Source organism: Vicugna pacos, chromosome 15 (assembly GCF_048564905.1).
Source record: "Vicugna pacos chromosome 15, VicPac4, whole genome shotgun sequence".
NCBI lineage: Eukaryota > Metazoa > Chordata > Mammalia > Artiodactyla > Camelidae > Vicugna > Vicugna pacos.
In genome coordinates this window covers 37,730,392-37,974,184 of record NC_133001.1, presented here as the reverse complement: position 1 = coordinate 37,974,184, position 243,793 = coordinate 37,730,392, and the positions used below count along the sequence as shown (strand labels likewise).

Sequence of the window (243,793 nt, the reverse complement as noted above, 5' to 3'; positions counted from 1 at the left end):
CTATGTCAAAAATTGTCTGATTCTTTGATTTCCTTTTATCAAAATGGCTTTTCTTCCCCAGCCTGATTTCTTAATCCTGGTATGTGTGGTCATATAAAGGATTCACTACTTTAGGATGGCTTAACCTATCTCAGGAAAAATCTCTGGAAAGCTGGGTGTTTCTGTGTTTCATACATGTATAAGAACAGGTGGTGACTGCTCTACCAGGACACGGGCATTCTGTACATTGGAGTCTGATGTGAAAAGGATCAATTAGATTCTAAATCCACTGGATCATGACAAGAAACTTCAACTTTACATTTGCCAGTGTGAAAAAGGAAGCGTCTTTCAATACAAGTTTAAATGTCTTAAGCTTCTGAATAATTTTTAGAAAAATTAAACATTTCTAGCTATCTATTCATGCAAATTTTTCACTGAAGTTGACTGTTAAGAATCTGACAGATCAAGGTTGGGTGAATATAGCTCAAGCAGTAGAGTGTATGCTTAGCAAGCACAAGGTCCTGGGTTCAATTCCTGGTACCTCCTCTAAAAATAAATAAACCTAATTAACACCCCCCTGCTGCCAAAAAGAAAAATAAAGAATCTAAGAGATGAAGGTAAAAATCTAGATCAGGTACTGCAAGTGATTATTTAAAAGATAAAATACAAAAAGTATTGCAGCTATACTCAAACTTCTCACTAAAACTTAAAAAAAAAAAAAACCATTTTATTAGGAAGGGTTAGGAAAATGCCGTAATACTTTATATTATACCTGCTACTTCATATTTTATCTTTCTTAAAATGTATAATGTAAAAAATTTTTAATGAATTATTTTCCCATCAAACTCACATGGGGGCCTCAAATTCCCTCCCTTTTATCCCAGTGTGCCAAATAAAATAACTGTGAAATGGGCTCTTTGCCATCATGTGAGAAGCATTAGGAAGCATTACTGCAGGGTCTATTCCTGTGGGTGGAAGCGATCATTTTACATAGGAGTCATCCTTCCCCACTGATCTGCAGGGGCAGATCTGATTTAGATCAGGTTTCCACTATGCATGACTCTGTTTCTGAGCTCTCTGTCTAATTCCATCACTTTTAGTTTATCTCTGCATCTTTACCACAGTGTTTTCATTATTGTAACGTTTTCTTAAAGCCTTCATTTTTGATAAGGTCAATTCCTCCACCTTTTTCTTCAGGAATACATTCACCTTTGCTTTTTCTTTTTTTTTAATTAGTAGACTTTATTTTTGAGCAGTTTTATGTTTATTGAAAAATTGAGAGAAAAGACAGATGGTTCTTATCCACTGAACTAGTTAAGACCTCCATCTAGTACAATACTGAATTGTAGGGTGGTGAAAGCAGGCATCTTGATTTGAAAGAAAATCTTTTTACTGTCGCCCAATTTAATGTGATGCATGCTGAAGTGTTTTTATGTATGCCTTTTATCTGGTGAAGGATGTTCTTCCCTATTCCTAATTCTCTACAGGGCTTAATATGAATATAAATGTTGAATTTTAATGAATTATTTTGCAGCTGAAGAAAATATTCCTTTCGGTTTTGCTGCCTACAGAAACCTGATGCAACTCAAGAATAAAGTTCTAAGTCTGACACATGCCTGAACTGGCCTTTGGGAGAAATGCTCAGTGGGTCATCCAAGAAACCCAGGCCAATATAGGATTATAAAAATTTTCATTGATTGATTTGAGATAATAAAATCTTTTATTATTCTCCCTTTCAGCAGGCAACCAAGTTAGCTAATTACTGGAAATTATAACTTGACTTCTCTTAAACAGTACATGACTTGGTGCAAAATTAAAACCTTGAGTATGTTGTATTTCCAGAGAGGCTTGTCTAGGAAGCATTCAGTTCAACAGCCAAATGCAGTGCCCTAGCACCTAGGCAGCACAGAGATCCTTTATCTGCTCTGGCAGCATACATCCTCAGTCCCACCCACCCAGTTTACCCATATTAAAGATGGAAGGGGCCAACAAAGGAGAGAGGCGGTAAGGAAGGGAGGAGTAGGAAATAGGAAGAAAATAGCGATAATGAGATCTCCTAGTGAAAAAGCATAGCGACCAACATCAGAGGAAGGTGGATATTGTCCACCTAAGAGCCAAGAGAGGCATTGCTACAATGTTAGGGTCAAGTGTTTGCACTAGAATCCATTAATTTTTTTTCTGTTGTTTACTGTATACAGTCAGTTCTCTATCTTCATGGGTTCCACATCCTGGGATTCCACTGTGATATGGAACCCACAGGTACAGAAGGCCAATGGTCCTATGCCACTTTATATAAGGCATTCAAGCATCAGCAGGGGTCCTGGAACCAATCCCTGGGGGATACCAAGGGACGACTGCACTAATATGCAGTGAAGTATTTCCTTTTATTACATGTATGAGTGTGAGAACTTGGCATTCTTTCACATTTATTTTCTTGCTGTGTGTTTTGCACCAAGTTTTTACTGACTCCTTTGGCTACTGCATAGGAAATTGTTTCTATGAATTCTGTTTTGCTAGTTGATTTGTATTTGCTTTTATAAAAATTCATTCAAATGTATTTCATGTTGTGATCTGGAATTTCTGATTTCCAGTATTTGTTGGAAGACTATATTGATATCTGTTTATATAGTAGTCCATGTGGGATATGGGATTTCGTTTACCAGTAAATTTGTTTTCTTTTGTAGCCTACTCAATACCAAAAGTCAGTAACACTAATATATTTATTTTTAACTGTGTGAATTTATACATTTTTCAGGGTTGGTAAAATATTCTTGCATAATTAAAATTGAGGATTTTCATCTGAACTTCTGTATACAGTAAACTTCATCTACAGAACCATGTAAAACTCTCTTTAAAACCAGTGAGATGAAAACTATTTCATTTTTTCCCTCCACATTCCCCACTACCCCCACCAAATTTCCTTGTGAAACTGGCATATCTGAGCTGCCGGTAAATACAATATATATATTGACTTTTATTGGATGGCAACTGTTTGCTCTGGTCTTCACACTCTCATGAATTACATAAGTAGAGCTTGCACAGCATTCTCTGGAGGTGGTTTTTGGTGGTTTTTGTTTGGGTTTGGCTTTCTTTTTCTTTGTTTCTTTCTTTTTTTTTTTTTTTTTTTTTTTTGATCTGGGCCAGTCCCTAGAAGCCAGCTGCTCAAACCAGTGGGCACAAGCAAAGCCCTGTGGTCTCCTGAGCCCCTACCCTTTGGCACCTCTACAATGGACTTCAAATCTGCAGGAGAAAGGAAACAGATCTGGGTGGTGTTTGTTTTTAGTGTCAAGGAATGACATCACTGCCAGAGATTATGACTTTGGACAGCTGGTGGGTGGGCTTGGATTTACAGCCCAGAAAGGTCAAACTTTGGTTAACAGGCCACATCATTAGTGCACAGAGAACACTATATGTGAGTTTTAAAAGTAGGAAACATTAAACTGTAAACTGGATGGTGTTTGCCAAGGCCAAAAAGTATGCTTTGTATAAAATTTACATGATATGCTTGGGCCAATTTTTTTCTTTTATTCTAAATCTAAATTTTCTTTTCTTTTCTTTTTATTCAGTAGGCAAAGGTTCTTGCTGAGTTAAAATCAAAGAGTTGAGCTTTGACTAATCCCTTTTCTAATTTCCATGGGCTCTAAACAGTCAATGTAGGAGCTCATAGTTATAAGAGCACAGGTAAAAAATGGGTTGGAAATGTCCAGTAGGGACTGAAAGGTGAATCAGTGCTGTTCCCTCTCCATAGGGATCTGTAAACAGGGTGAACCAGGGAGAACAGGGCAGGAGTTTGGGGTCATCAAGACAAGGGCTTTCAAGGACCAGATTCTCCCCACACTGAGTGTACTCCTGGAGTAAACTGGTTGCTATGGACGCCTATGATCTGCCTCAGCATACAATGGGACCAACTGAAGTCATTACTTTAAGATCAGGGAAACATAATACAAATTTCATGGCAAGTTAAATGGCAGTTTGGTCCCTAAGCTTGAATGAATGGCATTTGGGACTTTGCTGTGGCAAACAGAGATTAATGATGGGCTTTGTATCACGTTTGTCTGAGAGTACCACCACTGGATGGCAGTAACAATCCTTGAATTTCCCCTTTTTCTTATTTTTTCTACTCATTAACTAGTCCTCCTTGTCCAACTAAAAAATGCCATCCTTTTAGAGTTAGCTTTTACCAGAACACTTTTAATGTGATATGCCTATGATGTGTTAGGCTAAAGTTCGAAAATTTAAAAATAAAAAATAAAAAAGTAAAGATAATTGTGTGTATTGTAGTCAAAACAGGATAGAGAAATTTGTAGGACCACAAAAGTCAGGCAATTTTTCCATTAGTTAAGGGTAATACTCAGTCACTATGCCATTTTAAAATCAAATTAGGTCCAAAGTGATGAGCTATTGATTACACAAGGTCTCATGGGGACTTCAGACTTCTAAATATGAGAGAGAATAATGGTCTCAAAAAAGGACACAGGAGTTATCTTTTCACTGGTTACCTTCAGAATTGAATGAAAGGTTATACAATCCCTAGAGCAGACTTTCAAAAGAAGGCTCATAGGCACTCAAAAGTCTCCATATCCAAGTAGAGAAAAGGGAACCCTCCTACACTGTTGGTGGGAATGCAGTTTGGTGCAGCCACTATGGAAAACAGCATGGAGATTCCTCAAAAGACTAAAAATAGACTTACTATATGCTCCAGCAATCCCACTCTTGGGCATATATCCAGAGGAAAATCTTAATTCGAAAAGATACATGAACCCCTGTGTTCACAGCAGCACTATTTACAATAGCCAAGCCACGGAAGCAACCTAAATGCCCATCAACAGATGACTGGATAAAGAAGCTGTGGTGTATTTATACAATGGAATACTACTCAGACATAAGAAAGAATAAAATAATGCCATTTGCAGCAACATGGATGAACCTGGAGATTGTCATTCTAAGTGAAGTAACCAAAAAGAGAAAGAAAAATATGATACTACTTATACGTGGAATCTAAAAAGTTGGCACAAATGAACTTATTTATAAGACAGAAACAAACTCATAGACATAGAAAACAAACATGGTTTCCAGAGTGGGAAGAGGGAGAAGGATAAATTAAGAATCTGGAATTTGCCAATACTAACTACTGTATATAAAATAGGTAAACAACAAGGTCCTACTGTTTAGCGCAGGGAACTATATTCAATACCTTATAACCTATAATGATAAGAAGTGTAAAAAAGAATTACATACATATATATACACATATATATAACTGATCACTATGCTGTATAGCAGAAACTAACATAACATGGCAAATCAACTATACTTCAATAAAAAAAAGTCTCCATATCCAAAATGGAGATCATTATCATTTTTATCATTATTATATCATTATTTTAACTTCCAAGGTTACTCATTCACTTATTCTACAAATATTTATTGAACACCTTCAGACTAGCACTGGGTGTTGGCAGTATATTAGTGCCCAAGGGAATCAGAATCTCTGAGAATGGGATGAGAGATGGGTCTGGTTATTTTACTTTGGTAAACTTTTTATTTTGATATAAATTCAAACTTACGGAAAAGTTTCAAGAAGTATGTAAGTAACTCCCATACTCTTTACCAAGATTTGCAAATTGTTCACACTTGCACTATTTTCTTCTTTCTCTCTGATCCTCTGTCTCTCTACGTACAATTTTTTCCAAATCATTTGAGACCAAGTTGTAGATATCACATGCCTGTATCCTTATTTACTTCATTCAGTATGTTTCCTAAGAACAAAAACATTGTCTTATATAAATGCAATACATGGTGAAAAATCTGGAAATTTAATGTTGGTATAATCCATTATCTAATCAAGAGTCCATATTCAAATTTCATCAGGTGTCCCAATAATGTTCTTGTTGAAGGGTGGGTTTCCCAGGAAGCATCTGGGATGGAGATTAGTGTGCAGGAATTTTTATGGGAAGCACTCTTGGGATCAACATTGTAGAAAGGAAGAGAAAGAAGTAGTCAGTATTGGACAGAAGAAAAAATTGCACTGTCATGTAGTATCAGCAAAGGCTCAGCCAACCCTTTGGGGACCCTGAAGCTATAATGCCCTTTAATGTTGTCCTGAGATAAGGTGAGGGGTTTAGGCCTTTGTATTATACACTGACTAGTTAATGGAGCTGAGCTGCCCTGGGGAAGGAGGCATAACTTTGCACAAGACAGAATTCTCCAGCCTAGAGTAATTTCTGATGACTGTCAGCCAATAGTGCCCTCAATAGCTGGGTGAATAAGTCCTTCAGTCTTCAAGGGGACAGAGCACATCACAGTTTCTACTATGGTCCACTATTTGCACTACTCAGATCCACTTCTCCATATAAATTCTGGGAAGAGTTCCTCCAAGATCCTGTCGGAACTCTTTTCCTGGGGGAAATGGATAAGGTTAGTAGGATAAAATATAGCCCTGACTATAAGCAATCAGAGCCCAAGTACTTGGAGCCACAACTGATATTTATCTACTACCCATTTTAGATTCCCTCATTCTCAGCCACCATCATTGCTGAGTAGATGGCTTACCTTTCAGTATGACCCATATCTTCATTTCTGACATCTCTGAGCTCCTGATCTCCATGTCTTTCTTAAGTATGACTGCTGTGTTTGTCCATCTATCATCAAGATGAGCAAAGGAATGTCAGGAGGCACCCCAGCGGATCACCAGGATCCCATCACATTCTTCTCTGTTCCATTATGTGGCAGCAGCCCTCCTCCTTCTGATGATCACAGTCCTCACTGCTAGCTGGCTGGCTGGGTAGCAGCTTCAGAATCCCATACGGGCATCTTGGACCACCCCTGTTTTTCTAGGACCACCTCTGCCATTGTTGCAAGCTGAGTTTCCTGGGAAGCAGATCTATCACACAGGAATTGAATTAGGGAATGTTCTTGGAACCATGCCTGCAGAAGGGAAGGGAAGGAAACAATATTAGGTAAACGAAGAAAATGGCTTTTCAATCTCAACAGACTATCTCCCTACAATCTTGTAAAGTTCTACTTTATTAAAGGTTTTCATTAAAACTAACCACATCAGTGACAGTACGTGCACTGTCACTGTGCACTTAGAGCCCAATTTCTTCACTGCATTAGCTTCCCAAAGAATGAAACACTGGATGAACACCACAGAGATGAACATTCCTGTCAAGTTTTCCTGAAATCCTTCCTCTTATTCCTCTGCAGGAATATCTTTTATTCTTCTGAATTCAGTGGTTACACTTCAACAAGTTTACCATAAAATACTGTTTTCATTTACAAAATCATTTATCATTGGGATATTCTTCAGTAGGATTCTTCAGTAAAAATTTTTTAAATGCCTCACTCGCCCTCCCTAAAACCCAGTTCTTTGGGAATGTAATTCTTGACATAGAATCTAACAAGTACCATAAATGGAGACATTACAAACATTTGTTCTTTCACCCAAATGCATGGCCAATACTGAGTAATCTGTTCTAATATTTGTTTCTTCATCTCTTTAGCAGTGTTTTTTTATGTGGCTTCCCCAAAAATGTGCTGACAAAGGAATGCCTTTAAGTTTGTCAGTCTTTTGTTATATAATTATTTCAACCTTTTTTTACTGAGACAGGATGAAGTAGAGACCCTAATGGTTTGTGACTTTTGTTCCTTCATTGTAAAGTATAAAGACCTCAAAAGAGGCTTCTAAGCAATTATCGGTAGGTTTCATGAGATTTGTCAAGAACTGGATTTGTTTCACATAACTTTAAATATCTCTGAAAAACTGCTGAAATTTGTCTTCCTGTTCTAGGTGCTTAGCTTTTAAATGTACTGCTAATCACCAGAATTCTTATTACTAGTTAATATCTCAAAACTAAAGAGAATTAGCCAACTAAAGAGAATTTTATCATTAGTGGATAAGTTCACTAATATAAGTGGATGTAAATCCGTATTTTAAATGGCCTTCTCAGTAATTTTTGATTTGGAGAAACTACTTCTTGCTGTTTTAATTTCCTCCTCCTCCTCCCCCCATCCCCCTCCTTCTTTTTACTATAATGTGGCTGATTTGTACTCAAGAGTAGAAAGGTTTGCTCTGCCATTTTCTTTAGGTTCATTTTGCTGTTGTCTCTTTCATCTGCTACTATTTGGCAGAAATCTTTGTAAGTCATATTTTCGATATGACTGTTAACTTGGTTAAAATGAGATATTATATGAAAATCCCCTTTCTGGGCAAACGTTAGTGGAATGTCTGAAGACTTGCTAGAAGCAATCAACTGATTGAGCCAGGACTATCCATCCTCTTGGCACTTTTTTCTCCCTAGGATATCTTAAAACCACTGAGGCTTGGAAATTGCAATTATAGCAATTAGCATACCTTGACTAATGCAACATTAATAACAAGTTTGAAAATTATGGGCTCCTCTTAAGCCAAGTCTCCCCATTTTGAACTTGTAAAAAGTGGGTTTGTTTTTTTTTTTTGGCCTCAGTGCAGTTTTACCTTTGCTCCTATTAATTTCACTCTCCGTCATTTGTCCCTTTACTCTAGCCTGTCAAGCTCTTTTGAGATTGATTCTGAGAATCTAGTATAGTTGCCATCTTCTTTCAAGTTTGCATACTTTAAGCATCTTTATTCCAGACTTTACTATAAATATTAAGAAGGATATCTCTTTAAGACAAAAACAAAACAATACAATAAAATAAATTCCTTCTGCTCCAGCTGCTCAGCCACTTGTGGGGCTGACAATGACAGGATGGTTTAGTCTATACCCTCCACAAGGTTTCCTGCCCAAGGACTTCTGCATTTCAGAATAAGGCAACAGGAGTCAAACAACTCTTAGCATCTTTGTTCACAAACTTCTCCTGCCGATCAGAGATAGAGCTCTTCAGAATTCTCTCCCCATGATCCTAATTACCAGCCCCACTCTCATTGTCTCAATGCTCAGGATTCCCTTATAAGAGAGACATCTGAATTAAAAGTCTTTCCCAGATTTACCTTTTACTGATTTTTGTTCCCAATTAGGCAATAAAACTCCATCTTTTTTCACTGATACGCCACATAAATTATCCAAACAGTTTGAAGCCCATAAGAGAGAAGGAAGAAGGGAAGATTCTGGGATGACACAATATTCCTGGTTTTAGTGGCTGCATTGAAAAAAGTTAGTGCTTCTTATCTACTTTCCACAGGGAAAACTGAAGGAGATAGAATCCAGTCTTAAACATGATGAGTTTGAGATGCCCAGGATCATCTACGTGGAGGTGTTGAGATGCCCTGAGATGGACCAGCCTTGAAGACCACTGGGATTAGTACTCTGCAATGTTCAGGCAGTAATTCTGAGGACACACTGAGTAAGTGCTCTCACAACTTTGGTCTCAAGACAGTTCTGGTCCTCGCAGTAGACACAGTGGGCCAGAAAGAGCCACAAGGCAAAAAAGGTTTTTTTTTTCCAGATGTGTCTGACTCTATGACCATATACAATATACATTAGGCATCATTTTGCAAGCTGCTCTTGGAACTCACCAAGTCCAAATCTAGACGAATGGGGATTGCTATTTGAAAAGCTGGTTTCCTTGTTGAGCCTACACAGCTCCAGGAGCAGACTGTAAGCCATAGCAGCTGGTTACAGTCACCACTCTCTGCTGCCACCTCCAGGTGGGCACATAGCTGTCCATCCATTGTGCTGCAACATGCCACATCTTATACGGGGACTGCAGCAGCACACATTCGCCGCTGGGAAAATGAGACTGGTCAGGTCCTATTCACGGAGGTCAGAGCAATCAGTGCCCACCTCCAGGTTCAAGTCATGGTAGAATCAGAGGCACCTAAAAGCATCAAATTTTCCACGTGTGGCTTGGGAGTAGCTGCTGAATTGGGAGGCGGAGCTAGGGAGTTTGTCATTAAGCTGCTTTTGCAGAACAAGAATCCTATTTTTACTTATATTGTATGCTTATTTGGGATGACTTTGGGTGTGGAGGCTAACGAATGTCATGGAGATAATGGCCCACTTAAGACACTTACCCTTGGTGCCATGACTTGGGCCACCATGCTGTTTTGAAAATGAGGTCATAACTTAGGGAGCCCAATAACCTAGCGGCCCAAGCCACAGACCTGTCAGGCTTCCATATACCTCCCTGCCCGCTTTGTTCATTCTCAACCTCAGGAAATTTACCACATCGAATTCTTTTTTTTAATGTATATATAAAATGAATAATGTTTATAATCATCCATATATCTGGTTATTACATTGTCAAATTAAATTTTTATTGGGGAAGAGTGTGCACAATTACAAAAATGTATTTTTATGGCATTTACTATATATATATAATAAATATATATATATAATATATATATATAAAATATACACACACACACGCACATACACATAATCACATTCAATTCTTACCAGGATGCTTTCATTGAGAGAAGTTGTGCCTCTGCACCAGGAGAGCATCTTCACATTACACAGCATTTGACCCGTGTTCTTGTCCACTAGGTAGTTATTGTTAGAATTTGAGGTATAGATAGGGAAATTGATATCTGGATGGTTTAAAGGTCATCCAGATGATAAGCAGCAGTAGAATTTGAAGTTAGGTGTGTCTGGTTCCAAAGCGCAGGCTCTTTCTACTTTTCCCTGCTTCCTGTCCTAGAGCTTGGATGAGCTTCAGAGCCTCCCCAGCATACACAGTAGGAGGCAAATCTAGACTTCCAGGTTGATTAGTTTAATGCCTTAGGGGCCACATTCATATAGGGAAGTTCTTGACTTCCCTCAGGCTATCTCCCCAATCCTGTTGGATGATCATGGCCTATTCAAAGCATTAACCATGGCCCTTCAGTATGGAATTCTGAAGGCTCTGCATCTGGCATGGTGCCTTTGACACTTAATTGTAATGATACCTGTGCCCAGAATGCAGAGCCTCACAATGTCTCAAGGCCCGCCTGAACCACTCCAGTCCTAGTAAACTATCACAGTGGGTTTTATCACAGATTTGCCCATCTCCCAAGTCTGCAGCAAATTTTGGAGGTAGTAAATATCCTTTATAATCCCCAGTCTTCATCCTCTAAACTTCTTCTCATCTACTTTCGTCATAGTCATTTGTTCACCAAAGATGGAGGAGGATTATCTGGTATCAGACAGTGGCTGATAGTTCATATCTGACTTCAGAGAGCACATCTCCCTGGCACCCAACACCCACCGCCAGATGGCCAGACTGTACCAGCTCCATCCTGAAGCGCCTCTGCTTCTACATCCATCTGTCTTTGCTTTGCTCCTTCTTTCTGCTTTATGATCTTGTTTCTTAAATCTAACCCCTGATTTTGATGTTTGGACTCAGCTGTACTTGCTCTTTTTATTCTCAGACTTGACACTTTGTCATTAGATCAAGTTTTAAAAATGGTCCCTTCATCATAGAAACAGAAAGTAGCCTGGCGATTACCAGGGGCTTTAGGAGGGTGGGAAGAGGGAGTTGTTGTCTTAAGGGTACAGAGTTTCAATTTTGCAAATACAAAACTTCCGGAGATCTGTTTCACAACAATGTGAATATACTTAACACTTCCGAACTGTGCACTTAAAAATTGTTAAGATTGTAAATTTTATGTTCGGTGTATTTCACCAGGAAAAAAAAAAATGCCAAAAAAAAAATTTAGCACCCAGAAAAAGACAAATGGTCCCTCCATCCAGATTTTTTCTAAGAAACACAAATTAAATTTGCTACCAATAGGCACTAATTAGAAAATGCTGTAAAAGAAGTTTACACTCTAAGGTATTCCTTGATGTTGGCTACAGCTATAATCAGAATTCACTCAATACTTGCATAACTTGTTCCCTTGAGTCACTCTCTTGTATGAGTTAAGAATGTATGTTTTATACTTACCTGGCAGGGGAAATATCATGATCATGAAGGTGGTTTTCCCAGGGTAAGGCTCATCCATTGTACTCTGGATGTGCTGACTCCTGCGATTTCCCCAAATGTGGGAAACTTGTCTGCGTAATCTGTGGTAGCAGGGGATTGCGTTCACGGTTTCCCCTAAGGAAAAGAAAAAAAAAAAAAAGAACGTATGTTTTGATCCCTGGATCAATGGTTCTCAAACTTCAGTGTGCAATAACAATCACAGGCTTATTATATATGCATATTCCAAGGCTCACCCTAGATCTACTGAATTAGAAATCCTCTGAGTCTGAGGCCCACAAATCTGCATGTTAAATAAACCCTGCACCATGCTGATACAAGCTGTCACTGTACCACAATTTGAGAAATTCTGCTTTAGAAGGTATGCTGCTTCTCAGGCAAGGACCAAGTGTTTAATTTTATTTTTCCTTCTAGAGGCTCAATCTCAAAGCTTTGTACCTAGTAGGGACTTACATGTGGTTGAAAAAAATAGAGTTAAAAAAAGTATTTGGCTGGACTTGTCCTAATAAAATACAATCTGTAGCATGTAGTTTCTTTCAGAATTAATTGTGCATTAATATGTATTTGAGCAAGCCATATAATAAGGAGCTATAATGTGAGGCTAGCTCCAAAAATGTGGCTTTAGTGTTTAGTGTTTTGAAACCCAGACTCTCAGAGTCTGTGATCTCATATAGCTATAAAAAAATCATTTCCTTTTTGAACTTTTTATCCCTCTTCAGCCTCTAAATGGAAATGAAGCATTTCTAATTTCAATCTGACTTACAACTTTCAGTTTTTTCTCAATGAAGTGTTAGAAGACATTTATGATGTATTTCATTGTGTAGTCTGTCCACAAAAGAATAACTGTGAATATATTTTTAAAATTCCATATACTTTAGAATTTAATTTATTGTGTGAAGAGAAGGAAAGTTTCATTTATCTAGTGAGCAAAGAAATTTGGAGTTGCCTGATTCATATTAAATTCATAATTTTATTTTTAATAGTCACTTACATTTACAATATCACAAAAATATGCAATGACATCTTTTTACTTTGACAATTTCTTATTGTCAAAAAATAAGACAATTTGCTCTTCGTGTTCTGGAGGATTTTTGCCCATTAGATGGATGGTTAGATAAATGTCTATGATGGCTCTATATAACCCTGAGATTCTATGAATTTATACTACCAAAGTAATTTCTTGATACACTCAATATTACTTGGGTGTAATGTGAAATGTAACTTGTTCCCCACAGAGAACATAGTTTTTAGCCCCAAATTTGACTGTATAAAGTAAATTGCATAATAGTTTTATCTCCACGTATTTTTAGAATGACATCATGCTTTAGAAATACAAACATTCAAGTGGAAAATAAAAAATTGGATCAAATAATAACACCCAAATGATCTGGCTTTTAACTTTTCTAAGGGACTAATCTATTATATATTTTCTCTGTCCGCCTGTATTAAGGTGTCAAAAGTAACACAATGGTCAGCAAATGAGTTGTAGTTGTAAGAATACAACCAGGATTTGTGGCACTCCAAAATGTCTTGAGAGCCTAGAAAAGGCAGGTCCAAAGTCACAGAAGCTTAGAACTGAAAGGACCTCAGAGATGGAGCATGAGCGCATTGAGGTCACTGAGTTGCCTGAGAGTGTATGATGGTAGAAAGATGACTTACTTCTCCCTTGGAAGGCAGTGCACTTCCCACTGCTTTGAAGGAGGAAAATTTAAGAAGTTGTTTTGTCTATTCTGCTTGTGGATAACACTGTCCTAGCCATCCTTTAGAAATTCACCTGGTATTATGGGTACTTGTTTCTTCCTTCTAGGTTGGTTACCCATTGTCACAGATAGACCCTAGGGTGGCCCCCGTGATCCCCTGCCTCTTGGTATTCACACCCTTCTGTCCCCCTCCTCTGAGAATGGGCAAGACCTACAATTTGCTTCTAACTAACAGAATGCAGCAAAGGTGACAGGATATACATGGTTATGTGTATATGATGACCTTACACATAGCTGTTAACCATCATGATAGGAGACTCTTCTATAGCCTGCCTGGCCAGACACAGCTTAGCTGGATCCACTGATTCAGAGTCTTACAAAGATGCAATCAAGTTGTCAGCTGAGGCTTTCATCTCATCTGAGGCTTTACTGGGGAAGGAGTTGCTTCCAGCTCATGTGTTGTTGGCAGCATCCAGTTCTTTGCAGGCTGACGGCTCGAAGGTGTCAGTTTCTTGCTTGCTGTTGGAAGGAGGCTGCCCTCAGTACCCTGCCATGTGCTCTCCAGAGGCAGCTCACGCCATGGCAGTTGGTTCTTCAAGCCAGCAAGGGAGAGAGTCTTTTGGTCATACTGGATACAACCAGAAGACTCAGTTATTTTAACTTGCTGCATCTAATTGGGATGAATTTGCACCCCAAACTTTATGTAAGAATTCTAAAGCTTGTGATTGTGTTCACCTTGACAACATCAATATAAACTCAGTTTTTATTTTTTTCATTAATTGTATAATCGTATGTTTCTGGGGATTACAGAGTGTATTGACTCTATTATGAATTCAAACTAATCTACTGTGCAAGCAAGGAAACTGTATGAACTATTAAATTAGCAACCAGCCTACCACTTGGCCTCAACCAGAACAGAGTGTCTGCCAAAGCAACACATTTTAATCTTTGATAGGTTAGTCAATTTCACTGCCATGTTTTCTTTCCTACTTCCTTCTCTTCCTCTTTCCAAATGCTGCACAAAAATAAGGTACTGTTTGGACATCAGTGCTCTTGGAGCCCATGGCAATCTTCCTGTCTTCAGAAGTGTGCCTTGAACGGTCCCTATAATGATCTGTTTTCTTTTCTGCATATTTTCCTCCCAGTGATGGTTTTGCTTCTTCCTGCCCCTATCAGTGATTAGCTTCATGAACCACTTTAGGTTGAGTCCAAAGGTTTTTCCCCAAAAGAACACACAACTGACAAAAACAATGAAAAGTGTCTATGTTTCAAAATTAACAGAAAAACTTTTACCACAACATCAATTAGAATTTCCGTTAGTTATTATGACATCAGATTTTAGTCTTGATGAAACTGATAAACTCTAGGCATTTATTACTAGAGAATCTCAAGATTATTATTATTTTTTTTAATCATCATTACCTGGAAACTAGCACTATTTTATTTTAGGTACATGACAAAGTGACAGAATACCAATCAAGGCCATAGCCAAATCCAGGGAGGGCAGTCTAGTTTTGATTTTCCCACTGAATTTTAACCAAGGCTGGGCTTCTCCTGGGAGATATGGTGAACTGTTTCATCTGTGCCAAGATTATTGCAATTCTGCAAGGTAACTTTTTCTTGTTTACTGACAGTTAGGCCAAGTACAAATAAGCTACTGATGAACACAATTTGATTTCACTAAAATTAATGGAAAAGTTTCACTCTTATTCCACTAAGTCTTCTAGTTCCTTTAAAAAGTTGTTAACTTTTATATTTTATCTTTATAACGTGGAATTCCTTCCTAACTTGCAACCATCTTTTCAATGTTGCTGCTAAAATTTAGAGACCCATCCTTTACCTGTGTCCTTTGGATTAGACATTCCAACAGGTCTGATTTATGTTTATTAGTATGATACAACCATTCGAGTCAAAGGAACACAGTTTCCTCACACTTTGGTAACACCTAGAACTTCTGCACTTTGTGAACAAAGGTTATTATTTAAAATACTTACAAGGCATTCAGGCTCAGATACATGCTGTGCATTGGGGTCATTTGAGAAATAATACACAGACTTTTTTGCATTTTCCTTGAGGACTTCTGCTTGGGTTTCCTTTATACTGTATTCATTGAAATTCTTTGTAGATGACTGCAATAAAAAATGTGTTTTCCTCCACTTGCAGAACCAAAATAGCTGAAGAAATTTGCACATACCTTTCCTCATGAGGCCTTTGACTTTTTCCCCCTAATGCCTTTTAAGAGAGTCTATCGTTAATTTTAGATTAAGAGTACAGAGCCTTTCTGTTTCCAAAAATGTTTTAAAGCTTCAGTTCTAGAGACGGGCTATGTCGGGAGGGCGTGAAGTTGCTCTTTTTGAGAAGTAAAATAATTCCCCACAAAAAGAGAAGGAAAGTTTTCAGAGAACAATGAAAGCCTGGTAAGTGGACCTGGAGTTTCTCAGAAGAGCTCATTCTTCTCATGTGGGAGGATGGTTTGCTCCCAGAAACATACTACCCGGTTGCCAGTCATTTTCTTGCCAAAGTCAACTCGTGTACCTTGTAGCCACCTGAATACACTGCAGCTGTTACAGCCTGACCACCATGGACTTCCTTCTTCCTTTCTGCTGTTACAACGAGGTCATTCACTCCTTTTTCTCTCTCTCTTTTTGTTTTTTTAAAGGACTCTTTTCCTCCCCATCTGTGCTGGGGGAGGCAGACACTCCCGCTTTTCCCTCACCAGCTCCGGCTGAGCTCATTGTTCAACTCATTGTTTCTCATCTGCAGGGCTTGGCATTAAGGCTGTGAATGGACAAGAGGTGCTGGGCCAGAAAACCGAAATCAAATCATTAAACAAAAATGGAGAGTGGAACATTTTGTTTCTGTTTAGAGACTTAAATTTCTTCATATTTTCTTTGGTTTTGTCTTATTTCAGGCAACTTATAATTTTCCAACATAGCTGTTAGTAAAGCCTGCTTTGAATGTATGTTTTTTATCATGACTACCCCCAAATGAGAGAGTGCTTTCGTCTCTCCATCGCTTGCTCTTTCTACTGCTTTTGCCTTGCAGTTACTTTGGTAGCTCCTCCAAAGTAATTGGGAAGTTAGTGTGGCTTTTTAACTTTTATGTGTAAAAACTCTTCTAGCCTTCTAAATAGTAGTCAGTGGCATTAAAAGTGTTTAACAACAAGATTATACTGTATAGCACAGGGAACTATATTCAGTATCTTGTAGTAACTTAAGGTGAAAAAGAATATGAAAATGAATATATATATGTTCATGTATGACTGAAGCATTGTGCTGTACACCAGAAATTGACACAACATTGTAAACTGACTATACTTCAGTAAAAAATATATATACACACAAAAGTGTTTAAAAAATCCTTATTCTTGCATAAAATAAAATCAGTGTCTCAAATTCTTTTTATTATTTATTTATTTGAGGTATAACTGACGTATAACTATATTAGTTTCAGGTGTACAACATAATTATTTGATATTTGTACATATTGTGAAATCAACCCAATGAATCTAGTTAACACCTGCCATCATTCATAGTTATACAAATTTTTCTTTCTGGTGATCAGACCTTTTGAGATTTACTCACTCAACAACTTTCAAATATGCAATACAGTATTATTAACTCTAGTCACCTTGCTGTATGCTCAGACTCTTTTTAGAGGGTTGAATATTAATAAACAAAGAAACAAAAGAATCCAATAGACCGGTGCTTCTCATACTTTAGTGAGTATCAGAACCACCTGGAGTGAAAATACAGATTCCTCGGCCCCTGTCCTGGAGATGCTGATCAAAGTGCTACTGATGCTACTGGTCTGTGGACGGCGCCCTGAGTAGCCCCTCCTGTCCAGAGATTCTCTAAATATCCCAGTATTGCTTCTCAAAGTGTTACCTCAATGTAAAGAGAAGCTGGTTGAGACAGTTAAGTGTAGAGTGATCAACAGGTAGATAATAGAAAATAAACAAATAACTAATGGAATCCTATGAAGGACCCTAAGTAATAAGTTTTTAAAATTCTATCTTTAAAATTAATAAGTTTTTAAAGCATGGCATACATAGTATAAAAGATAAAAGAGCACAATATACGTATATCAGAAACAAAACTGTCCCCCATTCCAGATCTCCACTCCCACTTTGCAGAATCAACCATATTTAAGCATCTTGTTAGAGAATGTTCACTTAACATTTTGAAAGAAGTCAAGAAGTACCCTGTATCAACAGTTTATGCCAGTTTACACTTCCATCTACTATTCTATGGATGCTGATTTCACCATACTTCAATGGTATCACAAAAATCTGAAATTTTGATCAATCTGACATGTAAAAAATGACACCTAGATTTTATTTTTGTTTTTGTTGCATATAATTATGAGAAAAGTTAAACAACTTTGAGTAGCAAGACTGTGGACAATCTATTAATTTAGTACAGATGGCTGGTTGATAAATGATAGACGGTTTATAAATTCAACATTATACATTCTTTCAAGCAAAAATATCTGCTTTTCTTGTTCACCTGACATTTTCCTTTTGTTGAATCTTGCCTCGAAAAGTACTGCTTCACCTCCTTTTGAATGAAAAGAAACAATTATGGTAACCCCCCTTGTCCGCCCCCTTCCTCATTTCCCCCCTGGAAATTTGATTCTTATGGCACTTCTTTGAAAAATGAAGGCTTAGATGTAGGTTTGTTTATGGTTTATATACAAAATGAGACATCTCCAAACCCAAGCTTTGCTTATGGGAAATGACAACATATAGCCAAACCGAGGTTACAGGAAATTAAAGAAAATGTTGGCAATGGTACACACACCAAAGTTGAATTTTCCTTAACTTGTTTATTGGTGTTCATTTGAAACACACACACACCTAAGACTGCTTTTTGAAATCAAATGCATTTCCTGCCTTCTTCTTTCCTCTGTACTCTTACGACCAGCCTATTTATAGCCCAGGAAAGGAAAAAGCTCCGCTGGAGGCAGGAAAACTAAGTTCAGAAAGAATAGGAGGAAGTCTGCCTGCCATTTAGCCAAACAACCTCTAATCCATTGAGCTCAAAGCTTAGCAGCTTCACTGTTGTCGTGAGGCGTAAACAGCTTGCAAATTCAATTTTTTTCCCTCTCCCCACTTCTGAACTGGATTTGGGCAATGGAGGTGAATGCAGCAGGTTGGAAGAGAAAACAGGAATCTCTGGGTGTTTAGACACGTGGAAGAGAAGCTGGGCAGGAGTCAGTGAAGCAGAACGAGAGAGTCTTCCACAGAGGGATGAGCTTGAAATGATCCCATGTCTGTGAGTTAAGGTAAGTGCCCTTTTCCAGACCATCCATTGTTGCGTATACATGCACATCACGCACTGTGGGTATCAGCCACAGACATGGTGTATATAACCGGAGGGCAGATCCTCATGCAGGGCTCAGAAGCTTTACTTATGTCTCTGAAGAAACGTAGAAATCAGCCTCAGTGATATGACATCTTTGGTTTTTAACAATAATACATATTTTTTAGCTAGTGGTTTTCTTAAGATAGCTTTATCTCCACTAAGTTTTCTTTGGCTTCATTATCAGCAGGAAATTAAATAGTTTACATAATTTCATAGAAGGTCCTTTCTGAAAGATAATTTCTTGATATTTGTCTGTTTTTCTATCCTTTGCAAAGTACTGATTAAGAATTCATCTACTTTTTTTAATCAATACTGGTTTAGAATATATTTAATAGACAGGCCCTCAAGCAAAGGTCTATTTTAGAAAAGTTATTTTAACTAAAATTTAAATTTTGTATAAAATTAAGTGAAGATTAAATTTTTTTAATGATAAGCTTTTCCTGAACATTTATTTTCAGACTAAGGAAAACCTTCTAGAAGCACAAAAAACAGTATTTAGCAACTCCAGTGACAGAAACTGTTCACAATCATTATTTCATTTAACTTATTATTTCAAAACAGTCATTCAACATATATTTTCTGAGTGATTTGAAAAAATGTCCCTGGGTTGGAAGTGGAAAGGTCGAAAGGGAATCCAAGAGCAGCTGATGCTGCCCACAAAAGCTTGGAAAGCTCCGAGGGACATTCCAACTTCGTTTAACATTCCTTGCCATCAGACAAGTGCGTTTGTTTAGATGATGTACCATGTTTGCCTCTATCGCCGATAATACCACATTTGTGTCCTGGAGAAACTTGAGTAATGTCACCACGATGTCAAAGGAGTGAGGTTCTGGTGGTTTACTGAAGAGGAAGAGCAGGAGGAGATGTGTTGCTGTTATTTTGGCTTACCCCAGTTTGAGATTGGTATGTTTAGAATCTGTCGTAAGAAGATAGCAGAGCTGGAAGCTGGAAAAGCTGAGCTGGCCAGACTGCAGCGAACGCAGGAGGCCACTCTCAGTTCTGTCTCAGTGTGGCTCTCACTGGCTGTTCTCTTTCCTGGAAGAATTTAAGGGTTATTTTCTTCTGATTAGAAAATTGTAATTCATTCCATGGAAACAGCAGAGTCTAATATTCTTGAATAGAAAGAGCAGTATTTCTTAGCTGAATTTAGGTTGTTAAAAATAGAGGGAAACAAAATCTGGACAAATATGATGGGTCTGAAGAAACAAAACAGACTCTTAGCCCTTGTCTCCAGGACACTCCAGTGCGGCAAAGTCAATTCTGAATCCATTTTATTATTTCCACAAAGTGAAATCTAAGGTAGTCTAATTAATTGCTGCTCCACGTGGGTCTAGCGCTAGAGATGTTGTGTACAGTTGATCCTGATTTCTGTTGATCTTGAATTTTTTTTCCTTTTATAGTTTCAAAATAACATTTCTCATTTGACGCATTTACATGTTTACATCATGAGGATAAAAATGTTTTAAACACTATTACAGGCTTAAATAATAGAAACAATGATGAGTTACGCATTTTATTCTAAGAATATATATTTTTTTCACTTTTAAAAGTCTTGTTCGTCATTCATTTCTGGATGCCCACAGATGCTTATAAATGTATTCATGAAATACCACTTACTTAAAACAGAGTTCTTGGGAATGGCCTAATAGTTTCACAGCTTTCTTGATGTATTCTTAAGCCACGGAGAATATTTTAAGTTATTAGAGTTGCCTGATTTTTTGAAAAGAAAAAATTGTCATTTTTTTAAGCTCCTCGATTAATTAAACAGAAATTTATTTCCTGGTTTCCAGTATAGCTCCTACAACCACTTATGTTTACAGGTTACACTGTATAGTCACCCTTGACCCTCACCTTTGAATATAAGTGAAATCAGATTACTGAAGAGACAGTGCGGAATGTTCAGAAATTTAGATGTCACCAAATGTAATCCACAACTTGGAGGAGGTGCTGAAGGAGGTGCGTCGGGAGAAGTGTGCCAAGCCATACCCACCTGGACTGATGCTGTGGGTGGGGGGGAGCTGCATATTGACTTTCATTGGTCTATGAGCACCTTAAATCCAGACGAGTAGCCTCTGCAGGTTCTTTTTCTCCTACACTCTCATCCCTTCACATCCTTTATTACAGGTCAGCAGCACCACCACTGAAGTAGATTTATTAAGTTCTCCTACTTACAATACAACCTCTGCCTTTGATAAACTCAACATTTACATGGAGAGAACTATAGGGGGACGTAAGACAACCTATGTATGGAACCAAATGAATGATGTAGATGAGTGCAGATAAGGAAGGCGCGATCCAGGCAGGCTTCACAGAGGGATGAGGTTTGAGCTAAGCCTTGAAAGAAGAGTAGAAGGAGATCTGTATAGCAAGAGATAAGAACTTCCAAGATGAGAATGGAGCTGTGTGCACAGGCAGATAGGAATGTACCTGGGTTGCCAGATGAAATGCAGGCTTCCACTTCCATGTGAATTCCAGATAACATATGCTTGTTCTGAAAGAGGATGTCCTATTGCACACGTGTGTATGAGACTTATTGCATGGGACATACTTATACAAAATATATTTGTTGTTTCTCTGACTTATGTTTAACTGGGTGTCCTGTGTTTTTTATTTCCTACATCTGGCGGTCCTACCAGGGAACTGTGGCTGGACAGGACAGCTTGACAGGAGCAGGGACAATGCACACATGGAGCAAGAGAGAAGCATCTGAAGGAGGCTGGGGTCAGATGGCAGAGGGACAGTAATGCCAGACTAAAGAATTTAGAATCTAATTTTTAGACACTGGGGAGCCACTGAGGATTTTGGAAAGGGAAATTACATCAATAAGATCTGCCCATTCAAGGCAGGACCTTCCGAGGCCTGGGTGCTGGTGACAACAGAAAGAAACCAACTAGCCGAAGACAGGTTAGAGGACAAATCCACATTTTGTAAACTAATTGGATATGGTTTTAGGAGGAGAGGACATGTTAGAGAGGATGTCATGTGTCATGGTCTGTTCGAAGAAACAGTTCAAGATATAGCAGTAGGTCAGGGAGTTGGGGGGCAAGGATTTTGGTTTCAGACGCATTCAATTTGAGATGATGATGGGATAATCGAGTGGACAGCTGGAAATGGGAAACAGCTTAGGAGGAAGGTAAGGGCCGGAAATAATGACAACACCCACTACTGATGGGGCATTTTCTATATGCTCAGCTTTTTACATCCATTCTCTTATTCACAACCACCTACGGGCAGGTTCCACGGCCAGCCCTACTGAATATATGAGAAAACCGAGGCTCACAGAGGTGAAGTCACCTCTTTATTTTAATATTTATTACCTAAATTGTTTTTTTCCTTTAGTGCCTCATTTTAAGATTTCTCCTCAGTTACCTCATGAAGTAAAGACTATGCTGAAAACAGGACCAAGCGTGTGAACTCCTCTCCCTGTCCCTGGCTGCCCTCTAGTGGCACAATCAGGTAACAATGCCCAGCCTAGGTCAAGGACAGCTCAGGCAGCCTAGAAGCAAGCTCCTTAGGAAACCAAGAGGTCACAGAATCACAGCAGAATCATCTGTGGGCTCCTAAAAGGTTTAGAAGCCAGCTGTGCTAGGAGATTCTGGAAAGGACATCATGGAATTATTTACACCCTTACAGCTGGCTGGTCGGAAGGGCATTTTGAATAGACCCATTTTAGATTTACCTTAAACTTTGTAATTATTGAAAGTATTTCATTTGTGTATCCTGTTAGGAAAGGTATGTACATTAAGTTTGGTTATTAAATTTTTAATGCACATCTTTGCCTTAACTGTGACAAAAGTTTCCTAGATCTGTTACTCTAAATATTTTATTTCAAAGTATCCAATATATTCTTTAGTGAAAAGTAAATAGTCTATCTTTTAGGAATATATCCCAAGGAAACATTCATACATTGAGACAAAAATGTATGTAAAAGAAAACTTATTTGAAACAGACAAATTTTGGACAAATATACAAAATAAGGGAATTGCTAAATACTATTCCTCAATATGGAATTTCATATAGCCACTAAATTACTTTAAAATATTTAATGGCATCAGAAACACTTCATAGTTAAGTGAAAAAGAGAAGGCAAAAATTATATACATCAAATGATCCCATTTTCTTAAAAATCATAAATGTATGTACGAAAAAGGGTTAAGACTTAAAAATTCATACACCAAAATGTTAATAATAAGACTCTCTGGTTGTTGAGGTAATGCTGATTTTTATTTTCTACTTTGTCTCCAGGATAAGCATGTTCTACTTTTCAAATGAGGCACAAAAATCAGTATGTTTTGAAAAAGTGGAGAAATAAGTCCCAGTGCTCTAATTCCTTGCTGCCATGGCTGACGATCAGGTTTGTGCTAATTCAGCCCCATTTAGGCTTCTCTGCCCAGTACAGAGCTGTATCCTGTTTGTGACAGCATAATTCATTGTAATGGAAAAGATTATGATGCACTAGTCTGGTCTATGACTTCACTGTATTCATCAGCAACAGGAAACAAAGACGGATACTTGTTTTTTTTTCATAATTGTTTTAGTAATAATTGACAATTGGAGGAAATGAATGGCAGAAAACAATTATGGGCAGACAAGATGGTCAGCAAATCAGGCTGGGAAATGCAGTGGGGCCTATCTTAGTTCTATTCATGCAACACTTTCAGAACATTACAAAGATATTGTTTTGTTTTCAATCTACTCCAGAAATCACTATTGTTTTTACCAGCAGTTACACAACTCTTTGCTGGCAGCAATGACCCCCAATGTGTTTTTAATTCAGTAATCTGGTAATCCCACATCAGGAATTTGGGACTGAATTTTTCATGTATATTATTATTCAGGGTCAGTGTGAACTCCCTGTGCGTGTGTCCAGTAATGATGCTCCTGTAATAACAACTAGTTACCTGTTGCCCCTACATAGAATCTTGGAAGTTTTTATTTTCCATTACATTTTAAAAAATCAAATTCATGGTTCCATTTCCTATGAAAAGATTCCTCATCTTCATTTTAGCAGCAATGGTTGGGGGAAACAAACAACAAAAAGTCAAAACAAGTGAATTCATGATTCACTCTCCTGTTTCCATGCTGTGAAATAAGTACAGTTAATAACAGCTAAGATGAAAATGAAGGATGTGCTATCAACTGGGAAAGAGCTAAGTAAGGCAGGTATTACATACACTGCGTGACATTTATCTCTACCAGTGTCCATAGACATGACCTCACAGTCCTGTTGGGTACTATTACAATGCTTTGGATGGGAAACTAAACCAGCCGGGGCTGCTCTAACCTTTACTCCTGGTCATATTTTCTTCTGATTAGCCTGATTTAGAGTAAAATTCTGCAGCAGCTCTCATTTCCAATCTTAAAAGACCAATGACTGGTCATGTGATTTATTATGGCAGCCTCTAGACCAGTGCTGTCCACTAGAAATATAAAGTGAGTCACATATGTGAGCCACAAATGTCATTTTATATTTTCTAGTGGCCTATTAGGAAAGTAAAGAGAGAAAGGTACAAATTAATTTTAAAAATCTCATCTATTGAACTCAATACAGCTGAGACATTATCATTTCAAAATGCAATCAATATAAAAGATTATTAATGAGATCCATTACCTTCTTCATTTTGGGTGCTGAGACTTTGAAATCCCATGTGTAGTTTATGCTTGTTGCATATCTCAGTTCAGATGAGCCTCGTTCCTCGTGCTCAGTAGCTTCAGATGCCCAGTGTCTAGTGTACTGGGCAGTGCAAACCCCAGCAGAAGAGCTGCAGTGCTCCCACCAGTACAGAAAGAGCATGTGAAGCTTGGTATCCGTTCAGAACTCAACAGTCTTCCCCATTCTGATGCATTCAGCAGGCCACGCTTACAACTGTCAACTCCAACTGAACTGCTGAAAAGCAAGCAAAGGATTGACAGTTGTTGAATTTTGGCCTCTTAGAACAATCCGACTGTTCATTGGATCAAATGGAATGTTGCGTAACTATGGATTCCTGAATTGAGGATAAAGGTAATAGAGGTTTATAAAAAAACTCTCAATTTTTGAAATCTGGATTATATGATTATAAGAAACTTTATTTTATCTTGATGTTTCCAAGTGAATTTAGGCATGGGAACAGATTATAATACATAGCCTAAAATGAACTTCTAAGAAACATTATAGATACTGTGCTCTTAATAGTGCATAGAACTTAGTACAAAGAAAGAAATCTTTAGCAATTCACACACACACACACACACACACACACACACACACACACTCTCCTTCTACCATTGTGACCGTTTCTGATGTGTCTTCTGCATTCTGCATTGTCTTATTTGAAGGGTAGGAAGTATGCTTCAATAATCCTGTGTAACTACTATGCCCTGGGGACTCTCATGCCAGTCAGCTGGAGGGATAAAGATAGCTCTGTGTGCTAAGTATGGAGACACAAAAATAGAACTGATGGAGTGGATAAAACTAAAAGATATTGTAGGTTCTCAAGGCCCCACCAATGGCAGGGACCTGGAAACAAAGGCTTCTAAAGTCCTGGCAATGAGTTGCAGCCAACTGAACGATCGTATTTTGGGTTCATTTCCGATTCCATGAAGTTTTGGTTATAGAGTGAGATTTAAAGCAGTTGGAAAATTCTAAAATCAAAATAAAAGTTAAAGACATTTAACATATAAATAATGACCATCTGTTACATGATATACAAATTAGAATTGCTCCAAAAAATTGTTTTTAAGAATGTTCTTGGCCCTCTGAATTGACTTTCCATTTTTCCCATAGAAACCACTTTGTAACTTTATAAGGAATGATTGGTATGTGCACCTAAAATATCATATGCTTACAATGAAATCACTACAATGTATTTATAATGTATTCACAGTGCATTACATGAAATTATTATTCTTAAATCATAATTTATAATGTATTAATCATTAAATTATTTCAATCATTTATACTGAAATATAACCATTAATGTACTGTTTCTACATTAATACATTATACCATACATTAATACTGTGTTAATAACTAGATTACATTAATACTGTGTTAATAACTAGATTACATTAATACATTAATAATATATTAATAAGTAACCCAAATAGAAAAATAATACATTGAATCAACTCACAATCTCCATCTACCAAAGCAAAAGCACTGACAGAGAACCTCGGAAGTGCCAGGTGCTCTATCAGGAGCCAGGAAAAACAAAAGATAAATTACATTTATTTTCTTTGCTAATGTTGGTAGAAAAGCAAATTCACTAGAGAAGAATGAGGAAATGGATGGAATTCTTTTCTGAGACAGCCTTATCTACACGATGCGAAGGTGGAGAAGGCCTTTTCATTTCTGTATCTAATTTTACTTCTAAACTTTGGTTTTGCCTTTTCCACTCAGTTTTTTTCCCCACCACCACATTAACATCACTAGGGGAATTCATCCTTAAGGGTTGAGATACTGTTTTTCAAATACCTGCTTTTAAGACAAAATATATGATGTAATAAGTGAGATGGAATGGAGGAATATTTGATGGCAGTGGAATATTTAAGAATACTTAATGACATTAGCAATATGATATTGAAAAGCAGACTGAAAATCTATAGGCTTGTTATTAATTTTAGAAAAGATAAGAAAGATATTTATTAGTTACCTATTTCTGTGAAACAAGTCACTCCCATGCCAAGCACCTTTAATGAGCAATTGCAATCAGGTGTCAGATAGGGCATTTACACAGTGACACAATGACAATATTTTGGAAGCTAGAAAGCAGATGGCTGACTACTAATTCAACAGTGGAAACCAGAAAATCAATCCGATTTGCACTAGAGAACCCTTCAAAGACTCAGGAATTAGTGGCACCAGGTACCATTAAAACTGTAGGTAAAGCTGAGACTAACATAGGGAAGACTGGCTGAAAATCTTCCTAAAGCAGTTAGGTTCCCAGATCCTGTCCCCTCCTTTATTCAATACCAGGATACTGGAAGCTTACTCTCTCAAGAGGAAAAAATAAGGGTGTTTAGATGGGGGGACACCGGGCTTTGGATGAGGCCCAGCTCAAGGTGGGCACATTATACTTGAACTCAGAGAACTAAAGTTAAGACCCAGCCCTCTTCTTCCACTTGGCTCCCAGAACACGGTAGGCAAAGCAGAAAAAGTGACTGCTAATAGGTTCTAGGTTTTATATCTTAAGATGTGGCCATAGAAGAAGGGTGTTCTGGTGCCATCTGAAAAACGTGGGGAAGGGACTTATTAGGTGATGGAATTGTCTGCCTGAATCAGGAGTTTACCCTTGAAACACTCCAATGTGGCCAAAGCAAAAGAGGTACTATGACTGGCCCAGTCTGCATCACATGCATCCTTGGACCGATGACCTTTAACCAATAGATTAAGGAAGTACCAAAGGTAGGATGGGCAGATGGGATTGTTGTCGTAGGTGTGTGAGAAGAGAGTGGGCGTATCAGGTGGGCCGTACTCTAGGTGTCAACTAAAATTCTCAGCCTCCTTTGTAGAAGATGATGTTATGCAGGCAAAGGTACTAAGAAGGCTTAAAATTGTCTCACAAGGGTAAGAAATGAGTACACTTCACATTTCTACAGTACATTACGGGTTTGCAAAGTACTTTTTTTCTATACTATTTCCCTTGCTTTCCAGAAAAATCTGGAGATACTACCATTCCCACTTATTGATTATTAAGGAGGATTCATAATGGGAATGCGGTGGACTCACTCACTACCCCCTAACTCGATTAAGGCAGAGCTAATATGAGAAATCCTGTCTTTTGATTCATAGTCTGGTGCAATTTCTTTTTTAGCATCCCAGTGATGAGTCCAGGATCACAGATTCCTAGATAATTGGGCGGGGAACAACATCTGGAGCTGCTGTTTACAGGCAATGAACCGCAGGACCATTCAGAGTCTCCTAGTGTCTCGCCCACAATTCCCGGCACATCAACCCCAACACGTGTGGAATCAGTAGCGGCCGGGAGAGGCCTGCCAAACGCACACAGCCCAGAGGAGCCACGTGGCCTCCTTTTGGAATAAGACTAAAGAATTAAGTTCTGGGAAGAATTTTCCATCTGTTTTCCAGATAAGATTGATTAGAACGATCTATCCAGTTTCACAGATTTCATGAAAGAATGGATGAAGGTCCCGTCTGGCCTGGTTAAATTTAGTTTCACATTTCTCGGTAGAGTTCTAGCTCTACTGTGCAGGGAAGGCCTCTTCTTTACCTTCAGAGCCCCTCTGGGGAAGAGGAGCCCCAGGTCCCTGACACGAGCCCCACCCTGCCCTGAGGCCTTGCTTTAGGTAGGAGGGGCTGCACTGTTTGCTGCAGGCCAGCTGGATAGCAGACAGCCTCATTTACCTTTTTGCTGAGGTTACAGCAGGGAAGCACATTTCCCTTTGCCAGATCTTTTTGTCTCCCTTCAACTTCCCTGACGCTCTTTCCTCCCCACCAAGTCAGTTCCCTTTGTTATTTTTGGTATAAAGAACTTTCCTTCAGTTATTTTCAAGGCTTCAGAGAAGCAGTTTAAGGAAGTTGAGTTAGGGAGAAGTCTCTGAGCCTTTTATCTGTGTGTGTGTGTGTATACACACACACCCTACACCTGTGGGACTGAATGAATTAAAAATGGATCCATCTTTTTGTTTCTTACTTAACGAGAGTCTTTCCATTTTAACGTGAATTCACACAATCAACACTGATCATGGGTATTTTTATTCTCTATTTACCATTCTGTTTCTCTCCTCTCCTGCTTTCTTTTGGATTTTTCCAGTTTTCTGTATTTTAATTCCTCCCCTCTAGTGTTTTGGGAGTTATGTAATCTATTTCTTTTCTTTTAGTAATTATACTTAAAAATGTAAATCCATATTTGATATAGCAAAGCCTAATGTAAATATCTTCATAGTTACATCTTTTGAATGACATAAAAGAAATCTTCTGAATAACATAAAGATCTTAGAAACCTTTCTTTCTGATCTCATGCTGCCATCTTTCATATTACTACTGTTGAAATGTTTAGCTCCACTTTTTTTAAAACAATTTGGTTGAGGTATAATTGACATATAATAAAAATACACAATTTGATGTCCTGACATATGTATATATCCATAATATGTATCGTGACAGTAAAGACAGTAATCAACCATTAAAAAAAACCAATCGAGTTCACACACAAACACGCCTGGTTGATGTAAACTTGCTTTACTTAAGGAGTTCCATTGCTTCTGGACAGAAATAACTATGATAATGACCATTCACCTAAGTCCACTAGGCATTCTGCCAAGTGCTTTACATGACGTAATTGATTAGTATTTCTCATTACTTTCTTTATTGTCTTTAATTTTAATTATAAAACCAATACAGGTTTATTATAAATGGATGTACTCAATACCAAAATGAATAGTAGAGGAAAGACTTGCAATGTGATTTTTTCTTCAGAATAGATACATGTTTATCGCTTCTTGTCACTGCAAATACTTTCTATGCATTTGAAAACATACGTGATTGTAATAAAAATCGGGCTAAGGCATAGTGGGGTTTTCTTGGGCCTAAAGCAATAGTCATTTATGCATAATGTTTTTGCTTTTTTCACTTATTACATCAAAGCCATCTTACCATCCACCCTTTTCATGGCTGCATGATATATACAGCATTGAATTAATACATTGTGATTATTTTGATTAATCTCTTATTTTTAGGTTGTCTCCTTTTTATTGTTGTTATTACGAATGTTGCAATGAACTTGTCTTACATATATCTTTGTGCATTTATCATTTTTATTGGATAAAACTCTGAAAAGCATGATTTCCAACCCAGAGAGCCACCATCTGAGTTGAGTATTAGTTCCCTTTTACAATTGAGGAATCTCATATAGGTTTTCCTCTACTTACAGTGTGGTCATGTCTCAATAAACTCATCGTAAGCTGAGACTATCACAGGTGGAGAATGCATTTAACTTACCTAACATACTGGACATCGTAGCTTGGCTTAGCCTAACTTCAATGTGCTCAGAACACCTGCTTTAGCCTACAGCCAGGCAAAATAACCTAACACACAACTAACCCAGGAAAAGAGCAAAATTCAGAATTCTGTACAGTTTCTACTGAATGTATACAGCTTTCACACTACCATCAAATCGAAAAACTGTAAGTCGAACCATGGTAAATCAGAGACTGTCTGTAAAGAGACAAATAACTCCCTCAGCTAGTGAGTAGCTGATTGGGGGATGAGAATCCTGATCCCCCAGGTCTCCAATATGCCAGCATTCTCACCACTTACCACACTGCCTTTCCTACTAGTTTGGAAATGGTAAATAAAGAAATAGGTTATTAATGTTGGAAATGTCAAGAGGATTACTAGGGATTTTCAGCTAATACTATTCTTATGGAATTAGAATGCAGGGGACATATTTCAGGTAATTTATAGTTTCTCTTGGCCCTTCAGTTGAGGACACTGATGTAAGAGTTGAGGGGCTATTTTTAGCAGGTTACTTTTAAGCACCCCTGGAGAGGCGGTAAAATAGCCTGTTCTCCACAGGCAGCTAGGAATTGCTTGCCTACTTTTTTGTTCCGAAGGAAAGGACACAGACCATCTGGGCAAGTAAGTTGGGTCCAAAATTGGACTCATGTTTATTTTACTTAATAAATGTGTTCTTGAAAAATATGAGTTGAATTCTGGTTGGTTGAATGCCATTTTCAGTGCACCAGTGGTACACACATTTCTTATAATCCTGCAATGAGTGGCTTTCTAAAACAAAGAATGCTTTGGTAGGTAATGTGAACAATTTTCCCTTAATTTATGTTGAATATAACTTTTCTTTTCTTTTTTTAAGGCAGGGAACCCTGTGCTCAGTTGCTTCTGTCTTAGAGTGTGTTGGATGGTATAGCCAGATTAGTTAATGGTAATATAGAATATATATGCTCTCAAATTATAGACTAATAGAGTCCAGCCTGTCACTCCAAAGTCCCAAACCAAACAATGTGGTGAAATGTATAATTTAAAAGAGGTGGTTTGCAATAAACACCCCATGCCAGAAAGAATACAGTTGTAGACCTGGGGTGCTCCTATCCTTATGTTTGGATTGTGGGCCCCATTCCTGCCTCATCGAGATGGCATGTGGAAGACCTGGCTCTTCAGTTACTAAGGCCACTGTCCAGCAAATAAGATAGAAATAAGTGAGGATGCAACTGGCCCTTTGTCACGCTAGCACCATTGCATGCTTTGGAAGTACAGTCCAGTATTTCTAGACCAACATGAACATTTTTGTTCTTCCTAACACATCAGTTCTCAGTTGCTCATAAATTTTTTTAAATCAATCAGCAATTGATTCTATGACAGGAATGGCCTTTAGAGTTCATGGAATTTTTGGTGTGTGCCGATAAGGATTAGCCAGGGAGAAATATACTCCAACCTTTTACTTTGAGGAATTTTAGTCAATTTGGCTTAAGATGCTTTGGTTTTTAAGAAATATTTTTATTCTACATGAAAAGCAAGCAAACATCTTCAACATAAAAGATTTAGTGAACATACCTGTTAGGATATGCCTGTTGTTGTTTTTTTTTTTTTGAAATGATTCTGAAATGAACTTTTAGTGCTCTCATATTACAATCTTGATCCTCTAAGTTGACATATATTGGTGCTTTAAAGGCCATGACCCTTATGTGGCTTTTAGTTTCACTCTGGGAAAATAGTGTAGTAATAGTAAAAGCATAGTAAAATGGATACCTTTTCAGTGCCAATAATCTGTTTTAGAGATCTATACTGTTGAAATAAAAGTACCAGAAACTAAGCTACATGTGCTAGAATGTTTAGTGCAACACTATTTACAGAGGCAGAACACTGGGAGCATCTTGAATGTTCAGAAATAGGGTGAATAAACTATAACTATACTGTGGAGGAATATGAAAACATTAAAAAGAACAAATTATATTATTGATCTTGGAGCCAATGTATGTGCCCATGGTACATTGTTAAGGGGAAAAATCAAATTACAGATTAATGTTTTTTTTTTTTAAACTGGAAAAACAGACCCCCCCCCCCGACACATATACATATGTATGAGGTACATTTCTTACAGGTGTGTGTTATCTTGGTGAGAATGAGAGGTCTATACATATCTGTAATATATTTTATTTATTTTATTATAAAAATGTATTTTTTAAATATCTCTGTATTGTTTGACTTGCTACATTGAGCATTATTACTTTTGAAATTTGAATTTCTTATAAAGTAAAAAACACAGGTGTCCTGCCTTTCTTATTTTATAAAAGGAAAAAAGATCACTCTTCCATGTGGTAATGTAGTTATTCTGACCATTAAAATATATATTTAAAAAGAATTTATAGGCATTCAAATATCTATTGAAGCCTCACCACGGAGGTCGCTATTTTTCAGCTGTTTTAGCCCATCCTCCCCTGCACTGATTTCTCACTACCATGTGTTTATCTTCACCAGCCAAGGAGCTCTGCTGATCTTCTCACTTCCCATGGTTACGTTAAGGAAACAGCACACACCTCTCAGCTTTGACTCCTCCCCTGCATTTGCCTCTCAATTTGAGACTTTTACACAGCATAAATAGGTCTACTGCCTTTCACTAACAAGAATGGCAATCACAAAGAAGAGCCCTGAGAACAAACACTCTTTGTTTAATTAGAACATGAAGGAAAACTGAAAATTTCCCCACCACTTTTTTTATGTGCTTCTAAAAGGCCTTTCTTAGTTTACCCTCTGTGATCTGCAAATAAGAAAATCCTCCTGCAAGAATATTAGATCCTCATTCCTCTGCATGTTCCAACTGGCTTGTGGTTGCCTCTGTGTTCTTCCAGGAAGTCATAAAAGGGAATACCTTATCCAAAGCCTTTCTGCACACAAAAGGTATAAATAATCCCAAGATGCACCTGAAAGTTTCCGCAAATAGAGTGCAAGTAAACCACTGGGATGTTGAACCAAGTGTATGATAAAGGCAGTGATACCTTAAGAAAGGATATGGAAATGAGGTTAAAAGCTCAGGCCTCACAGATTTTTAACCTGCAGGGGGTGATGTTTGGATTAAAACTTGAGCAAGTAGTTTGGCACTAAAGACTGGAAAACAGAACTTGTAGTCAGCTACCTGGATTTGGATAATACGGTACAGTGAAGAGCAAAAGTGATTCAGTAGAACATTGACATTATTTAGAACTACACACAATTGTGAACAAATGGATTTGGTATCAAAATAATATGGCTCTTTCATAAGTACAACCATGGTGTAAAAATTGATTCATTCATTCACTCATTCATAAAGTATATATTGAACATCATCTTCTGCCAAGGCCAGTGGGCTGTGATGTGAACCCAGGACAGCTTAGCAGACCCAGAAGGAGGCCAGTGCTCAGCAAGAGTGAAACAGCAACAGGAGGATGGAGAGAGGTGAGGCTGAGGGGGTGGGGGGTCTATAGTTTGCATATGAGAATAAGACTATTTGGAGTTTCTGACTGCATTTTTCCTATGATTCTCATGAAGATCACATTGTGCCCCACCTCATGCACTTAGCTATCACACATTTCGAGGAAAAAAATTAATTTAAATATTTTCCTTGCCTCATTTATCCCTGAATCAACTTTGTATTTTATGCTTTGAAATAGCAATGATGTTGAAACTTAGAAAGGAAATCTTAACTCTGTAAATTGCCCTTCTATATTTTCTACAAACTGACTCTAGAAAAATGCAGAGGCAGTCTCAGATTTTATTTATTTTTTTATTATTTTTTTTTACTCTGAGCAGCTCTTTTCAAGAACTAAAAGAATTCTGAAAAAGGCAGTGGCATTTTAGAAGATTTAGATTGAGATTAACTTTACCACTAGTCTGTGATTTATTGGGGTGAGAGCCTCAAAGATTAATGACAACTGCTGTCAAATCAGGGTTTTGAAATAAAACTATTGAGGGGGGAGTTATGTAAATAATTATGCTAAGTAAGATCTTTTGTGCCATAAACATTTAATTTTCCTTCCCATGTTTCAACAAATCCAGCTTCAGCTAGAAATCTAGCGTAGTCTAAGAAGCTGATTAGATGGAGGAGAAAATGCTACCATAAGGTAAATTTAAATGAATTAGATTAAGTAAGTGCAAATATACTAACAGGCAATGCGTTTTTGAAAAGTAAATGACATCTTACAAAAAGGGAGAACGATAATCAGATATTTAGAACTCGATGTGTTTAATCCATAGAAGCATTATCCTCAGAAACAGTTATAAATGTCAGTCAGTCTACCAGGCTGTCCCACAACTAAACCGTTATCACTGGCTGAAAGATCACACATTTGCAGTGGATAACATAGCAAACTACTGTGATGTCAATAATTAGCTTCCAAAGTGCAATACAATTGGCTGTTGTGCTTGAGGGTAAGCAGGTTTAATTAGAAAAGGATGAGCAAGTCTATGAAAACTTCTATGATTATCGAAATTATTTTGTGGGGTACATGTGCAGGGTTTGGAGTCAGACAGACAGTCATATCCAAATGCCTCTCTTTTTCTGCTGCTTACTACCTGCAGGCAGGCTAGTTAATCTCACTGAAGGTCACTTGCAGATAATAATAGCACCTACTCAGAGCTTTGCTGTGCGAATTAAATGAGCATTTTGCACAAATGTCAGCGTGTATTATTAACAATATATTAATATAGTGTATTATAATATTAATAGAAATGGATTGTTATGATATATAATTATCATTATTCCTTATATAGCGCTTTCTACATGTCCTACTTTTCCCCCAGAGACATAAGCTTTGAGAGCAGAGATTTTTCTTCATACTCCGGTGAATCCCTAAATGCAATGCACATTGAACACAAGAAAAATAAATGTATCTTCTCATTTATTGACAATAATTTGCTCTGTTCAGGGGCTTCAGAGAGTAAAAGCTCTATTCTGATTCTTTCATCATTTTTTTCTTTCTTTCTGTTTGTTGCAGGCATGTAGCTAGCACAGCCTGTATAACTGATTGTGACTAGGTGCTTATTTTGGCTCACACATGGTTCAAGGGGAAGAAAAAGGGAAGGAGAAGAGGTGGGAGAGAAAATTCCCCAAGATACTTAGACAAATGTTGGAAGAAAAAAGAGAAGGAGAAAAAGGACCCCAAAAGTGTCTGAGAAAAAGATGACCAGGTAGAATTTACTCAATTCCAGAAATAAGAGAGTAATACTACGTACAAGGTCCCCTGAAAAGAAAGAAGGCGGGGATGGGGATAAGCGTGGCCTTAGTACCTTGAGTTGACCAGCAGGTGGTGTGTCACCAACTTGAAGCAGCTTGTTTGGAGTTTGGCACAAGAGAAATGGGTGGGTGGACAGTTTAGGAAAGGACAACTGGTAGGGGAGGTTCATGCTATCTGATCACGTGTGCATAGGATGGATACCATTTGGAAATTTCTACTTACAAAAATGCCTCAGATAGGCACAAAGGCCAGCAGGACATCTCTGAGAGACTGAATCCAAGGTGCTCAAACAAGACCATGCTTCCCTCCTCTTCCTGCATCCTTGGAACGTGGTAGTTCCACCACTTCCAGTGACTGGCTATCAAATACTGCCTCCAGGACCAGCAGGTTAGAGAATAACTGAGACTTAGTTGAGAGGAAGTGTCTGGCTTGGTTAACGGATGGTGAGGCTTTTCTGCTCTGGTTCCCTTTTTTTAGATCACTTTTCTTGTCAATGGCTTTCTCTTCTTTGTATAGATGATTAACGTACTCATGTATGATTATAGGTTTAGAAGCTTTTTTCCTATGTTAAAAGCACCTCTCATTTGAAAGTGAACAACTGATACACATTTGCCATGGGAACAGTATAAAAAAGCTGATAAACAAAGAAGGGGGACAAACTATACTTGACCCCAACCAGCAAACATAACCACTATTAAAAATTTGACATACAATTTCAAACTTTTACATGTTCACATGTTTTCTTAGAAAAATGAGATCATACTGAATAAGTTATTTTGTAACTTGTGTTTTTCACTTAATCTCTGCCAAATATTTTTCCATGTTAATATATTTCAACATTATTTTATAGTGATTGCATAATGCTACATCTTCTGAATGTGTTATAGTTTATTCTACTACTTTTGGCAGGTAGATTGAAATTTTTCACTAGTGTAAGCAATGCTGTGAGAAACACCTTATATGTATGAAAATCCATATTCTTTTGTAGGGATATATTTCTAGAACAGGAACTGATGAATTATAAGGTATACATATTTTGAAAAGCTTTTGCTACACATTATAAAATTATCTTCTTCAAATGTTGTAGCAATTTATACTTTTGCCAGAAGACTATGAAGGTACCATTTTCCAAACTTCCTGCCAAAGCTGGGAAGAATCAATTTTCCATCTTTGTCAAGTTTATGGATAATAAATGACACCTCATTATTAATTTGTCTTCTTTTTTAGGAAACAATTTTTTAATATGTGTATTGGTCATTTGTATTTCTTCCCTTATGAACTCATGAACCATTTATAATATACTCTGTCTGACTGTTAATTATAAATGCTATTTATATGTTAAAGCTATTAACTCTTTACCATACAGTTTTCATTTTTTATCTCATTTTGTCATTGTGGTTTAATTTTAGTTATGGTGGGGTTATTTTTGGCATACATAAATTTTACATTTTGTTCATTTAAATATTTAAACTTTTTAATGTGTCTGCTTTTATGATCATAAAATAGTTTTCATGATAAAAATATTTAATCATGATTAAATTATTTTAAGATTATAAAAAAGTCATAATTTTTTTTCAAATTTGTCTGTGGTTTTATTTTCACATTTTACTCTTCAGCCCACTCTGCCTTTACTTTGTGTCTCATGTGAGGTAATAACTGCATCTGTATTTTTCCTAATAATTAACTATTCAACCAGTTGTTGAATAACTTTTCCCCACTGGGTTTAAATACCACATTTAACAAATAAACATTTTAATATAGTATTTGTATTTATATTTCTGGGCTTTCTGTTCTGTTCCATTGCCCTCCCTCTTTTGGCATCAGTATCAAACTTTCTTTTTTTGTGTATATATTTTTTATTGAAGTATAGTCAGTTTACAGTGTTGTGTCAATTTCTGGTGTATAGCATAATGCTTCAGTCACACATGAACATACTTATATTCATCTTCATATTCTTTCTCACCATAGGTTACTTTAAGATATTGAATATAGTTCCCTGTGCTATACAGTATGAACTAATTGTTTATCTATTTTATAATATATTAATATCTGCAAGTATTAAACTTTTAATTCTTAAATTTTTTTAGCCTATTTAATACCTAATACCTCTTGTTGTTTTCTAAAAATTTCTTTTCCATTGTCAGTTTTTCATTCTTTCAAATAAATTTTGGGATTTCTTTTTTAGGCTGTTCAAAAAATACTTGGGAGATTTTAATAAAAAATTAGTTATATTTAGAAATTAAGTAGGGGAGAACTGACATCTTTACAATATTAAGTCTTCTGGTCCTGGAAAATTGTATAACTCTTCATTTATTGAAATATTTTCCATTTCTCAACAGAGTTTTATAAATTTTTAATATATTACTTACTTTTTTGTTATTCCTATAAATTTTGTTGCTGTCATTACTATTATGAATGAGGTTTTTTTCCCCATTATGTTTAACAGTTATTGGCTATTATATGGAAAAAATTTTTTTTGTATTTTTTTGTTAACTGTTCACCTCACTGACATTTCTAATTATTTAAAATCTTTTAAAAAGTTGATTCTATTGAATAAATGATTATATCATATACAAGTTGGATAATTTTGTCTTCTAATTGCTCATAATTCTTTTTTAGTTTCTTTAACTAGTCCAGAACAGTGTGCTAAATGATAGTCATGTCAATGAGCACCCTTTTGTTTGTTTCTGATTTTAACATTAATAACTCTAGTATTATAACCATTAAGTGTGATGCCTGTGTTTGGTTTGAGATAGATAATCTTTACTGTGCTAAGAAAAATTCTAACTCTATTTTATTAATGTAAAAAAACCCCTGATATTTAATTTTATCAAAAGACTTATTAAGATTACCTATCCAAAGGCTAATCCAAAGGCTTTTTTCCGTTGACTTATTTATGTCATTATGCTAATGCATTCCTTAATATTGAGATAGTTTTTCATCTCAAGGATAAACTATGTTTATATGGGAGGTTAGGCTGTGGTTTCCTTTAGTATGCTTTATCAGTTTGTTAGTTTTCAAGTCAAGGGTATTATGTTAGCTTTCTGTTAGTTTTGTCCACTTGAATATTTGATATAGCCTGGGAATTATCTGTGGCTTCAAGCCCAAGAGAACTTGATTGTGTAAGTAATTTGGAAATAATTTTTCTTGGAAATAATTTTTCAATAACTTTTGCATTTTTCCATGATTATTGATCTATTGTTTTTCAACTTCTTGAGTCATTTTGCCTCTAATTCTTTTGGCTTTGCACATACTATTTGATGTGTGGTGTTCTCATTATTGAAATCTTCTAAGCATTCTGTAATTCTTTTTTCTTTTCCAATCAACAATTTTTTTTAAAGAAGAGTTATAAAAATTTTCCAAGAGCTTAGCTGTTTTCTGACTTAACACTTCTGTAATTGTTTTATAGTTTTATTACAGTGCAGTCATAGAATGTAGCCAAAACAACTTCTTTTGGGGGGAAGTTGCTTAAGATGTCTTGGGGGCCTGATATAAGTTTTTGCAAACTTAAAAAAAAAATCTTTTCTTAAAGGAATAGACAGAAAATCCTTCTGTTCAATCATTTGTTTATTCATTTAGCATGGTTTCAGCCATGTCTCTCCTACAAGCCAGGCATTGTATTACGCATTGCAAGATATAAAATGAATAAGTCATACACTTTCTCTAAGGTTGCCAAAGTTTAGATGGAACACAGATACATGAAGACCTAATTACAATGCAGAGTAAGAAATGCAACAGCAGTGGAAAATACAAAAGAGAAGTGTAAGCCGGTCATAGGTTCTGGGAATACAAAGGTACTGAAGACACCACCACGGCCCCTGAGAGGCTTTCAGTCTAACAGTATAAAAAATAAACTGAGGGCAGAGACAGGCTTTTGGAGGCAAGGCAACTAATTAAGAAACCACTCTAGTCATTCAGTAATAAATTAAGACATGAAAGATGCTAGAGAACAGGAAGAAAAGAGGGGATTTACACATTTAAGGGGCAAGTAGACTAAAAGTCTACATAGGAGGCTGAAGGAGGTAAGAGCAAAATCTTACACAAATCACAGAAGAACATTTTAAGGAGTATTTGGTGAGTTGGGTCAAATGCAGCTGAGAAGTCGAGTAAAATCAAAGCAAAGCCAATAGCCTTGGTCTTTAGTGCCTTGGGGAAAGGAGTTTCAGTGAAGTGGATGGGAGACGCCAGACTGTAAGCAGGTTGAGACTTACAAGGAATGCAAGATGGTGGAGGCAAGAAATATTTCTCCAGAAGCGTGGTTCTGAAGGGAATGAGTGGGTTAGGGCAGGAATTAAAGAAGCAAAGGATCAAAAAGGATTACTTTTTAGGACATAGAAAACTATGAGTATATTTAGATAACGAGGAGGGTGAGCAGACAGGGAAAGAAACCACAGTTGTTGGCGGCAGGGTCCTGAACGTGGGAGTTGCAGGGTGAGACACGAACCCAGGGGGTGGATGGCCTCTGACTGAAAGAGAGTACCTCTTTCTGAGTCGAAGGAAATGACTGGTGCCTGTAGACAGTGTGGACAGGGAGGTGGGATCTCCCCATTTCTTTGAGAGGCTGAAAGGTGTCATTTTAGAACCTTTCATTACATTCATGGACCCTGTTGGAAAGGTGCTGGGTCTTGGTCTGCATTGACAGTTCCCTTCATAGGTATGTTTCAGGATCGGTCCTTTCCTTTCTGACGACAGACTGAGAAACGTATTTCTGTGTTTTCCTTTCCTGAGGCTGTTTTCTCTATTGATCACTGAAGAGTTTCTCTCTTGTGCTAACTGTGTGGTATGCAATAGATCATCAGCACAATTAACAAGTCAATTGCAAATAAAGTGATGGATGCCGAAAGATCGCCAAACTTGGTTACTGTACTTACAAAATATAAATCAATTAGAATAGTTCAAATCCTCAGTGGGCCTCCTTTTCTGTATCTGATTAAGGACTGTCACATCAACACATGAGGAAAAATGTTTATGAAGGTAACATGTATTTTAGCATATTGTATATTGGTATCTGTAGTTTATTTCTATTACTAACTTTGAACCCTTAGAAAGGGATATGTTTTGAAGCTTGCAAAAATGTTTTCATTTGTACTCTGGGCTCTCACATGTTGCTAACACATTAATCCCCTGAAAGAATGGTAAGACTGAGGATTTTTAGTCTTTTTCTTTTATTCTGGAAAAAACATTATCTTCTGTGTGGAGGGAAACTTCTGGTTTGATTAACACTGTAAATAATTGTGAGACAAAATCCAGATATGAAAGATTGCCCACACAGGCTCCTCTACTGAGTAAGGTCTCACTTATTAAAAATCAAATTTGACAGGTTTAACAGGCTCATTATGGTTCAGAAATCCCCTGGGACATTTTAACCTTTTAAAAGCTTTTTTTGGATGTTCAGTTTGCTAAAAGGGCTGATTCTCTGTCATACCTCCACTCTACCCTGCTTGGGCACTGGTTTGGGGAAGTGTCACCCTTATTATATAACAAGGAGTCAGATACCCAAGTCAGATACTATCCAAAATCAGATTATTTAAGGGCTTCCCTTGGAGAGAGGGATGAAGAGGAAGGGGTGGGGATATCAGCTCAGGTGAAAAGTATGCATTCACCACATTATTCAGAATGGTTTGCCACTTGTATGAGCAACACAGGAAACAGCAGGTTGATCCCATTTCCTAGCATACCAAAGGGGGCAGCAGCACATTTTTTAAGTGCTTTGTAAATTTCATAATTTGTTTCCATTCATTCCCTAGCTGATAATCCCAGCAGTGCTCCTAAATGTTGACACAATCCAACACATAACTATGCGGAAGTTAGATCTTACAGTCATTTCCATTAGCTCTTAGATAAAGCTGCCCTTGATATTCTTCATTAACCCCTCACACATCTACCCCTCAGCATCACTGGGCATAGCAGCCATGGTCTTTGAGATTAAACCTAAGCGTCCTTAGACTGCTGGTCTCCCCTCAGAACAGTGCACTCAGTCTTATGTCTCTTCCAACAAACTGGAGACTGGAATGCTGAGAAAATGAAAGCACAACGGAGTGGCAGATTGATGGAGTCTGGGGGCACCTGGAAAGAGGAGCCACTTCCACCTGCTGTACTAGTCTGGGGTTCCTTCTTCTTTCTATTCAAGAGCCCCAGTGAAAACCTGAATGAGATGAAAAGCAGGACTGCCAGCCTCCCCACCGCCCTTCCCTCTCAACACAAATACATCAACTTTCCACTTGCTGTGACCTGCCCTCCAGGGTGACTTATCAGCTATTTGGATTTTGTCACAAAAAGAAAACAAATCATGGAATGTACTGCTTTACATGCTAATGAAACGGCTGAGCTGGTGCAGGGGTTATGAGAAGGTTTGCAAATTAGGAGAATAATGATCTTCAGTTTCTGACCTCTTGGCACGCAGCGGTATTTATCAGGAGGTGCATGTGACTGGCTAAGACACAGAGCCCCGGCTTGAAGGAAACAGCTGCTCGCAGAGTGCTCTGCACTTGGCAGCTGAACAGGCAGGGTGCTGATGTGAGGAATACTGCAACCAAGTGCCCCAGTAAGTAACTGGAGAACTGTGTGTGTGTGTGTGTGCATGTGTGTGTGCGCGCGCTCGTGTGCACACGCATACATTTTGCAAGCCACAGACAATTTTTAACTGATTTTGGTTTCCCTTTGGCACTAAAGGAGGTATTTTATTTGTACTTGTTGCTAATAGCCATTTGTTTTTTACTGATTTTTTTTTTTAAGAACCTGTTATTTTCAGCAACGTTGTTTTCTAACTTTAAGGATGAGTGAGGCATGTTACTTGACTAGCTAGGAAAAAGTGAGTTTAGTTCCTGCTATTTGGGGCATTTTACAGTCTGTGGTGTTTAGGTTCAAAGCCAAGATTCAGGTTACAAAGTAGAGACTACTGAAGTGAGTTGATGACTAGATTTGATTTTAACCAGTTTTGCCACTGACACTGGAAAATAGTGTTTTGAGAAATAACTCGTGAATTGATTGCATGTCCGACTTGACCATTTCTAGTCAATTTTGAAGATTATCTCATTTAACTCCGTGTAAAAATGTGCAATATAGAAAGCTAACAATACGTAGATTTAGATTGGAAATCATATTTAGATTTCAGGTATGCCTTCTATTTCATCGAAAGATACATTTTATAGCTCTTTTCTTCAACGCAGTAAACTCAACTTCACTTCTTTACAGCTAAAGTTTATGGCTGTCCCTGGTCTTCCTTATTTTAGAAAAGGGAAAGTTCATGCTTTTATGATGCAGAGTCTTTCTTCCTTGTTTATGATCTGGGTTATAAAAGTGTTTCCTGACACGGATTATCAACTCTGAGGGGTCTGGCATCCCAACCTGAGAGGGCTTGTTCTTTCTCTGGTTCACCCAGCAGTCATGGAGCTCGCTCTTGGGAAAGAAAGCCGCAGAGCAGGCACTACCCTGGAACAGAGCTGCTGTTCAGGGACTTTTGTCCTTCCTGGTAGTCACTAGACAGAATGTTTAAGATGAAAGGAAAAGAGGAAAGGGCAGAACCCTGAACTGATAATGTGAGCCTCTGGAAGTGACAGGCCTCCATCAGAGCACTGTGGGGAGGTAACCAAACAAGTTCCTTTTTCTGGAATGCCTGGATGTTGAGGAGGGCAGAGAGTGGTCGTTTTGATTTGAATTCTTACCAAAAAGGTATTTTTCTTGTGACAAGCCCAGGGCACCCAGAAGTGTGCTTGTTTCCCCAAGTGGCTGACGGATTGTCATACAGGCTCAAGTTGTACAACTTCCTTGCAATTTCTGCCCTCTGCCCAGAGGAAGCACTGCTCTCCCTTCACCCCCAAAACCCCTTAAGGTATATGGAGAATGGATTGAAAATGACATGCTAGTTCTGCTGTGGTTTCCCCTCACACAGTTGGTCTTGAGTGCCACATCAGCTAAAGGCCTGGGACAGAAGCAGATTCAGATGCCTGGCTCGTCTGGCACTGGGAGGTTTTTCCTCTTCTTTTCCTTAAAATGTAGAAGTAGTCACAAGACCTAGAATGTCCAATGAGAAAACAACATTTCTAACTCCTCTGTTCCTCTTTATGCCATTCGGGTGAAGTCCTTGGGTCAGCATGTGGCCCAGTGACTTCCCTGTCTGACTGCAGGGCACCGGCTGCCCAGAGGTCAGTCTTCAGGGAGTTTGCTTCTGGTACAGTTTCACTTTTTCCAAAGGCTGATAGTGGAAAAGAACTCTCAGGGAAAACTGTGTTTCCAGAATCACAGAGACACCCGCAGTAAAATGGGTGGGGGGGATGCCAGTCAGAGTACCTTTGAATTATAAAGAATCCTGAATTTTTGAAAGCCCACAGATTATTTTGAAAAACCCAATGATACCTTGACTTTCAAATATCAGATTGTAAAAATTAATATCAGATTGTAAAAATTATTATTACATACAGGTAGTATGTCCGTAGAACAAAAGACTTTCAGCTCTGGATTGAAATCCTAGAATGCGTGATTTAATGCCTTCATTTCAAAGATGAGGAAATCATAGTAAATTTATCTGGGTCTCAGTGCTAGTGAGTGGCAGAGCTCACAGAGAAAGCGCAAGTCCTCTGCCACTATTACCATCGTAATATTAACACTGATCATTATAGCTAACATTTATTGTGCACTTACCATGCTAAACAATGTGCTAAACAAGTGTTTTTATTTTCATATAATCCTCACAGTACAGCTATGTGCTTTATCCAATTATTCCAGTTTACAGACAGAGAAACTGAAATGCAGGGACACTGAGCCGCTCCACTACACAGGGCTCAGGCAGAAGTGACACCTAGATCTGACTCCAGAACCTGCACACATTAAAAAATAAAAGTGGAGCTCATATGCTAATCCCACACATTGAAGCTTAAAAGCTCATGAAATGCAAATGAGACTATTTTAACACAATACGTTTAGATACACCATGTGTGTCATGGCCCTTTCAAGCTCTCCGATCCCCGGCAGGAAGGGTGAGGTTTCCCCTAGTGATGGTCCAAGCCCAGGCTCTATAAAAGCACTGACTGGCAGCATGTTTGTCTCCGTGAGAGTAGTTCACGGATGGCCCTCACGTGGTCAGAACAGCAACTGAGAGCTTTGTTATTACCCAGCAATACGCTGCACTCACTGCCCCTGCTGGCCCTTCCCTCAGTTTTTCCTGTCACTCCTTTCCTTTGGAGGACAGCCACTCCACCCATACCCCACCCCCAAACAGCCAGTTAGTGGTGATAACACTGGTGTCAGACCTGTTCATTGCGTGGCTCAACGTGGGAAGCTGTCGTCATTTGGGAATTGAAGCAACACAATCCTTCCCTCTGTTTCCTCCATTTGTTCTGAGCTGTGAGGGAGGCTCCCAACCAGGGGACTGGGTGTGGGAAGAGGGAGGAGAGGTGGACTTTTCTTTGCTGACCAGGATGCTGCCTGCACCTGCCTTTGCGCGGGTGCACACTTCTCCACACATCTGCCCCGTATCTCAAGACTGACCTTCTCACTTGTGGGCCACGAAGCTGCAGGCTTCCTGGGTCATCAGAGACAGAGCCCTGAGACAAACCTACCTCTTGAACTCTTCTAAAAGTTTAATTTGGCTCTCTGTGTTCCTCCATGGGGTTAAATGACAAAGTGAGGGCTGGGGATGAGAAAGAGTACTGAGTAAGTAACAGAAGGGCGTTCTGGTTAATCAGAGGAAAGTTAAGTAAGCGGACCATTCATGCATGTCTTTGAGAAACTTGTCAATGTTTTTTCAAGGCTGTTGTAACAAGATAACACATTTTGAAGATCAAGCTATTTATAACAAGAGGAGGGACTTTTTAATCTACTTCTCACCTGCCTGATGCTTCTAAACCTAAGCCCAACTCAAGAGTAATCAGCAATTTAGTCTTCCAACCCAGAAACACTGGAAATTACCTCCAGTTCTTGCTGGGAATTGGTTATTTCCATAGCAATTGGCGTGGTCCAGTGGGTGTTACATGGAGATGTGTAAGATGGACTCATAGCATAGTCCACAAATCATACTCCAGAGCTGGTCTGGAGCAAAATAAAGCGACGATTTACTTGGGACCTTTTAGGATAAGGAAATAAATTTTGTGATGTAGTGCTTGTTTTGTTTCTCTGTTTTCTCAAAAAAACTGTTCCCAAAGAGTTAACCCCCTTGGGTCCCACTTTCTCTTTGTGTTGATTGCTCATTTGCAGTCCCTGGAGTTGTTCAGCTGTTTGTGAGTCACAGTCTCACCGTTTTATGGATTTGAAAGTCTGAATTTTTGTTGTCGTCGTTGTTTCAACATGAGCATAGTCGTACCTCGGCAGTCCATGGTGTGTATGTAGGTTCGCTGTGCTTTCATCTTTTCTGAGCCCATCCACAGTGTTAAGATAAACTCCTGTGTGTTTATGGAAACTTTCCAGTATAAGGCACTTTCTTGCACTTTGCCACAGTCCAATGAAAGAAGGACGACACCACCACCATTGTTTCCAGAGAGGAAGCCAAGAATGAGAGAAAGTGACTTGTCCATGATCAGGGGACCAGTAACTAACAAAGCTCAACTAAGTCCCCAGTCTTCTGACTCTGAATAATATCTATGGAGTTGCTCTTTGTGATCAAAGTGCTATAATTTGTGTTATCTTCTCATGGGTGAAAGGTAAATGGATCACTGATTCATGATATGCCATCTCACATATGTCAGTGATGATATTTCCAAAGCCTTTGGATATTTGGCTTCAGAAACAGGGTCAGCTTAGTTACAGACACAGTAGTATTTGCTTTGGGTAGTATTTTTATTTTTTTTTATTATTATTATTATTTTTTATTTTATTTTATTTTTTTTGGTAGTATTTTTAAAGGAACTTACTGGTCATTTTCCTAACCTGCAGACCCAGTGTGGTTAAGTTGGAGTCATACCAGCTAAGGCAGGATGTAATATTCGGCTTTAGAAGGGATCCTGTTGTTTGAGATTTTAAAAAATGTAGTCTGCTGTCCACTATGCATTCCTCTTACTCAACAAAACCATCAGCATTCTTGGAGGTTCTTACTGGTTACAGTAACTTTATTCCCATGGGAAATAGTGTACTGACAAGCAGGAACAGGGTCCCTGTGACCATCTCCCTCTGCAAAATTATATTCCCACAACTGACTCTTAGCTTGCTAGAGTAACTGATAATCTTCACTACTAGTCAATTTTCTGTTATAGCAATCCAGTTCATTGTATAACCGTATAATCAGCCTGTCGGCAACGTCCTAAAACTGACAGTGTGTGATTCCTGACTTATAGTGCAGCTGTAGAATGTGATGGCTAGGGCTTAGAGGCAGCAGAGAAGGAGAAACTAGTGAACAGCTTTATGACAATAACAGTGCTTATAAGCGGTTCTTTCTAAAATAGCCTTGAGTATGGATGTGAAAGGTAGCCTTCTTCAAATTTAAAAAATCCTGAAAAACATGAACCGCCTCAAAGAGCATTTTCCTTAGGCACTACAGTGCAATAATCAGAATTTTCTGTACCTTTCAAGAGAACGAAAAGGGAAAGAAAAAACTTTTTAGAAAGAAAAAGATGAAATGGGTTAAAGGAATTTGAATGCCCCTATTATAAGTGGAGATTTCAACTCAATACACCAATGATTTATGTGGCTGCAGATATTGCAATATCTTTTAGTTTCTATGCGATCAAACTGTTAAGTTTTATTTTCTGAAGGCTTCTCTATTTGCCAACAGCTGCCCTGTCTTTATACTTCACTTTGTATTGGTTTAGGTGAACTTGTTGCCACCTCAAAAAACGTTCCAACACCCTCGCATAGATCATTATGCCATTGGTTTGCTGTATTATTATAAGTGCACTCAGAGTTTCATCTTCTAATGTGTTCCAGATAGTCTTTGATAGAGAACTAGTAGGGGAGAATAACTGTGAACTTCTTCCATGTTAATTACAGAACTTCATTTTAGTCCCCACTTTGCTGAATTATTTCAAATATCGCAGACAAGTAAATGCACTTGAATGTAAGTGATTTTAATTGCTTCTCTTTTCCCTCTCTGAAGTATTTGTGGTAGAGACCTTAGCAACTGATGAACTGGCTGAAAGGAAGAACAACTCAGGCAAACAGGCCATCAATTGACCATAGAATTAGACTCCACATTAAAAAAAGAAGAAGAAAAAAATGTTAGTCACACCTCTGTTTTGTTTTGAGAAAGTAATATTTTTCCTTTCATCCAACAATTCAACATGGGCTGAACCAAGTTTTCTTGGAGTCTTCTACTTAAGTTCACTTTGAGAAGGTTCCACTTAGGGATTTCTTTTTAGAAACTGACACACCGTGAAACCATTCTGATTTTGCAGAACTCTTTTTTTTTTAATTGAGGTATAGTCAGTTTACAATGTGTCAATTTCTGGAACTCTTTAGACCTGGGATCAAGGATCTAGGAAGAACAAATGTCATTTTCCAGCCACACTCTAACAACTTGCCCTATGACTATCAAAAATGATAGTTCTCAAACTCCAGTTAATATAGATTTCTAGAGCTCATACTCCAGTTAATATAGGTTTCTGGAGCTCATAAACTACTCAAGAATTTAAAACAGTTCTAAAATAGAAGAACTGAGTATACTTTCCATATTTGGTTCTGGAAAACTCATACCATGAATTCAATTTGACTGAACTTTGGATTCTGCCCCACTCACAGTTCTGCTTTTTAAAAGTAGAAAGTATTTCATTTACGCATGGAATGACTGCTATTCAAAATCCTATGAGTTGACAGAATGCTTTAGAGATCATTATTTTTTTATGGCAAGGATAGAGCCTCAAAATGAATGGTGGTGCTCCAGATTCCTCTGAGGTCTCTTTCTGTCCTCAGTCACTTCACTCTGATTATAAGATCAATCAGTCTCTTCTAGTTTCCTTCTATAGCAGGCATTTAAACTAAATCTTCTACTGGGAGAAGAGAGAAACTGAGTTTATTTGCACAACACCCAGAGTTAAACATTATTGCTCTCTTACAGAAGAAAAAACTAAATTTCAGGGAGGTTGAGCATCTTGCATAAGGTAGCAAGGTGGCGAGTGGTAAAGCCAGAGTTCTGGTCCTGGTCTTTCTGGAAACAAAGTGTATGCCTTTTCCATTCATTGCATGGTTTCTCACTGTGTTTATGTCAAAAACATGCTCACTATGGAAAGGGCAGCCATTCTGTGAGGTCCGATTTTGCTCTTCTTGTTATTTCCACTAGAAAGAAATGTCCATGCTGCAGGACAAAGAAACATCTTAGGATGCTGGATTCAAGATTGTATCCTGCAGTCTCATCCTGTTTCCTTCGTTGAGGAGGCCTCTCAACTGTTGGGCTCTGCACCTTGGGCAGGGTTCCCTTGCAGAGCTAAGCAACTGGAACACTCAAAAATCATTATACTATCTCAGATGATGACAGGTATAAAAAGGATCTAGACTGTAGGACCTGGCTGATTAGCTAGCAGTGACAGTTTGCTTTATATATTTGGTTTTTACAAGAAGTGACATAATATTAACACCAAGAGGGGCAATTATACTCATTCCACGAATTGTTACTTGGGGCCATGATTACAAATAGATAGAAGGGCTGAACAGACCTTGAATGACACAGAACCAGTGGAACATATCTTTATGCTACTTTAACTCTCTATTTTCTGGAAGAAATGCTACCTTCAAACTCTTCTTTGGAAGGTGCAGAGCCTTTGATTGACTTACGCCAGTGATGGTATTGCTGTGTAAGCATTGAGGCCTTATCTTTTCAGCTACAAGGATGACTGAGAAATGTGTCATGCATAAAATTTTGCTACTACTTGGAATACTCTCTCACATTAAGCTTGTGGAAGGGAGGCTAAGATATTTGGAAGATTAAACATGTTTAGAGTTGTAATCCTTGGTAGAGTTGTAATCCTCAGATTTGGAAATTTCACTCAGTCCAAAGTTATCAAAACCTCAGTAAGTACATTCTAGTTTATGGGACCCCCTTATGTGAAGTCAGAACTCATATTTGGATTAAAAAAAAATAAAAGAAAAAATCCAAAATATATTTTCCTATGATTCATTTGGCAAATATTTTTAAACATATGCTTTGCACTGCATATTGCACAAACATAAATAGTGGCATAGACTTTACCTTATTGCCACCTAGTTAAGCATACTGATTTTTAAAATATTATGCCGATTACCTTACAACACAAAAATATTTGTTCTACAAGAGAAATTTGTACAGAGTTCCATGGAAGTCGGGGGAAGAAGGTGACCATAACAGGATGAGTCAGGTAAGGTTCCTTAAGGTTAGTGACATTTGAACTGGGTATAAAAGGATATGTAGCCATTGTTTAAAAAGAAAGAAATATCTGTATTTTGAAAGATTCCTTTCCAGGAGTAACATGTAACTTGGCAGAGCTGAATCACAGGCTACATGTTGGAGGGGGAACTAGAGAAAAGGCTCAAAAGGTAAGGTAGTTCCAGATGGTTAAAGGTAGTGTTTGCCCTTCTAAAGCATTTAGATCTTTCTGAGAACCATTTAAAAGTTAAGAAATATATATTTTTATTATAGAAAATCTCCAATGTACACAAAAGCAGGCAAAATATAATGAACCCCACATGTATTCATTACCTGAACTTAACAATTTTTGAATGGTCACTCTTATTTATATCCCCACCCTGTTCTCTCCTTCCCATATTAGTTTTGAAGCAAATCCCAGACATTTCATCATTCCACCTGTAATTATCTTAGTATATATTTCTAAAAAATAAGTTCTTGTGAAAAACTACAATATCATTAATACATCTAAAATAATTAATAATTATTAATAATTATTAAAGCTTTGTCAAGTAAAGGAGTGATATGAATATACTTGCATTTTGGAAAAAAACTCTGGAGGCAATGAGGAGGACAGATTGGAGAGAAAAAATACCAAAGTCCACTTAGAAGATTCCAGAGATGAGTATGAACCAAGCCAATGATGATGGAGAGGACAGGAGAACTTTAAGAAGGTTTAAAAGTAATGCTGATAGTTCTTGAGATCGACTCAAAATGGGGATGAAGGAAAGGAGGGAGTTGAGAAAAATTTGGAGATTTTTAACTTGCATAATCACATGTTAATGTGCCACTACTGATGCAGCATAGGGATTTTGTAAAAACCAATTTAGCCTGGTTCTTCACTAATGAGACACTATTATAAACAAAGTCAAAAATATTTTCCTATCACCCTCAATCAAAACTTTGAGACTTGCAACATTTGGAGTAATTTTGATTGCTCTACCATAAGGAACTCATTAACAAAAATTGGACAACGTCCAGAGAATAGCATCTGAAATACTTCAGGGGAGACAGGAGCCACTTGGACAGACTGATAACTGATAACCTCTTCAGCCTACATATGATTAATAGTTATAAAATCATAAAGGCTAATAAACATGACTTATTCACCAAATCCTCAAATACTTAAGGTTTGAAGACGTGAATTTAAAATAACGGAAGGACCCAAGAAACAAAAGACCAGGATCAGATGGTTTCACAGGTGAATTCTACCAAACATTTAGAGAAGAATTAACCTATCTTTCTCAAACTATTCCAAAAAATTGTAGAGGAAAGAACATTTCTGAACTCATTCTATGAGGTCAGCCCATCACCCTGATACTAAAACCAGCATCACAAAAGGAAAATTACAGGCCAATATCACTGACAAGCAAAGTGCAAAAATCCTCCACAAATTATTAGCAAGCCAAAAGGATAATCAAGTAGGATTTATCGCAGGGATGCAAGAATTTTTCAATATCTGAAAATCCATGTGATACACCACATTAACAAACTGAAGAATAAAAAATCATACGATCATCTCCATAGATGGGGAAAAATATTTTGACAAAATTCAACATCCATTTATAATAAAAAAAGAAAAAATTCTCCAGAAAGTGGGCATAAAGGGAAGATATCTTAACATTATAAAGGCCATATTCCAAACCCATGGCTAAATCACACTCAGTGGTGAAAAGCTAAAAGCATTTCCTCTAAGATCAGGAAGAAGCCGAGGATGCCCACTCTCACCATTTTTATTCAATTTACTATTAGAAGTCCTAGCCACAGCAACCAGAAAAGAAAAGAGAAGGAATCCAAACTGAAAAGAAGTGAAACTGTCACTGTATGAAGATGACATGATACATAGAAAATCCTAAAGACACTATCAAAAAACTACTAGAGCTCAATGAATTCGGTAAAATTACAGGGTACAAAATTAATATATAATATCTATTCCACTTCTATACACTAGCAATAAACTAAAGAGAAATTAAGGAAACAATCTCATTCACCACTGCATCAAAAAGAATAAAATACCTAGGAATATACCTACTTAAGGTGGTACAAGATCTGTACTCAGGAAACTATAAGAGACTGATGAAAGAAACTGAAGATAACACAAAAAGATGGAAGAATATACCACGTTCTTAGATTGGAAGAATTAATATTGTTAAAATGACTATACTGCCCAAGGCAATCTACAGAGTCAATGCAATCCCTATCAAATTACCAATGGCATTTTTCACAGAACTAGAACAAATGATTTTAAAATTTGTATGGAAACACAAAAGAGCCTGAATAGCCAAAACAATCTTGAGAACAGAGCTGGAGAAATCACATTCCCAGACTTCAGACAATACTACCAACCTACAATAATCAAAACAGTGTGGTATTAGCACAAAAACAGACATATGGATCAATGGAATAGAATAGAGAGCCAGAAATAAACCCACACACTTATGGTAAATTAATCTATGACAAAGGAGGCAGGCATATACAATGAAGAAAAGACGGTCTCTTCAATAAGTGGTGCTGAGAAAGCTGTACAGCTAGATGTAAGATAATGAAATTAGACCATTCTCTAATACCATGTACAAAACAAACTCAAAATGGATTAAAGACCTAAATATAAGACTAGAAACCATAAAACTAGAGGAAAATACAGGCAGAACACTCTTTCACAGAAATCAAAGCACTTTTTTATTTTTGGATCTGTCTCCTAAGGCAAAAGAAATAAAAGCAAAAATAAATGGGATCTAATTGAACTTAAAATCTTAAGCGCAGCAAAGGAGACCACAGGCAAAAAAAAAAAAAGACAACTTACTGGATGGGAGAAAACATTTGCAAATGATATGACCAATAAGGGGTTAATATCCAACAGCTATAAGCAGCTCATAAAACTCAACATCAAAAACACAAGCAGCCCAATTGAAAAATGGACAGAAGATGTGAACAGATATTTTTCCAAAGAGGAAATGCAGATGGCCAAGAGGAACATGAAAAGATGCTTAACATCCCTAATCATCAGGGAAACGCAAATCAAAACCACAATAAGCTATCACCTCACACCTGTCGAAATAACTATCACCAAAAAAATCTTCAAATAACAAATGTTGGCAAGGATGCAGAGAAAAGGGAACCCTTGTACACTGGGTGGGAATGTAAATTGGTGCAGCAACTGTGGAAAACAGTATGAATATAGAGGTTTCTCAAAAAAAACTAAATATAGAACTACCATACGACCCAGCAATTCCACTCCTGGGTATATATCCAAAAAAACCAAAACCACTAATTCAAAAAGATATATGCACCCCAATGTTCATAGCAGCATTATTTACACAGCAGCATAATTGCCAAGCCATGGAAAAAAACAAGTGTCCACCAACAGATCAAGGGATAAAGAAGATGTGGTATATATGTACAATAGACTACTACTCAGCCATAAAACAGAACGAAACATTGCCATTTGTAGCAACATGGATGGGCTTTGAGGGCATTACGGTAAGTGAAATGTCAGACAGAGAACAATAAATACTGTACAATACCACTTACATGTGGAATCTAAAAAATAGAACCAACTGGTGAATATAACATAAAAGAAGCAGACTCACAGATATAGAGAACAAACTAGTGGTTAGCAGCGGAGGTGGGAGCAATATAGGGATGAGGAGTAGGAGGTGCAAACTACTGGGTGTAAGATAGGCCCAAAGATATATTGTACAACATAGGGAATGCAGCAGCCAATATTTTGTAATAACTGTAAATGCCAAGTAAACTTTAAAACCTGTATGAAAATAAAACAATTTTTAAAGTGAACAAAGGAAAAAAGATTTTCCATTCTCTCTGGGTCATCTCCAAGTTGGCATATTGTTCTTTCAAGTAAAAAAATCTTAAGTTGAAAAAGGGGAGTGCACCCAGATCAGTCCCACCAGCTGCCCAATCTCAGCATTTACACCCTCAATGGGGACTTGACAAGGGACATTGCCCTACCTGAGTTTGGGTGGCTCCTTGGCAGGTATGAGAGGGTAAGACCATTCCTCTCTCTCCATCCTCAGAGAGAAGGTGGAGAGGGGGATGCTGAGCCTGAGGCTCAGGCACTGGCAGCAAAGGAGCAGCAGCACCATATAATGTGGGAGGAGGAGCCTTCAGAGTGTTCAGCTCAGCTAACAGCAAGTCTTTTTCATCAGAGTCAAGCAGAAGAGGTTTCTTTGGCTTTCCTTCCTGTTGGACCAGAGTCTTACATTTTCTTTACACAAGTTTATTTTGATACAGTTACATACGAGGCTGTACACAGGTATTTCACCTCCTTTTTCTTCCCACTTACAAAGGAAATCTAGTTGCAAAATTTTGTTGTCATTTAAGGGTTCATTTTCAGACCATATTGCTCTGGAGTCTAAAGGCTATAGTGCCCATGCAGTATTACCAAAAAGTACCATCTTCCCCCACCTCCCCCATCAGGTTCATAACTGAAAGTGCCGGTTTTGAAGAACGCAGCCTAGAGGGCTGCAAGAGGGAGCTGAATTAACATTTCCCACCTTCAAGGGGCTTTGCTTCCAGCAGGTCACAGCAACAAAATCGTTCGGAGGGTCCTTGCTATGGTCACCAAGAAGCTCAATCCCCCAAAGCCAGTTCTTACTTAACAATTAAGACAATCAGACATAAACGGACAAACGCTCAAAACAAAACCAAAAACTCTGCCCGGGCCTTTAAGCCGGGTACGGAGTACCTCAGCAGCTGTAACTTTTTATACTCTCTGCCAAAGTCCCACCAGGTGGGCCACCAACACACGATCTGGTCAGAACTGCAAAGACAATCTAGAAACAGGTGCGTTTCTCTAACGAGGTTACTCACCCAAAAGACGTCTTCCAAATTCAAACTCCCAAACCACTAGTTTCCTTTGCAGCACAGAAAGTGTGGAAGCTCAGCGGCACCTCGCTGGGGGAATCCAGGGATGGTTCTGGAACAAACGGACCGGGCAGCTGCTCGGCTTGTCCACAGGCTCTCAGCACCTGCAAGGGGCGGCTGAGCCACGGGCAAACGTTCCGTCTGGACGCCCCTCTTGGTCTTGCACTCGCCAAATCTGTTACCAACCCAGGTTGCCTGACTCAGCGCAAACCAAAATGCTGAGATGCTGAGATTTACAGCAAAGAGAGGGCTTATTCGCAAGGCAGCCAAGTGAGGAGCCTGGAGAACAAACCGCAAACATGCCTCCCCGAAGGCAGAGGCCCTGAGAAAAGGAAAAAAGCAGCAGGGATGTTGCGAGCGTGGGGAGCGTAAGGAGCGTGAGAAGCGTAGGGATCGTAGGGAGCGTGGGGAGCATGATGGGAAAAGGTGCCGTAATCATCCTTCTGCGCAGGCGTAACTAAGCTACAGCCTCTGTGGGCTCAAAACGTCACCAGGTGGACACTTGCGCATGCCCAGTTGAAGTTGGTGGTCCCTTCCTGTCTTAACCAGCTCAGTTAAACTAGGCACAGCTGACTTCAAGTTTCTGGAAAACAACTTAAACATCTTATTGTTTAGGCTGCTTGCCACTTAGAGGACATGAAAGTCTTTTGCGGCAGCAATTAAAACAACCTTGATTAGTAAAGACAGGTTATAGGTGAAATGGATATAATTAATGATTACCTGCCCTTTCATGCCCAGCTTTCGCCCATCTTCGTGAGTATAGGACAGCCATCTTTGAAGGAATAGCAGTTATCCTCCAATGTATTTAGGAAGAGGATTTTTCTTTTTATAGATGACTGAGCATAACTAGAAAATGCTAGGCTTTCTTGTTGTGAACAAACAGAATATTTAATAGGACTCTGATTATCTTGATGCTGCTTCTCCACATATTCTGCACCCTCCTACCCCCCACCCCCACATAGACTTACGCAAGAATTCACTGAAGCCTGCATGAGAATTTGGATTTTTTTCCCCTCAAAAATGTCCCTGCAGCCAGGCATACTCAAAATTGTGGTCTTCAGACTAGTTGGATATCCTGAGAGAGCTTCAGAAATGCAGAATCTCAGGCCTACAAACAAGATTCTCCCAGATGACTCTTCTGCATATTAAATTTTCAGAAGCACTCTTTTAAAGAAGTGGGTTGGTTTGTTTGGCTGTGTATTGGAATTACTTGGGGAGCTTGAAAAACTGAAGACTCTATCTCCAGAAATTCTAATTTAATTGGCCTGAGGTGTAGTGGGATTCCTAATCTTAGAACTGTTACTCTTAAAACAATGAACCTTATCTATAAAATAGGGACAATGATACCTGCCCTTACTACCTCATGAGACTGTAGAAGGGATCAAAATAAGATAATAAGATCATATTAAAAAAGCTTTACAAACCAGGATTGATTGTGTACAGTTAAGGAATAATTATTCTTTGCCCCACGTCACTGAACACTACAGACTGAAAAAAATCAAAAACACTAATTCGAAGATACATGCACCCCAAAGTTCATAGCAGCTTTATTTACAATTGCCAAGATATGAAAGTAACCTGTGTCCAGCAACAGATGAATAAAGAAGATGTGGTATATGCGTATATGTCTCAGTCATAAAGAACAAAATTTTTGCCATTTGCAGCAACATGGATACTTTAATAAAAAAGATTAGTTGACTATAAAAATAAAAATAAGATAATGGCAAGAATTTTTTTCATACTTTATGGTGAAAATGTTCAAACAAAAAAAAAGTTGAAAGAAGTGTGTGGTGAATATCCATCTACTGCCAATTCAGTTTTACCATCAACAATCTACTTTTTTTTCACTTATCTCTCTATTTATTCATTCCTCTTGTCAATCCATTGGTCCATCCATTTTTTTTTCAAAATAGTTTGTAGACAGCAGTATACTTCAGTCCTCAACACTTCATCATACAGAGCATTAATATTTATTTATGCAGAATTTATATTTTACACAAGATTACATTTATTTTGCCAAAAGGAAAGGCTGTGATTCAAGGAGGATTAACGGAATTCATGGCTGATTGTTACTGGGTTATTTATGAAAGCGAGAAGCTGTTTGAGAACCTCTTGATCCTCAAAAGCTGTTACCATGTGGAGCAGACACACCCTCCCACAAAAGAGCCTTTGAAGCACTGTCAAGTTTTGACTTGGCAAACCACATGCCTCTCAGTAAATGTTAGTTGGACTTGAATGTGAGAAAATGACACCCAGAAGCACAAGCTATTTGCCAGTAAGTGATAGAGCTTGTAGGAGAACAAATCACCTCTAAAAGTTTCACATTGAGCATCACTCCCTGCCTGGAATAACTGCACAGTAACAGCGCAACATAGTGAATAATTTATAAGTAAAAACTGTAATACAGGCAATACATTCAATATAGACTCATCCTGAGATTACTCAGGGGGAGCCAGTACTTGGGCAATGGGAAAGGAAGTGAATTGTTCTCACAAAATAGAATTTTTTATTCACATATTGAAAAAAATGCCTCAATGTGTCAGTATTTGTCCTCTAAAGTTCTTCAAAAGGATTAAAACAGCTTATGATAAACAGCAAAATTAAAATAAAACTGAAAATGATTAACGTAGAGATGAAAAAGGGGCTAAGATACGCCAGTTTGTAGATGAGGAACAAGTTTAGACTTAAAAAGCTTTGAAGTGTTCTAAACTGAGTCAAATTCTGACGTGTTAAATCCTGCCAGTTGCCTCAAGAATGGAAAATCAAGCTGAGATGGTGTCTAGACGACGCATTCATTCAAATGTCTGTTATTGTTGAAGATATCTAGGATTCATTTGAAAACTGAAAAATTCAGTCAAATAGCCAGGCATTTGTCTACACAAAAAGCAGACATTCTGAAAAAATTTAGTTGATTGACTTTTTCAGTTTTCATTTTTATGTTGTGACATCTGTCTATATCAGTGGTTCTCAACTAGGAAAAATTTTACCCTCGAGGGAACATTATGTGATGTCCGGAGATGTTTTGAGCTGTCTCTACTGTGGGTGGAGGTGGGGGTGAAGTACTCCTAGCACCTGGTGGGTAGAGGCTGAAGATGCTGCTAAACAGCCTGTGATGCACAGGATGGACGCCTGCAACAAAGAATTATCCAGCTGAAGTATCAATGGTAACGAGGCTGAGAAACCCTGATCCATGTGAGTCAGTTACAAGTCTTACTCTAATATGCCTTCAAAACACTTCAGATGATTTACACATGACTTTCCTTCTCGTAATTGCTGTTGAACAGTAAGTAGTGACAATCTGCATTGGCATGAGGGCAAAAATGAGATGTCAAATGACTAGTCCTCCAGAATAAAGTTCACAAAAAGCCAAGGTGAGTGGTTCACAGCACAAGATGACAGCACTCTTTGGTGTCCAAGGGCATCAAATGTTGGCAGACTACAATACAGATATTTAACTAACAGAACAGCATTCAAAGGAATGAGGACCACATTGCTTATAGGAGCAGGAAAAAGGATCATTAGATACTAAGTTATAGGACAGTTCATCCTGGGATATCTCCCTCTTGGACTTGGGGAACTCATTTCTCTCTTCTTTCTTTCCTCTTCAAAAACTCAAGGAGATTGGAGGGTATCAGAAACAGGTGGATTAGATAAGCTCCTGCTGCCAGCCTGGTGATTTTATATCTCTGATTGATGTTATTCTCCTTCCTCTTCCCCTCAGCAATTATATATGCTCTATCTGTGCTTGCAACCATATTTTCCTTTCTTCATTCTTGTTACAGCTGGTAGCCATGCCCTCATCTTCAGTTATCCCCTTCTCCTTCTGAATCTTTAATAATCACTTCTCTAGTAGATCATCCTCATCAGCATCTAGGTATGTGCCAGCAACTCTCGTCTTACAAAAATACCCCTTGATTCCCACTACTTCTGCCAATTTGTCTTCATGCTAATCCTAAACAAACTCATTAAACTCATATTCTACACATGCTATCTTTGTTTCTCACCCTCCCATTCACTCTTCAACTCACACTCACGTGGCTTCTGTCCATAGCTCCACTGAAGCTGCTCTTATCAAGGTTACCAGTGACCTCTTTGTAGCAAAAATTATAAAGCAGATAGTTTTCCATCCTTCTCTTATTTGACCTCTCAGTAGCATTCAACACAGTTGATTGTTTTAACTTTCAGGAGCACGTTCTTCTCTTGGCTCCATGGCACAAAATGCTTCAAGTTTTGCTTCTGCTCCTCTGACAACTCCTCCTTAAGACACTTTTCTGCTTTGTCTCCTCTCTCTGACCTCTAGAATGCCCAAGGCTTAAGGGTGGACTATTTTGTCCCTTCTCTTTATGCATTCTTCCTAAGGAATATGAACCATTCTTATGGCTTTAAATGCTGCTCACATGGGGTTAACTCCCAATTTTAAATTCCATCCAGATCTTCTCTTGGACCTCCATATTTGTATAAATAACAGCTTCTTGAGACCTGCACATAGGAGTTTCACAGGCATCTCAGCCTGAAGGCATCTTAAGCACAACTCTAGATGTCTTGCATTGTACCCACTCTCTCCATCCTGTCAATCTTCTCCAACTCAGTAAGGGTAATTATGACCTCACCTGTTTTTCAAGCCTTTCTTTCCCTCACATCTTTCACTAAATTAATCTCCAAGTTTCAATTCTTGGCTTAAATATTGTCTCTTCAAAGAGATCTTTCCTTACCACTCAGCTAAAATAATCCCTCTTGTCATTCTCTTTGTCCTCTCATTTGGATTTTCATTCATAGCTCTTATAACAATTTGTAATTATATATCAACTTTATCTACTTGTTTGATGTCGGTTTCCCTCCATAAACAGTACACGCCACAGAGATTTGGTCTGTGTCATTCACCATTGGATACCCTGGCCCTGGCATAATGTCTGGAACATAGAGGTTTGTGCTTAGTCGATATTCATTGAGTCAATAAAGGAATTAGGATTTGAATACTGAGCCTAAAACAGACGTTTTTTCCCCTTGACAAGAAAAGAATCAGGTCCTTTTGCTGTTAGAATCATACTTTTAATTAGATTAAAAGATAACATTTAAACATCACCGAGGGTGGGGGAGGAAAAACAAGTTACCATTTAATAAATGCTTATAGATTGATGGACAGATTGACCAATTGAAAATTTATATAATTTCTTTGTATTCCAATTTATTTAGTTATAACATAAAATAATACTATTGTCTCTTTTCCAGAATTACTTTATAGGGCAAAGTTAGACTATTGCCCTTTAATCTCCTTTGAAGAAAGACACAAATCTCCTTTGCATAAAAGACAAGCAAAGCCCCATTTGAGGGTGCAGCGATTGCACACACGGACAAATTTCTCCAGTCTGAGAACTGCACTGCACTGGGTTAATGTCCGCACTCCTGTGGTTTGTGAGCCAAAAAATGTCATCAGTCTAAACGGTTAACATGCCCTATTTGAAAGGACATCACACTTGACAGTGTTTTTTGAAGTGGCTAGGATTATATCATTGTCTATGCAGCCTCAGGGCCCTCCTCTCTGCTGCCCTGCCCTGTGGGAAGTGTCATATGACGCTGGTGGACCGCACAGCACAGTGCCCACCCTCCCTTCTCATGGCATCTGACCAAGGTACTGAAGGGTAACGGAGGTGAACGAAGTGGTGGAGGAAGCAACTTCACGGGGAGGAGTAGGTGTAGTATCTCTAGACCTTGACAGGGGCATAGATGCCTCTGCAAAAGGAAACCTTATGTTTTTAAATTGGATGTTAAGTCTGAGGTTGCTCATGGACTCTTGGGAGGGAGTGAAAATGGCAGTATGTCAAATTTTTTGTGACTCCAAAAAGCTGGTGGTGAGAATCAGGGAGTGATGTGTTTCCATTCCTTTTGCCCTGGGTAAGTTCATCTGTTTCAAAATGACATCAGATGGTGGAACCTTAGGGAATACTTGTTTTCCTGTGTCTTCTTCTGAAATCCTTTGCGGCAATCAGTCTCTGTGTGTTTGAGTAGTGGCTCTTAAACTATTATTGGTCACAGGCCCCTTTGAGACCCTGAGGAAGGCTATGGACCCTCTTCCCCAGAAAAAAGCTCACAGGCATAAACACAAAATTCTACATGTGATGTCATAAGTTTTATAAATCTCTGATTCTTGGTTAAGAGCTTTGGTGTGGACTGAATTGTGTCCCCCTAAAATTCATGTTATATCTCAATGTAACTGTATTTAAAGATAGGGCCTATAAGGAGATAATTAAAGGTTACACGAGGTCATAAGCATGGGGCCCTATTCCAATAGGGCTGTGCTCTAAGGGACACCAGAGCTCTCTCTCTCTACCATGTGAGGACATAATAGCAAGAAGGCTGCGAGCCAGGAAGAGTCTCAGCAGGGACTGAATTGGCAACACCTTGATCCTGGACTTCCCAGCTTCTAGAGCTATGAGAAATTTCTGTTGTTTAAGCCACTCAGTCTGTGATATGTTGTTACAGCAGTGTTAACAAACGAATACAAGTTTCTCTCCTAGAAACTGCTCTGCCCCACAAAGTAGCTATGTTTACGGTTACTGATCCATGAAGGAGTGGAACTGGGGGAGGGGAGGTCCCTAGTGAGCAAATGTTCTGAATGTGGGAGAACCACCTGCACCATGGATGGGAGACTGGGAGCACAGGAACAGGATCAGCTGGCAGCACCATGCCTGGCTCTCTGCCCTGGGCGTCATGAACCCACACTACCGAGCAAAGTATGAAGTATGACGGACACGTGGAAGGCTGAGGGGCTCTTGTGCTGAGCGTAGATCTTTTCTACAGGTTCTCCTTCATTTCACCGGGCAGGTTATCCATCTGAGCCCAGGGGCCTCCCTGAATTTCTTTCAAACATTTAATAAGAGACAGGTATCCTCCTGAATATGGTAATCTGGTAAAGTGGCGAAGTCTCTTCCCCCAGAGTTAAGATTGGAGCCACCTGAGCCAGAAACAAACTGCTGGGAATGTGGGAAGCATTTGCTCCTTAAAAATCCATTTGCCCAATCGTTATCCCTCTTGAAAAAGCTGCTGCTGTCTGATGTGAGTGGAATTTGAGGACAAGGATGATGAGAGTTGTAATTTGCAGATAATGTAGTCCCAAACTCGGGAGAGCAGAGTCTCAAAGCTTATAATGGTGTTGAAGGAGTGAGTTTAGATTCAGGGAATGGAGCATGTGTGGCTCTTTCCTGGAAGACTTTAAAAGAGACGCCAAAGTTTGAGTGAACAAAGATAACCAAGAAAATATGTGGGGCTCCATGTGATAAGAGTAAATGACGAGACAGGGTTCTGGATCCAAGCGTCAGAGCCAGAGAGCCAGCTGTTTGTGCCAAGACGACTTTTGAGGTCAATCTCACCTTCACCACACATTTTTATTCATCTCAAAGGTACCCAGAACTGCTTCTGATGCCCAGCCCCCATCAACCAGGAATATCAGCTTCTTACTAAACCCTCCACTGTCATTTTAGACCCCTGAATACAAAAATTATTTTGACAAAGGGAGATGATTAGGTTGAAATAGTTTTTGCAAAGTTCAAGAGTCAAATTCCCTTGAAACCAGACTGATGAGCAGAAATCCCATGACTGACAACATATAGCTGCTGATTCAATTCTCCATACCTAAATAGCAAAACAACTGCTTCATATCAGAAAACTCACTTTCTTAAGCAGATGCATTAGTTCAAAATCAGCCTCTGACACATGCACTTTTTACTTCCCAGGGACCCCACCATGAGTCCGGAGTCTATGGAAGCACTACTGTGATGGCATATTTTTCTTTCTCTGATTAACTCACTGTTTAAACTTGTGCAAATTATGTTTTCTTTTTGGCCCCGAGGCTCTCCTTTATAAAGTGAGGTAGTTAACCTGAAAAATAAAAGGTCCCCTTGAAAAGAGGAAAAATATGTCTCTGTCTCTCCTGTACCGCAATCTATTTCTCTAATAGAACCAGAGGTTTTCTTGGAGTAGACAAAAAAAGCTCTATCAGAAGCCTTGAATGAGCAAGATGACAAAATCAGGTGTTTGGAGGTTAATCCTTGCAGCTGCACTGACCAGTAAATAACACTCCCCTGGTTGCTGGTTTCTATTTTTAGAGTCATAAACAACAACAAAGGAAGAATACCAACTCAACGTATATAGTCACTAATTATCCAAGTGACTCATTATCTAAGTGCTGGAAATTATCCACAGGAGATTATCCTGAGAAGTCCACAGTGATGAGTACCTGTGCATTACTTGAATCTGACATGAAGGAATGAGCCATTACTAGTTTAAGTCAACAAATCCAAAGCAGCAGAGAGAGGAAGTGGGAGAGAGTGAAACTGGATACTTACTGTAGTGTGGGGAATCTGAAAATGTATTTGCCTCTAAGCATAAGTAGGTAGGTACTTTTTGTGTAGCTATCCCAGTGTACAGTCTAGTTGCCTTTAATCTTTCCAGAATCTACAAAGTTAGGTGTTTAGAGGGCATTTGGCACCAAGTCCCATGCTCTTTGGGAATCATTAGTTAACATCCATTTTGTGATTAGGACAATGTTTCTGTAAAAGAAGAACACAGGTATCTGAGGAAGTTGCAAAACTTGGAGGTAATCTAGAAATTTACTCATATTATAAATGGATACAAATAATTTATTGACCAAGCTTGACAAATGCTATAGAAATCCACATCTTACTTTCTTGCTTGAGCAAGACTTAGTCTTGCAATTTGAGCCTACATTTGAATGGAAATATTCCAGGAGGCATAGTAGCTGTCTTGTGATTCTTCCTTGTCCAATTCACAAATAGAAACATTCTAAAGAGCCCTCCTTAGCATCTTGATGTCAGCTGGCATCCTGGGGAGCCTGAGAAGGGGCTTGCAAAGGCAAACGTTTGTAAGGCCAAGAAAATACCAGAATGAGTGCAGTGGATTTAGGGATAAGACAAATTCTCTCTGCCTAGGACAAGTGATATTTCGCTTTCTTCTTAAATGTGCTACAGAAGAAAAGGCACAGAGTTGGGTGATAAATGGCCCTGACACTTGGCCTCAGTTTAGGGAGACAATAGAGGGTAGTGGAGATTTGGGGAACTGGGAGGTGGTTGCCACTCAGCTCCAGCCAGGTGATGCCTCATGGGGATGCAGCCCTAAAACCAGCAGATCTGATTTTTCCACAAAAATCTAGAAAACTGGATTTTTTTAAGGTGAAAATCTGGATTTGTACATTTTTGCAAGTAATTCAGAATTTCTACAACTTTGTGATGGCCAGTCCTGTGTGAACCTAACCAAAAAAATGTCTATGAGCTAGATCTCTGTTTAGGAGGTCACTATTTTATAACCTGTAGGTGCTGGGTGACGAAGAACTTGTTAACTTATATCATCTTCACTTTGGAGGAAAAAACTGAGACTTGTGGTTTATTATTTGTGTGTCTCTAGACTTTCAAATAAAGGGGAAAATGCAAAAAGAGAAGGGCATTTAAGAACAATATTTATAATGTGTATATAGCCACTATACCTTCCTATTTAATTGCTGTCACGTCAGAGCCAGAGTTCTTGGGTTATTACAGGAAGCACGATTTTGTGTTAGGACCCACAAGTACATCTGTGTGAGATATTGCTGATGCCAAGTATGGCATCTGTTCAGTCATCTTGGTGTGAATATGGGTCTCTGTAAAAAAACTCACTGGAAAGACTCAGGTTGTTCCACATTATAATAAAGATATGGAGATTTGGATACACCTAGATGATGCAAGGAATTTCCAGTCTTTTTAAAACAGATGTTTGGCACTCTGTGGACAACACATTGTCAAATTGAAAACTCCGTATCCGAAAGCAACATTAGATTTTAGGAAAGAAACTGGAATACCTGAGAAACAAAAACAATTTTACTATTTGAGATCACTCATATGTGGAATTAAAAAGAAAAAAAAAGACAAATGAACATAAATACAAAAACAGAAACAGAGTCATAGACATAGAATACAAACTTGTGGTTGCCAGGGGGGAGTGGGGTGGGAAGGGACAGACTGGGAGTTCGAAATTTGTAGATACTGACAGGTATATATAGAATAGATAAACAAGAATATACTGTATAGCAGAGGGAAATATATACAATATCTTGTGGTAGCTCACTGTGAAAAAGAATGTGACAATGAATATATGTACGTTCATGTATAACTGAAAAATTGTGCTGTACACTGGAAATTGACACAGCATTGCACACTGACTATAACTCAATAAAATAAAATTTAAAAAATAATAATAAAGTGCAATAACTAACTTAAAAAAAAAACACTTTTACAAAATCTGGGCTCCCTTCACATTGTTTAAGATACATGAAGGTAATACATTTTGGGTCTTGAGCACTCCTTGATTTTTCAGTGTAGATACGGCTTCAGGTAGTCCAGTATTTTCCCACAGTCATCGATGTTTTTATGGTGGGTTTTTGCCTTTATCTCCCGAACCAAGTATTACTACATTATTATGTAGTAGTAAGTTAGTGAGAGGTTTAAACATTTTCATTTGCATTTTTCTGTTTTAAAAATGCTATAAATAATTTGTGTTGCACTTAGTAGTGAGGAAGTATCTTTTTACCTAAATCCGTGGTGAATGCTTTCAGGTTTTTTTATGATTAATAGTTAAAGAGTATCTAAACAAATAAATAAATACATGTCCATTTTCCTGGACTAGGAACTAGAAGCAAGTGTTTAAAAGAAGTCACTGAAGATGAGATATTGTGGTGAGATAAAGATTGGCAAGGGTATAAAACTGTGCGAATATGCAGATTTGTGAAATCCCCGCAAATTACCACAGAAGCCGATGAGGTTCTCGTTCTAATTTTAGTGCCCAGCTTGGTTTCACTTACTATTTCAACTCTTCAACATTCTTCTGTGACAAGTGGATCCATCAGCAAAACTTTTGGTGGAAGTGTTTTTGTGCAATATGTACTCTCAAGAATTGTTTTTGAAGTATTAGTAACCTGACACGCATTTATTTCCATTTCACAGAAGAATGAATGCAGTGTGAAGACTTGGATCCCATCCATGACTCATTGGTACACACAAGATACTGCTGGCATTTCTGTATGGATCTACTGAAATCTCCTGGCCTCTAACCTCTCTGGGGGCATGTACGTGTCTTTGTATCCCCTTAAGTACTTATTGTATATGCTTGATAAATCTCTCTTTAAAAAATAGATTGTAACTGATCAGTAAAAATATAATTGAACAGATAGGTTTGCATATCTAGAGAAGTTAGGTCTATCCTCCAAAAATAATGAATATTAGAATAGGGAAGTTGATAACAGAATCTTCATTTAAAAATTTTTTGAGACTAAGACACAGTTGGTAGAAATGGTATTTAAACTAGTTCTCAATTCATAACTCAAATTTCCAGCCTATGCTGCCTTTCTCCTTTTTTTCCTTCTCTTCCTTTTCTCTTTTTCCTTTTCTTCCTTCCTTCTTCCCTCCCTCCCTTCCTCCCCCACCTTCCTTACTTTCCCCCCAAGTCTTTTGCAAAATAGATATATGTGACTTCTGAGTTTGAGAGAGATGACATAAATAGGAATCATTATATCCCTTGGGTAGAAGGCACTTTTTGTCACTTGCCAGGAAAACAATGATAGTAGCTAACATTTACTGCGAATATTCTGTGTGTGGGTTAATACACACTTTACCTATATTCACTCATTCAGTTCTCATAACAACCCTCCAACAGAGATACTGTTATTATCCTGCCATACAGATAAAGACACAGAGATATAGGAAGATTAAATAATTTGCTCAAGGCCACACAGCTAGAAAGTGTAAGAGTCAAATTTGATCCCAATGGTCTGGCTCTGAAGTCCAGGCCCTTAACCATTAAGTTATATACTCAGAACTCATTCAAGGAGTAAACCGTGTGAAGCCTACACAGACCCACAGGAAAGGACTACATTGGATTATGCCACATGGACCATCACAGAGGCTTTCAGTTCTGATGCTTAGAACATGGTAGCCCCCTCTCTATGTTTGTTGGGTGAATGAATAAACATGTAGGTACTTTAATTCATTTTAAGACAGCACCATTCTGTTAGCATTCCTGTGTTTCCATATCTGTCTGCTTTTTTTCAGCATCGGTCTCTCTGCATGCAGTGTTCTTTTCTCTGCTCAGTGCAGCCTCACTCATGCTGCAAGGCACAGCTCAATTCTGTGAGTCAGAGCTTGTTTTTACTTCTCGTTCATAACGCCCTGTATCGTAATTTCTGTTGATGTGTGCTGCCTCTTTAGACCCTGAGGCCTCTGAGATCACAGTCTGTGCCTGTTACGTACTTGTACCTCTGCCATGGTGTTAATCACAGTGTCTGGCACAGAAACAAGTATTGAATAGACAAGAAAATGACTGGAAGAAGTATTTGGTATACTTTTATTCTCTCTAACATAAATCTGTACTACTAAAAATCTAGAAATGGGTCTTGAAATTCCATTACAAGCATGTTAATATAAAGGAAATAAATTTATTAAATAATCAAAAGAAAAAAGTTCGAGACAAGAATAAGATTAGAGAGGAAAGTTGGAGAAGAAATAAATTTAAAGTTTGAAGACCATGTTGGAAGAATAAGACGGCAGAGAAAGATAACCATATAAAGATATCAGACATACTTCTGTTTTGGGAGCTAGAAAGACAAAAGACAGGGTCTAGTTCTTAAGAAACTACTGGGGAGACAGAACTATTCAGTAACATAAATCACACAAAGCCTAAAGGAAGTCAGTACACTGAGTGCCAAAGTCTGCCTGGAAGAGCTGGGAGGGAGGAGGAGATTTCAAGTAGGCATTTGAGAAGTGAGTATGTGATTGCCAAGCAGACATACTGTGGGGAGGAGAGACATTCTAAAAAAAGAAACAATATAGGCAAATCATGTCTTAGTCGGTTCAGACTGCTTTAACAATAGTGCCATAAACTGGGTGGCTTAAACAACAAACCACCCTCATGAGTTAATTATCTTCCAAAGACCCCCCCCCCATTGGGGATTAGGGTTTCAACATAGGAATTTGAGGGGACTCAAACATTCAGTCCATATCACATGGGCACTATGAAAAAGAAGTTCATTTTACAGTAATAGAACATGCTTTGGGTAAAGCAGAGGTGAGTAAAGAGGAGTGAGGGTGTGGGTGGGCAGAATCAGGGCCATTCATTAAAGGCTTTGCATGCCAAGCAAGGACTTTAGATTGAGCCAATTGGGAATGGTGGAAGGACTTTAAATAAAGGGGTTATGTGATCAATCTGATAATTTGGGAAGACTGATTTGGCACTAATGGAGAGGAGAGATAAACAAGAAGTGAGAGCCAGTCTAGAAGCCTGACAAGTAAGCATCGCAGTGGCCCAGGGGAAAGTAATGACAGCTTGAACCCAGGAGTGGCAATGGAGAGGGAAAGAAGCGAAGGTATATGCTCACACACCTCACATTCAATCAGGAGGTAGATGATCAGACTCGGACATGGAGGGATGATGAAGGAAGGTGCTAGGAAATCTAGGGTGAGTCCCAAGTTTCTGGCATGGAATATTTGGAGGCAGTTTGAGCCATAAATCGAGGAAGAAAATATAGGAGATATAGTAGTTTAGGAAAGTGAAGACAACATATTTTTTAATTAATTAAAAAATCAATAGAGCTATAACTCGTATACCATTAGAATCTACTTTTTTTAAGAGTAGAGGTCAGTGATTTTTAGTGTATTCACAAGGTTGTGCAATTACCACAGTCAAATTCCAGACCATCTTCATTACCCTCAAAAAGAAACCCTGAACTCTTTGCAGTCACTCCCTAGTCCTCCTTTCCCTCAGCCCCTGGCAACTGCTAGTTTACTATCTGTCTCTACCTATTGGATTTACCTATTCCAGACATTTCATATAAGTGGAATTTACAATATATAGCCTTTTTTGTGTCTGGCTTCTTTTACTTAATGATTAGGTTTATCCTTATTATAGCATGTATCAATGTCTTTTCTTTTTATGGCTAAATAATATTCCACTGTATAGATACACCTCATTTTGTTTTTCCATTCACCAGTTCACGGACATCTGGGTTGTTTCCACTTTTGAACTATTCTGAATAATACTGAAATGAGTATTTGTGTACAAGTGTTTTGTGGACACTAAGTTTTCAGTTCTCTTGGGTGTATACGCAGGAGTGAATTTGCTTGACCATCTGGTAACTCTATGTTTATGTCTTTGAGGAACTACCAAACTGTTTTCCAAAGTGGCTGTCTCATTTTACATTTCCACTAGCAATGTATGCTAGTAAGATATGAAAACTTACTCAAAAGTTAAGTAAAACCTGCCCAAAGTCATTCATTAGTAAGGAGCAGAGCTAGGGTGTGATCTCAAGCCTGCCTCTCTTCAGAGCCCACTCTGCCCTCTACTATGCACCACACTGGTGTCACCAACACAGAGGTGGTGGGTGAAGCTGTGGTTGTGGATGAGCTTACACTGAGCATTTGAAGCAAAAGAAAAAGGCCAGGTATGGAGACCTGCAAACTTGTATGTCAGACTGGGAATGTGTGACCAGAGGCATAGGAGGAAAATCAGGGAAGAGAAGGTGCTAGGAACACCATCCGAGGGGAGAATTTTAGGGAGGGTGGGGTCAAGGGGTAGCATGTGGCATAACTTCTGCCAGAACATGGTTACCTCTACTGGAGTAGTTTTGGAGAGGTGTGGGGGTGGGAAGTGGAGGGAGAACTGATTTGGGTGGTCTGAAGAGGGGATAAAATCGAGCCAGCAAATTTTATTTGACCGTGAAGGTTGGAGAGACAGGCAAGATGGCCAAAAGACGGCTAGTGTTTGCTGTTTGTTTTTGTTTGGGGCCAGAAATGACACCTCATGTTTACCTAAACTGCTAACACTTTAGTTCCAATTCATCAATTCCTCTGTTCTTTTATAACTGTACCAACAAAATTCTTATTCCCATTCCTTTGCCTCCTCTAACTTCGTAACAGTGACTTTGTGAGAAGTTATCTTTCTCTCCCTTTTTCTTCCTCTCCTCCTCTGTCTCTCTCAATCTAAAAATACCCATCAGTTTCATGTTTCTAGGAGTTACACAATTTCTGAAGGCTAGTTTGGCATATAAGGAACGAGTGGTATCAACTGCTAAACTTCTTGAGAATTCCAAAAGTTATTTGTAGCATTTTTGACAGATCCCCACCAACCTCCTTGTCCTCCATGTGTAAATCTACTAGCAATCCATTTATAATATTGTTCCAGTGGGGAAATATATTCCTATATAAGGACTTTTCAAATATAATTTGGAACATTTCGTAATTTTAGGACTTCTTTTTTTCTCATGTTTTATGCTCTTAAAACCTTCGCAAATGAATTTTTTTGTTGTTCTGATAAGAATGGCAGAGTAATATTATTTTTCTCATGTTAAGGATGATGAAAGTGAACCTTAGAGAAGTTAAGTGGGACTGAAGATACTTCTGAAATGTTCTAGTTACTTATGTTTTCTCTTTTGTTGTTATGTACTGTGATTTCAGGAGTAAGGCGAAATTAGCTAAGGTCTTACATAGGACCAAGCGAAACGTCACCACTTCTTGAGATTTGTTTTCCGTTTAGAGAAAGGAAGAAACGTTTGCTGTAGGAGAAAAATCTGAAATAAAAGAGAATGAGAGAGTCAGTAAGGAGAGTCTTCTAATTATGGGCTTCATTCAAGCTGTGTGAATTTAATTGAGAATACAGAAATAATTAAAAATACATTTTGGGGAGGTTACTATATTTTACTTTTAATTGGCTCCAATAAAAAGTGTAGCTCCAAACCCCTGGTTCAGAAGTAATTTCAAACTGAGACTTTACTATCCCATAAAAGAATGCTATAAACATACTACACTTTCACCTGAAAAAGAGAAATTCATATTACATCTTCAAGTAGATCTGTATCTGTGTATACAAAAATTAGCATCAAAATGGTTTAAGGGACTCAGTTTTTAAAGCTTATCAATGTCAGTGGTGAAATTGGGGAAAATAAAATAAATAATAAGAATGATGATGCTAAAGCATTGTACAGTCCCTATCTTTTTGTAGTACATTTATTTACTTATGCCTTTTTTTAATTCCAAAACTGTTCAGAACTCAGTGCATACCTACCTGACCCCAATCATTTCACTCTCACCAGCTCTTATTCTAAATATTGTCTTATGTGTGTTCTTATTCTTTTTTATGTGATGATGAGTTTTGATAGCAGGTTGGGGATATCTGTCCCTTGTGCAGTTCTGAAATCATGCTCAGGTATTTCCAGCCACTTTGCCGTCTGACACCACTGAATTTAGCTGGTATTCTGTTTTAGTTTTGTGATAATAAAACTTAATACTCTTGGGTATATCCTCCTTCTGGAAGCCTTCCTAGATCTCTTAGGTTGAATTTGGTCCAGTTCCTACGCTCCTACATCTTGGGCATGCATTTCTGACACTGGACTTAACAGGCTTATTATTTTATAATAACTGGTTTGTACTCTGCTTCCACACAGGGATGTGAGTCCCTGTGAATAGCTCTTTACATCTTCAGCCTGTAACACAGTGCTTAACATTTAATGGGTATTCAATAATCATTGGCTTTTTTGCTCAACCAAACAGTGCCTTTCTCTGAGAGGATGGGGATACTTTTGAAGGCAATCTTTCGTTATATTAGTGCTTCTTGCTGCATTCTTGTATAGCAACTTAGAACGCAGGCTTTGAAATCCTATTCCAGAACCTTCGTAGACAGGCAGCTTCACCCCCAGCTCGAAGTGGTGGTAGGTGAGAGACAGATTTTGTCCTCTAGGCTGTATCCTCTGTTCATGTTCTCTTGCTTCTTAGAGGTTTTCTGTGTAGTGTCTTCATTCCCATGGAGCCTCCTTTGTGTAGGCTCTATCCCCTAAGATTGTCTTCTGGCTTCAGAGTCTTACTTAACCCATGCCAGTTATTGAAAATGTCCTCCCCATGGTGGGTACACAGGCATGAGTGTGTTAGTGCTTGTAGCAAGTACTAAGTGGAAGTCAATAACCAGCTCAGAGCTCACCTCACAAGGTGTCCTTGCATTTTTTGGTAACAATTAAATAGCAAAGTTTAGCTGTGTTTTATTCATTACTGGATTTCTGGAGTGGGGCCTGACCTTCCAGAGCTCATTGGGTAAAGCACTCAGCACAATGACTGGCGCAGGAGCGCTCAAAAAGATGACTTCCTCCTCCTCTTCTTCCTCTTCCTAATTCTCCTCCTTCTCTTGTATCATCATCATCACTATCATCATCAAACTCACTCTGAAATAAATGAACAATCAAAGGGTGAGGAAATGTGACCTTATTTCAAGGGATTTGGAACCAGGTCCTTCCAAGTATTAGTGCCACAGACAGAATAGTTATGAATATAATATTGGCATCTTCAAGAGAAGAAAATATTGATATTTAAAACAAAACTATTTTCCTGAAGTTTAAAATTTTAATTAAATTTAATGAGTTAAACATTTCCTAGTTCTGGGCCTTATTTTGGGGATATTATTTACAATTTGAACACTGGAGTTGCCATAGTAGGTCATAACCTTTCTGTGTAGTTGAATGTGTCCATCTAGAAACCTTCTGATTGCAAATGTCTTATGTAAGTAAGTTCTATTCTGTGTTCAGCCCCAGCCAAATGCTAGGAAAACACCTCCTTTGTTGGACTTTAGAATTTCATTTTCTTTATTACTAGAGCTTCTTCAAAACTCATTTCTCATTCAATTCTTGTCAGGTAGCCATAAATATGTTTGGTTGTCAATACTAAATGCTGTTAACCAAGAAAAAATAAATAAAATGCAGTTTTATCTTGTTACCTAATTGTTACTGAAAAATGCAACAAGGCCTTGTGAGATGAGCTCTGAGCTGGTTATTGACTTGTTGTTCAGTGTTTGGTACCAGTGAGTCCCTGAATTGTCAAGCTTGCTGTAATAATAATGGTTATTCATTTTTCAGACAATAGGGCCAGTGATAGAATGCTTAGAAGCTAAGCACAGGGAATAGTAAACATTTGTTCCAGACAATACCTAGAAATTTATCTAATAGGAAAGATATAACAACAGCTAACATGTGTCTGGGTAGTGGAAAAATACATAAATTTTTGGAGTCAGATGGACCTAGCTTTGCAACATAACTAGTAATATGATATGGATAAGAAGTTTAACCTCTCCAGGTCTCAATTTCTTCCTCTATGAAATGGGGAGAATAATACTTAGCTTTCAGGGTTATAAGATTTAAACATAATATAGATAATTTCCCCAACAATATGTCTATCACATATGCCAACAATTATTTCTAGAGGCTATTATTATTTTGTTTTCTAAAATTCAGAACAATGTTGATTATTAACGCTCCATTAGTAAAAGAGCTTTTTTTTGTAGGAAAAAATAAACAAACAATAACAAATACAAATTTAAAGCCCAGGAAAACCTCATTGTGAGATTAAATAAACCCATCTAAGCCAGGAATGAAAAAAAAAATTACCTTTAGAACTGAGAAATACAGTATTATCCATGGCTATTCCCTCTAATCAGTCTTAAATAAACTTCAGGGATATTGCTCCACTATCCATAAATGTGGGATACTTTCTTCTATGGGTCATTATCACAGTCCGTTTGAGGTGTCTTAACTTTGCTATAAGCATTGGACTCATTTTCTAAGTTCATACTATCCCAGTTGGTTTGTGATAGAATCAATTTTGACAGTACTGGCAATGAGACTATGACGGAGGACTCTGGCAAATGTAACTAATTGGAGAAGATAAGTTCAAAGAACTGAGAGGTGATATTGAAGGAAATGAGAAGGAAAATTAAAAATCAAACAAGACCAACACAGAAATAACTAAAGAATGCCAAATGTGAATAGTGAACTGAGAAAAAAAAGCAATATATCTTGTGATTTGTGAACTTTTTAAAAATAATTAAAAAATGAGGGCATTGGAGATTGTGCATAGTGGGTCAGAGCTACAGAAATCCTGGCTAGGAGGGTAGAGAACATGGGAATAGTGGCTGAGGCTGAAGTTGCCGGAAAGAAATATCCCAGAGCAAGTCAAAAGGGTGGGAGGTAAATTATTTCTTTATTATAATTTCACTTCCAATCATGTCTGTCTTTCTTTTCTCCATTTCAAGCAAAGCTAAGTGAAATTGGAGCAGGGATCCATGCCATCATGAGGAAACCACCAAGCCAATGCCAGCCATGCTTTAGCTCTGAGGTTCATAATTATGAAAACTTATGTGACTAGACTATAACAGCAGAAACTCAGAATTGCCTGCTCCAGACAAAAGAAAGTTACCATATAACTTGTTCCAGAAAAGTTACCTTAAATAATTTTAGAAACATGACACAAGTGAGTGATCTCACCCAAGGAACAAGGAACACTAAACTTTCTCTCAAAACAAATCAGCCTTCTACTCTGGATGGAAATAATCCCAATGCTTCTGGTTTCTTTCTTCTGCTCTACACAGTATATTTTGTATATTTTCTCCTCTTGATAAACCTCAGACATGTCTCCATGAGACCTTCCAGGGAATGACCTTGTCTCCTTCTTAGAGTAAATAGAAGTCACCACACAGGAACTTCCTTGACTTCCTGTTATCAAAAGGACATATACTCCTGTATCTGTACCCATTTTTTCCCCCTTTCCTGCTGTTACATTGAAAGAGGTGAGCCTCTGCTTTATCAAAGTAAATCTCTCCACTGTGCATAGTCCATCATTCTTGTCTTTCCAGAGCCTTTGCTATGTAAATTCTCTTTTCGTGCCCCTTAAATTTCACCTTCCACTAATTCTTAGCACTTAAACGTGATTGGGCAACTCAGGAGTCTGTAACAGATATCCAGAAACTAACTCAACATTCTCCTTAAGATATCTCAGGAATCCCTAACTCAAAATGTCCAAAAGTGAGTTCATCATTTGCCCCTCCTACTTCCTACTCCTTCCCTCTTCCTTCAATTTCCCAATCTCAGGGGGAATGGCTCCGTAACTCAACCAAATATCTAGCTGGAAATCTGGAAATTATCCTTGGTTTCTCCTTTCTGCTCATTCCCCAAAGTCATCTGACCAGCAAATCTTGCTGAATCTATCCTCAAAAAATATTCTGTAACCAACCACTTTTCTCCATCTCCATTGCCACTCATTGGTTCAGATAGCTATTTTCTCTTGCCTGGATGGTTATAATTGGCTACCAACTGACTTCCCCATCATTAGTGTAGGTCTTTACTAATCTTTTCTCCATACTACAGCTGGAGGGATCTTTTAAAAGTCCACATTTGATCATGCCACTCCCTTACTCACCGTTAAAACAATGGTTTCTTATTGCCCTTTCTAATAAAGTCCCTACTCCTTAATATAGCTTGCAGGACTGTTCACGAGCTACTCCTAACGACTTTTTAGTGTCATCTCTTTCCCCATTCAGTACTTCAGTCATTCTAAATGTCTTTTAACTTCTCTTAATTGCCATCTTCCCACACATTCTTTGCCTAGCTAAAACTCCTCTGGCTCCTAGACTATATTAGTGCCCTGCTACCTTCATAGGATAGTATACTGTAATTATTTGTTTAATTCTTTGCTAGAGTATAAGAGCAAGAACTGTGTCTGCCTTGCTCACCAGTTTATCCTGTCTGCTTGCCTCCAGCCTCCTCTACCAGCCATTCTAGTACCTTGCGTGGTATCTGGCATCTAATAGATGCTCAGTAATTATTTGTCAAAAAATTAATTATCTTTCATAGTTGTATTATTTCTCTTACTGAACTCAATAATCTCCTGTGGAGTCTCAGAGAATATAATCACAGCACTTTTAAAATCTCATGTCTGTGGTGAAGAAGAAAGATTAATTAAGCTTGAATGTTGCCAGAACAACAAATGCTATGGCGCATCCATTGTTAATCCTTAAGGCTTCAAGGTTTGTAATAATTACCACTCATCTTAACAGAGGATTTAGGCATCTGGAGAAACATCCTTGTCTCCATATGAAGATCAAATGAGTGCAGGGACACACATATGGTTATTTATATATATGCCATTAGGAGGGAAGAGTCAAAGAGTTTTTGTCTGTTTTTTTCTTACAATAGAGGTAATGCTGTAGACAAGACTATCTTAAGAAGTTCTAATATGGCCAATATCAGTTCACAAATATTTCTTGAATACTTACTAGATATAATATTTCACCTTATAAATTCTGTAATCCTAGAGCCAGGGGGAACCTTTACTGTTATTTTGGCGTATTTCCTAGACACTGTCTGGGAATTTAGTCTACAGCATCTCTGACAGGCATTACTTTACTTTGGCTTGAGCACTTTCAGGAATGGGATTCCACTGCCGGTGAGGCCACCTGTCCCACTGCTAGATGCCCTAGTGTCACAGTATACTTTTCTCCTATTTCCTTCTCCCTTCTCTAAACAAACATCTCTCTTCCTGTCACATCTAAACGTTGATCTTCTACTTCACCTTATGTCCTCAACTTAAAAGCCTGTAAATACTGGGAGGGAACAGGAAGTGTGGACAAAGGGAGACACGTCTTCCCGGCGTGTTTTGCAGGAGAGACGGTGGGTACATTTTATGTTACCTCACCAGCTCCTTAAACAATCTAGTAAAGTAAGCAGTGTTAATGGCATTTTCCTTAGAGTAGTAATGGGGTTTTACTCAAAGTAGTAAAACTTTCCCCATTTGTCTATCTAATGTTGAAATCCAATTTGTAAAAACTCTAAAGGTTCTGAGTTAAGAGCCTGGATGCTAATTAAGATCTGTTCATGTACAGTTACATGGAATTGGCTCCTTTTCCCTATTGCCAAAATTGAGAGCAGAGTTCTTACTGTCTTAGACAACTTCACAAGGATTTTTTGAAGACAGAGTCTCTGCCAGTCATGCTAATGAAAGTCTTTTTGCTGCATGAACACATCATGGCCTTTGGAAATCACACCCAACAGAACTCTATTGCCTTTTTGAAGTGAGACCTTCTCTCTTAGGAATAATTCAAGCCCTAGGGGAATTTCAGCTTATTGTGTCCTTATCAGACTTGTGAGAAAATGTTTATGCTGAGGAGCAATAATTTTCACTGCAGCCAGAGAGTATCTATCAACACAAAAGCAAGTCCTAAGCATCAGGAGACTAAACAACCTGGGCTAAAATAACATTGACCTTCACGTTGAGACAGTTGGGAGTGATTTAGGGTCAGAGTTTGATGATCACCACAACAAACTCTTTTAGAGATTTACTAACATTCCGAAGTCAGTGTTTGGAAATTCTTAATGAGAAATTCACTGATAGAATATTTGGGCTACAATAGTATTTTACACTATGTGTATAAATTTTGGTTTTGTCACATTTGTAGGTTTTTCACAGATCAAATTTTTTTTAATGATTTGATTTTTAAAATAGCATGACACCAAATAACTGTTTTGAATGTATTCTCTTTTTGATTAACTTTGTGAGTAACATTTAGACAAAAATCTCAAAAAACACTTATAACTCAAGGTTTTTGGAAATGCTTGAACACAATGTGGATTATTTGGCGTTTCTATTATTTAACTCTGTCTGGGGATTTCTTTCTGTTTTTTAATCAGGTTCTCCAAAGGACTTATTCGAGTTGGGTAAACCAGTTCAGCAGACTGCATCTCCGATGCTTTTTCCAATGATGATAACTGCCCTTAAAATTCTTTCAGACCTGGATATCTATCTATGTGAGACCAATAAGTATTTTGGTAAGTATGTCTTAACTATTATAGATTACTGTATGTAAGAAATACACCAAAATAATAATGCCAGAAAAACTAAAAGTAACATGACATTATGTTAACAAGAGTTCTTTGTATGATGAAATTATAGGTAACTTTTTTTTCTTTCCTATTTCATTATTGTCTTACTTAAATGATAAATGTATATTGCCTTTACAATAAGGAAGATTTACTTTTGAAAAAGCAGTTGTAGGCACAGTAATATCCACACATATGAAATGAGATCTCAGGTACATGTGCAGGTGACAGAATACTAAGCAGGGACACAGACACATCTACTAATTGCAGAAACAGACTGTAACCAGATAGCCTGGCCCACCTGGCTCTCACGTACTGGCTTCTTTGCAGATCACAAATATAACTCCAAACATGGTGACAGGTCTTTGGTACCAGATTATTTATAATCCCTTGTGGAAAGTCGACATCTTCCCCAGATGAGTTGAATAGTTTTGGTTTTAACCTAAAAACTAGTTTAGTTAATCTAGGGTGTTTGGTTCTAAGTAATACATTTAATATTCAGTGACAAGAGTTAACAAGATAAAAAATGTCTGTTTAGGCATGAAGGTAATCAAACTTGTCAGTTGTCCAGTGCTGACTTGTAATTGGTTTGACAGAATTTACATTAGGGAAATGAGAGAAATGCTGCCCCAAAATGTCCTGGAAGAGGTACCAAGTTCTTCTTATGACTAGAGTATATGCAGATCCTATCACATCTAGAAAGCTGGCAGAAAGTCTAGAAAACTTCTGTCCCAGCGATGTTTACTGAAAGCTGATTTAAATTAGTAAAACAAACTAAAAAACCACCTCTTAAAATTTATAGTATATATTCATACTAATAAATATACATATTCAAAGAAAAACTTCTTACAGTTTGTATTTTATTCACTTCTTTATCCATCCATCCACTCATTCATTAATTTAGCAAATGCTTTCTCAAATATCTTCTATATAAGAGGCAAAATCTTAGGAGTTGGGGAGTACACCAGAGAACTAACAGAAAAATCCATGTGTTCATGGGGCTTACGTTTATAGTGCTAGAGAGATTAAAAAACAAATAGACAAGTAAAATATATAGTGTGTCAGATGGGGATAAGTGTTAGGAGGAAAAATAAATTCAGAAAGTGAGGTAGGCCATGCCAGTTGGGAGGTGGGTGTGGAGAGTGAGGTGCTGTTGTTTTAAATTAGGGTGGTCGGGAAAGGCCTTACCAATAAGGTAACTTGGTTAAGTGATGTAAGTGTTGGTTCCAGACAACTTCAATATTCCTCTCTTTTACAAAACTTTTGAGCAACAGAAGTGGGACAGCACTGATCCAGTGTATCTGTTATTTTTATTGCATATGTGAAATAATCATTCTTTTCATGCTTTAAGAGTTTTGTATCTTCAGCACATGAATATTGCTCTTACACAGCAATAATACACAGTAAGCATGTTTTCACTAGAGTTATATAGCTGGTGAACAGACTCATTCAGATGCCAGTCTTTTAGTGGTACCATTAAACTAACACAGCCACACATGTGAACATTAGGTGTTTTTCTATTCATTCATATGTTAACCTTCTCAAGTTGACTATGAGCTCATTGAAGGCAGGGATGAGACAATGCTATGTTCACCTTGGCAGCCTTAATGCCTCACCTAGTGCCTAGCAATTGTCAGGTGCTCCATGATTACTAGCTGAATAAATAAACTTTGAGAGTAAAATAGACGTTGACTTTAGGTTCAAGAGATTCCCAATGGCCCACATATACCTACTGAACTGCCTAAAATGGGTAACTGACTTATATCATGATGATTTCTCAATTTCTCTAAGCCTTATACGGAGCTGGCATTAAGGACTTACTCTGTAAAATAAAATGATGGTGTGTTTTCAACAGGGTTACTTTCTGTGTAAACAACTCTGAGAGGTTGTTTCTAATTCCATTTTCCCCGTGACAGTGCTATGAGATGAGACAGCTGTCATGCTCACGTTTTTCTTTTACCTCTGTGACAGATTCTCTGGTTCATGTCCTCTTTCTGAGATGGTGTGGAGTGATACTCTTCACACTAGATTAGGGGGCAAAATTATGACAGCTTATGTTAGCCACACTTGGGAGAGCGATAAAAGGGAAAGAGGGAAACAAAAAACTTTATTTTATAATGGAGTCCTGATTCTAGTTCTTAATAGTTAATGTGGTTTTGGACCAGTTGCTGAATGTCTGTGAATTCCATGACCTTGTCTACAAACTGGGAATAATATTTACTCCCTCGCACTATTGTCAAGAAGGTCAAGTTGGATAATATATATATAGCATTTGTTATGGTGCCTGGCACAAAAGGTGGGTGTTTAATCGATTATTATTAATATTTTTACCACTACTACTAATAATATTACTATTAGAGAAGTTAGGTAAATAAGATTTTTTTCACCAGTTGTTGAACACTTATATGATCACTGAAGATAATGCTCATAAATATACTTGCACTTTAAAGTTTATCTCCCTTTATGTATTTGTAATAATATTAACCCAAGTAATGTTTATAATAATGTACTCTTGAATGTCTTTATCACTTAAGTATATGAAGAGAGTGTAAGATGTTGTATCAAAAAAAAATTCAGCTGCAAAATGGGATGGTATTTAATAGGGAATGTCTCCATGTTCTCAGAGCACCAGATATGCGAAGGAACAGCTTAGCAGGCGTTCTGCCATCATGGTGGTCGATGCAATCCCTGCCCCTCTGATACTTTTCTCGCAGAAATGTAAAGTCAGTGGAAGTCATTATCTTTTCAGGTAGGAAAGTGATGCTTTAATTGTTGGCAGAACTCTAGTCTGATAACCTTTTCCTCCTCTTTCTTTAGAGACTTGAGACTCCAGGACAAAGCCCACCACTAGGCACAAACATCACCAGCTTGCATGATTATGGAGATGGTCTGTCTGATGTTGAAAATGTCCCTAGTTTTTTGACAACGGCTAAACAACCATGGGGTCAAGTGGACTTGGGAAAGCGGCAACATTAGATGAACTGCTGAGCACTTGCATTGAGATGTTTGGTACGTGCCTTTTCTCCCTTTCGTACATGTTGATACTATTACTTTCCCCTTGTTCAGATGCAAGTGTTGCTGTGGAACAGAATTCAGTCTCCATACTTTGGTATTTAGGGCCTTACTGATTGACCCCAATCTGTCTCCCCATTAGCACTGCCTCTGCAATTCCTTCCCTGTAGTGCCCATAGCTAATACCCCAGCTATACTGTTCACTTGATGTTCCCAGAGCACTTCCTGCATCTTTCTACCTTCGTGTCTTGATCATTCTCCTTCACTGCAACTCTGCTTCAGGCTCATTTCAGAGGCCACCTCAGATGTCCATACCACCGTTCCCAGTCTCCCCTGTCAGGAGTGCTGATTGCGTCCTCCACCACCCGATAGCCCTTTGACTTTCTCATGGTGCGTGGTATATGCCACCATGATCATTTCTTGGTCTTTTGGCTTAGATATCTATAAGTAGCACCATCTCCTGCATTCTCTATGTGTGTGTATGTCCTGTATCTCCTACTAGGCAATAGACTGTACAGCTATATGCTTTTTCATGTTGTTTATGTATCTACCTCAGCATTTTGGATTATTCCTTGCACAAATAGAGTCACAAAGAAGTTGCTTGTTGAACTGTTGTTATAAGAAGAGTTAAACCAGATAGAGTAGGGTTGCCGGATAAAATACAGGATGATCAGTTAAATCTGAATTGCAGATAAACTACATATCTAGTATAAGTATGTCCTGAGTAACGCATTGGACACACTTATGCTAAAAAAGTTATTTGTGGTTTATTTAATTCAAATTTAACTAAGTGTCCTGTATTTTTATTTGTGAAATTTGGCAACCCTAAACCAGACGAAGGGTGAGACCTACCCACTTAATTTGCAAGGAAATACCAGAAAAAGTAGGAGGAAAATGATAATTGAGTCCAACAAGAAATTTTTGACACTAACATTTCTCTACTGCTATTAGAAAAAGAGAAAAGTAGTACATACTGTTGTCTCCTCACCCCTTAATTTATTTTATTTTTTAACAGATGACAATGGAGAGCTGAATAATAGTTATTTGCCAAGAATAGTTCTACTGATGCACCGATGGTATTTATCTTCCACTGAACTGGCGGAAAAACTTCTCTGCATATATCTTTTCAACTACTGTGTAATTTTTACAATCATAAATCAAGTTCTGTATTTAGATAGAGTGTCTAACCAAAGCCAGTAAATTAAGATGAATAAACATTCTTCAGTCAGTTATCCAGCTGTTTTGTGAATATATACAGATGTCTAGACAAAACAGCTGGATGATTGACCAGATAGTTGACTATCCATCTGGATGTTTTGGCTCCACTTGAAAATAATTACTAGATATAAAATGAAACAGGAGCTGTAGGCTGAATGTTTCTAGCTTGTCTTAAACATTTCTGTTGTTAGTACAATGAAAGAGTATTTAAGACTAATTTGAGAGCTAATTTGTTCCTTTCAAGAAGGAAAAATGGTGGACCTAGAGGATACATTTTAGACATATGGAAATGACAGCCAAAATACTATGATCTGGCTCAGGCATAAACACCACTTAAATTTTCATATCTTCCCTTGCTGGCAAGACACAAGGAACATTCCAGCAGATTTATTATAATTTGTCAATAAGTATTCATTTTAAATTTTCTTCTGACATAAAAGCAAAAAAAACCCCCACATAATTAGAAACCCATTTATAATAAGGGCTTTTAGCAGTCCACCACTTTTGTACATGGTACAGTCCTAAAAGGTAGTTAAAAGCCAGATGACTGAAAATGGCTACAAAATAGTCTAACACTTATAAGGAGGTTTTATTCCCTGAGATCTAATGTTTATTATATAATCACTAATGTTGGTTCCTACAGTCTCTGCCTGCTTCACGCCCAGGGGTCCTACAGGTGAGTAAGAAGCCTTGCCGGGCAGAGTGTGCCTAAGAGAGAGGGGGTCCATCAAGTGTCATTAGGGCCAGCAGGGCTCCTACCTGCTCAATTCATGCTTCCGCCACTTTCTACTTCCCTCCATCATTCCCCCAACCTCAGGGCAGAAGAGGATGTGAGAGAGGATAAGGGGACATTCACCCTGAACAGAGGTCCCACGAAGTGAGTAGGGTCCCCAGTGATCCAAGAGTTCCACGGGTCCCAGTGTTGAAGGGAAGTGCATAGGGAAAGACAGAGGGAATTGACTCAGTCTGGCCCCATCCTTCCTCAGGATTCAAACAATGTCCAAAAAATGTGCCCACAAACAGCATTCTCATCATTAGCAACATCCACTGTTACATGAAACGCAAACAAAATGAGACATTTAGGCAGAGCCCAATATCTGAAAGTACAGATTGTACGAAAGTTGAAACTGCCTGTGAATTAACATTTCTTCAGATTTTCTGCCCTTTGGATTCCTTGCTCACTGCATATCCACAGTGTCCTGGCATATATAGCAGGAGCTCAATAAATATTAGTTAAAAAGGGTATGAACAAATAGACTTGAGACTAAATCACAACCCCATCTGTGTATTGACATACCTGAAAAAAACATTTTCAAATACTAAAGAAATTAGAGTACTTATATAAAGCATTCATCCTATATTACAAAATCTTTTTGGCTAAAATGGTGCCTCTGTGTACTATCAAATCTAAATTATCTATAGTTGGTAATATATTTGTAATGACAGTTGACAGTCATTACTTGGTAAGTGCTCAGGAAGGTGAAACTCATTTTTTAAATGGCATCTCTTCCAGACCAAAAAAATACATCCCAGAGCAATAATACATCGTTCTAATTATTCAGTGCTGATGGCATCATAACCCACTTCTCTCCCTATTTGAAAATCCACATAACCCTAATATTCCTACTATGGCCTTCTTATTAGAACTTCATCTAAATAGATCAAACAGCTGCAGGTCTGTTCAAAGGAAACAAAGTACAAGCATTTTTTCTTTAACTAATGTACGTATCGAAATGCCAGTGGAGAAAGCTGTGATGAATTTCGATTAAAGATCTGCTACTTCATAAGGTAAATACTTAGAAGTTTAATTGTCTTGTAGTTTCTGATTCTGGAATTGTTGACAGTTTCCTTTTCCCCAAACAACAGACTTAGTCTGACAATAGAATTGACTCAAATTCCCCTTTTATTGATTTTGTTTAGGTTGGCCCTCCTCTGTTCCTTTGGGGTAGAATTTAGCTTTCTTTTTGACTAGAAATCAAGCAGTGATCAATGTGATTAGAGAATGAAGCCAACGTTCAGAAAGAGTACATTCTTTTTTTTTTTTTTGTCTACTCCCTCACCATACACATTCCCACCTACTTGCCATGAGTTGAGAGAAAAATTTTCTCTCAGCTGTGGTTCTAAAGAGAGAGTCAGAAAGAGTGGCTCAGAGTGGGAGAGGTGGACTTGGGTCCTTGATTGAAGGAGAGACGAGTGAGATTCAATGTGATTGGTGAGGGATCAAAGATCGCTAACTTGGGTTGTGGGTCCCGGATGTGTTGTTAAATGTAATCTGTAAAAACAACAGTTTCCATAGAAGTCTACTTAAAATCTTCCGATTGTCAAAAATACTTGGTGCCTTTCAGGTACTGGATTCTGAAGTTTCCTGCAGAGTTTAATTTGGACCTCGGTTTGATCCGTATAACTGAGGAGTTCCGGGAAGTAGCTAGTCAACTGGGATATGAGAAACACGTCAGCCTCATTGACATATCCAGCATGTAAGAGTGGTGTAAGCTTCTTTCAAACAAGATGAGTCCACTGTTTTGGGGAGGGAGTAGTGATGACCCCACTTGACCTCCATGCACACCATTTCAGAATCAAGGTGTGCTTCTTTGAGGAAAGGCTTGCTGCAATGAGCACAGCCCCACTGGACATAGTTCATCTCTCCAAGCTTCAGTTTCTTTATTTGCAAAGTGGGGATGGTACTTTTCTCATGGGGTTATTATAAGCATCCAATAAATACAAAAGATTATGTCTGAAAGCATTTGGAACATGATAGATGCTCAGTACCTAGTTACTAAATCTAGCTAATGTCTCATACCTTTGCCACTCATAGTGTGTTCTGTGGATCAGCAGTGTTGGCATCACCTGGGGGCTCAATAAAAATGCAGACTCTCATGCTCCACCTTACACTGCTGAATGGAACTATAGTTTAATAAGATCCCCAGGTGATTCATATGCTCATTCAAGTCTGAGATGCTCTATACTGTGGTGCTTCTGAGGTCAGCCTGAGGCTGTACAAATGTTGACCATTAATTGTATCATGAACTGATTAGCTCAGTTGTTAGGAACTTAGTGCTCATTAGGCTAGCATTTTATATCAACAAGTTAACTTTGCAGACAAAACTATTTTAGGTCCCTAAGTATGGTTATCCATATTACAAATATATGCTCTTGTGTCCTAGAGATTCACACCCTAGTCTGTTTTCCTAGAAAACTTCTTCAAGAGTGATCAATGGTGAGCAATCCAGGAATCATTAGGGATACTGTTTAAAATACAGATTATTCGGATTATTCATTCCTAGTAAATCAGAATCTCTGGTAGCGAGGTCCAGGCCTTTGTCTTTATACAAGCTTTTCAGATAGTCTATATGTTGCTGAAGCATGAGAACCAGCTTTTGGTGATCTCCATGTACCTTAAATCACCATTTATATATTGATAAACTCCCTAATGTATATCCCTAGCCCTAACCTCGGCCTTCTGATCCAAACCTTTCACAAGAAAGGCCAAGTAAGAGATTCTGGATGGATCAGTGCAAACCCACCCTATCTGGAAAGACACTTGAAGTTTATGTTCTATTGGCAATGGGTCAGTGGTTTTCTCTTCAAATATGGAGGGCAGGGCATGTATTCTGCACAAGCCCCTGGGAGCAGGCCACAAGTTACAGAGTCAGTAGGTTAATAACTTCCATTGAGTGAAATGGGCTTTCAGCACATTGACCAGACTCACTCTTCTTTTATAGTCCTTCCTATGATTGGATGAGAAGAGTCACACAGAGGAAAAAAGTATCCAAGAAGGGAAAAGCCTGTCTGCTGTTTGACCATCTGGAGCCCATTGAATTGGCTGAGCACCTCACTTTTCTGGAGCATAAATCTTTTAGAAGGATCTCAGTAAGTAACTGGACATTTTTTCCTCCAAGGATAACAACCACCATGCCAACTTTCCCAAGAGCTGAGTTTTCATTCTCTGAAGTGTTGGCAGCCTCTGTCACCGTGCTCCACTGGAAAAGCGCCCTTACTTCACAGGAACAATCCCTTTTAACCAAAGATAAATATTATCCTGTCTTTATTTTATGGCTCAGGAGCTATATTTCTGTCGCTATTTTCAATGTCTCCTTTCATAGGATTAAAGCATGGTTTTCTAAATACTCAGCAGAGATTGAACCATTCAAAGTTTTTATTTAGCTCCATTGACTGCTCCCAAGTGAACATGTTTGGCTGGGCCCTTTATTTGGGGGGAATAAATATTTATTTAGGTTGGGATTTTTATAAATGCCTAATTATGGGTATAGGTTGAAAATAGGAATCGTAGGCTTTCAGAAGGAGAATCTCAGCATCAGGTTGTTTCTTTCCCAGGGATGGAGATCCTAGATTAAATTTTTCTTTTTAACTCTGCCTTGATAGCATTCCTTCTCTTCATCCCTTTTCTTCCTCCTGACTATGATCTCTTCCTAGCCACCTATTCACTATTCATTGGCTGTATTATTTCCACAATAGTTCACAATCAGCCTTTGTCTTTGTCTCACCAAGCTCTGGGGAAGTCACTCTTTCTTTTCCAAAATGCCAAAGAAGAACATGAGGTTAGAAGTACGGATTTCTGAAAGATATTCTTTTCACTAAATAATCCTACTTGGAGAGGACCTTATCTTTCTCCATAGACAGGCCATGAGAGGGAACCCCCTGCACCATTTGTTTATAAGATAGGAAGCTCCTATGTATCTGATGACACCCATGCTGACTTCCCAAAAATGTGTCTGTTTTGCTAAACAGTGGCCTTAATCCAATTACTATTTTTTCTCTTTTTTTCTTGAAAAAACTTTGTAAACTTATTCTGACTTGAAATTACGATATTTGTATTCATTTCCTCCTCTTACTTGTATCTCAAAGTTGCCTGACCATTGGAATCACCAGCAGTTGGTGAAAAATGGAGATTCTTAGGTTGTCCCTCAGGAACAGTGAACCTGTAGGTCTGACATGTTCCCTGAAACCAGTATTTAGCAAATGCCCCAGGTGGATCTTATGACTCAGCAAATTTTGGACTCACTGGAATATGACTCTGAGTCTTGTCTCTTCCTTCTCCCAGCAACACTGTGGTGTATAATAAATATGTGTCTGTATAGGAGAGTGAAAATCAGCAGAATAACATGTTAATGGCACAGAAATAGTTAACCTTGTAAGATGCCATTATAAACATGAAATGAAAGAAATCATTATGTTGTCCGGAAACAGTTATCTCACCTCTTCCATGCAACATTCTAATTTCTGATTTTGCAAAGACTCCATTATAATTCAGAGTCTCCGAATCTTCCTTTCCTAGTTCACCGATTACCAAAGCTATGTCATCCATGGCTGCCTGGAGAACAATCCAACCTTGGAGCGGTCTATTGCTTTATTTAATGGAATCTCTAAGTGGGTCCAGTTGATGGTTCTCAGCAAACCAACCCCTCAGCAAAGAGCACAAGTCATCACAAAGTTTATCAATGTTGCCAAGGTATGTATGTCTGTTAATTAGACTGGGGTTCTCAAAGGATTCTAGATATTCATTCACTCTGTTGAGAAGAGTCATTGAGGAAATTTGGGGTTCACAAGATAAAAGCCAATTAAACTACCCATTAAGTGTCTAATGAATAAATCATACTTCTCTCATGCAAGAAGATTGCTTTTAATTGGCCATACTTTAGAAGCATTTAATGTAGCTATTTTTCTGTGAAATGATTGATACATTTTTCTAGTAGATTTCATTTGTCCTTCATTTTGAATTGATATTATTTTTCCTACATCTTGGTTATTAAAATTGTACATGACTTCATCTGTAACTTGAAAAGATCAGAATAATTCAAAAATTGTTACAAAGTATTGAAGTTAACATTTTTTTAATTGCAGAAGCTCCTTCAGCTCAAAAATTTTAACACCCTGATGGCAGTGGTGGGAGGCCTTAGTCATAGTTCCATTTCCCGGCTCAAAGAGACCCATTCTCATCTTTCTTCAGAAGTTTCAAAGGTACAGTGAATCAGATCCTAATCCTAAGTGAAAAATTCATTTGTAAATTATTTAGGGATAAGATGCTCCTAACAAATGTCACTCAGAAGGGGAAAGTTTTCTTCTTAGATAGTAGTGGGTTACACATGAGGGATAAAATAGTAAAGGAATAGCCATTCCACTTGGAAAAACAGGCTGGAGGGGGTGGCAAGTGTCCCAGAAAGAATACCTTGAATACCATTAACATATTGTAATTTTAAATATTCAGTAAATATGTATGTGGTGTTTACTATGTGGTAGACATTGTGAAACACACTGGGGGAGGCAGGGATAGGTAGGGCAAATAAGACCAAAATGGTTCCTTCTCTCCCTTCCTCAAATGAAGTCTTTGAATACCTGCTCTCTTCTTAGCACTGTGTTTGACACAGTGGAAGATACAAAGGAATTGGAGGGGGGGCATAAGCCTTGTATAGAAATCCCTCAGATTATAGCTGAGTTGTTAGGAATAAAAAAAAAAAAATTAAACAATGGTCATTTCCCAAACCCAGATTTTTCTGCCATGTTTATTTCCAAACCACAATAATTTTTCCTTATTAAGCAAAAAAGAACAGTTCATTCTTATGAATAGATCTCCCTATAAGAGTGTACTTTGCTGTATAAGTAAAGACACTTTCAGCTGTAAGTTTAAAAAAAAATCTTAAAATTGCTTAAACAATAAGGAAATAGATTGTCTCACATACCTGAACATCCAGAGGCAGGTCAACTCCAGGCATGGTCTGATCAGAGCTCTGGCTCAGTTGCTCTTTTTTCTTCTGAGTATCAGTTTTTGGTTTTTGTTTGTTTGTTTGTTTGTTTCGTCAGACTGGCTTTCCTCCTGATTGTGCTGTCTGCAGCACAGGAAAATTATGCTCTCTTATTCATGAAAGTTGGAGATAGGAAAAACTTCTTTCTTCAGCTCTGCCCCCATGGAATTAAAGACCTTTTTCAGACAGATTGGACCATCTCAAATCACATGCCCATCCCTGGACCAATAACAGTATCCAGAGGAATACAATGTATTGATTGGCTTAATTCTGTGTTCCTGAACCAATCACAAGCCACAGGGATGGAATTATGATGATCAGAACCCATCCTTGGACCTGGGCATGGAAACAGCTCCATCTGAGTCACATGGGCTGCTTTGGGCAAGAGCAGACTGATCAAAATTAGGGTCTATTAGGAAGGTCTGGTTGCTATTAGGCAACCAACAATAACTTGTCCATATAAACAAGAGGATATAAGCCACAGAAGCACTGCTGTCTGACCTCAAACACTGCACCCGTTCCAAGTATAATGGGGCTCATTATGTAAGTGTTTCATTTTCCTTGAGATTTGTACTGAATGTCCAGCAAAGAGCAAAACATATTTTAAATATTGTGAAGAATAAGAATTCAATGGAAGCTCATAGAGGCTTGGAACCACCAGTTTGTCTTCAAAATTATTTATTTGAACTCCTCTTTCTTACAGAAAAGAAAACCAAGGCCCCCAAAAGTGGAGTGATTTGCTTAAGGTCACCCTCCTGGTTAGTGGCAGAGTCCAAAACCACAGCTATCTCACACCTCAGTGTGTTCCTACCTGATACTGCCCTAGATTAACCTTCAAGTTATATCTTGAATGCAACTTTAAAGGACAACTAGGAAATTTTAATACACTACATACTTTGATACAATACATGCTTGTATTTGTGGATTGCAGTAGTTCCAGGAATTGCAAAATACTTATATATACATGATGCTATTTGACATCTCAGCATCCCTAGTAGGTAGGCAGAGGTGCAGGCTGTTCTGTTTTGTAGCAGAGTGGAACAGTCTGTCCAACTCATAGCCAGGCCTGGTACATTTTTCTAACTTTCTTTTTCCTGGTTCATATTTCCCTGCATCAACAATTGATACTTCTCTCAGTAGCCGAGGAATTTCCTAGCCACACACTGCTGGGCCTGGGGTGGGCAGAAGGGAAGGCTGTTTGAAAATTCTACTTTTCCATCTGCTCCCAGAACTGGAATGAAATGATGGAGCTGGTCTCCTCCAACGGCAATTACTGTAATTACCGCAAGGCCTTTGCCGACTGTGATGGCTTCAAAATCCCAATCCTTGGCGTCCACTTGAAAGACTTGATAGCAGTCCATGTCATTTTCCCAGACTGGACGGAGGAGAACAAAGTGAACATTGTGAAAATGCACCAGCTCTCTGTTACCCTGAGTGAACTGGTCTCCCTGCAGAACGCCTCTCACCACTTGGAACCCAACCTGGATTTGATCAACTTGCTCACGGTGAGTCCAAGGGACTGGAGTTTGTGGTAATAACTCATCACTTCCCAGGGGATACAGGAAGAGCTATGCCAGCATTTCACTATTTGGAGGGAGTAGGGTTTGAATTCAGGGTTAATAAATGGGAAGAAATCTCAAAGGATGAAGAGAGAGAAACCCACACCCATAATCAGCATGACTTGAGACTAATCTAGCAAAAAAAAATTCCCTTTGCTTTGAGGGGCCCAGTCTCTATCCCTACATCTCCCACTTCTGAAGTTCTTAGAGCCCTCTCCAGCCCTGTCGTCAGTGCTTCACTCTCCTGCATCACACTCATCTCAGTCATCACCTCCTTCTACATGTCCTCGACTCACCAGCTTCCCTGGATCCTCACTGCACTGCTGTAGTTGAGGCCTGGAGTAATGTAGAGACCATCTCTGTCATCTCCTTGTCCCCGACCGCCACCAACCTCCCCAAACCACCAGATGTATTTCCCAGCCTGGTATTCGAGGCCCTTCAGGACTTGTTTTCTGATGGTCAGCCTATCCTCATTTGTCATCATCTGATCCTGCATCACACCTGCCTTTGGGAACTATTGGTCCTCTACTTTCCACCACAAACTGCTGCTTTCGGCTTCTGAGCCTTTGTATTTTCTTGGAAATACCCACCCCTGTGACTAGTTTAAATTCAAAAGCCTCTATCTTTCTGGAGCGTTCTCTGTTCCCTTCCAAAGCAGTCATACATCTGTCACGTGTTGCCCTTGCACTTTGTACTTTAACTATAGGAGGTATCACTTGACATTAGATTTTCTTTTTTTCTGTTTACATGCCTTCTACATCACATGTCCTCAGCACCTCACACACAACCTGGCATATCTTGGAGCTCAACAGATGAACTGAGGGCTGTATTTAGGAATAATATGGGTCAGAAGAAATTCATCTACTGCTCATTCTTTTTGGCATTTGTGGCACATACCTTTAGCTGGTCTCTAGGTCCTAGCACTTTTAGATACACAGGTGTGTAGAAGAGAACATTTCGCATTGGCTGCTGCTTTGTCAGGGGGCAAGAAGCATAAGCAAATTCTCTCACCCCTGCTTAAACAAGTGGAGGAGCAACTTCCTTGTTTGGGTTTGTAACACTGTAGCATCTGAAACTTGGCTGCAATACTGAATTGACTACTTCTTCCCAATGGCCATAGGAAAAGAAAAGAACCGCTCTGAAGCTCTGAAGGGCTAAATTCTCTAGGACTGCTGCATAGGAATAAGAGTGCGTTCCTAGACCTTCCCACAAACTGTTCCTAGAACACATAATTGCTTACCAAAGAATAGAACCCCTAGGTGTAGGCAGTAATGGCAGCTGCACTCTTAGTGTAAAGCAGAAGTGGTCAACACACAGAAACACAAATCTCTTGGGGTTGAATTTGTGTGACAAATAGTAAATACACAGACATTCTCTATTGAGGGGGAAAAACCTCACAATAATCCAGGCACCTGCATTTATTAATCATTTGCCATGTAAATCTGTTTCTATGAATAAGTGACCAGAGTTGCAGCCCCAATCAGAGTGCAAACCCACAGGCACAGGTGATGTCTGCAGACCAGTCCCAAGGTGTAGCCCAGGTTTCAAGTGTCTGTGTCCAGACTGTCTCTATGAGATGGAAGATAATTTCACAGAGCAGATGCCCACACTTGGGGCAATTTCTCATCCAGAAAAAAGATCATGATGGAGCAGAGAAAATAAATTTTTGAGTTGTAAATGCAGCAAGCAATATCATGACAGATATTTAGAGAAATACTGAAGGATTTTTGCATGAAATTTTTGGGGTGCAAATGAAAAATCTTAACTCTAGAAATAAAAGCTAAGAAATAATTCCTTTTTGCTGGGAAGGAAAGAAACAAGAAAAAGACTCATTCCCTCTCTCTCTCTCTCTCTCTCGTATTGAAGGAAAGTCCAGAAGCCACCTAGCACCATATTTAGTAATGGCAATGTTATGTAGTATAGTGTACGCTAGCGACAAGAATCCCAAGATGGGAGACCTACCTTTTAGCCCTGCTTCCACAGTTACTTAGCTTTGTTCCTTTTCTAAATGGCCTTGACTTTGGATTTTTCCTAAAGGGTTCAGTGCTCATTTGTGAGGTCTCATCCAGCTCTAACCTTTTCTGGTTCTAGATGTAAGGAACTGTAGAGCCTTGGGAATAAGGAACCGAGTGTCAACCTGATTCTGTGGTTCCAGCGCAGCTGTTAATTAGGATAGCACAGTCCCGCATATGAGCACGATCACCGAGACAGCTTCTATTTAGTTAAAGCTAAGATCCTTCCTCTCTCCCCATAAACAAAGAGAAGGCTCAGTGCAAAGGAATACCCATTCCTGCTTCCTGGCCACAGGTGGACTAATCCCTTCAGAAGAAAGTTGGAGGAGACTCCCACTAGGTGTTACTAGAGCCCAATAAGCATCTCATGAAACACATACACACCGGGATTCAAACTGTATGGTCGCCTGCAGCTGCCCAAATGCGTGTGAGATCATTCATAAGCACAGCCTTTGAAGGGGTAATTCTTTTTGTCTTGGTCAAGTTTCTGCCTGAAGAGACTGCTTCTAAACGTGGCCCCAGGTGAGGAAGCTGATAATATGATTGAGAGCCCTGGAAGAAAGAGAATGAGAACTTTAAAGTTAGTCAACAGTTACTAAATGCTTACTCTCTGCAGTGGGATGAACTTTCTGTAATAATTGGTTACAGTTTTCACAGAACTTTTCATATATATTTCCTCAGTAGATTCTTACATGCACCCTGATATGACCTCAGAGGGTGTAACACCCTTGTCCCTATTTTACAAATGAAGAAGCTGAGATTCATAAAGGTCAAGTCTGCAAATAGCAGACTTCTGAATCCCAGCTTGGGCCTTTTTTTCCTCTCTCTGATGGAAATTTAATCTGTTATGTGGGAATATTGCTGACATTCATTTTATTTTGCATCTCTACAAATTAAATAATCTCTCTCCCTCTTCACGGATTTAAAGAAAGTTAATTACAAAGCAGAATCTATAAGAGCAGGGACTATTTTTGCCATTTTTATCACTGTAACCTTAGCTTCCTGAACAGCACTGAGCACATGAAGGAAAGAGGACCACACCACCAAGCTGCTGGGATCTGGACTGTTTCCCTTTTCAGGGAAGATCTGAAGAAGACATTTTCCACGATGATCCCAATTCATGTTACCAGGAGCTTTCAAAGCTGATGCTTCTTGTTTCATGGTGTATGAAATAGTCTGATTTTTTCATAGTATTTTTAGATCTATCAGTTACTTTTACCATTCTGGGTATATGCAAATTACTGGAAAGCCCCTGTACTTTTACAATTGAAGGAGAAGGAGGAGGAGGAGGAGGAGAAGAAATAATTGCAAAAATGGTGAATGGAGATAGTTTGATGAGTGTGTTTTATTTTCCAATTCTCCAGTCAAGACAATGTCCGTCCTAAGGTGCAGACTAAATCCACAACCATCTTTGCGGATAGGCGTGGATGTAAATGCAACAACCTGAAACAGTGACTCAGAACATCAGAAACAATCAAACTTAAAATACGTTAGACTGAAGCAAACGTTTTGAAACCTCATCTTTTTATAAAAAAAAAAGATGTGTAGAAAGTAGAACAGGTCACTCTGTGAAGGGCCATAAAGCCCAGAGGAGATCCGAGAAAGCAAGTAGGATTGTGGCTGGGAATGCAGAGAGATGGCAGGAATAACCTGGAAGGCAGCTCTGCGTTCATGGATGAGCACAGTGGCATTTGGCCACTGCATTGACCGGGAGTCAAACTCAATAGTTCTCATCTGTGTGGCCTTCTAAATAAACCCCGTTGGATACACATTAGCTCATTTAATCTTCACAACAGTCCTGGGAGGGAGCTATTATTGATGATCCCCATTTAACAGAGCAGGAGACTGAAACTCAAGAAGGTTAATGACTTCCCCAGGTTCATACTATCACTAAGAAATGGAGAGCAAACACTGGGAGAAGACCAAAACATTTCCATCACAGAGTCCCACTGACATATGAAAATACCTGAGGATGCTCTGTGTCTTTTGAAAGAGCATCTCTTCTACTTAGTGTGTAGCTTATTTGGATTTCGGGTTGGATGTTCCAGCACAGCTGTCATCTCCTCTCCAGCAGATGCCGATGCCAGTCACTAGAGGCCAAGTCAGGAGGACAGGAACATGCCCATCAAAGCCTGGATTAACTCCTGATAAAAAGGAATTCAGAAGGAAGAAGTCACTTGGTTTTCTCTCTACTTACGTAGCATTCACATTGCAAGGCAGCAAGCTGGGACTAGGATCACAGAGACAGATATGCTGCCTGCTTTCATAGGCTTAAGACCAGCACAGCCTTCTATTGTGGAATTTACAAAATGGTGGGCAACTGTCCATGGTAGATGTGTTTTATTTGGCCCGCATGGAATCATAAAAAAATTTTTGTTGTTAGGTGCCAGTGTTTTTAAATGGGGCTATTTCATATAAAACGCCAGATTTATGACTTCCCTTGACAAATTAGAAGACATGGAAATTGTCAGACTGACAACAATTTGCCTTAGCTGAGTAGTAGCTATCTCTCATTCGTCAGAAACCACGCCTCCCCCTATTGCTTCCCTAATCCAGATATCCAGTGTCAGATTCCACTAATCATCACACATTTTTCTTATTGTCAGGCTAAGAGGAAAGATCCCCAAGTTAATTGTTATTTGCAAAGACCCTCTTTTCCAAATACATTGTTATACCAATGTCTCTATCACAATATCTCTTTCATGAATCCCACTTCACTTTTATATAGTTGGCTGGCTCCTAAAAGCATTTATTTCTAACACAGGAATGGTACCTCTCCTGCAGAAATGCAGAGCCCTGGAAGTAGGAGTGACTGCTGTTCAGGGGAAGGTGGATACAGTGTTCATTCTTTGTAAGCAGGATTTTCATGATCTGAAATGATGCTAAGGGCAATTTTATAATAAAGTCAGCTTTATTATGTTTAGAAAATACCTTTAGGATAAAGTCTAGGTAAAGCAATATATGACCAGATGTATGAAACCCTTAATTTAAATATTGTATTTAGTAGGTAGAATAGTGACTAAGATTGTCCCTGACACATATTAAATGACCGATAAATATTTGTTAAGTGAAAGAATGAATGATTCAAAAATGGCATTTTATAATGTCAGCTTCTTTTTGAAATGAGATAGAACAAAAAGATAAATCCTTAAAAGACATACTTTTGCCTCTGAATTTTCTCTCGCTTCCTCCTTTTTTCTCTTTCTTCTCCACACTCATACACATTAAGTCTTTATCTTTAGACAAAATATATTAAAGGAAAATTTTCACGCCTACATGGTCAAAAAAATGATAGGGCACCTGGTTCTCTTCACTGCTGGTGAAATGGTGTGATTTATCATGTGTCTTAACATTGAAGGGCACGGGGGGAAATTATCCAGGCTTATTTTAAGTCTTAAGACTTCTGTTTTAGGTGGATGGGACCATGCATTTTAAGGTTTTGCAAATTTTATTCATGCTGTTCAACAGTCTAAGTTGTTTATTTTTTTGATGTTGAGTTGTATGAGTTGTTTATATATTTTGGATATTAACCCCTTATTGGTTAATGCTGAAGACCACATTAGGTTTAACTTTTTCTTTTTTTTAATTTTTTAAATTTCATTTTCCACTTCTGCATGATAGCTTTTTAATATTTGGCATTCACTAAAATTATTAGACATTAAGCTTAAGCATTTGGTTTGAAAAATATTTCAGCAATGTAACAAATAAATATATAAATAAATATGATCCAATATACTTATTTATTCCTTCTAATTTTTTGTAGCTTTCTCTGGACCTCTATCACACAGAAGATGACATTTACAAACTCTCACTGGTGCTGGAGCCTAGAAATTCTAAATCGGTAGGTGTTGTTTTCTAAGGATTCATGCCAAACACCATTGTTTGTCACTTATAATAATTGGCCATTATAGTGGTGCTTTGTGATCTAAAGATTGAAGAAATTTTTAAAATCTGTATTCTTCCCATTTTACCACTAGAACAGCTTAGCCCTGACAATTTGAGAATTATTTCTTCTCATCAGAGGCTAATAAAGCAATATACCATTGACAATTACTCCTTTTTATTGTTGCTCTTCTATGTGTTTGTCGTCTCTGAGAATTCATCTACATATAGTACCGAAAAAAAAAAAAAAGAAGAAGATGAAGATACAGTAATTCATTTTAACGTTACAGATCACTTAGACCCTCTAGGCTTTTTTAAAAATCCCCTTTAACATAAAATTAGACTTAATAAATTGTAAATGCCCTGATCATAATTCACAGGTTTCTGTACTAATGATCAACTCAGCTCGACATTTCAATTTCACATTGGCTAGAGTCTCACTTAATTGATAGCTGACCCTTAATAAGGAAACATTATATAATGAGTTGAGGAAATTGCACTACTGAATGTACACTCCTCATTACTTTTAGTAAGTAGATTGTAGGTCAGATATGTTTTGCACTAATAAAAAAAATACCTAGGTAAATTAGAAATTTACAATGAGGATGAGGTTTGCATGTTGAAGAAAAAGTTCATGTTTACTTCTTACACTTATATCCTGAGATCAGTTTCCTTACAGAAATCTCATGTGTTACCTCCTTACCAGTTGAATTCTGTCATGTTACCAACAACTCTAGATCCTAAGTCTGTCCATCTGTTAATACCTACTATAATTCTGAACCATCGAACTGAAAGAGGCAGAATGACTGTGAATGCTGTTCACAGTGAAGGCCAGGTGGGAGGGCATGACCTTGAGTCTCAGTCAGTTGACCTGGTAGCATCTGTTCTTAAAATAGTGAGTATGGTGGTTCCATCAGCACATTCCCCTCCCTGCCAGTTCCAAGAGGCCCGTCTCCTGGGGACACTGCAGAATGTGAGAAGATACAGCACAGGCAGTGAGGTTACAGAGAGAGAGCTAGAAAGAAAGGTAACTTTACTGAGAAAAAGGAATTTATAAGCTCCTCCCTCATCCCGTAGTGTTGGTGTGAGGAAGCTGGCCATGGTGTGGCAAGCTGCACTATTTATGCACACACAGCATTTCCACCTTCTGACACCTTCTTTACCTATAACCGGGCACCTTCATTTCTACCTGTTGGTTGTTGGATACCTGGCATGTCATCAGATATGTGTTACCTCATTAACTGTGTTAAGAAGCAGTCTGGTGAGCATAGGTGTCTTTCATGGACCACACAGCCAGTAAGCGGGAGAACTGGGATTCACTCTCAGGACTATCTGCCTCCATCACCTGTACTTTTTCTATCGCGGGATGCTGCCTGTCACTTTCCCACCATCCCTTGTTCAGAAGCAGGGTAGGAATAGTCATTTTAGCACACTTGCCTGATTTGCGCCCTTTAGATTTACTTTATTTTCAGGATAAAGTTTTGCCAATTTTAGGAGACATTTCCATCCAATATTTTAAAAAAATCTTTTTATCTTTTGTAAAAGCAGAAGCTTTCGAAACCCCCCTAAGTGCTAAAATCCTATGAATCTATGAAAACACACTTCCCAATCCCTTTCTGTCTCTTCTCTAAGTGGAATGTCATTCCACTTTGTGCTTTGTGTTTGACACATGCTGGTAACTGGAGAACAATTTCCAGTCAGGATTATATTACTGATGATATTCCTAAATCCTCTAGCTTTAACGTGCTTACAGCGGGTGCTGGCTGACCTCACCTAGTTAGCCCCAGAGCCTCTCAACAGTTTTCTGTTTGTCGTGGCACCCTTAGTGTCTATTTTTTATGTTGTACTTCATGTACCTCTAGGTCAAAAGAAATATCTAATAATTTTCTGATAATAATATTTTTATTTCATTCTTAAATAACCACAATTACTCAATAGTGGATGTGTGTGCCTGTTGGGCACTGTACAATTTCTTAAATCTTGGAATCAGATTGGATATTGTTACTCATTTCTTATTCCACATTGACATTTTGCTTCATAAAGATATGATATCATTGAAAGAAACGTTGCCTGGTCTAATGTGTGAGTTGTGAACTACTTCAAGAAGGTAGTTCACAAGGTATCCGACAAATGTTGAATATTGCTGTATTTCCCTTGGAAGTTTGAAATATCTTTTGCTACTCCTCTGAATTTACTGCAGTGCTCTGGGCAGGGTGACTTGCTGTACAGTTTAGGAGCCAAGGGTTTAATCCTTTATCAGAACAGTAAGATGAAAGGCTTGACCAAAAGAGCTGAGATGTGTGAACGAGTGTGTGTATTTGTATGTGACTGAGTATGGAGGTACCATATTCAGAAGGCAGGTAATTTTTCACCCTGTTTGTGGCCCACAGGATTCCAGCAACACCCACCTCTCAACATTGGTAGGGGCTTAAATACAGTTATTTCTCACTTCCTCTTGCAGAAATGTTTATTCCCAACTCAGTATCAAATAAAAAACCTGCTAGTGCAGGCTTGTATGTGTGCACCAGCAAATATATTTCATCGTATGAGAGTCCCAGGGAGAGGATACAAAGTGCACAGCACTTTTGGCTGGGCTCCTGGTAGGACTGGGTTTCATGCTTGTGTTGAGTAAACGTGTTCTGCATTATCGCCACCATTTTCTCCACAATATTAAGTGAAAATGTCTTGCAAGAATGTGGAAAAACCTGTGGAGAAAGGAAGTTCACCAAAGAGGACTCAAGAGAGCTAATGATTACCCAAACAGTCAAGAAGTGATTAAGCGTATAAGGAGAGATGCTGGCATTGCTGGCGTTAAGGGCAGAAACTTGGTCATGCACTGATGCCCACTTACTGCACACACTTAATTTGTCACTAAGAATTAGATAACTGGTGTTTTATATATTTTGCATTATATTTTTAAAACTGTATGGATTGTTGTAGAGATGTCTAAGGGTGTTTTAGTGTTATTTGGGGGAACTTGAATAGGATTTTTGGATGATCTGGAAGAGCGATTTTTTTTCCATCTAAAAAACACAGGTTAGCTACTGCTAACCAGAATGCACTGTCCAAACATGTATTTAGTTACAGGTTAGAGTCTATTGACAAAATACTCCACTAACAAAAATTCCACTGGTGTCTGCTTTCAAAACATTTAAGTGATACATAAACATAAGTTTTTACCGCTATTATTAATACACAAATGTCACATATCTTTCTCAGTGTCCTTGGCTCTAATTGCTCAAGGCCCCAGATAAAGCTGAAAACTGTGTGTTTTGTGCCAGCAGCCTACCTCCCCTACAACGCCCACCAAGCCCGTGGTGCCCCTGGAGTGGGCATCAGGGGTGATGCCAAAGCCAGACCCTACGGTCATCAACAAGCACATACGGAAATTAGTGGAGGTAAGTGGTTGAAGGAAAGTTAAAAACGAGCACCAGAAGGCCCCTTTGTTTTCCCAGTATATTCTCTGGTTGCCCAGGAATCAGATGGAGGCCATGAAGAGAGCCCTCCGGCATGTGGGAGCAATTCAGCAGATGCTTAGCTCTACCCGGCATTGGCCTCTGGGGAAGAGCCTCCCAGGAAGGCCCCCTGTCCCCTTCCTGTCTGGCAGGTCTCACTTGTGCAAATACTCTCATCTGTTTAGAACCGCTCCGTTCCCTAGGCACTTGACACTTCTGTCATTGTCCCTGCCACCTGAGGGGCTGTTTGAGGATTAGAATCTACTCATTAAAAACCCACATGGGTCATAGTAAAATGCCCAATAAATTGGTTACTTGAGGGTAGAAAAAAATCTGGTAAGTTGGATCGTTTCTCCAGCTGTATGTATCTGAAGGTCTGTGACACCACAGCACAATGCCATTTAAATCAGAAACATCAGTTCATAAAGGGCAAGATTATGTCAGAGTTTTCGATCTAGAAAGGAGTCAAAGCACTGGTGTGAGAAAGATGGAAATATCTCAGGCACTGGAAACTGTGACGATTGATTAAACACCAACTTTCATGGATTCAGTACATCCTCTGATGCAGCAGGAACAAGTCTTTGGGGGTATAATGTGCTCTTTGCTGGGAAAGGATGTTTACGGAAAAAGAAAGAATGTTCTACATCCATGGAACTATGAGATGCTGAAAGAAAAGTTACATGGAGCATGTGAGGCAGGAAGGAGAGGTCGGAAAGGGTGAAGGAAGCTGGGTGAGAAGGCAATAAGGTCGCATGGAGGCCTGTGATATGGTGGTAACAGACCCAATTCAGTGCCAGGGAAGGTGGGCAAAGGATCCCAGTGCCTGGAGATGCAGCTCAGGAAGGTCTAGAATCAGGAAATGGAGAACAGAAGTGTTCTCTCTCCTACTCTCATCTCTTTTTTTCTCTGAATGCTCACTTTGTTCTCTGCAGACAGACTTTCTTTGCTCCACAGGTGGACTCTGTTTCTCCTGCCACCCCTTGTATTGTCTCTCTTCTCTCTAACTCCAATTTCATGGGGAAGGTTGGACAAATTGACTACAATTGGTTTAACGAAATGAAAGCCACGTTTTACTGAACTTTCCAGACTGAATTTTATTTCACAAAAAAATCTTGTACTCTCAGTATAAATACGGATTTAGACTATAAATAATAGGCACTCCATAATAGTTAATTTTTAAGCAATTTTGATTATGAATAAGTACTGTTAGTGGGACTTGCAAAAAAATTCAGTTATCTGTGGATAAACCTATAATGGGTGCTAAACAATCATGTTTCTGATTAATTAATTTTTTGATCTATAATTTACCTACTTCCCAAAATACTCCTGAAGCAGCTTGTAATGTAAGGCAATATAGATAAAATAGAACAGACAGAAACTTTAGGGAAAAGAGAGAAAGATTCATTATAACTGGACTCTAAGCCAAATATATGTTTGCATACATGAGTTTCCAGGGAGAACTTACAAAATTTTTTGAAAATTCAATTAGGCAGAGGGCAATGGAAAAACTTCTCTATCTTTCTCTGATTATAAAGAAAGTCAGAAACATTGTAAATATTAAAACCTTTCATAAAACATAGAAAATAGAAAGTTTAACTTTCAGGCCTTGGTATTTCTACTGTGTAGAGATAACTACTGCTAACCTATAGATTATCTTGTATGACTATTCTACACACACGGACACACATATACATGTATATTATTGAGCAAGCTTGTTCAATGATTTTCTTAGAACAAGTCCTAGAAGTGGAATTGCTGCGTCAGAGAGTGTCCTCCAGAACAACTGTGGGTATTTGCCTCACCAACTTGATATGAGAGTATCTATTTTCTCGTACCCTAGGAAATTATCAGTTATTTGAATGTTTTCCAATCTGAGAGGTTATAAAGTTTCATTAGTACTTCTATAATGATTAGCAGAATTGAGCATCTTTCCATGAATGTATTGGCCATCTGTATTTTCACTTTGGTGATCACCTGTTTTCCTTTGGATCTTTGCTCTCATATATGTTGCAAATTATTTTCTCTGTCATTTATATTTAAATTTGTTAATTGAGCTTTTTTGATTCAGACAAAATTTGTATTTTATTGTAATAAAATGTTTTGGTTTATGACATCTGACTTTGATATCAGGCCAAGAAAGGTCTTTCCTACTCAAAGATTGTAAAACATGAAAAATATTTTCATCTATTTACTTTTGGTTCTTTTATAAATATTTTTATATTAAAATATTTAATGCATCTATAATTATTAGCTATTTAATTCAACAGAAATTGCTGGATAATCCATAATTTCCCTGTGGATTTGAATAGATAACTTTTTGATATTCTGAATTCCTACATATATATTCGTATATGGATCTGTTCCTGGACTGTACTTTCTGTAGTAAGTTGCAATACATGTTTTGATTAATGTAGTGTTATAGAATATTTAATTTCTGATAGGGCACATTCTCCCTCATTAGTCCTCATTTTTTAAATTAAAGTATAATCGACCTTCCAGATGTTTTAGATATACAACATAGTGACTGGATATTTCTATACAAAACACAAGATGATCACCACAGTAAATCTAGTTACCGTCTGTCATCATACAAAGATATTAAAATATTATTGACTATATTCACCATGCTGTACTTTTCATCCCCATGACTCATCTATTTTATAACTGGAAGTCTGCACTTCTTAATTTCCTTCACCTATTCATTCATGTATAGGTGTTTGTTCTCTGTATCCGTAAGTCTGTATCTGTTTTGTTTTGTTCTCTGTGTCTATGAGTCTCTGTTTTGTTTTGTATGTTCATTGTTTTTTAGATTCCATACATAAGTGAACTCATGTGATATTTGTCTTTCTCTCCCTGACTTATTTCACTTAGCATACAAAATACCCTTAGGTCCATCCATGTTGTCAAAAATGGCAAGATTTCATTCTTTTTTATGGCTGAGTTAAATTCCATTTTATTTATATACCACGTCTTTTTTTTAAATTGTTGAATTACAGTCAGTTCACAATGTTGTGTCATATACCACATCTTCTTTATCCATTCACCTTTCAGTGAACACAGGTTGTTCCCATATCTTGGCTATTATAAATAATGCTGCAGTGAACACAGGGGTGCATATATCTTTTCAAATTAGTGTTTTTGTTTTCTTTGGAAAAAATACCCAGAAGGGGAATTTCTGGATTGTATGTTAGTTCTTTTTTTTTTTATTGAAGTGCAGTCATTTATAATGTGTCAGTCTCTGGTGTATAGCATAATGTCCCCTAGTCATGCATGTATATGTATATATTCATTTTCATATTTTTTTCCATTGAAGGTTATCACAAGATACTGAATATAGTTCCCTGTGCTATACAAAAGAAATTTTTTAAAAATCTGTTTTTATATATAGTGGCTAACATTTATAAATCTCAAACTCCCAAATTGATCCCCTCCCACCCCCTTTCCCCGGTAACCATAAGATTGTTTACTAAGCCTGTGAGTCTGTTTCTGTTTTGTAGGTGAGTTCATTGTATGGTAATTCTATTTTTAATTGTTTGAGGAAATTCCATACTGATTTCCATGGTGTTTGCACCAATTTACAATACCACCAACAGTGCATGAGTCCTCTTTTCTCCATATCCTCACCAACACTTGTTATTTGTTGTCTTTTTGATAATAGCCATTCTGACAGGTGTGAGGTGCTATCTCATTGTGGTTTTGATTTGCATTTTCCTGAGATGAGTGATACTGAGCATCTTTTCATGTGTCTGTTGGCCACCTGTAAGCCTTCTTTGGAAAAATGTCTATTCAGGTTCTCTGCCTATTTTTCAATCAGGTGTTTTTTTTGTTTTTTTTTTTTTTTGATGTTGAGTTGTATCAGTTCTTTGTATATTTTGAATATTATCCTCTTATCAGATATATCATTTGCAAACTTCTTCTTCTATTCAGTAGATGGTCTTTTTATTTTGTTGACAGTTTCTTTCCTTGTGTAAAAGCTTTTTGTTTTGATGTAGTCTCAGTTGTTTGTTTTTGCTTTTGTTTCCCTTGCCTAAGGTCTTTACTCGTCATCTTAAACAATTTTAGGCTAGTCTCAACATGTTCACTTCTATTGGAATTTTAGAATCAATTTGTTCATTTGAAACAAATTCCCACTAGGATTTTAATTGGAATTGCATTAAATGTATACTTTGATTTGGGGATAATTTAACATTTTAAAGTTTCTTTTTCTATTGTTATGGTATTGGCATTTGTGAATTCACCAAGCCTAACTGCTACTCAACCCTGAGGTCTCAGTTTAGACCTTGCTTTTTCCAGAAAACCTGTTTAAATCTTCCTCCTCCCTCCCCTCAGCACTCTGTCTTTATCCTCAGCACTGCTCTTATCTCATCGTACCACAGAGGCTTCTTAATTCCGTTATCTCTCACTAAATTCCAAGCACCTTGATAGAAAGAATAATATGCTAGTTATCATTGCTTTCCCAATAATGAGTTCAGAGCCTGACTCACAGTCATTCAATAAATATTTGTGTTTCCTTTGCAGTCTGTGTTTAGAAACTATGACCATGACCATGATGGGTACATCTCTCAAGAGGACTTTGAAAGTATAGCTGCCAATTTTCCCTTTTTGGATTCCTTTTGTGTGCTGGACAAAGATCAGTAAGTTTAATTTTGTTATATTGTAATGCAACTGTCCTGAAGTAGGAAATTACTATCACAGGAGAGCAGGGAAACCTTTAATTTACATCTTGACAGCTTCAGTCCTAGCGTGTTGATGAGATGTCTAACTTTTCACTGATTTTTTTTTCTTGGTGTCTATGAACATGACTGGTTGGATAGAATCACAAGGCAGACCTCATAATCAGTGTTGAGTACAAGTGCTCGTTTGCAAATTAGCCCAGCTCTTCATTTCCTATATTACTTCTACTGTTTAGCTAGTTCATCAACCCCAAAGCTTCCATCAAAAAAGAATAGAGGAGAAACATGTAGATCTAGCCTTGTAGAGTCCTCAGCATCAGTGGACCTGAGGGCAATCTTAAAAGTCACCAAGTAAGTAAGATTTTTGTTTAGATTACTTACAGTCTTCAGGAGAGCAGGTGATGGCTGCAGATAGCTGAGAAGTGTCCATGCTTTTTTTTTTCTTTGCTAGTTCAAAGGTTGCCTTGAGAAACAAAGAAAAAATATATTTCTCTTTATCTTCAAATGATTACTGAGAAATTAAATAACTTTAGAGGCTAAAACTTGCATCATTAAAAAAAATAATGATTTAAAAAAATTTTGCCAAGAAACCATGTTAATATATTTTATTGCTTAATTTTTAATTATGTGATATTAGTTCCTAGTCTAAAAATCATTTGTAATGAAATAGTGGATTTTATGTTGGTTAAATGTTCAAATTATATCACATTAAAATCCTCTAATATTTTTGTTGGTGTGAGAATTTAAAAAAAAAATCTGTAAATACTGCAACACACCAAGTAAAGCCTTGGTACTTTATAATAAAGGTCTTAAAGCCTTAATTGATCTTCACTGTTTAACTAGAACAAAGAATACCTAACAGCTGTCCTTTCAGGTCCTTTCCTCCTGTCAGATGTATCAGGGAAGTGAACATTCCCCACCTGCTTTTGGCTACAAAAAAGGTTTGGAAGGTGAGTGATTTAAGTGTGGCAACTACTTAGCAACATGGTATTCAAAGACCCCTCCTTTCTTTGATTCTCTTCACAGGGATGGCCTAATTAGTAAAGATGAAATGATGGCTTACTTCCTGAGAGCTAAGTCCCAACTACACTGTAAAATGGGACCAGGATTTGTCCATAATTTTCAGGAGATGACCTATCTCAAGCCAACCTTCTGTGAACACTGTGCAGGATTTGTAAGTCTGTTTTCCCTTGTTTTCTCCTGTATGTAGTGATTTGTGCAGCATTCTCAGAAAGTAAGAAGATGATGCAGTAACGGAGTCCTCTGTCTGCCTTAGATCAGAAGTAAAACATGATGACTCCCTAAAATTAAAAATTCAATTAAAAACAAAAGCAAGATCCGCAGATTTAGCTATGTTCTTTCTAGGAATGCAGGGCTGGCGAAGACAGGGAAGGTTGGTGAGGCCTGTTAAGTCAAGAGAGCAGTTTGTCTGTTCATCCCTGCCAGGGAAAGGTTCTGCCCAGTGAGCCCTGGAATTCATCACTAAGTGGGTGCAATTAAGGGGAGTTTTTATATTAGCCAGTTCCTCTCAGTTCTTCTTTCATACGTGTCAGTCCCTAGAACTCCATCGTGGCATGGCTCAATAATTCATAACTCAGAGAAGAAAAAATCTTTTCAAAGAGAAGATGGTTATAATAATAACATTTACTCAGCACTTGACAGTATGAACTATTTCAGAGGCATTAGTGTAGTTAATCCTTATAACTAGCCTATGAGGTCGGCATTTTACTCTGCCTATTTGCATGTGAAGGTAGAGAGGTCCAGAGAGGACAACCCAAGTTTCCCAGGATTGCGCAGCCAATAATGGCTAGAACTAGGACTCAGATGCAGGTGTTCTGGCTCTACCTGCATCACTGCAACAAATGAAGGTTGTACACTTCATTTCCCCACGTTTGATGATTCTTTGGCAACTAAAGTCAGATTTGGCCGTGGCATTAAACAAATACCCTAGGTTCTTGAACTTCTTCTAGTTGATACCCGAGTTATATAAGATGGAAGATGTGGTACTCTAGGTGAGGGTAGCCTAGCAGCCAGGTGAGTGAGGCTACTGCTCCTTGGTCCAGATGCCAGCTCAGTCATGTCAGCTTCATTCAGCAGTCATGCCCTGCTGTGGACACATATTGAATTCAAAGCTGATATTATATATGCTCCCACTAAATTACATTTTCCCATTTCATTCTTGAAGAACCAGCTTTAGAGGGGCTGCCAAAGGCATGAGTCTGTGTTCAAGCACACACCCCACTGACAGTGGGTTACATAAGAGGCAGTGTTACCTTGAAGATGACCCCAGGTGGTCATAGCAGCTGATGTGGTCAACGGGCAAGACCAGCCTAACCAGCTCTCTTCACCCACCTCAGAGAAGGAGAGGTTCTTCTACCAGCTACGCCACTGGGATTGCATCACCTGATCACTTTATCATAAAACAAACATGTTTCCTTTTTCATGTTTTCTCTTCTGTGGGATTTTTTGCCTGTATCTAGACCAGAAAAATGCTCAAATGGGAGGGAGCCATGTGTAACTCTCTCTGCAGAGTGGGGCCCAGGGAATCTGTTTGGCCATGGCAAGGCTCAGCCCAAAGTCAGGTTGAGACACTTGTCCCGTGGTGTGGTGTAAGAGCTGGTAGGCCTTATCAAATCTCAAGTTCTTCTCTCTGCTGTCCAGTCCTTCTGGATGTCTCTCCCTTCCATGGAGGCATTGGTTTTGTAGAAGCAGCAAGGTGAGCCATCTTGGGAGCTTCCATACTCCTCTCCCCAACTCATCGGAGCAGATTTGCTGGTACTAGGTTCCTGATGCAGCTGTGATGAGGTAGAAAGCTCTGGACTTGGAGTCTGAAATCTTCGGCTTTGAACCTCAATTCTGCCCCTTATTAACTCTATGTCCTTGACCAAGTTATTGACCATCTTTGAGTCTCTATTTTCCTATCTATACGAGGGAGTTAAGACTTACCTGCCATGTTGTTGTGATGTAAATGATATCAGATATGTGTGTCACAGAACTCAGAGTAAACTTTTCTTTTTTTAGTATTCCTTGATATTTTTGGAGTTTAATTAAAATTAACTCATTAAAAGTTTTAATAGTCCTTTTATTTTTTTAAAATATATTTAATTCCATTGGTACAATTTGATTCGATCTTTACTTACACATATTTTTTAAAAAGCTCATTGGTTTTCTGATTATGATATCCTATGTCCTATGCAAAATCTGAATTAATTTTGATTTACACACAAGAAAAATGCCTGGGAATTTATATAACAAAATAAAAAATGATAATTATCTCTAGGTAGGAGGGGTATGGGTATTTTTAGATTCTTATTCTCTTTTGTTCATCTGTATATTCTGATTTATCTACAGTGAGCATGTGTTTCTTACATAATCAAAGTAGTGACTGAAAGAAATTTAAACTGCTTTAATACAAATTAAACTACAAAAAAATAGTGAAAGAAAAAAAGACCATGTAACCTAAATAGTGTTTTAGATACGGCAAATTTGGTACTCTATTGTCATAAGAAAATGTTTCAAACAATAAATAAATGCATTATTGCCTCCCCCCCGCCAAAAACTCATTGGTTTTCAAAGGGATTTATAAATATAATGCTCTAGAAGGGTCATTAAAAGGAATTATGGGGAATGATTCCTTTTTTTTTTTAGTGCCTGAACCACCTGCTTTTGAAATACATTCCACTTTCAGGGTAAAGAAGACAAAGAGACACTAGTTGAAATACGCTGATTATAGAATTAGAATTCCAGCACTGCAAAAGTTTTGCTAATCCCCTTATTTTGAGTTCTGGAGAAGTTAAGTGACTTCCTGAAGGTCACATGGATTATTAGCAGCAGGACCATGACTCATATTCAGGTCTCCTGACTCCCAGTCCAGTGCTCCTTACACCACAATCACTCCAAATTTTACAGCATCCTGAGGTCTCAAAATCAGAGGACTGTGGGAAGTACTTTTCCTGTCCTTGGCTGGCACTTTGACCCAGAGCCTCTTCCTGCCTCGTGCTGTCTCCTTTAGCAAGCAATGCCCTGGCTTGCCCTCCTGATGGGACTCACGCTTGACTTTATCTTTTTCAGCAGTTCCTGCAGTTATGCTAATAATGTGCCCTAGCCATATATTAGGATGCTTCTAAAATCTTACCCTTTCTTGTCCTAGATCAGTGGCTTTTGCTCTGATCACACACCAAATGTTCAGGAGCAATGGCTTCCTGTCTTTCCCTCTAGTGACACATTCTTCACATTCTTCTTTCCCTACTCACCAGCTCCGAGATCTTGCCAAGTGACCTCACATCTCTGTAACTCAGTTTCCTCATCTGTAAAAATGAGAAAATTATTATTACCTATCTCACAATGTTGCAGCAAAGTGTGTTACAGCTCAGTTGTTACAGCAACCTGGATCCAGACGAGAGATCAGGCAGCTCTTGGAGGGCTGGAGAACTCAGGTTTATTATGCCAGTGGGCCCAAAGGAGTTAACATTCCAAACTCTGGACCCTATCTGTAGGTTTACACAGGCTTTTATAGGCTGCCAGTCTGGACTTTGCAACATCATATGCAAATAAGGTGTAACAAAGTTGACTAATTAGGAATGAGCTTTGTAGAAATGGACCAATCAGGAGTGAGCTCCATGCAAATGAAGCACTACAAATGGACCAATCAGGAGTTAGCTGAGGGAACCAATAGAATCTTAAGGGTAAGTTCTGCTTTCCAAGCCATTTTAGAGGCAAAAAGCAAGATAATGCCGCTGGGCCAGGGAACTGGATGGTGCTGGCAGGAGAGTACTGGCCCTGCCTGGGGGTCCTGCTGTCTTTTTCATGGGGGCTTCCCACCTCAACAAGGATAGCGTGAGCATTAACTAAGTTGCTACACATAGCTTAAAACTTTGTCTTTCACACAGTAAGAGTTCAATACATTTTAGCTATCATTGTTATTACTTTTACCAAGGGCTCTGTGAGGGAAAAATTTCTTATCACTATAAAGCTTCTCAGATGCAGGACCGTGCAAATTATTTAATTTCCTGGATCATCACATTTACCTATTATAAAAGGGAAGCAAACTAGATTATCATAAAGATCCTTATAGCTCTGACAGATGTGACTGTCCTATCCACCTGCTTCCCTTTTCTGTACTGACCCCTCCCTACCGCTCTTCAGGTCATCCTAGGCACCTGAGGCCTTGCTTCCAGTTAGTTGTCTTAATAATCCTTCCTGTCTTGTTCTGTCCCCGGAGACATCTGCATCTTAGTAATGTGTTCCGAGGGACCAAATAACCTTTAAGGCTCAAAGGAATCACTCTCCACTAGTGGAATTTCCTTGTCAGAAAGAGGGTAAGGAGCAGCCTTCCTAATGCCTTGAGTCACTTCATGTCGGCAGCTACTTACTCTTCTCCTTAGGCCATGATGCCCACACTCAGGGTGCTGTTCCCCTATTACACACCCCAGCAGCTTCAGCAGGCCACCAACCTGTTTCTTTCAAAATCATTTTATGAGGTAGATATCAGCCACTTAACCTCACCAGTAAAGGGTTAGGAATGGAGCTTCTCGCGCTTGAGCTAAGCCCATTTAATTCATCAGTACTGTGTGTTCCTGGTGTCCCTGGTTCCCATATGCAAGTGCTATGGGAAGCCTAAGAAAGGACTCTTTCTTCCCAGATATCACAGTGTGTCCAGAGGGCGGGGACACCACCACCAGGATGATGCCGCTGGGCAAACACTCCCTCGGTGAACTGTAGGCCCTCACATCTCTCCTGAGACACTTGTCACTGAGCACATCCTGCTTTCTACTTGGTTGGCAGACTCTGAGCCTTTTCTACATCTCCCATAGCCCTGGCACAGGCCAAACACCGAGCAAATGCAGAGAATAAATACATGAATAAATACAAGACCTTTTTCTCTTCTGTATTCTATCAAGATAGAAATGCTTCTCAGAAAATAACCAAGCAAAATGCTGTTGTGTCAGTGGGATGTGCACCGCTTTGGTCGCTTGATTTCCTGTAGGGGGCGCCAAGAGCAGCTGAAGTGATTAAAAAGAAGGCAGAGGGAGCTAGGGGCTTCCAAATGCAGAGGAACAAAGTCTCTCCTGGTGAATTTTGCTGAGAGGGCATTATGCCAAAATCCCAGAAATGCACCCATGTCAGTTTCCCATCCCAGCTCCCATCTGGCTTCCAGAAAGAAAAGGGAAGCAAAAGTCCCATTATTGCCCCAGCTGGAGTGGGCTGGGAGAGGGCTCTTCTATCTACAGGAAGGGTGTCAGGAGCAGCTACATCCTGTTTGTGCTCCACCAGTCATCACGCTTCCCAGGACTTCCTTCTCAGTGGCCTTGTTTTCTTTCCAGATTTCTCTTCAGATTCCTTGACATTCCTTTGTCTTTTGTTACAGCTCTGGGGCATAATCAAGCAAGGATACAAATGCAAAGGTAAATAAACTTCTTTTGTTGTTAAAATTTTACATTGTGATATTTGGGGCAGGACTCAAATTTGCCTAATGGAAACCACCAAAGCCCCTCCCTGTTATAGAGAATTTAGTGCTTCGGGGCCACTGGCAACTGAAGAATTAATGTGTTCAGGAAAGGACTCCCTGGAGTTTTGGAGAGACCAGGTTGGAATTTTATGGCTTGTTACAAGAGCAAGCAAACTATCACCACCCCCAACACACACACATCTAGCCCCCAGCTCTAAGATGCCTGGCTCATCATCTGCACACAGTTAGGTGAGAACTCTGAGGAGGGCAAGCCTAATGGAAACATTGTATGTAAGAACTCTGTCCTTCAAGGGGGAAAACAACAACAACCACCTGTGCTTATTTCTGTAACACCTATGCATTTCTTTCCACTCTCACATAGCTATTCCCTTCTCTGCTAAATCACAGATGACAATGAGAAAAAAGGAGAAACTTGAATCCAGTTCAATGAATTTGTTCATATACCTCCATTTAATTGAAATTTAGAACAACTGAATAAATATTTGCCAAATGCAATAGGAATGTGTTGCTACTTGCAGATGTATGATTATTGCACATTATTCATGTTTAAGATATTGCTGGATATTTTATGCAGACTGTTTATACTTGTTCTTTTAAGAATCAGATAATGCTCTTGAAAAATATAATGTCAAATATAATAAAACCACAAAGGGAACACAGAATGCCTTCAGATTAATATTGTCCCCTTGGGATACCCTTTTTCTCCAGCCATCTTTCAGTATTTGGCCCTCATTTTACATGAATAAGGAGCTTCCTTGAACCTTCATGAGAGCCACCTTTTAGTGTTTAAAAAACTGCTTCCCTTTAGTTCTCTAGATCAGTTGTCTTAGTCTAACTTTGATTTTTACTTTCAAGCAGCAAAGATAGTGCAATATCTTACTGCCCCACCATAAGTCATTAGTTTTATTCTGGTTTCTGCCCCTTCTCCCTTAGACACACATAGACACACACAGACACACAGACACACACAATTTTATGAAGATGAAAATCAATTTAACCCTTGGGTCATCTTTGTTCATATAGTATTTTCTCTTAAAGGCATATAGAGTGAAAAATCTAATTAAAATAGACTGGGCATGTCATTACAATTTGATCTTTCCATGATATCATTACAAAATCATTTGAAACAAGACCGTTTGAGGGAAAACGGGTATTGGAAATAATGAGAAAAGTCCTCTTTGATAGTGAAAAACAAATAAACCCTTTAAAATGATCGTATCTGTGCAGTGATTCTAAGGGGAATGTAGGACCGTCATCACATGAAGTAACTGTGTGCTATCTTCCAAAGTGGCCAAAATTTTCTACCGCAAGGAGCAATTAATATCTACTTTCTTAACTAAAGCATCAAATGAGAAAGGCCACAGAATCTGCCACATGCCGTTTCCAAGCCATAGTCAAGTCTGGGACACGTTTATTGAACATATGCTCACCTTATTTTCTGCTTCTTCCAAGAAAGCAAGCCAGGCAAAGGGCAATCACAGCAGGTTAAAGCCACAAAGACTGTGAACCCGTCTTGGAATTGGGGTCTTGAGGTTTTATAGAAAACTGGATGGAGCAGAAGAGTGGTAACAAAAGGGGCAGTGGTGCTGATTCTTCTTAATCTTGATAAGTCCATCTGGCTTCACAAAAACTCCTTAGGGTCTGTCCATTCTTCTGAGGTCATCAACTCATGACTTTCTTTCTAGAAAACAGCTTCTGGGTTAAAGAATGCATAGGGAAGGTTGGGGGCTATTTTAACAAAGCAATTGAGTGAGTAAACAAAAAGAAAAACAAGATGTGTCAAAATGAGTCAGCAAACAGCCTTAGCATTAAGGAAGCCATGTTGTGAGTTATGTTAGTTAGATTTCTACTCTTTCAAATGCATATGGTTCACACTAATCATCTGTGATATTTTGGGATGTTTCAGACTGTGGAGTCAATTGTCACAAACAGTGCAAAGACCTTCTGGTTTTGGCCTGCAGGAGATTTGCCCGGGCACCCTCCTTGAGCAGTAATCATGGATCGTTGCCTGGAAGTCCATCGCTGCCCCCAGGTAATGTCCTAGACTCTCTTTCCTCCTGCGATTTCTCTCTGCTAACCTTCCCATACCTCCACCTCAGTGGGGTTCCGGATCTAAAGCTGGTCAGGGCCATTCTAAACACCCAGGCCTTCTTCAGGATCAGCAGCAGTGGCAAAAGCCCTTGAATCCCACATGCTTCTGTCTGCTTTCAGGTCTCACTAACATGCAATTCACCTGTGGCCAGTTTCATTCTGTCTCTTCCTCTAGGACCTTTCCTGTCAGACTCCTGTTGTTTGCAGCAACTTTGATGGCTTGCTATGCAGCAGTCAGATGTCAAATAATCACAATAATTACAGTAATTCTTCCCTTTCCAGTGCAGGATGAGGTATTCGAGTTCCCTGGCGTTGCTGCTGGACACCGAGACCTGGACAGCAGAGCCATCACACTGGTCACAGGCTCCTCTCGCAAGATCTCTGTGAGGCTGCAAAGGACCACCACCAGCCAGGCCACCCAGACCGAACCTGTGTGGTCAGAAGCTGGCTGGGGGGACTCAGGGTCCCACACTTTCCCCAAAATGAAGTCCAAGTTCCACAACAAAGCAGCTAAGGACAAAGGCTTTGCCAAGTGGGAGAATGAGAAGCCCAGGGTGCAGGCTGGCGTGGATGTTGTTGACCGTGGCACCACGTTCGAACCAGACCAGGATGAAGAAGACATGGGTGAGACCAGACAGGATGGTGAGGTCAGTGCTGGTCAAACCACAAATAAAATCAGAAGAAGGAGGCTCAAAGGGGTTGAGATGAGGGTTATAATGAGTTGAGGGTTATTTGAGAGGCAGCTTGGTAATTTTGAAAGCAGGATGGTTGGGAATCAAGACATCACTTTTAGTCTTGCTGTTGGCTAGTTTTGTGACTGCAACAATGATTTCTTCTCCTTGGACCACAGTTTCATCATGTATAAAATTGAACTGGATGGATTCGAAAAGTGACGGTTTCCATGTCTGTGTACTGACATGATGTCCCAGGGCCCCTGACTGTTGCATGTATCCAGTACAATAGTACTCTATATCTATCATTACCTTAGTTTTCCAAGCTAGAATGAGGGCCCAAACTCAGAGGAGGCAGTGGAAGCAAAAGACTTGCAGACAGAGAAGGAGAGTTGGAAACTCTTGCCTCTACTAAAAATAGAGAGGCTTTTGACAGCATTATGGAAGAAAGGGTGGTGAGTATCAGAGATGTGGGGACATCACAGTTCTATAAGCCAGACTTTGCCTCCACACAGAAATTACACTCATATCATCCAAGGCAAATTGAGAAGCATGTGGAATTTGTTAGAACAAGCTGAAAACATAAATTGATTCAAAATTAACTTAGATAAATTTATTAGTCAATAGTCCACAATGTATTAAGAAAAATAATTTGGGGAATTTGGTGTCATATTCCTAACCTTAAAGCAGTGTCACAGAGGGCAGTCATTGCCTCCCTACTGAATCATTCTCATAAATAGACTATTGGGTTAGGCAAAGATCGTTTTGGATAAGGCAGTGCTCTTTGTTCTTATGACTGATACTCCAGATTCCACTTGTTACCAGGAGACCTAAACACACAGTCTCCATACTTTCCCATGATGAGAAAAACTCCAATGACCTTTTACCGAAATTCCTCTAGTTCCTTCCTCATTGAAGACAATTAATAAGGATGCCACACATTATCTTCAGTCATATGAAGTTTACTGTAAGTTCCTGCTGATACATTTTTTCCTTTCTTATAACACCAACTTTTAAAGCCGCTTTTTTGAGATATAATTTATGTAGTACAAAATTTACCCATTTAAAGTGTATAATTCAATGGTTTCTAGTATATTCACAGAGTCGCACAACCACCACTACAATCTAATTTTAGAACATATACATCATGTGCCGAGAGGACTACGTGATCTTTTAATTCCCTCTAGGTCTTGAGAGTACAAGGTACTGATCATTTGAGATGTTCCCTTGAAATTATCTGATCAACTGCTTTCTAGGAATATTCTCATTTTCTTAAAATGAGACCCAGCCACACAACAGGTTCTGATTCATATTGCAGGATGGCTGACTTCAGGCTGAGAATACTGAAGGCAATTGGCATTGGCATTTGGAAGGAGCAAGATGAGAAACTCTGAAGAACACTCCAGCTCTCAGGAAATTATATGAAAAGATATCTGGATATTTACTGCCCTTGTGACACTGTGGGATCTCCCTGATAAAACTGTGGGACAGAGGATTTACCCCATGAACTATTTATTTCTCCTCCCTTGCCCCTCGTTAGGTGCCACAAAGACTGTGTTATGTAGTTGGTAGTTTTCTTTCTTATCTTCCTCTAGAGCCATTTATATACGGGTGAAATGAAAGCTTTTGTGCATGTAGTTGATATTCATTCTCTAAACTCAAATTTTGCTTTTTGTGTGTGAGAATGTTATTTCAGTATTTTTATAAACCTTTGAGTGGGGTTTTAACAAGGAGTTAATTCAGAGATCTTTTTGTGTACTTTTTGGATGGGACCAGGACGTACCATTTTCTTGAGGGACAAGGAAGCTCTTCCTGTCTTGGAAAGCAGGGATTCTTCTAATGATGATTTGTTGCAAGGAGAAGCTGTTTACATTGTTCTTACCATACAATTGCTGTTATGATGTGTAACAAGTCACAGTTCTATAATCATAGAAGTCTTACCAATTCTGTATCACTGGGTAGCTATGACACAGCCATGAAAACTCTTCTAATATTTATAATTGTCATGGGGAAAATTAATTACACTTGTCCTATCTGACTAGGTTTAGCCATCTTTCTTAAATTTTCTATGTAGAAGTCTGAATAGCAATTAAAAATCAATTCAAGTTTTGGGGAATAAAATTTAGGAGAAATACAGACTCAGACTACTTACTGAAATGCTAAACAACCAGCAGTTTTCTTTGCGGGGGTTCAACAACAACAACCAGCAATTTTTAAAAACTCAAAATAGTTTCAAGAATTTTGTTTGTTAAAAAAAGAAATTTGGGTTGTGAAAGATAACTCTTATGCTCTTCCTAAGAAATCTTTCCATCTGTGATTAAAGAGTAATTGTAGAGAGCAAATCATCACAAACCACTTTTGTGTTACATTTCATTTAAAAAGTGTCAATATTTTAAATATCTGCCATAACTAGACATGGGCCTGTTTCTTACAAGATGAGAAAAGAAAGAACTTGGCTCAAAGTGTTCAAAAATAGAGACGGGATTGAGCCTATGGGTGAGGGGAATGACCTGCTACCAAATGACCAGAGAGAAACTGGTCCCCAGAGATGCACTGGTCTGCCTTTGGGAGCTTAAGAGTGATTTTGTTTTTACTTGGGGCAATCACATCAATAAAGAAATGCCTTTCTTCTCATTTTCCATTAGGTAATTGAAGACAGTTCTGCTCAACAAACACTTGCTGAGCACCTGTGCTGGGCAGGCAGGTCCTGTGCTAGGTGCACAAAGAGGAGGAACACTTGGTCTTCTGCTCTCAGGAGCAGAGAGCCTGTGGGCAGTAAGCAAGATGCTTCCTTAAAACACAGTTCCAAATTTGCTAGAACTGACTTAATTGTGCCAAACAGATTTAGAGATCAGTTTGCAGACATATTGCAAATTAAATGAAGTTATTAGTTGAGGGAGTTGGGATGAAACGAGATAATAAGAGAACTTACTTACCATTGGCAAGCCCCTCAGAAGGCAAACAGCCGTCCCAGTATTGGTTCTATGTATATACACTCTCTGTTCCTACTCATAAATGCAATGAGATATATGTTAACAAAATTAAAAACAGAAAATAGCAATGTAAGTACAAGAAATCTTTCTTGTGTGTGTGTGTGTGTGTGTTTTTAACTTTAAGAAAATTCTGGAAGAAACTTGTTAATGAATGACTAGCCTTTTTTTTCTCAAAGCAGTTATTTCACTTACCACTTTGGGTTATTTTTGAGTTGTCACATATAAGAAGAGTTTTATATTATCAGCCTTCCTGTGACAAAGATACTAACTGTATCTTGAGTAAAAAACAAATAAATACAAACAAAAAAGAAAAGAAAACATATGTGTTTGTATATGTATTAAACAATGTATTTATATGTATACACAGGCCCACACATACACACACTACTGTTACTACTTTGCTGAAGAGGAATTTAAGTCCATAATGAAGCTGCTTTATAATTTTCATTATATCCTTTACTCATAACCACAATGGTGATTCTGATGTTTCCATTCTATCAATTTTCCATAATCAGTAAAATACGTAAATTAGGCAAATATGTGGTGGAGCAAAAGAACTATCATGGTTGTTGGTTCCTCCAGAGCTTCCTTTTGTAGGTTTGATGATCATTGTTACCTTTTATGTGAAAAGCAAAAACAAAACCAAACTCTTAACAGTGAATATTATTAGGTAACAGGAGAGGAAAAACTAGATGCTGCAATTGAGTCTTCATTGAAGGATGTACAAATTGGATTGATGCTTTTTGAAATGTACCTAAACCAGAGAGTGACCCTAAATGGTATCTGAACACTTTAAGTTGAGTAGCTATCTCTTGTCTCCAGATTTCCATGGTAGCAGAGTCTTTCCAAAGGTCCAAGAGGGTTGCTATTTAACAACGAAGGCAGGACTGCTATAGAAGGAAGCACCAAACCGCTACTGACAGCAGGAAGCTTAAGCATCCCTAAGGTAAACATACAGATTTTTGAAAAGGTAAATTCAGTCAAATGAGATTCCCAGCACACCTTTGACATGCAATCCGCAGCCAGATTTAAATCCCAACTCTGCTGTAGTCATGAGGTCCTGGGCAAGTCATGTACATCTATTTGAGCCTCAGTTTTCACATTTGAAAAGGAGAGGTTTTACCACTTTCAACTACCTTATTGTAAAGATCAAGTCTAGTAATACGTGTAAAAGTACTTTGTAAAGACCTTATAAGTTAATATTATTTTATAGGTACACAGGGTCCTTCTCTCAAATTGTCTTTAAGATCCCAGACTACATGTTTACATGGCTGTATTCTTTGGAGGCTCTAAAACCAACATTTAACTAACTTTTGTGTTCAATAAGAATTAAACAAAGAAATATTCATAGAGGTTTTTTTCTGATTCCTGGCACTTTGTATGTGTAGCATCAATTCTGCTCCATTTTCTAATATTGGCTATTCTCATTCTGTTTGAAAACAGGTAGGCAAGATTAAGAAACCAAACGGGTAAGATATAAATGAGTCTAGAGAAAAATAGGTCAAAGCATAAACATGCTTAAGAGGCTTATCTTGAAATAATCAATTTTACTACAGGGGAGGACAAGAGGAAAACAAAAATTAACTTTTCAGATAAAAAGTACTCCATTTATTTGACAACTAGAATGTATTTTATGACTATTAAAGGTGGTAACCATAGGAAACTACTTGGAATTTAAGGCTCATCAGGAAATAGCTTCCTCCATGCTGCATCCAAAACTTGCTTGCTGAAGTCTAGAGAGTATTCAGACCTCAAACAAAAATATTTATTCTCTTTTTAAAATGTTAATGGCAAGCATGTTGGAATTCACATCTATTCAGAATTTAAGTGACTTTCTGTTTATATATAATAGCATAAGGAAAGCATCACATGGGGCATTCTATAAGATAGCTGACCTGAACATTTCAAAAATGAAATGTCTTAAAAAGAGAGAAAAAAGCAGGGGAGAAGCAGTTATAGATCAAATGAAACATGCTAAAAAAACAAAACAAAATATCCAAATGCAGAGTCATAAACTTTGATTGGATTCTGGACCAAAAAATCTAAAAAGCAGACATTTTTGGGGGGCAACTGGAGAAATATAAATATGGACTATACATCAAATGACCTGTGAATGTTAATTCACTCCAGTGTGATCATAGTTTTATAGTTATGTAGGAGAATGTCTATTTTTAGGTGATGCTTGCTGAAGTAGTTGGGGAGGAAGTGTCAATATTTGCAATTTACTTTCAAATGGTTCAGTAGAAAAAAAAAGAATGTTTTTGTGTACAGAAATAAAGCAAATGTGGCAAGATGTTAACTGTTGAATTTAGGTAGAGGGTATATGGACATTTATTGTTCATTTTTAAAGGTTTTCTGAAGGTTTGTAGTTTAAAAAGAGTTGTGAAAAAAGAAATCATTGTTTCTTCTCTTACTGGAATTCATTTAAAAAGCAACAACAAGAATAAAAACAAATAACAAGTTTCATTATGCAGAGAAACTAGAACAGATCTGAAATCCCAGGCCCAACGGAGGAAAGACAGCCCAAAGCATTAGAGACTGATCAGAGACGCTTAAGGGGGACATGGAGAGAAGTTGCTGGAGTGGAGGACTCATTGGCTGCAATATAAACAAACAGCAGACAGCAACAAATACCCATCTCAGTGGGAGGGACACAGTCTGAAGTGCAAATCCTCAATCTATTCCTTAAAACAGAAGGAAGGGATGCATCAGCAGGTGGCAGGACCTTCCTAGATCTGGTTTGGTTCTGAGAAGTAGCAGAAATGAAGCACAGAGATGGAATATTTGCAAGAAGCAATCTGTCTCTAAAGGGCAGACTGCTTAGAGAGTCTTTGTAATGGAAAAAAAAAGAAAAATCCCACAGTTGCCAATCCCAGCCAATTAGCCTTTGCCAACTGAATTTACATACAAAACCTAGGATCATAAGACAGATTTCACCTGGCCTGGATATTACCCTGGCTCCTTCCTTACAGGAACTTACTACAAATTTTGGATAAAAGCTCAAAATTAAAATACTTTAGACAAAACAAAAATCCAGGGCATACTAGAGGGAAAAAAAAGAATAGTTAAATGTGAGACCTCTCACCTGAAAAAATAAACAACTTTACAGAGCATATGAAAATTGTTTCTCTAAGAATTAAAGCCACTTAACGAATTCCTGATCCCAGAAACCATGATAATAATAAATGTTTATTATTGTTGTTTTAAGCTGCTAAGTTTTAGGTATTTTGTTACACAAAATATCCAACTGGGTGATTAAACCAGAATTTTCTTTCATTATCTTCTTCTCTACTGCACAGAAATAATTTGCATCTCTATCAGATAAAAATCATTTGCATCTTACCAAGTTTTCTTCAAGTTAGCATTTGGGCTCATAATACTTAGTATATCAAATAGAGTTATATCCTCCCAGAAGAGAGTTTCTCAGCCTCTGCACTACTGACATTAGGGTCCAGCTAGTTTTTTGTTGGAAAGGGGTGGGGGCTGTCCCGTGCATTTGAGGTATGGCACTAGCACTCCCTCTCCTCCCTTAAGTTGTGACAACCAAAAATGCCTCCAGACATTCCCAAATGTCCTCTACGGAGCAAAATTGCTCTTGCCCATGTATCTGGAAGTCTTGCTCAGATTGCTGGGTCCCAACCACAGAGTTTCTGATTTTGTTGGTCTGGGATGCAGCCTGAGAACTTGCATTTCTAACAAGTTCTCAGGTGATGATGGTGCTGAGTACTGCACTTCAGTGCTCCAGAAAATCAGGTAACCCTTAAGCAGGCTTGTTAGACACTGCTCTAGAATGACAACCGAAGGACATGCAGCCATCCGTTGCCTTATTTCCAGGTTTTGGATGACTTTTCTTAGTAATTCTTTCTAAAGAAATATAAGGTGAAGGCAATTCTACATAAATAAAGGTAAACACTGGAACAAAACTCTAAATCTTTCTGAATATCAGAATAAATACAAAAACTAAAGCAAAGAGGCCCTCTGTGACTTTTAAAAGTTGTAAAGGTAGAAAACAGAACCTAAAATAATAAGACATAACTATGTTCAAACATATATGTCATATCAATATAAATGGGCTAAACTCTATTTTTAAAAAAGATTCTCAGACTGACTGGTAACAAAGAAAAATCCAATTGTATGATATATAAAGGAGACTTACCAGAAATGATTGAGATGTTTAAAAAAAAACAGGCAAAGATACAACATATAAATGCAAAGAGAAAACAACTGGTCATAAATATACCACATGAAATTAAATTCAAGGCAAAAGGCACCAAAAGAGACAAAGGCAGCTCCATTTTAATACTAAAGGATACAATTCACAATGAAAGTTTAATAATTATGAGTATTTTTGCATCAAATTACAGAGCATCAACATTTATAGAATAAAAACTACAGGCGATTCAAGAAGAAATACAGAGAAATATATGAATGGTATAAGATATTTATTTTCACCTACTCAGCTCATGATATACCAAGCACTAAGTACACACAAAAAAAGTAGCTAGAATTTGTCATCCGGTATAGTATAGCCACAGACCACATATGACTATTGAGCACTTGAAATGTGGTTAGTCCAAACTGAAGTATGCTATAGCTACAAAACATGCCAGATTTCAAAGACAGTGCACAACAAAGAAAGAAAAATATGTCATTAAAAAATTCTGTATATTGATTACATATTGATAACATTGTTGATATAATGGGTTAAATAAAATATACCATTAAAAATGACTTTTTCATTTTTTCACTTTCTTAACATAGCTACCATAAAACTTTAAATTGCATATGTGACTGTGCTATATTTCATTTAAATAGTGCTGCTCTAGAGGAACTAAAAAATTAACCAGGTAAATCTAAATAATTATAACTGCTAATATGTGCGTATTTCATTCTAGATACTATTCTAAATGGTTTGCACATATTAGTTCATTTAATCCCTGCATCAACCCTAAGAGACAGATGTTATCATTATAGCCATTTACAGATGAGGAAACTGAGGCATAGAAAAAATAAGCAATTTGCATAAGATTCCAGTAATGAATCTGGGATTTGGATCCTGTTGGTCTAGTTCCAGAGTCTGTACTCTAAACCATGATGCTAAAAATTGATACATATACATATTAACTCTGTCCTCCAAAAACAGAAATAAATCTTGAGTTGTATCTTCTTCAATAAAACATTCACAAAAATTGACTGCATGTTACAGCACAAGAAAAACATCAAGAAATTTTAAAATTTGGAAATAATATAGATAAAACTTTATCATAGGACTATAAAATTAGAACTTAATGGCAAAATCAGAAAAATAAAGTCCCTAAAATTCAGAAATTAAAACAAAACCCATCTCCTCTTCCAAATCTGTCAAACAACTCTTGAATCTAAGAGGAAATTGAAATTGAAGAATGTATAACAAATGATCATGAAAACTGTACATACTACCTACAGGTTCCACATGCACTATTCAGAGGAAAAGTTAGTCTTAAACACACAAATACATTAATAGACAAGAAAGAATAAAAACAAGTGAGTATTTGCTCAAATCTAGACTAAAAAAAGGAAAAGCAGAAAAGAAAACCTAGTTAAAATAGATAATTTTCTAGGAAAATACAATCTGCAAAAACTGACATAAGAATTAAAAAGTTGGGTTGCTGAAGAGCTACTGCCCAAAATTATTATCAGACTCTTGTGGTTCTAGTAGGAAATTTTATCAAGCTTTTAAATTATAGATTATTTCAGTGTAATTTACATTGTTCTAGAACATACGAAAAAAATCTTCTAAAAACTTTTAAATAAATCAAACATAATATTAACACCAAAGCCCAATAAGAATTGCCCCAAATAAGAAAATTGGAATAATCTTATTTATGAATATCAAGGCAAATCTGAAACATTGTAAGTACAGTACAAAATATGAAGGTTCATACTAGGAATTTAAGACTGGTTCAGTATTCATTTATCTATGAATATGTGACTATGTTAATAAAATCTAAAGAGAAAAATTATATGATCATCTTAACAAATGTTAAATAAACATTTGATAAAATTCAATACAGATTTTGATTCATAAACTCTTAAAAATAAAAATAGGTGAAAATTTCTAAATGTGATTAAAATTCATCAGTTTCAACCCCTAAACTAGCATGATATTTAGTGAGGAAACACTGCAAGCATTTTTACTAACAACTTGTCTAAAATAAGAAGGCCTATCATTATTATCTAACATTGCCTTTGAGAGGTATTAGGTAATACAAAAGATAAAAAAAGGAAATGAGTGTAAATATTTTAAAGTAGGCAAAATAATTACTGTGAAATGACTTTATACTGAGAAACTCAAGAGAGTCAACTGAAAACTTACCACAAACAAAAAGAAAAATTAATAAGGTAGTTGGGTATTAAATTAATAGACAGAAATAATGTCATAATATAGAAAGTAATCAGAAGATATAATAAAAGATTTCATATATGAGTGACAAAAATAGTTAAGGTATTAAGGAATAAACTTAATAAGAAACAAGCAAGCTAAACTTTAAAATACTCCTGAGAGACACAGAAGACTGAAATGAATGGAAAGGCACTAAGTTCTTGGATAGGAAGAAAATATCAAAAAGATTTCAGTTTGCTTCAAGTGAATCTTTGAATTTCTTACTGCAAATCCCAAAAAACACTAAGAGGAATTTTTTTTTTGCATTAGCAAATTGATTTTAAAATTCATTGGAGGAAAAATAAACATGAATAGCTACGAAATACCTGAAAAAGAGTAATGAATGGGTGAGTACTAATTAGCTCTGTCAGATAGTAAAACAAAGTAAAACAGTTTATTACAAGACTATGAATGGTTAGAAATAGAATAGTGAGTCCAGAAATAGTAGAAGCAATATGGTAATTAAGTATATGATAAAGTGGCCATCTCATATCTTTTCAGAAAAAAATATTACTCAATAAAATAGTTTGAGGCAATTGGGTAGCAACATTAGAATAAATTTGGATTTATGGCTCAAAACTTACACTATGATCATTTCCAAATGCATGAAAGATTTAAATGGAAAAAAAATCAAACCATATTATAATCTATAGTATAATTATTTTAAATTATTATATTGGATAGAGAATACCTTTCTAAATATGGCATAGTATCCAGAATCCTTAAAAGAGAAGATTGATCAAATCAGCTCTGTAAAAAATAAATAAATAAAAATTATAATTGGCTCATCCACCAAAAGCTAGGTCAAAAGATAAAGACTATTTTAGAATATCTGAAAGTCCTATCACTAACACAGAGTTAATTTATTTAACATATAAAGAGCTCCAAATTCATATGACAAATTCAAAATCCTGGTTTCACATAAAATGGGCAAAGGAATTAAACATGTATCTCACACCAAAGGAAATCCAAAAGACTCATGAAACCATGTTACCCTCCCATCACTTAAAATGATATGTAACTTAAAACTACACTGTGGTAACAGTTTTCACTCATCAGATTAAAAAATTTTAAGTACTTTCTTGGTACGAATGTGGGGAAATAGACATTCTATTCACACATCACTGCTGGCAATGTAAATTTGTGGAGTCCCGATTGAAAACCATTTTGGCAATATGCATCAAAATTATAAATGTATTTTATCTTTGATTTATTAGTTCCATAACCGGAAATGTATCCTAAAGATATTGATGATAATAATAGCAGTAGTAGCAGCAACTAGTACTTACAGCATTTACTGTCTGTCAGGCACCTTTCCAAGTAGTCTACATAGGAAGATTTATTGAATTTTCACAATAGTCTGAGTTCTTACTAATGAGACACTTGAGGCACAGAGAAGTTAAGCAACAGGCTCAAGAATACACAGCTAGTAAGTGGTGCAGCCAGACTTCAAACCCCAGCAGTATTGTCTCCAGAATCCAGGCTCATGCTTGTGACCTCTCTAGATATACTTGACATAAGAGAAATACAAAGTGAACGTGGTTTTTCATAATAGTATTGTTTGGGATAGGAAACAACTGGAAATAATTCAGTATCCATTAATAAAGCTCTGGTTAAATAAATGGTTATATCTATAAAATATAATACCATTCAGATGTTTAAAAAAATAAAAAAAGAAACTCTCTGTGGATTGATATAGAAAGGTCTCCAAAATAAATGTTAAATAAAAATCAAGGTGAAAAGTTGTACGGACTGCATGCCATCGTTTGTGTACAAATGGTGGGAAAGAATGAATATATTTATTCTCTCTACATGCTTAAAATATCTCTGAAAAAGGACACATGAACATGCACACGCACACACACACACACACGCACATGCAGGCACACCCCTAACAAATTAGATGTCTGTGACAGCAAAGCTGTGTGACTGATGGTCAAAAGTGAGGAGATTTCTTTGAATAATTTTTTTCTACATTTTGAATTTTGAGCCATGTATTGCCTTTTCAAAAATTAAATAATAGTAATTTTAAAAGAATGGTATGGACCCTCGTTAATTGAGGCAAGGTGAACAATGGTGACAAATGCCCCCTTGCAGAAAATTCCTAAGAATGACTACAGAAGAACGCATAGTCACACTTTAATAATCACTTAATGAAACTGAAGAATCAGTTATCAGCAGAACTAGCTTTTTAAGCTCCTGATATAGTCCTCTTCCCAGTACATCACACCATCACTTTTATTTCTTCTATAGCTAAAACAAATTCAAAGTTGTGTTCTATACACTCCAAAGATAGTAGAAATTATATCTTCAAAAAGGAACTTGTCTGGTGTATAATATACAGAGAGAGCTCTCTCTGGTCCAGGACAATGTGTTAGGAATGAAGTATTCCTTAGACATACTTGAAGACATTTACCGAGACTTTCTGCTCACCTGCACACTTTAAAGTCTACATACAAAATTTTTAATAACAAATTTAAATGTTTTTTTTCTGTAAAATGAAATGAGCACTGAATGTGATGAGAACATCTCATGACATGATTTGATAAAATCGATTCTACGTATCTTATTGCATAAAAACCTCTGAATCTGAAAAGAAGTCATTTAACATTTTACCCATGAGTTTTAATTCAATGTTATAAAATGGTCTAGTTATATATGTAAAAGAATCCACATAATTAACCAATACTCTTTTGGTTGCTCTAAACTCAGAAAGTCCCTAGATGGGTCAACTTGATCCTTAAGGGAAGTAAGTAAAAAGGGACTTAAAGAGCTAGAATGCTTTGAATAGATATTTAAAGGAAGCCTCCTTGAACCAGTATTTTGAATGATCTCAGTGATTGGTACCTAGAGGGTTTTACATTCCAGGGCAATTCAGAAGAGGAAGATGTGGGATGCATTTGGGTATACATATATGTGTGTGTGTGTGTATGGGAAAACTTACTTTCTCAGCTAGTTTTAGGAAAGAGTACGGGTGGAAGATTAGGATAGAAAATTTATTCCTTTGCTTAAAGCAATCCATTCAAGCAGCATATCCCTTGCAATGACTGTGTATTCTTGCTTATTCTATTTTGGAAAAACATTAAACCACAAGCATCACTCTACCTTCTTATTTTAGCTTGATTTTGATGGGGAAAAAAATGCCCAACTAGAAGGAACATTCAAAAGATATAAAAAGAATTCTGTAACATGAGCTGATGAGCAACAAGCTCCTAACCTTCAACTCACTCCCTTGGTTGTCCTTGACAATAGTTACAAGGCTTCTCTGTTCTACACACACTAAATACATTGGGAAAGTCTCCTGTTAGACAAAAATGAGAATTCAAAAGAATGCATAGCAGACTGTCCATTATAGATTCTGCATGTGTAGGCAATTGGGATATTTTAGGCTATTTTGAAGTTGCAGAATAGAGAACTGAATGTCACATACTTCTTTGAAACATTTGTTCCAAACTTGAGCCAGGAAGGAAAGAGAGAGATTCTCCCTTAGGTTCTGTTTAAGATGTTCCTGAGTATTAATTACTTCTGTATTCATAATAGGTAAACACTGAGTTCATATTATGTACCCTACACTGTGGTAGGCACTTTACACAGATTATCACACTTAATCCACACAGCTATTCTATGCAGGCGGGACTTGCTATCCTCGTTTTCCAGAATAGAAGATTATGAGTTAGCTAGGTTAAATAACTAACTTGCTCAAGGTCACAGGGCTGGTGCACCAGAGTTCTGAATTCACATCACCAGCCTCTAGGTGCTCTAAATGAATTGTTAGGCAAGTATTTCTTGAAAATAGCTTTCAAATTTTAATACATGTACACATTTTATTGCCCGAGGTTGTAACAGGGCAAGTGCTCCTAGGGGAAGCATGTTTCCCGTTACTTTTATTTTTCCATAGCAAGCACTTTAATAACTGAGTAAGAAGTTAACTGATAGAGAACAGCCCCACACAATTTTAAACTGTTACAGGTCATCATCATTGTAAGTAAGATTACAGAAAAGCCCTCACTCATCCCTTTAGGTTAAGGGTTCAGTTTCCACTTGTTTCATTCGAATTTTTTCATTAATTTCTGATCATTGAGGATTATTGAGAATGTAACAAGTTTCTCTGTAATTTCACATTGGTGTAGTTGAGTTGTGATTGGTCTTCTACACCATGCAACTGGTCTCTATTGAGAGAGAAAGGATTCTGAAGCAGGTAAGTCTTAGGAGACATTAGAGATGGTGCTGGCTAAGACCTTGGTAAGTGCTGGAAGCTATGTAAAACTGGGAGTAAACCTATCAGCTCTGAGGATTTGATGGTAATTTTATAACTTTCCCCAAGAAAACCTGATATATCCCAAGCATCTTGTAAATGCCTCATGAAAAATAACATTCAGATACAGTGATGGCTAGATAGGTTTGCTTTGAATTCCTTAAGAATTCTGCAATTGACACTTTAAGGTTCTTAAAGCTATTCAACTACTACATTTTGTTAAAAACGTCCTTGGCTTTTTATAACCTTTCACAATACAACACTTCACCCCACTAAGTTTTATATTGCTATTTTACTCTTTCCCATCTCAGTGAAGCTTCCAGAACTAGTCTAAATTTTCTCCCCTCTCATTCTTTCCTCAAACTCCAGAAAACTGGCTTTAGTATTTATCTGAAAGTACTCTTGAATCAAAAGGTCAGGGTAATGCATATTTTTAAGCCTTGGTTTGTTAAATCTCTAGCATCTGGAATTGCTGGTTACTGAGCTCTGGAGCCAGATGGCCTGGGTTTGATTCTAGCTCCCCTGCTTATCAGTTACATGGACATGGGCCATCTACCCAACCATCCTGGGCTTCACTCTCCTTATGAGTGAAATGCGGGTAACAGTACCACATTGCTCTTGAAGAAGAGCATACCAACTGTTCTGGTTTCCTCTTACTTCGGACCCTGCTCCATCACCCCACTAAATGATTATTCTCTAAGAATAATCCCTCCTTGGTCCAATGCTCTTTTTTCCCCTCCTCTTGAGTGATGTAATATAGGATCATTATTCTAATCGAATGTTCTAATGCAAAAAAAAAAAAGTCACTGGATGATGATAATTCCCAAATTTCCATCTCCAGGCACTTTCTTGAGTTTCAGATTGAAATTTTGCCATCTACCATCTGCCTACATATACATTTTCCCCTTCTTATGTTTGATGACAATTAATGGTATTGTCATCTAGTCACACACACACACACACATACACATCAAACTAAAGTTCTTGTTCTCACTCAAACCAATGAAGTCCTGTGATTTAATCTTCTAAATATTTCCTGAATTTGTCCTTTCTTTATCCCTGTTAGTTTAAACTCTATGCCTCTGATTCCAATCTTTGTCCCTCTCCTTAAATCTATTCTCTAATTTTTAGCCAATGATTTATACAGAATCCAAAACGGATCACACTACAAGCCTTGGCATACTGAGGAACATAAATTAGGCCCAAGTTACCTATGAAAGTATGTAGGGCCCCCTATTATCCCTGCTTCTGCAAACTTTCCAACTTCTCCTCCTGCCAATTTCCATCTCACATATGAGCAATACTGAACACGATGCCAGCCTAGTACCCTGTATAATTTTTTTTAATATTATGCTACAATAATCTGTTTCTGGCTCTGCCACTGGACATTTTCCAAGGCAAGCACTTTCTAACTTATCTTTGTGCTTCAAACACTCAATATAGTGACTGGAATACAACAGTTACTCAAGTGTTTACTAAACTAACTGTAGGCTTTTCTTCTTCTTAAGGAAAGTATAACAACATAATTTAACAAATACTGGTCATTTTCATAGATTTCCCCCCAAGATTTTCCCTCAGATTCTTAGGGAACATATTAAAAATGATTTACTGTGGAAGTTCTCATGCCAATAGTTATGTTTATGCAAAGTCTACCAACATAATTTTGCAGCTGACTCCAAAGTACCCAAGGTGAATGAGTTCAAACACTGGCATGTGTACCTGCTTTAGAGAGTCAAACCCTAGCAGTGTATTAATGTACACAAATGTGGAAATGTACTGTCAAACACAGAGCATTTCTAAAGATTATAATCACATTAGTGAGGAATGAGAGAAACAAGAAAGGTGCGGGGGGGGGATTATGTAACATTAGATACCCTGTGGTGAGTGTATTTTAAAATTTAGGTAAACCCAATGGCCCTCTCTGTTAAAAAAAAAAAGACTCAAATACCATCCAAATTACTTAAGGGGGAGATGGCTGAGTAATATGCACACGTTTAAAGTCTATCTTCAAAAGGATATAATATAGGCTAAGTATCCAAAAGGGTAGAAAGGGCATAACCTAAAAAAATCTAAGTGTAAGAATGTAAGTGATTTGGGCAGTGAAAAAACATTTAAGTATACAGTTAGTTGGCCCTTGAAGAACACAGATTTGAACTGGACAGGTCCACTTAAACAGGGATTTTTTTTCCATAAATACAGTACTACTCAATCTGCTTGGCTGAATGCATGATGGATACTGTGGATACTGAGGGCCAACTATGGGACTTGAGAATCCTTGGATTTTGGTATCTGCACGCCTCCTAGACCAACTTTCCATGGATACTAAGGGACGATTATAGATGAATTTCCAACTGTGTGGAGGGTCAGCATTGTTCAAGGGTCAACTGTATGGAGAAATGATTTTAGTGGGGTGTGGGTATAGCTCAGTGGTAGAGGGCGTGTTTAGCATGCACAAGGTTCTGGGTTCAATCCCCAGTACCTCTGTGAAAATAAATAAACCTAATTACCACCTCCCTTAAAAAAAGAAAATAGGGAAGGAAAATTTAAAATTAAAACAAAATGATTTCAAATGCTTTCCCTTAGCACAAATTTATCTATCTCCCTGTCTGGCACAGTTGGATATGTCATGGAGGAAAAAATTTGTTTCTCCAAGAAATTCCTACATTCCCTACTACAGTAAATCATTATTTTCCATAAGTAAAGGTTAAGAATGTGTATAAAATCAACACTCTCTACAAAATCTAAGAACTTTAATATAACAAAACTAACAAGTGGTTTGAAATATCCTCTTTCTGAAGAATTTAATCTACGTCACAGAGAAGAAATTAAAGACAGTTCTTTTATGGGGTTATAATTTGAAAAACTTCTAATGTAAAGCAGAAAATAAAGTGCAAATTTTAGAGCCACCATTGTGGAGAAATGTATCATTTGTTTTCTTATATGCTTATATATGATAATTAATCTATTAACCATAAAAATTATATTTGTCAAAAGAATGAAACATATTCATTAAGGATGTTGTGGAGTCTGAGGATAGAAAACAGAGTAAAGCAGTAAGGTACAAGTGAATACATTCTAAAGATATCATTTTAAGATATGAAACCTTGACAATTTTATTTCTAACTGGAAACTACTATACGTACTAAACATATTTAACAGCATAAAGCGACCAACACTTACAACTTTCAAGACAAAATTTAAAATCTTTAATGATAAATAAAAATATCTGAAATTGTCTTCAAGCCTGAACATTTTAGAATGGTAAATGCTAGTCAAAGAATCTAATAAACAGGAAAATTAACAAAATGATCAAGGTAGCCTTTCAAAAATGGTTTTAGCAATCAAAAGAATGTGCTTATTTCAACAGCAAATAGAATATTTTTAATGGTAGGTCGTGAGTTGATTCTTTACTCTAAAAAGGCCAAATTAGTAGGAAAAGGAAATACTGTTTCCTTTTACAAACATATCTTTATATTTTCAATTCACTTCCTTTTAAGAAAAATGTCTCTCATTCTCAGGAAGAAGAGAGAAACAAATAAAACTGAACTAAAAGATCAGGGCCTAGTATACTGTGTAGCAATGGCTACACCCAGTGGCCAGAGATGCGTAGTGAAGCTTTCCAGCTATAAAGTTACAGCAAAAGGTAAATTCGGAAATAGCTATTTTTCAATTTACCTAAGGTTTTAGGGTGAGGGTTATCTTCCACTACAAATTGTTTCAAGGAAACACTTGAGAATCTTTGGGAAACAAAGGCCTTACTTAGTTCATAAGCCTGAAACAAGTGCCCAGCATAAGTCTTAAAAAAGTGGCTAAAAGAAAACTCAAACCAAAGAAAGAACATAGAGATACTTTATTGCTCACCTTTCACACAAAGCACACCTCCAGCCATTTTCTTTCACAGCTTGACAATATATACGTGTACAAAAACCCAGCAAGAAGCGTCATGTAGATTTCAGTAAAGGAGAGTGTCAAACATCAACTCAGCCAGGCTTTTGTTTTCTGCAGCAATAATAAAGGGCCTCCTGCTCTAAGCAAAAATCTGTCCTCTTACTTGGTAGTGCATTTCTTCCATTACAAAAAAGGTCTCCTGTCCAAAGCAAACTAACTTGTATTTGCTGAACCAGTGGTATTAACTCGTGCATAAAACAAATTTCAGTTTGCTGTTTCTTCTAGCAGATTTCAAGTAAAAAGAAGGTTGAAAGAGGAACTTGTTTTGAATGGATGCAGGTCAGTTTGAATTATTATACTTAACTAAATGCCTACATGTACTATAGGTTCATAACTTAGTTTGCTTTTATAATCTTTATGGATTTTGGCCACGTTCAAGGTTTTCAGAGTTGAGCATATGGTACAGTGTTCCATCGAAAGGATAAGGCTACTGAATGTGTTATCTGCAGAAGAGCTCATTTAATAGGAACTGACTTAAATGTTCTATCATGAAGCAAGTGTTGCATAACCTCTCTGAATAAAAAGCCAATCAGGGCAGAACTGTGCTTGGAAAACAGGCATTAGAATACTTTAAGGAAAACACATTAAAACGGATTGTTAATATGAGGAGGGTTTCCTAGTTGTAAGTCTAAAAAGGTCTAGGAGAATCCTCATTTTTCAAAACCTCATATTGAAAACATGAAAACTACTTATTCAAGTAATTTCTTCAAAAGAGTATGCATGTCCTGACTGTGGAATTAGTCTGCTGGTCATTTAAAGGCAATTTTAATTACCTTTCAAGAAATTCTTCATACAAAGGAGAGATACTGTATGTGTTTCTCAAATAAACAGCATTATGTAAGTCCATTAAAAAAAAAAAAAAAAGAACAGTATTGAATGAAGACCTACAAATGCTTACACCAAGCAGGAATCTGCCTGCCACCTGTGGTCTCACATTAATTCAAAATCAATGCTGGATTCAGGATTCTGAAACTAAATTTCTATTACTTGAGCTCTAGCAAAATGTAAGGTTCTGTAGCCTCAACTAGTATAATGTCTTCCCTGTCCAAATCCAGAATGATTATACTGATAACCCCCATGCTGGAAGTGCTGTTCAAACTGTCCCCCTTGGTGATAATTCTGGCTCCCTCTTCCTCCCCAACCTCCTCCCTGACCTGCACGACCCCCTCGGCCTCCACGACCACCTCTCCCTCCACGACCACTGCCTCGATCACTGTGGTGCCCACCATCTTGGTATCTATTGTCCTGCTGATATCCACCACCCTGGTATCCACTTCCAGTATATGTAGACGCTTGGAAACCACCACTATAACCACCACCTTGATAGCCACCACTGTGGCCACCATGATAGCCACCTGGCTGGAAACCCGCATCTCGATAACCACCATCTTGGTAGCCACCTCCTCCTCCACTCCCTCCATCCGTCCAGCCTCCTTGATGCTTATTTCCTCTTCCTCCCCCTCGGCCACCATGGTCATAGCCACCGCGTCCACCTCTCCCTCCTCCTTGTTCATGACCTCCTCGTCCTCCATATGAGGAATGTTCATAACCACCTCTCCCTCCTCCTCGGCCTCCTGCTTGCTGCTGGGGGCCATCTTGCCTTTTCTGCCATGGTGGCATCTCTGGGGGTGGAGGTTCAATTTCGTTGGGTCTACCTCCTCTGTCAGGCACTCTGCCCATCAATACCTATGGGATAAGAAAGACATTTTAAATTATTTTACTTTATAAACAAAAATAAATGTATCTGAAAGAAAATTAAAGGTACTCCAATCACCTTATTGATGGCACAGGCAGTCTTTTCTCTTATGGAGCCGCTGCTTGTCCTTAAAATCTTTGACAAGTCTTGTCTTGCGGCCAAAAGGTGTGCAACAGAAATAGTACTTTTGGGAGATAAGACTGAGCGTTTCGGCTGGTAAACCTTCGCTAATTTTTCTGTCTGACTCTGTCGAAAGAAAATGTTCAAAGAATGTCAATTTTCAAGATGACATAGAAACAGTAAGTTAAGGATTTCCAAAATGTCTGATGAGAATATCTACTAGGCTCCAGATGAGAGAAAAAGTTACATACTCACCACTGCTCCTATCTAGTCAATTATTATCTTAAGAGCACAGCTGTCAGACTTGCTGATACAGCTGTATGTTGGGAGTAGGGGAGGAGGATAGAGGGGCTTCCCTTTAGGACTGTGGGACTAAAAACATTCCCCGTACCATTGGTCTCAGATCAAACATCTTCATTTTATCTATTTAAATATAAGAAGTAAATCCATTTCAACAATTTTGCTTTTTAATTTTCCCACCTGCTTACTATGAGATTAAAAAAAAGTTACCTGTGACTAATTTGAACTACACTGTCAACATGATATTTTTGCAAAAATGACTCCCCACATAGTACTTTCCCCTGTTATAAATAATAAATAGGAAAAGAGTCTACTTTAACCATTTAGTAGAAGTAAATTTAACGCATTTTAAACGTAAGAGTACAAAAGATGAAAGAACAAAGGATATAAAGAAGTTCAGACAAGAGAAAATAAAGTTCTAAGAAATATAAAACAAGTTTTCCAGACAGGAATCAATAAATGCAAATTAAAGTAACCTAAATTTGGGGAAATGATTAACAAACTCTTAGGTACTAAATTTTAGAAGCAACAGTTATAACTACAATACCCAGGAGAATAGAAAGAACAAAAAATATTTGTTTTTAGTCTGTCAGTTATATGCAGGTACTCAAATACTGATGATAAATGTTTAAATTATATTATCTGAAAAAACAGGATGTAAAAAGGTACGTTTAAAATGATTGTATACATGGACAAAGTAAGAAAGATAATACTAAAAATGAAAATAAGTATTGTGGTTAAGACAATGGGATGATCAGTGACTTTTTATTTTTAAAAATCTTCTTTAATGATTAAAAGACTAAAGAGACTGCCATTTCATGACTTGTCTGAGGAATGTTTCCTGAATGTCTTATATTTCTTTTTCTTTTAGTCACTATTGTACCTACAATAAATGTTCAATGTTTGATGAATAGAAACAAAACATCAGAGAAAATAGTTTCATATATGTTTCAAATAAAACTGATTTAAAATGCAATTTCAAAGTGAGATGTAAGTACATAAATCTCCTTATATGAAACAAAGTTCATGTTGTGCATACTGAAGTAATTTCTATACAGTGATTTGAAATGAAGTTTCAAAGTGAGATATCACTATATAAATTCCATTAAATGAAACAAAAAATAAACTTGTGTAAGTTAAGTAATTTGTAGTCCTTCCTTATCAGCTCCAATATGTTAATCTATTTTGTAGAATCATTGTGTATTATAGTTCCAAAGGATCTTAAATATCACCTAGATTGAACATGAAATTTTAAAGATGTCAAAAATGAGGAGAGTAAACAGAAGCTCAGACATACTCATCAGGACCTCAGAAGTGAAGTCCATTAATGGCAATGTCAAGACCAGATCCACAGTGCTAATGCCTTGGGGTCAATGCACATCCATCAATCACTACATGCTTTTCTAGCTGAGAGGTGCAGATTACTGTTTTTGAAATATGTGTACTATGCCAAGAGTGAAACGATTGTTTTTTTTCAAAAACAATTTAAGAAAAGACTGCTATTTCCTCAACAACAGTCCAAAAAAAGAACAATTTACTCCTCATGTTACTGTGAGATCTTAGGCAAAGACTTCCATTTATCTGGGTCTCCATTTTTTTAGGTGCAAAATTTTTTAGGGAAGTTAAGACTGACCTCTAAGACTCCTTCCCAACAGTAAAATATTACAACTCAATAAATTATCTACTCGATCAATTAGCAGTCAAACAGGACTATGGTATGGTTTAAAGATTTTAGGTGAAACTAACATATTAGAAAGATAGTTGAACTATTTCTCAGTCAATTAACTAAAATTCTGAGGAAAATCTACTTTCAAAAAATGAAGTTACTATTAAAAGAATATCTAATGTTAACATATCTGGACCAACCTCCACATAAATTCAAGAATTAGTACCATTTCAGGGTTCCAAGAAAGTCAAATTAATCAATTGTGCCAATTAATCCCCACTTAGTGATAATATAGTAGATATTTAATAAGCACCTGTTGAAATGACTAAGCCTTTACCTGGATTATCTCATTTGAGCTGAAATAAAATGAAGTCTTACCAGATTCCTCAATTTTCTATAAATGGATCATAATATTTGGTCTTACTAAATCCAGTATTTCTAATATAATTATTTAATTAACAAATTAAACTGTTAGCTTAACGTATAGTAAACAAATAATTTAAAATTCATCATTTTTAGTAATTTTCAGATGCTCTCTCCTTTTCTCACATATGGGTACTTCCAGTAGGGCTTATAACATACAGCTTCATTGAAAAATATTTAAAAGCTGAAAAATGTTTTCATTAGCACTAAATGGCTGAAAGTATTGCCACTCAGTAACTCACTAAAGAAAAATTCCTACGTGTACCTCCAATGTATTTCTCTTACAGTCTCTACTGTACCTAAACTGTGCTAGGAAGTTTAAGGATCATGTCTATAAATACACTGCTCTTTTAGATTATTTAATGTGTACCTTAGCTCTGTCAGACCAGCCAAAAGACTGGACAGTGACATCCAAACGTTTTATTAGCAGCTTTCTCCGAACTTCATATTCATTGGCTACGGCTTGGTTAATTGCTTCTATCTTTTCCTGAAACAAAATAAAAAAGACCAGTTAGAATTTAAATCTGTTTGACCCCCCACTCCAAAAGGGCAGAAACTGTATCTGTTTCATTCATAACTGAATCCCCAGCACTTACCACAAAATAAATTAGGTTATTTAATAAATATAATAAAAAAGTGAAACGATAGGCATAACAACCTTGTCTTAAAACATAATAAAGAATATGTGTAAAGTACAAAACTCTCATTTAGCTTTCCCATAATTTACTGTGTAAAGCTCAGCCCAGTGAAGTTTTTGGCCTGAAGGCAACCCATTTGGCAATTAGAAACATGCATCATACTGAACTTCAATTTATTTTAATCAGCTGTGTGAAATATTTATAAATTATGAAATAAGTGTTTCCAATCTTACACAAATAAAATTATTCTGGATGAATCTTAAGATTTACAAATATGATTCTAAGGATGTCCACCTAGGAAACCACATATTAGAAAATATAAATTGAAAAGCACAAACATAAATATCCTGAGATAGGTAGATGGTTCCTTACAAAGTTTACTCAGGATGATCACTACTCACCCAGTGGGCCGGTCCCATTGGCTTCTTCAATAAAGGCTTTCCCACATGATTAGGTGGAACTTTTGCTAATGTTTCCTTTAACTGACACAAAAACATAAATGAATGAATAAACAAATCTAAAAGTAAAACACATCCTCCTCATCTTCCCAATTCCCATCATATCCTGCCATCAAAAGAAGATTCCTGACAGAGGCAAAGGTGGAGGATGTTTTGAAATGTACAGGACCCACATGATAAAGACACTCACTTGTCCCACTTCTCATGTGCCTATGAAGCATGAGTCCTTCACTGCACCTAGAACAGTGCCTGACAACAGTGGGCACTCAATGTGTATTTGCTGAATGAATGAATGAACACACAGAAAAATATGGACTATGGATACATTGCTGCTCCCCTGTAGAGTTCAGCCAAATTTGTGCATCATGACGTCCATCTACCCCGCAATGGGAATGTACCAATTCTTAAGAGTCCAGCAGATATGCATATAGAGAATAACTCTGGTATAACAAATATCATTCTCTTCTTTTCATTAATTTTTCATGAAAATTCCTTGTTCCTAATCAATTATGTAAAAAACCTTAATTGTTGATAACGTGTGGTATAAAAATAACTCTGACTTATTTTCACATACTAGATTATATTAGCAGTCAACATATTTAGTTTGCCAATTGAAACATGTAAGTGACTGGATTAAAATTACAAAACATTAACATCCTTTTCTGTCCAGTCAATGGGGAGAATAGTGGTAACATTTAATGATAAAGACTTTAAAATTAATTGCAACAAATTTCAATGATAAAATAATTTTTAAAAGGACTTAAGTCCTTATTGTTTTACATTATATCTAGCTTATTTCAGTTTATAAATCAAAATGTAGTTTCTTTTCTGAAAAAGAAACATGCTAAAATGTTAAAAAAAAAGTTAGTAAAAATACCAATTTCTCTTTAAGGTATCTAGGATTTAAAACCCCAAACTCAGAAACAACCACTTAATAATATGCACATTAGGTTCCCATTAAGAGAAAATAACTTGCTTTATTTCAAACAATTGTAGGACTATGCCTTTAATATACCACAATTTGGTACTAAAGGTCTTACTTTTTTTTCAATCCCGCTGAAGAATTGGAACATAGTTATATTGGCTGGAGGTTTGGACATTCCTAGAGCAATACATATGCCTTTCAACTCTTGAAAGACCTCACTACCGCCTCCTTCTTGAGCTTTTTTTGGAGGAGTATTCACACAGAGCATTCTGGCAGCTTCTAGTTCTGAGATGAGGTATGCTGAAGTAAACAAAATAAGATTTCAAAATGAGATACAGCTACAGTTAATAGTCATAAGTCTGGAGTCACAACTCTATAGGCCTAATGATATGTAACTTTTAAAGCTGCAAGAATGGATAAAAACAAGAAAGGAAAACCATTTTTACCTGCAAATGACATAATATATAAACTAGTTTTATAATTCAGTATTTAACCAATATATGTTTAAAGTTTGACTTAAAAGTGATTCTTTCCTAAAACCAAGGGATCAAAGTAGATCACATCTAAAAATCTGGATTCTTGCATTTCACTATTAAGGAGCCTCCAGAACAGGGGTTGGCATCTCTTAACAAATTTGCAAAAGGTAGCAGGTGGCAAATTTTCAGCAACAGTTAAAAAGGTTATTTATTTAATTTTTTACTTCTCACAACTCACACGTACCAGTGATATAACCATTTTGCCCTCTTACCTTCCAATACTTAGGTAGTCAGTTGAGGGCTGGAGTGAAAGAACATTTTTAAATAGTCAAAGCTTCACTTACAAGAGAAGGGGGAAGGTACTAAATTCTCAAACATTCCTTTTTCATGGTCTCCAGTAGACTAATGTCACCCACTGGCTGTTAACAGAAAAGGCTTTTCCATCTGTATTCTTCTCACTATTTCCTTTCCTCCTACATTCCTCATTCTCCCCTCCTCTAGGAGGGGGAAAAAAACCCCAAAAACTTTCTAATCATTTCTTGGCGGACTTCTTTCATATCAATAACATCCCCTTGTGTACTGATTTCAGCCAGGTATAACGAGGGCTGCAATCTGCTTCAGGTAATTCAGTTTAAGGTATAAATAGTCAATCTTATTCCTTTAACCTTCACAAGGACATTTTTATAAAAGATGTTTATAATCATTTGGATCTCAGGATTTCAGGTTACGTGACAACATGAAAAGTTTTTGACATTAGGAAGAGAATTTTGAAAAAAGACGTTTTCTGGGCTTTTAAGCCCTACTGTAAGTATAAAAGAACGATCAGCTTGAATATCTCACTTCCTACACCCAAGGTGTAATGTGAGAAGTACAGGGGTCATAATTTTAGCAGATCATTTCTAACAAGCTGCCAACTCCTATTCTAGAATAAACACAGCTAAGTTTCTGAAAAGGTCAGGTCATGCTAAATGGGTTTGACAAATCTTAATGTGTTCCATATAGCAAACTGTATGAGTTAAAGATCAAAACAGTAAAACTCCACTGTCATGAAAATAATCACTGTTTTTGCAAATAAGCTATTATTGGAACCCTGTCACACTCTGATTCATTTACATGTCATCTGTGGCTATTTACATGCTACAACAGCAGAGTTAAGTAGTTCTGACAGAGACCTTATGGCTTATGAAGCTGAAAATATTGACTATCTGCCCTTTAAGAAAAAGTTTCCCAACCCTTGTTCAAGAAAATCACATATTACATGATTTAATAAACTGGTCTCTAAATTTGGGACAACATAACTCAAACATTCACAGTATTAGTTCACCAATACAATCACCATCAAAAAACATTAACTGTAACTGATATATTCAAAGTACTAGGAAAGACACTGGAGATATAATATACAACAAACAAAAAAGATTATATCTACTGACAATCTAGTTAGGAATAAAAAATATATGCATTTAAAAAAAAACCTGACTTATTTTACCTAAGGGAAATAAACTGACAACCAGAAAGGCCAATGAACAGCCAAAACAGTTCTTACCCTGACACATGAGAGTTTTTCAGCCTCTATAGACTATTAGAGGATAGACTATTCTACTTCACTAAATATTCTAATGAGGTTAGTTTATTTTCCCCCTCAGAACAGAATGTATTAAAAGAGTCAAATCAGCTAAGGTAAGGGTGCTAGAAGTAAGTAAAATTATAGCATCAAGATGTGACAATTGATACTTGGAGAGATGAGACTTTCTATACAGAGCGAATAGAGAATGAGTACATGTACATAAAAACATACTAGCATGAGAGAGGATACAAACCGAGGGGACTATTTTAGAAAGAGGAAACAGCAGAAGCACAGATAAAGAGGAGGGAAGGCAGCAGGGTGTATGCATGTGTGAAGACCTCCAAGAGCCGAATAAGTTTAGTTGATTTAGTCATTTAGTTGAGGAGCAGAGTTGTATGTTCTTGAAGATTGTCTGAAGTGACAGCAAATTAAAATACAGTTTATAATTATGACCCTGAGTCCAAAATAATAATGTTCGGTGCAGTCTGCTTAAGAAACAGGAAAGAGCTAAAGGCATTTTATAAAGATTTATATTCCAAGTGGTTTTTATAAGCATCAGCACTAAAAAGACCAAACTCTGAGGTCTTTGGAAGAATTCACCATTCAGGGTCATTACTAAGCTTTCCACACAGCTGTTGTCTTCCTACATAAGATAACATATTCTAAGTGCCAAATATTAGGTATTGGTAAGGATAAGCAGTGCTACAAGGAAGATTCAGTGAGTATACTGCGGCTGAGTCAGTTACAGAAATTATACAATTTGAAGGATAATGAATACATGCGTAAGAATTATATGCAGCAATATCAACATCTAAAGCAAGAGCTAACATTATGTATCTATCCCCCCTCCCTTACCTCAGCCCCCACCCAGTAATAATCATTTGACAAAGGGGAAGAAAGTGATTTCAGAATAACCTAATTCCTAAGTATAATGGCTATGAACAACTTCTTTAACTGAACCTTCAAAATTGGTGTTCTATCATTTTTCAGAAGCCAGAGTTCAGCTGTAAAGACAAACATTTAAAAGATCCTCTGAATTGTGTTTGTCATAATAAGAACTATAATATTCAGTTAACCAAAACTTAATCTAAATGTATCTCAGAATACTACAAAAATTCTGAGTTTAAGACTACTGGTGGTGGTTATTGGAGAGCTGATCTAAGGCAGTAAAACTTTTGAGTCTACTTACTGTTTTTCAGGTTGAAGAGAGAAATAGTAGTTAGTATATTAAAAAAAATGGAAGGAAAGAACTTTTCATAAAAATTTACTTTTCAAATGATCATTAAGTACAGGAACAATCCAAACAGTATTCCAGAAATGTCTACATTGTAATCTGACATGTTTACATAACAAAACCAAAATCCCCAATTACCCAGCCACAAAGAAACAGGAACAAGACAAAATACTTTAAATAATTACATTTACCATTTACTGTGCCTAATGAATGATTACTGTCCTCAAATAAATTAACTTTTTAAAAAAACCTTCATTATTCCCACACTATCTTCCTAGTTTATTTTAAAATGTACTTCTGGTCTAGAACGCTAAGGTTTGATGACCACACACTTGGACAACCCTCCAGCACTACCTTTGGTCACGTTAGGTGAAACACAGCAGGCTGAGCACTACACTGAACTTAAATGGATAAAAGAGTAGCAATTACAAAACAACACTGCTACCAGTGCATGAACCTACCATTAGCTTCTAAGTTAGAAATTTAACAAAGTTTTCTTTAAATTGTCTTCTGAATTAATAAATCCATAATGAAGCAAAACAATAAAACCCATTTTATTAGTCGTGGAAAATATAAATAGAAGAGAGTAGCTACATTCTCGTAGCCATGAACTTACTGAGCAAAAGGAGGCAGTTCTTCTGAATCAGAAGGCGCTTGGTCACATCCCCAGATGTCAGTGAAAGATATGGACAGTTCATCTCCCCCAGTAGCCCACTCACCTCAAGCTGGAATTCTTCAGCTTCACTTGGACCTTTTAAGAATTAAAATAATTTTATTTAATATAAAAATTACTGTTTTCCCCATTAGCATAATACTTATATATAAATTGAAAATTTTCATAGGATTTTTCCTAACACAAGTTCCTTCCTCCTAATTCATCCTTTCTCACACCACTGCCAATTTTCTTTCAACAGTTTTCATTAGGTTGTTGCCTTATTTGAGAATCTTTAATGACTTCCTAATTTCTGCCTCATGTAATCTAACTTTTTTATGTCTGCCTTTAAAGATTCTTCACAGCCTCTCTGCTTTGTCCTTCACAATACAGTGTTAGGTAGTAGTTCCTACTACATGTTTGTAGTAATTCCCTTCAATCTCCACAAATATTCCCTCTACTTGTGCCAGGTTGGTCTCCTCACACTGTCCCAGAAATGCTCAGTCTCATTTCTACTTCCGTGCCTTCACTTAAGTTACTCCCTGTGATTCATATGCCCTCTACTCTCTCCCCATCTATCAAACCCTACCTATCCACCAAAGCCCAGTGGTCCTGCTCCTTGATGAAATCTTCCCCAAGTCCTGCTGCCCTCACTGATTTCCTTCCCCTGTGAACCACAAAACCACAAAGAGAAGTTTAATTACTGTACTAATCCCCAGTTGTCTCATTTGTGCCTAAAACTCTGTTGGATGACATTTGAAGATCACAAACATGATTTGTAGTTCTGATTCCTATAACATGTCACGTACAGAGTTCCTTTGGTGAACCAAGGAAAAGCAATGCTCTTTCTTCCTTACTATTTTGATGGTTCTCTATCCAATGTAACAGAGGGGTAAGATTTAATTAGCAAACTTGAGAGAGTCACTCGACTTGAGTTCATTTTCTCATTTATAAAATGGGAAGACTTGTATTACCAACGTTTTGCAAGCTGTGTCTGTGAATTCCAGGGTGTCAAAGAACTCCATTAGAGGCAGCTGGGGAGGAGAGACTTGTGGTGCTCAAAGTACTCCTTCTCAACTTCAACTAGAACCACATTTTCACCTGTTTTATATTGACTTCTATAAGATGTTACCATTCAAAAGGGCTCCAGATAATAAACAGTTACCATCTAGTATAGGTGTTTCCAAAGGCACCTACAATCTCTGAAATGTTAGGTCAAGAGGCAGTGTGAAGAGCACTGGCTCCCATACTTGACTGTTGGAGATTGAATCAGGGCTGTATCACTTACTGATTGTGACCTCAGGCAAAATACTTAACCTTTCCTTGTTTAATGTATATTAGTAATAAAAGCTACCTCCTAGGGTTGCCCTGAGGTTAACACAGGTAAAGTTCTTAGAACATGGCTAGTGTTCAGTAAGAGTACACTGCTGCTATTACTGTTACACTATGCTCTCCTTAATAAAGGTGGGTTAGCAGGTAGAAATTTTTCTTTGTCTTCTATTATGGGTTTACCTATGACAGGAGGGACCCAGGTGGTGGAGTGTCAGGTTCCGGGGTTTAGTATCTTTTGCAGCATCAAAACTAGTGCTAAAGCAGATTTAAAAAAAAAGGCAAATATAACACAGCTCTCAACACCATAAATCTGATGGTGCTGGATCTGGTTGTGATGTATCTAGTTATATATTCTTATAACACAGAAAGCTTCTTAATAAAGTATTCTTTCTCCCCACGCATAACAGAATTATAATGCATTTAGTTTAATGCTATATACACTTCTGGAATTTTGTAGTCCTAGGAGAAAAGTATCCCAATTTCTAGTTCTAGCCATGAATTTCAGATCTCACAATTTTTACAAAGAATGGAAAGTTCAGATATATTTGTCTCCTCCATTTTTTTTGTATCTCAGTAATAGGGTCTTTCTAACATCCACCACTTTTTCATAGTTGTACAACTATATTCTGGCTTTTCAACTTCGGAATCAACTTATCTCTAAAAAGCAGGGAAGGCAAAAAAGAATTTGGTTTCTTTACAAATTTTTTGTTTTACATTTACGAAGAACTTGAAATTTCAGCTGTAGTACTGATAATGTTCACTTGACAATACAAACTTTATTTTTATATTTTGCACCTAAAACTGAATGTTTACTTACTGTTAGTTGCTTGCACATTTTCCTCTAGTTTACAGAGCACTCTTAATTCAGACACCAACCAAGCACAGAGTTTGGTAAACTCAGGGGAATTGGCTCCAGCAGAGACTGCCTGAGACAGAGCGCCATCTTCTAACAATGGACCCTTGTAACTGGTGAGTAAGAAATTACACTTCAGAAAAATATAAAATCACATCTAATATACTACAGATACAATATATTTATGTATTATTTGTATAATTAAGCAATAGTTTAACAAAGATAAGTTACAATGGCCAATCTCTAAACCTGCAAATATAAATAAAATTTAGAACTATACTAAACCATTAAAAAATAAGCTAATCCCCCCAAAAAAGGAAAATAAGCTAATCCCTTCAAAATAAATGTGAATATTGAATAGAATCATATATACTATTAAATTATGTCAAACTCTGTACATTTACTGAGAGCTTTCATTGTACAAAGGCTTACTTCCTTACTTTAACTGAATTGAATGGTAAAACTAGACTTATAAAAGTGACAGCAATTATAGTTTACTACTTCAGAAATAAAACTCAGGCTATCTTTTCCAGAATTTTTTTCCAAAAATCAATTAGATTAGGTTTTTAATGACTTTCTTTAAAAGCAAAAACTTTACAATTATTTATTTATTTTCTTTTTCTGTATTTAATGACAGTAAAGATTAGTAAGACATACTAGTACCAGAGAAACGTCAAAATTAATTTAATAATTGCTGGCAGGTTGATGTTTGGGTGAACTGGTACAACTCAATGCCAATTCTTTGTGATTCAAGTGTAATTAAAAAAAATTATTAAACGTTCATAAAAGACAATCGTAATAACAAACTTCAATCTAGAATACAGCTAGAATTAAAAATTTTATCATTCTCAAAGTACTTTTAAAATAAATATTCTTCAGAAGGTTATTTTATCTTCTTATAATGAAACAGATTAAAAAACACTGTTACTAATCTTTTAAAAACACAATTATATGTTTATATATTGAATGGGATGGAAAAATCTTATACAAAAAATGAGATTATATATAGCCTGGCATCTGGATTCAAAACCACATATTATTAGACACTGGAATAAACAAACTAGGCTTAGAAATTTCTTCTTGTGTTACACATTTAAACCATATTATTTTATTCTACAAGTATTTACTGAATTCCTATGTGTCAGGTTAGAGATAAACAAAGGTCATTTATTTTTATTTCTCAGTAAATCCTTGAAATGTACATGTCAATCAATTAAGGCTAAACTTGAGTTATTGAATGCCACCAAACTAAGCAGTTACTAGTTAAACTTGAAAGTTTTCAGAAAATCTGTTGGTTGACATTACAACACATCTCAATTATTTATTTAATTAGAGTTATTATGGTAACAATGAATTTTATAGTACCAAAGGAAGAAAAACACAGCAAAAAGAGGGTAAAAGAATAACGGGAAGAAATGGCATCCATCACCAGTTGTTAAGGTTAAATCTCTACCCATGCAGAGTGACTACATTTAAATAAGGTTTACCTCCATCCTCTCATCCTACATCTCCTTCAACACTAATCTTCCAAGTGTCACTTCGAAGAAGCTTAGAAGTTGTTTGCTTTCCCAGTCCCCCCCCCTTCTTTTCCTTTCCCTGGTCCTCCTCAGTTCCTCTCACAGCATATTCTCAGTGTGAACTTCTCTTCCACTTCAATCCGTACCCTTAAGGGCTCAGACCAACACTGTCAACAGGTCAAGCGTTCCTCAAAAATGTTTACTGAATGAATGGTTTCATGGGTGAAATTTAGCAATTTAGTCTACGAGGTCCACCAAATAGACACCATCTTGCTGAAATGTGACTTTTATTTAGGCTCTAATCAAAGAAATAAGCCAACTAAAGTCTGGGATATTCATGAAAATTCAGAGCAAGTTCCAAAGAAAAGAACAATAATAATTAACGTTGACCAAAAAAAAAAAACATACATATATATATATATAAACTACCACTTCCCTTCCTAAAAAATTCTACCAGGACAAGTTACTTAAATGTAAGACTTTTGGGAACCCTCACAGTGTCCTTTCTCCTAAAAAAGAAAGGTTTATCCTAAAGGTGTCCATGCTACGGGAAAACATATGGGAAGGTTTTGATAGGGGACTTGTTATTGTATAATGTTACCTAAATCTGTATTTTTTTAAGCCTGTAGGCAAATATTTAATTATACAATTCGTTTCTGGAACCACATTTAGCCCAAGAAATTCTAAGTTCTCAAGTTTTAATAGAGTACACTGATCTGGGTGACCCAGTGAGATAAGAAGTCCTACTTCCAGCTTGTAGATACTGATGAATGGCTGGGTAACTATCAGGAAGAGAGACAAACTGCACAACAAATAAGCAGGGACTTGGTGGGTTAAGATGTCCCTAAAGGTAAGGGGCTAATAGTGGTTCAATGAAGAACAGTGTTAGAGTCAAGGGAAACTTTCAAGGTTCCCATGAAGAGGGTGACAGGTTAGGTGCACCAGTGAGCTGGCTGGCGGAATAGATGCAGCGTACAGACATGTGGCTTAGGGAAGCCTGGATGCATGCAGACATGACTGGGCAAAGATTTTTTCAGAGAAGTGGGGTGGGGTAGGAGTAGGGGCTCAACACAGGAGCAGGAAGTTTGGATGGCAAGTGGGAAAACAGAGAATCAACTCTGGCAACCTCCAGAGTGAGAGGGTAGGGCAGAAGGATGGGAGCAAGGAGAGAAGCTCGGGGAGGGGGGTGGCGAGAACCAGAGCCCAGACAATGACACGCATGACTGACAAACGCTGCGAGTAACTCGGCTGTAGGGAGCACAGGGCAGGCCTAGGGGCCTCGCAGGTGGAGGGGCCCGACCCGGCAGGGCAGGCAGTGGACGTGGCATTGGGGTCCCAGAGCCACAGGGAGGCGACAGCCAGGAGCCACGGGGTGCGGCGTGGAGAGGCAGGTGTCTCCCACTGAGGCGAAGGAGGAGTTCCCGAGGGGCCAGCAGTGTGGGATTTAGGAGACCCGTGCCCTGGCGGTCTTACCCTAGATCTTCCAACGACTCCAAGATGTCAGTCTCCATGAGGTCACACTCCATGCTACTGTGGTATTCAAATTTCCGAGTCGTCAGGCTCCCCTCTTCGCCGGCAACGCGTACACTCACGCATGCGCCGCCTCCCCGGAACTTCCAAATCGACAGCTGGCGCCTCAGCCCCTGCACTGCGCATGTTCCGAGCGTGCGCAAGACCCTTGGTCCCGCCTGCCGCCCCGCCCCGGCCGGCCTAAAGGATAGCGAGCGACACCGTTTGCACATGCGTATTATTGAATAGTGAAGCCGGCGGCCCCAAGAAGGGCAGGAGGACTGGCTGCGTGGCAGCTGGGCGTGGGGACCAGGCGAGGCTGAGAAAGCTCTAACTTCTCCTAATTGGATGTACGCATGTGCGAATCCTGGGGCGAGGCGGGCGGGGGAGGAGCTTGGGGAGGGAGTGCCTCAAGACTTGGGGTGGCTATTGGCTGTGAAACGGAGTCTCTGGATCCCAGGCAGTCAGCCGAGTGGGTGTCTGCAGGCTGCCGGTGCGTTTTAACCTTTGCTATGGGTCATGGAGAAAGGGAAAATTCCTACCTCGGATCTAATTCCTTAGGACAGACGTAGATCGGCCAAGTGCCGAGAATGGCAGATAACATGCCTTTGGATTTCCCTGTGATTTCAGTGGCTGTATTTCAGGGTTAGGGAGGAGTCAACTTTCCCTTGACAGGGATGTCTTCAGAAAGTTGTTTCATTCCCTCCTCTGCATTCTTTACCTGACTTTTTAAGCCCTTCCAAGACACTAAGCATCTTATTTTAAGTTGGAGGGGTAAGAGGAGGTTTTCACTCCATAGCAACATCAAATAGAGTATATTTAAATCTATGCAGTTTAAAGAGCAAATAAACTTTTTTGTTGTACTGTTATTGCTTTGGCCTTAATTGGCTGGGTGTGACATTTGGTTCTCTTTGGGTTGTGGGTTCTTGGCAGTAGCTTGTTGGATCTGTGCTTAGAAACTGTTGAAAAGTGAGAAAAATTGTTTTCAAAGTGATGGCATGTTTAGAAAATTATATTTAACTAAATTGGCATAATGTTGAATTGTGCAAGCATTTAATTAAATAGTTCATATTGGTACCTGTAGATTTTATTTTAAAGTTCTCAAGAGTTTTCACATCTAATGGATTAATGCTACCTATCTTTAATAGTACCTTTTAAAGTTCCTTATTTTACACTATCTGGAGAAGGTATTAACATTTATTATATACCTTGTGTGTGCTTGGTATGGTATTACTTCCTTGATCTGTATTATTTTATGCAATCATAAGGCTGTGTAAGTATTACTCCCATTTTGCAGTTGAGGACCCTGAAGCTGGTTGGCTTAATGGTCTGTCAGAAATGGTAAGACCAATAAGGACCTGGATTTTGAGAATGAGATATCTTTAAATCCATATTTCTTTTTATTTGACTATTCAAATAAGGATTTGTAAATAGGATGTGAGAAGATAGGAGGATTTAGCTAGCTGAATTTGTTTACACTTGTATATATTATACATAATAACCTTACAATAAAAATGGAATAATTATTCTCATAGGGTTTTTGAAGGTGCCAAAGAATAATTCATAATGCAAAACCAATTTGGGGAAAAAAGTTTCATATTTTACTCACTTTTCAATGTAAGTTATAACCCATATTATTAGTGTATGAACAAGTGATGACTCCCCTAAATTTATTATCTCTATCCAATGCAAATCATTAGATTAAATGGAGGTAGCCAACACAAAGGTTTTTAAGTTATTATTTTAAATAATTCTATAGTGTTGTGCTTAGCATGTACAAGGTCCTGGGTTCAATTCCCAATAACTCCATCAAAAGAAGTTCTATAATGGATTCTGCTGCAATAAAAACAATGCTTTTAAAAGTAAATATTGCTGCAGAGCTACAGTAATCAAAAGTGTGGTATTGGCACAAAAACAGATATATGGACCAATGGAACAGAATAGAGCCCCAAAATAAACCCACACGCCAATGGTCAATTAATCTTTTACAAAGGAGGCAAGACTATACAATGGGGAAAACACTCTCTTCAGCAAGTAGTGTTCAGAATACTGGACAGCCAGATGTAAATCAGTGAAGTTAGAATACTCCCTCACACCATACACAAAAATAAACTCAAAATGGCTTAAAGAATAAACATAAGACAAGAATAAACCTCCTAGAAGAAAACATAGGCAAAACGGTTTCTGACATAAATCTTAGCAATGTTCTCCTAGGGCAGTCTACCCAGGTAATAAAAGCAAAAATAAATGAATGGGAATGACTTAAACATAATCTTTTGCACAGCAAAGGAAACCATAAGCAAAACAAAAAGACAACCTACAGAATGGGAGAAAATATTTGCAAATGATGAGACTGACAAGGGCTTAATTTCCAGAATATATAAACAGCTGATACAACTTAAGAAGAAAAAAACAAACAATCTAATGCAAAAATGGGCAGAAGACCTAAATAAGCAATTCTCCAGTGAAGACATACTAATAGCCAATAGGCACATGAAAAAAATGCTCAATATTGCTAATTATCAGAGTATTCAAATCAAAACTACAATGAGGTATCACCTCACACCAGCCATAATGGCCATCATATAAAAGTCCAGAAATAATAAATGCTGGCGAGGGTATGGAGAAAAGGGAACCCTCCTACACTGTTGGTGGGAATGTAGTTTGGTGCAGCCATTATGCAGCAACCTAAATGTCCATAGACAGATGGCTGGATTAAGAGGCCGTGGTATATTTACATAACGAACTACTACTCAGCCATCAAAAAGAATAAAATAATGCCACTGCAGCAATATGGATGGACCTGGAGATTTTCATTCTAAGTGAAGTAAGCCAGAAATAGAAAGAAAAATACTATATGATATCACTCATATGTGGAATCTAAATAAAAAAGACACAAATGAACTTATTTACAAAACAGAAACAGACTCACAGACATAGAAAATACACTTATGGTTACCAGGGAATGAAAGGGGGTGGAAAGGGATAAATTGGGAGTTCAAGATTTGCAAATTCTAACATATAAAGTAGATAAGCAACATGTTTCTGTATAGCACAGGGAACTACATTAAATATCTTGTAATAACCTATAATGAAAAAATGTGAAAACGATGTATGTATGTATCTGTATGATTGAAACATAATGCTGTACACCAGAAATTGACACATTGTAAACTGACTACACTTCAATAATAAATAAATAAATAAATGTCAATATTGTTATCATTTGTATAGGATCTACTAGGAATCTTTTGCAATTTGTTTTGAAATTGTTTATATTTGTATTGTAGCCTGGATATCCAAAGGTTTCACTCAAGCTGAATTTAATAGAATGAAAAGAACACTGATATAGGAGCTAGGGAGCCCTGGTTTTTGCCTTGGATCAGTATAAGAAAGAGTTTTCTAACACTTAGAGTTGTCTAAATTCCATCAGTTATGATTTTTCTGTATAGAAGGTGTTCAACTAGAAATCATGAATGATCTTAAAGACCAGACTTTCCAGATAGTCTTGAAAAGAGTAAAGAAAAAAAATCATATTTTATACTTGTGAAAAAAATATAGAGGGGAAAATTGAAATGAAAATTGATTTCAGTTTTCAGAGGAACATCTTTTTATGTCATAACCTTAAAGATTATTATAGGCGAAGCTTTGAATTATGTAGTAATTAAAATTTTATATAGCTGAGAGTCTTAAGAAAGTTATCTATAAAATCCATAGAACCCATAGAAGAGTAATTTTTATAATGGCAAATAAGTAGGTATAAACTTGAATATTGGTTTCTAAAAGTTGACTTAACAAGCACCTAAAATAAATACTTTTCCCCCTCAATTAGAAGAGTCTGAAAAAAATGGCAGCATTTTCCAGTTTTAATGAATTTGCTTTTAGAATGACTCTCTAACAAGGAGAAAATAAGAAAGACAAAATAGATTTTCTTATGTTGCTCATGAAATTAAAGTTTCTATATGCTACTAAATAAAGTCCTTTATAGTTTGCACAGTGAAAACAGTACTTCCCCCCCTACCTTTATAGTTTGCACAGTGAAAACAGTACTTCCCCTAAAACATGAGTTTTAGCATGTAAAACTAATCTTGTAGGATCTCAAATACTCTTAGAGGTGTACCTTGGAGGTGTCGCAGGTTTGGTTTCAGACCACAGCAATAAACTGAACATTACAATAAAGAGAGTCACACGAATTTTTGGTTTCCCAGTATATATAAAAATTATGTTTACACTATAGTGTAGTCTATTAAAGTGTGTGATAGCATTATGCATAAAAAAGTACATACCTTAATTAAAAATACTTTATTGCTAAAAAATGCTAACCACCATCTGAGCATTCAGTGAGTCTTTTTGCTACTGGAGGGTCTTGCCTTGTTTTTGCTGGCTGCTGACTGATCAGGGTGGTGGTTGCTGAAGGTTAGGGTGCCTGTGGCAATTTCTTAAAATAAGACTAACAAAGTTTGCAGCATGGATTAAATCTTCCTTTCATGAATAATTTCTCTGTGTAGCATGCAATGCTGTTTGATAGCATTTTAACCGCAGTAGAACTTCTTTCAAAAACTGGAGTCAACCCTCTCAAACCCTGCTACTGTTTTATCAACTAAGTTTATGTAATATTCTAAATCTTTTGTTGTCATTTTGACAACTTTCACAGCATCTTTACCAGGAGTAGATTGCATCCCAAGAAACTACTTTCTTTGCTCATCCGTAAGAAGCAACTTCTCATCTATTACAGTTTTATCATGGGCTTGTAACAATCCAATAACATCTAATTTTTCACTTCTAGTTCTCTTGCTATTTCCACTACATCTGCAATTACTTCCTCCACTGAAGCCTTAAACCCTTCAAAATCGTTCATGAGAGTTCAAATCAACTTCTTCCAAACTCCTGTTCATGTTGATATTTTGACCTCTTCCCATGAATCACAAATGTTCTTCATAGCATCTAGAGTGGTGAATTTTTTCCAGAAGATTTTAAATGTACCCTGCCCAGAGCCATGAGAGGACTCACTAAGGCAGCCATAGCCTTACAAATGTATTTTTAAAATAAAAAGACCTGAAAGTCCAAATTACTCCTTGATCCATGGGCTGCAGAATGGAGGCTGTGTTAGCAGGTATGAAAAAACAACATGAATCTCGTTGTAAATTTCCTTCAGAGCTCCTGGATAACCAGATGCATTGTCAATGAACAGTAATATTTTAAAAGAAATCTTTTTTTTTTTCTGAGCAGTAGGTCTCAACAGTGGGCTTAAAATATTCAGTAAACCATGTTGTAAATAGATGTACTGTCATCCAGGCTTTGTCATTCCATTGATAGAGCATAGGAAGAGTAAATTTACCAAAATACTTAGGGGACCTAGGAGTTTCAAAATGGTAAATGAGCACTGACTTTATCTTAAAGTCACCAGCTACATGAGCCACTAACAAGAGAGTCAGCCTGTCCTCTGAAACTTTAAAGCCGGGCCTTGACGTCTCTCTAGCTATAAAAGACCTACATGGCACCTTCTTCCAATAGAAGGCTGTTTCCTCTACGTTGAAAATGTTATGGTAGCTACCTTTGTGAATTATCTTACCTAGATCTTCTGGATAACTTGCTGCTACTTCTACTGCACTTCATCTTGCACTTTTATCTCATGGAAATGACTTCTTTTCTCAAACCTCATGAACTAACCTGTGCTAGCTTCAGACTTTTCTTCTGCACCTTCCTCAAAGAATTGAAGAGAGTAAGGGCCTTGCTCTGGGATTAGACTTTGGTTTCAGAAAATGTGGCTGGTTTGATTACTAAAACTTTTTCCATTATCAGCAACAAGACTGTTTCACTTTCTTATCATTCATGTGTTCACTAGAGTAGTACTTTTAATTTCCTTTAAGAACTTTTCCTTTGTGGTGTCCAACTCCTCCTTTCGCTTGAACACTTAGAAGCCACTGTAGAGTTATTAACTGGCCTAATTTCATATTGCTGCATCTCAGGGACTAGGGAGGCCAAAGGAGAGGGAGAGAGACAAGGAATGGGTGGTCAGTGGGGCAGTCAGAACACACACATTTACTCACAAAGTTTGTCATCTTATGTGAATGCAGTTTGTGGCATCCCCAAACAGTTAAAATGGTAACATTAAAGATCACTAATCACAGATGACCATAACAAATATAATAATAATGAAACAGTTTAAAATATTGCAAGAATTACTAAAATGTGACACAGAGACATGAAGTGAGCAAAAGGTCTTGGAAAAAATGGTGCCAATAGACTTCTTCAAGGCAGGATTGCCACAAATCTTCAATTTGTAGAAAAGGCAGTATCTGCAAAGTGCCATAAAGTGAAGCACAACAGAATGAGATATGCCTGTACTCTTAAGTTTTTGTTTTTTTCAAATCATGCCTCTGACTATGTTAGTATATTTTCTGAGACCTGGCAATTTTTGAAGAATGTTACAAAGTTTGAGAATAATATCATCCCTATGTTTAAATTGAGGAAAAGGAATATATATAGATATAGATGTATAAAAAACCATAAACAGATCTTTCCAGAATAAAAGCTCTGAGCTGGATTTCTGTTCTTTCCAAACAAGTCTTTGGCTTAGTTGCCATGTTCTGCCAGCCCATTAATTAAGCATATAGTGAATCAGACAGACATTGGTCTAATTTGGATGCAATAAGAATTTATTAGACTCCAGCTCAGAGATGATAAACTAACATCTATATCAGGCTAAGATTTGGGTTTGTTTATTTTTTGACCTAAATAATTATTTGAAGAATTTTTAGTCATTATTTAAAAGTTTAGAGATGTTACCTAAAAATTTGGATTTCTGGTTTTCTTGAAAACATAAATTGGATGACTTGGCAGCTGTAGACCCTTCATGCTCAAAAAGGCAGTAATTGGCTTGGGTTGAGAAGGTTGTCCCTTCTCATTCTACCAGTTCTTTGTGTTTTTTGGATCCTATCATTCACACAATGTATCATATACATCCAGCAATCTACTTTCCCCACTGAGGGCTTGAAAATTTCAATTTTTATTCTTTTACTTCTTAGTCATGTTGACCACTTCCATTCTGCCTCTCATAAGCCTCTCCTCCTTTCTCCTCTGCCTATTCTAATATAGGGGAAGAAAACATTTTCCTCTACCCTCTTAGGTTTATAAATGGGGCCTGCAAATTAAACTGACATAGACAGATTAACAGATTAACAGGAGAAAAGGCATACACATTTTTATTGATGATGTTGTTATTCATGGCACTTCACAATGAAAACCCCCGAAGAGATGGTTAGACTTCAGAATTTATGTACCATTTTAACAAAGAATGATTAGTTGTGAAGAAGTGACTAAACAAAGGGAAGGGAGGTTGAGTTTCTAGGGGTGGTAAATTGTGGGAAGATAAATATATGGGGAAACTAATGGAAGATAAAGGCTTATTTCAAGTAAGGTTTATTTGTGTAGACTCATTTCAGTGCCAACTTTTTTCTTCACGGCAATAAAATGCCCACATAGTGGGGATTTCTGGCAGTCCTAGTTTCTTAGAATTTTTTGCTTTGAGTCATTTAATGGAAGCTCTGAGAAGACTTCTTTGTGCACTTGTTGATTCTCAGTTGCCTTCAGCCCAAAATAATCCATATGCCAAAGTAGCATATTTTGGTATGGCACGTTCTGATCCCCTTCACCAGTCACATGGAACTTGCGCGATTCACTTAACACACCTCATGCTTCCATGTCTCTATACTTTGTATAAGTTGTTTCCTCTGCCTGAAATCCCCTTTCCCTCATCCTCTGACAGATTCTTCCTGCCCAATCTTTAAGACTCAGTTTGGGGGAAGCCTTCTCTGACTTAGGCACTCATTCTCTACCTCCCAAAGCTTCCTTAGCACTTTATCCCAGATAACACTCTTGTTCCAGGCAAGCGCACAAATGCCCTCTGGGTTCTCTGTTGCTTTGTTTATAGTCTCCCCTGTCTTCACAGCTTCACTGTGCCACAAAGGTTATCCCTGGCTGTACCAATTAAAATTAATTTTCTTCTTCTGGATTTCTAAGAGAGTGTTCCTAGCTTGACTATCATAATAGTCTGGGGGACTTAAATGAGTCCTGGTCCTTCTCCTGGGCCATGACTTCAATAACTCTTATGTCAGTATTTCTGGGGTGGGTTTAGGAATCCATTTGTCTTAAAACCACATCAGATGGCTTCATAATTAGTCCTTCATAATTTAACATTTATTAATGTTCTATTTTTATGTTTCATATTAAATATGTTCTGGTCTTTTCTATCCAGTGCTAAAAAACCATGCACATCCTACATATTACTTAGTAAATTGATGCATACACAATAGGGGTAAAAAATGTTGATTAGTTGATTGACAAGAAAATTTTCCCTTTCTCATGACCAGATTTTGCTTTCTTCTGAAAGAATAAAGTGATTCTTTGCAAGGAATAAATAAGTATACAATAATGAATTATGCTCTGAGCTCTCAGATCATCCTGGAACTCAGTCAATGCCTATTTAAAACTAGGCTATTCTGGTAGGATGATATGTTCTCTACTGACTTAGATTGTTATTAGCAACTTTTATCCTAGTGCAGTTATCCATTTTAATGTGGGGGTTAGTATCCTCAAGGAGACTTTTCAAGCTCTCCTTGTCCCTCCCTGCAAAGCCCCCATGAGCATCACAGTCTTGTGATAAGAAATGCTACTGTTGGGAGTGTGCTGTGAACAAAACAGGACGAAAGCAGAATAAAGGTTATAAATCACTTTCCTGGGGAGAGCTCACCAATATGACCATTATGATTAGATAAGTGAACTTGAGGCTGATTTTGAATGTCCTCCTCAGAAAATCTTAGTTTCCAATTTTTACTTACTTAACAGTTATGTACTTAATTTCTTTATTATTACAATAGGATCATTGTTCATAAATGCAATAGAGATAAGAAGAAACTATATTTTAAGCAGGAGCAGTTAGAGTCAAATCCTTGCATTGAACTGCTTTATATTTTGGGGAATTTTGGTAAAGTCACATAAATTTGACTCTGAGGAGAATCTTGGGACATCATTCCAGACCAGCCTTTCTAGAGCAGCTCTTCTCAACTGCTTCCAAGAGAGAAATAAGCCCTAATGCCCTAAGGCATCCACTGTATGTAATAATTAGCTTCTCTCCTTTGCATCTAGAATGCCAACTATCTGTGTAATCACACTGGGAGAAAAGAGAAAAAAGTCACATTTTCTCTAGGGGTCAAATCACTCTTTTGCTTGAGAAAGTTTAAATTATCTAGATTCCAGTAGTTTTCAAATTTTTCTGTGTATCAGAATCACCTGGTGGCTTTTTAAACACAGATTGTTAGGTCCTATGCCTAGAGGTTCTGATTCAGTAGGTGAGGTCCAAGAATTTGCATTTGTAATGAATCCCCAGGTAATACCTAACACTGCTGTTGTAGAAACCAAAATTTGAGAACCAGAGATGTAGACTAATTACTACATTGCTTAAAAAGACGCAGGTCAATCAGTAAGAAACCCACATGCACACAGCTGAAACAGTTTCATGCAACAAGACATATCTCTTAAGTAGTTAAAAAAAACCCTCGATTCCATTTTTTAAAAAATGCTGGTTCTGAACCACTAAATTGATCTTTTAGGTCACTAAATAGATTGTGAGCAGAAGTCTGAAAAGCAGTGGATGAGGAAGTGTATCAGCGGCCATAAGTGAGTAGGCCGTGGGGCCCAGCCTTAAGCGAGTAGCCTGCGGGGCCCGGGCCAAAGTTCACAATAGCTTGCACCTGGTAAGAGGTAAATGTACGCATGCGCTAGTAGCGTGACTACGCATTATGAACAATACGCCTGCGCCAGCAGCGTGGGTCAGCATTATGAACAGTACACATGCGCCAAGTGCGTACACCTGAGGGCGGCCTGCCATGACGCCACCGGCTTGTACTTCAGTGAAGTGCTGGCTTGCTCCATGTTGGCTCCTCCTGCCTTTCTTCCAGTTGGGGCAACTCACCTTGAATTCCTCTCCAGCCTCCCTGCTGACAAAGTGTCTTTTCTAGCTTCAGTATTTCATTCTATGGCATAGCGACCCTAATTTTACAGCTAAGTAGAAGAGGCTCCAACCACAAGAGCCTGAGATGGCTACTCAGTAAGTATTCAGACACATCTGACTGGCGCTAATGGGATGATGTCTGGGATCCAGTGAGCAAACACCTGAAGCTGAAGTCTTGCTTTCAGCATCCTTTAGCAGTGAGACAACTTTTTCAGGCATTAAGCCAGATTGGGTATAGAACTCACCTTACTTTACAGACTTAATCAGAGATGTTAATGAGGGCTCATCCAGGAAGAGTGGTTCTGAGTGTGTTATAGAGCAGTAACACTTAAGTGGACTTTGACTTGTCTGAAAGGAAAACTGGGCCTAATCCCTAGACTCTAGAGTAGGAAAAAGGAGATAAAGGAGGACTATGAATTTTCTTTTTTAATTTTTAAACTATTATAAGGGTATGACAGACACAGACTACAAGGGAGCTTTGCTAAATGGCCTAAAGACATAAGAGGGTTGAAGGAGAGGAAACACTTTGTTATCGGGACCTTGGACATAGGAAAACTATGGACGACAATATCGGCAGTATGGGAACAAAATCTCCACCAGAAGTGATGTCAGGAGCTATGCTAAGAGGTAGGAACAGATTGCTACCTGAATTTCACTAATGAGGACTGTTTTGAGGACCGAGGACTTTTTAAAGGGAGATTTACAATCTCGGATCGTTCCGTAGGCTAATGTGTTCTGGGCAGTGTACTTAGGAAAGAGAGTTCCGAATTTGTGTGAACTGACCTGCTCCAGGCGAGAAGTAATGATGAACTGATACCTGAACCCATATCCTCTGATTCTCAACTTTGCGCATATGCATTTTTGTTGTGGATGTCACGTATTCGTTTGCTTGTTTTTCTTTTCAGCAGGATAGATCCCGGCAGCAGGACGCATCTCCCACAAGCCCCGGCTAGTAACTATGACTATGCCTGCGAGATCCGAACCAGAGGCCGATCTCAGGGCCCCGGATGCTGTTTGTGGGCGTGGCATGCGCCTGCGCAGTTGGCTTAGCGGGCGCTTGGCATTCCGGACCTGTAAGAGCAGCAGCCGCCTCAGCCCTCCAGGCTTCTTCTTGAAGCCGCTGCGGGTCGCCTGCACTACTGCGCTCCTGAAGAACAGGGAAGGACACTGGAGTCTGACCCTTTGTGGCCCCGAGCCGGGAAGACACACAGGACCTCTCACAGAGTCGGGTGCCCAGGTAGTTCTCCTCAGCGGATGGCAAAGCCAAGGAGTTCCTGTGAGACGTGGCTTCAGGAAAACAGGTAACTGTTTTTGAGGAGGGTGGACCTTGGCATCGCGGTTTGGCCTTCAGAAGTCCCTGCTGGTGGCGGCTCAGTCTGTCCCTACAAGTCCTGGACCCGGGGACGGTCCTAGGGTAGCCTGAATGCAGAGTCTCGCGGCCCCCAACGCGCCGTTCGCGCCGGGGTACCTGCCCTCGGGCAGCAGGCCGCCCCCACCCCCAACCCACCCCGTCCTCTGGGGCTGCGGGTCCCTTCAGTCCGACGTTGGTGAGGGGAAAGATGGTTACCTTCAGCCCCCATATGGGCCTACTGTCCTTAAGGGCCTGTCTGGCAACCCCTTTGTTTTTAGTCAAGACTGTTTTCTGTAGGTAAAAATACTTCTTTGATTCTGAGGTAGAATGTATTGTAAGACACTCTGTTAATGTAATAGATTTGGGGAAAGCAAAATACTACATGACAGAATGCAGTTATCTGTGGTGATAGCTCTATTCCAGGACCTCTGTCTAAATTGTTTTAGGTGGCAGTTGGAGGGGAGGTAATAGTTTCTAAATGACGCTTTTGGGCCTTGATTGCTTTCAGCTGGAAATAATCTGCATACCTGAGACATTTTGGGGTGGCAAATTTTGTTCCCCTACAGCCCCACTGTAGTAGTTCTCCTGAATAAAGTCTGCCTTACCATCATGACAAGTGTAATGAATAATTTTTTCTTTAACAGTGCTGGAGTATGGATAAACTTTGGAGGCTGGGGGAGGATGGTAATCCATGTTATGCAGTGGTGAACCAGCTGAAAACTATTCCCTGTGATAAGTTTGGAGATTTCTATCTAATAAAGTTCAGCTCTAGGGAGTAAGATTAGAAAACAATATTAGAAGCTTATGTAGGTTTCTGTTGGCTGCGTTTGCAAGGTATTATTCGAGAGAGATGAACTCACTAAAGAATTGCTATGTTTGCAATCAGGAATGAAAAGGAACAGAGAAAGTCCTCAAATTCAGAGACTTACTCTTGGAAGAGACAGTTGCTTCTCAATCTCAACTAGACACAGCCAGTACTAAAAAGGCCCATGAGCATTAAAAGCCAATAAATTAAATGTTGTGTCAAGGGTTTAAACTCTCCGTGTTAAAACTATGGAATGAACTAAGATGTTTCCACATCAGCATCTATCCAAATTGTCTTGCCCAGTCAGTCCCTCCAGTGATTGAAGAGAAGAGTAAATGTGAGGAGCTCCCCCGAAGCCCTATAAACAAGGTATGTGTAATTAATTTATGTGAAAGAGAGTCTTGAGGGCAAGAAAATAAAAGAATGTTAGTGATTCTGAGAACTCTGCCTGAAAAAAAGAAAAAATTAAGTCTATAGAACTGATAGGAATTAGAAAACCAGAGACCTACTTCAGGCAGTTAATTTGGCAAAGGAACTACACCTGGCTGAAGAAGCTGTGACTGAGACTTAATGATCTTGAGTCTAGAACCTTTCATGGGCAGTAAGCAGCCTGAAAAAGCTGGTCAGTACTCGAGGAGGGGCTTTGACTCAGTTCTACTCCAAGTGTGGCTAAGGAGGATGATGAATAGGAAGAACCTCTCAGAGGTTGGAACCAAGGGTCATGGGGCAGTTTCAGGGGCTTCTTTTGGATTTTTTTCCACCATACTGGCTCATATTCTGCGAGTTAGAGAGCCATATGAGGTTCCTTTCAGCTGCTGAGTATATCCATCTCTGTTATACACTCAGAGGCTGGGGAAATGAGTGGAGGGTGGGTCTTTTTGGCAAACTGGAAATGGATTTGAGCTATGTCTCCATATGCTTCCAACCCACAGGGCAGTGGGCATGACAGCATTTTGGTTTCTTTCATACGGGTGTCAACTGGGACTTAGTATCTTACAGAATGGGGTATTCCCTTTACTCTGTATAGTTATTTTGGAAAATGGCCAGATGTGTAACTTTACATTGAAATACAGAAGCAAGAATGTACAAACCAAAACTACACACAATATCAATGAATTTCAAACTAATTAATAACAGAAGCAAGACAGAAAGAATACATAGTGTGTGAGTCTATTTATAGAAAGATCAGAAACAGACAAAATAAATCTATCATTTTTAAAGTCAAGGTGGTGGTAACTCTTGGGGGGTTAGTGACTGAGAAGAGAAAAACGGGCTTCTCAGATATTGGTAAAGAGTTACCAATCTACATCAAGACTTATGTACTTTGTGTTTGCTATGCTCTAAATATGACATAAGTCTTTGTGGGTGGATCTATAGCTGTGTGTTAATTTCTTTGAGATACATACTTAGGAGTGGTGTTACAGGTCATAGAGTAGTTGTTTAATTTTGTTAACTACCAAGCTTTCCAAAGAGGTTGTAGCATTTTACATTCTTACCAGGAGTAAATTAGAATTCCAATTGCTCCACATCCTTGTTGTCAGCCTTTGTAATTGTTTTTTTTTTTACTTTAGGCATTCTGGTAGTCTTGGTTTACCTCATTGTGGTATAATTTTATTTCCTTCTCGGCTAGTGTTATCAAGCACTTGTCCACCACTGTGGATATTTAAAACAGGGTCTGGCACAATGTAAGAATTAAATACATGTTTAATGAATAAAGGAATGACATATCAGGAGGGTCAACGTTATGTTTTTTATTAAATACGTTTCTACCTCTAAGCCACAATTCATAGCACAGTGTAACATATGGCTTTCCTTCATTCTTACATGTGAAGTTCCTAAAAGCAGGGTGGTAATTGTTCTCTTTTTATATATGAAGTAACATTCTTTGGTTAATTCCTTCATACTGAGAAATACCCAAGTAAGGCCATACCTTCTGCTTTGGTCAATGTGTGCCTGTTCTCTCCTTGGCCTGTCATTACCTAGTTAAAGCTACCTCTTCTGTTTGCATTATAACCTGTCTTTTAAAAAACACTTTGTGTTAGCGTCCATCGTAGTTAAAACTGCCTAATTATTTTTACTTTGCTAAAGTAATAGAAAACCAAAGCATTGATTCTTTAAAGCATTTGATAAACATTTACTGAGTACCCACTATGTGGCATTAGAAGGTCCAGGGCCTGAGCTATGCTGATGCTCCCCTCCCTAGCTGTCTACTGGAGGAGACCAATTGTTATTCACAAATTACTGAGTGGAATTTGGTACTTGAGACTGAAAACAAAACATGTCCCAATAAATATTTTTGTGGGTTGTCTTATGATCACATTATCTATCAGATCTCAAACTATTGTATTCTGTGACTAAAATTCAGAAAGTTTGTTTGAATTGCTTTGACTTTTCCTTCTGCATTTGAATTTTTGGAGCTTCATTTTTAAAAATTTCACTGTTACAAAACTACTTTAGAATTTATTTAGTATTGAAAAGTGATAAAGAAACATAAGAAAGTTTTCTAAACGTCGTGGGTGCTAAGATAGATATCTTAATTGAAGCTTTAAAATATTTTGTTACTAACCCATAGCTATTGATCATCGCCTGCCCTCCTTACCTTCCCTTTTATTGAAATTTTCTCTGCTGTTGCTAAACCAACAACAGGACATTGTGTCCTCCCATATCAGTTGCAGTTGACTATGTGAGGGGAGAAAGCATGATTTCAGAATAATGCTCCCTAGATCTACAGCCTCACATGAAAAAATGAGCTGGGCCGAGCATTTTTCTCCTTTGTGAATTTGAGCTGGAAAACTGGAGAAGTAAGACAGAACAATTTGGCCACAGGGACAGTGGTAAAAAGGATGTGTAGAGGGCCCCTGAGGTGTAGCATGGCTAGGGTGCTTGAAGTTAGGAGAGAGAAGTGAGGAAGCCTCTCAGAAGACCTAAAGAGAATACATGATTTCTTATCTTTAGGGATGAAGCTGTAGCTCAGAGAGCTTGAGTTGTTATCCAAACATGTACAGCTTATAAAGGTAAATTGTATTCACAAATTTCTCTCCTTATACTCTTTCCCTTCCTATAAAACAAACAAATCAAACCAGTTGGGCAGTAGTGATGAAGTAAAATTCTAGGAGAGGAGTCGCTATTATTCTTTGCCTATGAGCTCTGTCTCAAAATGCTTACAGGACATGTACACATACTTTTTTTTTTTGAGTTATCTAATTTGTCACCCGAGGTAATCTTAAAATTCTCAACCTACTGAAAATGAAAGATTAATGCTTTATTCTTTTTCACTATTAGTACTTAATCTATTCATTTTTATCCATGTCTAAGATTCTGTTAATTTCTCACCCCATTTCTGTCAGTAAAATTGGTATCTACAGCCTGCTTTTTGTTTACAATTCTAGTGAGTGCAAGTCTTTGTGTTTAATGAAGGAGGCTCAAATAGAGGAGAACGAGAGGTTCTACCCTGCAGCTTCTGGGGGAGGGAGAGCCTTCTGTGCCATTGAAAGTGGTCAAATAATCTAATTTGATAAAGCACTGGAAACATTTGTTAGACTCTCAGTCTTGCTTTTCTGTGCAATAAAGAGATTTCTGTGAATATTCATAATTGTTGCTAGCTTGTTTCTTGCTAATATAAATCCACCCTTGGATGCAAAATTGAAACAAGGGGAACTTTCAAGATTCCAAAGACCTTAGAAAATAGTGCCATGACCTATGAAAATAACGTTCAAAGAAAACATGTAATTCAGGTTGTTTTCTTACTCATTTAAAAAATTTTTTTGGCCTGATTATAATGTTAATTGACGTCTGTATATTTTCAAAAAGGAAAAATAATTAGAAGATGTTTTTCTTAAATCGGCAGCCCTTTCTTCCTCGTGTGGATGGAGGGTGGCTATGACTGCTAGTTTTCATTATTTAAAAATGATAAATTTTTATTTTGTTTAAATTAATTATTAGATATGCATAATTTAAAAACTCAGATTATCCTTCTGAAATGATTCTGACTTGTTTCACAAGCTTCAGAAAAAACACTACTCAATATTCATCCTCACATACTTTATTTGTCAGGAAATCAGATATCTCCTATTGTTTTTTCCTGCCCTTCCCAATGTCCAAGAAGCTGTGGATCAAAGCTGCAGTCTTTTCTGACACGAGGCAGAGAGCAAGGTGGGAAGTCCAGTCAGCCTGTTAGCTGCCTGTTCAGATACTATCACTGAGTTCTGCTGCTGGGTATTTTAGACAACCTGATGGACTCTTGTCTATTCCTTTAGTGATGCCCTTCTTGGCATAGATCCTTGCAGAAGTTGAAGTTAGTGCTCTGGCTCAGGCTCCAAGTTTATGTTGACATGTTAAGCTGTTTTCCCCATAGCCCCAACACTGTCACAGTGGACCCAGCTGGGCTCCTCACTCAGCCTCATTCTGTGCCGGGGTCAGTTCCCACTGTCCACTGGAAAAACAAAACAAAGGGCACAACCTAAAAGTTGAGAGTTACGTTTTATCTGGGACCTTATATTTTATCTGATGACTGTAGCCTAAGATATAGCCTCTCAGATAGCTTCCAGATAGATTCCAGAGAGGTGAGGGAGGAGCCAGGAGGTACAGGAGTTTTTGCTGGGGAAAAACAAAACATTTAGTTGAATCAGAAGATTATTGCTATCACAAAAACAGACATCTCAGTGTTTTAGTGATTTTCTATGTGTGGAAAGATGCAAGAGTCTGGGCTCACTGAAATTATTCCTTTGATATGCATCTTAGCTATCCAGGACCAGTATCCTATTTTTCTCCAAGCTGAATTCCCCTCAGGGTGTGCTGTAGGGTGGAAACTGTTGCTGCAGTGGCTGATGACTTGATGGCGGGTAACATTCCTTGTTTACAGAAATGGCAAGCAACATTTACTGTCTGCACCACACTTTGCCTTATAGTCAAGCCTGGACTACCAGCCCAGACTCCCCATCCTCCTGTAGTGATTCTGCTTTGTGGCTCTTGGTACCTTTTCGTACTAGTGGTCTACTATCTAAGCCACCCTGATCTACCCTGGATCATGTGGGGCTTCAAGTATCTTTTCTCCCAAGATTCTTGCCCCATAGGATTGCCCAAGGACATGGCTGCATGCCTGCCTTTTACTTGCATCACTAAAAGCTATCATTCAAGTGATAGCTCACTTAACGAGCCAATCTACTGTTAGATAAATTGTGCCTCAGCCTTGGACCCAGAGGCAGGCAGCTGCTCTAATTAAAAATTTTTCTTCATCTGAGGCTCCAAACACTAATCTAAGGTCATGTGCTGCCAATAAAAGGGGAACAAAGTAAGGATTTGAGGGCATGCAAAAGGAGGTATGAGTTTTTGAATCTGTGTGTATTCATGTTGTTGAGTAGAGCTTTTTGTACCCCAAAACTAATTGGACTGCTGTTCTCTCTCTCTCATGTTTAGTTCTGGAGGACTGCAAATTAAACTGAGAAAAGACTCATTAGCAAGAGAAAAAAAAGTTTATTTACAAGTGCAACACGTGTACACATGAGAGTGCTCAGAATGAGTAACTCAAAGAGGTGATTAGAATTTGGGGCTTACGTACATTTTAATAGATGAAGGGGGAAGGGAGAAAATTTATTGGAAAAATAAATGATTTCTTAGAAGACATGGCAGGTGAAAGAGCATTTATGGAAGACAAATGACTTTCTGGAAAGATAAATGAGCCCTTAGGACAGTAGATGGGAGATACAATAATTTTGTGACAGTCTGTTGGGTGTGGTACCTACTTCCTGAGTCCTAGTCTCAAGATTAGAGTTGCCCGCATGGAAGGGACCTATGACAATTGAGTTCTTTTGGGAGTCTCTGCTTTTAGGCAAATGAGGGATTTCAGGAACTCAAATGCCTTCAGCTCAAAGTAAGTTTTATGTTGCAGTAATGTATTTTGGTGTCGCATGTCCTAATCCCATTCAAAAAGGACCAAATCATTTGGATGTTATAAAATACAACAAACTTTAAAAGTGTATAGAGAATAATTTCCTGTTTCTTTAAAGAAAAATATAATTTACTTTCAGAGGTTCAATTAAAAAAAATACCCCCAAGTCCCCTAATATCTCTAGAAAGTCAACTATAATTAGTTTTAACTAGATGTTCATCACAATGGATCTTGGACAAAGGAGGTTTGTGATCTAGGAATTCCCTTTCCTGTGAAACTTCAGCCAGTAGCAGAAATAAATTCTTAAGTCAGAGGACCTTCACTGGTGGCTATCTGTGGTCAGGTCCATGTTGTTTTACTGTATAGGAGTGAGACAGGATTGGTAGCCCACGTGGCGCATTGGTATAGGGATTGAAAATGCATTTGCCTCACAGGCTTTTAATATTTTTACTTTGTTTTTTAATTTGTAGTCAGTAACATCTAACAATATTCTTTCCTGCTTGACAGTTTTTATATTCTTGATGTCTTACCAGGTTGGTTTATTCTAGTTTCTACTGAGAACTGGATGTACAGGTGTTTTTTTTTTTAACCTGAAAGATCAAATTTAGGAGAAGTATCATTTTCAAGTTAATTGTGTACCCGTGGATCTGGAGAAGACCAAAGATGAGTTGACTAAACCCCAATGAAGTGGAAAATATTTATATTTTGTTCTAGTTAACTATAAGCCCCAGAGCCTGTGGAGACACTTGGTTTTTGTTTTTTACTGCAGCAGGTACTCAACAATAGCTTTTGAAATGTCTCTTTGTTCTGTGGCCAATGAGTTTTTCCTGCTGGTGGCAGATGGCAATTTATTTTTAAATTGACCTGGACACGGATACTTTTTTCCTTGGCTATGGTGATAAGTTTGGGGAGACAAGCCTCCATAGAATGTTAATTCTGGCAGGTTAGATTTTTCATGTAATCCTAATTGGAAGAATCAGGAATAATGACTGTAAGCTGACCAGTAAATACTTCCCACAGGGGAAAGATTTACTCTGAGTTGTTGCTAATGATGTCAAGGTCTCGAGCTTCTTCTATAGCTGATAACTGTTACAAATTCAGATGTCTCTCTTGTGCCTTATCTGGAGAGATATGCTTTGAAGCCCCCTCTCCGTTTGCTTCCACAAGGCCCCTAAACCTTCTTGCATGACTGCTATTTCATATTTATGTTTCCTTGATGACTCTCCTGAACCAATAACAGCATCTGCTCCCACAGTTTGCAGGGCATTAAAGCAAGAGCTCTTCTCAGCATTCTGTGATCTATGACGGACACTTCTTAGTGACTGCATTTTAATCAGATTCTCTCTGTCTGCTTCTAAGTAGCAGTGTTTTCTGCATTGTGGCATTGACAGGTAGAGGCTTTCCTCAGCTCTGTTCATAAATTCATAAGACAATTAGTTTTCAGCTATGAAATAATACATAACATTTTCCTTATTCAGATTTCTTTTTATCAAAAGAGGAAAATTTACTGTTTGTCTAAAAAGGACTGAATTGGTTCTGTTCTTTGTTAGAACACTGAATGACAGTTTGGCGGTGCCTCTGTGTGTTTTATTCATTTTCAGATAAGAAGACATTTATCTGTTATGTAGCTTATGCTACATAAAAAGTTTTATATAAAACAATTCTGTATATCCAAGCTGTTCTTGGAAACAATCATTCATTTTATGGAAATTTTATTTCTGAAATGACATTCATAACCTCCTAGTCAATGACTTCTTACGAAGTTACTTCACAGCACTTAAGAAAGATATCAGAGAAAGTAATGATTTAAGTATGCATATTTTCCTAAATTTATGTAAGAGCCATTGTATAGGTATTGCTGTGGAATCTTACATAATGAAGGAATCTTAGAATATTCATCATAGAAATTATCTTAGGGTACTGTTATAGACTGAATGTGTCCCCCCACCAAATTTATATGTTGAAGTCCTAACTCCTAATGTGATGGTATTAGGTGGGGCTTTTGAGAGGTAATTAGGTCCTGAGGGTAGAGCCCTCATGAATGAGATTAGTGTCCTCATGAAAGGGAGACTGGAGAACTCTCTTGCCCTCATTCTTCCATGTGAGAACACAACAGGAGGAGCTGAAACCTGGAAGTGGGGTCTCACCAGAACCTGACCAGCTGGCACCTTAATATCAGATTTCCAGCCTCTAGACTGTGAGAAATAAATTTCTGTTGTCTGTAAGCTAACCAGTTTATGGTATTTTGCTATAGCAGCCTGAATTGATTAGGAGAGGTGGCATTTCCCTGTGTTTTTCAGAGCATAATAGTTTGGAGACCTATCAAGAGGTTTGCAGCAAAAAAACATGGCAAGGAAAACACATGGTCTAAGAGACTTATAAAGAAGATTAAAAAAGTTTTCTTTGTTATAAGATTTCACATCCCCTTTAAGTGTTAATATGAATTGGAGTCAAGTCTGTTTTTTGACAATTGCCAGATCAACAACTGGAAAAGCCCATACAAGAACTGAAAAGCCTGTACAAGAGCTTATTGGTTCCATCTCACCCAGGAGGAGGACATGATGGCAGAAGCCTCATAAAAATCCATGTGGCCCAAGCCACCACTGAAACTGTCTCTGCCAGCCATCTTGGCTGATGGCTCACCACTTGAGTGCTTTTCTTTCCTTCTCCCTGCTCAAGCACTTTCCTTCCTTTTCCTCTTTTGAGAAATAAAAGCAGCCTTTTCACTTTGCCTTTCTGCCTCTACTGTGAAATCTTTCATAGTCAGCGGCAAGGACCCACACATTGGTGGGCCTCCTAATTTAGGGGTCTGTCTGCTAACAATATAGTTGAAATCATATAGTACATAGCTGTAGGAGAGGAAAAAACTTAACCTTTTTCTCTCTACACTCTTAGGTTCTCCAGCTGAGACCTGTAAATTCGACTGACAAAAGATAAATTAGCAAGAGAAAAATAGAAGTTTAGTAACATATGCATTGTGCATACAAATGGGAGCCCTCAGAGATGAGAAATTCAAAGAGGTTGTTAGGACTTGGGCTTTTATAGCATCTTAACAAAAGAACGATACATTTTTATAGAAGTGATGAGGCAAAGGAAAAGGATTTTGTACTTCTAGGGTAGTAAGCTTGTGGGAAGGCAAATATATGGAGAAATTAATGAAGGATAAAGGCTGGTTGTAGCAAGGTTTGTTATGTAGATTCCTCTGGTGCCTGCCTACAGTTGTCTCTGGTAATTAACTTCTGTCCTTCCTGATGGAGAGGGGAGGGCAGAATATCTTTACAAATTTTGGATTTTGGTATAGTCCTTGTGTAATTTAAAAATTTTATTTAAATCTTTCTAATATGGGCTCAACATTAAAGTAAAACTAACAGGCTTTTAAGGGAAAAAGTCAACCTAATGGGTTCATCCTTTCCTAGTCCCAAGTCCAGTTTCCCAGAGGCAGACACTTAGCTTTTTTGCCTCTTTCTTTTGTTATCTGCCTCCATAGTTTAAAATACTGCTGCTATGTCTTAATTTATTAATTCTGTACATTATCTATTCATTTGTTATGAGACATGAGGATTTAATACTTTGAAACAGCCCAATTTCATTGCTCACTTTCACTATTTTTGGTACAGTTTTTGTTTTTACTGAAGGTAATAATTGTGTTGCTTTTTCATTTGCCTTATTTTTATGAACATGCAAATGTATACAAATATTTATACGGGTGTTTTTATATACATATGAATATAATATAAGCACACAGACATTTATAGGAAAAAGAAGAGAGGAAGGGATAGTGAGAAAGGGAAGGAGGAAGGTTACTGAACTGAACTTGTATCTGTTCACCTGCTATGCATCAAAGCCAGTTTACTGACACTGGGTTGTGCAGCGTTTATTGCAGGGCCCAGCAAGGAGAATAGGGGGCTCATGCTCAAAAGACCGAAACTCCCTGATGGCAACATTTGGGGTGAGGGCTGCAGGGTGCGTGACTTCTGATTTGTTGGTGGTGAGGTAACAGGGTGGTGTTTTAGGAATCTTAATCACCAACTTTTTGGTTCCAACCAGTCTGGGGTCTACCAGCTTGTGCTCAGCAAGTAGTCAGCATCTTCTTTCTGGCTGGAGGTCTTTGTTTCTGAAGAGCATCTCAAAGATTTGTGTCAAATTGTTATGTATATCCCTTGAAGAGAAATTAGGACTCTGAACTATTGTTTCTTGACTGCTTTTCCTCTATTTCTGCATTCCGTCACTTCCCTAATTAGTAACTATTTGAGTCTGCTTTTTGGAACTCACAAAGGCCTAGAAGACTAAAGCCTTTATCTACAAACAAGAATTGGGAGACACAGAGGGGCTTTTGTACCCTGGTGGGCCCTACAGGGTCCTGCTCAGTTTCAGAGGGAAGAGAAAGATTTTTTTCAAACACTCAGGCAGATATGTGTAACTTCTCTTAATATCAGTTTTGCACAAGGACAAGTTCATCATATAATTCACTAAGCTCTCTTTCTCTGGAGACCTTCCTTGAAGCTGTACCCTTCCTGTCCCCATGTCTAGGCCTGTTGCACCGCCATCCTCTGAGATTATTCTGTCACCCTTTTGGATCCCTGTTTCATGGATACTAAGTCTCTCTGTTGCTCCGTTTACTTTGGTGAAGAACATTCTTCAGCCTGTCTGAAATATTTTACATTTACTCTTATACTTGATAAATACTTTGACTAAGTATAGAAAGCTCGGTTAAAGGTAATTTCCCTAATAATTTTAAAAACATTGCTTCCAGATTCCGTCATTGTATTTGAGAAGGCAAATTTAGTCATTCTAATTTCCAAACCTTTATAAGTGACCTTTTACACACACACACACACACACACACACACAAACACTCACTCTCTCCCCCTCCCGCCCCCAAAGCTTTTATAATCTTCTCTTTAACCTCGGGTGTTCTGGAATTTCACAATGGTGTACTTTGTGGCTCTTTTCTCATTCCCTGGTCTGGCTCTTAGTAGCCTTTTTCTAGTCTCTGAATTTTCCTTCTTTATGAATGACGGTTCTCTCTTTTTTTTTTTTTGATTATGGTAAAATACACATAATATAAAATTTACCATCTTAACCGTTTTTAAGTGTAGTGTTCAGTATCAGGTACAATCACATTGTGTAAGCATCACCACTTTCCATCCACAGAAGTCTTCAACTTGCAAACTGGAACTCTGTGCCCATTCAGGAATACTGCCCACTCCCCACTCCCCTCAGCCCCTGTCAACTACCATTCTATTTTATATGTCTATAATTTTGACTGTTCTAGGTACCTCATTATACTAGGCAGGGTTCTCTGGATAAACAGGACCAACAGTGTGTGTATGCTAGAGTGAGACTGAGAGAGAATTTTATTTTAAGGAGTTAGCTCACATGAGTATGCCGGCTGACAAGGACAGGTGGTGGGAGTTGCGGGGAGGAATTGATGTTGCCGTTTGAGTTTGAAGGTAGCCTGGAGACAGAATTCCCTCTTCTTGGGAGGAAGTTAGTCCTTGTCCTCTTAAGGCCTTCAACTGATGGGTTGAGGCCTACCCACATTATGGTAGGTTTAATCTCATCTGAAAAATACCTTCACAGCAACATCCAGACTTACCGAATATCTGGGTACTATGGTGTAGCTAAATTGATGTATACAATTAACCATTAATATCATATAGGTAGAATCATACAATATTTATCTTTTTGCATCTAGCTTATTTTACTTAGTATTATCAGAGTTCTTCCATGTTGTAGCATGTGTCAGAATTTCCTTCCTTTTTAAGGCTCAGTAATATTTCTTTGTATGTATATACCACATTTTGTTCATCCATTTGTTGACTTGGGTTGCTTCCATTTTATGACTGTTGTGAATACTGCTGCTGTGAACCTGGATGTACCAATATCTCTTCAAGTCTCTCCTTTTAATTCTTTTGGGGTATATACCTAGAGGTGGAATTGCTGAATCATATGGCTTTCACTTGTTTTTAATTTTGAAATCCTATTAGGAGGATATTAGAACGCTTAGATTGATTTTCTAATTTTCTTATCTGTTTTTATCCTCCCATTTGACTTTCGTTTTTATTCGACTTTTTGAAACTTTTCCTTTATCATGGTTTAAAAATCTTCCCATCTAGTTTTCTTTTCTTCTTCCATCCCTCCCTCCCTTCCTCTCTTCCTTGCCCTTCAGCTGTATCTCTTACGTTGAACAAATACAGCCTTGGAATCAGGAAGCAATTTTATTTTTGTCTGCTACTCTCCTTTTATTATTTTGTGGGGCTAGTTTTTTCTTTGCCCTTGAATGAAATTTAAGGTCATTCCCATAACTCTTTTCATCATTTTCAGATAACCAAAGATGCTTTCCAGTCCCATCTCATAGTTAAATGTTTAACCTTGAATTAAAGTTAAATCTTTCTTTCTCCAGCTTAGATTGCTGCAGATGGGACATTCGAAGTTAAGAGAGAGAGAGTATAGTCACTTCTTTCCTCCTTTATACCTGGCACTTTTATTCCTTCTCCCCTGTTATTCTAATCACATTTTCTGATCTCCATCCCCTCCAGGGTAGGAATTCTATGAAGGATAGAAGAAGAAGGAGAGACCTGTCCGTGATGACAGTAGGGTCAAGGTGTGTGGTTTATTGTAGGTAATACTTTCCTATATGCTTTTATGAGAAAACAATCATTATTATTATTTTTAAAGTTGAGTAGTTTATATTTTTACAACCTCATTAACAGATATAAAATGTTAGTGTTTGCTGTAACATAATACATCATTTCAGTGATATTGAAGCTTTTTTTGAGAACCCTTGCACAGAATCTCCACAACCCCACCTGTCTCCAGCAGGGCTGACCTCATCCACATCCTCCAGTTTGTGCCCACTTCTGTTTCACTAGTAACAGGCTGTACTGGAATCATCTGTTTGCTTGTCTGATTCCCTTCCAGACTGCAAGCTCCTTGAAGGGCCTCATTATCTCTCCAGTGCCTGGATTATAGTGTTATTAAGGAAATTTCCATCAAATTGAACAGAATTCAAAGGGTCAAAGATTCAGCAAAAGAATCCCCCAAAGTGAGTGCTGATTCCAGTAGAGAGGCTGTTTGTCTTTTTGGGAAGCAATATCTCCCACCCTTGATTATGAGCTCAGGTCCCATCCTTTCCTCCTGCTTCAGTGAATAAGGGAGAGGGCTGATGATTTTTTTCTACTTTACGCTCAGGACAACAGTGCCAAGAACATTTTCCTCCTAATAAGGACATTCTGATTACAATGACCATGCTTAGATACCTAAAGCATTGCTGGACTCTGACCTCCAGATACCCAGGGAATTACCAAAATTGTGAAAAAAAAAATCAGTCATGAAAAAAGATAATGAGGTAGGCTTGTTTGTAAATATTTGGTTCACCTTTCTGAGAGACAAATCTTTAAGCTATAAAAATGTACTGTATGTTTTATGGGTTTTATCTTCCTTCATAGCTTTATAAAATGAGAGCTTTATTGGTGTAGGCCCTCTGTGTGAAATAAATGATAAGCAGATGATCATTTTATTTCATGGTTGAGACAAGATGTGCTAGGCTTTATTGTACCTAATTCCCCCACTGAAAGGAGAGTTTTAAAGTGCACAGCAGTTAATTCTCTTTGGCAGATATGAGTTATAAACAGGTTTTCATCTGCTTTCTCTCCTTATTAAATTAGAAAATTTCAGTGATTATGGGTTTTTATTTCTCTTGTGGGGAACTTGCAAATAACTTTTTATATCCATCTTTCCTATTTTTTCAATGCAGTTGCAGTGTTACCTGGAGTGACCTGGGATACAGTATTAATTAGTTTCAGCATCTCACTACTACTGGTATAAATGGCTTTTTTGGCTTAGAATAGAAAGATTAGCCATCCTCACTGTTGTCAAAACAGTGATTCCTGATCACCTCAACCAAAAAAGTCCTCTTCCGTCTTGGTACTATTCTCTATCACTCTTTGTCTGCACTTAGTACATAAAGCTTCTTTACCAGGAAGACCTGTATCATAATATGGCTGTTTCCCACTCTTTTTTTTTTTTTTAATTTTAATTTTTATTTTTTTTTACATTTTTTTTACATTTTTTATTGATTCATAATCATTTTACAGTGTTGTGTCAAATTCCAGTGTTCAGCACAATTTTTCACTCATTCATGGACATATACCCTCTCATTGTCACATTTTTTTCTCTGTGATTTATCATAACATTTTGTGTATATTTCCCTGTGCTATACAGTGTAATCTTGTTTATCTATTCTACAGTTTTGAAACCTCAGTCTATCCCTTCCCACCCTCTACCCCGCCCCCCACCCCGGTAACCACAAGTCTGTATTCTCTGTCCATGAGTCTATTTCTGTCCTGTATTTATGCTTTGTTTTTGTTTGTTTGTTTGTTTTTGTTTTTTAGATTCCACATATGAGCGATCTCATATGGTATTTTTTTTTCTCTTTCTGGCTTACTTCACTTAGAATGACATTCTCTAGGACCATCCATGTTGCTGCAAATGGCATTATGTTGTCGGTTTTTATGGCTGAGTAGTATTCCGTTGTATAAATATACCACATTGTTTCCCACTCTTTATCCCTTCTGTCTCTACGGATAGGACTGCCTAACTGTGACTGGTATAGAATAGAAAATTGATTTTACTTGTCAGACCATGTCTGACAAATAGTTTTGACTTTATGGAGCCTTGAGCCTAGATGATGAGGCCACATCTAGACTCAATATGAAACAATGCTGCAGTTGGTTAAAGATGCTTTCCCAGGTTCAGGAGTGGGATACTGGTCACTGTTCACATTACTAGGTTACATAAGTGTGGGGAGAAGGGATGTGGAGACCACCTTTGAATTCGTGAATTTTTGGACAGGTAACATTCCATAGGAGTGCTATTGAGTCCAAAGGGTACCCATTAGGAATGGGCTTCAGTTTTACTGACAGGTAGCCTCATTTCTCCCTTCTGAATTTCTTTAAGCCATCTCCACTTTCCTAGTCAGAAACACTCAAAATTGAGTAGAAGAATATATAGCCGTGTTTGGAAACTTTTCATAAGAAATGTTTTAGAGGAAAAGAGGCCCGCATATAATGGGCTACCTCATGGAAAGAGCCTCCATTTCATGTTGAACGATACTATGAAGTGGGCAGTCCAGTGAACACAAGCTGCCAAAAGGTCTGGCCCCGGCTTACTTTCTAAAAGGCCTTTTCTTCCTAAAAGAAAGGGGAGGTAGTTGGGTTAGGAAGAGAGGGAAGGTATGCATTAGAAAAACAGGAGGATTGGTTTAAACCTACTACGTTTGTGAGTTTTTATTTTTTATTTTGATTTCTTAGAGAAGCTTTGGTCATGTACTAAACAGAGAAATCCAAAGCAGGTATGACCTGTTTATTTTAGTTTCATAAACCATTGCTCACAGATGGAAAAACCTTGTTTACTTGCTGGCTTGTGACCCCCTCTTTCACTGTTTTATACTTCACTGACTAGCTCAAATTTTCCATTCTCTTCCTAGTCTTTATTTTATGCTTTTTCTTTTTCTTCCTCCTTTTCCTAGAATGCCCTCTCTCTATCTGCCTGCTTTTCAAGCTGCTCTTTCCTTGGTGTATCTGCTTGCATGTTACAATTTAACTCAGGGATTGCCTTATCTGGGTTGCTTCCTTGTTTCTCATTACGGCAAATGTTGGTTGCTTCCACATAATCCTCCCTTCTTTCCAATAAACAGCACTCTGACTTTTTTAACATCAGGGGTGGTTGGGCCTCTTATGGACCCAGAGGCTGAATCTTGCTTGGCTGCTTTAAGCCAGTAGTAATAATTCTGTTTCTCTTACCAGTGACTGTTTAGAAATAATTAAGTGACACAATTCTGATTACCAACATGTAAGGGAAAGTCTGCTGGGAGCTTCTGGGAAGGTGTATCTCACTCTTCAAAAGGGATAGTCTCTCTCCTAGTCTATAGATGTTGCTGGTGGGGAAGTGACATGTGGAACTATGGCGGCCACCTTGTGATCGTGGGGGACAGACCTGAGGGCAAAGGCTAATAGGAAATTGGAGGAACGGAAAGATGAAAATAATTGGAATCCTGAAGATGCCACTGAGTTGCTGACTTAGCCACCCTGGAACTGTCCTTTTTGCATATTCCTTGATATGTAGGATAATAAATCCCTTTATTTGTAGAATCCAGCTTAAATTGGGTTTTCTCTTTGCAACTGAAATCATCTTTACTAATACCCACCATACCCCTCATCTGTACTTCCTTTAGGACCTTGTGCAATTTACTGTCATGCTTTCATTTTTAAAAATAGCTTTGTTGAGGCATAATTTATATGCCATAAAGGTCGTGCATTTGAAGTATGCAATTTGGTGGTTTTTAGTATATTCACTGAGTTGAGCAACTATCACTACTGTCTGATTTTAGAACATTTTGTCACTCCCCAGAATGAACTCTGTCCCATTGGAAATCTCATCCACACCCTGCCAGTTCTAGGCAATCATTAATTTATTTTCTGACTCTCTGGATTTGCCTATTGTGGCTATCTCATGCAACTTGAATCAAATGATGTATCTTTCATAGCTGTCTTCTTTCACTAACCATAATGTTTAAGGTTCCAGGTTATAGCATGTATTAGTTCTTCATTTACCAAAAGTTGATGACCATTTGAGTTGTTTCCACTTTTTGGCTAATTTGAATAATGCACATTTGTGAGCACATTTTTGTGTGGACATGTGTTTTCATTTCTCTTACATATATAATTAGGAATAGAATTGCTGGATCATATGTGATGTTATGTTTAACATTTTGAGGAACTGCCAGTCTGTTTTCCAAAGTGGCTGCACCATTATACAATCCCTCTAGCAGTGGAGGAGGATTCCAGTTTCTCCACATCCTCGCCAACGCTTATTGTCTTTTTTTCTCTCCCCAGGTCATATTTTATCTTATTTTTTGCCTTAAAAAAATTACAATGTTGTATTACTTTCTGGTGTACAGCATAGCGATTCAGTTTCTACACACACACACACACATTTTTCATTACAGGTTACTACCAGCCATTGAATATAGTTTCCTGTGCTATATTGTAGGACCTTGTTGTTTATCTGTTCTGTACATCTTAGTTTGTATAAGCCAATCCCAAATTCCTGACTTGTCTCTCCCTCCCTCCTTTCTCCTTGGTAGCCATAAGTTTTTTTTTCTATGTCTATGGGTCTCTTCTGGTTTTGTAAAGAAATTTGTATCATTTTTTTTAGATTCCACATAATAAGTGATATGATATTTATCTTTCTCTGACTGACTTAACTTCATTTAGTATGGTAGTCTCCATGTCCATCCACATTGCTACAAATGACATTATTTCATTCCTTTTTATGGCTGAGTAGTGTTGCCTTATATATATATATATATATATACACACACACACACACACACACATATATACATATATACACACCACATCTTCTTTATCCATTCATCTGTTGATGGACATTTGGGTTGCTTCCATGTCTTGGCTGTTGTAAAATGTGCTGCTTGTCTGGTTTTTTTGGTTTGTTTTTTTAAATTTTAGTATCGTAGTGAGTGTGAAGTGGTACCTCATGGTTTTGATTTGCATTTCACTGATGGCTAATGATGTTGAGTGTCTTTTCTATCATACTGTTTTAGTTACCTGTTTCTGTGCCAGTCATCAATGCCTACTGTGTGCTGAGTATATAAATAAGTACAGGTACATGAATGGACCTGAATCAAACTTAATTATAAATTGAATATATAAATATAATACTCATCTCGGACCATTCTTATGAGGACCAAACAGTGGTTCACAGCTTGTACTTCAGAGTAAATCAATTTAGATTCTAATCCAGATTAGATTCTCTCGCTCTTAATATCTCTAACTTTTTATATTGCTTAATGTTTCTTAGCTTTAGTTTCTTCATCTGCAAAGGGAGGAAAAGGTTATCCATACTATTGTGAGGATTAAATGAGAAAATGCAAAAAAAATTTTTTTTGGAAGAAAAATTTTGAGTAGTGCCTGGCACATATTCACTGAAAGAGAGGCAGCTCTTCCTTAATAAATAAATGTTGGTCTCTGTGGTATATTGTGCAGTGCCCCACTTGAATCCCCTTTACCCATCCCCCTGCTCTGTGAAGATTGGCTTCTTATGACTTACTTCTTTCCCCTTTCTTCAGAGCATTGCCCTGGCAGAGTATTGTTAAGGGACTTAGTTCTGCATAGCCCACTAACCCCCAAAGCACATAGCCAGCGATTGACTGAGTGTCCACACAGAAGGTTCTTGGGTATGATTTCTGTTCCAGAGCGCTCTCGCTATGGATCAAGCCAAAGTCCATCTTTGCCTGAGACCACGTTCTTGCTTGCTCTTTCCTTTCCAGCTTCACTCCTAGCCTTGTGTGCTTTTTCTGAGCACATTCCTTCAACCAATCACATTCACCCAAAACTCATTCTTGGACTCTGCTCCTCTGAAGCCTGCCCAAAGCAGTCCCCTTGCCCATTGCAGTCCCCTTGCCCATCACCTTAGTGCTCCTCCTCCAGAACCCCCTTCTTTCACCATCACTCCCTTTTTCCTTATCAGCCCCCCATCAGGTCCTCACCCATCTTCTGCCCAGAGAAGGGGAGAAACAAGTTATCATAGTGTGAAAGAGATAGAAATAATAAAAAGAAGCAGGAAATGGGGGAAAGAAAAGAAGGTTTGAAGAGCTGAGGAAGTGTAAGAGAAAGAAATGTAGCCATGCATAGAGGGAGGATGAGTAAAATAAATTCAACAACAATAACAAAATCTGTGGCTCTGGTATGACAGGAGAAAATTCTTATTTACAGCCCTCTCACAAACTCCTTCCTAAGAAGGTTGTATCCTAAAAATGTATTTTTGTTTTAAGAGGTTAGCCGATGCATGTGAAGATGAGAGGCAGACAGGAAATAAATCACTTGGCATAAAATAGGAAGACTGGAGTGGCAGGGAGGCTGCAGGGTGGGGAGGGGAGGGAGGGGAAAAATGATGTGGTTGATGACTGATGGGATTAAAACAGATCTTTAAAGGTGATTTTATTTTAAGGAAGTTTTTTTTGTTGTTGGTTTTGTTTTGTTTTTAACCATAGGTGTTCATTGTAAAACAACCTTCTAGCTGTCTCCAAGAAATAATTAATAAACATCCATTTCTCAACACTGCTTGGTGGGGGTGGCTTGATTTATTTTTGGGACAGTGATTTCTGTTGCAGAAGCAGATTTAGGGGTGGGAAGAGGGACTGTCCCCAGGGAGCGAGTCTCCTGGGGGTCACAGCGTTACCCCGTCCTGCTTATAAAGGTACATTCTGAGAAAAAGAAGATAAATTGGGAGCTTGTGCATATGTACTTTTTTTTTTAATGGAAATTATTCACTAAAATAGAGCCAGGAGAGAGGAGGATGAAGACAAGGAGGCAAGGGGCAATGCAGTAAAAGTCCCCCAAGCAAATCCTTGTGTTTCTTTGAGTTACTCCAAGAAACCAGAATATTTCTGTGAATGAAGATTCTGGTATTGTTGCATGACTTGTGTCCTATTTCTGGGGCCTTTACTGATTTCAGTGGCTTCTAAGTAATTAACTTTTTTTGTTTGTTTTCACCATGATTTCTTGCCTCATTGTACACCAGCATGAGGCATCTGTCCTCATAGTTCTGGAAGAATCCTGCAGATTCAGGAAGAAAGGAGGAGAGGGGCATGAGGACTGAGTCTGTTTCTTGTAGAAAGCTTTCCTGCAGCACCATTTAGTGTCTTTTGTTTCTATCTTGTAGATGAGAACTGGGTCCCCTCAGCCAGCCCTGGCTTCAAGGGGGTATTATTAGCCCAAAAGGTAAAGACCCCAGTTCTTGTCAAACCTGAAAGATAAGTTTCCAGTTGGGAAATAGTGCGTTGTGTAGCAAAAGATTTTAAAGATTTATTTAGGAAAAAAAAGTATATCTCTAAAAACAGGAGGTGGGCTGATTCAAGGGAGGAAAAGTGGCGGTTTTTGTCTCCCTTTTTTCTTACTACCCTGGCTTAGAGGTTGTCTTTGATTGATTGACAGCCCTTATCCCTGGAATGGTTAGTAATGTTTGGCCCCTTTTGTGCATGTCCTTACCCGTGGTGTATAAAGAAAAACCCATGGAGGGGTACCTAAACTGCAGTGTTAATTATGATACAATGAACGTTGGGTCATGGCCGGTTAAGTCCTTTCTGCTACCGTGCAGTCGTGGCTGTTGGGTTCTAACCTGTTTCTTGCTGGCATTCATTTAGAAGTAAAGTCCTTTTATGGTGGAGGTGGGCATAACGTCATCTTCCAGACCAACCTCACTCTCCTCCACCTGTCTGCCTGGTGCCCCCACTTACTTACTCATACTGTAAGGTAGTTAGACAAGTGTTGTGGGACACAACAGCAGCCAGTTGGTGACACAGTGACATGGGTTGGTAAAAGAATTTACCAGAGATGAAGGAGGAAAATAGTAAAGGAGTTTAATAGGGGTATGCTGCCATAGACAACAGTTGGCCACACAGATAAGAGGTGCTTGTGTGAGCACCAAGGGCCAGTTGTTGGGATCTTTTATAAGAAGGGCACAAGATGCTTGCTCAGCTTGTGTGCAAGTCTGATTGGTTGTAGATGAGGTAAAGAGGTTTAGGGTCCATGAAGGGTGAGGTTTATGACTGATAAGGTGGGCTGAAGCAAGCCAGCCTGAGCTACTGTGAGATTAGGCATTACCTAGGGCTATTAGTTTGTAGGGGAAATACACCCAGTAAAGAATGTGCTTTGTATGCTGAGGAATCACCAGCAGACATCTGAGAGCCTAGAAAGGGGGTTGTTGGACTTTGAAGGATGTCATTTGGCCCCAAGCCAAGTATTTTAACTGTGCAGCCTCTTTGGTAGAGGATAGGTTGAGAAGCAAGATAAGAATGGCCTTTGAGTAGCCAGTCTATTCCATCTGCCAGAAAATGGTAAAAAAAAAAAAGAAAAAGTCATCAGGAAAATTAATAAATGTGCCGTAACTGACTTAACCTAGCAAAGAATCTGCAGTCTAGGTGCCCTCAAGGAGGATTACCCTTGTCAAGAATAGGGAGCATTCCCACACACAGAAGGTTCAAGTCTCAGAATTTAGAACACTTAGGCACTATAAAGGTGGGGACATGGGGAAGAGCTGAAGAGAAGTCATTGTTGGAAATACATATAGTGAGCAAGCTGCCAAAGTTCCTTCTGACACCCTCTACACATATGGAATAAGTTAGTTTCTGGAGACATTCTTTGAGACATTGTGAAAACCATGTGAAGCCTGAAACATGGGACCCTCATCCCTCTCCTCCCTGCATGATGCCAGAATACTGGATCCAGGGTAATATACCCGAGAAAAGAAATGGAAGGATTCTTCTACGGGGGAAATTAAGGACCCCAGAGAAAAGACTTATAGACACTGACTTTTTTTTTTAAATTGAAATATAATCAGTTTACAGTGTTGTGTCAATTTCTGTTGTTAATAGTTCAGTCATATATATACATATGTATATTTGTTTTCATATTCTTTTTCATTATAGATCACTACAAGATATTGATTATTGTTCCCTACGCTATACAGTATAAATTTGTTTATTTATATATAATAGTTAGTATCTGCAAATCTCTGTTGCCTTACTGATTTTTTGTCTGAAAGACCTATTCAAATGATGTTAGTGGGGTGTTAGTCTCCTACTATTACTGTATTCCTATAAATTTCTCTCTTTATATCTGTTAGTATTTGTTTTATATATTTAGGTGCTCCTATATTGGGTGCCTATATGTTAAAGTGTGTAATATCCTCATCTTGTATTGCTCCTTTGATCATTATATTGTGTCCTTCTTTATCTGTCTTTATGGCCTTAGTTTTAAAATCTGTTTTGTCTGATACGAGTATTGCTATTCCTGCTTTCTTGTCGTTTCCATTTACATGAATTATGTTTTTCCATCCTCTCACTTTCAATCTGTGTGTGTCCTTCTCCCTAAGGTGGATCTCTTATATGCAGCATATTGTAGCTTCTGGTTTTATAATCCAGTCTGCCACTCTGTCTTTTGATTGGAACATTTAGTCCATTGACAATTATGGTAATTATCGATAGATGTGTGTTTATTGCCATTTTCAACTTAGTTTTGCAGTTGATTTGGTATTTCCTCTTTGTTCCTTTCTTCTTTTTCTTTTTGTGGTTTGATAATTTTCTGTTGTATTCTGATTTCTTTTTGGTTTTTGTGACTATTGTATGCTTTTGACTTGTGGTTACCCTTTTTTTCAGGTATATTAACCCATTTCTATATCTGTTTGCTTTAAACTGATGGTCATATAAGCTCAAACACATCCTAAAAAGAATGAAAAAAAGATGAAAATATATTTTCTTGCTCCCCTCTCCTACCTTAAATGATTTTGATGATGTCTTTTACATCTTCATGTTTATTGTGTTGCAACTCATTGTTGCATAATTTCCAATTATGGTTTTCTTCTTTCTGTAGCATCCTGCTTCTTTTCTGTTTAGGGTAGACCTTTCAATATTTCTTTTAGCATACGTTTAGTATCTGGCCATCTTGACCAGAAATTCTGTAGATGTAATTCTTCATGTTTTTGTGGGAGAGGGCGAGCTGTGAGTCCCTCTATTCCGCCATTTTGCCACTCCTCTTCATTTGGCTTTTAATCTCTCTATGGTCTCTACCTCTAGGCAAAATCTCAGAGTCACTGTTCCAAAGCTAGGCGGAGGGATAGTTGCCTGCTTTATTCAGAGTGAAGTCCCCCATTATGGGCTGTGCACTGGATGGGTCAGTAGCCTTGTCTTTTTGGTTTGCTTCTCTTGACATGGGACTGCAGCCTTGTGAGTGGGTGAGGGGGGTTGGAAGCTCAGTATTCTTGGCTTGCTGTGCTTGGGGTAGACCCTTCACCCTGCTGGGTGGAGGAAGGGAGCCATCAGCTCTCAGCTGCACTCACCTAGACTTTAGCCTCTGTCACAGGGAGCAAGCAATGCTGGCAGCATGCCTCTTCTGCAGATACCATGATCTCTGACATGGAACTGAGGGGACAGGGAGTCCTGTGTGCTTGGCCACACCTTCCCTAGTTTTCCTCATGCTGAGTAGGAGGGGTGAGAGAGGGGGCAGGTCTTGGCTCAAGTGCTACGTATTCTCAGTGTTCTTACCAAGATTTAGTTGATTTTTGAATAAATGTTTTTTCATTTGATATATGTCCTTAGGACAATTTCAAGAGATTTTAAATAGTTCTATTTTTAAACTTTTCACCAATTATATTTGTTTTCTTGGGGAATAGATCTGCCAAGCTCCTCATGTTCCCATTTTGAAAGTTGTCCTCCATTTTGACAGTTAGTGGAAATGTTGGAGGGACTTCCTCAGAGCATCCATAGCTCTGTACGTGTTGTGGAAGAAATAGGATAGAGACAGTTTATTTTTATGGAGGAGAGAGACATAGAACTCTGAACCTGAGTTCCTCTGCCTCCCTCTGTACTTAGAAGTCATTGGGCAGATGGTATGGATGTTTCAATTCAGCTATGTACTATAAATGAATGTGTGGGAACAAGATTTATTAATAAAGAATGAGTTTTCTCAGTTTTCTCCCACTCTTTTACTAGCTAAAGGTAATTTTGTCTTTGCTAACACAGATTCTCCCCTCTCATTAGTCTCTAAGGAGGTTTCTGTCTTTGTCAGTCTATTACAAGCTTTTATAATTAGGTAGAATTTGCAAAACTGGTAAAGAAGGATAAGACCAGAAAGATTAGAGGAAAAAGAAAAAGAGGAAGAGAATCCTAGAGCTGGATGAGAGTAGAAAAATGAAGATGTGTGTATAGGGGGGCATATGTAGCTAGTTGGGTGGAGAGAGAGCTTTGGGGGCGGTAGGAATGAAAGAACAGGAAGAAGAAAAGAGATTGACTAAGTTTTGTTTTGAGTTATGGATGGCTTTCTTATCATGGCCCTTGAGAGATGCAAGGAATGTGTGTAGTACTCTTCTAATTTTGTCTGACTGGTGGTCCATAGTCTTCTATATACAGACTATTCTATGTTAAGCCCTTATTCTTATTTTAATAAATAAATACTAAATATACCTCTTCCCTGCTTCCTTAATAGATTTCTGCCAGTTGTACTGATTACATAGAACATTGATCTTTATATCAGACTCAGGAGAAATGGGAGAGAATCATATTCTGTTTTAAAAACATCTGATTGATCTGTAATTTTAAAAAAGATACAAAACATGTTTTTCATTTGATTTGCATATTCAATTCCATAGTTATATAATGCGTTTTTCATTAATAGCTCTTAAAATGAGGTTCTAAAATGCCATTCCAGCTAACAGAATTCCAACCAAAACGATGTGAAATGACATTCTGTGCATATTGCTGAAAAGAATAAATGCCATTTAAGGAGTAAATCGAAATTTTTTTTTTCCTGGATCATTTCATGGGCTGTTGTGGGAGTTGGTGGGGAAGGGCTAATAGCCATGAAGGACTCCTCCCACTTTACAACTTAGATAACTTAGGACAGTGTTGTTTCAATGAGATATGAATGTAGGAGAAGCAGTTTAGGAAGTAGAAGAGATGACATTTGGAGGTGTTGGGCTCCCTGTGCTTGTGGGACATTGAGGTGGATGTTTAGTGGGCAGGTAAATACATAGATTTGGGCTTTGGGTGCAGATACTGATTTTGAAGTCAGTAGCATAATGATAGCAGTCATATGTGAGGGAATAAATATGATGATGGAGGGAGGAAGTGAATTTGTGGTAGAGGAGTCATCTGGGCAGAAGATAGAAGAGGCAAAATGCTAGAGTGTGGAGAGAGGAAGGATCAAGTATCAGGGACTGAAAAGCATAAAACAGTGAAGTATTTCAGGAACTCTGGGAGGCAAGAGAAAATGGACAGTAGTGTCTAATTCTGAGGCAGGGTTAAAAAAACAACACTAAAACAGAAAAGTAATGTGGTCATTCAAACCTTTATTGAGTGTTGAGAGAATGGATTTGGTGGCAAGGAGATTATTATCTAGCTTTATGAGTTATTTGGTAATGGAGGTGATGGAAGATTGCTAGAGGTTGAGGAGTGAATTGGAGGCCGGGAAGCAGATGAAGGAATGTAATCTACTGCTTCAAAAACTTGAAGGAAAAGATAGAAAAAGCTAGACCATCAACTCATTACTGGAATGCAAGCTCCAAGGGAACAGGGATAATGTCTTTTCATTTTTTAATGAAAAATGAGTTCCCTGAACTTGATATATCTGTCCTAGTAAGTGAGGACTCAACAAATAGTGTTAACAGAAAGGAAAGACAAGGGGTCAGGGACTTGAGGGTACAAGCAAGAGAGTTGTTTGAATGGTCAAGTCTGTTCTGCTCCCTCTTTTCTCATTTCTCTGGACTCAGACTCTTGCTTGGTTTTACTGTACTTAACAGACACCAACTGGCTGGCAGCTTTTCTGGTTGTGGCTAGCCTGTTGTCTATGTCTACAAATGATGGTTTTGAAATCTTGCCGAAGTGCATGTTCAGAGTGCTGTGCATTTACCCCTCAGTGTACAAATGGATCATTCTGAAACCTGAGAGAAATGCTCAATGAAATGGTTACTTCCTGATACCCTCCACCCTTTGCCTGACTCTCACAAACTAATGTCTCTGTAACCTCATTAAATCCCTCAGTCAACTTTTACCATTAGTTCCACTCATTCTCCATACTTACATTTCCCTCTTTAAATTATATTCAGTTTGTCTTATTTTCAATGGGAGGTTCTCAACTCTGATTGCATGGGGAGACTAAAAATACTGATACTCAAGTCATACTTAAGACCAATGTAAGCAGAATCAGAATGGTGCCTGGATACTGATGTTACTTAAAGATCTCTCAGAGTTCTAAGGTGTAGTAAAGATTGAGAACCAATTTCCTAAACATTTGCATGGACATAGTTATACGTCCAAATAGAATGACACTATTCTTGACCTGGCTGTTGACCTTCATCCTGACCTTTAGGAATGAAAATATAACATCACATAATCTGAATTGGAGGAAGTACCTTCCCATATACCAGTAAAACTGGGGGGAGGGGACGGGAAAGGGACAGAGGAAACACCCTCTGAATGGAATTACTAATTGATCTCAAGTTGATCTACCGCTCAGAAGAAGATGAGATCCTGGGAAAAGGTGTTCCTGCCTGAATTGATCTTTGGCTCCCTGAATTCCTAATGTCTTGTGGACATCCTTGTATTGTTCCACCTCTGTTCTAGGGTGATGCTATTCAAACTTTAAAATCACCCCATGCCCCCAAAACAGTCTTTTCAAATGTATTTCCCTGTAGAAGCTGAATGTAAGGTTGAATGAAAGTGTAGTTGTTCTAGTTGAGGCAGGGGTGTGGGAAGTTTTTCACTCCTGGTTATTGGCCCCTCCTGAACTACCCTGAGGCACTTGTGCTAACCGTAGGATTTCCAGAAATACAGATTGAAAATCAGTACTTAGAGTGATAGCAGCAAAAAGAGTAAAAGATAACACTAGACTGAGTGTCATAAGTTTGTTTGGCCAATAACATGACAGGGTCACTTTCACTGAGTAGCTGTGAAAGGATCCCCTTATAAAATGGAATTTGAGATATGAAATGGATAATCTTATGCATGCACCCTCAGAAGAACAGAATTTAAGAACTGAGAGACTGATTTCCAGTAAAAAATTGAAGATTCACATTAAGTAAAACTGTAACTTTCACTAAATGAAATTAAAATTTTGAGTACTTGATATATGCCACATGGTCCTTAAATGCATTGTTGACAGTAAATGCCTGATTTACGGAAGACTGAAATTTACCTCCTGGGTAATCAGCATCTGCCAAGAATCTCTTCCCATCCTCAAACCAATGAATTTACTTTTCACTCCTTGCCCATAAATACAGCTCACCTCAAACCTTCAAGGGACTTGCCTGTAGCTTGCCATAGCATGTGTATCCCGACTTGTGTTTCCTCTGCTATTCCTGAATAAACTCAAGTTTTGGTAATTAGACCTTGCCTCAGTTTACCTCTTTATTTAAGTTACATAGTCAGAGCTATAGAGGCCAACATATTCAGTGAGAATGCTGTTAAGTATAGGGTAAGCATCAAAGAAAGACAAATGCAAGGGAAGTAGAGTAGTCAGATAGTGTGAAGATTTAAAAACCACCCTGTAGGAGATATAATTGAAAGAACTGGCAATGTTTAGTTTGAAGAGAAAAAATGTATCTTGTGAAATATTTTTAGGACTGTCCCATATAAACAGGAATGAAGCAGTTCTGTATGGCTGTAGAAGGTGGAACATGCACCATTCGGTGGGAAGAAACTTCAGAGAAAAAGCTTTTGGTTCAGTTTAAGAAGTAAGTTTCTCAGGAACAGGATCACAGACAAAGGAAACAAATTTATGGTTACCACAAGGGGAGAGAGAGGGAAGGAGGGACAAATTAGGAGTATGGGATTAACAGATACAAACTGCTATACATAAAATAGATAAGAAATATGGATTTACTGTATAGCATAAGGAATTAAATATCTTGTAATAACCTAGAGTGAAATATAATCTGAAAAAAGAAGGTGAATTACTTTGCTGTGTATCTGAAACTAACAACACAACACTGTATGGGATTAACAGATACAAACTGCTATACATAAAATAGATAAGAAATATGGATTTACTGTATAGCATAAGGAATTAAATATCTTGTAATAACCTAGAGTGAAATATAATCTGAAAAAAGAAGGTGAATTACTTTGCTGTGTATCTGAAACTAACAACACTGTAAGTCAAATACTTTTTTTTTTAACTGTAAGTTTCTAATATTACAATGGGCCCCACTTCATGAATTAGAAAGTTCCGAGTCCTAGGAGATGGTGAGCCACTGACTAAAGGAGAGTGACTTGTTTACTCCTTCCATCCCTCTCTTCCTCCCTCACACACTCAAATTGAAGATTCACATTAAGTAAAACTGTAACTTTCACTAAATGAAATTAAAATTTTGAGTACTTGATATATGCCACATGGTTCTTAAATGCATTGTTGACAGAGGGATGAATCCCATTTCTTGTGAAGTGTCTCACAAGAAATTAATTTCTATTAACAAGTTACTAAAGCTTGCAAATGATTTGCTTTAAAATGAAAGACAATTTAGAATGGATTCAGTGTTGTACCTATATAACAGTTATTTTTATTCTGCATTCTGTGATATTTGGGAGAAAGAGATGTGGGTTATTTGCTAAAGTATCTAAAATTAGTAATAACCTATGTCATATCAAATGATTATAACAAAGATTAAGTGACTGATACTATCTATCCCCGGTCTAATAAAATAGACTGTTCACAGTTTAGTGAGCAACGTACTCTAGTTCTTTTCAATTTTTTTTCCCTAGCTCTGCTCAGTACTTTTGTTGAGGACGTAAGAAGTCTACTAAATATACACACAACAATACTGTTTTAAAAAAGAACTTTCCCTGATTCAGAGCATATTTGTTAACTTGTTAACATATTTGTTAGAGCATATTTGTTAGTTTCCTGTGTTATGGATGAGAATCCACTAGATGGTACTATTACATAAGAGAGCATATTTGGAATAGTACACTGAGAATTTCTTCTCCATTAAACAATTGCTCAGTGAAAAATTTTTTCAACTCAAACTGTGCCTACTCGATTAATAATGTAACTTGGTCTACATTGAGAAAGTAAATTGTCACTGTTAAGATTTATGGTAAGCTCCTTGCAAAATAAATGAGTAAGATAATAAATTAGTAGTCTTCTATCAGTTTGTATGCTTGGAATATTATGAACCACAACATACTGTATTTTGTACTTGAAAACTGAGCTCCTTTCAGGAAAATATTTTTGTGCTTATGAGAAGGGAATTGCATTTGGTATGCATTTAAAATTTCCTGCTTTGTAGATGGCAATTTATTGACGATTTGGTGTTTATAAAGTTTTGCCAGGAAGTAAACCATTAATCTGAGCAAGTGTAAACATTATACACTATGCAATTAGAAACAGATTTGATTTAGTGGAGCAGCTACATGGAAGCCTCCTTGTAATATTTCCGTGGAGTTCATGCTCTGGAATTGACCTTGGAGTTGGGCCATTTGAAAGCAAGCCATTTTGATTCCTAAGTATACTTGGAAGTAATCCAAGATGAACCTGCTTCATATAGAATTCACTTTATAGTATCATTATGACAGAATGAATCTCCAAATCACCAAAGTAATGAATTACATATGGAGAAGTCAAAGGCTTGAATGGAAAGGATAATTCTATATTTGTTTCAAAAGCAGCAATTAAATATATCAGTAGTAAAGTCACTGTAATTGTTTAAACACTGGGAAATGTACTTAAAGTGACTTATAATAGAGTGAGTAAGCTAATATTACATTTTTTCTTTAAGCCCTTAAGTCCTTCTAATTTAGGGGTTCTTAACCTGGTCCATGGAGCCCTTGAGTGTTCATGGATAGAAAGTAGGGGTCTAGGAACTTTGAGTGGAAGAATTACAGCTAACTACAGCTCAGTATTTCCTCTAATTACGAATGTAGACAACAAATCATGGCAGTGTTAGCAGAACCTATGCTTTCGACATCAACAGAAATCACATTTATCTTCATTTCACAGTACAGTTGTAGTATCTTGAAATATTTTTCTTGTTCATCACTACTTTAAATTTATGGTGGTTATTAGACTCTGGATCTTACTAAGATGTTAATAAATAAATGAGTTACTCTATAATAGTTTAGAAATATTTTGATTGCCATATTTTAGTATAATTGATTTCTTTAGATTCCTATGCATTTTACTTTATGCATTTAGAAGTAATATTCTGATAAGGGGTTCATAAACTTCACAGGCCACCAAAACAGTCTGTAATATAAAAATGTTCAGAAACCCTCTCTAAATTGTGCTCTGAGATAGGACATTCTGGAAAAGCCATACATTGTTTTTCTTCCTTAAAAGAGTAGCATCCTTTGAACTCTGCCATTTAAGGGTACTGAATAACCTGGAGGGTGGATGACTTTGATTAGAAACAGAATCAATGATTACCCTTCCATTTAGCCATAGGAATTTAGAAGGTGATTATTTTGAGTAAGAGAATACTTAGCATTTCAAAATTTATCAGAAAATAAAACTTAAAATTCAAAGCAGTAGATTCTCAACTTTTTGTGGCAAATAGAATTGAGGATTGAACTAAATAGGCAGGAACCCTCTTCTTAGTGTTTACCTCCCCTGAAACAATTCCAAGGTTGAGGAACTAGACAGATGATTAACTTCTCAGTTAACACACAGGTCCAGGTAACCTCAAGAAATTAAGAAACATTTAAAGAAGAAGAAGAAAATTTCTACCAGGAATTGAATGAAAAGTTTCTGGTAAAAATAGTACAGTATCCAAAAAATATAAAAGGAAACTGAGAAGAAAAATGATAATCAATAACAATAGTAATTTAAAATTATTTGAATTTATTAGAATTATCAGTAAATATAACTACCAGTTGTAACTAATACTGTAATTGTATTTCCTCACACATTGCCCACATCTCATTCCCATGTAACTATGAACCTTGGCAAAGGTTTAAGTGACTCATATGTCCAGTGTGTTCTCCTGATTCTCCCCAATTTCTTGCTAAAAGTGTCAGTTTAAACAATGTATATTTAAAGAGAAATTTAAGAACTTGGAGGAATTGAGGAAAGAAATAAGAGATTTATTATTTGCCTACGTGGTCTTTGGATGGTCTTTGTGTTTAAAGAAAGGCTGATGGTGCTACGTGGCTCCTCATTCTGCACAGTTCACTAGTGGGAAAGTTAGAGCTTCTGGGTGTGGGATTCAGTGCCCTTTATCAGGGAGGATTTGTCGCTGGAAGAATCCAGGCATGAATGCATGAATGCAAGCTCATGTCTGTTGTTTTAACATAGGGGTCTCCCATGAACCATGGTTCATCTGCATGTGGAAAATTGCCAGGTCTGCTGCTAGGGCCCTGAACTCTGTCCTGTTCACTAATGGCTCACTCACTGGGCAGAACTGTTTCTGCTCCCTCAAACTTTTCCTTCATCTCTCTTAGAAGCTTGTCTCCTCATTGTCTCACCTGCACCACTATTCCTCTGACAATGCACCGCAGAGTCAGGGTTAACATCTCACTTATGACACTCTGCATTCAGTCCTTAGATCTTGATCGGGTGGGGGTATTCCACCTCTTAATCTATAATGCTGTGTTAGTTCTCCAGTCTCCGGTTATTTCTGACCTCGTTTGATATATAAAATGTGATCACAGACCAATGAAACTGATTTTCCTTTGTGGCTTCTGGAATTCAGTCTTACCACATTAGCTTAGAGTCATACCCTGCATCATTTTTACTTCATTAATCTCTTTTCCCTTCATTCCGTACTAAATGCATTGCTAGCCATCTTGATTGTCACTGAGATTGTCATTTTAATCCCTTAAACACTTCGGTGGCTCCCTATTTTCCTCTTCATTATCAATGTGCTAGTTGCAGTCAGCATTCTGTCAATATTATTTTCCTCAGTCTCAAGATACACTTTCCTGTTATTTCTGCATCCCACCCTAGAAGTCTTTCATCTGTGAACCATTGTTTAAGCTTTCTCCAGTTATCTCCCTTCCATAATACTCTAGAAACATGACCTCATATTCCAGACTTCAACCCATATCTTTTAAAGTCTTTTTCGATTATTTAGAAGAAAATGTAGGCTAGTAAGTCTCAGCCAATTAGGGTATCTCCCTGCAGTACTAACACTGGTGTTATACAAGTGGAGATTTATAATTGCAAACATTTCAAGAAAGGATTAAGTTACTTACAAGTGTTTGAGTGGTGGCTTCTTTTTGTGTAACTGGCTCTACTTCATGAAATGTTTTATCAGAAACTACAAAGGTGGTTTCTGAAGCTAGAGTTATGTCTTGTGGAGTTGAGTACAGAACACATCCACTGGGTTGGCTAATAATGAATCATTCTTTTCATATATTCTTAATCTTTAACAGCTTCTCTACATCCGGTTAGACAAATAATTCAACTAGAAAAAGAGATGGAATTTTTGGCAAATATTCACCAGTGCTGGTGTCTTAGCACAGATATATAACAAAATATAAACTAGGCAGCTTAAACGAAAGACATTTATTCCTCACAGGTCTGGAAGTTGGGAGGTACAAGATCAAGATGCCAGCAAATTTGGTTCTCAGTGAGAGCCTAGTTCTTGGTGAGCGCCTGCTTCCTGGCTTATAGAAAATCACCTCATTGTGTGCTCACATGGCCTTTCTCTCAGCCTTCCTCTTCTTATGAGGATATTAGTCCCATCATGAGGGTGGGACCTAATTTAAACCTAATCACTCCAAAGGCCTCATCTCCAAATACCATCACAATGGAGGTTAGGGCTTCAACATATGAATTTTGTGGGAATACAAGCAAAATTCACTATAGGTACATGATCTGCAGGACCCAGTACAAGATGAAAATGTGGAGGAGCCCTTGTTTAAAAGCAAGAAAAAAGTGCCATTGATGGTACTAAAATATAAAACTTTCCTGTCTTTTCTGCAGTCTCTCTTGGCCTGTCTTAGTGTCTTTTTCTTGCTACTTAATGTCATACTCCCTTGAGCACGAGGATACTTGTTGGATGAATGCAGATCCTCACAGGTGCCTGGGACCCTACTATTGGCTACCAGGCTCTGTTTTTTGCCAGCACTAGACCTCCATGGGAAATCAGTCTCCCTTTCCCTTGGGATTCCTGCCTTAAGCAACAGTGGGCAGGCGATCCCCAAGTGGTTGCAACTGCCCCACTGGGATGTGCTAGGTACCTGGATAAGGGGTAAGTGAGAAGCTTGCCCTTCTTGTCTCCTGCTAAGCCTACTGTGATGCTGCCAGCCCAGAAAGGGGATGGCCACCACCATGCCTCTCCCTGAGATAGGGATGTGTGTGCTTTTGTATGCATCACCCTGAATCTCCCTTTCCTCATACCGAGGGCCACTGGGAGATTGAGTGGGTCTCAGAACACCATTGATTAGGAGCTGAGCACCTAAGAACCCACCCCAGGGAGGCAGTGGGAGGCAGGATTGTAGTCCAGCCAGGACTTCAGCCCCCTGGCATATGCTGCATTGTTTCTTTGGACATCACTTACTAAAAACTTACAAAGATAAAATTACTAAGAATTTAAAGACAAAGACAACAATGCTTTAAACTCCAACTAGGGGCCCTTCTGAGTGTGTCTCTCTGTGTGACTGTACTGGTCATATGCCCATAGAGCCATCCTTTCATGCAGTCCCTGGGACTTGGCTGTTATAGTACTTGATTTTGAGTTATATCCTGTTGGTTGTCTTGACGTATCAATGTTCAATGAATAACCTTTTCACATATGCTACTGTTGTGGGTACTGTGTGGTTCAGAAACAATGAATATACAGCATAGCCCTTCACGTGGAGTGATACAATGCTATGCTATCCTTCCAATTCTTACAGAATTTATTAGCTTGATCTTAAATGCTATACTTCGTATCAGTTAGCATTCATTTAGCAGTATAATTTATACTTTAAACAGACATTTTAATTTTACACACGTGTTTCCATATTGGAGGCCCTCTTTACAAAAGTAACACTTAGATTAGATTATTTTTCCTCTAGTAAATTGATCAGTATTTAGGAAGGAGGAGCATTCACAGATAGAAACCACAAGGAGGAGCTCTGAACTCGTTTAAGCATCAGAATTTGAAGTTTTTATCTCAAGAATGTATCCATGGGGAATAGGATTATCTTTAAGCATAATTAGTTCCAAGGAAGAATTTTATCAGCTGGTCTTTGAGCCTTTGGGGAATGGTAACATGTAAACACTTATTAAAATGTTGTGGTGGGAGGGGCACAATTCTGTATAAGTCAGATTAGACAGATGCAAATTAAACCAGAGGCTTCCTGCCTTTGGGATTATTTGTTCTTTGGTGGAAGATAGATGTCACATGGTGGATTCTCATCCACGTTAAGAGATGGTGAGGAAAGAGTATGGACATTTTTGTAGTTTATAAATAGCTCTGACAAATAGAGATATGAACAGTGTGGCTCTCAGAATCTATTATTTTTCTCAGGGCATCTTTAGGGGTAGTAGGGAAAGTGATTGAGTTCTGTTTCCATATATTGTAAATTCTCATATCATGAAAGCTTGAATTAAAGTGTGTTGTGGAATGTCTTGTACAAGTATAAATAAATCGATAAACAGTGTATTGTTAACAGATGAGACAAAGCAATAGAAATGAAAGCTTATAAAGTACATTGATTTGTGGACTTTGTTTTTTGGATTCTATTTTTAATCTATTTAAAGCCACCCAGTCTCTTGAGCCAGTGGAGAAATGAAGAGTGAGTGTCATATCGAGTCAAAAGTATGTTGGGACAATGTCTGGTGAAACTTGAAGGATGGAATCATTCCTGTGATCTTTCTTCTTGGTTCTCCAGCCTGGCTTTCAGATAAGGAATACATACTTTATAAAAATTGGCAAGCTCTATCTGGTATGGCTAAATACTCAACACTTGGTTGGTTCTACATAGCCAGAGAGTTTGGGTGACTTTTTTTTTTTTTTTTTTTAACCCTTGTTGTAAGGTTAGTAGAAGTGAATTGGGAAGGAGTGGTATGGTTTGACTTTGGTACTTCCAAAAAAAACCAAAGGAAGGTTGGGTTAGACTCAGAGGGTGCAAAACCAAACAGGTCTTTCCTGGCAAAATAACAGCACTTTTAACCATATTACCATTTCTTTGCCTTGCTTTTATTTTTCACCAGCTGGTCTTGTGTTGTGTGCTTATTTGCTTTTAATCGGTTACCCCCACTGAAATGTAAATATTATCCTGAGGACAGGTCTTGGGTTTGTTCTTGAGTTTATCCTCAGAGTGTAGAACTGTGCCTGGCACAGAGTAAGTCACGCAATAATTATTTGGGAAGTTTTTAAATCAACAAATCTGTAATGTTGTGTGGTTTATTCTGTCATCTTTTAAAATCATGTTTTTAATCATCTTTTGATTTGAGATCAAAATCAGGATATTGTAGTGTAATGCTGTTCCTACTTTGATATGGGGAAATAGGGAAATTCTCGATGTTAACTAGACTGATAATTAAGGTTTCCTCTACTGAGGGAGTCTCCTATACCTCCGTATTCAAAGTGGGGACCTGCAGATTAGTAGCACCAGCAGGCCGCAGCGCAGAACGACTGAATCAGAATCTGCATTTTTACAAAATGCCAGCCAATTTGTGTATATATTAAAATTTGAATGGGTGGCTCCAAAGAATTGAGACTTTAACCAGGCATGTGACTAGATTAGAAAGTCTCATTTCCTCCTTCAGAACAAAGCAAAAGAAGAAAGGAGGCTGCAAACGGGATGAAATGGAATGTTTTGCAGTGTCCTTTACTCTTTCTGCCTTTATATCCTTCTAAATACTTCTACATAAACTCCTTTCAACTGTAAATCTTTGCTGGTACTTTTCTTTTCCACCTTAAATTTTTTCTAGCTCTCTTACGTTGTTATAGTTTCACTTAGTATGTCAGTAAGCAAATAGAGTGTTTTATATTTCACATGTGAATGCACTTTATTTAAATACTGGCTTGTCCTAAAGATCTTACCCTTTGTGTATAAATATTTTTTTCCTCAGCTTTCTTAGATGTCAAGAAAAGGTCCAGGTTATAAATGAGATCTATCCATCAAGCAGTATGGAATATTTTACAAAGGACCCTTTTTGTCTTTGGACCATTGCTTACAGCAGTGCCCCCTTTGGCCTGGGATCTCTTCTTCTTCTTTTTTTTTTTTTTTTTAACATTTTTTATTGATTTATAATCATTTTACAATGTTGTGTCAAATTCCAGTGTTCAGCACAATTTTTCAGTCATTCATGGACATATACACACTCATTGTCACATTTTTTTCTCTGTGAGTTATCATAACATTTTGTGTATATTTCCCTGTTGGGATCTCTTCTTCAGTGGCTTTTCAAGCATTAACTGAGAGTGCTTGAGTGAGAGTTATGCTCAGAAACTAGGCCCTGTGTATTTTAATAAACATTACACGACCTATATTCTGAGGGACGGTTATCTTCTAATGAATATAATTGAGAGTCAGATAGAAGGTCACTCTTAGAAACTGGGGACAGGAAGATGCCCATAGTGGTTTGATTGTTGTTGGTGGTGGTTTTTTTTTTTTTAATACAAATGTCCTGGATCAACATCCTAAGATTTTTTTCTGTTAAGTGTTAATACATCAAATAATCTTCCTTCCTCCAATTCTACCATCTTGTTTCCACTTTGGAATTGTTTCCTTGACGAAAGAAAGTCTACCTTGAATTTCCCTTTGTGGAGTATCTAGCACAGTATTGCATACTTCATAGTGCTCTATATAGATTCATGATTTGAAATTTGAGAAATGAAAGAATCAGCTTCAAATAGAAAGAATTGTGAGTAAGCAAAAGACCTATTAAGACAAATAAGCCATGCATTTAGTAGACAGAAACACAAATTGAAAGGGTTGTTTATGAAGTTTTCTATGGGTATTTTAAAGCTAGATGAATCATTATAATAAGCAATAATTTGAAAAGTTTTACATGGTGTAGCCAAAATATCTTTTCATACGGATTCGGGTTTAACTATAGGACTGGTGTCTGTTTTGTCTTGGAAGCTATATTTATGTATTCATCTAGGTATAAATTCTTAATGCCAAGATAGCATTATTTTGCTTTATTCATATTCTCTAGTGATGATCATACCATCTTTCCTCAGCTGAGTAACAAAGACCAATTTCTTTATTCTGTCTTGAAAGGTGATATGAAATGAACTCAAACTCCTTTTGTTTGTCTGTATCCAGTGCTGAACTAGTCTAGTGAATAATCTAAAGTCAGGACAGACTTTATTTTCTAGCTCTTGGTGGTGCTGACACACATAGAAACATAGTGCTTAATACTTTACAAGTTTAAGAGGATACTGTATAGAATATATCCTCACAAAAATAGGTTATACAAGTATGTAGTAAATTAAACAATGCTGACATGAATGTGAAAAGATAGAGATAGGCAACATCAAACTGTTATGCTTACTGCTGTAGTTTATTTTTGAACTGATGCAAAATGTAAAGTACCCAATGTTCGTATCATTGGATTTTATCCTATTAAAATTTCCCCCCCTCAGTTTCATCAGGCCCTTAGGAATGTTCCAGTTTAACCCTGCATATGCTTACTATTTATGTATGTTATATATAATTATAGATGCAAAGTTTGATCCAAGTTTTTAATAAAAAGCAAGTCCCAAAGCTATAGCAGAGGAAAGGCTATTTGAATTTAGTTTTTCCTTTTCCTCTTGCTTTCTATATTTACTTTTTCACTGCTGAGAAATAAGAAAGATAAAAAACAAGTGTGTTTGAATTGCTTTTCCCTACCTGCTATAGTAAAATCAAAAACCAAAATATCAGGGATCATTAAGAGATGACAAGGATTGGTAGCTCGTACACCAAAAAGAATAGGAGAGGGCTTATTGATGTAACTTAAGGTCAGGAAGGAGAGAGATGATTTTTTTTAATATAATGTGATGTAGGAGATCACTTCCAGATTAGTGGGGTAACAACCCTTCAAAATCCACTCCTCTATAAAAAAAAGGAGGACATTGACAAAAATTGTCAAAATCAACATTTCCAGAACTCTGAACGTTAATCAAAGGCTTGTAATATTTCAGGACCACTTTTTTAAGAAAAATGTTTAAGTCTTGGTAAGAATAGTGAGCTTTGTGGTGTTTTAATTTGCCTTGTCCCATCCCCCTCTTACCAGCCTTAAAATTGTGGAAGCCAAGAAAATCAGCAGCCTAGTAGCTACTGAGAGGCAGAACAGGTTTGAAAATTCTTAAAAAGTCCCATTCCCAGACAATTGTCATTATTTGGCTTATCAGTTCCCTGGAAATCTCTTTGGAAGAACTTTTTTTTAAAAATTGAAATATAGTTGATTTATAGCATTGTGTTTCTGGTGTACAGTGTGGTGATTCAGTATACACACACACACAAACGTATATACTTTTTCATGTTCTTTTTCATTATAGGTTATTACAGGATATTGAATCTAGTTCTCTGTGGTATAGTAAGACCTTTTTTCTTATTTATTTTATATATAGTAGTTGGTATCTGCTAATCCCTAACTCTAAATTTATCCTTTCCCACCTTCCCTTTTGGTAACTGTAAGTTTGTTTTCTATGTATGTGAGTCTTTTCCTGTTTTGTAAATAAGTTAGTATATATCATTTTTTTTGATTCCAAAAATAAGTGACATCATATGAATTTTTTTCTCTATCTGACTTACTTCGTTTAGTATGATAATCTCTAGGTCCATCCATGTTGCTGCTATTTGCATTACTTCATTCTTTTTAATGACTGTGTCGTAGTCTTCTACACCCCATCCCCACGTATGTACCATATCTTCTTTATCCATTCATCTATAGATGGATATTTAGGTTGCTTTCATGTCTTGGCTATTGTAAATAGTGCTGCTATGAACATTGGAGTGCATTTGTCTTTTTGAGTTAGAGTTTTCTCTGGATATATGCCCAGGAGTGGGATTGCTGGATCATATGGTAACTCTGTTTTTATTTTTTAAAGGAATCTCCATACTGTTTTCCATAGTGGCTTGCAGAACCTGTCTTTATTTGACCTGACTGGCTTAGTGCTAACAGCCTTTTTGCCTTGAAGCATTTGTCAAAAATAATCAGTGGCAGTTATTTAGAATTACAGCTGTCTGATGTAGTGATAATATTTGGCCCACACAGGAAGCTGGCCAAAAACTTAAAAGGAAAAAGTAGGTAACGAGATGTTCATAGGGGTTTTTGAAAAGCTCTGGCATATTCCTGGGGATCTAGAAGGCCACACAAATGCAAAGCTGTATGCATGTCTAGGAATAATCTGAGAAAGCTCTTCTATTTCACTTGTGGCTGACCTGAAATTCTGCTCAAGGAGGAAGTGAAGACTAAGGTAGTGTAGTAAATTACCTGCATGATGTTGAAGGAGTAACTCACATAGAACCCCTTGGCAAATGCTTGGAGACTTATTGTTTCAATACATTTAAGTAAATCTCCATCCAGTTGTTAGTTGATTTAAAGCTAACTGAGCAAAGACATCAGTGTCCACACATGACAAAGAATATAGATTTTATAGAATTAGTCCAGGAAACTGATTAAACAAACAGCAACAACAAAAAAAATCCTTGGAGACGAGATCTGATTTCCAGAGTTTCCATATTATATTATTTAAAATATTTAGTTTTTGCCATAATATATTATTTGAAGATGTGCAAAAAAAGAGAGAAAAGTATGGCTCATGCACAGGGGTGAAAAAAAGAAGTCAATACGTAACTGATCCTGAGGAAGCCCCCACATTACTAGAACACCATAAATTACTAGACAGAGTTTAAATAAGTTATAAACATGTTCAAAGCACTAAAGGAGACCATGTCTACAGAATTAAAAGTATAGGAGCAATGTCTCATCAAATAGAGAATAGCAATAAAAAGAAATTAGAAAAAAGAATCCAATAGAATATCTGGAGTTGAAAAGTACAATAACTGAAATGAAAAAATTTACTTGAGCTCAAAAGCCAATTTGAACTAGCAGAAGAAAGAATCAGAATTTGGAGATAGGTCAAGTGAGATTTTATAGTCTTGACAAACAGAAAGAAAAAAAGAATAAGTAGATACTTAGTGATATGGGGAGACCATGATGTATATTATCAAATGCGTAATAGGAGTACCAGGAGAGGAGAGAGAAAAAAGGGCTGAAAGAATATTTGGGGAAATAATGTCCAAAACTTCAAAATAAGATGAAAATAATTAAGCTGCATATCTGAGAAGCTTAGCAAGGTCCAAATGGAGTAAATTCAAAGAGATCCACATTAGATACATCCTGTTGAAACCGATAGAACTGTTGAAAGCCAAAGACTACTGAAAGCAGTGAGAGAAGCAACTAATCACATATAAGGGGTGTTTAATATGAATAATAGCTGGTTTCTTAGAAGAAACCAGGGAGGCCAGGAGGCAATGGTATAACATATTCAAAGTGGTGAAAGAAATACTGAGAGAATTTGTTGCTAGTAGGCCTATCGTACAAAAAATGCTAAGGGGAATCCTTTATGTGAAATGAAAGGACCCTGGAAAGTAAGTTGAATCCACATGAAGAAATAAAGACCACTGGTAAGGGAAATAAAGATTAGAGTAGAAACAGATGGGTAGAGAATAGAAACATCTAGAGAAATCAATGAAACTGAATTTTTTTTGAAGACCAAAAAAACTGACAAACCCCTAGCTAGATTGACCAAGAAGAAGAAAATCAAACTCAAATTACTAAAACCAGAAGTGAAAGAGATGTCGCTACTGACCTTAAGGAAATGAAAGGATTATAAGGAAATACATAAATGACTATATCCCAACAAATTAGGTAACTTAGATGAAAGGGACAGATTCCTAAAAACACACAAATTACTGAACTGACTCAAGAAGAAGTAGAAAATTGGAGAAGATCTGTAACAAGTAAAGAGATTAGCTATATAATTTAAAAATTTTCCACAAAGATAAGTTCAGGCCCAGGTGGCTTCACTGGTGAATTCTACCAAATGTTTAAAAAAGAGTGAATACCACTCTTTCACAAATTCTTCCAAAATGTAGAAAAGGTAACGGTTTCTGTGGCAGGCTAAAAATAATCCCCCAAAAGATATTCATGTTCTAATATAAATGTTACCTTTTGGGCAAAGTCAAAGAATGCTGCCAAGCCACAAGAAGCTGGAAGAGGTAGGGAGTGGATTCTCCTTTAGAGTCTCTGGAGTGAGCATAGCCTGCCAACATCTTGATTTGAGCTCAGTAAAACTGATTTTCGACTTTTGGCCTCCAAAAATATAGGAGAATAAATTTTTGTTGTTTTAAGCCACTTTCTTGTGGTAATGTTTTAGAGCAGCTGTAGGAAACCAGTACACTTCCCACCTCATTGTATTAGGCTAGTATTACCTTGATGCCAAAACTAGTCAAAGATGTGGAAAGAAAGAAAACTTAAGAGTGATATCCCATATAGATACAGATATAAAAATTCTCAACAAAATACTAGCAAATTGAATCCAGCAATACTAAAAAAAAAAAAAGAATAGTTATACAACATGACCAAGAAGGTTTATCTCAGGAATGCAAGGTTGGTTTAGTATCTGAAATCAATGAATTACAATATATTATTAGAATAAAGAACAAAAATCACTAAGCATCTCAGTAGATGGAGAAAAGCAATATGACAAAATCTTGTACTCTTTAATGATTTAAAAAAATTCAGGAAACTAAGATTAAAGGGGAACTTCCTCAACTGGATAAAGGGTAACTCTAAAGAACCCACAGTTATCATCATATTTAATGGTAAAATGTTGAATACTTTCCCCGTATGGTGTTAAGCAAGACAAGAATGCCTGCTCTTGTCACTTCAGTTCAACATTGGACTGGATGTTCTAGGCAGGGTAATGAGGCAAGAAAAAGAAATAAAAGACAACCAGCCTTTTGGCTGGAACTGCCATCATCCAGTTAATTTGCCAAAATGACGATGACTAACACAGAGAGAAAGAGGAGAGGCACCCATTGTATGTTCTCTAGGCTTTTTACAAAATATGCTGTTATTCCTTTGGCCACATACATGTGAATCTACAGTAAGGGTGATATTGTAGACATCACAATGGGCACTATTCAAAAAGGGATGCCCCATAAATGTTATTGTGGCAAAACTGGAAGAATCTACAGTGTTTCCATCATGCTGTTGGCACTGTAAAAGAACAAGTTAAGGGCAAGATTCTTGCCAAGATAATTAGTGTACATATTGAGCATATTAAGTATTCTAAGAGCTGAAGTAGCTTCTTAGAACATGTGAAGGAGAATGATCAGGAAAAGAAGGAAGCCAAAGAGAAACGTAATTGGGTTCAACTGAAGCAACAGCTGGCTCCATTCAGAGAAGCACACTTTGAGAACCAACAGAATGGAACCAGAGCTGCTGGAACCCATTCCCTATAAATTCATGGCATGGTAAGTCTAAAAAAATAAAAGATCTCTGGATTGTAAAAGTTTTTCTCTTCAGTAGAAGTATGAGTATCCCCTCCCCCAAAGAAATATTTAAAGCAAACTTTGTGTCCTAAAAATGAATGAATAAATCTCATCCAGATTGGAAATGAAGAAATAAAGCTATCTCTATTTGCAGGTTACGTGGTTTGTATATAGAAAATCCTAAGGATTCTACTAAAAAACTGTCATAGCTAATAAAATTAGCGAGGTTGCAAGATACAATATCAGTATACAAAAATCAGTTGTATTTCTACATGTTAGCAATGAGTAATATCAAAATGAAATTAAGAAAACAGTTAAATTTACAACAGCATAAAAAAAAGTACTTGGGAATAAATTTAACAAAGAAGTGCAAGACTTGTGCACTGATAACTATAAAAAGATTGAAGAGAACTTAGAGAGACTAAATATTGGAGAGACATCCTGTATTCATAGATTGGAAGGCTTGGTATTGTTAAGATGGCAGTACTTCCTAAATTGATCTCTGTAGATCATTCAGTGCATTCCCTAACAAAATACTAGTTGGCTTTTTTGGAGAAACTGACAAGCTGATCCTAAAATTCATATGGAAATCTGAAGGACCCAGAATAACCAAAACAATTTGAAAAAGAATGAAGTTGGGGAACTCCCACTTCTTAATTTCAAAACTTACTACAAAGCTTAATGTCAAAACTTACTACAGTGCTATGTAATGAAGACAGTATGTTGCTGGCAGTAGGATAGACATACAGATTATTGCAATAGATTTGAGAATCTAGAAATAAACTCTTACTTTTATGGTCATGTATTGACAAGGGCACCAATAAAACTCAGTGATAGAATGAATATTCCTTTTTTCGGGGGGTGAGTCGGGGTAGGGAGGTAACTAGGTTTATTTACTTACTTTTAATCGAGGTACTGGGAGTTGAACCCAGGATCTCATGTATGCTAAGCATGTACACTATCACTGAGCTTTACCCTCCCCATAGAAAGAATATTCTTTAATAAATGGTACTGGGACAACTGGATATCCATATGGCAAAAGAATGACTTTGGACTCCTACACTACACTATATACTAAATTTAACTCCAAATGGATCAAAGTCCTAAATGTAAGAGCTAAAAGTATAAGTCTTAGAAGAAATCATGTGAGTAAATCTTTATGTCTTTGAATTAAGTGATGATTTCTTATGTATGACACCAAAAGCACAAGTGACAAAAGAAAAAAAATAGATTTAATTTCAACATAAACACTTTTGTGCTTCAGAGAAACACCATCAAGAAATTAAAAAGATAACCCAAAGAATGGGTGAAAATATTTGCTAAGAATATATTCAATAGAGGGACTAGAATCCAGAGTATAAATTTATCTCCTACAACCTAAAATAAAATGACAAATAATCCAAGTAAAAAATTAGTGATTTGAATAGATATTTTTGCAGAGAGTAAATACAAATATCCTATAAGATCATGAGAAGGTGCTTATTGTCATTAGGGAAATGCAAAATCTCAATGAGATATCACTTGTCACTAGAATGTCTATAATAGTAATAATTTAGAAAGGAAAATAATAAGCATTGACAAAGATGTGGAGAAATTAAAGCCCTCATGTCGTTAGCTGTATCATTTTATAATCACGCTATTTTGGAAAACAGTCTGGGAAGTCTTCAAAATGTTAAATTTAGAGTTAACACTTGAGGCAGCAGTCTACCCCTAGGTATATATCTGAGAATTGGAAACATATGTCCACAGTAAAGCCTGTATACTAATGTTCACAGCAACATTACTCATAATGCCCGAAAAGTATAAACAACTCCTATCCATAAATTGATGTGTGGATAAACAAAATGTGGTAAATCCGTTCAGTGGAATTATTTGGCAATAACAAGGAATAAAGCATTGATACATGCTATGTCATGGATGAACCTTGAAAACATTATACTTAATGAAAAAAGCTAATCACAAAAGAGTACATATTGTATCATTCCATTTATATGAAATGTCCAAAATAGGCAAATTCATTGAGACCAAAAGTAGAATAGTAGTTGCTTGGGGCTAGAATAGAGTGAAATGAGGAGAGACTGCTAATGGGTGCAAAATTTTTTTTTATGGTGTTGAAATGTTCTGAAATTAGATATTGGTAATGATTGTACAACTCTGTGAATGTACTTTAAAAGGGTGAATTTTATATGAATTATATCTCTAAGGTTGTTATATTAAAATGTATATAATATCTAAATTTTATACTCGGAGGGTGATAACTAACTTTGATATAGACCAAGTGAGGGATATGGGCAAGAGATTCTTACAGTATTAGATAGCATAGAAACAAAAACTATCCAAATGTCTAAATTATTCAGAAATAATCAAAAAATACTAAAGAGAAAAGGAAAAACAAAATGCCGCTTCAGGGTTTCTTATTCCCTTACTTATTGCCAGAACTCAGCATTTCCTTCTACCCAGTAGCACAAACTTGTACAAATTGTCTTGTGTAATACAATACTTATAAGATGAATATTCAACCTGTTGCTATTCACATACACTAACCCTATGCTCTCCATATTATTAACTGTTCTTTACACACATAGAGTCAATCTCAAGACTTATGAAAGAGAACTTCTTTTTCTCTGAATTATTATGCTTAGGAAATATTTTGGAAGTTTAAACAATATGTCAGAATATTTTATAGTTACTTTAGTTGGGAAACATAACTAGATTTTTAAAAAAAGGATAATTTCCTTTTCTAAATTCTAATTTACATCAGTTAGTGTTCAATGAGAAGAATAGAAATTACCCTAGATGTCTGCAGGTTTTTCAAGGAAAAAAATATTTTTTTTTTCCCAGGGAATTAGGTGCTTGCAAAATTGTAGGAAAGGCCAGAGAAGAGAAGGAGGAAGTGGGGAGGTGTTCCCAGAAATCAGAGAATTGTAGTCAGCTGCTGCCTACATTCCAGCTGAAGCCTGATAGTAGACCATAAAGCCAGGAAGTAAGCTGTTACTGATGCCATTGCTGCAGAAGTCTGGACTGCTGTATGAGAAAGAGTAGATTCTGCCTCCTCCTCGCCTTCCAGATCTCACGTAAGTGCTTCTGTTTGATGGAATCTCAGTCGATATCCTACTGGAAAGACATTCTGGGAAATGTAGTTCCCAAACTTCTAGCCCTTGCAGTACCAAGAGAGTATGTACAAAAGAGTGCTGGAATGTTATTGAGTCATAGCCAGTGTAACATCCCTTTAGGAATCAAAGCACTGGTCAAAATGAACTTTGCGCAAATGATGTTTAGATTTAGAAGTTGACCTTTGTTCTTTAAAATACTAGAGAATTTACTACTGCATATTTGTCTATTTTTCTATTTTACCTTTCTTATGTCTCAGGCTGCCTAACATTAAGTTAAAACCAAACATATTTATCTTAGTGTCTCCTCTCTGCTTTAACAAATTGCCACAAACCCAGTGGCTTCAAACAACACAGGTTTGTTCTCTTACCATTCTGGAGGCATATGTCTAAAATCATTCAAAAGTCAGTGTCAGCAGGGCTGGTATTTTTGGAAGGCTATCAGGGGAATGCATTTCCTTGCCTTTTCTAGCTTCTGGAGGTTGCCTGCATTCTTTTACTGACACTTTCCTTAGATCACTCTAGTCTCTTGTTTCCATCATCACATCTCCTCTTCTGTCATCAAATCTCTCTCTGCCCTCTCCTATAAGGATACCTGAGATTATGTTTAGAGCTCAACTAGAAAATTCAGGATAATCCCCATCACAAGAATCTTCCATCTGTAAAGTTTCTTCTGCCACAGAAGGAAACATTCACAGGCTCCAGGGATTAGGTCCTGGATATCTTTGGGGGCCATTGTTCAGCCTACTGCAGTATTTAAAAAATGTATATATGCTTTTCGTTTTAAAGATGTCCTTATTCCTATTTTGTGCTAATTCTTTCCTGTCCAAAATGTAAGCCACCAGGCTTAGCCCATCACTACAACTTTTGATCTGAAATTTTACATAAAGTATACACTGGCATCTTTTGCCCTTTTGGGGATGATCTTTGTTTATATGGTGCTACATAACTCAACTTTTCAGGCACTGAGGACCCTGTGGATTCATTAAAAAGAACCTTTTATTCTTTCTAATGTCATATCCTAATTTTTCTCCCAAAGAAAGTATTACCTCTTTTCTGCTAAATGCTTTTCTTGTTCTGCTTCTGGTTGATTCTTGGCTCACAAATCCCATTTAGTAGTGCCATGACTTTGTTTTTGTTTTCTCAGGCTTGGTCTACAACTGTACTGTAGTTGGAGCCTGGTAAAACGACTGGAATCAGTGCTGGGGGTTTTGTTCTTCAGGACCTAAAATGTGCTCACTTTGTTCCATATTCTTGTATCTTGCTTAACCACTTGACCCCATTTCTCCCAAGGAAGGATTCCTTGTTCATTTGTTTCCTGCCAGTTCTAGTTCTTACGGTTCTTCTGTTGGAGATGAGGGTTCCTTTCTGATGCCTCAGTCATAAAGACAGGAAAGTAGATGGGTTTCCGTGAACCTTTCTATCAATTTACTGATTTCACTCAGATTATATTAGAAGCCTCTTTATTGCAGCACGATTATATTTCAAAAGAGGAAAGATGGCATAGAGTAATAACATGCAATAATTGGAGGTGAACAGTGACAAATACCAGATAATCTCTCAATTTTGGGGAACTGTATTGTCTGTTTCATTTGAACGTGGAGAGAATAGATGTTCTAAAAATCCAAAGTACAAACATAGTCTGTAAATAGATGAAAAAAGACCCTGATAAACAAACTAGAACTAATAACCAATTCCCTGCACGTAAGTCTTATTTTCTTATTATATTATCATTGGAAATGGACTAATGTAACCCACTAATCTTTTGTAGAATTTCTGATTTTCTAAGATAATGAAGTAATTAGATAGCTATTTTTATCAAAGGTTTTATTTTTGCTCCTATCTGGAATAGAGTAAACAAAAGACCTAATTTATGTCAACAAAATGCTTTATAAAGCTGAGTAAATGATAATGTCAGTAAACATTTGAAAGGAAGATTTGCTTCCCATTCATTGAGAATAATTGAGGTGACAGAAAATCTCATATCAACTCTTTTTTTCTGAACTAAAATTTTGGATTAAGTGAAATGTACTGACACACTATCCTCTTGCATCCTTATTTCTCACTAGTTTTTCCCTGTAGTAGCAAAGTGGCATTCAGGCAACACAAAGATTGGCAGCAGTTAGAAAAGGACAGGCCTCCGGTGTTTGATTATACAGTCAGATACTCACCAGCATCTAACATCAGACTACTTTTTACAAAAGCACTGATACATCAGGCAAGTTATCTGAAGCTGGAGGCACAGTGGGGTAATTTAGCTGTGAGCCTTCCCTGTTAAAGCAATTTTTTAAGAGCCAAGAAGGAAGGGCTTCAGTGTTGAATCATACAGAGGATTTCCTATGTCCTATGAAATAGCCAGATGTGCAGGAATGATCTTTTATTTACACAGGAAGTTTCTAACAATAGATTCTGATTCTGCTATTAGGGCTCCTCTTTCTCATTTATTCTAAAAGAATTTGAAATTCAAAAAGAAAAGAAGAATTGTGAAAAAGCAGAATGTCTTGAATATGCTATTGATGTGAAGATTAACCTTTAGAACAGGGCATCTACTATGGCACAGCTCTATGCAGAAAGTCTGTTTACAAAAGAAGGCATTAATCAAGACATATGAATCCATTTATAATGTCTTTGCACTGTTGCTAACTCTGGAGTGAGCTGGTGAGTGAGACGGCTGAAGCCTGACAGCTAATTTAAACCCAAGGTCTTCACTGTCCAGAGATTTATCGGAGTCAAGCAGCCAGTATCTTTTATGACTTGCACCTTCTCCTTTTTCAGAGGTAGTAAATGAAAAAGACTGAAAAAGGATGTGCCATCTATTAGAGCTGGGTAAAATCACATGAACACCATGCCCTAGGCTTTCATTATAACACCTCCTTCTTAGCTAATTACTGTCAGCATTAAATTACAGAGTCATGAGGCCCTACTCAATACCAATTCATTCATTTCAGGTCACAGTTTGGCAGAAAACCTGTAGCTAAAGGCCAAACCTTTATCCACTAAGCCTTTTATTTGTGACTAAACAAAAGTCTTGACAAGCAGTATAATTTGCATCAAGCAGGGCTACACCAAGGGGTGATTAATAGTTTTTTTCTTAATAATTTTGCTCTAGCCTCTAGTCCACTTGACAGGATTTATCATTTTGCGTATCAAAAGATACAAAAGGGGGTCGATTACTTTCTTCCCATTTCAAGCATTGTATCATTTACTATTACCAACCTTTCAACGAACAAGTAACATTTTTAGAAAAGTAAGCACAACATTTTACACCCATCAGATTTAAATTGTCTTTTAAACTGTACTGGAGAGGTGAGATTTTTGTGGTATTGCTTTTTATAATAGGTTGATTAGAGAGATTTATTATCCTAACCCTTTAAAATTCTGTTATTGTACAATTCAGCATGCAGGTGGTCAGATCAAAATGTGTTTTTTAAAAATGCAGAAAGGTTTTAATCTGCTTAGGTATTTTCTGGGATATAACAGTCTATAAAGTTACTAACTTTCCAGAGGTTTTCATTTGTATTTTTACTGTCTAGCTGTCATTCTTCAAACAGCTTACTTAGGAAAAAGAAATCAAAGGTACTGAAGCCTAGTATATATGGTTGACAATTTGATATAGTTTCTTACATAAACTGGTTTTCTGTTCATATAGAAATAAGACTGAAATGAGAAATTCAAAATCAGCATATCAAACTCATGTAGGGTAGAGTGATGTTATTAATTCATAAGAATCAATTTCTTCTGATCTGCTGTGCTTGGGTTTTAGGTCATAAGGGAAATGCTTTTTGTGAAAACACTTGTTGCTTTGAATGAAGAATTCTTGTGGCCTTAATGATGTCAGAGCCTGGACTAAGCATCTTCTCACTTAGGACCCATTTATTTAATTCTCACAAAGGTAGTGTGAGTTAGGGCTAATCTCTATTTTGTAGGTGAGGAAAGGCAAGCTACAAGAAATTAAATATCTGGCTCAAGATCATGTGCTGCTAAGAGGCAGGGCTTGGATTCAAGCACAAGTGTCCTATCTTGAAGACTCCTGGTTTTTTTTTTTGTTGTTGTTGTTGCACCACTGCCTCTTCTGCACATTGGGATTGTCAGTAGGGGAAGATTTTATTTCTCTTGGACTCATCATTACTATTATCAATGGTTAGTGTTTAAGTGCATTTCCCCCCAGCAAGCACTTGGGGAGAGTTTAACTGGAGTGAACGGGTTTGGAAATGTAGTGATCTGTAGGGTCCTTAAAATTTTTGATGCCTGAGACTTAGAGGGATTGGGGCCTGGCAGTTACAGTTGTATTCCAAACAGCATTGTACATAGTTTCTGCATTTCTTTGCTCCTGCTCTTCCTATCTGAGGACTCAGTGAAAAGTAACCTTTTGACTAAGATGGATGGTTGCTAACAAGGCATCTATCTGTGTTACCGATATGTTTTGTGACTATGCCTTTGTTTCAAAAGTCAGTCAGAAAGAGATAACCTTTGTGAGTGTCTGCAAAGTGCCTGGCACTATTTTGGTTGCTCAAGGAGGGGTCAACATTGAATAGGACATAGTGCCTGGATTTTTTTTTTTTTTTTAGGAAATCGTAGTGCAGTTGGACAGCGAAAATAGGCAGATGTTACAGTGATAGGTGCAACACTAAAAGAGTACAAAAATAGAGCTATAAGAGCTATAAGAAACTCTGGCTATAGGAGCTGAGGAGGGTTTTCAAAGAAGGTGCCTTTACAGAATAAAAAATGATTTGCTAAGCAGAGGAAATTGCAGGTTCAGAGATGAGCAAGAGGTTGTGAAATAGCATAGCCAAAATGCCATGGGTTCAGGGTAGAAGAAGGTGGGTGGAAAGGTTTAACAGGAAGGCAGAGTGTGTTGCCCTTGATTAGGTTCTCATCACAGAGAGAATTCAGAGACAAGACATGGAGGTCAACAAAGTAAAGTGTGGATTTATTAAAGGGATAAATAATAATGCTCTCAATGGAAGAGTGTGCCACTCAGGTGAGTGCTGCCTTGAGTTTCTTTGGCAAGTTGGTTACATAGAGTGTAAAAATGAATGGATAGAATATTCATTGGAGAGGGAGAGGTTTGGGGTCATATTCCCTGATTTTCATCCCAGCTCCACCTTCCTGAGGGGAGGAGGGATTTTTGTCCATATTTAGTCTTGATCAGAACTGTCAGGCGTCAGTGTGTGATGGGTACTTCTAGTCTGCAAGGCTAATTTTATTGTAATGAGGGCATAATGAGTGAAAGGTTACATTGGGACTTTGGAGATTTCTGCCTTTTTCCATCTTTCTTTGTCAGCCTCTAGGGCACTTATCATCCCCAAATTTGTAAATTTTTATCAGTCTGGAGGTTTCTGCTTTTTTCTTTCTGCCCAAGAACCCCTGTTGTTCACAAGATAGATGGTAGCCTGTCATTTGGCATGTGCCCCTCTTTCACTGCTATTGTCTGGCTGCCTGCCTACTGTAACAGAAGTGACTTGTGCACCATGGTGCTGACGTTTGAAGGCTGTTAAGAGCTATGGGAGGGTTTCAGGAGGGGATCACCATGGTCAAATTTGTGGTTGGGAAGCATCAGTCAGCATTGTGGGGACAGATTTCAAAGCAATAATATCAGAACATGGAGACCAGTTAGGATCTCGTGTCACGTTATCTTTTAAGCACAGACAGATTGATTAAAGAAGCACTGGCACTCTTAAATGATTCCTAAATTTGGTAATGGTGCTGCTGTAATATTTTAGTATTTGTAAGTGTCTTAAATGGTCAACTCAGAGCTTCAGCTGGATTCCCCAGGGAAAGAGCAGCTGAGAGGGAGATCTGCCTGTAGAAGCTACATTGGGAAGTACCCTCAGCATCAGTACCTATAGGGGAATAAAGGATGTAAGACCAGGTAGAGGGAAGAGTTGTGCAGTGATACAATCACACAGAGCCAGTGCATGGGGTGCTTAGGAGCTGGATGGCCATTAAAAGGAAGAGAGCTAGATCTTTATACCTCTGTGGCCAGTCATTGGATGCAGACTGTACCAAGGGATAGGGGAGACTCTTGTGCTGTGGACAATGCCTGGAGTGGGACTCAGCTGCAACAGTCTGGCAGCTGGGAGAATGAGTGCCTTGATCTTTGAGCACTCACTTGAATGCTCAAATGAAGTAAGGTATCCACTATCACTAAATATGTTGAAATTCTCCTGAGAGCATTCTTGTAATCATGCTCACAGAATAGCTCTCTTAGGCCTTTGCACTTGCTCTTTCTTCTGCCTGCAATATTCTTTCCCAAGCCCTTTTTGCATGGCTAGATTTTCTTGTCACTTGTTTACTTCTAATATCTTCACTGAAATGGCTCTTCTGATCACCCTGTGTAATCTGCCCCAAGCCCCAATAGTCACTGTCTAGGATGTCACCCTATTTTTTTCTTTTTAGCAGAAAAACATAAACACAAATCTCATGATCTGTTTCCCTTCCCCTAGAATGTGAACTCCAGCAGTTTTTTTCTATTTTGTTCACCGTTACATTCCCTGCACCCAGAACAGTGCTGGTCACATAATAGATGATCAGTCAGTCTTTGCCAAATGAATAAAAAAAAATTGAATTTAAGAAAATGGATATCAGGAGACGAGGAATTTTGCAAATGAGGGATCCTGAGGAATTCTTATCTTTCTTTTGCTTTTGACATTGGTGGAACTCAAGTCCAGGACAACAGTCTGTGACTCATCATTCTTCTACAGTTTTCAGTCACCCACGAAGAACTACTGGAGAGAGTATCTCTTGATCTTGTAAGATGGATAGGCCTCTGGCAAGAGCTTAGCTCTTAGATCTCACACTGAGCATCATTTTTTTTTTTTTGCCTCTGGGAAGTTTGAGGGCTTTTATTATTCTAAAATAAAACTATCTTAGAGGAACATAAATTATCTATTAAAGAGACTTTTGGAATTTAGCATAGAAATCATGCGTGGAATTGACAAGCTACTCCTCTATAATCACCTAAACCATTTTCTTTCAAATAAAAACAAACTGAAAAATGTAGTAATTTTCAAGTGTAGAGGCAAAAAGGCACTTAGCACAGCTTGAAGATTCAAATTATTCTGGAAGCAATGCCTGCTGTACTTGGCTTTAATTTGAATTCATTTCTTAGAAACGGATTTAGTGACTAACCTCATGACAACTGCTGACTTCAGAACGGCCTGTGGAGGGCAAGGCATGAAGGGAAGAGCCCCTTTTGTCTCCTTTCTTTTGACTTCTGCCTGCTTCATTCCTGTCATTGTACCTTATATGGTGATCCTGTCCAGGAAGCACTTAACTATGTTTGAGAAGAATGGAAGGAATCTTTGGAAGTCATTTATTCACATCCTTGTCACTAGCCAGTAATACATGGACATCAATAATATAAATTCACTCTTAGTTGTATTTAAATATTTAGATTCTTTACTAAAATGTTTGGTCTTCTGATTCAATTAAGAGTCCAGGGAAGAGACAGGGAAGTATTTGGGTAGTTATCAAACGCGCAGAGAATACATAGGGCAGATCTACATTATCTTCAAGCAACAGAAAAAAGAGTAAAGAATTTCAGGGTAGAAGTGGGGCAATGTGTATGCAGATTTGACTTTATTAGAGGCATTCCTAGTTGATAATTAGAGGGACTCAAGATAGAAATGGAATGTTTCTGGATATGGTGTATGCTTAGTTGTCTAGGTGTTGTAAGAGATTGTGGATAGCTTTTGCAGAGGAGATTCCTGAAGGAATTCAAGAAACAGAAGCAAAATGATCTTTAAGGGTCCTTGCAGTATTAAAAATCTGTAAGCACAGAGAGAGTGGCTTTCTATGATTTTGTGCCACTGGGTAGTTGTTTGTTGCCATGAATTTTTTTATATATATATAAAAAATATAAATTTATATATTTTATATATATTTATATATATATTTATAATTCACTTTTACATGTCAACTCCTGCTCTTAAAATTACAGTGGCTCACTATGTTAGCAAGCACTAATTTTAATCCTCCGTTCCAGGCTTTTTATGACAGAACCACATCTTTCTGGGCTAGTATTCCAGTAGACCCTATATTTAACCCAGTAAGTCTGGAATTCTCATTGTCCCTCTCCTGCTTAATGACTTTATAACTCTGCATCTTTGTTTCTCACTGTTCTTAAAACCTGGAAGTCCCTTTCTTGCCCTATAAGATGATCACGCTTTTGCTTTTCCCTTACCACTCATTTCCAATATTACCTCGTTCATGTAATCTGTATCTTAGCATTTCTTCTTTTAGCCATCCTTTGGTTGAATTAGTACATATTATTGAGCTCCTACAGGGTACCTTGCAAGATGCTAGGCTATGAGGATAGAAAGGAAGCAAAGAAGATACTGTCCTTGTCCTCATGGATCTTACAGTGCAGTTGGAACAGGATAGAATTAGGAGATAGATGTTACATAAACAATCACACAATAAATAGTTATAAGTTGTGATGGGTATTATGAAAGATGAGTGTGAAGTTTTTTTTCTTAATTGATGTATAGTGGATTTATAATGTGTTAGTTTCAGGTGTACAGCATAGTGATTCAGGTATGCACATACACATATATATCTTTATATATATATATATATATATATATATTCTTTAGGAGTGTGAAGTTTTATGAGAGGAACTGATTGTGGCTGGGAAGTCAATGAATGTTTCCATAAAAAAGTGATAATTGGGCTGTGAATAGAGGGTGAGGTGGGGGCAGAGCATTCTTGATAAAGAGAAAAACAAGTGGAAATGCCAGGAGGAGTAAAGACTAACGAATATTCAAGGAATTGAAGGAAGGCCCAAGTAGCAGAAAGCAAAGAGTGGAACAGTGGTAGATGCTGGGTCTAGAGAGTTAGGCAGGGGCTACATCAAATAAGGCCTTACAGTCCCTGGGCTACACCAAACAAGAGTCTTGTAGTCCAGTGTAAGGAATTTGGGCTTTACCAGAAGGGTTTTGATAAGTTTCTGGAGTGGTTTGAGTTGGAGAACTTATGGTTAGATTTGTGTTTTTACAAGGTCACTCCAGTTGCAGCATGCAGAATACATCGGGCAGGTCCAGAATGGAAGCAGTGAGAGAATTCAGGAGGCAGTTGCAATTCGTACATATGGGATATGATGGTGGCTTGAACTCAGGTGATGCCAATGATGGAAAAAATGAGAAATATTTAGGAGGCAAAATTGGCAGGACTTGCTGATGGACTTTATCAGATGTGGCTGAGGAGGGAGGAGGAAGAATTGGAAGATTTTTGAGTTTCTAGCTTGTTCAATTGGAACGGAAATCTTAGTACTTACTGAGATGGGGAACAATTTTCTGTTCTTTTAGGACAGTAAAGAATAACACAAAGTAGGGAGTGCTGTTTTGCAGTTGTTTTAGCTGACTCCACTAAAATAAGAGCTTGATAAGGGAGGGAGTATATGTTAATTATCTGTGTTTTTGCTGTCTCTCCCCCCTTGTCCCCAAAGTATTCAGCCTGTTGTTTATACCAGTGGGAGAGAAATAATACTTGACCTTGATTTGGAGAACTGGATTGTGACTGTGAGTTTGGACTTTTTTTTTTCATGGTGGTTTAGGAAAGATTTTTACTTCCGTTTTTACTTCTAATCAAGTTGTATGAAGACCAAATGAGATAACAATGTAAAACATTTGGGGGAGAAAAGTCTCTTAAAAATTTATTTAATCATTATAATGCATATGCTTTCTTCCGCACTCATGTTAAATTCCACACATTTATTTGTAAAAAGGAGAACTAGATAAGACATAGTAGCTTAGGGTCTAATCAGTGCCAGATAAAATGAGATGGATTAGTTTTTGCCACACACGTCACTCCATGGGAGTTCTGCTGGGCCACTTTGAGATATTACCCCACATGTGTTTGGGGAAATGTCTTCCCTACTTAGTATACTGCTTAATATTCTCATTGAAACATAATCAGGCACTAAGTATAAGAAATCAATAAATGTCAAGGTTAATTAGTTCTTTAAAGTGTACATGATTCATTAAGAAGAGCTCCATGAAGTTCAATAAAACAAATAATATAGGACACTTTAAAAGGTAAACAAAAGGTATTTTTGGTTCATATATTCCAAATAATTTAAGACTCCTAAAACAATGAAGTCCATCACCTCATCAGTGTGAAGGATTCTTAAATACTTGCTAGTTCTTTCCTATGTGATTAAAAATGGATTTTATTTGTTTTTTTTGGAGTAAATTTATTATTTAGAAAATATCAATAATGAAGGACAGTCATTCCCACATTGATCTTTATTTATTTCTTCATGTTACAACTCTACCAGTGAGTAGAAAATATTATATATAAATCCCTTTTTTTTTTTTTTTTTGACAGATCCTGCCCCAGGTTTATTGGTCCAAACAGCACAGGTAGACATGAGCCCCATGCAGACAGCAGCCCAGGGGTCACACTAGTCCTTATATCCTCACATCAATAGATGAAAGCCTCTACTCTGGAGCCTTTGTGGGGGACTGGGAGCCTTTGGGAGCCTGAGCCAGAGCCGGAGCCAAAGCTGAAGCTGAAGCTGCGGCCTTGGTCTGAGCCTTGTCCTTGGCCTTTGGCCGACAGAGCCTGAGACCCTTGGTGATGCCGGCTCGAGTGCATTTCCCGAGCTTGGGGTGAGCAATATAGGCAAGTCGACTGAGCTCCTGGCTGCTGCCCTTTGGAATCTTGGGCTTGACCTCCTTGGGCTTTACGAGAGCCTTGACAGCCTCAGCATGTGCACTCATGGCCTTGGCGTTGTTGGCCTGCGTCTTCTTCAGGCCCTTCTTGTGCTTCTTGGTAAAGCACATGTTCCTCAGGAACTTGGGTTCACTCCCTTAAGAGATTTGTATAGTTGTGATCAGGGTTTTTTGATGCCGTTTACTGTGCCATTTTCGGGACTGGTTGTATATGTTGTGGTTCTTCGACTAGGCCATGCCTGCACCGGAGCCGGGAGAACCCGAATCCTCCAAATCCATTTGTGATAAACTACCCTGAAGTTAATTTTCACCTTTGAAGTGAATATAAATTGTATCTAATGAAACTCTAGAAGCAATTGTACAGAGTGAAAAGGCCAAATAATTTGGAATCAGATTTGTCAAGTAACATTTTACAAAAATGATATTTTCTTTTTTCATTCTTCATTGTACTCATAATTCAAAACTGAGCCCAAATGTTACATCCTTTGTCCCAGTTTCTCTTTTCTTCTCTGCATGGCAGAATTAGACTTTCTATTCTGAACTGAAATAGCCCCTTCTCCTTTCCTCTAAACCATAACTTACAGGTCGATATTGTAAATTATGGTTTCCTGGAAGGAAACTATTTTTGAACAAAACAAAGATCCTGCCCTTGTGGAACTTACATTTTTTGGCAGATAGGCAAAAAATAGTAAGTTGAATAAATGAAGTCATATAGTGTGTTAGAAGGTGACAAATGCTTTGGAAAAATAAAAGGTAGAGCAAGGTAAAGGAGATCAGGAGTATGTAGGGGGGCTTATTGTACGCTTACCTTACAAGAATTTGAGAGGGCTTTTTTGCAGTCAGATGAGATAGTGTGAAATCTTTGCCAGCCATAACCGGTATCCAAATGTGTGCTTACTACACACACTCAAATTTCTCATGTCTAGTCTTCATCACTAGTCCTTTTCTAGCTTCCTTGTCACTAGACCAGGCTAACACACTGATGTAGATTCTAGGCCCTAAAGTTATCTTCCTTCCCAATTACTGTTTTCTACACTATACTGTCTGGTTCCCCTGGCTTTAAGACAGAGAAACAGTTTTTAATTCTCTGCTTGAATTTCTCTCTCTATATATTTTTTGGAGTCTCAGCTGGCCAGATTTTATTTTTAAAATGGAGTTGAATCTGATTGATAATTCTGTTTTCTCAGGGCTGCCCTGTTCTTGACATCACATAATCCAATACTACGTAGCTCCCTAAGAGTTTAACTTTTTTTTAATTGAAGTGTAGTTGATTTACAGTAATTTTTAAGCTCCTATGCCAAGTGTTAGGCTTGGGGCTTGGGTCACCTTATCCAACTAGAACCTGTGTCATGCCAGCAGAGTGATTTTTTTTTTGGTCTGCCACTTTCTACTCATGGGCAGCCACCCATCCCCTCATAGGACCTCTCTGCCTTGCGCTCATCTTCGTGGATACACTTTGAGATGCCATCAACTTTCTCTTAACTTTCAGCCTTCTTTCTCTTTATGTTCCAATAGGGCCTCACTACTGCAGGAGAACTTAGTGGCATATCTCCTCCTATCCTGACCTAAACTGACTGTTACTTCCCAGGAAGTAAGGAATGCTTATCCCTTTTTTTTTCCCTCTCCCCGCTTGAAATGCTTCACCCTACTCTCATTTATTCTTTTAAGGCATAGTTCAAAAGTCCCTTGTTTTGAGATTCTATGACCAGCTCTATCCTACTTTAATCACTCTATCATTTGTCTCTCCAGTCTTTTATGTAAAGACTGAATATTACCTTACATATGCTTGTGTATTGCTTTGTAGCCGTTTTTTGCTGTCACTCTTATCTTCTTTTCAATGTGGCTTTAATTATGATTATCTCCTCCCTTTTTCCTACTGCTTCAGGCCTAAAACACATTGTTCCTTTGGAGCTCCCACCATTCCTGTCCTCCAGGCAGTAGGCTGGTTCTACTGGCCTCGCAATGATTCTAAATTCATTCCTTCCTTTGTATCAGCCTGGTATACTCTATTCACCTGAACGTGTAGGTTCTGCCCTTCCTTTTAGGCCCACGGATATCTCATTCATCCAACCTGGAAGCCTTCTTTGATTTGAACTTGCTGTTTGAACTTGGGAGCCAAAGGGCTGCTTTTTCTCTTGTTCTCTCTTCCTCACTGATCTTTCCTTTGAACTTCTGCCTAGACTGAAAAAAAAGCACTTAATTATATACTGCTATATATTGTTGACTAGTGTCTCAGTTGTTGTTTGCGTCTCAATTACCTTGTTAGCTTCTTAAATTATAGCACATCTGCTTTCTCTGCAAAAGCCACCATTCCCCTAACTGATACCCAGAGTCTATGTCCCTGCTTATATATGAGGGTCAATATTGGAATTGTTCTGGGAAGTAAGTTATATTGTGAAATTGGAATCTGCTGTCATCCTCTTTGGTTGTGGGCATTGGAGTGGGTCTTAGGATTATCAGTCAGACTTAGTTCATTTATTCATTCAACAAATATGTATGGAAGGATAAGTCTTAGGTCCTTGAGATAAAGTGATGAATACATAGGTAAATGAAACAATTTAAGGGACTTATGTGCTGTCAAGAAGCTATAACAGGATCACATGCTAGAGAGTGACTAGAGGGCAAGAGATGCTTCTTTGGCTGGGTTGGAGAAGACCCTTCTGGGGAAATGACATTTGAGTTGAGATTGCTAAGAAAGAGGAGGCAGCCATGTTAAGATCAGGAAGTGTCTGAAGTATTAACAACTAAAAGAATTCCAGAGATCAGAATGCTTGGCAAGTTTGAGGGAAAGAAAAAAAGACGATAGAGAGTAAGGACTAAGGAAAAATGTAGAGAGAAAGAAAATAAGCTATGTAGGGCTTCAGGGAAATTTATTCTGTGATGGGAGAAACCAAAGGGGAAATTTTTAGCTGTAAGTGATGTGGTCTGATTTATGCTTTAGAAAGCTCACTCTGACTGCTATGAGGAGGTAGGCCTGGGGGCTACAGCAAGGTTTAGAACAGGGAAACCAGTTTAAGTTCTCCTTCAGGGGTCCTGGCAAGTGATAATAGTATCTTGTTTAATAGGATTGTAATAGTGCAGGCACTGAGAAGAGGAAAGATTCAGAATATTTTCTAGCTGCATGATCTTGGGTAAGCTACATAAACTCTTTTGGTGCTCAGTTTATCCATCTGTAGAGTAGAGGTTAAAAATAGTACCTACCTTCTAGGACTGTCATGAAAATTGGATAAATTAGTATTTGTAAAATGCTTAAAATGCTATCTAGGTAATTATTAAGTAAAAAAAATAAGTATCTTGGAGGTATGGTTAACTGAAGTTAGAAGTTTGTGATAGATTGGATGTGAAACATGAGGGAAGGAGAAGGAGTCAAGATGACACATAGATTTATTTTTTTAACTTGGGCAACTGCCTGAATGATGATGTCATTGGTATGAGAAAAGCTTGATGGTTGAAATGGGGATAGATTTACAAGATAATGGTAATCAAGAGTTCTGTTTGGCCACATACATTATAGAAGAGTTGTCAAGTTGGCAGGATGCTTGACGAAACTGGAACTTCTGGGGAGAGAACTGAACCTAAGAGAAATTTGAGAGTCATCAGTGTGTGGATGGTATTTGCAACCATAAAGATGCATGAGATCTCTTAGGGAGGAAGGCTACATTGAGAGGAGGAGAGTCCTGAGGATTGTACCCTGAGGATATAGCAACATTCAGAGTTTTATAGAAGAGACAGAGCCAACATGAGTCTGAAAAGGGGTATTTGGTACTGCAGAAGGAAAATCAGGGAAGGTAGGAGTATAGGAATCTGGTGCAGAACAAATTTCAAGAAGAGTGCAGACAATACCAAATGAGGCTGAGAAGATGAATAAGATGAAGACTGAGTATTGTCAGTGGGCTTTGGAAAAAAAGGAGGTAATTAGCGATCTTGGTAAGACTCATTTCTGTGGGGTGGTAGGGAGGAAAGCCTGGCTGGAGTGGATAGAGGAGGGATGGTGAGTGAGGAATTGGAATGGCAAGTACATAGCTCTTTTCCAATAGTTTTGCTGTGAAAGGCAGCAGAAAAGTAGGATGGTGGCTGGTTGTGTGTGTGTGTGTGTGTGTATATATATATATATATATATATGGACAGGGGAGGTGGTTTTCACTCTTCTCTCACCTCCCCTTCCCTCCCCTCCCCTTTAATAGGTATGATATTAATATTGTATTGTATCAGATGAAATGATCCAGTAGTCTTGAAGGATTTTATTATGTTGAAACACACTGTGTTTTCATTTTGGTGGTTAAAAAGATAGAAGTTGTAATATATGCAGTGGTCACCTGGCTAAGTCATCTTTTTCCTGTCATTTTTCTACTTCCTCCTAATCTCCATCCCTGCCTAGTTTGTTATGTTCTTCTATTTGCTACTACAGAAAATGCCCTTCTCCCATATGTCATCTACAGAATTTTTACTTTTGATAAGTTTTCTTGATTTTTCACTGAACTAAACTCTGTGAGGACAGAAGCCCATTTCTCTTATCTCTCCAGTGTATCCTCAGCATCTGGCACAGCCTGACATCTAATGAGAGTTTAATACAAATTTGTCTGACATACAGTGGGGATTTAACACATGCATTTGTCTAAAGAATAAATGAGATTATGTGTGAGAGAGTGTTCACATTTAAATTAAGTACCTTTTAGATGTCTCTAATAAGATCTCAGGAAATCTTTCTCTAGTTTGATGAGAGGTAGGGATTTATGTGGAGAGGAGTATTATATGATATCCACTTTGATGCCCATTTTTTTCTTTGCGTTGTCACAGAACAATCTGAATTAGATTATGGCTGAAGAAAATATAATTGTACTACATACAAGTGAATTTAGTAACAAATTGTTAATCAAGTTTCTTTATATATATATATATGTACACATATTATATATATATAATGTCAATTTTCTTCATATTCAATAAATAATTCTGTCATTTTTGAGAGGAATTTTATTGGAGCTGGTATTAGCTCCTGCATGTCCAAATTGCTGAGAAGTCCAGTGTTAATCATTTCACAGGTCTCTGACCTTGTGTTGTATTATGCTGTGGACTTCGGTTACCCTGAAAAGAGGTCATGCAGCCTCTTGATTCTTGGGTGATGCAAGTCCATGGTCCCAGGCCAGGGTTGCTCTGTGATTGTTTATTCTTTTGGTCACATGATCCCGTGGTTCGGGGACTGGTTCCATTTGTGGACCTAACATTGTGATTTCCCATCTCCAGATCCATATCCTTGTCCAGTTCTCTGGAGACTCCACATGATAGGCTGGGCTCCTGATGTTGTGTCCTGTGCCCTTTATGGGCCTGACACATTGAAGACCCTGCCCCTAAGTTACTACAGAATTTTGTAAGCCTTGTTCTTATTCCCAATCCTGTGTTATCCAGAAGAGCAATGCCTTATTCCTTTCACTCTCCATAATACAGAAAAGGTTCATCCTGCCTCTTCTTTCAGCAGTAGGACCTGAGGAAGCAAAAGATGGCCCACAGTGGCCGGCCACATACCCACCACAAATGAACCTGTCTTCCTTTTCTGACAGTGAGGACCCAACTTGAGGAATACAGATGCTTTCTGTCAGATGAATCTACACACAGGAAGCAAAAACAAAAATTAATTTCCCAGCTAGTCACCTTGCTATAGCATGTTCTCAGTCAGTCACATAGTAAGCACTACAATCCATGTTTGCTGAATGTGTTGGATTCTAATATTATGCAAGAAATGAGCAAATTAAAAAAAATCTAGATAGTATTTTTAATGAGCACTTTGCATAGATGGTTGAGCTAAAGGGCTTAAAAATTTGTGTTCTCAAAACTAAAATTAAAAATTATTTTTAACCCTGCTGTCTTTAGCATTTTGATTTGTTTGAAACATTATTTCCATAAAATTGACCTATCCATAAGTGACCAAAGATATTATGCTAATGTAGGATCCAGCTATTGACAGTTTATCTTCTTTACCTTGTGGATTAAAATAATTTATTTTAGTAGCCTGAAACATACACTTACAGTCTCAAATTTTGGGACTTATAAACATTGTGTTTGTAGGCAGAGAATGATCAGTCTCTTTCATTTCTCTTTTTTCCTCCCTGGCATTTACTGTCAAAAGCCCATGCTTCTCTGGTTACAGTACTACCTGCTTGGTCTGCCCTCTGTGAGAGTCTTGTTATTTTCCTTGATTTCTGGGATTAGAATGAGTGACCAGAAACACATTCTGTCTCCCAGGATACAAGCCCGTTGTGGTTGCTGGGAAATGAGCACAATTAGGATCAGCTCATTAACTGATGGTTTTCAGTGCATCATACAGAGGATGTGGTCAAAGGCACTGCCCGTTAGTCTGCATCTTTTCATTTGGCTTCTCTGAAAAATTTTGTGCTCTCTATAATGAAAGCAAAAAAATAGAACACCTTTAATGAGCAATTGCAATTAATCACAGATTCAAAAGTATGTTTAAAAGATACCTATTGTGATACAGTATATTAACTAGTGTATATATTTGTAATTATGTTTGATTTTTATTTTCCTTAGGTCTTTTAGCTAGCACTTTTTCTAAGAGAATTTCTTGAATATTTTTGAAAAGAAGCCATAGTCCTGGTTCAGTGCAGATTCAAGGGAGACTAGAGAGGTATTTTGTGGTCCTGACCAGGTTAGATGGCCTCAGACAAGCCATTTTACAGGTTATGAAGAGGTATTTTGTGGTCCTGACCAGGTTAGATGGCCTCAGACAAGCCATTTTACAGGTTATGAGAGGCTGGATTAAATCAGTGATTCTTAATCATGGCTGAAGAATCCTCTAAGGAGCTTTTGGTATGTGTGTGTTTTTCCAGTTTTCAGTTTTATTAGATAGAATTGCTACAGCTTGACTGCACATATATAATATATTGCATGTAAATAAACATAAATAATATACTGCACATTTTTTTTAGTTTACATGTCTGTGCTAATCATTGTTTCTAAGAACAGATTAGAGCTTTAGCTTTTTAAACTTACACAGTTATCAAAGGAATAAAGCCAACCACAAAATAAGAATCAGAATATGGTAATCCAATCATAAGGGAAAGTCATATATGCTTACACATATTCAAGAAATCAGTCATCTAAGTTATAAATAATAAGTTCATTTGTGTCTTTTTTTTTTATAGATTCCACATATAACTGATACATGGCATTTTTCTTTCTCTTTCTGGCCTGCTTCACTTAGAATGACAATCTCCAGGTCCATCCATGTTGCTGCAAATGGCATTATTTTATGTTTTTTATGGCTGAGTAGTATTCCATTGTATATGTATATCACAACTTCTTTATCCAGTCATCTGTTTTTTTTTTTTTATGGTCTCAAGGATATATTTTATTTAGTTATCTCATCACATTTTTTTTTCACATTTTTTTCTCTGTGATTTATCATAACATTTTGTGTATATTTCCCTGTGCTATACAGTGTAATCTTGTTTATCTATTCTACAATTTTGAAATCCCAGTCTATCCCTTCCCACCCTCTACCCCCCCCCCGTAACCACAAGTCTGTATTCTCTGTCCATGAGTCTATTTCTGTCCTGTATTTATGCTTTGTTTTTGTTTGTTTTTGTTTTTTAGATTCCACATATGAGCGATCTCATATGGTATTTTTCTTTCTCTTTCTGGCTTACTTCACTTAGAATGACATTCTCTAGGATCATCCATGTTGCTGCAAATGGCATTATGTTGTCGGTTTTTATGGCTGAGTAGTATTCCATTGTATAAATATACCACATCTTCTTTATCCAGTCACCTGTTGATGGACATTTAGGCTGTTTCCATGTTTTGGCTATTGTAAATAGTGCTGCTATGAACATTGGGGTGCAGGTGTCATCCTGAAGTAGATTTCCTTCTGGGTACAAGCCCAGGAGTGGGATTCCTGGGTCATATGGTAAGTCTATTCCTAGTCTTTTGAGGAATCTCCACACTGTTTTCCATAGTGGCTGCACCAAACTGCATTCCCACCAGCAGTGTAGGAGGGTTCCCCTTTCTCCACAGCCTCTCCAGCATTTGTCATTTGTGGATTTTTGAATGACGGCCATTCTGACTGGTGTGAGTTGATACCTCATTGTAGTTTTGATTTGCATTTCTCTGATAATTAGTGATATTGAACATTTTTTCATGTGCTTTTTGATCATTTGTATGTCTTCCTTGGAGAGTTGCTTGTTTAGGTCTTCTGCCCATTTTTGGCTTGGGTTGTTTATTTTTTTCTTACTGAGTTGTATAAGCTGCTTATATATTTTGGAGATCAAGCCTTTGTCGGTTTCACTTGCAAAAATTTTCTCCCATTCCGTAGGTTTTCTTCTTGTTTTATTTCTGGTTTCCTTTGCTGTGCAGAAGCTTGTAAGTTTAATTAGGTCCCATTTGTTTATTCTTGCTTTTATTTCTTCTAGGAGAAAATTTTTGAAATGTATGTCAGATAATGTTTTGCCTATGTTTTCCTCTAGGAGGTTTATTGTATCTTGTCTTATGTTTAAGTCTTTAATCCATTTTGAGTTGATTTTTGTATATGGTGTAAGGGTGTGTTCTAGCTTCATTGTTTTACATGCTGCTGTCCAGTTTTCCCAACACCATTTGCTGAAGAGACTGTCTTTATTGCATTGTATATTCTTGCCTCCTTTGTCGAAGATGAGTTGACCAAAAGTTTGTGGGTTCATTTCTGGGCTCTCTATTCTGTTCCATTGGTCTATATGTCTGTTTTGGTACCAATACCATGCTGTCTTGATGACTGTAGCTCTATAGTATTGTCTGAAGTCTGGGAGAGTTATTCCTCCAGCCTCTTTCTTTCTCTTCAGTAATGCTTTAGCAATTCTAGGTCTTTGATGGTTCCATATAAATTTTATTATGATTTGTTCTAGTTCTGTGAAATATGTCCTGGGTAATTGGATAGGGATTGCATGAAATCTGTAGATTGCCTTGGGCAGTGTGACCATTTTAACAATATTGATTCTTCCAATCCAAGAGCATGGAATATCTTTCCATTTTTTAAAGTCTTCTTTAATTTCCTTCATCAATGGTTTATAGTTTTCTGTGTATAATTCTTTCGCCTCCTTGGTTAGATTTATTCCCAGATATTTTATTACTTTGGGTGCTATTTTAAAGGGGATTGTTTCTTTACTTTCTTTTTCTGTTGATCTATCGTTAGTGTAAAGAAAGGCAACTGATTTTTGAACATTAATTTTGTAACCTGCTACCTTGCTGAATTCTTCGATCAGCTCTAGTAGCTTTTTTGTGGACCTTTTAGGGTTTTCTATATATAGTAACATGTCGTCAGCATATAATGACACTTTTACCTCTTCTTTTCCAATTTGGATCCCTTTTATTTCTTTCTCTTGCCTGATTGCTGTGGCTAGGACTTCCAGGACTATATTGAATAGGAGTGGTGATAGTGGGCATCCTTGTCTTGTCCCAGATTTTAGTGGGAAGCTTTTGAGTTTTTCACCATTGAGAACTATGCTGGCTATAGGTTTGTCATATATAGCTTTTATTATGTTGAGATATGTTCCCTCTATACCCACTTTGGCGAGAGTTTTTAACATAAATGGGTGTTGAATTTTATCAAATGCTTTTTCTGCATCGATTGAGATGATCATGTGGTTTTTGTCCTTTCTCTTGTTGATGTGATGTATTACATTGATTGATCTGCGTATGTTGAACCAGCCTTGTGTCCCTGGGATGAACCCCACTTGGTCATGATGTATAATCTTTTTTATGTGTTGTTGGATTCTATTTGCTAAAATTTTGGTGAGGATTTTGGCGTCCATGTTCATCAGTGATATTGGCATATAATTCTCTTTTTTTGTAGTGTCTTTGCCTGGTTTTGGTATCAGGGTGATGGTGGCTTCATAGAATGAGTTTGGGAGTATTCCCTCCTTTTCAGTCGTCTGGAAGAGTTTGAGAAGGACTGGTATGTGTTCTTCTTTGTATGTTTGGTAGAATTCCCCGGTGAAGCCATCCGGTCCTGGACTTTTCTTTGTAGGGAGGTTTTTAATTGCTATTTCTATTTCCTTTCTAGTGATCGGATTGTTCAAGTGTTCAGTTTCTTCTTGATTCAGTTTTGGTGGACAGTATGTTTCCAGAAACTTGTCCATCTCCTCTAGGTTATCCAGTTTGGTTCCATATAGTTTTTCATAATATTCTCGTATGATATTCTGTATTTCTATTTTGTTTGTTGTAATTTCTCCATTTTCCTTTCTTATTTTGTTAATTTGTGCTCTCTCTTTTTTCTTCTTTGTGAGTTTGGCCAGAGGTTTGTCGATTTTATTTACTTTTTCAAAAAACCAGCTTTTGGTTTGGTTGATTTTTTTCTATGGTCTTGTTAATCTCTATTGTATTTAATTCCTCTCTGATCTTTATTATTTCCTTCCTTCTGCTGCTTTTTGGGGCTTTTTGTTCTTCTTTTTCTAATTGATTCAGGTGGTGGGTTAACTTGTTTATTTGAGATTGTTCTTCTTTTTTGAGGAAGGCCTGTATCGCTATAAACTTCCCTCTTAGCACTGCCTTTGCTGTGTCCCATAGGTTTTGAGTGGTTGTGCTTTCATTATCATTTGTCTCAAGGTATTTTTTAATTTCAGCTTTGATTTCCTCATTGATCCATTGTTTTTTCAATAACATATTGTTTAATCTCCATGCTTTTCTTTTTTTCTCCTTTGTTTCTCTGTTGTTGATTTCCAGTTTCATGGCATTGTGGTCAGTAAAGATGCTTGAGATAATTTCTATCTTCTTAAATTTGTTGAGGTTTCTTTTGTGTCCAAGTACATGATCGATCCTGGAAAATGTTCCATGTGCACTTGAAAAGAATGTATATCCTATTTTTGGGGGGTGTAATGCTCTGAAAATATCCACCAAATCTAGTTTTTCTATTGTAGTATTTAATTTCCCTGTTGCCTTGTTTATTTTCTGTCTGGAAGATCTGTCTAGTGATGTTAATGCAGTGTTAAAATCTCCAACTATGATTGTATTCCCATCAATATCGCCCTTTATCTCTGTTAGTAATTCTTGTATGTACTTAGGTGCTCCTATATTGGGTGCATATATATTAACGAGTGTAATGTCTTCATCTTGTATCACTCCTTTAATCATTATAAAATGTCCCTCTTTATCTTTCTTTATGGCCTTTGTTTTAAAGTCTATTTTGTCTGAAATCAGTACTGCAACACCTGCTTTTTTGGCTTTTCCATTTGCATGGAATATCCTTTTCCATCCTTTCACTCTCAATCTATATGTGTCCTTCTCCCTAAAGTGGGTCTCTTGTATGCAGCATATTGAAGGTTCTTGCTTTATTATCCAGTCTGCCACCCCATGTCTTTTGACTGGAGCATTTAGTCCATTAACATTTACAGTAATTAATGATAGATGTGTGTTTATTGCCATTTTGAACTTATCTTTGCAGTTGAATTGGTATATCCTCTTTGTTCCTTTCTTCTTCCTTTTGTGGTTTGGTAATTTTCCTTTGTATTATCATGGATTTTATTTAATTTTTGTGACTCCCTTGTAAATTTTTGACTTGTGGTTACCCTTTTTTGTAAATCTATTAACCTATACCCGTTTTTAATAAACTGATAATAACATGATCTCAAACCCATCCTACTGTTAAAAAAATTTAAAAGAAAGAAAAAAAAATTCTATATTTCCCTGCCTCCCTCTCCCACTCTCAGTGATTTGTATGTCTTCTTTTATAATTTCGTCTTTTCTTTATTTGTAATTCATGAGTTATCACCTTTCCAGTTGTATGTTTCTCATTTCTGTAGCATCCTGCTGCTTTTCTATTTAGAATAGCCCTTTCAATATTTCTTTTAGCATGGGTTTAGTGTTGCTAAACTCCTGCAGCTTTTTTTTGTCTGTGAAAGTCTTTATTTCTCCTTCTATCCTAAAGGATAGCCTTGCTGGATAAAGTATCCTAGGCTGCATCTTTTTTTCATTCAGGGCTTTGAATATATCTTGCCACTCCCTTCTGGCCTGTAGTGTTTGTGTAGAGAAATCAGCTGAGAGCCTTATGGGGGTTCCCTTGTAGTTCACTCTTTGCTTTTCTCTTGCTGCCTTTAGAATCATTTCTTTATCCTTGACTCTGGCCATCTTGATTATGATATGTCTTGGTGTGGGTCTATTTGGGTTCTTCCTGTTTGGGACCCTCTGAGCTTCCTGTACTTGTATATCTGATTCCTTCTTTAAGTTTGGGAAGTTTTCAGTCATGATTTCTTCAAAAACCTTTTCAATCCCCTTTGATCCTTCTTCCCCTTCTGGGACCCCTATTATGCGAAGATTGGGACGCTTTATATTATCCCATAGGTCCCTTATGCTATTATCATTATTTTTTATTTGCTTATCTTGTAGTTCTTCTGAATGGGTGCTTTCTGTTGCCCTGTCTTCTAGATCACTAATTCGTTCCTCTGCATTAAGTAGTCGGCTTTGCACAGCTGTTAGATCATTCCTCATCTCTGTCAATGAGTTTTCCCATTTTGCTTGGCTCTTCTTTATAGCTTCAATTTCATTTTTGACATATTTTATTTCTCTAAGCATTATCTCTTTTAATTCCTTCAGCAATTTGATCACTCCTTTTTTGAAATCTTCATCTAGTAGGCTATCGATGTCTATTTCATTGAGCTTTCTTTCAGGGGATTCCTCTTGTTCTTTTAATTGGGAAAGGTTTCTCTGCTTCTTCATCTTGCTCATACCTCTCTGGCACTGTGGTTTATGGAGTACCAGTTGTCTATTTTGTATCTTAAGGATTTTATCTATCTAATGCCTATTTAGGAATAGAACTTAGGAAAAAAAAGAAAAAAAAAAGAGAGAAAGATTTTTAAAAGAAGGGAGAACGAGGGTTTGATAACAATGTATAATGAATAATAGAAGAGCGGGTTGAAGCAGAGTATTAATCGGGTGGAGACGTACTTTTAAAACCTGTAAAAAAAAAAAGGGGGTGGGGAGATGAATATATGTGTTTGAAGCCTGTGTCTAATCAATAACAGGACATCAAAACCCAAGAGAAACAGAAATGAATTAAGAAGTAAAAATTAAGAGAGTAATTGAAAATAGAACAGGTAAAAACAGATTTAAGAACAAAATAAAAAACAAACAAACAAACAAAAACAAAAAACAAAACAAAACAAAAAAAGGGTTGTCGGTGTTCTCCTGGAGTCTGTGTGCTTTTAATGTGAAGTCCTTCTGTCTTCGTCCTGTTTTGGAAGCTCAGCTTGTTTTCATAGGCCCTCCGTTGGCGCCCTCTTCTGTGCTGCTCCCAGCACCTGTCGGCAAGCAGATCGCGCCTCCTCCTAACACGGGGTCAGATGCAGCTCTCCTCTGCTGCGGGCGGGCGGGTCACTGCCCCTCCGGATGCCGCAGTCAGATGTTGCAGACTGGCCAGGCAGGAGGGCGGGTCGTGCCCTCTCCCAGCACCTCGGTCAGGGGTTGTGTTCCTGCCCGACAGGCGGGGGGCCGCTCTCCCCCTGCCTGCGCTGCTGGTAGCTCTGCTGCTCTGTGCGGCTGCGCGCTCTGCGCCGGCGCTCTGTCCCGTTCGGCCCTCCGTGGGTGGGCTCAGGGAAGACCGAGGGGCAGCCTCGTCCCTGCTCTGAGCCAAGACCCAGCTGCTTGTTTGTCTTTGTGGAGCAAGTTCTCTGGGGGAGCAGAATGGAAGGATCCTATCTGCCCCGGGCTGTAGGCCCGTCTCAGTCTGGCCCTTGAGGCTGCTAAGCCCTTCGGTGCGGACGCAGGTTTCGCCTCTGGCCCCGCCTGGGTGCTAAGCGCTGGAGAATATGGCGGCTCTGCCTGGGCCCCGCCCCTCTTCCCCTGAAAAGTTTCCGCGGGTTTTCAGAGATGGGGGTATGCACCCTTCCCCCGAGAGCACATCAGCCTTGCTGTTTTATGGAGGGCCCAGGTTGTTCTGTCCTGTACACCCACAGCCCCGGCGCCCAGCCCCTTGCAGTCCCCCGGAGCTGCCTCCGTGCAGCCGCCCCCGTCCTCCGCCCGGCTTGTGCAGCCTGGCCCTGCCCGCCGCTGCCAGCCCGCGTCTCAGGCTGGGTGTCGGGGGGACGCTCTGTGCCCGTTTAACTTAGTTCTGTCCCACAAGGGCTGCTCTGTACAGATCCGAGCCTTGGAGGCTCCCCCTCCGTCCCGCTGGCCTCTCAATTGGAGAGGGGAGACCTAGCGAGCAAGCGCCGGTCCTCCTTTGCCGCTCCCTCTCCGCGGGACCCGTCCCGAGCTGCTTTGCCTTTTGTTCTTTCTTTTTTCCTTTTCTCCTACTAGATTTTTGGCGTCTTTATCTTTTGAAGAGGGCGATGATCTGTTGGAGTTCCGCAGGTGCTCTGGTTGGCTGAGTGGGTCTGTAGATGTGGGTCTTGGTGTATTTGTGGGAGAGGGTGACTTACAAGCGTCCTTCTACTCCGCCATCTTGCCCGGAAGTCTCTCCAGTCATCTGTTGATGGACATTTGGGTTGTTTCCATGTCTTGGCTATTGTAAATAGTGCTGCTATGAAGATTGGGGTGCATGTGTCTTTTTGAATTTTATTTTTCTCTGGTTATATGCCCCAGAATGGTATTGCTGGATCATGTGGTAAATCTATTTAGGCTTTTAAGGAACCTCCATAGTGGCTGCACCAGTCTGCATTCCCACCAACAGTGTAGGGAGTTCCCTTTTCTCCACACCCTCTCCAGCAACTATCATTTACAGACTTTTTAATGATGGCCATTCTGGCTGGTGTGAGGTGATTCCTTGTTGTAGTTTTGATCTGCATTTCTCTGACAATTAGTCATGCTGAGCATTTTTTCATGTGCTTGTTGGCCATTTGTATGTCTTCATTCGAGAATTGCTTGTTTAGGTTTTCTGCCCATTTTTGGAATGACTTGCTTGTTTTTTTTGGATATTAAGTTGTATAAGATATTTGTATATTTTGGAATTAGTCTTTTGTCAGTTGCATCATTTGCAAATATTTTCTCCCATTCTGTAGGTTGTCTTTTCGTTTTGATGGTATCCTTAGCTGTGCAAAAGCTTTTAAATTTAATTAGATCCCATTTATTTATTTTTGCTTTTATTTCCATTACTCCAGGAGCTGGTTTAAAAAATAAATTACTGTGATTTATGTCCAAGAGTGTTCTGCCTTTGTTTTCCTCTTGGAATCTTATAGTATCTGGTCTTAGATTTAAGTCTTTAATCCATTTTGAGTTTATCTTTGTATGGTGTTAGAGAATGTTCTAATTTTGGTCTTTTACAGGTAGCTGTCTACTTTTCCCAGCACCACTTATTGAAGAGACTATCTTTTCTCCATTGTATCTTCTTGCCTCCTTTGTCATAGATTAGTTAACCATAAGTGTGTGGGTTTATTTCTGGACTTTCTATCCTGTTCCATTGATCTGTGTGTCTTTTTTTTTTTTTGCCTGTACCATACTATTTTGATCATTGTAGCTTTGTAATATAGTCTGAAGTCTCAGCATGATTCCCCAGCTCCATCCTTGTTTTTCAAGATTGTTTTGTCTATTCAGGGTCTTTTGTGTTCCTTACAAATTTTAACATTTTTGTTTCACCTCTGTGAAAAATGTCATTTGTAATTTGATAGTGATTTCATTGAATCTCTATATTGCCTTGGATAGTATGGCCATTTTAACAGTATTGATTCTTCCAATCCAAAAACATGGTATATCTTTCCATTTGTTTATGTCATCTTCAGTTTCCTTCATCAGTGTCTTATAGTTTTCTGAGTACCTTTTTTTTGGCTCCTTGGGTAGATTTAGTCCTAGGTATTTTATTCTTTTTGGTGCAATAGTAAGTGGTATTGTTTCCTTAATTTCCCTTTCTGCTATTTTGTTGTTAATGTATAGAAATGCAACTGATTTCTGTATATTAATTTTGTATCCTGCAACTTTACCATATTCACGGATGAGTTATAGTAGTTTTTGGTCTCTTCTTTAGAGTTTTCTATGTATAGTTTTATGTCCTCTGCAAACACAGTTTTACTTCTTTGTTTCCCATTTGGATTCTTTTCTTTCTTTTTCTTCTGTGATTGCTTTGGTCAGGACTTACAAAACTATGTTGAATAAAACTGGTGAGAGTAGGCATCCTTGTCTTGTTCCTGATCTTAGAGGAAATGCTTTCAGCTCTTCCCCCTTAAGTATGATGTTAGCTGTGGGTTTGTCATATATGAGCTTAATTATGTTGAGGTATGTTCTGTCTATGCTTAATCCCTGGAGAGTTTTTTTTTTTATCATAAATGATGTTGAATTTTATCAAAAGCTTTTTCTGCATCTATTGAGATGATCATATGGTTTTTATTCTTCAGTTTGTTAATGTTATGTATCACATTGATTGATTTACAGATATTTAAAAATCCTTTCATCCCTGAGATAAATCCCACTTGATCATAGTGTATGATCCTTTTAATGCATTGTTGTAGTCAACCTGCTAGTATTTTGTTGAGGATTTCTGTATCTATATTCATAAGTGATATTGGCCTGTAATTTTCTTTTTTTGTGATGTCTTTGTCTGTTTTGGTATCAGGGTGATGATGAGCTCATAGAATGAGTTTGGAAGTGTTCCTTCCTCTGCAATTTTTTAGAATAGTTTCAGACAGATAGGTGTTAACTCTTCTCTAAATGTTTGGTAGGACTCACCCGTGAAGCTGCCTGGTCCTGAACTTTAGTTTGTTGGGAGTTTTAAAATTACTGTTTCAATTTCAGTACTGGTAATTGGTCTATTCATAGTGTCTATTTCTTCCTGGTTCAGTCTTGGCAAATTGTACTTTTCTAAGAAATTGTCCATTTCTTCTACATTGTCCTTTTTGTTCCTGTATAGTTGTTCATATGTTCCTTTTTCTTTCTTTCTTTTTTTTTTTTTTAGGTTCCACATATTAGGGATCTTCTATGGTATTTTTTTTTCTCTTTCTGTCTTACTTCACTTAGAATGACATTCTCCAGGAACATCCATGTTGCTGCAAATGGTGTTATGTTGTTGGTTTTTATGGCTGAATAGTATTGCATTGTATAAACATACCACATCTTCTTTATCCAGTCATCTGTTGATGGACATTTAGGCTGTTTCTGTAAATAGTGCTGCTATGAACATTGGGTTTATGTTGCTCATAGTAGCCTCTTATGATCACTTGTATTTCTGTGGTGTCAGTTTTAACTTCTTCTTTTCAATTTTTGGTTTTATTAATTTGGGCCCTCTCCATGTTTTTCTTGATGAGTCTGACTAAAGCTTTATCAATTTTGTTTATCTTTCCAAAGAACCAGCTTTTCGTTTCATTGATCTTTTCTGTTGTTTTTTTAATTCTCTATTTCATTTATTTCTGCTCTAATCTTTATGGTTTCTTTTCTTCTACTAACTTTGGGTTTTGTTTGTTCTTCTTTCTCTCACTACTTTAGGTATAAGTTTAGGTTGTTTACTTGAGATTTTTCTTTTTTCGTGAGGTAGGTTTATATTGCTATAAAGTTCCCTCTTAGAACTGCTTTTACTGCATCCCAGAGGTTTTGGATCATTGTGTTTTCATTTTCATTAGTCTAAAAGTGTTTTTTAATTTCCTCTGATTTCTTCAGTGATCTGTTGGTTGTTTACTAGCATGTTGTTTAGCTTCCACATATTTGCAGTTTTTGCCGTTTTTTTTTGTAGTTGATTTCTAACCTTATATTGTTCTGGTCAGAAAATATGTTTGGTATGATTTCAGTTTTCTTAAATTTACTGAGGCTTGCTTTGTGAGCCAGCATGTGGTCAATTCTGGAGAATGTTCCATGTGTACTTGAGAAGAACATGTATTCTATTGCTTTCAGATGGAATGCTCTATAGATATCAGTTAAGTCCATCTGGTCTAATGTGTTATTTAGGGCCTGTATTTCCTTACTGATTTTCTATCTGAATGGTCTGTCCATTGATGTAAGTGGGGTGTTAAAAGTCCCCCACTATTATTGTGTTATTGTTGATTTCTCCTTTTATGTCTGTTAACAATTGCCTTATATATTGAGGTGCTTCTATGTTGGGTGCATATATATTTATAATTGTTATGTCCTCTTTTTGGATTGATCCCTTGAGCATTGTGTAGTGTCCTTCTTTGTCTTTTGTAACAGTATTTATTAAAATTTTATTTTTGTCTGATACAAGTATGGCTACTCCAGCTTTCTTTTGATTTCCGTTGACATAGAACATCTTTTTTCATCCCCTTACTTTCATCCTGTATGTGTCTCTAGCTCTGAAGTGGGTCTCTTGTAGATAGCATATATATGGGTCTTGTTTTTGTATCCATTCAGCCAATCTGTGTCTTTTGGTTGGAGCATTTAACCCATTTACATTTAAGGTCATTATTGATACATATGTTCTTATTGCCATTTTGTTAATTATTTTGGGTTTGTTTTCGTAGGTCTTGTTTTCCCTTTCTTTTTCTTCTCTTGTGGTTTGATGACTAGAGAAGTTCATTTAACATTTGTTCTAAAGCTGGTTTGGTGGTGCTGAAATCTTTTAGCTTTTGTTTGTATCTGAAGCTTTTGATTTCTCCATCATACTGAATGAGAGCCTTGCTGGATAGAATACTCTTGGTTGTAAGTTTCAGAGCACGGTTTTAAAAGAAGTAAGAAAAGATCTCAGAGAAAATTGCATATTGCTTCTGAGGCCCTGAAAGCCATTCTATCACACAGAAAACTAAGGATTCAGGAAATTTCCTTTTTGGGGTTCCAGGAGGGGCTATCCTGGTCTAGATTCCAGACTCCGGCCTTCTCCCCAGCACGTGGTAGACACAGTAATGATACTTCTCTCCATCTTACATTTGCGATAAACCACCAGCTGCATCTGTCACATTGGTGAGCAGTTAGTACTTGTGCAATACTATTGATTTATTTGTTTGGAGCTATAACCAGAGGTTTGAAATCCAGGGTAAAATATGTTATTTCCGCAGATGTAAAAGGATGAAGACAGTTTTCAAACTTGTGGTTGTTGGCTTTGTATCACTGAGGCTCTTGCTCATTAGGGTCCATGAATCCAGATCACACCTTCAGTGTGTTCCTTTACGCTCGGAGTGCTGCAGGAAGTGACAATGTGCTGGCAGTGTTACCTATGTGATGCAGGGTGTTGAAACGATTCTGTATTCTTTTCATATGGAGTCCAGTGACAAGAAAGAACATTGAGGGCCCTGGTTTACAAATTATGTCCTTATTTACCATTCCTATTTTTTTCGAAAGGCCTATATATGGGCCTTTAACACTGATAAAAATTTTGTGTTCAGTTTGGTCAAATGTCTCATTTTTTTATGTACCTGCTCTTCTTCCAGATTGCTGAATTTAAGATTCAAGTCCATATATGTTGCCTTAATTAATTTGGATGTTGTGTTTCTGTAGATCTCTGAGGCACATCTTTTGTTTAGGCATTTTTGTAGTTGGACATTTCTCCCTTGGGTGACGTGAATGGAGCTGTAATTTAGGAAGGATGCCTGTATATTGGCATATTTACTGAATTCAAGGGTTTGATTGTGGAAAATCTTGATTTGTCTTAAAAAATAACTTCCCTCATTTTTATAAAATAATGCATATTTACTGCAAAAGTTTTTGTAACTGGAATAAGTTATAATAAAGAAAGTAAAATTACTTTCAACCTGACCATGTGTGGGGAAGAACACGTAACTATTATTCTCCTTAACCCTTATTCCCTGGATCAATTTAACAAAATTATATTCTGTTTACTCCACATTATATCTGAAATGTTTACTATGACATTATGCTTTGCTTTTTTTTCAGTTTCATTGAGATAAAATTGACACAGCAATGTGTATGTTTAAGGTATACAGTATATTGATTTGACATAAGTATATTGTGAAGTGATTACCACAATAAGATTAGTTAACATTCATCACTTCATATAGATACCAAAAAATAAAGTGTTTTTCCTTGTGATCAGAACTTCTAGGATTTACTTTCTTGGCAACTTTCAAATATACCATAGAGCAGTGTTAACTAGTCATCCTGTGATTACACCTTTTGAAATAATTATTTTTAGTGGTTGCATAATATTCTGTTCTTTGGATAGATAATTTACTTACGTATTCCCTTTTGGTTGGTCATTTAGGTTGTTCCTAATTTTTCACAATTACCCATAACACTATGAACAGAAAAATGTGCAGGTGCTATTTACAGGTGAGACTGATAATATTCCCAGATGTTAGTTCTAATCTGAATCAGGACCAAGTCTGGTAGTTGTGTTAGTAGGAGGTTGAAAGTTTATGCCTTGCTTTTAAATTTTATCTGATCATAAATATGTAGCTTGGTTTGGAGCTTGTTTCTAGACTTACACAATTATTCATTTTTTCTATGACTACATAGTTTTATTCTTAATATTCTTTTTCCTTGTTGAGTGAGCTGTTCTTTAAGACACACACAAGGCCCGCTGATACTACCAAAAACAGTACAAAACCTTTTAACTCAGTTCTGCTACATTCATTGTTATTTTCTGGGATAAATGCTGAGAATTATCCACTTCGTTGTACAAAATAGTTCTTGTGGTTTAAAAGGATCATAGAATAAAAGAAAAAAAATAAAGATGTATGAAAATGAAATCCATGAAAAATAAATCCTAAGATAAGAGTATAAACCTTACAGGAACTTTAGAACACAGAAATGTGTCAAAGAGCCCCAACAGTTAAAACGTTGAACTTGAATTAGGTCCTTAATTGCTAAATCAAGATGGGAACTGTATTGTCATATAATTCACAATAAACTCAAACTGAAAAAATACTGTGCATTAGGAGGTGAAGTACCTTTTGGGGCACAGAAATGGTTTTACCTTATTCATTCTACCTTGTAAATTCTATTAAAAGCATCCTGGAATATATCATGATTGTTCTTAAGAAATATCTTTCCTTTGAGTCATACTGCATAAAAAATAGGAAAGTAAAACACCCCAGTGGTGGCTCCTGTATACATTCTAAATGCATGTTGCTTTTTTAGCTAGGTTTAATATGAGACTCCAAATCTCTCTTTAAATGTATTCATTTTTGAGTAGATAATACATTCACATCACATAGTTCAAAATACCTAACGTGCCAATGGACATAGTTTATTCTTTTAGGGTTGAGAGGATAGGTGAAGCCATCAAATGAGATCAAGAAAAAAAATACTATTTATCAGATGATTTCAATACTGGGCCTGCAGAAAGAGGAATATCAGTAAGTGTACTCTCAAAATGTTGACTCAGTTTGGCTTCTGTGATATCTGGGTAGGGCTGGTTTCATGGGCATGTGACTTGTAAGGTTGAACAGAACTACCTGCAGTTGGTTTAATGCTCTGCTTTCATCGTCGTGAAATTTTTAATGGTTTCTGAACAAGGGCCTTGCATTTTCATCTTGCACTGGGTCCTGCAAATTATGTAGCTAGTCCTGTCAGTGATACTTTGCAGAATAATTTATGACTTGAGTTGTCCATGACTGACATGGGACAGTCACTTGCTCTGAATAAAATTTGGATTCTCACCAGTCTCTGAGGTCCACCATATTGAAACATTTGCTAAAAATGTGAGAAATCTCCTGATAGAATAGAATTTCTAAAAGAATGGGAAAATATCAAATTGAATAGTAATGAGCTGCTTTTGAATGCTAAATTTCAGATAGATTCATTATATTTATACTATTGTATGTAACATTTACCTTATTCTTAAAGATCTAAAGGTTTAGTTTTGGCAATTGATGTTTTAACTGTACCTAATGACTGGGGTTATTTTCAGCAGTAGCCACTTTCAGTCGAACTTTTTTTTTTTAACGTATATTTGTGTTTTAGTGTAAGCCACAGATATCACATACTTAAGTTCTTCTCAGTTATTGCTGGGAAAGAGATGTAGGTATTATCCAGAAAGGAGCTACGACAGTGGAGTTGTTCCGCTCCCAACAGGAAGAACTTTTACGACTAAGAGAGTTTTAATCTGCTTCTTCTGTTGCCACAGTGCAGACAAATGCTGATTCCTTGGCAAACAGCGTCTCCTTAGAAAACAGACTCAGGCATAGACATCTCAGAAGTGGAAGAGTTGTAGGACTTCAGGTGTGAGGCCATCATTTTCCAGAGCATATTGGAATAGAATCACCATAGAAATCTGTGAATAAGTATGCAGTACCCCATGGGTGGACTTTGAACATGGGCATTTACTAAGGCATCATAGTAAGAGCCTTCTGTGACACCAGAAAGAGGCCTTCCAGCCTAGTCCAGACCTCATGGGTGGGAGGGTTGCCAGATGCCTAGCTAAATTTGAATTTTAGATAAATAAATAATTTTTTTAACATAAGTATGTTTCCAATGTTACATAATTTTAAGTATGCTCTATGAAACATGGAGGACATACTTATACTACATAAAACATCATCAGTTGTTTGTCTAAAATACAAATTTCACTGAATTTCCTATATTTTAGCTGCTAAATCTGATCATCCACTTTGGGAAAAGATAAGCATGAGTTTCACAGAAGAGGATGCAGACTGGAGAAGAAATAGTTTTTTAACCACACTGTTTCGGGTCAATCACCAGATCATTGTTGGGGTAACCTGGAGGTTAGATGAGAACTCACTGCATATTTCTTATATAGTTTGTAGTATTTTAACTAAGAATGGTGAGTTGAATCAAGTTCTCATTAATAATTAACATTAATTTGGCACTTACTATGTGCTGGTCACAGTGTTAATGTGCATTATTCATATTATTTTATTTAATTGGTACAACAATCCTATGAGAGAGATGCTATTATTAATATACTTTAACAGATGAGAAACAGATTACTCCTCTCCCCAAACTGCAATATAATTCACATACCATAAAACTAACCCTTTTAAAGTGTATAATTCAGTCATTTTTTTTTTATATACACAAGGCTGTGCAACCATCACCACAATCTAATTTTAGCATATTTTCTTTGTGGCCAAAACAGCCACTCTCATTTTTCCCTTCTTACCAGCTCCTGGCAACCACTAATCTGCTTTCTCTCTGTGAATTTACTTCTTCTGCGCATGTCATATAAATGGAATTATACATATGAATGGAAGTGACTGGTTTATTTCACTTAGTGTATTTTCAAGGCTCATTTACTTTGTAGCATGTGTCATTGCTCCATTCCTTTTTATGGATGAATAGTATCCCATTGTATGGATGATGCACATTTTGCTTATCCATTCATCAGTTGATGAACATTTGGGTTGATGAACACTTTTTGGCTGTTACGAATAGTGCTTCTATGAAAATAGAGGTTTGATAGGGTAAGTAGTTTGCCCAGTGTAATGATTAGTAGATGAAAGATCTAAGATGTGAAATTTAAGATGATAAAGATCTAATATGATTCAGAGCCTGAACTTGTAACAATTTCATGTTAATTCTTGGCATTCTCACAAATCCAGCCTTCATGAAGTCTCATTTTTATGCAACTTCCTGGGTCCAGATTAACTTGTTGGGCTCTTATTGATGAGACCATGGGTGGGTATAACCAGGTAAATGGCACTCTTCTTGCAGAATTCTTCCCTAACAACATACATTACTGCCTGGAAATGCAACATGTATTTACATAATTCCATATTACAGCCCAAAGAAGGAAGATGAAGGGAGATGCCTCTAGATTTCACTGTTCTTTGTCTCATTTCCAAATCCTCTACTTCCCAGTGTCTGGGTTTTTAGTCAAAAAAAAAAAAAACAACAGTTATCTAAAAGAATATTTTGTGGCTTCTTCTGAAGCTTCACAAAGTTTAATACGTCTTAGTGGTCTTCCTCTCTTGTGTTGCCAAGGAATTGAAAATAAAATCAAGAGAAGAAGTGCCAGGAAAACAAACGAACAAGCAAACAAACCAAAACCCAAGAGAGATGGTTTGAGGGCCAGTGTTGTTTTATTGCTTGTGTCAGTTTCTCTCTTTTTACCATATCCAGCTGTGCAAAGGCCTGCAGCTCATATATGTAAGACACAGTGTGGAGAACGGCCAAGAAACCAAAGAGAACATCCAGTTTTACTCCTTCATAGTGAGTTGTGGAATTCCACCCACTGTAAACAAGAATCCCAAAATGCATAAGGAAAACACTGTACTTATTTTTCTTCTTACAGCTTCACTTAGCTAATATTTAAACATTCAGCTAGGGAACATATGCTTCATACCAGTAACAGTTTTTTTTTTTTTTTAACAAAATGTTTTGTCAAGGAGAGCTTAGAAAGGGGAGCAATTTCCAGCTAAGCTGTTTAAAACAAAACAAACTGTGCCAGCTGATTGGAAGGGAGACAGCCTAGGCATGATTTCAAACAAGGGCAAGTAAAGGTAAACTCTCGAGTCCACATTTCCATTAAAAACAGGGATAATGATTTTGACTCTATTGTTCAATGTTTTCTCTCTCCTTTTTCTCCAATTGAAAAATCCACAGTCTGTCAAAAATAAAATTTTTAAAGAATCTTTCTGGCTCCTTGCAACAGAAGCATGTAACTCAACCATACATTAAAGATCCTATACAATGATTCTATTTATAAGGCCTATGGATGTTTCAGTTTTGCTTCCTTACTGCAGTGAGTGTCAGTCTAATTTCGGGGGGTTATATGGTTGGGGCAAACCACTTAACTTCCCAGTGTCTGAATTTTAACTTGTGAAATGAGCAAAAGAGCCTTATCCACAGGGGTTTAAGGAAAATAATTAAGGTTTATAAAGACCTACTTAGCTGAAACACAATGTAACTGTTACTGTAAATAATATGACTACAAATTTCTTTGTCATCCCCTGACCCCAAGGGACTCAACAGTACTTCATGCCTGTGAGTCAGTTTAAATTGCACAATTCCTTTATGAGGCAGAAAGAAGGGAGATCTTGACATTCACATCCTGCAGTGGGAAACTGAGGAACTCAGTGGTTACACTGAGCGTTTATATCTTGTTGCTGAATCCTAGTGGGGTACTTTTTTTTTTTTTTACAAATTCGTATTGTACTTAAGGTAAAATCAAGGAGAAAACTTGGCTTTATGATTTAGATTTGTCTCCCAAGACAACTGTGTTTATATTTTCACTATCCAATAATTTATGTAAGAGAAAAAGAGTGTGCTGATGTGCTTGCTCTATGATGTCATAGCATATGAAAACAGTGAAAGAATAAAAAATGAACAACTAAAAGAATAATTCAATAGAACAGTTTCAAACTGACTAATAAATTTTTGTTCAACTCTGATATCAACACTGAAACACACACATAAACACAGACACACAGAGCCTTCAGGGAGTGACAATGAAGAAAAGGACAGCTTATATCTATATATAATGAAAATTACTCTCCAAAGTGGCAGTTTAATGTATCTTGATGGAGTATTAGCAGTATATTAAAAAATTCCTATAAATTACTCGGCCTTTATAATCTTGGCCTGTCCTATTTTAAATATCTAGAAGTTATATTCTGCTTCTAATTGGACTTGGTACAACTGGTTAGAAAATAATAAATCATTTTGGAGAAATATAATAATTCTTCTGGGCAATTCAGTACACTGGATGAGGTAATTTTCTAAATGGTGCCGTAAAATTAATGTACACTTGAAAGAGAATCATTTTCCCCTTTCTTACTTGTAGTTTTAGGCTTTATAATGAAATTTGGTTGCTAAATCTAATTAAAACAGCAGTCATACCAGTTACTTGATCTTTCTTTTTTAATGCTTGATCAGTCCCAGTTTTGGAAGATACCTTAAACAAGAACTTCCTGTGCAGGAGCTAAAACATCTTGATAGCTCTGGTCTATGCCATTTACATGGTTTGGATTCAAGATTCCATTTAATCCTACTTCTTTTCTGAACAAGCCATGAAATTCTAGAATAAATGGAGTTGTATCCTTTGGGGAGATTTATTTGAGGCTCCTTTACCTTTTCTTTTTTCCCAGTGACTAGGGATCTGATGACTAGAATGTCCCAAAGCAGATAAATAAATATATTCAGATATATATGTATATATGGAAAGAAATACATACATACATACATACATTCATACACACATACATCTATATATATCCTTTGGGGTTGGGGGATAACATGGAAATGCATAGTTTTGTGTGTGTGTATGTATGTATATATGTACATACATACACAGACACAGACATATATATTGCATCTCTAAGTTTTGAATGCAGAGAGATTGGTTGAGAAGGTAGGTTGCCTTTTTGTAGAGTGGATCAGTAGGGAATATTGACAAAAGGAAGAGGTTGGGGTATGGATAGAATATGGTCTGTCTTGGTATATGTTCCTTGAAAATAATGTGTATTCAGTTTTTGGTAGGTGGAATGGTTTATCACTTGTTGGCTGCTGTATTTGAGTTCTGTATCCTTACTGGATATAGTTCTATCAATTTGTGAGAGATGGGTGTGAAAGTCCAAAACTATAAATGTGGACTTGTCAGTTTCTCCTTTCACTTTACCAGTTTTGCTGCATATATTTTGCAGCTCTTTGGTTGGGTGCATACATATTGAAGACTGCTGTGTTTTCTTGGAGTATTGACCCATTTATCATTACATGATAATGTCCCCCCTCTCTCTGGTAATTTTCTTTGTCTTGAAGTCTACGTTGTCTGGTATTAATACAGCCATTTTTGCTTTCTTTTGATTAATGTTTGCATATTGTATTTTCCATACTTTTATTTTCAACCTGTATTGATCATTATAGTTGATGTGAATTTTTTATAGACAGTATATAAGTGGGTCATATTTTTAAATCCACTTTTCCAGTCTCTTAATTGGTGTATTTTTATAATTTACATTAAATTTAATTATTCATATGTTATAGATGAAGTCTGCTGCTTTTTTTTTTAATTTTTGGTTTGTTCTGTTTTTTATTTCTGTTTTCTTTTTCTTGCATTCCTGTGATTTACTTGAACATTTTTTTAGAATTACATTTTTTTTTTAAATTGTAGTTCAGTCAGTTTATAATGTGTCAATTTCTGGTATACAGCATAATGTTTCAGTCATACATATACATACATTTGTTTTCATTTTTTTCTAAATAGAATACTACAAGATATTGAATATAGTTCCCTGTGCTATACAGAAGAAGCTTGTTGTTTACGTATTTTATGTATGGTAGTATCTGCAAATTACGAACTCCCAATTTATCCTTTCCCACACTCTATCCCCTGCTAGTAACCGTGAGTTTATTTTCTATGTCTGTGAGTCTGTTTCTGATTTGTAAATAGGGTCATTTGTCTTTTTTTTATATTCCATATATGAGTGATATCATATGGTATTTTTCTTTCTCTTTCTGGCTTATTTCACTTAGAGTGACAATCTCCAGGTCCATGTATGTTGCTGCAAATGGCATTATTTTATTCTTTTTAATGGCTAAGTAGTAGTCTGTCATATTAATATACCACAGTTTCTTTATCCAGTCATCTGTTGATGGACATTTAGGTTGTTTCCATCTCTTTGCTATTGTAAATAGTGCTGCTGTGAACATTGAGGCACAATGTATCTTTTTGAACTAGAGTTCCCTCTGGATATATGCCCAGGAGTGGAATTACTGAATCAAATGGTAAGTCTATTTTTAGTATTTTGAAAAATCTCAATACTCTTTTCCATAATGGCTACACCAAACTACATTCTCACCGAAAGTGAAGGAGGATTCCCTTTTCTCCAAACCTTTTCCAGCATTATCATTTGTGGACTTTTTAATGATGGCCATTCTGACTGATGTGAGGTGATACTTCATTGTAGTTTTGATTTCTATTTCTCTGATAATTAGTGATATTGAGCTTTTTTTTTTTTAATGTGCTTGTTGGCCATTTGTATGTCTTCATTAGAGAATTGCTTATTTAGGTCTTCTGCCTATTTTTGGATTGGGTTCTTTGTTTTTTTTCTTGTTAAGTTGTATGAGCTGTTTATGCATTCTGGAAACTAAGCCCTTGTCAGTTTCATCTTTTGTAAATACTTTCTCCCATTCTGTAGGTTGTTGTTTTGTTTTGCTTGTGGTTTCCTTCACTGTGCAAAAGCTTATAAGTTTAATTAGGTCCTATTTGTTTATTCTTGCTTTTATTTCTATTGCCTGGGTAGACTGCCCTAGGAAAATATTGTTCAGATTTATGTCAAGATGATGTTTTGCCTATGTTTTTTTCTAGGAGGTTATAGTGTCTTTGTCTTATGTTTAATTCTTTAAGCCATTTTGAGTTTATTTTTGTGTATGGTGTAAATCTGTGGGTTTAGTTTTGGGCGCTCTATTCTATTCCATTGATCCGTATGTCTTTTTTTGTGCCAGTACCATGCAGTTTTGATTACTGTAGCTCTGTAGTATTGTCTAAAGTCTGGAAGGGTTATTTCTCCACTGTGTTCTTTTTCTTCTGTATTGCTTTTGCAATTCTTGGTCTTCTGTGATTTCATGTAAATTTCAAGATTATTTGTTCTAGTTCTGTTAAAAATGTCATGGGTAGTTTCATAGGAATTGCCTTATATCTGTAGGTTGCTTTGGGTAGTATGGCTATTTTAATGATATTAATTTTTCCACCCCAAGAGCAAGGGATATTTTTCCACTTCTTTAAGTCATCTTTAATTTCCTTAATCAATATTTTGTAGTTCTCCATGTATAAGTGTTTTACCTCCCTGGTTAGATTTATTCCTAAGTATTTTATTTTTTTGGATGTAATTTTAAAAGGGATTGCTTGTTTACTTTCCTTTTCTGATATTTCATTGTTAATGTAAAGAAATGCAACTGATTTCTGTATGTTAATCTTGTATCCTGCTGCCTTGCTGTATTCTCTTATCAGCTCTAGTAGTTTTTATGTGGAGCCTTTAGGGTTTTTGCATATAGTATCATGTCATCTACATATAGTGACAGTTTTGCCTCTTCTCTTCCAATTTGGATCCCTTTTATTTCTTTTTCTTGTCTGATTGCTATGGTTAGCACTTCCAGTACTATGTTGAATAGAGGTGGTGAGAGTGGGCATCGTTGTCTTGGTCCAGATTTTAGCAGGAAGGATTTCAATTTTTCACTGTTAAATATTATGCTGGCTGTGGGTTTGTCATAAATAGCTATTATTATGTTGAGGTATGTTCCCTCTATACCCACTTTGGTAAGAGTTATTACCATAAATGGGTGTTGAATTTTATCAGATGCCTCTTCTGCATCTACTGAGATAATCAAGTGATTTTTGTTCTTTCTAATGTTGATGTGGTGTATTACATTGATTGATTTGCATATGTTGGAACCATCCTTGTGTCCCTGAGATGAATCCAACTTGATCATAGTGTATGATCTTTTTTATGTGCTGTTGGATTCTGTTAGCTAATACTTGTTGAAGATTTTGACATCTATGTTCTTCAGTGATATTGGCCTTTAATATTCTTTTTTGATAGTGTCTTTGTCCGGTTTTGGTGTCAGGGTATGGTGGCTTCATTGAATGAGTTTGGGAGTATTCCCTCCTCTTCATTCTTTTGAAAAATTTTGAGAAGAATGGATATGAGTTCTTTGTATGTTTGGTAGAATTCCCCAGTCAAGCCATCTGGTCCTGGACTTGTGTTTCCAGGGAGGTTTTTTATATCTGATTCTATTTCACTTTTAGTGATTAGTCTGTTCAAGTGATCTGTTTCTTCTTGATTCAGTTTTAGTGGAATATATGTTTCTAGAAACTTGTCCATTTCTTCTGAATTGTCCAGTTTGTTGCCATGTGGTTATTCATAGTAGAATTACATCTTGGCTTATCTATAAATCAAGTGTTTTGTGTGTATATCTTTGTATAGCTTTTTTTAGTAGTTACTGTAGGTGTTACTTTATATGTACAAAATTTATTACAGATTACTGGTTTAAACATTTTGTCAGATTGAGTGAAGCCTAAACACCTTAGTTCGCTTTATGCGCCTATGCTTTCCCCAATTAATGATACAATTGTCTGAAATAGTTCTTCTACATAAATTCAGAACCACATCAATGTTATAATATTTTCCTCACTCATCATACATAATTTAGAAAACTCAGGAGCAGGGAATTCTGTTGCTTTAATTATATTTTGGCTTAGCATGTTCTGTCTTCTTACATGATGTTCAAGTTTCCTTCTTCAGTTCCTTCGTACTTGGAGAACTGTAAACATTCTTTTATAGTTGACCTGCTTCTAACACGTTCTCTTAGTTTTTCTTCATTTAAGAATGCCTCTTTTCCTCATCATTCCTAAAATATATTTTTGTTGGATTTAAGATTCTGGGTTGGTAGTTCTTTTGTTT

General features: G+C 37.6%; 2 protein-coding genes, 1 long non-coding RNA gene, 1 other non-coding gene and 2 pseudogenes across 4 annotated transcripts; 3 read left to right on the top strand and 3 right to left on the bottom strand.

Annotated features, from left to right (window-relative positions):
• The first annotated feature begins 11,818 nt into the window (after positions 1 to 11,818).
• On the top strand, positions 11,819 to 11,982 carry LOC116283549 (U1 spliceosomal RNA). The gene has a single exon (XR_004193182.2). It is a non-coding gene; the product is annotated as a U1 spliceosomal RNA (small nuclear RNA).
• Positions 11,983 to 18,609: 6,627 nt separating this feature from the next.
• Positions 18,610 to 114,660, top strand: RASGRP3 (RAS guanyl releasing protein 3). The gene is made up of 20 exons (XM_072937934.1): positions 18,610 to 18,848; positions 23,174 to 23,282; positions 65,267 to 65,388; positions 76,810 to 76,947; positions 79,816 to 80,007; positions 81,026 to 81,128; positions 82,954 to 83,016; positions 83,574 to 83,705; positions 84,951 to 85,098; positions 86,525 to 86,698; positions 87,091 to 87,207; positions 89,219 to 89,494; positions 95,324 to 95,401; positions 98,724 to 98,840; positions 103,416 to 103,531; positions 104,597 to 104,744; positions 109,938 to 109,974; positions 111,946 to 112,071; positions 112,413 to 112,777; positions 114,120 to 114,660. Exons 5-20 carry the CDS (start codon positions 79,938 to 79,940, stop codon positions 114,126 to 114,128), a joined length of 2,079 nt encoding a protein of 692 aa, XP_072794035.1. The 5' UTR covers positions 18,610 to 18,848; positions 23,174 to 23,282; positions 65,267 to 65,388; positions 76,810 to 76,947; positions 79,816 to 79,937; the 3' UTR covers positions 114,129 to 114,660.
• On the bottom strand, positions 89,279 to 108,003 carry LOC140685744 (uncharacterized). The gene is made up of 5 exons (XR_012059125.1): positions 107,905 to 108,003; positions 103,952 to 104,033; positions 93,527 to 93,704; positions 91,945 to 92,112; positions 89,279 to 89,364 (listed from the first exon to the last, which is right to left on the bottom strand). It is a non-coding gene; the product is annotated as an uncharacterized lncRNA (long non-coding RNA).
• A 15,645-nt stretch (positions 114,661 to 130,305) lies between the features above and the next one.
• Positions 130,306 to 145,906, bottom strand: FAM98A (family with sequence similarity 98 member A). The gene is made up of 8 exons (XM_006197266.4): positions 145,749 to 145,906; positions 142,723 to 142,871; positions 140,538 to 140,672; positions 136,760 to 136,944; positions 135,663 to 135,743; positions 134,994 to 135,110; positions 132,193 to 132,360; positions 130,306 to 132,104 (listed from the first exon to the last, which is right to left on the bottom strand). The coding sequence occupies exons 1-8, from the start codon at positions 145,799 to 145,801 to the stop codon at positions 131,439 to 131,441; spliced, it is 1,554 nt and encodes a 517-aa protein (XP_006197328.1). The 5' UTR covers positions 145,802 to 145,906; the 3' UTR covers positions 130,306 to 131,438.
• A 53,440-nt stretch (positions 145,907 to 199,346) lies between these two features.
• Positions 199,347 to 199,832, top strand: LOC140685962 (large ribosomal subunit protein eL21-like; annotated as a pseudogene).
• Positions 199,833 to 213,398: 13,566 nt separating this feature from the next.
• Positions 213,399 to 213,869, bottom strand: LOC102539617 (large ribosomal subunit protein eL29 pseudogene; annotated as a pseudogene).
• Positions 213,870 to 243,793: the final 29,924 nt, after the last annotated feature.

Coding starts and splice junctions, on each gene's coding strand:
- RASGRP3 (XM_072937934.1), top strand. CDS start 79,938: ATGGGGTCAAGTGGACTTGGGAAAGCGGCAACATTAGATGAACTGCTG. Junction 85,099..86,524: donor AATCTTTTAGAAGGATCTCA/GTAAGTAACTGG, acceptor TTCCTTTCCTAG/TTCACCGATTACCAAAGCTA. Junction 98,841..103,415: donor ACATACGGAAATTAGTGGAG/GTAAGTGGTTGA, acceptor TTTCCTTTGCAG/TCTGTGTTTAGAAACTATGA.
- FAM98A (XM_006197266.4), bottom strand. CDS start 145,801: ATGGAGTGTGACCTCATGGAGACTGACATCTTGGAGTCGTTGGAAGAT. Junction 140,673..142,722: donor AAATGTGCAAGCAACTAACA/GTAAGTAAACAT, acceptor AATTCTTAAAAG/GTCCAAGTGAAGCTGAAGAA. Junction 132,105..132,192: donor CTGCCTGTGCCATCAATAAG/GTGATTGGAGTA, acceptor CTTATCCCATAG/GTATTGATGGGCAGAGTGCC.